Source organism: Rutilus rutilus, assembly GCF_951802725.1.
Source record: "Rutilus rutilus genome assembly, chromosome: 2".
Lineage (NCBI taxonomy): Eukaryota > Metazoa > Chordata > Actinopteri > Cypriniformes > Leuciscidae > Rutilus > Rutilus rutilus.
The window spans coordinates 28,394,058-28,655,130 of record NC_140210.1 but is presented as its reverse complement, the minus strand read 5'-3'; the positions used below and the strand labels follow the sequence as shown (position 1 = coordinate 28,655,130).

The window sequence follows — 261,073 nt, the reverse complement described above, 5'->3', positions numbered from 1 at the left end:
CCACTGGACTCGGGACCACCGGAACTGGGACCACCGGAACTGGGATCACCGGAACCGGGACCACCGGAACAGTAACGGAGGGGTTCTTCCTTCCTCTCCTCCGTTTCGGGACCAGCGGTGAAGGCTTGCCTTTCTGCTGACCGCCGTCTACCATGGTCCCCTCCTCCTCCATAGTCCTTTGAGCGCACCTGGCGAAATATTCGAACAAGGAAATTGAAGATTCCTTATCCTCTCCAGAAAAAAATTCACTCCGCTGAATCCACATTATCAGGCTGGTTCGTTCTGTCACGGAATGGATGAATGTGAGACGAGGATTCAAATGCAGAGGAAATTTATTAACCGGCAGACAAGGTACAAACACAAAAGCTCAGATTGCAAAACGGGAAGGGAGAGGGAGGGGCGAGCCCCGTGGGGCTTGTCATGTCTGTGAGTGAATGTGGGCGGGAACAGCGGGCACATTTACTGCACTGAATACACCGCCTGCCTGGGCAGACTGAATGTGCGTTGGTTTCGTTTTTACAGAAACCGTGAGACATGCAGAATGTAGTGTTTGTGGGCACTGGGTCGTGGGCACATTTAATACGTTTAATGCACAATCGACATGAGTCGATTTCATGTGTGCGAGCCCTGGCTTGTGGCGGGCTGTGTCTATGTGTAGGAATGAGCACTGAGCTGGCATTTTTACTACACTCATAACACCCTCGGCCGTGGCCAGAATACCAGAAAATACACTCTTTATGGGATTTATCTGGGTCGCCGTAAAAACGGCGTTTGTGTGCAGGCAACCGGGCTGTGGTTCCGGCTTGTTTACTGCAAAATACACTGGAACAGTCGCATTGTCTGGAACTGAACGAGCGAGAAGTTTTGGTGAAAGTCTGGCCGCACCGAGACCTGAACACCGTCGTTTCCCTAGACGTGCTAGGACGACTTTGAGGCCTTGGGCTTTACCGCAATCCTAGGCCGGGGCCCACGCGGAGGGGGCCGGCGGTTAGCAGCCGGTTGTGCGCAGGCTGCTCAGGCGTTGACCACTCTAGGCCAAGGCTCGCCGCGGCCTGTGCGAGTAGACGCATCAGCTCTGCTTCGATGCTGGCTCTTTTTCCAGACGGCTCGCGAGCAGAGGGCGCGAGATCCGCAGAGCTCGCCCAATCCTCACTGCCCGACGCCAGGATAGAGCAGGTATCATTCCCCACTGACGCGGCTTCTTCGTCGATATCCACGACGGAAGCGGCGGCAGATGGTGGCACATGGCGCCCGCTGTCCATCAGGAAGAGACTCTAGCAAAGCGGGTGAAGCAGGCGGGCGAACCGGCGAGCTTTTGCGGGTTGGGGGAGGTTCCGGGACCCGCTGAGCACGGCGCTTTTTACGGCGCGGTACCGCAGCGGGCGGAGGTGCAGTCTCAGAGAAGGATGCCAGGCGAGTCCTCAGAGTCACCATAGGCAATAGCTCGCAGTGAGGGCAGCCGCTGTCAGCGAGCGCGAGAGCTGCGTGATCCTCACCAAGGCAGGAAACGCAGATCACGTGGCGATCCCCGTCGCTGAATGGGGCTCAACACGAGCCACAGGAAAGGGGCATCTTGAAAAAGACGCCCGGCTCTTTTAGTGCAATGAGAGTGTGTGTCGCGGCGGCGAACACACACACACACAAAACACAGTAGCAGAGAAAAGGATATAACGCCGGATAGCGCAGCAGGAACGGCGACTGAAGGCGGCGCGGCCAGCGGCTTCAGGTGCAGTGGCTCGTCCCGCTGAAAGGCTTTTTCAGACGGCGCGGTTTCTTTCTTTCCGGATCCAGCGAAGCTCACGCATGAGATGAAAAATCAGATTCTATCAGCCTGTCGAGCCGTATTTATAGGCCTAAGCCATGCCTGTTTCGGCGGGACGTGACGCAGTGGGCGCGAAGCGCCCTCATTGGATCTAACGTCACAAGAGGAATCTCTCGATAGGCTGCTGCAGTTGCCGCAGGTCAGCCAATAGGCACGCGAGCTGTCTTGCCTATGTCTGCATGCTGCCGCAACGCGTTTTACATTATTACAAAATTAAGGATAATTTTTGGCTTCAATATCTCGCGGAAAAGGGATTTTCCCCTAGCGTAAGATATCTACGCAGTACGAGAGACCTCTCGTAAGAGAACCAGCTTTTTCAGTCTCTCAGAATGCTCAATCAGAATAATTTTACAATGCAAGGTTTATTAGGGAAAACATCCAGTAACATTTATCACTTTTTTTTTTTTTAAGTTAAGGCGAGACACGGCAGGCAAAAACATCGTTTTTTTTTTACTGGTCAATTTTGAGATTTGGGGATATTTGTCTTCAATAACATGTCTTCTTTCAGACTTGTGTTGAAAAAAAGTCCGAAATACACATTTAGGTCTTTATTTTATTACACTTTGTCTGTTTGCGTCTGTAGATTTCTCATAAATTCAACAAAAGTTCCCGTTCTTAATCAACGTGCTGCTCCGCGATCTCTGCCGTCAGCCTGTCATCAGAAGCACCGTTAGGAAGCTCTCTCTCTTGTGTACAATCCTGTCGGATCCAAATATGGTCATTTCCTTTCTATCAGCAACCAATCGTGAAAGTAAAAGGGCTGAATGCGCAATCTCATTGGCTGATGAAAAATCTTTAAAGCCCGTTTTCTCAAAATGACTTTTCTCTCATACTCCAAGGATGAAATCTCCACTTCAGTAGCACCTATATACACCAAACTTTCCAGACTTGTATCTAGTTATATTATGAAGACATTTACAGAGGGATTTGTAAATATATTATTCCTAGCCTGATTTATATAACATTTTATTCCAAAAAACATGGCGAAAATCATTTTTTTAAGGCTATTGACAGTATTTTCTGATTTACAGGATAACAAAAGTAGATATCCATAAATCCCTCTGTAATTTTTTTCCCATCTAATATGTGAACACAATGAAAAAATAATTTTTAACCTGGCTTTATCCAATACTCAGATATCGTTTTTTAAAATATATGCAAATTAGTGCATATTTGATTAGATATTGCCTGATTTGCATATTTAAACATTCAATTACAGAAAACTTGTAATACATTTTTTTCTCATCTTAATGTAGGTAATCAACTGGGAAAGTTTCATGGTGATATCTGCTAGTTAAAAAATTTACCCTATTCACCTGTAGTGTCTCGCCTTAAGTTCCAATATCTCCTGATTCACAGTCCAGCCCAGTCAGTGGCGGTAATGCACTGTTAAGTTGGTTTGCCAACCGCCATAAAAAACAAAAGAAGAAGAAGAAACATGGCACAGAACAGGAAATAACACAGTCTACACAAGACAGGAATCATGACAGTGACATGAAAGTCCAGGAGGGTGGTGGAGAGGGGGAGGGAGACTGCGGCAGGACTGGAGGCCAGGGAGGATCAGGCTGTGCAGGCGACCAGGGCGGCGCCGACAGTTCAGGGGGCCAGGGGGACTCTGGTACAACCTCATGGGCTCAGGTGAACTCAGCAGGCACTGGCTGGAGCTCTGGGGCTGGAGCCGGCATTGGGCAAAGCTCTGGGGCTGGAGCCATCTCTGGAAACTGGTCAGGGGCTGGAACCGACGTGTGTGCACAAGATGAACACAAGATGAGCACAACTCCTCTAGACTAGACAAGATAATAAAAGGTAAATCTTCATTGAAATAACATATAACACAGGCATGACTCACATGCACACGTAATAATCCAACAAAGAACAAGGGGAACAAGCGCTAGAAGTAGAGAGAAAGTAATGAGACTAAAGTGAGAACAGGTAAAGCAGCGCGAGCGCTAATTGCAACGATGAACAGGTGGGAAAATAGACAGAGAGAGAGAGAGAGAGAGAGAGAGAGAGAGAGGCTAGGTTTACACGTGGCTGGCTATTTTCATAAACGGACATTTCACTCTCTCCGTTTTCAAAAATAACATTGTGCACACCTGTCAGTTTTCAGAAAAGTGTTTGTTTACACAACCCCGTGTATATATGCCGTCAAGAGCATGCCAAACCTGTAGGTGGCAGTGTAACGAGAAGCTCTAACCCACGTTAGCCAATCAGAATCCCGAAAATAGCAACAACAGCAACGAATCACTTCCTCTTTCTGGTCGCACTTTTAAAGCAGGTGCAAGTTCTGTCGCATACTGTGACGTCAGCTGCCTAAAACTCAGTTTTTCTCAGTTTACATGCAAACGTGCAAACTAAGTTTTCCAAAATCTCCACTCTGGCCGGAGTTTTTGGAAAGAATCGTTTTCAGAGGCGAATTCTACGTTTGCGTATAAACGAAGGGCACAAACGAAGGGAAATGTCTCCGGTTTTCAAAATAGCCATGTACGTGTAGAGAGAGAGAGAGAGAGCAAACCCAGCTCATGACAGTTTTTAGAGAGTTTTAGGTGAGGAGGAGAAGAGGGGGAGCAGGGGGAGATGATGAGACTGTAAAAGTGAAGTGTGAGCTGCACTTTGTGGTGCGTCTCGAATGTTGCTGTTACATATGCAAGAGAGAGTTCAAATGTTAATTCTCAGGAGAGTCTTTTGTTTTCTCGAGGGGTAGCCCAGACTTCTGGCATCCACCTTACAGTATCAATGGCACTAGGCCTAATGTACTCCATCTGTCTCAAGAATGTGAACCTCAAATGAAGTTTCCCCAAAACTGTGTTTTCTTCAAAAGTTGTCTGCCTGTGGTGAATTTTATGAGAAATAAACATAAAAGCAACATATCTCAATCCAGGACAGTCTCATAAGGGAAATATCACTCTTTTATCCTTCACCTCATTGCTCTTTTGACATTCTCACCTCAGTTTGGAGGATTCCATCAAAGCTTTGATAGTTCTCTGATATGATTTTGCATGATGCAAAACACAGACATTTAACTGCAATGTTTTATTATATTTATATGATATAGTGTAATTCAATAATATAGATATTTTTGAGTGAGAACCTATGCCATTTGACATCACTGACGTCAAACCTGAAGTAGCATAAATCATGCTTAGGTAAATCATACTTATGAAAAAAATGTAATAGACATAGAAAACTCAAAATTATGATAAACTAAGAAATTAATATGAGATAAGAAGTCAAAATAATTGACTTCTTAAATGATGACTTGTCATCATTAGACAAATTTATGAGATAATGTTTTCTTCATAATTATGAGATGATTACATTTTGTCATAATTATGACTTTATCTTAGAATTTTTACTCTTTACCTAATCATTTCAACTTTTTATCCCAAAATTGACTTATCTCATACTTTTGACTTTTTATGTCATAATTATGATTTACCAATTTTTTTTCTTTTTTCTTTTTTTTTTCTTTCTGATGTTGTGCAAATGGGCTTCCATACATAATGTTTCCTGTCGAAGCATCATGTTAAAGTAAGTACAATATTGAAGTGTTATGCCAGAGGATGTGATTATCAGTGATAATGGACTTATGAACCTGCATATTCCTCACACAAAACTATTGTATTAATTCATAAGACTTAAAATATAGTCCATGAGTTTTGGTCTGCAAATGAGGATACAGAAAATAATCTAAAGTTAACATTTTTATTTAAAGAGACTTACAAATGAAGAATAAAACGAAAAGTGAAAGTGTTTTATCCTAAGAAGGCAGTAACACGAAAGTCCTTATTGAAGCCTCAGCTAAGAGTTTTACTGTTGTTCTACTGATGCCTGCATTGTAGTTTTCTGCTTCCTCTTCACTCTCCAGATGAATGATGCAGGCTGGATTTTTCCATCACACTCATGTTCACTAATGATCAGTGTTGTGTTGTGGCCCTTGTCTATTAAGATGGAGACTGACTTGCTTAAAAGACAAACTGCCTAATTTTGGGGCTTTCCTGTAGCTCAAACAGTAGAGCATTGGCACTTGCAATGCTAAGGTCATGGGTTTGATTCCCAGGGAAAGCAAGAATTGATAAGAATGTAAATGTGTACCTTGAAATGCAATGTGAGTCGCTTTGGATAAAAAGCGTCTGGCAAATGCATACATGTAATTGTTCGTTGTTCTTTCTAGCACTTCACTGGAGAAATTAGTCATCCATTTTCGTAAAGAGAGTCTGAGCACCAGTAAGAAATTCTCATCTCTGAAAAAGTTGATGATGTGGTATTGATAGGAGGGAAAACAGGGAATGGAAAACAGAGGAAAAAGTTTCTCCGTGCTTTACTCATTACTCAGGCAGGGCGGCACAGATGAGTGTTCCTCTCCACTTAACTGTTCAGCATATATATTGGCTCAGAAGATTTCATATTCATCTATTAAGGTCTTGCCACTGAGGGAGCAAAGGCAATCAGCTGAATTCGATGCAGAGGTATTTACCTGAATCTTAATTTGTGTTTAGAGAAGGAGAAGTGCAGAAGATGGAGGAAAGATGGAGTTTTTTGGAGTGGGATAATAGGTGTGTAGAATTATTATTCTTCAAAAGTAAAATAAAAAATATATATTTCTTTGTTCATCTTTTTATTTACATTTACATTTTATTTGTGGATACACATGACACTACATTCCCTTACCATACCCCAGGTCTCTTCCCTTCACACTCCTCCTCTTTGAATGGCTACCTTGTCACAGCTTGGATCGATATGCCACAGTAATGACTGCTTAGAAGGGCCCACGCATGAATGACAGACAGGGGGCAGGGAGAGTGATGGTATGCTGGAGCTGGCTTAATTAACTTCCAGTTGAGTCAAGAATATTCAGGCCCACTCACTCCTGCTTTCTCTTGCTGCTCTTGCCTCTGATAAACAATAAGCGTGGTTTAAGGTTAGGGATTTGGTTGCCTAAATCTGAATACCTTCACGGATAATGGCTTCAAAACGAATAACGAATTCTACCGAATAATAGGAAAAATATTCCTCAGACACTCCTCGTGTTTGCTGTATAACTCTTTCCAGGCCATTATTGGATTTTTCCATCATTTATGAGACAACGCTTCCCTGCCATTGACGAAATTTTCCAGCTTTCTGTGTTTTCACTGTTATGTGGTAGGGGGCACTATTAGGCATCTTCTGAAAGAGTACAGAATCTCCAGATCAAAACACAGGTGAAAAGAAGCAGAAACAATCAATAGCGTAAGCAGATTCATATGTAAAATAACACAATCATCAACATTAAATAGCATATCAATCAAAACTGTCAAACATTACCGAATGAAATGTCGACCCAGGACGACCCCTGGCTCACCACAAATTGATTGGCCCCCAAAATATATATATAAAATATATAATATCTAAATATATACATATTTTGATATATATATATTTTGGGGGCCAATAAATTTGTGGTGAGCCAGGGGACAACACAATATTATATATACAATTCTAAAATCATTACGCAGTAATGAGTGTGTGAAGATAATAAGTGTAAACTCTAAGAATAAAATGAGCACAAAGATCACAAATCAATAGCTACGTCTCTCAGAAATCAGAGCCTGCCAGGAGTAAAATCAAGATTTCTGATGCAAAAGCCGCAGAACCGCTGAAAAGTCGCCACCTCTGTCAAAAATGAGATAATGATATTGAGCGAATGCTCTCCGCACATAGTATACGTTCATCAAATACTTTCGCTTCCACTAAATTCCAGCCTCAGCCCATTCAGAAATACCGGTTCATTGGCAGAAACCTCCAAACGCCACTTCCCTTTGCCACCAAAAGCCTCCAAGTTCTAAGAAAAAATCAGAAGACGTGAATCGAATCATATGATTTCAAGATGAAGGATGGTATCTGTATGATCTGGCTTTCATTTATTGAACTACAAGTTGTTATCCTGTTTAAAGACATTTTTAACTAAACAAGATTTGAGGGAGTATAAATAGTTTATTTTGTATATAATGTCAATCTGATGGTTACTATAAATGAATTTGGTATTGTCTAAAATTATGTTTTATCTATAGAGTTTTCTTTTTATTTCACATGTCTCTCTCTTCGTGTCACACTATAAATTATAGTTAATGTAATTTGGTGGAATTACAATGTAATTAAAATATAACTATGCAATTGCTGTGTAATTCTAAAGAAACTACACATATTTGATATCTAATTATTTGTAGCTGCTTATGATGGTTGCACTTTAGTTTACAATACGCACACTTTATAGTGTACTTTCCTAAGAAAGTACTGGTTAATATAATGTAACGGGTTGAGGTTGGGGGTAGGTTCAGTGTTAGTTATTGTAATAACTAAAATAAGTATATAGTATTGTGCATGGGGAACATGACAAATGTAATATCTGTTACAGGTACAGGATAATACAGTAGTAGCTTGTTCGTTTAGTTTTTGAAAAGTATTTATTAAACAAGAAGTACATTACAAAGGCACAAGGTGTCATAGCCTGCTATTTGCTGGTAGACTGTGCCCTTAAACATGACTAGGTCCAAAGAATCCATTATATTCCAGTTCTGTCATGACAACTCTTGGATAGATTGACATGGTAATGTACATGCCAATGGTAATGTATTTGGTCTTGGTGGAATAGATCTGCAACGCTGCTGCTGCTGCTGCTGCAGCAGAGCATGTACAGGCTTGCTACTGCAAATACATTTGCAGACATGCTGATGTAAGCATCTAGATAGAACATACTGCTGCTGCACATTTAACATACATTAAATAACCCCTGTAGCAGATCTATACAGGTGGAGCTGGGGAAGGTGGAGGGTTTCTGAAGCATGCTGCAGACTACTAACAGCAAACAATGGCAAGTATTTGAATGTTGAGCAGCAAGCTCATTGGCTGTTGATGCAACAGTGACCAATCAGCCGCGCTATGTAGATAACGACGTGATTGCTAATAAATTGAGTTAAGGACCTATCAGCCTGCGTCATCTAAAGTTTCATGACAAAGTTTCATGTTTTTAATACGCTTCATGACGAACCATGTGCAAATGTATTAGTCAACACCATTTGCTAAATATTTTCTCCAAAAACTGCAGTGAACCAAAGACAGTCTCAAAAACACGGTTTGAAATCACTGGTGTTTCTGACGTCCCAAACTACCAATCACGTCAACATGTGATCGTCAATGAGTGGATCTCTTAGCTGGTGCGAGTGAGTGGAGGCGGGGCTAATTTGCATATTCATAGAACCATGTATACTAAATGAGGCAGGGTGTTCCATTCAAGTTATTTTAAGCCATGAAGAAAACATTTTCAAGAAAAAAAAAAAAGGGGGTTACATTTAAGGGGTTACGTTTTTGACTACAAGGGGACTTTACAGACTCGACATGGAATGTAGGAACATCTATCATGCCTGACAGCCTGAGTAACTGCAAATAACTATTTAAGCTTTTGATTTTTCTCCTGTCACTTCAGTTTTAAGTCAAAAGCTAATTTACTAACATTATTTTAGGAAAAATCAATAACAGCAATAAAAGTGAGTGGAAGAATTTCAGAGCAATTTATTGCACCTCAAGATGCACTCCATGCTGATTCCTACAGGGAAACATAGAAGGCTCAATTTGATGTATAGTGGCTGAAAGTTCCATATGTATAGTTATTTTAAATTTTTTTTAACCAGCTTTCATAACCAATCACAAAGTCTGTTGCTTTGACTACTCAATTTAGAATTCAATTTAGTGTTCTGAAGTTCCAATGGCTAGATTGCCAGAGTTGATAAACTCTTAGTTGAGAGCTCAATGAAGTAAGAACAGCAAGACTGATTTATTCTCCCTTCACCCTGCTCTCCTTATTTAGGTGTTAATATATGGCATATACAACCATTAAGCAAGGAAATTAAACATGCTACAAAATAAAAGTCCCTGTTGAGAAATGTCTCGGTTACGTATGTAACCCTCGTTCCCTGAGTTCAGGGAATGGAGACGTGTCGTCGGGGGAGTTTCCTGACGAATTGGGATCACGCTAGGGAGCCAATTGCCTTCGAGAGAATTAAAACAAGCCAATGGACATTGGCATGCAAGATTTGCATTCCGCAGCCCGCCTACCAGCGCGGGTATAAAGGTGGAAGTAAACATTGCGTCAATGCTTTTCGCTGAGGAGCCGAACAGTGTCCAGTCCTCCGTGAAGGTACAGCAACATGGCGAAGGGACGACACGTCTCCGTTCCCTGAACTCAGGGAACGAGGGTTACATACGTAACCGAGACGTTCCCTTTCGTCCTGGGAACTCCGACGTGTCGTCTGGGGAGTTCCCTGACGAATTGGGATCCCTAATAAAACTCCATGGTGCTGGCCCCTTCCAGCGCCCAGCTAAGCTACCCTGCAGCAGTTTCTTGAATAAGTGCGGGAGCTAGCTAGGGAATCACACCAAAGAGTATAGAAGCCCAAGAGGCGAAACTCAATAGAACGCTCCATAGCAACAGTTGCCCCCATGACGTGACGGCGCGGCCGCCATTATGGACTGAAAACTGAAGGAAAACGCCGACAAATAATGGGAGTCAATGGCACTGAAAAACTTGACATAATAAAAACTTAACATAACGTAATTTTTTCTGGCCGTCATATCTAAATATGAAAACAATTTAAAATACATTAATGAGGATGACCGACGTTAAATGACGTTAAATGACAGAAAATATTCGTCTATGTGTTGGTTATGCATGGCCTAATTACCCTTAGGAAAATAGTATTTTGGGACAAAATATTACTATAGAAGTACTATAAGACTACTATAGAAATACTATAGCGGCTCTAGGATATTATAGAGGTATTACAGAACATAACATACTTCTGTGATGTTCTGTAATACCTCTATAATATTTTAAAGCTGCTATAGTATTTATATAGTAGTCTTATCGTACTTCTGTAGTATGTCCCAAATTACTATAGTATTCCTATAAGATTACTATAATAATTTGTCCCAAAATACTATAAGATTCCTATAGTACTTTTTAGTAAGGGTATGTCCCCCACTGAATCGGCTTCATTAGCCTATACGGTTTGCAAAGATACAATTATAAAATTACTGCAAAACTTGAATCTATCAATATTTATGTTCTATTATGCATTTTCCTTGTTATATGACTAACAGAAATTCATGAAATAATATAGGCTAGGGCTAGGCTATAGGCAGACACACAGTAATTAGATATAAGTAATAAGATATGTATTCAATGTTGATTTTGAAATTAGTGAACATCACCATATATATGATTTAAAAAAATTATAAATTATAAATGAACATTTCTAACAGTTAATATTTTACATAGAATATCACAAAAAATATTAACAACTTGTTTTTTCAACATCTTCAGTGAAAGTGCACACAGTGAACGTTTCAATGGCAAGAAAAAAACAATCTATGAATGTCCTATTACAGGCGGAAAGGTACAAAAAAGATGTGCAATCTAGCAAGTGCACATATGAACTATAAACACATACTAAAATGGATTTTGCCATTGACTGGCGCTAACGATTTCAGCAGCTTTCAGTCCATAATGGCGGACGCGCCTCCGCAGCGCCATCTACAGACTGTTACCCATAACACAACAGAGTTTCGCCTCTTGGGCTTCTATACTCTTTGATCACACTGCTGTTCCGCAAGACCGGCTGAGTGGATATTGGATAACACTGGGAAAGCGTACCCTAACCCTAAAAATAAAGGGGAGGGAATGCTGCGGAAGCCCCAGCCTGCCTAAGGAAGGCCTGGAATACACATATGTACTAGCCCAGAGGGATAGTGAAACATATGGCAGTCCCTGAGGTGGTCCCAATCCGAGGGAAGTGGGAGCGCACTCAACAGGGACGACAGAACGAGTCCGTCAAGGGGAAGACACGGCTGAACTGCACGTGGCATCATGGGTCACCGTAGAGACCACTGGGAAAAACACCCAGTCTACTAGCAACTCACTACTAGAGGTAGCAGACCTGGTGCCGGGTGGTCCGCCACGCCCTCACAAGGCTCACCGACGTTGGGCGCCATACGGAGCAAAGAACGCACGTATCCGGCCGAGAGGCGGAGTGGCGTAGCAAGCCGACACAACCTATTCCCTCGCACCACTGGCCGTAGCGAGTACTCGGGAGGAAACAGGTTCCACACGTAGGCTATAGAATCTAGCGAACGTGTTCGGTGTCGCCCAGCCCACAGCTCTACAGATGTCTGTCAGTGAGGCGCCTTGAGCCAAAGCCCAGGAAGCGGCAACACCTCTAGTAGAGTGAGCGCGCAACCTGGGAGGACAAGGCTCACCCAGAGACTCATATGCTCGGGTGATAGCATCCACTAACCAGTGGGCTAACCTCTGCTTGGAGACAGCCTTCCCCTTCTGCTGGCCTCCGTAACAGACAAAGAGCTGATCTGAGGTCCTGAAGCTTTGCGTTCTGTCAATATAAACCCGCAGGGCGCGGACAGGACAGAGAAAAGCTAGGGCTGGGTCTGCCTCCTGGGGCAGCGCTTGCAGGTTCACTACCTGATCCGCGAAGGGAGTGGTAGGAACCTTGGGCACATATCCGAGCCGGGGTCTCAATACAACGTGAGAAAGGCCCGGCCCGAACTCTAGGCACGATTCGTTGACCGAAAATGCCTGCAGATCCCCGACCCTCTTGAAAGAGGCCAATGCTAACAGGAGCGCTGTCTTAATGGACAGGATATTAAGCTCTACTGTCAACAAAGGCTCAAAGGGACGATGAGCAGAGCTCTAAGTACCAGAGCTCGGTCCCAAGAGGGTACAGAGTGCAAAACACGAGGTGGATTTAACCTCCTAGCACCCTTAAGGAATTTGATGATCAGGTCGTGCTTCCCCAAAGACTTACCTTCTGCTGCATTGTGATGCGCGGCTATTGCAGCGACATACACTGAGGGTGGAGGGAGACAGCCTTCGCTCCAACCCATCTTGCAGGAAGAAAAGCACGACTCTGACCAGGCAAGTTCGGGGGTCCTCCTGATGGGAGGAACACCAATCGACGAACAGGTTCCACTTCAACGCATAGAGGCGCCTCGTAGAGGGGGTCCTCTGAGGTCCTTCCTCAGAGAAATCGGCCAAGGAGGGGCTGTCGCGAGGAGCATGAGTTCTGCGAACCAAGTCCTGGTGGGCCAATACGGCGCCACTAGAAGGACCTGCTCATCGTCCTCCCTGACCTTGCACAGGGTCTGTGCAAGAAGGCTCACTGGGGGAAACGCATACTTGCGCAGGTCCCGGGGCCAGCTGTGAGCCAGGGCGTCTGTGCCAAGGGTCCCCTCGGTCAGGGAGTAAAACCACTGGCAATGGGTCGTGTCTGGAGAGGCAAACAGGTCTACCTGTGCGACTCCGAAGACACTCCAAATCAGCTGGACCGCCTGGGGATGGAGTCGCCATTCTCCTGGCAGGGGAGGCTGCCATGAAAGCTCGTCTGCCACACGGTTGAGCGCCCCTGGAACATGAATTGCACGAAGCCCCCTTAGATGCTTCTGACTCCATAGGAGGAGGTGGGAGGCGAGTCGCGACATACGACGAGCGTAGACCACCTTGATGGTTGATGTACGCAACGGTTGCAGTGCTGTCCGTACGGACCAGTACGTGCTTGTGTCTGAGAAACCCCTTGAGGCGACACAAGGCTAGGCGTACTGCTTGCAACTCTAGGCAGTTGATGTGCCAATGCAACTGGGGCCCCGTCCACAGACCCGAGACTGCATGCCCTTTGTACGTGGCCCCCCACCCCATGGCAGAGGCATCTGTAAAAACCACAGCATGCCTGGAAACCTGGACTAAGGGCACTCCGGCCCGAAGAAACGCAGGATCCGACCATGTGGATAAGGTTTGGCGACAGTGTGGGGTCACTTTGACCCGGAACGTGCCGCTCTGCCACGCCCACCTTGGGACTCGCTCGTGAAGCCAGCACTGAAGCGGTCTCATATGTAACAGGCCGAGCGGTGTTACTGCGGCTGCCATATGCCCCAGGAGCCTCTGAAATTGTTTCAGTGGAACCGCTGTCCTGCCTCGAAAGGACCTGAGGCAGGTGAGCACTGACTGGATGCGTTCCTCCGTGAGGTGCGCAGTCCGGGCGACCGAGTCCAGTTCCATACCGAGATAAGAGATCCTCTGCACGGGGCAGAGTTTGCTCTTGTCCCAGTTGACCTGAAGCCCCAACCGGCTGAGGTGCCGAAGCACCATGTCCCTGTGATCGCACAACGCATCTCGCGAGTGAGCTAGAATGAGCCAGTCGTCGAGATAGTTGAGAATGCGAACACCTCTCATGGGAACAATGGCCGCCTCCGCGACTTTCGTGAAGACACGGGGCGACAGGGCCAGCCCGAAGGGAAGGACTTTGTACTGATACGCTCGACCCTCGAAAGCAAACCGTAGAAACGGTCTGTGTTGAGGAAGAATCGAGACGTGAAAGTACGCGTCCTTCAGGTCGATCGCTGCAAACCAATCCTGGGGACGGATGCATTCGAAAATGCGCTTCTGCGTGAGCATTTTGAACGGGAGTTTGTGCAGGGCCCTATTCAAAACTCGCAGGTCCAGGATTGGCCGTAACCCACCGCCTTTCTTGGGTACAATGAAGTAGGGGTTGTAAAACCCGGACCTCATCTCGGCAGGAGGGACCGGCTCGATCGCGTCCTTCGCCAGCAGGACATCGATCTCTTTCCGTAAGACAGGGGCGTCCACCGACCGCACACGGGTGAAGTGGATGTCCCTGAACTTGGGATGTCCCTGACTTGGTGCGGATGAGCCATCGGGACGGACCCGGAAGAGCTAGCCAGGCTTACAGATACCGTCCCAACAAGCCCACCCGAACCACCGGCGTACCCGCGGAGGGGCAGCGAGGTGGAAGACAGGGACCCGGCTCTGGTGGCATTGTAGAGACCGAGAGCGGGTCTGGGCGTGGAACTCGACACCAACCTGCTTCCACCGGGGGGCAGACGGCAGAGAAGGCCCGTGTTCCTTCTGCTGCGGGCTGTCCGGTGCCTAGGGGAGGGGGAGGGGGAGAGACGAGGAACGAGGCCCTGACTCCTCGTGTCCTAGTCTCTGCACCTCCGGGCCCAGCTGCAGACCGGAGCGACGCAGCCGAGGCTGCGTTACTGTTATCCGCAAGCTGGGGAGAGGGGAATGGGAGCGGTGCATAGCGGCCATTTCCGGATCCGGCTCAGCCGAAGCCACCACACCCGAAGGGGGTAGTCCCGCTGAGTCATCACCAGAAGATGACCGCTCTTCCTCCGATGCCGCGATCGACATCTGGTCGGAGCTACTAGAGGAGTGAGAAACCCGTGAGGATCTCCCCCATGTTTCAAGGTTCTCAGTCTCGAACGCAGCATCGCCAGAGTCATGTTCCCGCAATGAGAACATAACTCGTTCACAAACGCTGCCTCAGCGTGCCCTAAGCCCAAACACGAGAGGCAGTGTTTGTGACCATCTTCCTGAGGGAGAAGTCGACCGCATCCAGAAACGCACGGGTGAGACGACATCCTGAAAAGGACGCGAAACACCCGCAAGCTCTTTTAGAAAGAAGTACTCTGTATGTGCCGAAGCACCGAGGGACCACCGCAGCAGACACGACGGGGAAACTGCAAGCCCGCGTGCGCACTCACCCGTTTACCAGCCGTGAAAACGGCTCTTTTTTAAAGAGAAAAACTCGGCCAGCAGCGGGGAAGCGATGATCGCTGAAGCGCCGTCACACCAGCACGAGAGATGACAACTTCTTTTCCTGAAGGCTTGTTTTAAGTGAAAATCTTCGGCAGAAAACAGCAGCTCGCACTAGAGACACTGGATGGCTCCGAAGCAAAAAGCATTGATATTGATTTATACCCGCGCTGGTAGGCGGGCTGCGGAATGCAAATCTTGCATGCCAATGTCCATTGGCTTGTTTTAATTCAATTGGCAATTGGCTCCCTAGCGTGATCCCAATTCGTCAGGGAACTCCCCCGACGACACGTCGGAGTTCCCAGGACGAAAGGGAACTGGTGATATTTGGGGTAATTCAATTATTAGATGGTTACCCTCTGGTTTTCCACATTTTAAATTAATCAGAGAAAGGGGGAATTTAAACAACAACAACAACAACTGTTCACTTCTTGAAATCCACTCTAAAGCAGGGCTGGGGAACTCTGGCCCTTGAGATTCACTTTACCCAACCCTGATCAAGCTCGTCTGCCTGTAGATCTGCTAGGCTGCGTTTGAGTCCAATATTGTGTGCCGTTCCCTCACTAACTTCCCTCCTTCTCGTTCACTGGGATGTACATCACTGCTTACATTGCATGAGTGCCCACTACTGGTGGAACCCTTGAAATGTGTTTAAAGCTGCATTATGCAGCTTTGCCGACTTCTTCGCTGTTTTCTCGCTTTTTGCTCGTGGGTTTCTCTATAGAGCTCCCCCTACAGCTTCGGAATAGATATTTGACAACACTGTCGTTAAAACTCGTTGGCTCGTCCCATCTTCTCCCGCTGGTCATGTGTATTTGTTTTCAAAGAACCCGGCGAACGCACGGAGCCATGTCCACTGAGGTATGTATAATACACAGAAGGCTAGCATATAAATGTTTAGATAGTATATGTGTGCAGTGCCGTAAAGCAGTTTGTTACATCGCGAGACCTGATATCACGCGATACTTCCTGATGCTGCCGGCCCAAAGTTGCAAGGGTGGTTTTTCGTCTCACAGGTGCTCGAGGGGTGCGAGAAGACCACCATTCAACCCGAAAACAGTCATATAACCATTCCAATGACTCCGAAGCTGTTCGGTTAAGATAAAAAAGTTACTTAGGTCACCTTTAAATGGAACAAACTAAGACCTTGATAACTTGGAATCTGCTATGGAGCTGATTTGTTATTTAGTTTCTTTTGTCGTTATGAATTTGTTTCGTGCACCCTGTATGTATGCTAAGGATGTTAAAAATTTAATATTAACAAATATTTAATATATTTAAAACATTTATATTAACTATCAAATACACATTTATATAAAAAAATACACAAAAAATACACTAAAATATATAACAATACAATAAACTATAACTTAAGGTGGCTTAAGGTAGCTACAAGTATTAAATGCAGTTAAATACCAAATAACTACAATATCATACACTTGATTGTGTGGGGTCGGGCCTAAATTAAACGCAATTTGCTGTGATATCACAATCATGGTGCATTGTGGTCTATGGATCTGTCTGAAGTCTTCATGTTTAATAGTCTCAATGTCAAAATTGAGGGGTCGAGGATATGTCCAAATAAACTTCCCTCATCCACTTGACTAAGTTGAATGCACTTCAAAATGGCGGTAGGGATTCCCCCGAGGGGAAGTGGTTAGGGAAGTTTGTGAATGTATGTCTAAAAGTGGAGTTATACACAGCCTAGTAATCCTGAAGAACTTGATTAGCTTGGTCAGGTGTGTTTGATTAGCGCTGGAGCTAAACTCTGAAGGAAAGTGGTTCTTGAGGGCCAGAGTTGCCCACCCCTGCTCTAAAAGCACCTGTGATGGTTATTCCATATTGACAGGTGATGCAACTAAGACACTTCTGATGTAGCACTATTCCGTTTTCCTTTACTATGCTACACACTTAATACTCCAATATCATATTTAGCTTTCAGCCACAATACATTCAGAAATGTTAAAGGAAAATGGAAGGCTCTACCAATTCATGTCGTTCTAAATCCCTCCTTATCTCAAAAACTGAGTTGGCTGTTGAACAAAAGGAAGTGCAAATTGGAAAATGAGGATTGCTCTGGCACATGAACAGATGAACTTGCAGTAGGAAAAAATATGTGTGGACTATGGGCAGCACAGCTGATCAGTCGTTTAAAAGTCGTTGTGCATCTAGCAATGTTATTCAAAACTAAGACAACTTCTAGATGAAAAAAAATAAGACTTGACAGAAGCTGAAGGACAGGGGACAAGAACAGCAGAGCTGTTTGTATATTCATAGAATGTTAATGAGAAATATTGTTCACATCACTTGTCGAGACGGATAGGGGGAATGGAAATTGAATAACAGGCATTCACGTTTGTTTATTTGTTCTCAGCTGTCATAGTTTGATATAGGAGCAAATGGCTAAAGAATATGATTTTGTTTCGTGTGGGATGTTTGGTAAGACAAGATTACACAGGACCTATGTCTCATTGAAAGGCTTTACTTTTTAAATGAGAATATGATAGGAGGGAAGATTAAGAAAGCAAGGGTTAGCATGAGTGAGTTTTCTCCCCCCTATTGCTGTCTAATTGATTCGGATTTGCTTGACATTATTTTGAACTTTTCAAAGAACAGAAGTCATCAGTTTATCTTATAACAACCACAAAAAAGAATCATTTTCAAATATTGATCATCTAAAATTAACAAGTTGTGCACTGGGATTAAAAAAATAATAATAATAAAAATCGAAGTGCTATAGCCTTTAGAATTGTAAATATCAAGTTAACCACAAGCTGTAATTTAAACCACAAAATAGAGTAGGATATAATTTGAATGGGCTTATCAATTATAAGAAGGCAAGTATATTTTGCATTTAAAATGGAATACATTTTTTACTAAAGCTAAAATGTGTGATTATTGTGAAAGGAAACAGCTTCACATTGTTATCATCTTCCTGGGTGCAAAGTCAAATAAATCTGAAGACACGTTTTTAGAAAATACTGTGATATTTTATTAAAAATGCGGCAGAAAAATTTTATACAGGTGGCCAGCCAGAAATATCTATCACTTAAGGCAAAAACTGCAAACAATATAAGACAAACTATTATTTAGAATCCTACATTTGACCCTTGTACTGACAGTTCAAGAACCAAGGGTTAACATGTATCATGAACTGATATAATATACAAATGTAACTTTATGAACTAATTTATTCATTTATTTTTAAATTCTTTCCTGCGCTTTCAACATCGTTGTTATAGGATGCAGAACTGAAAAATATCAGGGTTATTTTTTTATTTTTTGTATTTATTTATAGTAATCATAATTATTTTTATGTACACTCATTCACTTGTGTTTTGACCCAAAATATCACAAGCCTGGCACAATACTTTACATATTGCTAGCATTTTACGAATAGAAATATCTAACACATACTTCTTTACAAACATATCCAACTAATATAGATACCCAAATCCACTGCCTGTGTTATTTATTTATAGATATTTTTAATTATACAATGCTGGTCACATCTGAAGCTCAGGCAGTGATGATACAGAATAATAATAATAAAAAAAAAAGAAAAAAAAAAGAGATTTATGCAGTAAAACAAATGCATGTGGGATGTGGGTAAAAGTTGCTCGATTTACATCCACCCTCCTTCATCACACCCCCAAATGATAAAAAAAAAATACATTACATTACAACCAGTCTCTGAACAGCTTAAATAGGCAAATTCACCCAGCTCTGTAATGTAATTAGATGCAGTCTTTCATTTTTAACATCTGTATGGGGTCACGGTATGGGGTTATCAAATGTAAAGTAGCAGTCAAACATGCAATATTCGTCAAACATCGGGACAAAGGAACACTCAAATGACTGAAATGGATATTTAGAGGCTTTGGAATAAGAATGCTGTCCTCTCTTTTATTTCTTTTTCAGGTGTAAAGGCTGTTTAGCACAGACATGATTTCAAAAAGAAAAAGAAAAGATAATGACTGATTTATTTACACGCACCTTAACGAAAGCGTAAGCTCATTAATAGTCATATTTTAAACTAAACAACAATAAAAGCTTTTGTAATTCTTTTAATATTTGTATTTGACTCACAAGTATTTACATGTTGTCACTTTTACAAATTTTGTCATTATTACATTTCAGGCTGGGATTTTTGAGATCAGTCCACATGTTCGGTATGTGACACTCTCAGAAAATAATATTAATGTGTTTGTCTGAAATATAATTCTCGCATAATAACATTGCTCTCATTGTTGCTCTTGGTATATGACACATGTTATGGCACATACAAAGCTTTGTTAGATCCTTTAACCTCTGTCGTTTGTGTGTATATTGTCTATGCAAGCAAAAAAGTCCTTCAGAAAGAGTTCTTGTCTTTTGGTGTAAAGTCCCCTGCCTTTAACAAGCTTGGCTCCAAATAAAGTATTACTTTAGTAACATTCATTTTTTTTCGCAAGTAGGTCATTTTTGACTTTGATATATTCTGCAAGAAGGCTTCATAGGAAAATAACATCTCATCCACCATGATAAGTCTCAAAGTGGAACAAAGTCAGCACAGTTTGCCATGACAAACAAAGGTCCTTAACCACCAATGCCTTAGCAGACCATGTCCATTAGTACTGAAAAGGATCTTTCAGAAGCTATACCCTGGTGGTGGAGTGCCCATGGGGTAGGTTGGTACTGTTCTGACTACCTCCAAAAGTGTTGAAATTGTGCAGGGACTGCATTCCGGCCAGAGTGTTAGGAATCATTGTTATGGTACTTGGCGTCATCAGCGGGATGTCATCGGGCGAACGTCGCAGAGTAAGCGTATAATCGGCCGGGCAGGTGAGACGAAGAGTATCGTGGGCCTGTAGTGAATCGCACTCATGATGGTGCTCATGTTCCAGCTGCTGCTGTTTCATCTGAAGTGACATCAGCTCTTCGCTCTGCAAATGTGCTATGTCATTAGTGTTAGCCACCACATTAGCCGGAGCAGAGTTCCTCTGTGGGCTAGGCCCTCGTCGGTTGGATTCGTGACGACGCTTATCCTTCTTGTAGTAAAGTGCTGCAAAGGCCAGAATGTTGAGGAAGAGGAGAGATGCACCCACCGCGATGGTCACACTGAGCTCAGTAGAGTAATCTCGCTTAGTCTCGATAACCACCGCTGAGTCGTCACCCAGATCATTGCCTTTACGCTGGTCTGTAGTTTGTTTGGTGTTGGCGGGAGGAACACCAGGATGACGAGTGGTGGACGGCCATGTTTTACCTAGTCTCTTAGTGTATGGGAATGGTGTAGTATCCTGAGGAGGTATCTTAGTCGTGGTCGAGACATATTGAAAAAGTTCATTGATGTTATGAAGATGAGGTACCAGCTCTAACCAGAAAGCAACCTTAGTTGCGCGATAGTGATCTCTCACCCTTGGCTTCAGCCCAATGTGTAAGTAGAGCTGGTCTTTGGGGTTGTATTTAGACCAGGCCACTTCCTCGAAACGGTTAGGCTTTGTGTGGATGAATTTGGTGTCCTGTGGAACTGGTTGATTTGGATCCCTAAAACGAGAATTAAAAAGAAAACATCAGTATTTGCCCGACAATTTAGAAGCAAAAAGCTTTTTATGTGTGCTTTAACATTGCTGTGTTATAGAGTAATTGAAATCACCTTTATTTATATGGCGCTAATTGATTGTTTCAAATCAGCTTCATACTAATAAACAGGAACATAACCATCAAATGCAAACTTCATCATATATGAGACAAATTCCACTGTAAAGCAGCTCTACCAAAGACAATAGTGTTGTTATTCAGCTCAAGTCAGTTCAATAACAGTGTCAATGTTGCAAAATGTGTCAATCAAATTGTCTATAAGGCAGCTAGATCTACAGAAAACAGTGGTGTCATCATCCAGCTCAATTAGATTTGAGTTTTATTCTAATCCAATAGTGCCAGTGCAGTCTAAGTGAATCAATAATATTACTTAATATTAAGTATCTTTTAAACTCCAACTAAGCAAGCCAAAAAGGACATCTCATCTGGCCAAATGTGTTTATGAGCACATACATTCCATATTAATAGCTTAACCTTAGGTTACTGAACCTAAGAGATAACACAGAGATTCCTATATATATGATCATATTAAAATGTTTCATGACATTGACATGTTCTAGGTTATGATGCCTCTCCATCAGTATGTTCATTCAGTTTCATAACAAACTGAATTCTGAACTCTCTATCAGTATGTTCATTCAGTTTCATAACAAACTGAATTCTGCTCAGTACAATTTCTTAACTGACACACTTGAACTAAAAAATACAGCATTGGTCTGTATTTGAACAGACATTACTGGTATAGCTTTCCCAGCTAGAAAAAAGAACATACCTAGTGAAAAAGGTTTTACCCGGAAAGCCAATTTACCACTCCTACACATTATTCAGTCTGGGAGTAGCAGACAACCTAGCCGGGCATAAAAGGTTTCTAAATATGGAGATGAGGTGGTAAAAAATGAGCCGGCGTTTCTCTCTGAGTGCATTAGCACTGTCAAGGATTGTTTCTGAAGCAATAGCTTCACTTATCCACAGATTTTGCTCAACATTTGTTTGTTTATAAAATTGGCCTCAGTAGTCATCTTTTGTCATCGGGCTTTTTACATAGCTTTGCAGAGCACAAATATTTGAACAACAATTTGGTATGACAGAAAGAAAAATAATTTGACTTGGTTTTGAAAATGGTTTTGAAAACAGAGAAACATGGTTTTGAATGCATGAACTTAAATTTATGAGGTGAAATTTACCTTTATACTATCATTTGCTTCAATATGAATGTGGAGACAATAGAAATAATAAATACAAAATTAGCAAGAAACATGTAGCACATGCAGGGGATTTTAGAAACTATACAACCCCATATGTGGCCATTTATGCCCTCCCAAATGTGGTCATAGTCATACCCTGGACATGGTGCCCCTGAACACATGCCCAAATGCCCATATGGTTAATCCAACCATGGCAGGCCGGGCAGCGAGGTGGAACGCACGTCTGACAGAGCAGTGTGGTGTCCCATAGAGAACAGTGCCACTCTGGGTGAATATGACGACTCTAGCAGGGTCTTCTTCTTTTTTTTTTTACTATTTAGTATTTTTATTATTTGTACTATTTAGTTAGTACATTCAAAGAAAAAAGAAAAAAAGAGGACCCTGCTAGAGTCAGGCCATATTCACACAGCAGCGTAATTCGTTTGTCAGTCATGTATTTGAATCCTTATACAGTTACGTTCATACACAGTTCAGTTATTTACAGGAGTGTAACACCTGTACATTTTCATGACTCACAACAGCATTCTCAAAAAAAACAGCGCAGTGTGAACAGACTCGACTCGACGACTAGTTGTCTGTTAGTTCATTCAGTTTATATAATTAATAATTATGTTCACATAACTTTTCTATTAAGTGCAATGAGTAATACTTGAGTGAAATGAACTCATTTGACTTTGATCATTTATGATCATAGAGGTTTAAATCGGACACATTCCATGATGTGGTCGTATGCTTTGTCATGATGTAGGGTAGTGCACTGTCATTTCATTACATTTAAAGGTGTTGAAAAATATGCATGAGATATTAAATATTAAATCTATATTATTGATGTCTATATTGTGTCTAAAAAAGTCAGATTATTTTGATTATTTATTTATTTATTTATTTATTTCAGCCACTATGACAGCCACTATTTTAACAGCTGAAAGGTTGGGAACATAATTGTATAATCAGAAAGCAGAGACTTACTTTTTTTCATTCAGCCCATTTAAAAAAAAAAAAAAAAATATATATATATATATATATATATATATATATATGTTGGAACAGCTTAAAACTGTCCTGAATGGACATGTGGTCAACCAACAGTTCTGATATTTAGTACATTACTGTGATGCTTCATTGTTTGTCTCACTCCATTTGTCTGTGTTTGCAGCATTCCAAACAAGCTGTCAGTCTGTGTTGCTTGGCGACATCAAAAACTTTTACATACTGCATGGCCTCGTGCATCACAGCCAAGCTGGTATTCAATAAAACAGTGCTCATATTATTTAATTATTGCCTGCAGTATACAGTCTTCACAGGCTTATATTCAAATTGTTCACATTCTAGCCAATATGGTACTTCCTTTTGAATACAAAAACTGTATCCTTAGACAGCATCAGGGAATGTTATGCTTCATTTCCAGTGAGTATACTTGTAATGCCTGATATCCATATTGATTTTCACTTTCATTAACAGATTTGACTCTCCCAGTCAGAATTTGGCAAACGGCGTGATTCCACAATGCATACATATTTACTTAAAGATCCACTTAATGGTGTGTGCAAAATATAACTGGGAATAGTCATTTTTCCACATTTTCTTTTATGCTTCTTGGAACTAATATCTGTGTAGGGCCATTATCATCATTTGTAATGTAATACACAATATTGACAATATTTCATTGCTTGTAAAGCTAACTGCTGTGTTAACCAGTAACAATAAACAACTGAATTGCACAAGCATTCAGGCTGGAAGTGGCAAATAAAGAGTCATTTACATCACCTCTTATATCGTATTACTCCTCTAAAACACTCAGTGGAAGTATTCTGCCTCCAGCGAGAGACAGACCTCTTCTGAGGTTTCACTGTCAATGATGGGCTATTATTTCAACCCAAATGCTTGGTTGAGGGTAAGTCTTTGGGTTATTTATTTTATTTTTTTCATTGTTGGGTATGTTTTGTGTTGTGGCTGGGTCAATCTCACTGACAGTTGGAACAATACACTCCTCCCCCACCCTCCAACATAACAAGCCAGCGGCAGAGTTACTAGAACACAGCTGTTGAGTTACAGAGCTTTTTGTATCATCTTCAGGAGAGAGCGGTTCTCTGTGCCGCAAAATTGGTGCATGTCCTCTGTGAAATAAAGGTTTGTATACATTTTATTTAATCTATAAAGTCTTTACTGTGCGGCATGGGCGAGGCTAGCCCCTTTTTAGGGGTGCTGAAGCACCCCTAAAAAGGAGCTCAGCACCCCTAAAACTTGGAGTAAGAAATGTTATTATTCAAAAAAATTTGTTCGTCTTTGACAAGGTTAAATAATGTCCAAAACATACTCCGTAGTTTGTGGTTTAAAATGTATGTGTTAAGGATGAAAATGAAAACATCCCCGCTTAGCAAATGGTGTCATCCTCTTCTCTTCTTCTACTTCTCCTCTGTACCTGCACCGCTCAGCACGACCGTCATCCAGCGCGAAACACACGCAGAGTGAGAACCATAGGCGTCACTAGGCCCTTTTTAAACTTCTGCCTAGCCCCCCTAAACATTTGTTATTAAGTGTAGGCTACACAAATTCGTGTTCGCTTCAGTCTTGTTATAATCAGATTCAGAGTGTTCTTCATCTTCAATCCGTAGCAGCGCCAAGCAGAGCGCACGTCAGAAACAGAGGATAGGGTGTGTGTGTGTGTTCATCTGAGCCTCATTGGTCTTTCACTGCTCGTCAATGTCAGAATATTTGAGATGACCAATCAAATCAAGGTAGGCGGGCTTTATGTTCACAGAAGCTGCTGAGCGCGAATTTTAGCAGCACGACTGACACTTCAGTTTGCGGTCAAGTGCGAGTTAAGAAGATGTAAGTAGCTAAACTAAACATTTTATATTTGACAGTTTTTTAGGTCATAAATGTTAAACGAATGACAAAAATAACTTTTGTCTAATTTCGCCATTTTGAGCTGAAAATAGGCCTATATAACGTGTAATTATGTCATTGTGGGGGGCAAGAAACATTAACAAAGCCGTTTTCATAGGCACAAGATTAATAATGCATGTGTACATGTTGAGAATTAATATAATACAATTTGTAGCCTTCAGTAAATTAAAAAAGTTCAGCTTTAGGAGGGGAAGAGACAGGGCAAGATCAGGAGACTGAGAGAAAAAGACAGAGTGATGGAGATGAGGAGAGAGCAGGTTAAATCTATTTCTTATCCTTTTTTGGCCTTCAAACATCTTGAAATGCACATATCAGAGAAATAAAAATGTTTAACCCCATAACAACCTTAAATTTATGACCTCTTTGATTATAAAGCCCTGTCTACAGCCATGTATTAGGCCTAGATCAATAATGAATGTGTACATATTGTGAATGAATTTAATAAACTTAGTTACCTAGCTTTCCTGGTAGCTTTGTCTGAGAAAATGATTCATAAATCAACCTATCAGTCGACCCTATGTTTACTTTCTTCACTCACAGACAAAAATGAAAAGCCTATATCAGTCAAAGCTCAGCTTTAGGAGGGGAAAAGACAGAGCAAGATAAAAACAAAGAGAAAAAGAGTGTGACGCTGATGAGGTGAGAAAAATAAACATGGTTTTAAAGCTATTGGTATCCAATTTTTTTGGCCTTCAAAACATCTTAAAATGCACATATGTAGATCAGAGAAATCAAAATTTTCTAAGTATTTCTAAGTAAGTATTTTACGCAACGCAATAAACAGGGATGAGATGTCAGTCAGCTAAATGCGTCAACATGCTAAACCCAACATGCTAGGTGAAAATAGCCCTTGGTTGGGTTTGCTCATGTTTGATTGAGCCATGGGATGCAAAACAACCTAAATTGGGTTTCTTTCAACTAACAGTTTTTCCCTTCTTTCAAGGAACGGTTCATCCCAAAATTAAAATTTTGTCATTAGAATGTACCCTCAGGTTGTTTAAAAAATGTATGACTTTTATGTTCTTCAGAATACAGAAGTAGGCCTATACCAAATTATTATTATTATTTATTTATTTTTTTGTGGAAAAAAACAGTTAAGTGAACTTTGTTCAAAATATTTGCTTTTGTGTTCCTCAGAAAAAAAAGTTTGTTGTTGGTGTAATAAAATGTATGTGTACAATATATACAACACATCAAATCCACAAAGCCAGCATTGCAAAAAGATGTGTCCACTTGACATCCTGAGTACCAGTGCATGTTAATGTTCCTCATTAATGACCCATGTTGCTCTCTCCAGTTTGAGCATCAGAGCTTGACAGTCATTGCAACAAAGGAAGGCTTACAAATGAGACATTACGTTCTGCACATTTTCCTCCACGGTATTTATTCACCCTGTTTTTTTGGAAACACTCAGAGAGGCTGATATCATCAACACTGGAGTGTTTACCAGAGTCTGGAGTGACTCTCTTGCAAAGCGAGCATTCTCCAAGTGCTGCTGAAATTGCTTTCGTTTTTCCTCCTCTGTTTTAAAGTACTCGCGCTGAGAGAAACACTTAGCCAGCGAAGGGAGAGCAGCCTGACGTGAGGTACTGATGAGCCTGCCAATCTATCTCCTGACACACAGGTATCAGCTGGAGTGGTGCCAAACAGCAGAGGCTGTTCTGCCTATAAACTGTGAATGGAGCCCTGAAAGTGTGAGTAGGCCCCAGTCACTTATATCTGGAGGAGGTTTGGGATGAATTGGGCTTGCACTGAGTACTGTGATGCTGTAGGGAACGAAAGCAGATAAAGAACCCCATAACTCATGGCTATAGGGCTGTCACTTTTTATTCGATATTCGAATATGCATTCGAACATGACGTGAAATATCCGTAATCGAACTATAAATAAACTATTCGGTTTTTAAAGTGCCATGTGTAGCGCATTTTTTACAGTCTATGATTAGACCGTTTGTTTTTTATTTTATTGTTTGCCATCTCATCCAGTAGTGGGCACTCTAAACGTATTGTAGAGTAGGCCCATGACCAAATCAAGCGAATAATAGCCAAAAGCCACCCTTTTTTGAAAATGGAAGATAACGCACAGAACGGCCAGACTGAACGGAAAATTCTACCCCAACTCATCTAAAAAGTAGTGTCTGGAAATATTTGGGGTCATCTGAAGGTTCTGTGGCGCCCGTTCACGGTGCAGAAGCCCGGTGCTCGAGCTATCTGCTTCTGAGGAAGTGGATGTGCTCAGCATCGAAGGCGAGGAACATGAGTCACACTCGCCGGCTCATGTTCCCGCTTATGAGGAGCTAGTAGAGGTTGTGACGCGTGCTGTGGCCAGACTCAGCATCAGCTGGCCACAAAATAAGCAGGATGATCCTTGTCGAAGCAAGCTAGATGAGAGATTACTGCAGCACAGATCACAACCTCAGCGCCAGGGTTTGCCGTTTTTCCCAGATCTACATAAAGAGATCTCCAGATCCTGGGAAAAACCCCACTCTTCGCGCATCTCATCACCTACTTTATCTCTCTATAGTAATGTGGTGGATGCGAAAGAGTTGGGATATGGCAAGATGCCGCAAATGGAGGAAGCTTTAGCGAGCTATCTTTCTCCTGAAGCGGCATCTTCGCTTAAAGCCCCGGCGCTGCCCAGCAAACCGTGCAGGGACACTTCTGCACTGGTTGGCCGGGCTTATATGGTGGCTGGTCAGGCTGGTTCGTGTTTGCACTCAATGGCAATTTTGCAAGCATACCAGGCTGACCTCCTTAAAGACCTGGATGAGGGCGAGGGACCGACTCCTGCGGATATCACAGAATTGAGAAGAGCCACAGATTTGTCTCTCCTGGCCACTAAAGAGACGGTGCGCGCTATCGGCAGCTCTATGGCAGCTATGGTGGCCACGGAGAGACATCTGTGGCTAAATTTGTCGGGTATTAAGGAGAAAGATAAATCCTTTCTGCTGGACGCACCACCATCGCCTTCTGGCCTGTTCGGCGACGTAGTCACTACTGTCGTCGACAGGTTTCAGGAGGCAAAAACGCAATCAGCGGCATTCCAGCAGTTTCTCCCTTGCCGCTCGAAATCCAGGTCTAGGAGGGCTGGTCCAAGCGGCCAGCTCCAGCCGTCAACTAGCTCCTCCTCCTATTGCCAGGAACATAAATGATGTTTTATAAACAAAGTTCGGGAGGAGCACGTTCAAATAATCAATCCAATCTACTCGTCATCAAACAATTATGTCTACCCTAATCAACATGACAAGAAGTATATATATATCCACTCTGTCAACTCACCTAACATTCCTTGACAGTTTTCCAGCATCCCTCCACCACCCCGACTCCTCACTCTTGGCTCAATCTTTTACAGCCAGGAATACGGGGGGAGTACTCTGGGTTCGGGCCGAATACCGAGCCCGGAGCCCTCTCCTCGGACAGCACACCAAATACGCATTTATTCTATCTGACTTATTTGTAAGTGTGAACTAGTGAAAGAGAGCGTTTCCTCTAGAGCCCCTCCTGCGGGAGCTTGGCAACAGAGGAAGCGCTCTCACTCGAAGTCCTCTAGCCATAAGGGCGACCTGAGGGACGTCATTCAGGCGGAGAGGGCTTCGGGAAAGAGGTCCTAACCGAAGTAGTAGGACCTCTGAGGGCTGCCCCTCCCATAGTGAAGCAATCGGGGTTGTTCTCACAGCAGAGCCCTCTGGAAAAAGATGTTGTCCCGCCGTCCTGGACACTTCTTGCTGCATCGATTCCAGCGAACGCACACCGTGGCGTTTGCCCCAAAAGCTTGCAAAAGAGCACCAACTATGGTCACGAAATCTTTCTCGACTTCTTCCTGCCGGTCCTCCATTTCAGGAGGTCGAGAACAATGCTCGAAAAACACCCGAGGCCAGTCTCGAGAGGCTGGTTCCCTCAGTAGATTTTGTAGAAGAATGGCAGCGTCTTCCAAATATATCTATGTGGGTCCTGAATATAATAAAAAATGGGTACAGACTGCAGTTCGGTCAACGACCCCCCAAGTTCGCTGGGGTTGTATCAATTACAGTGGTTCCAGAACAGGCTCGGGTTATGGAACAAGAAGTACAGACTCTACTGGTCAAAGGGGCCATAGAAATTGTTCCCCTACCAGACAGTGAGTCCGGGTTTTACAGCCGGTACTTTATAGTTCCAAAGAAGGATGGCGGGCTGAGGCCGATTTTAGATTTGAGGCAGTTGAATCATTCTCTGAGAAGATTCAGGTTCAATATGCTCACTATTCCCATCATCGTGAATCAAATCAGATCCGAGGATTGGTTTGTCACGATAGATCTAAAAGACGCCTACATGTCTCCATCCTTCCATGTCACAGGAGGTTCCTGAGGTTCGCTTTCGGGGGTGAAGCATACCAATATCGGGTTCTTCCGTTCGGCCTAGCACTCTCTCCCCGCACGTTCACCAAGTGTATGGATGCAGCTCTGGCTCCACTGAGGCTTCAGGGCATCCGTATACTGAATTATATCGACGACTGGCAAAATAACAGTGTCAGAATAAAATATACACATATTTAGGAAAAGTCAGTACAAAGCAGCCTACAAAAGTCCTACAGCCACATTTATTTTATTTTAACAAAGTTATTACACTGTAAAATTTAAAAACGGTCAAAATGACCGCCTTGGGAGTTCTAGTGTTAAAGCCCGTTTTCTCAAAATGACTTTTCTCTCATTCAGTAGCACCTATATACACCAAACTTTCCAGTCTTGAACCTAGTTATATTATGAAGACATTTACAGAGGGATTTGTAAATATATTATTCCTAGCCTGACTTATATAACATTTTATTCCCAAAAACATGGCGAAAATAAAAAAATGTAAGGCTATTGACAGTATTTTCTGATTTACAGGATAACAAAAGTAGATATCCATAAATCCCTCTGTAATTTTTTTCCCATCTAATATGTGAACACAATGAAACAAATATTTTTAACCTGGCTTTATCCAATACTCAGATTTCGTTTTTTTAAATATATGCAAATTAGCGCATATTTAATTAGATATTGGCTAATTTGCATATGTAACCATTAAATTACAGAAAACTTGTAATACATTTTTTTCTCATCTTAATGTAGGTAATCAACTGGGAAAGATTCATGGTGATATCTGCTAGTTAAAAATGTTACCCTATTCACCTGTAGTGTCTCGCCTTAATGCCTGGGAGTGGCTTGCTTCATCGTGAGGCTAATGTGTGTGTGTGCCGTCACTTTTATGCATCCAGTTATGCCGTCACATGTTACGTTATTACGCAACACCAATCAGCATTGGATTAGTTTCATTCACACTTCAGAGGCGCACGCTAAGGGAGCGTCCCCAAAGAGTCGTTTTCAACGATGCAGTGTCTCGTTCCCTTCTCGACTGAACAAGTTGACTAGAACAAGGGTTATAGTCGTAACCCGAGACGTTTTCGGTGCTGATGCGGTGGTGGCGCGTTCATGTAACATGTGAGGGTGGCGCTGCCAATAAAGCACCTAAAATCTGTCACAAAGAACTGGCAAAAGTAATGACTATGAATACAGGTATGTCAAATATAGCAAGGAGACATTTTAATTTTTTACTAATAAACAAGTGTTTTCTGTGTTGGCTGCAAAGATGAAGTTGACGATGCTGACTCGTGATCTTCGCAGTAGTGAACGCGCCAGAGAGAAATGCACATTTCATACGGATTAGCCTACATAAGCAGAGAACAGTCTGTTTTCTTTCGTTTTGAATTGTTCTGTTTAAAAGTAGACATTTCAAGCTTTCTATATATGTCTCAGGTCTGTGAGGCAAGTAGGCTACCTCATACGCTGAGTTTCGGTTCATTTATGAGAGAGCTACAGGTTCACGTGTCGGTGCCTCTGTGTCATGATTATCTATTTTCTACTTCTTATTTATTAAATCCAGGCAATTGGTTGATGAAACATTGATTTAAATTACGATACAATTAATACAAAACAAAATTAAATTTAAAGACAGGCTTTGTGCTTTCTGTTTGTGGTCTCTGTGAAAGTTTTAAAGCAGTCTTTTAGTGCCGCTTTCAGAGCGCTCACGTCCGTAACGGAGAACTGTCCGTAACACTGTTTTTTTTTTTTTTTTTTTTTTTTAAATAAACTTATCGTAGATATTCGAATATATTCGAATACATTGCTTGATATTTGATACCCATTCGAATTAGATTTTTCTCAAAAGTGACAGCCCTACATGGCTACTTAAGTATGATATGAGTGACAATCAGTGATGGGAATAACGGCGTTATAAATAAACGGCGTTACTAACGGCGTAATTTTTTTCAGTAACGAGTAATCAAACTAATTACTGCTTCCTCTATTACAACGCCGTTACCGTTACTGTCAATAAAAATGCGGCGTTACTATAGTTGAGCTCACTGAAGCGGTTTTCATCCGAGTAGGCTCTCTCTCAGCCATAGGAGCTGCAAAGTTTTTTCTCTGGTGTGTGAGTGTTTATGAGGCGCCGGACTGGACAAAAGCGAGGCGAATGCCGCGAGCGCGCTCGACAGTGCGCGAGAGAGACCGAGTGTGTCCGAGAACTCGTTTGACAGTGCGCGGCAGAGACCGAATGTGTCCGAGAACGCGCTCGACAGTGCGCGAGAGAGACCGAATGTGTCCGAGCATAAATACTTTATTTATAAATAAATTACACATTTCAGCATTAGAATAATATATGTAGCATATTGGTATCATATGCAATGTTTTAATTAGTTTATATAACATAAACTCCAAAATAACCTGCAGGGAACGTTCAAACATATTTGTTTGACGGTTGTGAACACGTGCGGCAAACATGACTAGAATTTGGCTAAAATAAATAACCTCTGATGATGACGTTCTCTGTAGGTTATAAAAATAAACACACAAAAGATTATATTGTATTATTATTATTTTTGATACATTGTTCAGTATTATATTGAGAGCACTTTTTGTTAAACTTACTATTGTGAGGAAGAAAATACTTCAAGTAGGCTATGAATGTCTACCAGTTGTAAAGGTGTGTGAGTTTTATCATTTTAATTATATGCACTAGTGTATGTGTATGAATATTTTTATATGGCTACTATTTATTTATTTTTGGTACATTTCTTAAGAAGCATGATTTATTTTTAGACTTATTTGTTGGCCAGTTGTGGTCTGTGCAATAAATATCAAAAGTTCTAAACCATCTATTATTTTGTTGTTCCACTATAGTAATGATAATATTTTAATATTTAAGTTAATCGGTGTCTCTCATATTGTCCCACAGCAACATTAAAATAGTGTAGATTAGTGTACAATGTTTAATAATAATAAGATGTTCTATTTAGTGTCCATTTCATTCATGTAACATTTCATATTGGGGGTATCCAAGAAATTTCTTATATTTAAACCTTTTTTTTTTTTTTTAAGTAACGCAATATAGTTACTTTCCCTAGTAATTAGTTACTTTTGTAATGATGTAATTCAGTTACTAACGCAGTTACTTTTTGTGAGAAGTAACTAGTAACTATAACTAATTACTTTTTTTAAGTAACTTACCCAACACTGGTGACAATGTTGAGTCTTTAAATTGTGATATGCGAGGAGACCGCAAAGGCTTCTGAAGATTGTGATCTATGGCAATTAACAACAACTATTTTGTACAGTAAGAATCTTAAGAGATCTTAATGGACATCTAAACAGAGTTATAATGCTAAGGAAAACCAGCAAAAAAAAAAAAAAAAAAAAAAACTTTTCAATATATGTATGAGTTCATATTGTTTTTCTTATGAAGAAAAAAAAGAAGAAAAATGTGTATAATGTTACTGACTTTAATAACAACAAAAAAAAAAGGTTACAAATAATTTTCTGCAAATATTTGACACTTTTGATTGGAGCCTTAGTTTAGTTATGCAGTGTATATGTTTAATTAACAGAACAGAAAAAAAAGGCTTTAACTTACCCCGTTTTAGCGAAATTCGTCCAATAAGTCATCACCACTGCTGAAAGCATGACATCGTTTTTGGAAAAATTGCAGTTAAAGAGATCAGTGGGGCCAATCATGGGAATTCCAAACACATAAGGCACCTCGTCTCCATGTGCTGAATCAGACCAGCTAGGTTTCATTTCACTCTGACAATGGTGGTAGAATGCATAAAAGTACGTTGGAGATCCGTACTGAGCATGAAGGTCTGCCGTAGCTACCGCTGGTGCCACCCATTGGTGATCGGTGAAGAGTGCAACCAGAGTCTTTCGTCTGGTCTCCGGATTCTCTTTGTCAGCCCAGTCGGTATACATGAACTTGATGGTTTCTCGGAGTGTATCTTTGCCCTCCGGATAACCATAGAGGTGGTCCACAAAATCAGACACAGCAAAGTCAAAATCGTTTGCAGAGACACCATCCTCACTGTCCACGATGCCATCCACAAATTTAAAACCCTCACCCTGGTTGACGCCAAGCATAATGTCATAGTTGAGGAACTCTCCCTGCTCCATCAGAATTTGGGGGTCATCGGGGATGACGTCACCATCGATAACTGGACCAAAAGCAATGTGGTACTTGGCCTGTGTGATGTACTGTTCAATCAGCTCCTTGTAGTTTTTGTTCTGTAGACATTCCACCAGATCTATAGTATCTAGCATGTTGCAGCCCACCTTCTCAGCTAGTATGCGGGTGTATTTGGCTGGCTGGTAGTTGACGGCCCAGCTTGATAGAGCAGTCCCACTCTGGATAATGGCTTTCTGAAACAAATCTGAAAATAAAAAGAAACAGCAATTAATATTTAAAAAATATATATATAATAATTGCCCAAAAATTTGAATTACCTGATGTGCGAGAAACAAGTGAGGTTTGTTTCTTATGTGTCACACAAGCACAATTGCGCTTCCATATGAGATGTGCTTTATGCAAGTGCATTGATCAATGTTTTATGCAAATAAAAGCCTAAATTAAATCTGATAATGAATCAATGTCTTTTTAGAAGACTTGGATTAAACTACTTGATTCATATGGATTACTTTTACAATGTCTTTTAATCAATTTTTATAAGCATAGTTTTGGGTGAAAGGACTTTTAAAGGAAGGAACGTAAATCTATCAGGTGTAATTAAAAATATCTTCATTTGTATTTTAAAATTGAATGAAAGTTTAATGGGTTTGAAATGACATGAGAGTGAGCAAATGACAGATTTTTCATTTTTAACTATTCCTTTAACACTATTCAAAGTGAGAACTGAAGGAAAACAATGATCACAACAATAGTGAAATTGAAGAAACAAATATCAAGGTGTTTGTTTATTTCATATTTTATAATACAATGTCTCATTGGAGACTTCAGTTGGACCCTGCCAAAAAAGGTTCATTTTTGTCCCGTCATATTGTTATGGGTAATATCAGTCAGACGCCAACTAATATGCATGTGTCTTGTAGCTGTACCTTTGTCAGCTCAGCCAGGCGTGGCCATAACACATTGACACAGATTGTGTCCTAGAAAATAGTAATACCTCAGGGCACGGACCTCACTAGGCTGAACCAAGGCTTCTGACGCACTGACACTGAGAGAAAAATAGCCTTCACTCAAGTTTATAATGTCAAAAATATGACAATATATCAAGAGAAAAAGTCAGTACTGCCTAGAGCTTTTTAAAATATTGGGCATTAAAAATATTAATATCAATGCCCAGACAGTGGGGCTTAGCAGACCCTTCCCATAAAGCAAAGACTTATAATATGTTTTAAACTGTAAAAGTAAGTCCAAATCAAGCCCAGATGCATCATGGGTTTGTCATGCATAGTGAGCTGTACATGTGGAATCTTAACATAATGACAAGAATAAAAACAGGAAATATCTGCATTTTCTTTTTGTTTAAGCTTTTTGTTGGTTTGAAATGGTTTGATATCCTGAGGAATGTATTATTAATGTTCTTCTTATTCTTATAAGTAGTATCAAGCATAAAATTAAAGTTGGTTACATTTACTTATTGCATATTGCAAGATGCATTGCAAAAAATGCTAATGGATGAACATCTATGTCATATGGCAAACATAAAAAAGCTTACGGCATTTTCTTATGGTAAACCATTATACTCTTTAGAGTGCCTGACATGTATCTGAAGACAAAGGGCTCAGATGAACAGCAGGAGTAACAAGTGAAAATAAATGCCTTTGCTTATTTCACAATTTACATTATGTAATTCATTCATAAATCATGGCCGACCTTTTAGACCGGAACACCAGGAGAGAACTGTACATCTTGTCCTGTTATTTTGATCAAATATGGCACTTCCTTATTTGGTGTTGTGTTAGTGCTAGAGTAACTGTAGCCAGAGGTCATTTGATCCATTACTAGATTTCGTCTGCTATCTAGCCAGGCTGGACATTGAATGTAAAATCTATTTTTATAGTGGAACAATTGAGTTTCAGATGAATGCCTTGTAGGGGTTGTTGTTACAATGAAAATGGCATGCAGCCAGGCACATTGGGACAGAAGATTATACCTCAAAGAAAGAGAGAAACAAATGGAAACACTACAAAAAGGTCTCATTAGTTAACATTAGTGACTGATTGCATTAACTAACAATGAGTAATACATCTGTTACAGAATTATTATTTGTTGTTAATGTTAGTTAATAAAAATTCAACTGTTCATTGTCAGTTCATGTTAGCTCATGTTCATTAATTTGAACATTATATTACATTTTATTTTATAATGTATTAGTAAATGTTAAAATTAACATTAACTAAGATTACCAAACACTTTATAAGTGTTTTTCATTGTTAGTTAATATCACCTAATATAGTTAACTAATGTTAACAGATAGAACCTTTTACCAAAAGATAATTGCAATTTAGGATATTTTCATAACTTTGGTGGGTTCAGGTATGTTTAATTAAGGTTGGAGCAAAACATTCCAGGGCTGAATCCGAAATTCCCCCCTAATACCTCCATTACTATTCCCTACTTTAGTCCACTAATACGTTCACTTGAAGGAGTGAATGAAAAAGAGTGAGCGAATTGCCAGTTTGGACACCCTTGGACTAAAAATGATTAATGCAAGTCACATGTGAGTTAATGGCTCTCTCATTGGTCATAACTGCTCTGTTTATGTTTGGGGGTTTCTCTCATAGTGGGACAACAATTCAGCTTTTTTTTTCTAAAAATCATTACTCATATGTATTAATGAGTCTGGACATAAATTAAGCAATGTTTCAATGCACCTATTTAGCAGAAGAGCAATTAGATAGCATTTTCAGATAAATAGGTGCATATTGATTGATTTGCAATGACGTCCTAGTGCACATATTTTACCTAATCTTTGCTCCAGTTTATCTGATTCGTTCTGCTAGCCAAACAAACAGTGTTGTATGTAATACAGTAAAGTTTATGCATGAAGAAATTGGTTCTTTCATCTGCTGAGTCAGACTGCTATCTCACCAAATGTGAACCGCTCCAAAATTTGTCTTCAGTCGGACTGAGATCACCTGAAGAATTGTTTGATCCAGATCTGAATTTGATTGTCATCTTAAATGAACAAAACTATGAGAGAAAACGCATCATGTTCCGAAACAAATGCTCAAAATGATCCACGTGTGAAATGGGTCTTAATATCTCTTATTAAATGGCTCTCTGAAATGCTTTATTCTGATTGATCAGCCATGACATTCCAGGATCTGTTATTCCCCGATTGTGACCATCGTCAGCTGTATAATGACCACTCGTCCCGGTATTTGAGGCCAGTTCTTCTTTCATGTTTCTCTTATCATACCATAGACTCACTATCTCTCTTTTCATTTAAATGCAGCTGATGCCATCATGTGCCTCAGTTAATGACAGTATTTACTGTAAATGAAACTTCTGTATGTTGTAGTGTTCGTCTTGTTTTCAGTACGATTATTATGTACACTGTAATGGATTATGAGAAGGGGTGGAACGGTACACAGAAGTCACGGTTCGGTTCATAACTCGGTTCAGACATCACGGTTCGGAGTTTGGTACAATGGAGGGAAAAGCAAAACAAAAAATAGAAGGCAATTTTTTTTTATTGCGCATGTCTCAGGCTGTACCACCAAAGGAAAATAAATGTCTTAAGCTTTGTATTTTTTAAATAAGTTGTATTAATAAAGTAAAGGCATAGAACCAGTTTATTTGTAGTGCATTGACAATAGTTTTATTTAATTAGTTTATTAATTAAATTAATAAAAAGACAAAAAGACATTGAGATATGTTTGGTAATTGTACCTGAATGCATTTGCTATATTTCAGAACAATATATTTGTTTTCCTTAAAATTTTAATTAACACTAACTTTATTCTCATCTGAATTATAAATAATTGATTTCTGTATAAAATAATACTACCATTAATAATAACACATTTGATTTTCTTTTTTAATCAATGTAGAATGTGTAACTTAAAAATAAACAGATTAGTCCTCTATTTGAGGACAAGAAATGAAAACCAATGCAATATGATGAATGTCCAAAAGATGGCACCCACAGACTGTTTTTAAATGGGGTTGGAGAAATATTTTTTTGCTTTTTTAAACAGTGTGTGTGTGATTTTGGTTGGGTAACAGTAGTAGGTTTGTTTGTACAGTTTGACAAAAGCACAATGTTGTGTTTTGTTGGGAGTGTACACAAATATAAGTAAACACTTTGTAGTTTGAATGATGTCCTGTATGAACAAAATGACGGAGTATGTTTTTATGTTTCCACTGTTCGATCGCGCCCGCGGCTCTCTCTCTCTCTCTCTCACACACACACACACACACACACACACACACACACACACACACACACACACACACACACACACACACATACACACATATTCCAGCATTGCAATCTTGACATCACAGCCTGTTCATTATAGCCACGGAGCTTCAGAGCTAAGGCGTAGCTACAGATTATGTGTCCCTAAAGAACCCACGTATCTAACAGAGGTTCCGCATTACATTAATTAATTTGCACGTGAGTTTTATCTATTTTTATACCGTGTATTCTCCGTGTATATTCATGCACCGAACTGTGACGCCCATACCGTTTCTGTTCAATACGAATACATGTACCGTTCCACCCCTGATTATGAGGTAATAAACAGGTACAATTTTAAACTGGCTTCTTCTCAAATCAATATTCTATGCACCTGTCATTATTTATGTTGTGAAAAATCCACAGGGAAACTGGGTCAGAACCATTACACTGGAAACCAAAGAGAGCGCTCAGAAATGCTGTGTGACTTCGCAATGAATGAGTGAATACACAGGGCTTACAGGCAGTTAACAAGGGTATTGACACATAGGTGGAAGTCCGGACAATGGGTTTTGGGAAATGCAGTCCACGATGAGATGACAAAGACAGAGGGAGTGCCCTCTGGTGGCTATCATAGGCACTCAGGCTGGCAGGTGTGACAACAAGAAAATAGGTAACACTTTACAATAAGGTTTAATTTGTTAGCAGATCAAGATCAAATGTTGTATTTGTCAACATTAGTTAATGCACTGTGAATTAACATAATCATGAACATTTTTTGTATTTACTAACATTAAAAATGTTAGTAAATGCTGTAAGAATATATTGCTCATTGTTAGTTTATGTTAGTTAATGCATTAACTAATGTTAACAAATGAGAACTTATTGTAAAGTGTTACCAGGAAATATGTACATATTTGTGATAACAACGGGCTAGATGTTGTCACGGCGGTGTGTAGACAGACTGAAGATGCAGGCAGATGATGAAGTATAAACGCAAACTTTAATAATAATCCACAGATAATCCACATACGGGGCAAGAAAACACACCTACCATTAACGTGACCAGAAAGAGAATGAGCGTGAGGGTACATTTTAGGGGCTGTTTGCACGACACCATTTCAACTAAAAACGTAAAACTTTGTATGCGTTTTGGCCGTTAATTTACATGACAACAGTCTTTTGGGTGCCTGAAAACGCAAACTTTTGAAAACGGGTTTCAAAGTGCAAGTTTTTGAAAACGGTCTCCATGTAAACAACAAAAAACGCTAATCAGTGGAAACGATGACATCATGCACATGCATATTACATGTTTAGCCTATAGTGTTTCATCGCCATCTAATGGTCTGGCAGCAGAACACAGGGTTTTTAGTCGTTTCCGCGGATTCGTCTGAATGGGGATCGTTTTGACAATGATGTCGTCTGTACGCAGAAAATTCAAAGGAAAAACGTCTCCGTTTTAAGCGTATCATTGTCGTGTAAACGCACCCTCAAATAGGAACTCAAACAAGATTATTAATTGAACACAGCTGAAGCAAACAAACTCACAGTGACCGAAACCATAGAAACCAGAAAGTGCGGGAATATAAACAAAGGAAAACAGGAACTGAAGAAATACTAATTGAACTAAAAGTCCATGAACTAATCTAAACTGAACATAATGGTGACAGATGTATATTCTGACGTTATATCTCACAATGTGACTTCATTATTATTTTATCTCACAATTACCCATTTTATTGGTTTGCTCCAGGTCAGAAATGGGTTTGATGGTTTGATAACAAAATGGTTTGATAACATTGTACTATGTCTAATTGTCAGTTTATTACAAAATGCTTTTTACCTTCTGAATAGTGTGACAGGGTCAGCAAGCTTACACAGGATGCCCCAGCTCCTGATCCAAATATAGTCACCCTTTTTGGGTCGCCTTTGAAAGCCTGGATATTCTCTTTGATCCACCTGAGTGCTTGGATCTGGTCCAATAGCCCATAATTCCCTTTGGCTGCCTGGTCACCTGTACTCAGGAACCCTAGTGAGACAACAAACATACAAAATAATTATTATTTATTTTCAGAAAAAAAAAAAAAAACAGCAGAAAAAGCTTTTAAATGTTTTACGGTCAATTAATGCATTGCATATTTTCATCCATTATTTAAATAAAAAAAATATGTTTTTCCCTCTCCTTTTTTTTTCCCTATAACCTTTTATTTCTCAGGGATCTGTAGGCCATTTGGTTAAAACTTGTTTTCATTCTAATTGTCTTTCGCTTGGCACCTTCCCTCCCACTCAGAAACACATGTACACACAAGAATCACCACACTTGACATCTGAATAGGCCAAGCACAGAATTCTAAAAAGAGACCCTTAATGGCATGCCACGGTTACTTCATGTTAAGGGCACTAATGGGTGCCCTCGAAATTGTCTCATTATTTACCTCTGGACCCAATCTGTCCCACTACCCTTTCACTAAAGTCATCATTGTGAAGAAAGAATCAAAAAGACACCACTTTGGGTGCAAGAGACATGCTGTTAAGAAACAGAGGGTATAGTTCAAGGTTGCATTTTAGACTCTAATAGGGTTATTTGACTGCCTTTATGGAAAATGCTGAGGTTACTTCCATGTTAATTGATACGATTTATCTGCTCATTCAAAGTTGAATGTGGAGGTGCCTATATTTCCATTGGGTTTAGGGTAATTCTCTCAAATGACGTACAGGCTTGATGGCATTTTTGCGGAAATCTCAGTGTGGATGAAAGCTAGATTCTAATCAAAATTGGCATTTGGATTGCTAAAGGAGGGCAGTCCCTTCTAATTAAATGGTGATTTGTCTTTAGGCTTTGTTTGACAAAATCACTCCTTATTTGAAGAGACACTACATCAAAGTGACAACATACAGCAACAGATATTTCCTCAAAGACATTTAAATAAACCAAATTGCTCCGATCAGCTTACAGTATGCATGACAACCTCTTTTAACAGGCTTGTCAATGTGTACAAAATCACAAACAGGTTGACAAATTAGCTGACTGTCTTAAACCCATTAGCAAGACCCAGAAAAGCCTCAATGGTCTCAATTCTGTTCCTTTGCCCGGTCTTGGATCTCCGATCCTGGCCTCTGGCAAAGGCACTTTCCTCGTAGACCCGCTTAGGGGCTGGTCCCAGACAGCTCTGGACAAATAGGATAAGAAGCATAGGAAGCAAAACTAGCCACTGTAGCTTTTTGATAGAGGGACAGATCCAGTTGGTCATGCCTACACAGAAGGGGCTTGATGTGGTAGAGGCATTACAAAGCCCTGAACAGCATGGGTACTGTAGCTCAACTCAACCCAAGGCAATGGTCACATACATAATGTCATAATGACAGTGAGAAGATAATAAAAAAAAAATCAGAAAAATTTATCTTACTGTACACCTTTATAGAAATATTCTGCTAGAAAGAATTGGAAAATACAGTATGTCAGCGTGCAGATTATAAAGAATCCTTCCTCAATACAATCATCATGATCCTACAGCTAGCCCTCATTCAGTTTCATGATTCCAGTGAATTTGCCAACAAAATGGAATGATGCTGGCAATATGATGAGGCACAACTGGTGCACACTGCACCTTGTCCACTATTGTGTCTCTCCTATTTTTCAACCTGATTTCACAACAGTCTATTCATGTGTTACTCAAGACCACCTCTAAGCCTGAGCCTTTGAACAGACATCATAATGCCTGGATAAGTAAGGACGCTATCACTAGACTGAATGAATACTGAAAAGGACCACAAAGGAGATAGTGAGATACATCATGAAAATGTTATTTTCTTTGAACATCTGAAATGAAGTTTTATGAACTAAGGGATACAGTTATTTTAACAAATCAAAATATCCTACCTAGCCTAAAAAAAAAAAGTTTAGGGTCCAATTCTCACTATTAACTAGCTATTAACTATGACTTTTGTGTCAATAAACTCCTAATTACTGATTATAAGGTAGTTGATAAGTTTAGGTATTGGGTAGGATTAAGGGATGTAGAATATGGTCATGTAGAATAAGGCATTAATCTGTGCTTTATAAGCACTAATATGTAGTCAATATCCTAGTAATATGCATGTTAATAAGCAACTTTAAATATAGTGAAATATAAATAGCGAGAATTGCACCCTAAACTAAAGTGTTACCGTACTACATATAAATCAATCAATTCTGTTTATTTGTTCAATTGATTTGTGGTATCTGTCAGGAGTTAGTAAGCAGCAATAAAGCTACGGGACAGGAGTAGTGAACTTCATCCATAGTTTGCTCGTAACTTCTGTTCTCCATATGTTAAGTCATTACACAACAGTTCAGACTTCCTTTCAAAACAGTAGTCCACAACAGAATTATCTTATAAACCCACCATAATTGTTTTAATCTAAAGTATTAATAGGCCTAGTATTTGTATTAATGACAGCAGTCATTTGTATTCTTTTTTTTTTTTACATTAAAGTATCTGTCTTCTAATTTAAATTGTAATAAACTAATTTGTTCAAACAAGTATGTCAAATTATTTGATCTAAAACACAGTTAATTGTGACTAGATTAAAGTGTTACCCTGTATACTAAAATATACCGTATATTTTCCCAAATAGTTCTTACACAGTAATAGGACAGAACAGAATGTCACTTTATCCATTAATGCCATTAAAGAAGGAATTTACAAAGGAAACAGCTAGGGAGAAAAATGAATCATGGTGGTGATTAATTGATTTCAAACAGGATGTTCAAGTCTTCATTTTATTTGAGGAAACATTTTAAAATTACATTTGTAGTGAACTGAGAAATAAAACAGTATTTCACAGCATGGTGCGCAATAATAAGAGCCGTGATTCAAGGCATTCAATGGAAAACTGCAATAAAAATGCTGACAATAAGAATGGGCCAGTCGACTGGCATGTCAATTCTGCACTTTTTTGTTGATCTCCAAAAATGTTTTCATTGAACTTGTATCTTCTGCAATGTGTTTTGCTGCAGACATCACAGATATAAGAAAGTCAGGAGCTTTTCAAAGGGCCAGAAATACTGAATATTACATAAAGGTCAACAAGCGCATCATGCACCTGTTCACTGAAGGAGCCCTACTGGCAGTCACTGACTTGGTGCCGTACGTGAGATAAAACCAGGTTGGGGAAAGGAAAATAACATAATAATTAATGACTTAGTAGTTTATATATATATATATATATATATATATATATATCAGTGGCCGTGCATTTTACACCTAGGCCTGCAGTGGTGTCCTACCTGAATTAATAACTTTTAATAGTGTAGCAGCACACAGACTCTATGTTGTGAAATTGCTGTTTTTATTTTGCACCGGCAGTTATAGGGTTAATGCGGTGAGTTCGGAAAGGCCGGGTAGAGAGAAACGAGCGAGTGAGTTCGGCTTGTGCGTTAGTGGTTGCGTTCCGATTATAACTTCAGAAACGGAGCCTCCCTTGTCTTGTCCTTCAAGTGTTACAATAGTCCCTTGTCAGACATTACAATAGTAGGGGGAGACCGGGGATGGTTGTAACACCTTTTGCTTCAGCACCTATAACTCGTTGAATTTTTTAGCTTGAGTTCTCAAACTTTTATACAAAGTACCCACATTTGTTTACTACAAATGGAACCAATTCAGCCCTCTGCAAGAATATCAAAGACCTTGTGAGTTGATGTCAAATACATGGTGTTCCTTTGTTTCAACCTACCCCCACTACCGGGGTAATTTGTAACAATACACAAAAGAAGTAAAAATGGATGCCATACCATATGATATTGTTCAAAAACAGATTTATTGAAATAAAATAACAATGTCTTTGACTATGTCTGTTTGACTCGCATGTGTGTGTGTGTGTGTGTGTGTGTGTTTAAATTTGTCTACTAGAAAAAACATACTTAACAGTACACTTAATAATAACACTAGGCTACAACAATGTACCTAATTAAATAACATCTTTGTACATCTTAAGGTCAAACAACAACAACAACAACAACAACAAAAACATGTCTCTGTGTGTAAATTAATCTACTAAACAAACGTACTTAACGGTATACTTAATAAACACTACTATAATGTACCAGATTAAAGGGGTGGTATAATGCCCTTTTCACAAGATGTGAAATAAGTCTCTGATGTTCCCAGAGTGTGTATGTGAAGTTTTAGCTCAAAATACCCCACAGATATTTTTATATAGCATGTTAAAATTGTCACTTTTTGAGGGTGAGCAAAAACGCAGCGTTTTTGTGTCTGTCCCTTTAAATGCAAATGAGCTGCTGCTCATAGCACAGAAGGCGTAGCTTCAACAGCTTGCACTCACACAGACATGCACTGAAAATTTCAAAAACTTTTAGCCTTTTATGTTCAAACCGGAGTCAGACAATGATGGAGAGACTCAAGAAGAAGTGACAACATGTAGAATCCAACAGGACATTTCTGAATGGTTAGTTGATGAATTTCTGTAGCTTATGTGTAGTTATCTTCTAGTCATTGATTAGCATATTCTGTCTTGATAATCTATAAATTGTGTTCCGGGGGAGGGGTTTATGCAAATTTTAGGGTTAGTGATGTCACTAACCCGAGAGGAATGTCGTATAGTCCCAGCCGTTTGTTGTATCCTAAAAAAGCAATTTCTTTAAAAGAAAATATCTCCCTTTGCTCTGAACTTTGAGCATTGTAACTTTGCAGATCTTGTTTATGCTCAAACAGCAACATAACACAATAACTAAAGTTAGAAAAGTTAAATCATAATCAACCAAAGAACATCTTTGTAAATCTTTAAGTCTAACAAAAAATAACATGTCATTGTGCATGTGTGTCTATGTGTGAATATTCTTAATCAGAGTCACAGTTCTGACAGATGAATGATGCTGGTAACCCTGGAGTGTAGGCTTGATGGGCCCAGAAACTGAATAGGGCACATTTCACCCAAACCTTCTTTGGCTTTGAGTTGTTAAATTGCTCCATGCAAACCACTTTATATAAAACACTGGCAGGGACACCTCTGTAAGTCTTTATTTATTCCATGCCCTAGTTATTCTTTAAAAACATTAAAATCAAGATACTTCTTTGTTATATTCTTAGTAAGGGGATGGTTGTTACACTTTTTAAAATAAGTGTTACAACCCACCCCACGCCTGTCAGCCAATGTGGTTTGAAATTAGCAGGGGGGAGATGCATCACATATTGCCTAAGAAACTACTGTTTAATCTAATATAAGTCATACAGTTTTATCTGCAATAGTACAGATACTAACAAATTATAGACTTGGTCAAAATGTTTACTTTTTGACCACAAAATCAGTTTCCAGCCTTGACAATCGCCATGATGGATCGGGGAGGAAGTAGGAAAATACTGAAGTGATCACATGACTCATATCTTATCCCTTATTGGTGGAATTGATGGTGTTACAACTCTCCCCATGTTACAACCATCCCCGTTCTCCCTACTATGAATGTTTAAAAAAAAAAAAAAAAAAAAATCATCAATCATAACTTTCCAATTTAAGAAAAATTAAGAAAATCTTATTCGCCACGGGAAACCCGGGGGCAAAAAAGCATTATACTCACCAAACCTACTGTTTGTACCAAACCTACCTATTATTTTTTTGCACAAAATCCATCCTAATTTCTTTCCTCAAAAAGACTCTTTTGTACAGGTTATCTGTGCGTTTCAGTCTCAACAACATTTTATAACGCCATTGAGGCTAATGCTGAAAGTCTAGTCTGTCCCGTTGTATTTCTGGCATAAGTTTTAATTCGCTTTAGGGCTGAGAGTGTCTGCTCGACAGAAGCAGTGGACACAAGGACAGTCACCGCAAAACATGACGATGTGTACAGATGCCCCATGCTCTCACACAGATTTTTGAAGGAAATCAATGAGCTCAGCGGGACTTTTGCTTTCAAAATCAGTCATGGCATGCATTACAGTCAGTCAGTTCTGTTATTACCCGGACAGATCGAATAGAGTTCCGTGACTCTGCGTTAAGCTGGATGGCTGAATAAGGGATTTTTTCCCTTAGAAAAACTATTAAATCTACAGGAATATTTTAGTTTATGCAGTTCGCTACAGATGCGGTTAGCTAGCTCAGCCTCTGACTACCAGTAATAGCATGCTCTGACCATCCAATCAAAGGACGTGAAAATGCTGACGTTATTGTACGCCTGCTAGATGGCCTCAATGCAGTCAAATCGAAATCTGACTGGCTGTTTAAATCTGACTGATTATCCGATTGGTTAAAGCAACAGTTTCATTGCCATTCATTTTAAGCTACAGGCACCCGCACTATTGATTCTGAAGGCCTCAAGGCAGATTTATTTGGCCATGGCAACACATGATGGCTGAAATATAATTGGATAAAAGCTCTAACATAAAAATACACTACCGGAAGCAGCACAACCAAGAGAAAAGCTATGAAATTAAGAGAATGGACTATTCTGATATTGTGTTTAGGCCATAAGAGAAGGCCTTGCTGGCCCTGACGGCCCACCACTGATATATATATATATATATATATGCTGCCGTGCAAAGGCAAAAGACCATAACTTCGTTTTTGGTCGAAAATGAGTTATTTATATTTTTGGCACATTCAAGACCTCCTTTATCATGTGGATGAGTATCTTGAATCAATTCCGTTGTTTTTTCGAGAAAATCATGAGTTGTCTTAACAGTAACTTCCAAAAGCCCATGAGAAACCAAGGCAGAACACCGTAACATCAGTTACCGCTCTTTGGTTTTGTTTTGGAACGCTCAAATTGAGTTACGGTGCTCTGCCTTTGTTTAGCCGCGCGTCAATATGAAGTTACTGTGCCGGTGTTCTATCAAATAATGCTACCTACCAGATTGTACGGTTATCTGCCTTTGTTTTACTGTCCATTAAAATTTAAATTATGGTGTAGCCTGTGTACTTTGTACAGCTGCCACCAGTCCCTCTAACTTCTGATGTCCTCAGAGCTTTGTCCTGCACAAATGCGGTCAGAACATTTAGTATGGTCTGAACCCGCTCCATCGACAAACGTGCGATATCGAACGCGAAGGATTATGCAGCGTTGACAGAAAATTTTTACACATGCCGTAGCAGATGAATACAACAATGAACTAAAGCCCCGCCTCACCCAGTTCGGAAACACTCATGCATCTAGCTGGCAGAGTGCAAAAACAGCACCGCCCTAAACACGGTCGAGCCAACGCTGGACTAATATATCTATGGAGGTATTTTGTCATGTCAAATATATTAATAATGCCATCAGAATACAACCAAAGCACAGGATAGCAATAAGTAGATGGCTATAAATAATTGTAAATCATACAAAATAAATGCCATGATCACTGGATTTTATACAGGTGTTACTATAATGATTTTGTTAATGGTGATCAGCAATGAAATATTGATAATGTGGAAGTTACTGCCTTTTGCCTTGGCATGACTTCTCACTTTTTACTGACAATTCAAAGGCAGAGTACAGTAACTTTAAAATAGTGGTCAAAAGTCAAGTTTGAGCTCAAGATTTTTTTTATGTATATAATTTTCATTACTAAAACATCTATTTGCCAGATTTCCAGAGTCCTACCTATAATTAATTTGGCGGGACAACTAAAAATCTTTAAAGTCATTTTTCTCAGTTACACACTCTAGCGAGTTAAGGTCTTTTGCCTGTGTAGGGCAGTATATATACATGTATAAATATACAGTATAGAGAGAGAGAGAGAGAGAGAGAGAGAGAGAGAGAGAGAGAGAGAGAGAGAGAGAGAGAGAGAGAGAGAGAGAGAGAGAGAGAGAGAGAGAGAGAGAGAGAGAGAGAGAGAGAGAGAGAGAGATGTATAGAGCTCATTCTAAAGCTTAATGTGACATAATTTTTTTTCTTTTATTTTTCCCCTTTACAAAGTATTACATTAATACTTGGCCACATGTTCTGGACAGTTTTGTATTAGTGTTTGGATAGACACTACGTAACATTCAACAAGGATTGATGCAGTTCCCAGTATATTGTTCAAAGTAAGACCCTCACTAATCCTTTGCTGTATTAAATGGTGAAGCCAGCGAGAACTGCACGCTGAAATGTAGGTCACCTCTCCAAATACTATGGAGAGATCAGAAGGCTGAGCGACAGTAATAAAAAGATCTTGCCAGACTCACAGCAAGCTGCTGTCACTAAAACACTTCCAAATGTATTCCAAACACACCTCAGCAGGACATATGGAAGGAAAGGAAGCTCACGCTGATGTCACCACTGTGATGTAAGCAGAACAATTATACACTATAGCAACAATTCCCAAATATGTATGCAATGACAGTTATGACTTCTAGGGGGGCAGTAAAGAAAACAGGCAAGAGCATGAGAACATAGTTACTTGATAAGAGCAGTAAAAAACAAAACAAAAAAAATCTTAGGATAGAAGTGCTTGTTTATTTGGTGGAACACAAAGCAGAAGTTAAAGAGAGAGTCCACCCAAAAATGAAACTTCTGTCATCATTTACTCACCCTCATGTCGTTCCAAACCTGTGCATGCATTCCTTTTGATGCATAACACAAAAGAAGATATTTTGAAGAATGTTGGTAACCGAACAGTTTCAGTTCCTATTGACTTCCATTCTTATTTTATTTATTTTTTGTCCATACAATTGAAGTCAATGGGACCCAAAACTGTTTTGTTAAAGGAACACTCCACCGTTTTTTGAAATAGGGCTTATTCCCCTTCTTTCCTACATTTAGATAGGTGGGCAAATGCATTTTTGTCTCAGTGCATGCATTGTTTTAGTTTGACTGGGTCGGCCCGAGCTTAGCTTAGCATAATGAATTGAATCCTTTGTTGCCAGCTAGCATGTCCTGAGTAAAAGTGATTAAAAACAAAACAAACAAAAAACACCTAATTACTTCTTGTGGCCTGCGTATTCACAATGAGTACAAATAGCGATGCAGATTAACACTAGGCGATTTCCTAGGCAGATATTGAATTCGGACTATATTAAGGGGAAGCACAGGCGAAGCACTGCTACTTGGGCGCAGAGATATCACGCAACACATGAAATCCCACGACTTTCGTCAACATACCGGCGTGAATAGTAGCTGGTTATTTTTCCTACAGTACATGAATGGTGATGAACATGGCTGATTTTGTGACAGACGAAGAGGGTGACTTCTCAGACAGTCAAGAGCCAGAACCATACCTCTATGAACCAGAGTTTTCAGAAGTGGAGCTGCGTGCTTTGGAAATAGAAAATCCCATGGCATTTCTCGTAAAGAGTAGGGGTGTAACCCCGGTGTCCTGGCCACATTCCACCCATTGGCCCTTACCAATCATGGCCTCCTAATAATCCCCTTACACTGAATTGGCTCTATCACTCTCTCTCCTCTCTCCACCTATAGCTGGTGTGTGGTGAGCGCACTGGCGCCATTGTACTGTGGCTGCCGTCGCATCATCCAAGTGGATGCTGCACACTGGTGGTGGTTGAGGAGAGATCCCCTGATGTGATTGTAAAGCGCTTTGGGTGTACAGTAGTACATATGAAAGCGCTATATAAATGCCTCATTCTATTCTTCTATTCTATGAGAGCCAACACGAACTGGTGGTGTGAATGTGGGGGAATATGCCAATCTATGCCGACTGAAATAGAGTGTCTGTGCTGTGGCGAGTGGGACAAGTTACTGCCATCGATGACCAGGCTCAATGCGTCAGATCAAGATGAGCGTGCCCGCAGTTGTCACAGCTACCGAGGATTTCACGGCGTTGATCCATCCTGCAGTACTCGATTTTTTTTTTTCCTGTGTGATAAAGTGAACTGGAAAAAACAGCCCACACCGAATGGACCAAATGGACAGCTGTCCACAGAGTAAGTGATTATTTTAAACATGACGCATGTATAGATCGACCCATATTATGCCTGTATTCACAAGTTGTGGGATTTCATGTGTTGCATGATATCTCTGCGGCCAAATAGCAGTGTTTCGCCTGTGCTTCCCCCTAATATAGTTCCAAGTCAATATCTGCCAAGGAAATCGCCTAGTGTTAATCTGCATCGCTATTTGTACTCGTTGTGAATACGCAGGCCACAAGAAGTAATTAGGTGTGCTTTTTTTTTTATTTATGTTTTTTTTATTATCACTTTTACTCACGACATGCTAGCTGGCAACAAAGGATTCCATTCATTATGCTAAGCTAAGCTCGCGCCGACCCAGTCAAACTAAAACAATCCATGCACTGAGACAAAAATGAATTTGCCCACCTTTCTAAATGTGGGAAAGAAGGTGAATAAGCCCTATTTAAGAAAACGGTGGAGTGTTCCTTTAACATTCTTCAAAATATATTATTTTACATTCTACAGAAGATCATCTCCTTGTTCCACGAAAGAGTGAAGATCATACAGGATTGAAGTAAATTATGACAGAATTTTCTTTTTTTGGATGAATGATTCCTCATACACCAAAGCAGAGCTGATCAGCCCTATACGCACACTACGCAAGTTGCGTAGGGCCCTGCAAATTACTCAAGGCCCCGCCTCCCCCTTGTGTCAAAGCACGTCAATCAAACTTTACAACATCGATGAGAAAATTAAGCGAAAATATCCTTCTGGTCACGAAAGAGAGGTAAAAAAATACAATAAGAGTGGATTGCGGGAACAGCAATCAGATAGACTTGTGTTCTCTCCTCTCCAAATTTGATCTACAAGTCAGCAAAGAACAGTAGATTTAAGTAGATGTGCATCTCTCTCTAGTCTGTCTGTCTGTCTAACCCAGCTGGGCATTGTCTTGCTTGCTAATGCCGACCACTTCCAGGGCTGTGTTCTGTGACTTTGTGCCTGACAAAAAAAAAAATGAGAGTGAAATACAACTATTTATTACATTTGACAAATGACAAAGTGCAACGGTGTTTGTTTATAAACTGCAGCTCGGAAAAGATAACCGCGCATTGCGCGTTAACATGCATTCATATGCGCGTGCACGAAATGAAACGCGCACTTTCCAGTAGAAACATCTGTGGGGACCAATACAAGATGGCACTCCTCATTATAGGCGCACATACTTTTAAAACAAGACAATGATAATCTAGTCTCCAAGTCAGTTTAGTTACAACTCTGCAAAAAAGCAAGATGGAAAGCAATGTATTGACATCGACTATTGATTTAAAGGCTATATTGCATTTAAAATGTTGATTGGCTGGACATACTGGTCAATATGGATGCACATCCCTCAGTAAATAATAACCATCAAGTATCAAGTATTGCTTTTATCATTTAAAACACAGTGACATGCTATGGCATTGTAATATTTAAACTGTGAATTCTTGATATTAAGAATGTACTTTTTCTAGAAACAATGTCTATTTCTGATATCAGGAATTACATTTTCATTAGTACTAGTTAAAGGAGGGAGGATTGTAGTGGGAGCACTGGGGTGTCAGGTGTGACTGTGTGGCAATGGCAAATGGTTTACATGGCTCATGGGTCAGGTAGGAGGGCCCCTTAACATAATTTTGCTTAGGGCCCCAGGGAGGTCAGGATCGGCTCTGCACCAAAGTTAACAAAGGATTAAACTATTGTGTGAAAAATAAACAACAAGAGCTTTGGCTCAAGCAATCAGCCAAAACTAAAACCTCAGGAATTTAATGTAACACAGTCACATAATCTTTTGTGTACCTTTTATACTGGCCTGTAAGAGGATGGAGGATATAAGCAACCATAAACTATACAGATAAAAAGGATAAGAATATTAGTCATCTCGAGGCTGAATCAAAAGTTACACATTCTATGTGAATGTATTGGATAATATTTGTTTTCTGTTATAGGATGTGACCGTTACACTTGGAAACAAAAGGGACTGTACATAATCTCTGTTTATATTTATTTATTTATTTTTAATAAATATTTATTTCTGTACACATACAGGTATATCAAAAACCAGCTATTGCTTTTGTCCTTTAGATTTTTAATGACTTTGGGAGCTGAAGCATGAATCGAAAACACCTTGTAACTAAATTCAGAACTTTGTACACATTTATTGAAAAGTTTCTGCAATATGTAATAGCTCTGTTTACTTCGTGGCTTGCCAATGACCTGTGACCTATATGATTATGAGTTTCATAAACATAGCTTTAATCAAGACACTATCATGCTTGAATGCTTTCTATCTTAACTACATCATATTCAAGAGAATAACTGTGAGAAAAATAATGTATATTGATTTCATTTCTCTGTGATGACACCCTCTAACATAATGACTGAATAATAACAGCCACAATCATCAAAACTTGTCTTTAATGTCAAATCCTCATTTTGTCTTCAATACGTACATTCAGCAGCAGTCATTAACTAATGTTTTTTAATCAAAATATGCAAAAGAGGGGAGAGAATGGAAGGATAAAGGAAAAGAAAGCCCGTATTCTGACAGGCTGATGGTAATAGTGTCTAATTGTGCTCACTGTCAGGAATCCCTTTGGCTCTCAGATGAAATGTAAATTTTCTAAGAAGGAGAAGTGAGAGGAGCGTTCTGGGTTAGCTCAATTGAGGTCAGGTCACGCACATACACAATACCAAGAAGTTTATTCAAGGATTTATTGGTTACTGTCTGTTTCAGAATGACATATGAAGAGCGGTAATAAAGTCTGGTACAGGATATCTAAGGTGCAGGTGCCGGTTATAATGATCACCATTAGGGCTGATGGAACATTAACCTCGGTCCATCAACTTCTATCAGTACATTCACACTAGACCTCAATCTCCAATTGAGATTATATTTATTGGGATAATTATTGCAAAAAATGTTCTCAGTGAAATAAGAGTGACCCATGCTTGTTTGACTATACTGTGGAACACAAAAGATGAATAAAAAAAATATATATTTGGATACTTTTTTCAGTGTGATGAAAGTGAATGTAGTTATTTTGTTTATGGGAGAAGTAGCTATGACTGTTTTGTGAATGAATACTGCTTTTGAGTCAGATGAATCAATGAATCAGTCTGACTAATTAGTTCACAAAATGGAATGTCACGGTTCTCAAGTTCAATTCACTGACTCAATGATACGGTCACAGTGATTACAATCCCAGATTCTAAGTGAATAAAGACTTAAAGGGATACAGTAGTTAATCAAAAATTAAAATTCACACTTCCATTCCGAACCTTTTTTTTTTTTCTGTATAATATAAAATATATTTGTACTCATTTTGAACAAATAACTAATCTAAATAACTAAATAATGACAGAATATTCATTTTGGGGTGAATAATCCCTTTAACTCTTTCCCTGCCTGATTTTTTTTTTGTTGCCAGCCAGCGCCAGCATTTTTGGTCATTTTCAAAAAACTTTAATGGCCCCCAGAATATTTTGTTGTATGAATGTCTGAACAAGCAATATGTCAAAAGAATGAACAGAACGTCTGCTTTTAAACAACAATAAACTTCTAACTTCATGGATTATTTTTATCAACATTTAAATGTGGGTAATTTCATTAAAAAAGCTATATTTTGAACAAAATCACTTTTATTTTTATTTTAATTTTTTTGTCATATAGACTACATCCGGATGGGATTCAGAACGATGATCAAAGAGGGGGGAAGAGTGGAATGCATGCAAAGCTATTGTATGGCTTCAGAAGACTTTATTAAACTTTTATGGTACTTTTGTGTCTTTTTTTACTCTTGAAAGTTCCAGTCCCGATTTAGTGTAATCGCATGGACAATAACAACACCCAGCACTTTACCCAAATGTATAATTTCGTGTTAAGGTCCTTGCACACTGAGTCCGGAATTTTTGTCCGACATTTTCACTCGTTAAAAAATGAATACGACCTCACGTTGTGTCAATCACCTTTGCACACTGCCTCTGAAACTTTCGTCAGTCATAAAACAATTCGGATCGGGTTCGATTATATGCGTTTTTCACATCCGTAGCAAGCACTTTGGGAGATGTTTTGACAATTCAGAGCCACCGAATGACGAATACGAAAAAACGAATACGAAAATTTGTGCAAGTACATTTAGAAAGAAATCCCACCACATGACTATGATTGATTGTATTATTTCCTTCTTTTTTTTTTTTTTTTTTGCTGAACTACACCTATAATTGGAAAAAGACTATGAAAACTACCAAACTATTAAAGGGGTGGTTGATTATGATTTAACTTTTCTAACTTTAGTTAGTGTGTAATGTTGCTGTTTGAGCATAAACAACATCTGCAAAGTTACAATGCTCAAAGTTCAAAGCAAAGGGAGATATTTGCTTTTAAATAAATCGCTTTTTAAGGACTACAACAAACGGCTGGGACTATACAACATTCTTCCCGAGTTAGTGACATCACTAACCCTAAAATTTACATAAACCCCGCCCCCGGAACACGATTTATAGATTATCAAGACAGAAAATGCTAATCTATATATAAACTATACATAAGATACACAAATTCATCAACTAACCATTCAGAAATGTCCTGTTGCTTCTACATGTTGTCACCTCTTCTTGAGTCTCTCCATCATTTCCGACTCGATTTGAACATAAAAGGCTAAAAGTTTTTGAAATTTTCAGTGCATGTCGGTGTGAGGTAAAAGGGCATGATCTCTGTTTGAGTGCAAGCTGTTGTAGCTCCGCCCTCTGTGCTGCATTTGCATTTAAAGGAACAGACACAAAACTGTGCGTTTTTGCTCACCTTCAAAAAGTGACAATTTTAACATGCTATATAAAAATATCTGTGGGGTATTTTGAGTTAAAACTTCACATACACACTCTGGGGACATCAGAGATTTATTTTACATCTTGTGAAAAGGGCATTATACCACCCCTTTAAAGAATCTCTGATTCACTGGCCGCATGTCAAGAAATAGTTTGCTTTTAGTGAACAGCATATTAAATCAAATTGTTTTTTTTGTTTTTTTTATTCCACAATGATTGTGATCGAATGGCTTATAAAACTGATAAAACGACGGACAATGTGTTACTTTGAGATCCATATTGCTCCTTACATAAATATATAAAAAATAATATCTCTGTTCAATGTGCATTTATGTTTCAGCACAGATGTGCATGAGTAAATCATGTCTGGTAGAATATACAGACCCTTTCCAAAAAATTAGAATATCATGGAAAAGTTTATTTATTTCCATAATTCCAATCAAAACGTTAAACTTCCATAGATTATAGATTCAGGGCCCACAACTTAAACAATTTCAAGTATATAGTTGTTTATTTGTACATCATTTGGGCTCCCAGCTCATAAAACCCACGAAAACAGGATTTAAAAAAAATAGAATATTACATGAAATCACACAGTAATTACACAGGGATATCATGGTCATTGAACCAGGTTTTGGTTCTTTTGGCAGTGTGGGCAGGTGCAAATCCTGCTGGAAAATGAAGTCAGCATCTCCATAAAGATTGTCTGCTGAAGGAAGCATGAAGTGCTCTGAAAATGTCCTGGTAGACGGCTGCGTTGAGTGCACAGCACAGTGGACCAACACCAGCCGATGACATGGCTCCCCAAACCAACACAGACTGTGGAAACTTCACACTGGACTTCAAGCATCTTGGATTGTGTGCCTCTCCATTCTTCCTCCAGACTCTGGGACCTTGGTTTCCAAATGAGATGCAAAATTTGCTCTCATCAGAAAAGAGGACTTTGGTCCACTGTGCTTTATTAAATCCAGAGTCAACGCAGCCGTCTACCAGGACATTTTCAGAGCACTTCATGCTTCCTTCAGCAGACAAGCTTTATGGAGATGCTGACTTCATTTTCCAGCAGGATTTGCACCTGCCCACACTGCCAAAATAACCAAAACCTGGTTCAATGACCATGGTATCACTGTGTAATTACTGTGTGATTTCATGTAATATTCAAATTTTTTGAAATCCTGTTTTCGTGGGTTTTATGAGCTGGAAGCCCAAATTATGTACAAATAAACAACTAAATACTTGAAATCGTTTAAGTTGTGGGCCCTGAATCTATAATCTATGGAAGTTTAATGTTTTGAATGGAATTATGGAAATAAAAAAACTTTTCCATGATATTCTCATTTTTTGGAAAGGGTCTATTCATGTAGAGTCTCAAGCAAACAAAGCGATAAACACTTGGCTTTTACAGAAATCCTTTTTTGTCTGTTTGATAAAGAAGCGCCTTAAAGGGTTTATTTGACATTGCTGCTTAGTTTCTTTATCTGTGTATTTGAAGCCTTAACAAAGCCCATCTTTTGTGCACAGATACTGAGAGAAAGATGAGCAAGATCATAAACAAACAAATAAATAAATAAATAGTACATTGATTTGTATGTAGACTTGTTTCTTCCAGCTCAAATGAAGTATCTTAATCTTCTCAAACCTTTAGCATAATCATAATGCAAGAAAAAATCTATTTAATGTAAAATCTGCCAAGAGAAACAGTAAACAATCATTCATTATGTACTGCCACAGATATCATTGCTGAGTGGATTACCTAATACTCACATATTTTTTCTAAGACTACCGTAAGAAAACCAAAGGACTGGTGTAAAAAAAAAAAAAAAAGAAAAAAAAAAAGAAAAGGCACTGGATATCTCAGTGGGTGTATTTAACATAGCAAGCTGCTATTTACAGCTTTGGGGAAGCTTTCAAATTGCACATAGTGAAATCTATATGTATTAGGACATTGGTACAATGAAAGCTGGATTACAGTTCACACTCCAAATGGAAAAGTTAAAACAACACTGTAAAAAATCTGTCATTTTTACACGAGACAAATGGCAGCTGTGGTTGCCAGACTAATTCTGTAAAATAATACAGTAAACAGATTTACAGAACAACCTGTAATTTTTATCATTTAAAACTGTAATTTACAACAACAACAAAAACATTTTAAACCAGTATATCAAATAACACATTTTCTGCTGAATTAACAAGGCCATTCTGCTACTAAAATCAGTTTTGTACTTTTATCATATACTGACATCCACCATAATGACACCAGTGGTAGAGAGAAAACCACATGATCAATCAAAGTTCATCACAAGTAGCTTTTCCACAATACAGGGGAAATAAAGAAGTTGCAAACAGTGTCATGCACACAAATACAAAACACCATCATGGTAACAAATATGCTGTGTGCTGTGATTGGTTAGCCAGCCCAGTGTGTTGTGATTGGCACCGCTTACACGTGTGTTCGGGAAATGTCACGCCCCTTACCATAACCGCGAGCTCTACTCAGATATAAAAATAAAGCATGGTGTCAATTTCAAACCAATTCAGGCCTGATTCAGACTTAAGAATGCTAATAAACAAGAGGATCGTCCAGAACAGATTTCCTGCACGGACTTTGCAAGCACGGATTTCTCAGACGTTTTAGAGTGGTATGTTTTTTTTGTTTTTTTTATATATATATAAATGTATACATTTTAGATACGTTATATACAACTTAATCATGACATTTGTCAGACTATGAACTATGGTAATACAAACAGTAATCGATCCCAAAACCATGGTTCATTTTCCTAAGAGGGGGTGAACAGTCTTACAAAAGCGAGAGCTTACAAACGCAGTAAACACTATATCAACACAATATGGATTGGAGGCAAAGCTTTGTCCTTTGTTTACATCATAGCAACTACATAAAACATACAATAGGAACTGTTAATAGAAAACACAGCTACAAATAATAAGACATACTTACATTGCCTGCATTGTACTCATCATAGGCTCATCATAAGCTGTTCTCCTTAAAATGTGCAGGCACACAGATAAACGTTGGGGTTATAATGTTCAGGAACAGAATCAATTTTAACCACTCTCGTCAGCCTTAGGAAGGCCAAACAAATTTTTGGAAAAAGGGGTGGACAAAACAGCATCTCTTTGACTTGCAACACTGTCTTCTCTAATGCAGGTCTCGTCCCCCTTTTTGCATATTCCATGGGCGTGGATTATTTAAATGAGTAACATTATGACTTCCCAAAGCCCGAAAAATAAAAACACGTTGTAGTCCAAACGAGTCGATCGTTGTAGTTCTTGGAAAGTGGATTCTGTTAAATAAAATATCTCCCTTTGGAGTGCACTTTGAGCTTTGAAACCTTGCAGACCTTTTTTATGCTCAAAAAGCAACATTCCAGACTAACTAAAGTTGAACATCAAATGTAATGTGTCACACAGGGAATTCACGGAATGTCAGTTTACAGTTTGAACATTATAAGTTGATTCGCTCTTTTTACCTAAAAAAACAGTGCTTTTTTACCTTTTAACAGTGCTTTCCTGTAATGTAAGTTTTTTCGTACTGTTTTTCTCCGTATATAGTAGCCTACATGAATTGTTAACCACTTAACAGGTTTTAACGGTCACATTTTTACAGTCTTTTACAGTTAAAATGGCAATATTTTTTTACAGTGAAGTCTCTGACCAATCTTCTTCCCACTCATTGCGATTACGTAAACTGCAGTCTGGCACAATATTTGGTGAATGTTTATATAATTTTTTTAATCAAATGGTTTACGCCACTGGCTCTGAATAAACAACAGGATTCAGACTGTCACTTTGGACTTAATGTAGAACTGTGCCATCAGCCTGAGGTCCTATTCTGATGATACGCTTGCAGGATGTCAGACTGCATGATTTAAATAATTTATGACTCTCTGTCTCAAATGAGAAATTCTGATTTTTTTTGGCAAGAAAAAAAGCACAGGCTATACCATTCCTGTTACTTGTTTTACAAATAATTACGCCACTTATGGTAATTGTCTAGCCGCAAGTGTTTCTGAGCCTTCCTTTTTGTTATTTACATTTCAGTATTACAGAGCACCATCTTCCCTGACTCAGTTGCAATTGAGTCACTCTGTCACAATGTTTCATCAAGACTAATCTGGACCAACATCTTTGTTAGTGTATCGTGACCATTAAAGATTTGTCTGCATATCATAATTGTCTAAACAACAACAAAAAAGGTTTTATGAAGATGTAAATGTCAGTTGAATGGTGTAACAGGAAAAAACAATTGAGCTTCATCACACCTACTGCATGAAACAGAGGCACAGTGATTAAAATGAGCATGTGTAATTATCAGTGAGTCTGTCTGATGTGTAGTGAAAGTACCATCTGTTCTTTATTTAGTGAGAATTGTGCAGTTCAGAAAGTGTCTATTTCTCTACCACCAGTGCTGCTGTCTGTCTGCTGTATAAACGTTTATGATTTTGCAGGAAATATGCTCCATTTCTTCTCCACAGCTATTCTGCATCTTCCTGCTTTTTTAAAATATAGGCTATATACAAGGATTGAAAATCCTTAGACATCCACTGAAAATGCTTCTATGTTGCTTGTTTCTACATTAATCCAATTTCATTACAAATTATATTATGAGTATAATAGTTTGAGTAATTACAACAATAATAATAATTTGTTACACTTTTCTTGGCACTCCAAGTATGGAACATATGGAATGCGGAATTGCCTCAACCACCACCACTGTGCAGCATCCACCTGAATGATGCAACAGCAACCATACTGCGCCAAAACGCTATAACCACACACTAGCTTATTGGTGGAGAGGAGACCAATCAGTATATATGAGGATAATTAGGAGGCCATGATGATGGATATAGGCCAATGGGCAAGTTTGGCCAGGATGTCAGGGTTACATCCCTGCTCTTTCCGAAGGACATCCTAGGATTTTTAATGACAACAGAGAATCAGGTCTTCGGTTTAACGTCTCATAATGTTAATATTTGTATGCTTTGCTTTAATGACAGAAGCATTCGAGCAGGTATAGCCCTCACAAGTTTATGTAAAACCTGATGATTATCCTTTCCAGAATGATGAGCAAATTATCCAAAGAACATCTTCTGCTTTCATTTTCACTGTGTTCTGTTCCTGTTTGCTTGTATTCCCTTTGCTAGTTTGTCTCCATGGTTATTGAGTTATGCATTCTGGTTACCTATCTCTGTGTATTTAAACCCTCATTCCGATTATTTGTCCAGTATTGTCTTTATGTGGTTGTGCAATACTCTTACTTCTGAAATCTCCTATGTGTTCGTGTTGGATTTATTGAAGACTGTTTATTTTAGATACTCCTTTGTTCCGTCGTGTGCTCTCTACAGCCACACCTGATAGGTGCCAGACGTTTGGACACCACTGTATTCCTCAATTATATATAGACAAAGGGATATATAATAAAGTAGTACCTTGAGCATCAAAGTACCATGAAACAAAATCCCGGTTCACTGATCATATTACATTATTAATCGTAAAGCCTGGCACACTATATAGTGAACTGCCTGCATTTTAGATGAGTGCACCTGGCTGGCTGCCCTCCTGAAGTCATTCAAGGTCCATATAAGCTAGGATTCCTGCCTTTCACAGGCCGTCTAGACCCAGGAAGCGGTATAGGACTGTGTAAGGTTTGGGGGTATTGATGGACGCGATCTACTCCGTCTATGTTTTAATCATCGTTCTGAATCTGATCCAGTCGTATTCTTTGAGAAAAAATTAGATTTTCTCAGAAATGGTCTATAAAATGTTGTGGAAAGCATCTTGATTTTTAATATGACCTCATGGTATGGTAACCTGAGTATTGTAAATAGAGCCAAGCTGTCCAGGATTGTGAATGAGGCAAGTAAGATAATGAGGCAAGACGCAGAGACATTTGAATGATCTCTATAGACGTAAAGTCAAGTAAAAGGCTTTAAAGATAGTTGAGGATGGGTCTCACCCTCTTCATGGCGTGTTTCAATTGTTGCCATCAGGGAGACACTATAGGCAACCACGAGCGACAAGGAAAGTTTACCAAGTTTATGCTTTGTGTCCAGTGCTGTAAAAAATGTAAATGTTAGTGACTGGTTATTTATTTTATTTTTTTATTTGTATTGCATGTTTTTCTTATGTGTATTTATGTGGTGATATCTATATGTACTGTGAAGCCAGAGACAATTATCCATAACATGGATAATAATTTGCACATCCATTGTGGTCCAGTTATGACAATAATTGGTCTTTAATATTGATATGTTCTAAATTTTTTCTAAAATGTCATACATAGTTTGACAGCAAAAATTGTTTCCATACCGTAGAGTGTTAAGTAGAGAGTCCTATGAGCAGTCAGATCCTGGCCATTTCAGAAGAGAGAAAACTACAGACGGCGGGGAACTGCAGTGCCCTTCCACACTTAGAGCATGACATATGCCTGTCAATTTCTCTTTCTTTCTCTTTCTGAGTAAAATCCTCATAGACTTTCATTGGGTTTAAAAGGATATAGTGAGGTAATACATACAGAAGGTCTGGTGTGAAGTGAGTCCTCCAGCTCCTCTAGTCCCTCTGAACCGTGAAGAGTGCAATTGGTTACACATCCTTGGAGCCAGGCTATGCCTCCCATGATCCATTAGCGTATGTTCATTTAATTCTGTTGAGGTAATTAGAATCTATTTGACACCCCTAACAGAAGGACTGCAAGGCTTGCAGGATCCTAAGGTAAAAAATAGCTCTAAAGCTGAGGGAATGTACAGTGCATAACTCTTAATAAGTTCTCATGCAAGTTCAGGCGGAAGTTTATGTTTGTGTGTGTGCGAACGTCTGAGTTAAGAGGTGGTTAGACCTCAGACTGCACTCACTTGGACCAATTTGTGGTACGAATGTAATTGGATTCATAAATTTATGAACTAATTTCCATAGACGGTTATACAATTAGCCACTGCAAGATGTTGAATCTTTACCCCTCATGGGTAGGTGTTTTATCTTTGGCCCCTGAGGCACAAATAAGTAAGTCTTTAATATATGACTCTATTAGACTAAGTTCTGGCAGCATTGTGTGAGAGTAGGATAAGCTTCAGGGGCATGATGTTGTAGAGGACAAAATATTCCCCATCTATCAGCAAAAACCTCAGCGGTAATTGATGGAGTCCTCTTTCTGCTCCACTTGCTGCCATTCTGCCATTGTCAGATAGACATATTTTGATGGATGATGTCTTTTTCTGGACCATGATATATTTTTAAAATACTCTCTTTTTTTTTTCTTCCTTTCACTCTATTTTCTCACACTGAATGTGGTTATTCTCAAGACGTCTAAGGTAAAACACATCTAATGCATACATGTATGAATCCTCAATGTTCTATTTACTGTCTTTTGTTCAGAAACAATACATATATTATTATTCAAAAGTTTGGGATCAGTAAGATTTTTGTTCACCAAGGTGACTGTCACGGCTGCCATGTAGTTTAAATCCCAAGGAAAGTCTGTGATGCAGATTGACAAAAGAACAATACTTTTAATAAACTCAAAACGACTAGAAAGACAACACAACAAACCATAACCTTTAAAGCAAGACAGAGAACTGAAGAAACTGAGGGCTTCTGTGTTGAAAAGCCTGTAACACCTTTGGTGTTCCCAGTCAAAAATGACGGGCCTTTTAAAAAAAGTGTCTTTAAAGGCGTGGTATAATGCCCCTTTTTACAATATGTAAAATAAGTCTCTGTTGACCCCAGAGGGTGAAGTTTTAGCTCAAAATATCCAGATAATTTTTTACAGCATGTTAAATTTGTCCCTTTTTGAGGGTCAGTAAAAACGCATCGTTTCATGTGTGTCCCTTTAAATGCCAATGAGCTGCTGCTCCCGGCACAGAGGGCGTAGCTTCAAGAGCTTGTGTGTGTTAGCAGCTCCGATTACCTCATGCAGGCATGCACTAAAATGTCAGAGACTGTTCTGCCTTTTATGTTTAAACTGGAGTCGGACAATGATGGAGAGACTCAAGAAGAAGTGACAACAGGACGTTTCTGAATGGTTAGTTGATGAATTTATGTTGCTGATGTGGAGTTAACTATTTTCAGTTAGCATATTCTGTCATGATAATCTATAAAATCGCTTGTGTGGGAACAGTTGTAAGATGCCTACAGAGTGACATGCTACTGCATTTGTGTCACGTACTGTATTGCATGTGAAAAGACGGATGCGACAGCTTGAGCAGATCCACAAATGTGCTCTACTACAACAACTCTTCCTCTTCTCAACATGGCCTGCATGTTCCCGGCGGTGGGGTTTATGTAAATTTTAGGGTTAGTTACGTCACTAACCTGGGAGGAATGTTGTGTAGTCCCTACCAGCCGTTTGTTGTAGTCCTTATATATCTTCCTTTGCTTTGAATTTTGAGCGTTGTAACTTTGCAGATGTTGTTTATGCTCAAACAGCAAAATTACACACTAATTAAAGTTAGAAAAGTGAAATCATAATCAACCAGGCCTTTTAATTGCTCGTTATGCTATATTTTCACCAAATACAAAATAATGAAAACGTGTGTGAAATGTTATGAATTGAAATATTCACAGCTTAAATATACAACCATGTTGAATTTCAGCCCATAAAAATACAAGCCCTAAAAATACAATGCATTAAAATGCAAGCAGGGTTAATGCAATGCATATTTTTTCAAGTAGTGCAGTCCCGCCAGTCCTGTGTAAACTACAACGGCACGCAAGTTTAAAAAAAAAAGATTTTATCCAACCTTATCGTGAGATGTGGAGCGGAGCACAAGAGAACAACGGAGTCTTGTAGCTGCTCGCTTAAAAGATCTTGCTCGATTGATCAAATATCATCTAATAATCGTTATCGAGAAAATCCCAGAAAATATCGAGATATAATTTTTTGTCAATATCGTACACCCCAGTTGATGCTAATCCAGTCGCTTTGCCAAAAATACAGAGCAAACAGACATTTTGGGTGAAATGTGGTGCATTTAGTATTTTCTATGAACATTTTTAGTACTGACTAAATACACTTATTATTTTCCTCAGAGTTGTTGTCCTTTTCATCTTGAATAAAATGCATTCTGGCATTGCCTTATCTATGAAGATACATGTGATGTCACTTTAGAGTCTGGCCAAAATTATATGTTAAAAGGCAGCATAATTTTTGCTACAGACAGTATTTGAGTCAGGAGAGTGCCTATTATGTCTTAAATGCTGGTTTTGCCTATTATGTCTCAGCTGGTTTTGAAATAGAGCTGTTGTTAGAACTTGAACATCATAATCTCAAACACACATTCTTGAACAGGATTGAGCATCTTAGACAGACCTTTAGCACTCTTTCTGACTGCTAACTGCTCACAAAAAAACGGTTATGTTTTAATGGCAACAAGCATACAAAAAGAACAGTGTCTGCATGTGTCATGGGAATTAAGAAGAAAACTTAATTTTCATTATACCTGAAAGAGTTCACTTAACAAAGAAAATTTTGTCATCACTTACTCATCCCCAATGGAATTCCAAACCTATGCATTTCACGGGTTCACACTTACAAATAATCAGATAAAGTAAAGAGTAAACTCTCAGTAAAGAGTATGCAATTTTTGCGTGCTGTCTGAGGGGAGGGCTCCAAGCTCTGAATTTGGCCCCAACCCAGAGTACCAACTGCCCCCGCCACATACACACACACACACACTCACAGTATTCTGAGGGGGATTCAAATCACCATCATCCAGAATGGGAGAGGGGTAAGCTAACAAGGATGCTAAGGACCGCAGCCTTTTAGCATCAGTCCCTCTTGAGGCCAGGGAAATGAGGTTCGCCATTATAGCTCAGTTAGCCTGTTACACTCACCTCCCTAAACTGCACTTCTGTCCGGGTCACAACACCAATGTAACTGGTCCTACTCACACCATGAGCGGGATTCATATCACCATCAACCTACATGGGATGAGGGCACACTATCAAGGATGCTAAAGGGCACAACCTCTATAATCAGTTGTTATATGCCTCTTGAGACCAGGGGAGTGAGACACAACTCTTTCTAGCTGGCCTCTGTTTACACTCAACTCCCTAAACCCCACTCCCACCTGGGTCACGGCAGGAATATAACTGGTATTCTGAGTAGGATTCAAACCGCACTGGTACTCTGAGCAGGATTCAAACTGCATCAGCCCGCAGGCATGTGAGGCGGGCATGCTAGTAGGACGCTGGAGACTGCAGCTTTTCCTAGCTAGCCTCCATTAGACAATAAAAGTCAGTGGTGTTCAATATTGTTTGATTTGGGCCCCACTGACTTTCAGTGAATGGCCAAAATCAATTGATTATCCAGGAGAAAGAAATTGATAAGGGTTCAGAGCGGAATGACCTGGATGAATTTTTAATTTTGGGCTAAAGTTTTCTTTTAAAACTTTCCTGTCCTATTCCCTGGGTCTCAACGCTAAGGATTTTTTTTTCTACTGGCCCGGTTCAAATGTTTACTTTCCCTGCCAAACTTAAATAAATAAAATAAAATAGACCTAGTTATTGTTTTCACTGTTTTTGACCCATAACCTTAATAAATAAGGTTATGATGACACCAAAAACTACTAGCCTAACTCAAATAAATTTCAAATATTGTTAAAAACAAGTAAACTGTCATTGATAAAAAAGAACAAATAATTAAATTATGAGCAGTAGCACAAATAAATACAAACATAAATATGAAACAGGGCCCGGTTCCCCGATAACGCTCACACTTAGCGCGCTAAGAAGACTCGAAAGATATATCTTACCAAAGTTGTTTATGTTCCTAAGTGTGTTCCCCGAACCATACCTTAGGAAGCTGCTTAAGATATACCTTCCGTGGCGATGGTGCTGAATTGGTTGATATCGATGGCTCGAGAATCAATTATTCTCTCGTGCAGGGGCTGTTTATGTGAGAAAGCGGTGTTCTTTATAAAAGAAGCACTTTAGAAATAGTTGAAATTGCATTTATTAGGACTCATGGGATATTATAAAAAATAATCCAAACTATAATAGCCTATAATAGCCTAGCCTACATATTTTTAAATTGTATCATATATTGCTGCCATAATAACCATTTCAAATTTGTACGTGCTTTCTTCTCTTTCCCGTTTTTGTTCGCTGAGGTGGAGCTGTGATGAAATATTGTTCTTGGAAATACTTTCCAGCATTTCAGTAATAAAAGTGTAGGCCTACATCTCGGTGCTCTGCAGTGATCAAAAAGGGTTTTGAATCTCTTCTTGTAAACTCAGAGATGTGGATTCAGACGGCAATTAAATTACCACACGACCTGTTTGTCAAAAAACAGTAGATACTAATTGGCCAGGGATTTTTACGCGGGTTGGGTGAGAAAAAACACTGATATTATGGATTCGGACGGCACTAAAATCACTGACTCACCCCTATAAATGTTTAAAATACCATACAAGCCCATGAGAAACAATATTAGCGTCCGGATAGGACTTAACTGACAGTAGCCTATGCTTTCACTGGCCTTTAAAAGCGCTTTTTAATTAAATTAATAATATTGTATAATAATATAATAAAAAATCTAACAACAATCAGTGTAATGACAATTTTATTCTTTGCATGAAAACACTTGAATTAGCCTAATTGAATACTGTCTGGGTGTATTAAAACTTCAGAATGATATTCGTATTGACCTGCAACAGTGATAAGGTAAAGCTAAGAGTGGTCCAGACCAACCTTACGAAAGTGTGACTTACAGAAGATATACTTAGCGTACGAACGTGTCGGGAATCGTGCCATAACGTTAAGAGAGAGGTTAAGGAATAGGTTAAGAACTACTTAGCGATAAGAACGTTCTGGGGAACCGGGCCCAGTGCTTTTCATATTTTTCAGGTAGGTCTATCAGTAGTTTCCAGGTAGAGAAATTGAATAATCAAATGTAAAATAGCATTGCTTTATCTTCACTGTATAAATTAAATATAGATGAATCCTTATTAAAGTTACAAAAGTTATTCAGTCAAGAGCAGTGAGGTTTATGAGGTCAATCACGCCTGTCAATTTAAGAGCTGCAATCCAATACACTGTTACACATGTGTTTTACTAAGTGAACTGTTTATGTTCACTCTAGACATAACAGACTATGTTTACAAGGATACAGGCATTTTGTTATAATTTTGTGTGAATATGTCCGCTTAAGATGTGAAGAACATTTCTGGGTATGCGCTTTGGATGTGTGTTACTCACACAAAACGTATCACACAGCGAGTACTGAATTTGAGTTATCTTTCCCGCCTTCTTGCGCTTGAATATTTAAATTGGCACGGCATAAAAACCCGTGCAAATGCTAAACGTTCGTGACAATGCAGCACTGGCCCGAACGGGCAGTCCTTATTGTCGAGCCCTGCTTTTTCTCTCATTGTCTTTGCTCTTTTTTGTCTTCTGTTAGACAGCACATCCTTACCCATAGGCCCCTACCTATCATCTTTAGTCTGCTTTCAGTCTGTCTCATACTTCATACTAAGACAGGTGTCCAGTCTACTCAGTTTGACTGAACAAGGATCAACAGTGAGTGGGAGACTGATGAAGAGCCCTTTGGGTGATGGAGTCCAGACACTCTCTGCTCATGAAGGTCTTTCCTGCTCTGATGTATCGTTAAACTGTCACACAGGAATCAAGGCTGTGTCTGGGGGGTGGAGGGTATTCAAAATGACAGGTCACTCAGGTGAAGGGCACCTGTGTTTTTACAGTTGAACAGTGACAGCTCAGCTGAAGAATAGACATGTGACACTGATGGAAAGGAAAGGGGGATGGAGTGCATGTTTGGCTACATCTTTATTTCTCTCTTGAAGTTTCTCTACTAGCCAGCTCAAAATACTTCCCCTCATCGCTTGTCATAGGATCGGTCAGAAATCCAGACACAAGTCTGATTCCTCATCCTACACATAAATAAAACACGGCCTGCACTGCATGTTGTCCCAAAGCATAAATGTGAATTCTGATCAAAACTTTATACTCGGGTTTCATCAGTATCTCTGAGTCAAGAGAGCTACAGATGAAACTCTGCAGTGAAAGCTGATTTCCCAAAACACATGAGGGATTTTTTTTTTTTTTTTTTTTTTTAATGTCTAATAAAATGTGAATTTGCCCTTGGCCAGAACCTGCAAGGAAGAACAGAGGGAAAACAGGCCTCCATAAATACTCTGGGATTGAACAGAGGAGAAAAACACATATATCACAGTAGAAAAGAACACATTGCCATCCCCAGGATTCCAACAACCTCGGACAGGGGAAAATGTGGAGACTGCTTAACCGAGATCAGGGTCAGAGAGAATTAAATCCCCCTGTTGTCAATGCATACACACACACACACACACACACACATCACCTCAACACAAGCCATCTGTCCTCCAAAAGCATGGCAATCAGATCCATCAGGGTCTTCCAGGTCGCTATCCGCAGGGCAGCAAAGCCCACGTGCCCATGCCATCTGACAAATGCACTGTGCTCTTACTAACACCCAACTCTCTGCAAGAGCTGGCAGACAACAGGCCAGATTCTCCAATGTCTGCATATAGAGTACAGCATTATTAACTAGGGTTGTTGCTAGCAGCCAGATCTATGCTGATCTATAAGGACCGAGCCTAGAGAGAAAATGCTGCAGTATACAGTAAATTAGAACTGGAGTTGGGGTTTATCTAACTAATAGTATAGTGACACTAAAAATAGATACATTTCCAGTAACCTGGCTATAGCTAAGCACTTTTTATATCTCCAGTTACAAGCTACTTTTTCAAAGTATTAGAATAGCAAGACTCACTGATTCATTTTATACTTTTTTTTAGCAAATATTGAATCAATTCCTGCTGTTCATGCATTTTTTTTAAATGCAATTTTATATGTAGTAGAAATATCCATAACAAAAGCTATAAGAAAGAAAGAAAGAAAGACATCTTGCAACTCTTCAAGTGTAATGCTGAAACCTAATTGAGATCCTCAATGGTTTTGTAATGGTAAAATACTGCTTGGTTGCAAAATTATGAATTATACAATACTGTGTATACTTTCTACAGTTTCCAGGTTCACTTCCTCATCCAGGTAGCTTCAGTACATCTGCTATCATGGATCAATTAAAGCAAATGGTTGACAGTGTTGGGGAAAGTTACTTTTAAAAGTAATGCGTTATGGCGTTACAAAACAAAATCCTTTCAATTATAATTTGATGACATGTTTTATTCATATCAGATACGCCTTGTGCAGGTAACTATCAAATTTACTCTATTCTTCTCCTAGTTCAGTGGCCACTTACTTTCATGTATTTCAGGAGAAGTAGATGAATTTACACGTTATTAACATGGCAATGCCCATCGTGCTTTAGAGATCAACTAACATGATCATTAGAATGGTGTTCAAATGACGCATTCACTTCAACAAATTAAGTCATTTCGCAACCCCTTTGAAAGTTTGCCGAAGCCTCTAGTGGGTCCTGGTTGAATTAATAGACAGTCTGGAAGGTAAACGAAATTATTGTAGACAGAGACACAGATCAACATACAACACACAACAGAAAGTGGATATATCCAGTCCTTTAAAGTAGAACTCGGCAACTCTAGCAAACTCTAGTCACTTCTTCGCTGATTTTCCCTTTTGTTGTCGCATGTTTTCCCCACAAGCTCCCCCTACAGCTGTGGGGCGTATATTTCCCAATATTTCCCAACGCCTCCTCCCCCTCACTACCGCTGCTCATGTGCGTTTGTTATGATCGGAGCAAGTCAACCGTATCGTGTGGAGCTATGTCTACCGAGGTGGGTAATACATCATACGTGTGTGTGTGTTTATGTCGAATTGCCGTAAAGCAATTCATGTTTCGCGCTCGTTCTCGTTCTCGCTTCTCACGAGACTTCCAATTTCTATCTTGCCGGGACGGTAGTCCCCAAGTTGCAAGGTTGGTTTTCCGCCTGGGAACGCTGGGGGGAGCGGGGAAAGTCACCAATATCACCAGAACAGGTTGTTTAACCATCCAAATGATTTCTAGACAGTTTTATTAAGTTAAAAAAGTTACCAAGTTCTGCTTTAACCTCGAGCCAATCCTTAAGACCAGCAAAGACTATCAAAATAACTTTCAGTTTTGAACTTCAGGCATCTTCAGTTCACTCCATCATACATTTAGACGCTTTCAGGGGTGAGAGTACAGTCCCTCAGCACTTTAGTGGTAACCACACAGGTCCATGATGAAGTCTGCTGTCCCTTACAGGCCACTATCCTTCACTCACAAGATGAACATCACGCCTGGGAAATGCTTTTCTGTCAGTGTCGATGATGGATGTCAGAGACAGTTGTACTCATTAAGACAGGTGGTCTTCACCTCAAGGCTCAGAAGAACCTAAGGGCATGATGCATTTCTCCTTCACCTTTGACATGAAGCATTAGTCAGGCAGTGACAAAGGCAGTGTGAAGATGGTGCACAGTGACATTTAAGTTACATAACATGTTAACATGCCATGAGCATTATTACTCTGGTGTTAGAGGATGTTAAATGGAGGGCCCTATGATTCCAGTGATGCTGAAAATGCGGGCAGAATTCAGTCATTGAAGTGGAATGTACTGTATAGTGGTGTTACAAAATTAGAAATTTTGGATTTGCATCTTTTTGACTGAGTTTCCACTTCATGAGAATTTCATAAATTCATTTGATAAAAAAAAAAAAAAAAAAACTGTTAACTGTTGTCAAATACAGTACAACACAGACATTCAAAGGTCTTTAATACAAAACACCAAAATAGAAATATATAATTGAAAATATATATATAGGCCTATATAAAAATGTTAATTAAATAGTATTATCCCATTGAATAGTATAATGTACTTCTCAAAGTAATAATTCAGTTCATATATTGAGATTTTATATATATGTATATAAAAGTATATAATTATAATTATATAAGTTTGATTATCTGGGTGAAAATCAACAGCTGGCTTCATGTTGCTTTGCAAAGAAATAAAGTTTTATTGTTCCACCAAAATCTAAGCTAAAGAGCAACTTTAATGGCCCAGTATGGATCCACTAATATAAAAGATGGCACCAATTAGTGATGGCATTTAGCCTCATTTTGTCTCTAATTCATTTGTCTGGCAGAAGGTCCTTGATAAAGTTCGTTCTTAGACTAAAGTACTTGGCTGCTAAGACTCTTTGTTGTGCCATATAAGCGGTTTATGCAGCCCTGGTTAGGGAGTGAGGAGGACACATTAGTGATAGATCAATAATAAGTAAATATATAACCATGTCAAAACACAAACAAATCCTCTTCATCAACAAGCTGGAGTTCTTTACAAAGGCAAAGATCCACACAAAACACGTTTCAGTGAGTCACGGCAATAGCACAAATGTGTATTTTTTGTATAATATATTGAATTCCCTCAGCTGCAACATCTAGGCAGACTCTTGAGACTCAATATGCATCTCGGCAGCATCATTCGGCACTTTAATGACAGTGTTGTTGCTAATTGCCTCGTTTTTCACATCACTATGACCATGGTTGCTGAACAACTAATTAAAATGAACTAGGTTGTATTAACACACACTTAAATTTAAGCACTGATATGAAAATAGGAGGAACACCATGGTTGGATTGGAACATTATAAATCCTAGCATCTAACATTTTTAAAATGTGGCTGTTGAAATTTTAAATAGAGATTATTTGTACTATGTTAGAGCTGGCTTGAGTACTACAGATGCATTATAATCATTGTAAAAATGACCTTTTTATCAAACAAATTGTTTTCTTCCATAATGCAACCTGACAATCGTGGATGAAGGGCATTATGCTTTTACTCAGTGAGGATAAATGCAAATAAATCATTGTTGTCATGACAACACATATAGCTGTTTTCTCCCGATGTGCATTTTAATAATGTACTTTTGCACAGTCAAATAAAACAGACCAATTGCAGTTTAGAGAGCTACAGTAACTACGATGAATACAATATGGATGAAAGGCTAAATCTTTAGAAATGTGTGTTGGCAGTGTGTGTACACAACCACCCAATAGTGATAAAAATCCACTCACTCCTTTTTTATTAATCCCCATAAATCATCAGCAGTGTCTCCCAACGACCTGTTTTCAGAATGCGGCTTTAGTGACGTCACAGATGCCCACGAGTGTTGACAGACACTGCCGTTTTAACATAGACCCGCCCTGATCGAGTTCACAGGGAGTTGTAAACATGCGCCATTGCTGCACTGACGAGAATGTCTCCCAAGCGTTGTAGGTGTTGTGTGGCTGGATGTATTAATCCACATAGCTCTCTCTATTTACTCCCGAAGTCTGAGGCAGCCGCTGAAGACGAGGTGGAATTATTTTGTTTTCAAAGAAAATTCTCCCTCAACTCTACCGAAATTTGTTTATGTACTTACACACTTCTTATACTGTTTACTCAGCTCTTACGGTGATTTTCTGGAGTAAAACTGACGCTTCATCTTTTGTGTGATGTACAATAAACTTTATTAAACTCATCAGTATATTTTTGATCATCATTCGGACCTGGTCCGAAACAGCAGACTTGTAGGCTATTAATAGTGGATACAAGCAGATGACAAATACGTTATAACCGTAATTAAACTAAACTATACCTGTTCCATCTCCATACAGCACTCTGACTCTGTAGGCATTATTGTCCGACTCCGGGTCGAAATGAACACCGTTACTGAGAGTTTCTGATATTATCATCATTCCGTGAGATGAAATTGTCCTGAGACTGAGGGCGAGCTCATGAAGCTCCGCCCCCTGTGCCGTGCAGCAGCAGCAGCTCATTTGCATTTAAAGGGAACACACTAAAACAGCCGTTTTTCTGAGCACCAAAAAGTGACAATTTAAACATGCTGTAAAAAATTATCTGTTGGGTATTTTGAGCTAAAACTTCATGAACACACTCTGGGGACATCAGAGACTTATTTTACATCTTGTGAAAAGGGGTATAATAGGTCCCCTTTATATGTGACTTTGTCACATTTTGTCTTTGTGATCTTATTACAAAGAACATAAGTTTCCTTTGGTTGTCCTCGTCCTTTCAGTTTTATCTGTGCTCATCATTAATTAGAATTCACAAAGTCAGTGATCACAGAATAGATGACATGATAAAAAAAAAAAAAAAAAAAAGATTAATAATCCTACAAATGACGAACATGATTCCACATCAAAGTCTTTACAGTTGTTTACTGTGACATTCATTGGTGAATATGCAAATCATCCTTTCTATTAAAGCATTAGGGGGAATCTACAGCTATATGCACATTAATTTACATGTCCTCTTAATTAGATAGAGTATACATTTCTTCTCTCTTGTGCGCTTATATAAGACCTGTTTCATATTGCGTGTATATACAGCATGCAAACGAAGTAACTGCAACAGCAGATTCATTCTGCGTAAGAAAAACTGCTCAACTCTGTACATTGAGTTATTTCTTTTAAAAATTAACATAATTTATAAAATGGTTGAAATAACAAATATAATCATTATGAAATCTAATTTATGAGGTGGCTTACATTTACATCAAATAGTGGTTATTAATCAATGTAACCAAAACCCCAATAAACCATTCAACATGCTGGATTCAGATAAGAAAAACAGACCTGGGTGAAAATGTTTGTCATTTTGATGGGTGGATGAGACAGTGGGTCTTATTTACCAATAATTACATGGATTATTTAATATTTGTATGCACAGGAGAACTTCTCACAAAAAAAATGTCTGCCTAATTCACACATGAATTTGTTCTTAACATTGCTCAAATGTTAATGGCTTTGCAGTATTCTAAATGAGCAACCGCGTGCTTGAGGTTAGTCATTTGCATAAAACACACCCAACCATCTCCATATAGGGACTTTCTGTACAACCTTTCCTTTCGTCACTCTCAAACATACGATACTTTCTAAAGACATACTCTTGGATTAAGAGCATTCGTAGCAAGATCCCAGAGCAATGCAATGCGTGTCATCCTTAACATTAATGGTACAAAAGGTTTTGCCACTTGCTATGTGAACACACACACACACATACACACACAAAATCATGGACATTATTCTGAAAGGTTAAATGGACCAGAAAAAATAGTCACACAGTGTACTTCTCATGGTCAAAAATGATCGCTTTCTGAAATGAATGATAAACAAATTTAATCTAGTGGAAACTTTTGGTACTGCTCCCAAACAAACTCTTACAAAAGGCAAATTTTTGTTTACATTTATGGGTTTGATTTTATAGCAGTTTTAGAGTAATAGTGTTAATAATAATAATAATAATAAATATATGCCTGCATTTTGATATATAAATAAATATAAAAATATATATCATATAAAGAAATTCATAACAATAAACGTAAAATTCTATAACTTGCATTGAGTTCTTTTTTTTTTTTTACTTTAGCAATAATCTGCCAATTGTCGTCTTTAAAAAGAGACCAAACCTAGTGAATAAATGGATTATAACTACTGCATAAATATAACCTAATAGCATAAAATCCCCTAAAAATACAAAATATTAAATAAATAAAAACATTATCACATTAAAATATAGTACATTCATATATTTTTTTAAAAGGTCACTTTTGACCGCCAAGCAAAGAACACCAGAAGGTTAAAACCAATGCCGAACTCACAATTGAATAACAAATTTCAAATCAGCAACAAAATCTGACATGAACTGTCCCATAAATGATGTTTATTATGCTCAAATTGTGTTGAGTTGTGTTGCATGAGTGCAGTCCAAATTGCGTGTTTGAGAACACTGACTGTTTTTATAACCAGAGCTTAGAAGAACTAACAGCAGCGATTGGCTCTTTTTTTTTTTTTTTTAGAAGGCAGGACTTGTTCCGCATATTACGCGTAGCACTTTCTCCCAATCATAAGTAATGGGAGTGCACCGTCTTTCTATATATAAAGTATTTTCTTATTCTTTCCCTGTGTATGATAAAATATATTAAAGATGAAATATCTATGAATGAAATTTTACTTGATTATAAGACCATGTGATTTGCATACATGTAGTTTCAGTTGTTCCTACATTTTTGCATGAATTTAGAATACATTATAGTACAAAAGATATTGGTAAATCATGGTTTGTACATGAAAACATTCGTACGCAGATTCCATGCACAAATGCTCAGTGAATGAGACCCTTTAATCTTTCACCAGCTTTAATCTTCAAAAAAAAAATCTATTCCTTAGAAGAGATGCAAATTAACTTGTTTTTGTTTTTCAAATGCTGTGCCCATTTTCTGAAGATACCAAAACATGGCATCAGCCTGTTAAATGTCAAAGCGTCAGTTCCTACTGCCGAAAACGCTTCTCTGTATGCACAGCACAAGACATGCATGATCTTTAAATATAAATACATTGTGACACATGAAGAAAACTCGTTGATGGGCATCAATTCCTTTTTTAAGTGTTCAGACATCATATGTTATAAAATCTAGTAAGAGAGTAAAGGATTTGTGACATGGAAGGTTTAGACTTTGCTCTCTTTCAGCTTGAGTTGCTAGAAAGCTCCACGTTCCACTAGATTCTGTTTTCCTTCCTTCTTTATCTAAGATTTGCAATGGATGGACGACATCTGCTCTGACAGGTCTCAGTTTCAGCTCCTCGGGCAGATACCTGCTTCAGTGAACAGCTTGGTATCAAATGTAATTCAAGCATTCATTCTGAAGGATCCACAAAGTGCCCTTGGCCTAAAAAAAAACAGTCAGCAGATGGATTAACTAAACACTATGCCAAAACTGAGCAATGGTGTGACCCTAACCATTGTCCCTGCAAAAAAAAAAAAAAAAAAAAAACAATCTCATGGCTTGTAAATTAGATCTTGTGTCTTTCATCACAGCATGGTGGATGAAATGTTGTTCATGTGTATCATTTGGATGAAGCCGAAATAGGGAAAGGCATGCTATTACAGGATTTCCTTAGTTTCTTCTAAACATAATCCGGAGAACAGCTGTGGCACAAAATCATCTCATACGTACAATTACAGACAGTAATAAGTGCTCATCTAACAGTATGGTCTTTGATCAAAGTCTGATATAAAATACTCTATCAAGATTAATTTTAGAGTAATTTACACTTTAAGATGTGAATATGCATATTTAAGAATTTCTAAAGCCTTTGATCTGTCACTTGCAAAATAAGCAACATCAAGAAACAGCTGTGCAGAAGATCAGGAAAATCCACACAACAGCACTAAATTCATAGGGAAACTTTTAGGGTTTTCTCTGTTCAGTAACTTAAAACTCCAGACCCCCTCTGTAATCTCTAAACTGTCATTTAAACACATTGCATTGCACATTGTAAATTCGGTATATTTGGAGGAGCTTATTATATGCGCTGCTCATGTTGACAGTCTGAATATTGACTTATAGTGAAGGCCTTAATCGGATACAAGCTCATGTAATTAAAATCATTCTCAGCAGGGATCATCCAGTAATTAGTGTCAAGCCATTAACGTCCCTTTATATGTCTGTTAACAGCATATTTAAAACATTTTTCAGGAATTCTAATCAGACCACCACATCAAAACAGTATGCATAATTTAAAATTAGCCATAAGTGTTAGACAGGAAATGAATAGGAAAAAGGGGATCTAAATGATGATTATGTTGATAAGGTAAGTGATGTCAAAGGGGACAGTCATGACAATCATTCTAATTAGAGTGAAAACAGCAGTATCTTTGGAACCTTTAACCTCGAGAACTAATTTGAATCGTGAAAAAAAAGCACGTCTTTCAGCAAATCAAGAAGCAGCTTTACTTGTGACATTTTTTTTTTTACATTTCTATTTGGTTTAAGCAGCATTTTTGCATATTAACACTCCTTTTATATCTCAATACATCTAATAGCATAATCCATTTTAATCTGCTTTATGCATATCAGGCCAATAGGCTAATGGAGAATTTAAATCGAGACAAAATGAAAATCTGCCACTGTAATTTCCCAATTCTTAAATATCTACTTCAGAGTACATTCTTAATGCTCCGAAATAACTATATATTTCACTATGCAACACAATATAATAAGTGCCTCCTTGTAGTGTTACAACCTTATATGTACAGCTAGAACAATTCATGGTAATATCACCTAATTCAAAGTGAATACTCATACTTCATCAAGTCAAATTGTTCCAGTAATTCCCCTCACTCACATCATTGCATGTTTTCAGTTCATGCTGTGATCACATGACCATACAGCAGCCAAGTGCTGCTGAGCCCATCACATTTCCCTCTACCTTCATTTCCATAACACCAACAGTATGTACAGTACAAATGTGAGCATGTCTTGATAAGAGCATTTAAGTAATGTCCTCTGACAGAGGCTTAAGTGTCTGTATTGGATAAAGGGAGTAACCTTCGATGTAAAAGTGGTAGGCATCTGAAGCTACACAAGATATCCTGTGGAAAGATACGGCTCTTAACACAGCCTGGTCCTCATTCAAAAGTAAATGAAGTGAGAAGTTGCAGGGTTTGTAGGAAGGAGAAAGGGGAAAAAAGGTGTTGCATTTTGAATATCATGCAAACTAAGCTTTTGCTTTCATAGGAAGGGAAAATGTGCAATATTGTGCAACAGTACATTTGGCACTACATTACACTGTTGCTATTGTCCCTCCTTCTCTGGGAAAACAAAGAGGATCTTTTTTCACATAATTAGCCAAATGCAGTTTATTTAACACTTGGCACTAATTTAACACTTGGCACACTTTAGCAGCTATTAGGACTGCTTGTTTGGCAAGCTGTGTGCTTGCAAAATTAACATTATTGCAGGTTTTTTCACAAGAAAGAGAGAATAACCAATTCTGACAACGATAAGTGACCAATGTCGAGTGTTGTAACCATCAGTTAGCCATCAAGTAATAAATAATACAATATTTTCTTTACACATTAAATATGTGAGTGTATATCCTTATCACTACTTTTGAAAAAATATTAAAAACAAGAATTTAACACGTTTTTATTAGTTTGACATGTTCACCGACAACCGATTAATGCGATCAAACTATACCTGCAATAAAATTCTGTCAGTTTCAGAAGTTTAAAGGCACAGTCCTGCAGTGTGACTTCTCCTACGACAACCGTCAAATCAAAAATCAATAGGAGTGCAGAACCTGATAACAATTAGTGACAACAACAAATCACTTGCTCCACATGCATTGTCCTTGTTGTTGTTTTTTTTTTTTGGGGGGGGGGGGGGGGGGGGGGAGGGGTTCAGGACAAACCATTATCAAAATTAACACTGACTGTATTTGTTTGCAAGCCATCATTTCAATCCTGCATGTAAATGCAGCTCACCATCACCGAAGGTGTCATGGACTGATGATGTAATACGCAGGACGAGTCTTCTTACGTGCATCTGTTTGAATGAATCTTGACTGTTAAACAGTCTGACATTAAAGAGAACTGAGATCCCACAGTGTGACATGGCTTACATCGGGGGATCATGTCTGACAAGCAACAATCGTAAAGGAACATTATAAATCCAGAACATGTTCATCATAGACAATGTTTATTCAAGTCATTGTATGTATGGATTGCATCTTTAAAAAAAAAAAAAGATTTTTTAGTTAAAAAAAAACTAAACTAATGCAGTGCACATGCTAAACTAATGCAGTGCACTAAACTAAAAAAAAAAAGACAAGATTTAGTTATTAACCCTAATATTAATAATGTATACTCAAAATCCATGAGAATAAAGATCAGGCCTTCTTTCGGCTAGAGCAAAGTTAGAAAAGATTAAGTATTTACATTACAGCCTTGCTGAGCAAAGCAACGGCATTGCCAAGGCAGTTACATTTTCATCATCACCATGACACAAAGGCTTTTCCTTCAGTCAGATTGTTTCTAGCCCATTCTGCTGTTGCTGTTCATGCACTATACATTTTCTGCATACTGATGCAGATGTTTGGATAAGTTCAAGCTATCAAACCCAGTATGTATTAACATTGGGGTTGTGGGTAATGACAGTATCATGTGTGATACAAACGTGACAAGAAACATGACAATGATGATCTGCATTTAAATGGGTTTTGCATTTTGATTTCCTGTTCCTGGTCTTTTCTCAGTAAGCTGACATCCTGTCACCTGTTCCCTCAGTCTCTTTCATGTTCTATTTATCTGTCAGTTTTATAACATCTGAATCAATGCTGTATACTAAGACACTTTACACAGGGTTCACAAAGTATCCATAGCATAAATATAAATGTGGCGCTTTCACTGAATCTGCTAACTTACCTCTACTGCTAGAGGTTAGTGTAGTCATAATGAGTATGTTTGAGTGCACTGCAGATGACATAGATCCCCTCCGGGGGGATTGCGGTGGAATCTATGTAATGATTCACAAGTCAGCTGTTATCATGTGATGTAGAGCATACTTTATTTTGGAGCTCCATTCGAGAATCTTTGCTGTTAAAGTGCCCCTATGTTTTTTTGAATATTCCCTTTCATGCTGTGTGTAATATAGCTGTGTGTGAATGTAAACGTTCTGCAAAGTTTAAGTGTAAGTTTCCATCTAACTGGCGAACTCACATTATTACTGTCTTACAGAAATATTTCTGCTTAGCAGCTGTGGGCCACTATTACCTAAAACTGTGTCTATTAATGCATATTGTCTGTCGTTCTTACTACTTTGTGTAAAGATAAAGGATTGAGCAAGATTTGTTTGACAAACGTTTGTTACATCAGTCATTTACGTTAGTGCTGGGCGAACATATCATATGCCCCGTTATTGATACAGTTCCAGCATGTGCACTGCAATAAATTAGAAATATACACATCGGTTTGTTGATGGACATACACTTGTTAATACTGATGGTGAAGAATGACAGCTGCAACATCTCATAATGTACCTCAAACTGAGTAGTGTATCACTGAGATGCTCACGTAGTCCTTGCGATGATAGAGGTTCGGGTTGAATAATTAATTCTTCCCATGTTTCATCATCGGACTCGCGCTCGGATTGATATTGTAATATCGAAGTCATCGTCACTGTCTTTACAGTGTGTATAATCGCTGAGCTTTAGGAAGCCTCCGGACAGAGCTGACGTTGTACCGCTGTACGCGGTAGACCAATCACAACAGACTGGGCCATCTGGCCAATCAGAGCAGAGCAGGCTGTCGGGAAGGAGGGATTTAGAGAGACTGATTCATCGAATGAGTCATTTGAGAATCATTGAAAAATGTGGTGATGTGCAATGTATATTATGAGAAAATTAAACAGTTTTTTGACTTTTGACGCATGTAAACCTGTTGTAGGAGACATCCAAAACAAAATTAGGAGCATTTCGTTAGCCTCATAGCATAATTGCCTAAGTAATATTTTTTTTTTAAATGACTTAGGCAATTATGCTATGAGGCTAACGATTTGAAATGGCATAATAGGGACACTTTAAGTCACAATACTGACTTACACGTATGATGTTACTACATGTGGGAGGGGCCCTGGCTCATGGTTATTGTTGGATTCGAATAAAAAAAAAGGTTATCTTTTTTATTATATGCGTGCAGTGAAGTCATTGGCTGTGTCCAAAATGGCTCCCTATACCCTCATTCACTATTCCCTACAGTAGTCCACTATTATATAGTTCACTTGAGGATGTGTGAATGTAAATGAGTGAGTGAATTTGAATGTGCCACAATGGCTGCCTCTTTTGCATAGTTTGTTCTTGCTGTTTAATAGTTATTTGAAACTTAGAAAATTGGCAACTCCAGTAGTAATGAATGGAAACTAGCATGTATAAACCTTAAAGGGGTCATGAACTGGATTATTTTATTATTTTATAATGTTTCCTGGGGTGCCCTTATAATGTTAGTATGCTTTTTATATTAAAAAAAATGTCATAATTTACAAATAAAAGGCATTTTTCCAAGCCTTAGTTTGAAGGGGCGTGTCTGCTGTGATTGGCTGACATTTTTGCATATGAAATAGCTAGTATTACAAGTGGAACTCTCTCGAAATATTTTACTACGTTTTTACTATTACAGCTATCGAGATTAACAAATCGTGAAAAGTTAGATTTTAGCATTGAGCATATTATGACATACAGTCTGTTAATTGCGTGAATGAAGAGATCTCATCATTGCAACACAGTGTCTGCACTCTCACGAATGCGTTCACCAAATAACAATGCAAACACGATGTAAAAACAGTAAGAACTTAGTTGTACATTGTAACAGCATCATTGATTACATAACGGGAGTTTTGGCAAGTGTCCAGATAAACTCGCACCGTGTGATTGACAGCTTGGACGATTGGAAAGGGAGCGTTCTTTGATCGCTTTCTGTATGTAATTTAATCACAGTAAATTAAGATCCTACGAAGAGAAACGACGTGAAGTTGATCGTTTAGTCACTCGCTTGATTTACTGATGCATAAACAGTATTGAACGATTTTGAGAGATAATCTGTCAGAACTTGAATAATTATACATCAGAAATCACTGATCAGAGATCAGGCATTAGAATAAACATGTTCTCTTACGAGAGGTTCTCTCGTATTGCGTAAGCTAGCTTACGCTGCGGGAAAGTCTCCTTTCACGAGATACTGAAGCCAAAAATTATCCTAATTTTTTAAAACTTGTCAACGCAGTGCGGCAGCCTGCAGACCTAGGGCAAGCGAGTCGCGTGCCCATTGGCTGCTCTGCGGCAACTGCAGCAGCCTATGGCTGAGCCTTGCGCGTGACGTCACGTCCAATGAGCGCGCTTGGCGCGCTTAGTGCGTCACAGCCCGTCATTAGGGGTGTGGCTTAGCGTATATAAGCAAGGAACAGAGGCTGCTTCGCTGATTTCTGTCTCTTCAGCGAAGCTCTTCGCATCGCTGATCTCCGAGGAAGCCGCCGTCGAATCCAGCGACCAGCACGCCGAGGATCTCAGCCTGAGGACGCCGGCCGCTCGCCGCCTTCAGCCTTCCCTGCCTGCTGCGCCATCCGGCATATATATCCTTTTCTGCTCTGTGTTTGTGTGTTTGTGTGTCCGCCGCGACACACTTGCATCTAAAAGAGCGCGAGGCGTTGTTTCAAATGCCTCGCACATCCTGTGGCTCGTGCAGAGCCTCGCTCAGCGACGGAGACCGCCACGTGCTGTGCGCTCTCTGCCTGGGTTTTGACCACGCTGTTTGCGCTCTCTCCGAGGGCGGCTGCGAACAGTGTGAGGAGTTACCGATGTCGACCCTACGGGCTCGACTCGCTAACTTTGAAGGAACTCCACCTTCTCCGGCCGCTTCTTCCGGGCCACGAAAGAAGAAACGTCGCTCTCAAAGGCCGCCGGAACTGGACGCTACAGCTGAGCGCTCGCCGGAACCTCTCCCGCGAGCCTCGCTCTCTCCTTCCCCCCCACCCTTCACCGACGCGCAGCGGCCGGCCGCTGCCCGCACTGCCGTCGCCCTGGGGGACGATGCAGATGATGCCGCTGACAGCTGCTCTCTGCTCGCGTCCGACAGCGAGGAGTGGTCGGGCTCTCACCGCTCCGCCCCCTCGACTCTGGAGTCTTCTCGAACCCGCGCTAGTGTTGACGCAGAGCTTCTCCGCCTCCTCACTTTAGCGGTCGAGAGAATGGGACTGGATTGGTCCCCACCTAAGGAGCCGGAGCCCAATCGCCTTGACGGGTTTTTTCTGCCTAGCCGCCGCCCTGCGCCTGCCTCTAGGTCAGCACCCTTCCTGCCTGAGCTCCACGCCGAGCTCTCTAAGTCCTGGAACGCTCCGTTCTCCACCAGACTCCGCCCGCCAGTCTCCTCGGCTCTCTCCCAGGTGGACGGAGCCGCCGAGAACGGCTATAACGGCATCCCCGCCGTTGAGGATGCTGTGGCAACGCACCTTTGCCCGCCGTCTGCTAGATGGCGCTCAAAGTCTGCCCTGCCGTCTAAAGCCTGCAGGACCACCTCAGCTCTCGCCGGCCGCGCTTTCGCCGCCTCCGGCCAGGCTGCTTCCGCCCTGCACTCAATGGCTATCCTTCAGATCCTTCAGGCCGACCTCCTCCGTGAACTGGACGAGAAGGGCTCGGATCAGTCTGCCTTTACCGATCTGCGCAGCGCTACGGATCTCGCGCTGCGCGCTACCAAGACCGCTACTCAAGCCATCGGCAGATCCATGGCCGCGCTCACCGTCATCGACAGACATCTATGGTTGACGCTCGCGGACATGAGTGAGTCAGAGCGCGCTGTGTTTCTGAACGCACCACTCTCGCCCACCGGCCTCTTTGGCCCTGCGGTCAGCGGAATTGTGGATCGGTTCTCTGAAGTGCAGAAGGCGTCGCAGGCGATGGACCTCTTCCTGCCCCGCCGTTCGAGCTCAGCCACAGGCCGCCCTCAAACGCAGCCTCCTGTGCGCAGCTCTAACCAGCGCTCTTCCAGGCCCCCCAGCGCTTCGCAGCGACGCCAGGGCAATCGCCCCAGGTCGCGCTCGACCAGCCGTCACAGACCGCCGCCCCCACGGGGCCCGCGGCCCAAGATCGCGTTGAAGCCCGAGCCCGCGAAGTCCTCCTAGCATCCGCAAGGAGGAAAAGATGGTTGAGTCCCGCTACGGCCGGACCGCCATCAAAACGCACAGCTCTGTCAGTCCCCTATGTTCAGGCTACTGCAGCAGCACACACCGCAGCCAACGAGCCAGTATTAACACTCGCTCGCCTGCACACAAACGCCGTTTTCACGGCGACCCAGATAAATCTCAAAAAGAGTATAAGTGCTTTAAGTGTAGAAAATGTGCCCACACCCATGTGCTCACTGCCTCACACAAGTACAATCCCCATGGTAACGCGCCCAGAGCGCTCTCTCATAAAGCGGCCTCACACCGCTCGAGTACTAAATGTAGTAAATGTGCCCACACTTCCGTGCTCACAACTACTCGCTGCTCGCTCTGTCACTCAGTTACCTCAAATTGCCACGGCTCAAGCCGCAGGGGTATTAAGTGTAGAAAAAGTGCCCACTCCCGTGTGCTCACTGCCTCACACAGACCAGGTTCCCATGGCAACGCGTCCAGAGCGCTATCTCTTAAAGCGGAAACTTTCCGCTCGAGTATCAAGTGTAGGGAATGTGCCCACAGCCCTGTGCTCACACCTGCCCACTGCTCGCTCTGCCAGACAGGTTGCAAACCTCATAAAGCCCCCAAACACTGGCCGTGTCATAAGTGCAAATCCCGCGCGCGCCGCCCCGTCTTCTCTGATACAGGTTCCCCATCCCGCGCAACGCGGCGATCTGAACCCAGAGACCATTCGACCCCTAGCCATGCATGCAAAAGCATGGGAGGCTATTCAGGGCGCGTCAGAATGGGTGCTCAACACCATAAGACACGGTTATTCGCTCCAATTTGCTCGTCGCCCTCCGCGCTTTCTAGCGCAGACGGAAACGAAAGTGAGTTTGGAAACAGCACATCTGCTTCAAGCAGAGATATCAAAGCTGCTGCAAAAAGGGGCCATAGAACAGGTGCATCCTTCCCTGAGCGAGTCAGGCTTTTACAGCCGTTACTTCCTCGTTCCCAAGAAGGACGGAGCATTAAGACCTATTTTAGATCTGAGACATCTGAACAAGGCTCTCATGAGACGGCCGTTCAGGATGATTACAACCAGACAGATCCTCGCGCAAATTCGCCCAGGAGACTGGTTTATCTCTCTCGATCTGAAAGACGCTTATTTCCAGATCCAGATAACTCCCCGTCACAGGCCATTTTTGAGATTCGCCTTCGACGGTCGAGCTTATCAATACACAGTCCTGCCGTTCGGCCTGTCTTTAGCACCCCGTACATTTACGAAATGCATGGACACGGCTCTCGCTCCCCTGAGGAGTCAGGGAATGCGAATTCTGAACTACTTGGACGATTGGCTCGTTCTAGCGCAGTCAGAGACAGAACTTGTGTCTCACAGAACAGCGCTACTCGACCACCTGGAGGGTCTAGGCCTGGCGGTCAACTGGACCAAGAGCTCGCTCTCGCCCCGGCAGTCGATTTCCTTTCTCGGAATAGATCTGGACTCGGTGGCTATGACGGCCAGATTGTCGGAGCAGCGCGCGCGCCGCATCCAGCGCCTCGCTGCATCCTTCAAAGAAGGCGACCGGGTTCCCCTGAAGGCATTTCAGCGCATTCTGGGGCATATGGCCTCAGCTGCAGCAGTGCTTCAGCTGGGTTTACTGCGCATGCGCCCGCTTCAACGCTGGCTGAGAACGCGCGTATCCCATCGAGCCTGGGCGACCGGCGGCTCGCTAATCAGAGTGACTCAGGTCTGTGTCTCAGCCCTGCAGCCCTGGCTAGCAGCCGAATGGTATCACACGGGAGTGAATATGGGAGTGGTTTCACACCGGAAAGTTGTCTCAACAGACGCGTCCAACCTAGGTTGGGGAGCGCTCTTCGAAGGCAGACCGGTCTTTGGCCACTGGTCAGACCAGGAGAATCTCCTACACATAAACTGTCTAGAGATGCTCGCGGTCGAGAAAGCGCTCATGCACTTCCTCCCTTTCCTCCATGGTCACCATGTTCTAGTCCGCACGGACAACACTTCAGTAGTGGCCTATGTGAACCGCCAGGGCGGTGTCAGATCAAAGCAACTCTGCGCCCTGACGGAACGCCTCCTCGTATGGGCTCAGCACTCTCTGCGCTCTCTGAGAGCATCGCATGTGCCTGGCCATCTGAACGAGGGTCCCGACAGACTGTCCAGGGACAACGTTCCCCCTGGGGAGTGGTCTCTACACCCCCAAACAGTCCAGTCGCTGTGGCGCCGCTTTGGCAGAGCGAAAGTCGACCTCTTTGCGTCAAAAGACAACGCACACTGCCCAGCGTTCTTTTCGAAGAGCGAGGACGCGCTGGCCCAGTCTTGGCCCAGCGGCCCGCTATATGCTTTTCCACCAGTCTCTCTGCTGCCTCAGGTCATCGAGAGAGTCAGGAAAGCGCGCCACACAGTGCTCCTCATAGCCCCGTTCTGGGAGAACCAAGCCTGGTTCCCGGAACTCATACAATTGGCAGACTCAGCCCCTTGGCCGATTCCGGTGCGGAGAGACCTTCTCTCTCAAGCCCGCGGCTCGATTTGGCATCCCCACCCAGAGCACTGGTCTCTGCATGCGTGGAGCCTCAACAATTACATGCTGACCTACCAGAAGGGGTGATGAACACGATCATACAATCTAGAGCCCCCTCCACGAGGCGGCTCTACACGTCTAAATGGTCTGTGTTTAACAAATGGTGCACTACCAAAGGGCTCAATCCACAGACATGTGGGGTCTCGCAAGTATTGTGCTTCCTTCAAGAGCTACTGGACGCGGGCAGGTCCCCCTCCACGCTCAAAGTTTATGTCGCGGCCATTTCAGCGCTCTCTGTTTCAGAGCCGGGCCGCGCATTAGGAAGGAACGAGTTTGTCATCCGCTTCCTTAGAGGAGCGAGGAGGATCAACCCCCCGCGACCCCCTTCGGTTCCTATGTGGGATCTTTCACTGGTCTTAGACGCACTGAAAGCACATCCCTTTGAACCCTTAGAAACTGTGGATATGAAATACCTCACGCTCAAAACCGTTTTTCTGATAGCACTGTCTTCAGTAAAACGTGTGGGAGACCTTCACGCGTTATCCACTAACGCTGCGTGCCTCGAGTTCGGACCCAATGACTCTAAAGTTATTCTCAGACCGAGGCATGGGTACGTCCCAAAAATTTTGGGCACTCCCTTCAGAGCGCAGGTCATTTCCCTTTCAGCCCTGCCGAATACTGGCTGCGAGGCAGATAGTCACCTCCTCTGCCCAGTTAGGGCGCTGAGAAGCTATATTTCGCGCTCCGCCGCCTTCAGGCGTTCAGAGCAGCTTTTTGTTTCGTTTGGTGGGCGCACCAAGGGTCTCGCCGCCTCGAAACACACCCTGTCCAGATGGATAGTCGATGCTATCGCAGCTGCTTACGCATCTAAAAACCTGCAGTGCCCCTTGGGCATTCGGGCACACTCCACCAGAGGCATGGCCTCATCGTGGGCGTGGTCCAGTGGGATTCCCATTCATGACATTTGTGCAGCGGCAGGCTGGGCCTCCCCCTCCACATTTGTTAGGTTTTACAACCTGGAAGTCCCCGCTTTGCAGGCCAAAGTGCTATCAGTCTAAGTCTCGCGTAAGCCAGCCCACTGTCTGTGCGCGGGCTACGCTGCTGATTTAGCTCTACTGGTTGAGCTACACTATATGGAAGTGTTAGTTGGACCGGCTGTGCCGCTCCCTGCCCCATATTATGTGCTTATGTTCTGTGGTATCTTGGCCGCCCAGCTCCGCTTCGCGTCCCCTGGGCTCCCCATGGGAATTCATTCAGGATGCTGGGCGCGCGCACGGCGTTGACAAAGGTGTTCCCGCAGCGTAAGCTAGCTTACGCAATATGAGAGAACCTCTCGTAAGAGAACGTACTCGGTTACTAACGTAACCTCTGTTCTCTCTAGAGAGGGAACGAGTATTGCGTAACCCGCCGTGCTCTTGCCACGAGCTCATTTTCGCTTCATGCGACAGAAACCAGCGAAGCAGCCTCTGTTCCTTGCTTATATACGCTAAGCCACACCCCTAATGACGGGCTGTGACGCACTAAGCGCGCCAAGCGCGCTCATTGGACGTGACGTCACGCGCAAGGCTCAGCCATAGGCTGCTGCAGTTGCCGCAGAGCAGCCAATGGGCACGCGACTCGCTTGCCCTAGGTCTGCAGGCTGCCGCACTGCGTTGACAAGTTTTAAAAAATTAGGATAATTTTTGGCTTCAGTATCTCGTGAAAGGAGACTTTCCCGCAGCGTAAGCTAGCTTACGCAATACTCGTTCCCTCTCTAGAGAGAACAGAGGTTACGTTAGTAACCGAGTACGGTCACTTACATGTTTGTGGCATTGCTGGCAGATCCATATCGTAAAAGTCTGTTTGCAAAGCCTGCGCTGAAATGTACCAAATAATCCACAGTAAAATGTACCGAATACAAACAAATAATGCACTGGTGCTGAGACATTCACATTGTAAAAAAAAAAACAAAAAAAAAAAAACACTGATTGTATTGATCCTGTGTCGATCTTTTCTCGTTCTCATGTCACTATTCACTAACACGCCAATGGGCAGCGCCAAAGACGCAGTGATGTAGACATAGGCGTTGATATTCTGCTCTGTGATGTCATAAGTCTCCACTTTTTAGATCCTGTCGTTTTCTGCCCTTGGTTTCAATAAAAGCAGTTTTTGGAATAACAAGGAAGTTTTGAGTTGTGACAATTACGGTGTATAGTATAATGAACTCTTAACTGTCAAAAGATCAAGGAAAATTTGAATCCTCAGTTCATGACCCCTTTAATTAAACAATTTAATAATCAATTAAAAACAAAGTTATACCAGTATAATATTACGCTGTAGCAACATTGGATCAGTGGTTTGAAAAATGGATGGATGATTCAGCAAGGTGCGCCGTCTTCTGGTCAGACACGGGAATTCATTCTGCGCGCGACTCTCACAGTGCTTTATGGGTATTTTCTAGCTGCTGAGCGTACACTGGTTGTACACTCGTTATTGCGGTGCATTGTGGGATTGAATGAGTGCATTTTAGGGTATATGGGGCGATTTCGGACACAGCCCATTATCTGTAAATGCATCTGTATATGCAATGAAAATGATCTGTATACAGTTTAGGATATAACTGAATGTGGAAGCGACTTAAACCATAAAAACAAAATGAAAGGCCCAGTTTTAAATGTAACTCTAAAAAATGTCATGAATAAATTGTGTAATTTTAAATACTTTTATGAATTATATAAAAAATGAAAGAAAGAAAAAAGAACAATAATGACTTCATAATGATATATCAGTTTGTTTGTTTTTGGCAGGTAACTATTTGCTCTTATTGGATAGAAACTTCATCCATGATTTGCTTTCCATCCTGCTGCCTGTTTGAGGAGCAAGTGAGACACGTTTTCACGACACCGTTTTCAGCTAAAAAAACAGTGACATTGACAGCTAAAGAAAATGACATTTTCACAGCACTAAAAAATGCAAACTTTTGAAACCGGGTTTCAAAGTGCACAATTTTGAAAATGATACCATTAGCGCCGCCATGTAAACTACAAAAACGCGAATTTGTGAAAATGTTGATGTCATGCGCATGCGTGCACATTCAGTCTATTGGCATGCTTGAGTACTTGACAATCAAAGCAACAATGGCGGACTACAGGACTGTGTTTGTGCTGCTCAAGAAGAGTTTATTAACACCTCTCCAGCAAAATGTAGATTTTGACCACTACTATGACCAGTGGATACGCATTATTTACATATGCCAAATTCTAACATCCCCAACTAAATCTAATTCTGACATCGCCAACTACTGGCCTGGCATGCATAATACAGCGAAACTTTTCAAAAATGCGAAGGAAAAACGTGTAAACGTACCCATATATTTCGCTCAGGGTTTCAAATATTATTGGACAGATCACCTAAAAATGACAATTCTGTCATCATTTACTCACTCTCATGTCGTTCCAAACTTGTATGACTTTCTTTCTTCTGTGGAACACAAAAAAATATATTTTGAAAAACTTTAGTGTTCAAAAATATTGGACCCCAAAAATAGAAACGTGAGGCTGAGTAAATGATTACTTAAATTACATGCATTTTGTGTGTGTGTGTGTGTGTGTGTGTGTGTGTGTGTGTGTGTGTGTGTGTGTGTGTGTGTGTGTGTGTAATATCTTTCTAGCATTGACATTTCAAAAGGTGGAAAATGTGTATAATATTTAAGGTTAAACTCAGACAAGTTCGGATTTTTTGAGAGAAACACTCTGAAACTGAAACTGCAACCCCAATGTGCTTTGAACTTGAAATCACATTTTGTGAATTTTTGTTTATGAAGTTCATACTTTAGCCATATAGGCTTTACGTTGGATTCACCATTCTGTTGTTATTTTAGTAATGTTCATTAAAAATGATTTTGAAATGAAAATAGGTTTAATTTTATTTTTATTTTTCTGATTTATAAGTTATTATATGACTATGGTATTCAGCTTCAGGCACTTTAATTTTTTTAGACTTTATGTTATGTACACTTATACAATCAAGCATATAGAGTCAGTTCTGGCAGGTAAAGTTCGCATCAGCTGACGCTCAGCTGATCCGCGTCTCTACCTGATATATATAATATGAGATATACATATATATATATATACACACACACATATATACACACACATATATATACATACATACATACATACATACATATATATATATATATTCACACACACACTCTGCAAGGTCTGTAACGGGAGAGATAGAAAGGAGACGAGCGGTGCGTAAGTAGGTCAAGTGCAAATGACGAACACCTGTGTCTTGTTGCAGTAATTGGCGTGGAGAGACCGGATATAAGCTGCTGTGGAGTGAGAGACGAGAGAGAGAGAAGGACTGTACACCGTCAGCAAGTGGGAAGAGTCTGAGCTGATCCAGCGGAAAGAGTAGTATTCTTAGCGCGGCTACGGTGAATGTGCTATATATATATATATATATACAGTGGGTACGGAAAGTATTCAGACCCCCTTAAATTTTTCACTCTTTGTTATATTGCAGCCATTTGCTAATCATTTAAGTTCATTTTTTTCCTCATTTTTGTACACACAGCACCCCATATTGACAGAAAAACACATAATTGTTGACATTTTTGCACATTTATTAAAAAAGAAAAGATCTTTTATCTGCGCCAGAACGCCCACCACACACCAGCTTACTGGTGGAGAGGAGACAGTGATGAAGCCAATCAGTATATATGGGGATGATTAGGAGGCCATGATGGACAGAGGCCAAGGGGCAAATTTGGCCAGGATGCCGGGGTTACACCCCTACTCTTTTTCAAAGGACATCCTGGGATTTTTAATGACCACAGAGAGTCAGGACCTCGGTTTAACGTCTCATCTGAAGGACGGTGCTCTTTGACAGTATAGTGTCCCCATCACTACACTGGGGTGTTAGGACCCACACAGACCACAGGGTGAGCACCCCCTGCTGGCCTCACTAACACCTCTTCCAGCAGCAACCTGGTTTTCTCAGGAGGTCTCCCATCCAGATACTAACCAGGCTCAGTCCTGCTTAGCTTCAGTGGGAAACCAGTCTTGGGCTACAGGGTGATATGGCTGTTGATCTAATACAGCCATGAGTCTTTTTGGGAAAGATGCAACAAGTTTTTCACACCTGGATTTGGGTATCCTCTGCCATTCCTCCTTGCAGATCCTCTCCAGTTCTGTCAGGTTGGATGGTAAACGTTGGTGGACAGACATTTTCAGGTCTCTCCAGAGATGCTCAATTGGGTTTAAGTCAGGGCTCTGGCTGGGCCATTCAAGAACAGTCACGGAGTTGTTGTGAAGCCACTCCTTCGTTATTTTAGCTGTGTGCTTAGGGTCATTGTCTTGTTGGAAGGTGAACCTTCGGCCCAGTCTGAGGTCCAGAGCACTCTGGAGAAGGTTTTCGTCCAGGATATCCCTGTACTTGGCCGCATTCATCTTTCCCTCGATTGCAACCAGTTGTCCTGTCCCTGCAGCTGAAAAACACCCCCACAGCATGATGCTGCCAGCACCATGCTTCACTGTTGAGACTGTATTGAACAGGTGATGAGCAGTGCCTGGTTTTTTCCACACATACCGCTTAGAATTAAGGCCAAAAAGTTCTCTCTTGATCTCATCAGACCAGAGAATCTTATTTATCACCATCTTGGAGTCCTTCAGGTGTGCTTTCATGTGTCTTGCACTGAGGAGAGGCTTCCGTCGGGCCACTCTGCCATAAATCCCGACTGGTGGATGGCTGCAGTGATGGCTGACTTACTACAACTTTCTCCCATCTCCAGACTGCATCTCTGAAGCTCAGCCACAGTGATCTTTGGGTTCTTCTTTACCTTTCTCACCAAGGCTCTTCTCCCCCGATAGCTCAGTTTGGCCGGACGGCCAGCTCTAGGAAGGGTTCTGGTCGTCCCAAACATCTTCCATTTAAGGATTATGGAGGCCACTGTGCTCTTAGGAACCTTAAGTGTAGCAGAATTTTTTTTTGTAACCTTGGCCAGATCTGTGCCTTGCCACAATTCTCTCTCTGAGCTCTTCAGGCAGTTCCTTTGACCTCATGATTCTCATTTGCTCTGACATGCACTGTGAGCTCTAAGGTCTTATATAGAAAGGTGTGTGGCTTTCCTAATCAAGTCCAATCAGTATAATCAAACACAGCTGGACTCAAATGAAGGTGTAGAACCATCTCAAGGATGATCAGAAGAAATGGACAGCACCTGACTTAAATATATGAGTGTCACAGCAAAGGGTCTGAATACTTAGGACCATGTGATATTTCAGTTTTTCTTTTTTAATAAATGTGCAAAAATGTCAACAATTCTGTGTTTTTCTGTCAATGTGGGGTGCTGTGTGTACAATAATGAGAGAAAAAAATGAACTTAAATGATTTTAGCAAATGGCTGCAATATAACAAAGAGTGAAAAATTTAAGGGGGTCTGAATACTTTCCGTACCCACTGTATATTAGGCTGTGTCGCACAGTTCTTTGTCAATTTCTTCTCGTGTCTCGTCATCATAGGCGTAATTTGCGGGTGGGACATGTACCCCACCACTTTTGAAACATCTCGCGGCACGGATGTACCAATACAAATAAATAAAACATCTCCAGTTAACTAGCAAATTATTCGTTTCGTTGCACTGAAGTTTTTTTTTTTTAATCAAGTGATCAAAGTGCTCGTTGCCGCTGCGATCAGTGGCGCTGATACAGTGTTCTCTTGTGGCTCGCGCACACGCCGCAGTCTTCACTCGGATGCGCGCTTCAATCCGTTGAGGAGACTTCGTTCCAGTGAAATCACAAAGCAAAATTCACACAAATCTGTCCCTGCTTGATATACAACCACTGATAAACATAATCGGTTTTGATGAACCTATGACACGCTTGGCAAGAGTTCTGCCACTGGACCATTAAAGTACATTTGTGAAACAATCGCCCTATGTATTTATTCACGTGAAAAAACAACATAGTGGAGTAGATCTCATTAAATGTCTAAGTAAACCCAGTGTACTATTTAAATCGATTGCTGGACATCATCATGTTATTTTACATACATCTGATTTATGATTTAACATTGTATTAGCACGGGCACGAGGCTACACTGCGCATGCGTCGAAGTCGAACCGTGCAACGCACACACGCACCGAACCGAGACAAGCGAACCGAACGGTTCGGATGTTTTTTCATGTACCGTGCCACCCCTACTGTATATATATGTATATGTGTGTATATATGTATATGTGTGTATATATGTATATGTGTGTGTATATATATGTATGTGTATGTGTATGTGTATGTGTATATGTATGTATATGTGTATATGTATATGTGTATGTGTATGTGTATGTGTGTGCTGTAGCGCGGCTACGGTGATAGATAGATAGATAGATAGATAGATAGATAGATAGATAGATAGATAGATAGATAGATAGATAGATAGATAGATAGATAGATAGATAGATAGATAGATAGATAGATAGATAATATATGTGCTGTAGCACGGCTACGGTGAATGCGCTATACATATATATATATATATACATATAAGCGCATTCACCGTAGCCGCGCTACATCATTACTCCAGTCTTCAGTGTCACATGGTCCTTCAGAAATCATTCTCATATGCTCATTTGGCGCTTTCTGATTACTAGGTAAAACTGCTGTTTTTGTTTTTTTGTGAGAACCATGATACATACGCATTTCTTTTTCTTCAGGATTTGTTGATGTATAGACATTTCAAAAGTAAATTTATTTGGCTTAGTTTAAATATGTAAATGTATGTAGCCTACTGTCACATTTGATTGATTTAATGCATCCTTGCTGAATATAAGTATTAATTACTTATATCAAATAAATAAATCAATAAATAATCCCTGCCTTTGATTTTCTGACCCAAAACTTTTGAACTCTAGCAAATGTATTGCTTTTTACACCACACAACCATATATTTGACCACTCAAACAAACAAAGTGGTTAATGGGTGGAGAGTCAGACAAAGAAAACCAATTTTTAACTGGCTGCATGTAGCTTGCAGGTGAGAGCCCTCTTTAACCTTGTCACCGGTTCCAGTGCACTTGCCCCAAGAACTGACACAAACAAAACAATTTAATGTCCCAAAATTGTTCATGTCAAGGTCATGTCGTTGCATGTTTACATGACTTTTCCTGTTCTGCCTCATTATCTTTCTCCCTAGTTCTTTTTTTGTGAACACTCTCAATGCGATTGTAATTTCAAGATTTAATGTCCTCTGCAATTACATCCTCCATCCCGTGGCACTGCTGCACCGCAGCTCAAAACAAAAACAAGCAAACAACACATTAGCATCCGAACGTATGCAGGGCAAAGAGTTCCGCATTCTCCCTCGGCACAGCAGCTCAAAACAGGGTAAGCGTGACAGAACACGAGGCTTGCACCAGTCAGAGAGGCAGCAGCCAGATTCATATTAACCCTTTGCCCTCTTGTGCCCCAGCACACTGCATCCCTGAGCGACAAGCTGCCATCCACAGCACTTTAGACAGTTTTTATAGGATTAACCAATCAACACAGTGAGGTCCCCTCCTCTCAAAGGGACCAGGCCATCTGGAGTTATGGGTAAAAACAAGGCCAGATCTCTCCAGTACAGCTGGTTCTTGAAGAAGGACCACTCTGAGGTCAAACTGAGCTCCCTATTTCTGTGTGGAGATATGATGATGCCAGACTGCACATATCTGAGGAGGAGGAATGTTTACTGATGTCTGCAGGTCTGTAAACAGCAATAAACATTTGTTTTATTGAGTTTCTGATGTAGTTATTGCAGGGCTAGACAAAACTCAAAATGTAAGAACTGGCTCACTTGCAATCCAAGAGTAATTTGAATCGAATTAGCAGTGCACCACAGAAAGCTTCCATGAACTTCATTGTGATTTGGAATTTACTGAATTGCATTCAAAGAAATTCAACACAGAAAATGGCATTCTATTCATCTATTCCTCTATCCATTCATCCATTTGCAAGACCCATTAACCTCTAAATTTAAGACTTTTAATCGAGCAAGGCCTTGACAAATATTTAGCTTTTTTAGTTAAAATGACACTTATTGTAGTTATATTAATTATAATTAGTAATTAATTATAGGTATAGTCATAATTAAAAGTACTTTAACTACACAACTGTACAAAAGTTTGAGATAAAAAAAAAATGAATTAATACTTTTATTCAGCAATGACACAATTAAAATAAAGGTGAAAATTCAGTTTAAAGTGGCAGGAATGGCTACATTGATATTTTTTTTTTCTGAATTCAGTTCTTTCGAACTTTCTTTTCTTAAAGGAGTCATAACCTAGTATTACATTGGATACCTACTGCTGTATTATAGTCTTTCAGGCCCTTCTAAAAAAGTAAAATAAACACAGACCTACTTTTACCCTTATTTCTGAAGGCATTATTGTCTCGCGAGATCAATGCGATGTTTTGGCTGTCGTGGACGCTCTATATGGCCAGAGAATGTATGGCTCTGCACGCCAGTTGAAAGGGTTGTTGGGACAGCGTCATTAAAAATGAATTTCATCCACTGGTCCCTAATAGTTTCGTCCGATTTTGGGAGATAAAACACATTTACATGTTTTTTATGGCAATCAACCACAGAGCAAGTCCGGTGTGCACTCGGTTTCTCCATCTTTCTCGACTGAACTGAATATGAGGGGGAGAGGGGAAGGGGGGGCTTCCTGCTGCGGTGTCCATATATGGTATATCCTACTACCTCATGACGTCAAGAGGGAGCTGAAATCAAAATCTCGTATTTGAGTGCGCGTGCAGGCGCGCTGGTTTATTTACCCTGAGGTAAACAAACGCTTCACTTTTAAATATCGGCTTCCCGGCCAGTGTATAATCGTTAGTCGATCATAACATACATTGATTCTCGTGGAAAAGTGAAAATTGCAGGTTATGACTCCTTTAAAAGAATTAGCCTTTCGCCGAGCCCCGCCCCCCTTAGTTACTGTTGCTACGTCCGACAAACAAATGGTCAAACACGACCAGCGCGACAGATTGCCATGACGGGAAGAGGTATACCCGTGCGTGTCAGTGACCTTTTTTGGAGCAATACCTCCACGATATCCTTCAGATCGAGGCAAAAGGGTTTACAGTATGCAGTGGAGGGATATATTCAAAATATAAAAATACGCAATGACGGAGACACGACTACTATCGAGGCTAATGCTTACCGGTCTCAAGCGAAATCTGAGAAACCCCATGACCTGTGCCTCAAATGCAACCAGCACAGCCTTGTGGACCAGTCATGCTCTTGCACTGCCGGGTAAGTTCTCTTTCATATGTTATGGTATATTATTGTCTATTGCGAGTAGCTATTTTGTTAAAATACAAGGGTATGTTAGCTAGCTAAACCTACATGTGCGTCAAAGCCATTCAAAGATAACTAACATTTCACTGTTGTTTTGAGAATAGCCGTTTTGAGAATCAGAATCAGAATGTTTTATTTCCATTGTTGATGAACAGAATTCACAAATAGGAAATTGCTTTGGCTTAAAAGGTGCATAACAGATAATATAATAAAATGAAATAGATAAAACAAAATATAAGGCATTCAGATATCCATTTTATTTTATTATATTATCTGTTATCAGGGCTTGACATTAACTTTTTTGCTCACTAGCCAATGTGGCTAGTGGTTTTCCAAAGTTACTAGCCACACAGCATTTTTACTAGCCACATTTTTGTTGTTGTGAAATTACCTGATAAAAGTTGACTATGGCGTGCTAAAATTTACTTGAACTAGATTTACAACCCTTTTAAATGTAAAACCACTGTACACACCAAAATAAAGACTACATAAATATATAACAATACAGGTCATTATCATTAGCTCTGATAAGGTTGTGTGTAAAGCTCCTTTTTTAAAATAAAACCATGTAGGCTATTATGTATGATATGTCGCCACATTGCTCCACCAGCATACGACATAACTCCAGCAGGGCAGCTAGCTGTCTCTTCGATTCTTTGTTGTCGGTCACTAGCGACAATACTCATTAGGGCTGTCAAAATTGCTCAAAAATGACCTTCGATATTCCCTCTAAAAAAAACACATAGCTTATATTCGAACTATTCGAACATCTGGTTGCGCATGTCAATGACGCGCATTACGTCAATAACAGGACAAATTAATACAAAGAGACATAACTACTTGTATAGGTAGTTTATTTAAGTTTAAACATATTTGACAACGTATTACCTACACGAAAACAAGTAAATCAACTAATGGCCAAGACCGCAGACCTCACTCACTCTCGCTCGCTCACTCGCAGGCACTCTTTCTCTCTCTCGCCCTCACCCTCAGCACCAAACGCGAATAGAGCTTCTGGCGCGAGTGTAAAGACGCGTTTACGCGCGTCTGGAGGTCTTGCGGCGCGAATGAGGCGTCACGCGCTCTGTGCATAACAGTTTACAATAAGCAAATGTTGAGTGCTGATCAAGAGTTTTGTGCAAGCAATTTAAGGTCGCGACTCTTATATAGCAGGCTTCATTCAGTGATTGAAACAAATATTATTAACATTAATTGAAGTTTTACAGTATATATAACCGACATTGAACGCTCCGAGCGAGCTGTGCTGTGGTAAACATGGAACTTTTCCTTGACATGAAACGGTAAATAATCAAACCAGTGGAAGCCTGCAGTGCATGAAACTGCTGTATCTAACCTACCTTATCCATGCAATATCTATTCAGTCAGTACAGTAGCCTACACTTTAGTAATGTTTCTGTTTAACGTTAAATAAAATGACCCCTCAGGCAGCGCGCCCACTCGCAAAGCAGACAGCCGCGCCTCTGCTACCGCGGGCGTTTTTCCACATTCGAATATTAATTTTCACCTTCGAAATTCTGTTTTTTAAAACTATTCGAATATATATATTCGAATTTAGAATATTCGTTGACAGCCCTAATAGCCTACTTATGGGAGTTGTAGTGTCGTAGTGTCACACTTATTTCAGATGCCTTTTGAAAAGACTACAATTATTCAACCCGCCAAAGTGGCTAGTTGGAGTGACTGTGTTACCCGCCACGAGCAAAATCCACCCGCATTTGGCGGGTTGGCGGGTGTTAATGTCAAGCCCTGTCTGTTATGCACCTTTAACTAAGCAAAAGCTATTTCCTAGTTGTGAATTATGTTCAACAATGGATATAAAACATTCTGATTCTGAAAACAGCTAATACTAATAACATAACTAATAAAATTATTAACTAATGCTACTTCTGTAATTCTTCTTAATTTAGTTCACCAGGGTTTTGCTCTCATATTGTGGGCCTGATGCACTCATTGTAGGCACCGCTCACGTTGTGTTTTCGGCTTTGGGAATGGAAAGAACACAACTCCTCCAGACAATCTCTCGGGGTATCTAGTGTCCGATTTACAAACGCTGTGGGCGCACCGCTTCACCATCTTGCTTGGAGTCAATGTTTGTCGGACCTGCTCACATAGTAACGGTTGCTATGATGTGTGATTGGACAATGGCCGTTTTGGGGGAGGGGCCGGCGAGAGGTCAATTGTGTAAAAAAAATAAAAAATAATTTGCACAAAAAAATATCAAGCGACACACTTGAGCATCAAATTAGCATATTAGAATGATCTCTGAAGGTTCATGTGACACTGAAGGCTGGAGTAAATAAAGACTGAAAATTCAGCTAAAATACAAAAAAATACGACATGACAATATGACAACAATGACCTTTTATGAGAGAAGCTAAGCATAGACATCCAAACTTTAAGGGCAAACTAGAGGCTGAACATTTCAGTCTGTGTTCTTTAAAGGTTCTTAAGACAAAAAGCTATTGTAAAAGCTAAATGTTTATGAGCAATAAAAATGCAGTAAGCTTATTTAATGTTGGAAAGATTAGTGTGCTACAAGGTAAAATTCCAAAATCGAGGAATTTCAACAAGGGTCTCTCAAGGTAGCCTTCCTTATCAGAGTTGCCAGACCCTCTCACGGGGCCACGGTGATTCAAAATGTCTGAATAATCACTACAAGAGGGCTTGCATCATCCTGAGAGAATTGTGTTCATTTATATCAATCCTTGAGGTTTGCGTTTCTAAAAGCCATTAGAGGTGTGTATGTGTTAAAAGGAAATATCAGCTGGGGCTTGATCTGTCTTTAATTAGGTTTTGTTTGTATTCTTTTGGTACAGACAAATCAGCTCTCTCACCCGCCTTGGGCATCAGTGCCATTCGAAGGAGCTTGTTTGCTTATTGTTTGTGTTCTGAGCTGATTGTAATGGGAAGATGTTAACCAGCACTGTATGTGCTTCATGTGTCACGCTTTGAAGACTCCCCTTAAAAAGTCACCTCAGTTTCTCAACCTAAACCTCCTTCCTCATCCATCCTATCCTTTGTGTGATGAATAAACAAACAAACAAAAAATAATAATAATATTGATCAATAGAGTAGAGAAATACGGAGCCCCTTATGGGACGTGGTGAAGGAAATTAATATGAGATAGGAGGAAAACATATTTGTAAATGATTTTGCGTTCTCTAGAAAATGTTTTACGTTCCCCCAAGAAACATTGTACTCGCTCGCAAAATGTTTGCGGTCCCCCGAAAAATGTTGCATTTGAAAAGTTTTCTTTGTGAGAATGATATTTCATGATATATATATCATGACATATCATTCATTCATAAATATTAATATAATGATTAATTCATAAATATCATTAAGGTTTTAATTGAGGACATTTTACAACCTGAACTAACCTTGCCTCATCATGAAAAGGTCAAATTATCTGACATTTAAAAAAAAACAACTTTTTTTGACATTGACACACAGTCATGAGGGTCTGCAGGAACATTATTATCGTGCCATATTAGCTGCCAATTTACCATACAAAATTAGTTCAATTAAATCTTTATTATTACCATTATTACCCCGACTGCTATGTAAATGTCTACATTACAACTATTTTTTAATAGTAATACAATTATCGTTAATAGTATTACTATTAGTTATTATAAGTATACTTTTTTTACATTTAAGCTTATTAATACCATTACTTTCCATGCTAAATAAATAGTGAAAGGAGTCATTTAAAACTACTTTAGAGCCATATTTAACTATGATCATCTCAATGCAACATTAGTAACAAAAGTATGAATATTTTAATTTGGATCTGCCCATCTTTATAGAGCACAATTCAGGCTGAACTACTTCTCCTGTAGTTAAAGAGTGTCTCTATCGCTAGACCACAGCTCTAATGTCCTTTACAATTTATTTGCCACACCCTCCATGCCACACAAAACAGTTTATCTGTTCTATTCCCTATTCCCCATGTCGACTCTCCTCTTAACTTCTCTGGCAGCCTCTTCTGCATGTAGATTCAGCCCTTCATCTCCTTGTGTGTTGACATGTTATCTTTAATCTACTCAATAGTCTCTAATACCCCACTCCTGTCCACTCTCAACACATTTACCTGGACCAGTCCTCCACTGAACTCTCCTGCCGTTACCTTACATCACCTCTCCTCTCTGTTTTTGTGTAAAAGAAAGCAGTCATTAGAGCAACCACGAGACAACAACAAACATCTCTGCCTTTCGGCAGTTGAGGACAGCATGACTTGCCCAAAGACACTCAAGCACATTCTCACCAATATTACTGTGGCGTTATATTGCTATTGCTTAAAATGTGACCCAAAAAGCCCTGTTTCTCATTGTCTGTCGCTCCTAATCTCTCTATTTCACTTCGTCCCCCATGAAGCCATTTCAGTCCAATCGGCCTTCCTCCCCTGGGCTGTGCCTGTCCTTGCCCTGTTGTGGAGACTTTACTCACAGACCTCCAGTAAACCGTAGGAGCCTTCCAGGCAGTGGCGGGAGACAGCCTGACAGAGACAGAAGTGAATAGGATAAAGGCTCTGCGGAGATTGAGCCACTGCAGAGGGGTCTATTAGAGTAAGCTACTGCCTGTTAAACAACTGAGAGGGTGATTTGGGAAGGTTTTTTGGATACCTTGTTTGATAAAAGCCAAAGTACAATTCTGCTGGACTCTCTGCAGTTCATTTTTATGGTTATAGACTGAAAAATCTCAAGAAGCAGATTTGCATGTCTACTTGAGGTTCTCTCTAGCGCAGCAAGAAATTAGTTGTACAGCTTTAATCTAATTGGCTACATTGACAGTGTCACGGTTTTGGAATGAGAGACGTATTTATCAACATATGTGAATATCAAATTGCCCCGTTTATACTTACAGTCGCAAATAATGCCTATAAAGATAGTGACAATGACTTAAGTCAAAGATTCTGGCTTCTTATTAAACAAAATCAACACAATACTATTTAATATTAGTAATAAACACACACGCACACACACACAGACCCAATTTCATCCCCTAAAAAAAATCTTGTACATCATCCCAACCACAAAGAAGTTATATTTACATAATTACCATACCCTTTTGTCTAGGTTTACAGTATACAACATATGGAAAACAAAAAACACAGAAAATGATTAAAAAAAATATATACACTGCAATTTATTTTATATTCTATTAGTATTAAATAAATTAATAGTTTTAGTTAGCAAGGATGCCTTAAACTGAACAAAAAGTGAAATGACAGACATGTATAATGTTACAAGAAAAAACTGTTTCAAATGAATGCTGTTCTTTTGAACTTTTATTCAAGAAAGAATCACCCCCCAAAAATGTATTACGGTTTTATTTAAAAATAAATACAAATAAATAAGTGACATAATACATTATAATATCAAAGCTAAATATGTGTCAAAATAAACATTTTCCCTTTGTGTTTTCAATTACCATGCTAATAGCTGTGATAGTGCTAATTGTTAAAGAGATGGGATATGATGGGATGAGACATTTAAAGGGATAGTAAAAAAAAATATATATATAGCTGCGAGCAGCGAATGTGGGGCCAAGCCGGTGGCACCGCCACCCTGGTGCATTTAGTTACACTAAAGCCACTGGGGTGGCGGTGTCACCTGCTTGGGCCCTCCATCGCTGCTCGCAGCTATATTTATATATATATATATATATATATATATATATATATATAAATGTAACAAAAAAATATATATATACATTATATACACTCACCTAAAGGATTATTAGGAACACCATACTAATACTGTGTTTGACGCCCTTTCGCAGGCTTTCAAAAAAAAGAAAGGTGGAGGAGACAGCCCTCACTCCAACCATTAGCAGGAAGGAAGCACTGAAGTGATCGAACACCTTCGGGATCTCCTCACGGAGAGAAGACTCAATTCAATGAATAGGTTCCACTTCTAAGAGGGAGCGAGCCTCTTTTTGAGAGGGTGCTCTCACAGAAGTGATGGTCTCTACGGCATAAAAATATTTGTGGCAGTAACCAGAACCTCCACGTCCCATTCTTTTTAGAACCAGACCTGGAACTCTTTAAGGTCTAGACGTGGGTGCCATCATGCCCCATCCCTTAGAATGTACTCTGAGGAAGGAGTCAGGAAGGCTGTCGAGAGGAGAGGTCGGTTGGGCCATTAAGGGGCAACTAGCAAGACCTGCTCCATCTCTTCCTGATTTTAGCACCGTAGTGCAAGAAGGCTCACTGGGGAACGCATTTCTGGGGGGGGCCCCAGGGCCAGCTGTGGCCAGAGTTTTTTCTTTGTTGAGGGATATCCACTCAGACGGAGAAGAAACAACTGGAGGAGGGACGAGTCTGGAGGGGCAACAGATGTAACTGTGTGGCCCTGAAGTGGTCCCAAAAAGCTGGCCAGCTGGGGACGGAGTCTCCACTCTCTCTGGGCCAGAGGATGTCGTGAGGCTTGTCAGCGGCACGATTGAGCAGGCCAGCAGTAATAAGTGGAATGAAGCGACCTTAGAAGCTTCTGACTCCAAGGAGGAGGTGGCGGGCGAGTTGCAAGATGTGAGGGGAGCGTAGCTCAATGGTCGCAACGTTGTCTTTTTAGACCGGTACATGCTCGCAGAACAGCGGTGTCTCAAAGCGAGGAAATTGTAAGCAACTCGAGGCAATATATGCCAATGCAGTCGGAGGGCGCCCAGACCTCTGTTACTGCATGCCCTTTATACGTGGCCCCTCAGCCGGTATTAGTGGACACTCATACTAGGAGCCATTGGCCCGGGGAAACGAAAGGTCTGTTTACGGGCTGAGGGTTTGGCGACAGGCCAGGGTGTTTATCACATGCCCCAGGAGCCTCTGAAAAAGTTTCAGTGGGACCCTTTCTCACTTCTTGAATAGCACTGAGCTGACACACCTCTATCTGAGAGATGCGCTGGACCGAGACCATCTCCATACTAGAAAAGAGATCCTCAACCCTTGGGCGAGTTTACTCTTTCCCAGTTGACCTGAAGACCCAACTGGCTATGGAGCACTCGAAGGGTAGGACCATGTACTGATACGTCGTACCTTCGAATGCAAGAACACAGGAGGCATGTGGAGCGGAAGGATAGAGATCTGAAGTACATGTCTTTCAGGTCGAACACTGTAGACCAAGCTTGGGGACGGGGCATTTTTGAAAATGCATCTCTGTGTTTAGCAAGTGAATGGAGGCTTTCGAAAAAGGGCCCGTTTCAGTTGACACAGATCCAAGATGGTCGTAACCCACCACACATTTAGGGTACAATGAAGTATGCGCTCATGGAAGCCAGACATCATATCGGCTGGAGGGAGCGGCTAGTTCGCCGTCCTTCGCCAGTAGGACTGCGATGTACACACACAGAACAGGAGCACTGCTCAACACCTAGGTATGATGAATATCACTGAGTGCAAGCTGAGCGAAATGAATCGCAAGCTGAGTCTGAAGGTACCGTTTGGGGCCAGGCTGGACCGGTTGGAAGCATTTTAGGCTTCCATAAAACCGGGCCAGGGGGCAGGGAACCACAGACGTACCCGAGGTGGGGCAGCGAGGTGGAGGACAGGGACCTGGCTCGAGAGGCCCGAAGGCAGGGTCTGAGTGTGCAGTGCAACACTTACCCGTCTCCACGAGACGGCCAGGGATGCGTGAGAAAGCGGATGACCGGGTCCTCGAACCGCACCCAGCTGCCGTGCTGGCGAACAAGAGGGGGCTGAGGGGTGCAAGGCTTTACAGGGTCATACACCGCCAGACTTGCCCTCTTGGGACCCAGGAACAGAGGAATTTGCTCTTTCTTTGAAGTGTGGGTACCGCTTGCTCCGCCTTTTTTGGGAGCCAGCGGTGGAAGAAACACACACACAAACAAAGACTCAACCCGGGCCTCATCCGGGGGGAGGGAGTGGATCAGTGACCAACTCCAAAAGCACCCTGCTTTCGCTGTCGCTTGCCACCTGGCTTGGCAGCGCCTAGAGCGGGTTGGGCGTCCCTACTGCGGCCGGCTCTATGCTGAGGCCTGGCTGGAGGCTGCTGTGGAGGCCCAGCGGGAGCGGCGGCAGGAGAACACCCTCGGCGACGAGCAGGCGGAGGAACTGCCACTGGCGGCGGGGTGGAGGCAGTAGCGGGCCGCCGGGGCAGGATGTGCTGGATGGCTTCCGTCTGCACTTGGGTGGCAGAAAACTGCTGAAACGGCTGGTCAGTCCGGGACCAGCGCGCTCAAGGGGGGGCTCCACCGGCTGCGATGTGATAGAGGAGTGAGGGGCCCATAGGGATTGGTTACCGGGCGGGGAAGCCTCACTATGATCCTCTGATCACCCATCCCACACGGCGCCGTAGCGGGGCGTGGTAATGGGGACTCCACGCATGAAGGCGAGTCTCGATCTCAACACCGCGATAGTCATATCCTCGCAATGAGAACACAAACTATCTACAAAGCTGCCTCAATGTGCTGCATATATACACATACATTACATACACATATTATACATATATATATACATATACATATATATATATACTGTATATACATTCTACAAACACGTGATACAACTATTGTGACCGTCCATTTGGGGGAACAAATAACGATCGCATCCAGAAATGCACGGGTGGAATGGCATCTTGAAAAAGACGCAAACACACCCGTGTTGCTCTTTCAGGAAATGGGACCCATCACCAGTGACGGAGCACACAGGGGAATGACCGCGGCAACACTGAACAGTGAACTGAAACAGTGAAGGACTCATTTTTCCGCCCTGTAACCAGCCGTCAACAAACACAGAAATTTGATGCTGTTAAAACAGCACCGCTGCACTTGCACTGTACAACCACCAGAAACTGTGAGAGTCTTCCTAGAAGAACACAGAGGATAATTACTAAACAAAGCTGATGCACATGAACTAATAATGGCGGTAACCAAGGAGACGGATGAAAACACACTCAAAGTCCATGAACAAAACTAAACTGAACGTGACAGTATGACTTTCTTTCTTTCTGACTTTTTGATATTTTGAAAAAAATTGAAGTCAAAGGTTACCAAAACTGTTACCAACGTTCTTCAAAATATCTTCTTCTGTGTTCCAAAAAAAAAAAAAAAAACGAAAAAGGTGAGTAAATGATACATTTTAATTTTTTGGCTGAACTATAGGGATACAAATTATGTAATCAGATTTGAATGCAGTTGCCACTCTCATTCATAACCAAATTGTGTGTGAACATGTATTTAGCACTCAAAAACTGGCTTAGAGACTTAGAATCAGACAGACCACGTTTTTCAAATTAAAAGCGCAAGGTGCACCGCACTGCCTTTTTTTGGTTTACTTTTTTTAGCTTAGAAAAGAGCAGTGTGGTGTGTTTTTTTATGTTGCTAGGCAACCACCGAATCAGCTATCCTGTCAGTCTAATCAAAGATTATAGCACGAGCACTCTAGAATCTTTGGTTTGCTGTTAAGTAAACTGTAAACATCTCTGTTGCCACACTAACTTGCCTCCAGGCCTGCTGCTTTTTGTTAACATTGTGGTATTTGTGGTTCGTGAAGTCATACAGCTCCGTATAACTCGTGACAGCCACCACAAGTTTCTCCTCCATCATTGCAGTCTCCGGACGTTGAAAGCAACTGTAAACTTCACCACAACAGAAGGCCCGCCTCTCCATTCATTCGATTGGACAATTGAAAATTTTACTTTTTTTTTTTTTTTATATCAGGCGCTCAGAGCGATCTAACAAAAACACAAGGCGCAGCAGGCTGCTAAAAAGCGAGCCGCTCGGGGTGCATACAAAACGAGCAAAACGCTCAATGCCAACAGAAAACGATTTAAAAAAGACGCCTCTTACTAAAAAAAAACACGTTCTGTCTGATCGGGGCCTTATGCTGCTGTGTGAACGTAGCCATTGTGATTCTTCATTTAGTGCTGCATACATAAATACCTCATTATGCCAAATTGGAATTGAGTTTCCCACAATGCACTGTGATGACATGTTAAGTGCAGAAACAGACTCGTTCTGCTGTATTATGAGACACATCGGCAGTCTGCTCACGTTGCCATGAAAGAGAGAGAGAGAGAGAGAGAGAGTCATGTGCCAGTAACACATCTCAGTTCATTCTTACAGCTTCTATTGGATCACTGGCAGGCCACATGTGCCCCACTGCAGATGGTGCAATTACTATGAAAGCACACACACAGTTACAGATGCAAATTTGACAGAAAAATTTTACACATGCATGCCCATGTAGCCTATACAAAATGATTATAGATGAATACCCATGCAGTCGTAATGATTCCCGCATGATTATCCCACAAATAACCCTGTTATGCATACCACATAATGCATAACAGGTCGCTATATCTATCTCAAATATGTTTGCATATGTTCAGCAGCAATTTTTACTCTCCAACAAGCTAATTCCAGAGAGGAGTGCATGGCTTTCTGCAAATAGTATTTCCACACCGTAATGCTCCTCTCACCCTTGGCTAATCAGTGAGCATGTGTCTAAAAGCTAGATTAAGCTATTACAACACTAGGTCTAAAAACAGCTGAGAAGAAATATGTCTCACTGGTGGCGGACTGGGCATGGGCCAACTAGAGAGCAGTCTGTGCAGTGCCACACACACGCGCACACACACACGCTGCCACCAAGATACCTCAGAGGTGTTAAAATATTACTTTTGTTGTGGAGAAAGAGCTATCGCTCTGTGAAAAGGGGGTACAAAACGGACACGATCCTGCAATTTTATATGCTTGGGAACATGTTCCAATCTCACTTTGCCCTCTCTCTATAGGGCTCTGCTTTTTACTGCCACCACGTTTCAAACTGCTCTCCGTAAAGCCAGAGACAGCCAGACACTTTAGACTATCTCCATCACCTGCATGCTGAGCGATGTCAGGCAGAGAAGCAGAAACACGTTTAACAAAGGCCTCGCTTGCACTCTCTCACTCCTGTCCTCGGTCTCTCTGCCACTTTCTTTGCTTCCCCCAACTGCTGTCTTTTCCCGCAGTGCACACTTTTCCAGTAGGCCTTTTCCTATACCTATTCCCCTTGGCTCCAAGACATCTAAATATAACCAGCCTCAGAGAGAGCTGTAGCTGATAACGAGTTGTAAGAACAGCCGAAGTGGAAGACTGTGAATGATCCCTTTTCAATATTTACCAACCACAGCCTAGATTCTTAAACTAAATTTAATCATCCTACATCCTACTGAGGCATAACTGTCCTGCAACGAAAGATGAAAGAAGAGTATGAAATCCAAAGTGGACTTTAAAACTTATTAGACAGCACAAATTCTGAAATTTAATGACCAGCGGTGTAGCAACATTCATCTCTCACTTTTAGAAAGTACTAAATTTGCCCTTCCCTACTTTATGGGAGAAAATCATTATGTTTATGAGGTCAATTATTAAAAATTATTTCTGTTAATTCAAATAACGCTGAAATTAAGTAAAATATAAGTATTAAATGCCTGAATGTATAACTTAAATAAAATAAGTTTAAGTAGCAGTATTAAATGTACTAAAAGTAAAACCGGAAAAAAAATAAATAAGCTAAATATAAATAATAATAAAAAATACAAAAAATGACAAGAACTTAAGCTAAAATTTAAATGAAAACTGAGAATATAAAAATAAAAGCTAATTCAAAATACAAATTAAAACTGTATAATATATCAATAATAGTAAAATAACACTGAAGCACAACCGGCCAAGAAACTGAACTCAACTCCAACAGGAAAAATAATTATAAGTAAATCATAGCTGCTATGTTTGCATTGTATGACCATAACAGAAGAATTGAAACTAAAAAACTAAACTAAAACATATTACATAACAGTCCATCCAGATCTTCTTGAAATCTTCATTTTAAATGATGTGACTTTTAAGCCTATGGACCCTCAGCTATTCCAAGATCATGTGCCTCTTTAAACCATGTGTATATCTTTTTTTACATGTGTAGGAGGCTGAATATAAAACAGGAGGTCATAAAGATATTCTGTAATCAAAACCATCCACCATTTAATGAAAAATGAACGACTTACCCAGCACTCCCAGCCTATAATTCAGGGTCACCACAATGACATTTCCATAGCTGGCCAGAATGCTGCCGTCAATCATATTCCCTGTTCCTTCCATGTAGGACCCACCATGGATGTACACCATCACAGGTCTCAGCCCATTCTCATCATGGATGTCTGCAAGAAGAAAAGACAAAAATCATCTGGACATACTATAAACATTTAATTTCTGTGGGATGACTGAACAACTTTTTTTGTCCAACTAATAGTGACAGTTTTTCTCAGAAAACGGACATCAGTAGAACACATAGGCTTTACACTTTGACAAGACAATCTAATAGGACGATCCCAAATGAGAAGATCAGACAAATATCTCAAATTAAATTGCTTCTTTATACCATTACCAAGCTGCATTTTCATTGAAACTAATCCCACCTCAGCAAGATTCACCTCAAGATGTGGCTCATGCACAGGGAAGTCCGTAATTGCTGCGGATGAATTGGTTATTTGTGGGGTTCTCTTGTTCTGATTAAAGCCCCTGATTAGTACACGTGTAGGAGGCTGATTATAAAACAGGAGACATGAAGCCCAAGGATGAGGAAGTCTTTGATAGCAATTCACAAATTGCAGGCAAGCTTACCCAGACTATAGATTTTTCCCATCAGATATTTACTGGTCTTGAACAGGACAGCAAATATAGATGCAGATGTGTCCCTGTGTTTAGTCACAATAAAAACACATTGAGAGTTTCTAGACAATTGTGCTTACTGCATAGGCTGAACATTAATATCAATGCATGTACACTAATGGAAGTTGTAAACAAAAGATACAAATGTTTCTCTTCAACTTAGGCCACTTTTTTTGTTGCAGCGGTTGATGTTGATGTAAAACATATGTTATATTTTTTTGGTCACACTTTAGATAAGAGTCCAATTCTCACTATAAACAATGACTTTTGCCTCAACAAACACCTAATTACTGCTTATTAATAGTTAGTAAGGTAGTTGTTAAGTTAAGGTATTGAGTAGGATTAGTGATGTAGAATATGGTCATGCAGAATAAGGTATTATGTGCTTTATAAGTACTAATAAGCAGTAATATCCTAGAAATATGCATGCTAATAGGCAAATAGTTTATAATATATATAAAACATTTTTTTTTATTAATTTTCTTATTCAACACAATGGTGTTACACTTATTTAGTCGTGTTTGTTCTTAGTTTCGTTTCACTGTGTTTAACTGTGCACAGTTGAAGAAACACCCATTTATATACTTAACAACTTACAATTGATTCAAAGCTTCCTCAAATAAATACTAATAATAATAATAATAATTACTGATAACAAACAACCTTAACATAGTTTTTTTTGAGGGAGAATAATCAGTGTGCATCTTTAATTAAGTGTGTTTTAATGCTCTGTGGTTTGCACTGTTGGTTATAAGAGCAATGTGTTTACTGTACTAATATTTCATCAAATAGTTTCCTCAGCCCGCTCAAAACAGCTGATGGAATGAGAGCTAATGGCATCAAAAAGGGGTTATGACATTCGGTATGTGTGCCTGCGTCTGTTAGCATCCACCTCTGTAAACATACTCACTGCAAACAGCCTCCTCTCAGTGGGAGTGGTATATCTGCATTAGGAACGCCCTGGTTGGCTTCTCAGACTGGAGTGGAGTCCAACAGGGGACAGCGTAAGTAATTGGTATTCAGCCAAAGCCACCTCACTGTACTTTGATTATTGGTTTCTGTTGCATATGGCTTCATTAACTGCGTAGAGGTGGTGCTCAAACACAAACACACAGACACAAACACACACACACACACAGCGTGGTCTGCTGCAGAGCTGGCACAATCCTACAGCGCCTGTGGGCAGGCGAGCAGAATTAACGGCAAGTCTGTGTATCGTTCTCCCCGCAAAGGAAAACAGGGAGAACAAGAGAGAGGGGAACAGTGAGAGAGAGAGAAAGAGAGGGAGAGGTGGAAAACAACCCGTCGTGACAGGTGATTAATCTCGGTCGGGTTCTGAGTGGGCGCCAGGCAGTGCACTAATGCGAGTGCATCTATTTTGCAGCTCTTTGCTGGTGTACAACTTTCAGCGTTGCAGCGCCTTTATTGCGCTGGACCATCAGCAAGGGCAGAACCTCCTGTCTAACATTCTGCCTCCCAAACCAGGCAGACTAATAGCTGTGCACGGGATTCTAGTTTAGTGGAGATATTACACAAGCTTTGTGTTGATGTTTTACCCTTTTACACTGGTCTAGGATTACCTATCCTGACCCGAAATCGCAAGCAAACCCATTACTACCATCAAAGGCAAGAGCATACCACCCACACAATTGGAAACCTCTGTTATGGTGAATCTTAACTGGCAAACTTGAGCCAGTAGAAGTAGTTTAGGTACTGATTTCATGGGCTCTTTCCAAGAAAACAATTTAAATCCTTCATCTCCACAGCTATTCGAAGGAGAACAATCCAGAAACACATTACGAGAATGGAGTGCTGCCATGAACTTGTCTAGAGTAGATGCCGATACACATCTTAAGGCTCTTCACAGCAAACTCATAGATCAAGGAGACATATTGGATGGGCTGTTACTGTAGCTGAGAAGGAAGCACATCTATGCACATTTTGCATCCCAGGTGTGTTGAAGCTCAACTGGCATTGGACATTTGCGAAGTTGGCAAACATTTGGGCTCTTGAATGATGAAGAGGAAAGAGTTACGGGCCGTTCACAGAACGTTAACACTCAGGTTGTTAATGTAGTGCTATTCAATTTGAGCAACACTTTTAGCTTGTACATTCTCATGACAATCCATATGAGATGTCTAATGAAAAGCTGATCATTTCATACAACTTTTACTGTTGTATGGACTTTTACTAAAAATTTTAGTAAATTTTTTTAATTTTCAGTCTTCTGCATAAATAAATCATACAAGTAATCCATATAGACATAGAGGTTGCATAGCAGATGTCGGTAAATAACAAATAATATTTTATTTATTTGTTTAATGTGGAATAAAGTTTTTCCCCTTATTAGTTTTAGAGAAACAACAGTTTATTTCTATTAGACAACTTAACTCTGCCACAATTAATCATGTTGATTTTATGCATCTTATGCACTTTATTTCTTTATCCAGTAACTAACACAACTACTAAATGAATACCAGGAATAATCTTTTTGTTAATAAAATGTATTTTATTACAATTTTGTCTTCCTTGTGTTGACACAGTAGTAATAGTAATAATACAGTAAGTTAGCCTGGCAAGCCAGACCTACATCAAGATGTTGGGTCTGGCAACTCACCATAGACACGCTCAATCCGAGGGGCGGGATAAACGGCTGTCTTTCAAATTCCCTCTGCACGCAATAGGACAGCGCTTCAACCAACCAGAGCGTTTTCCCAACAGCGGAGCTAGTTGACAGATTCAACTTTTGCCATATCTGGCTGGCAAAACTACGAACACATCTTCCCTTTTTTAAGAATGACTTAAGTGCTGTTCTATGCTCTTTTCTCAAAGAAAAACTTAACTCCAAGTCCTCCAGAGTCGCGGACAAAGCCGATTCGAAAGATGTTCGCCAGCAGCCGCCATTCTTTGTTTTCAAGTAGCAGGGAACTGTCGCAACTCTGTCGTCATTATGTTAAGCCCGCCCCGCCTACTCTATACACGACGTGATTGGCCTGACCCAATTTAGGTTTTTGCAGCTAGGTGCGTCTAGATTTCTAGGCTAACAGTAAGTATTAATAAATACAAATGATCCGATATGTCACAAATGCTTCAGATTGGTCATCTGACTATGGAAGCTTGTTTCCGCCACTGAATAAAACATAAAACAAAGGTAATTGCGACTTTTTAAATCTCGCAATTCTGACTCTTTTTTTTTTTTCACAGAATTGCATAATAAACTCGCAATTGTAACTTATGAAGTAAAAATTGCATGATATAAAGTCACAATTGAGTCAGTCTTTTTTCATCAGAATTGGACTGTATAACTTGCAAATTGCAAGTTTATATTTCACAATTCTGAAAAAAAGAAGTCAGAATTGCAAGGTTTAAACTCGCAAATGTGAGAAAAAAGTCTGAATTGCAAGAAAAAAAGTCAGAATTGCGAGTCATAATGAAATGCTTAAGAGTATATACCTCACAATTCTGACATTATAACTCGCAATTGCGAATTTATATCTTGCAATTCTGAGAAAAGTCAGAATTTTGAGATAAAAAGTGACGATTATCTTTTTTTTTTCTTTTTTTTTGTGGCAGAAACAAACTTACCTGACAGCGCCCTCCAATTTACATAATTTGTATTTATTCAACGGTTCTCCTTGATTGTTCTTTACTGTTAAGGTAACTTAAAGGTGCTCTAAGCGATCCCGGGAGACGTTACTTCTTGTTGATGTTCTAATTGTTGTCAAACAAAACGGAGGCTAGCTAGACCCTCCTCCTCATCCCGTCTCCTCCCTCCTCCCATCCCTTCCGGCATAAAGGAAAGTCAAAGTAGTCACTACAAACAAAGTTAAGTTTTACTGATACTTCATTCAATGTGTAATGTCGCCAAGTTAGATGAATGCTTTTATATATTGCAGAACAGAATGCAGAAAAAGAGAAACATTATCTTAAAATCGTTTCGCCACCTGAGGTTATAACTATAGCTCCCATACAAGGACACAATAATAGCACGTTAGCTTCGCGTTTCCCAGTGAGCATAAACAACGGCGGCGTCGTAAACAAATTTAGTCAAAGTTGTCAATAGCCTATAAATGAACGTTCAAATTCATAACAAACAGCGGGTGAAAACAATCATTCACATAAATTGTCGCCCTACTGTGAATTTGCTTGATCATTTACAATAGAGATTGATCGCTAGCTGCTAGAAACATATATGTTGTATTCACCAAAGTTAACGCTGACTGCATAGTTCTAGCTAATTACATCCTTGTGTTGGTTTGGCAAACATGAACATCAATTTAGAAAGAAAAATGGATTTACCCACCAGTTCTGCAAAAACAGAGCAACTGAATGTCGGATTGGAATCCCTTCTGCCGGCGGAGTTCTCGCCACCTTTCGAAGATTTTTCTGATGTAAATTCTGGACTTCGCACGTTCCTTATCCTTGTCCCTCTTCTTTGCAATTTGTTCATCAGAACGTCGTCTCTTTGATCGTGTGTCGGCCATAATTCAAACTTCCCTCTTCATGCTTCTCTCTCCTCCACACACCCCCTTCATGTGTACGCGCACTAACCCCCCGAACCCTATTCTCAAATACTTCTTACCAGTGATTGGCTGGAACACTGTTTGTTGTGTTTCGTGGTGCGGGTGAGCCAATTTAGTTTTTTGTTGCCGTTTGTGGAGCCTGTGGTGTCTACAGAGACCGCATTTTTTTTTACAGTGTGTTCAGGGGACAGGCAGCTAGCGGTAAGTGAGGAGATGTTTGCTGTGTGTGACAAAAAATGTTTTGGCCTAAAAAACATGTGACATCACTTAGAGCACCTTTAACTTAGCTGGTGCCCCGTGGTTAAAGGCGTGTAAGGGTCATCTGCCATACTAACCTTAAGTAACATGCAACCAAAACCTCACAACATTAATTTGGTGCCACGTGTGAGAACCATAAGACAGAGCTGGCAAGATGCAACATAATCGCTGAAGACATCCTTCTAAACAGGCACTTGTACAGATAGACCTTAAGTGGTGCTCAAGCACATGAACCTTTTGGCCTCTAACAATATAAGTGCCCTTTTTTGTACAGATTTTTTTGTTTTAATTGTTGAATTGGCCTGTTGAATTAATTATAATTTTTCAATCAATTCTCACCGTGTCCCCAACAACTTGTTCTTCTGCGAGACCGCACAAGCCCCTCCCACTCACCAAAGCACCAAAGCACTCTGCAGAGCAGGTGAGCAGCATCCACGTCTCCCGGACCTGCCTTTATTGGTGACAGCCATTTAACAATTGTGTTTGCCCTAAACTTTCTCACTGTTTGTCACCTCTGTGAAATTAAACCACTATTAAAACAATACAGCCAGCCTAACTTGTTAAACTTAACAACGAGCAAGCTAGTCTGGCGTTGACGTAAAATAGCATTGTGCAAGGTCGGAATTGTCACCAAAATTTATAAAAAATGCCACAAAATTTCAAGATATTAATTTGCTCTTGTATGAGTTTTTGTATGTTGTGTTTATAACATAATATAGTTAAGCAATATCACACGAGCAAGAGTGCTATTTTCTCAAATAGCCTATCAGCACGATTACAAAATGTAATATTCATTTTATACAACAGTTCAATAAACAATAAGTTGATTATATGAATTGACTATTTTTAGACACAAAATTGTCAATTTTGATTGTTTTTGCTCTTTTTTTGCCAGTGAAAATAGTTCCAAACAAAGAAGAAATGTTGCGTCTCCCAGAAGCCTATCTGCAATGTTTTTGAATGAATCAGGTGAGTCAATGATTCAATGACCCATTCAAAAAGTTGCTTCTTTCATGAATGCTGAATGAAAAATCAGCTGGTTTTAACGAATCAGTTGAATGAATGATTCTCTGTTATAGTTTCATATATAATAGTATCATTTCATTTTTTCCAACATTTCATATTTCTAATATTCAAAATGTTATTTTTAGATATTATAAATAAATCTCAAACAATTTTTAAAAATGTTAGGCAATTGCAGTGTAAATGGATTTTGATAAATGGTAAGATGTATTTTGTTAATACTGATATCATTTAATTGGTTTAAAATGTATAGTGTTAAATAGTATAATTAATCAAAAGAGGATCAACATGTAACTTTACTTTTTTGTTTTATAAATAATTATAAGAGGGTGCCCTTTTTTTCTTGAATACCTGCCCCCCAAAATGTGTGCACAGCCCAGGTAAATGCAAGAACATTTTCTGTGTGATCGGCCTTTTATGCATCCGCTCTGACGCATCCTGGCCAGAGTTTCGCCACTTAGACGTTATAAAAGTTCCCTTTCTGGTTTTATCTGTGAAACTGTGCTGTGACAAGGAAAGGCAGGAAAAGACAATGAGAGAACAAGAAAGACAGAAATAAAATTAAAGGGAACGATAGAGAGAGAGAGAGAGAGAGAGAGAGAGAGAGAGAGAGAGAGAGAGAGAGAGAGAGAGAGAGAGAGAGAGAGAGAGAGAGAGAGTCAGGGAGGGAGGAACAAACGAAAGGAGAGAGTGAGTGGGGGTGACTCCGCAGTGCACACACCCTGGACATTCATCATTGCCAGGACAGGCCGAGGAGGATAATATATTCCCTCATGTGCTGCACAGCACTGCACACATTACTCATCTTTATACAGAGCAAGCAAGAGAGAGAGAAAGAGCTGAATTCTTCATTAGACTCAACAGTTCTTATTAAAGAAATAGTTCACCCAAAAAAGAAAATTATGTCATAATTTACTCACCCTCATTATCTTCCCAAACCTGTATGACTTCAGTGCAACACATAAGGTGATATTTAGCAGAATGTACTATTCACTGTTCTCCACAAAGCTTCTACCGAGCTTTCAGGCTTCAAAATGGACATAAAAGCACAATACTGTATATATATCAAATATATTATTGTCTTAACATAAAAAATAAAAAAAAAAGAGTCATACTGGTTTCGAAAGGTAAGAAAATAATGACAGAATCTTTTTTTTCTAGATAATCTATTCAAGTGTTAGTAGGGTAAGATGGCTGTTAATGACCGTGCAGTCTGTACAATGCTGAGCTGTTCAGTCAGTCTGTTCAGCTGTAACACAGATTTGTAATGCACAGCAATACCGGCAAGGCACGCAAGCAAAAAACTTGGCTGTAATATATCATTAAAGACAATTGTATGCCAATTATTGGCCTCACATCAAGCTGAAGTCAACTGTGGCTTCTGGACATGTACCGTATTTGATATTCATGTACTGCTACTGGGTCTCAAATGTAAGCTTTCAACATCAACCTTTAATAAAGCTGTTAAAGTAATGCCGTAGGCCCTCCATTCAGAGCCCATGTTAACCAATTAAGGTACGGTTGACAAGTAATATTCTTTCACTCATTCATTTCAAAACAAAAGCTTTTTTTTTTCTCTGTACAGACCTAGTCTAAAGAGTGTCATCCTTTTAACGGGACTACAGATAGAGAGAGCAGCTTTCTCTTTCATTTTTATGCATTTAAAGAGTCTTTCTGGGTGAGTTTCAAAGGTGTCAGGAAATTGCGGAGGCTGGTGCATTGCTGTAGGGTGATTTTGCAGGGGAGTCTTATGGCATAGGTACAACCTTAAGGGAGCCAGGAAGAGTAATTCATCGCCACTGCAGATGTTCATACAGACAGAGAGCATCGATCCTGTCCTTCTGAAAACACCATTTTCGTCTCTTCAGCACAAGAAGTGTTTGGTGGAGGTACTTACAAGACTCAAGACTTTTTAAAGTAGCCTGATTTAAAAATGCTGTGAATATGTTAATATCCCATCTGGACAACTCAGTCCAATGTCCAAGGCTATTTATAATATAGTTATATTATTATAAATTTTTCTGTAATTACCAGTTCAATATTTGTCACCAGATGAGAAACATTTTTTTTTCTAAATCTTATATATATATATATATGGTAAAAGTTACCATAATTCCTTAACATTGTAACAGGTTTAAGTTGTACAGCACATGAGGACATTATAATCTTTAGAAAGCTAAGTTAAAAGGATTGTTCACCCCAAATTGAAAATTTTGTCATTCATTTACTCAAACTTATGTTGTTCCAAACCTTAATATAAAGATGTTTTGAGAAATATCACAATGTCTCTTTTTTTTTCTTTCTTCTCCATATATTGAAAGTCAATGGAATCCAAAACATGTGTTTCACGAGTTCACACTTACAAATAATCAGATCAGAGTAAAGTAGTATGCGTATTTGGCGTGCTGTAGGAGGGGAAGGCTCCGAGCTCAGAATTTGGCCCGAACCCAGAGTACTACCCCTGTATTTCTGGTTAGGAAAGTAACCAGGCGAGTGTGAGGAGACAGGGTGGTGGAGGGATGCTGAAAACTGTTGAGGAACATAGGTGAGTGGACTGTGTATATATATAGGCCTCCGCTCATTTGCTGATTGGGTAGACATGTTGATTACTGATTGTTGACAGCAGGTTGGAATGACGTGATGATTGGAATGATGATTATTGGAATGACGTGATGATTGGATAGATAATTCAAACGTGTTCCTCCTGAACTTTGTTAATAAAACATCATATGTGTGTTCTTCAGTCATATAGGCTTAAAATTACATGAGAGTGAGTGAATTATGACATAAATTGTATTTTTGGGTGAACCATCCCTTTGAGTTAACTCAACTTAGTTATTTATTTTTATTTATTTTATTTACTAAAATTTGCTTTGGAACCCTATCCTCCCATTTGGTGGACCGATGTCACACTGTCCACAGATTTTACTGTTAACATTATGTGATTACACAGGTCACAGAGGAAGTAACAGCTATATATTTCAACAAAATTCGTGAGAAATAGTATTCAGATAACTTAACCTGGAAAAAGAGCAAAAATAAGATCTTCGAAAATGTTTCTTGTAGTATTTCCCCAGCTATCTACAGACACGTGTTTGCTCTCTTCCATACTGATACAGGTATCAGAGGCCAATCAAAAAGTACAACATGTCTGGACAGCAGCAATCAATGATCGTACACATCACTCAAAGATCATGACAGCTGACTCCTCGCCAGCCACAAACCACAGTGAGATCCACTGCAGCAATTTATCAGTCGTGTCAAGAGCAACCTGAAGAGAACAACACATCCTGTGCCCAATATATATCAATTAAATTACCATATGCTCTATGTTGATTATATGACGTATATAACATACTTCACTGGTTTCATTCACACGGCTCTACCCTTTCTCAGCATTACAATGCATCATGTCTTAAAGTGCTATTTGTCCAAGTCTAATGGGATGCAAAAGAGCAAGCTATTAATATTACAGTAGGAAGAGTTTCTTCAACCCAGCATCTAACAGGAGTTACAAATGAACAGATTTCCACTGTCAAAACAACACAGGTTAGTGTTCATGCTTCACCGGGCAATGAAGGAAAAACAATAGCAAAACTGAGAAAAAACATGACTGTTTAATAATTTCTTTGCGGAGAAGAGGAAAAAAAGCATGCAGGCTTTCGTCAACCGTCTTTCACTTTGCAGCACTGGGAGAAGGTAATGTTTATGTGAGAACAAGTGTTATTTTATGGATGTTATTGAATTTTCTGCACAGGCAAATGTTAGCCTTTTCACACAGCCCTTCAGCTCTGTGCTAGGAATCTCCAAAGAGGAAAGAGGTGTCAAAAGGGGTCCAAGGTGTGCTTTATGATGGTGTGCTTCAATGGCCAAAAAAGTTAAGAACAAAATTAAATGAAAGAATTCATTACAGAAAAAAAAAAAAAAAAAAAAAAAACCTTTCATGCAAGCTTCAGGCTGGAATCTCTATTGTTTGTCTTAAAAATAATGGGGGAAAGATGGGGGAAAATACCTTTATTTTCGCCACCCTCATTATTGGTGAAATCATCGCCTTTGACTGTGTTCGCTCCTACTGTCAACAACAGGGGAAAGGTAAAGAGGATAAATGGGGGAACAGATTTTAAAACAGCAGCTTAAATATTAAACGAAAATCATTAATATATAAATCTGGTAGAACAACTGCTCTAACACATTGAGTATTAATCATTGGGGCTTTCTAAATTAATAAATACTGTACTTTTTTAGATAATTACAAGCATTATTGTCCTATTATAACATAAAAACAATACTTATTGAATTTTGGTGTGCAAATGAGGGGGAAGAATAAAGTGTCTATGCCACAAAAATATATATATATAAAAAAATAAAAATAAAAACCTTTTCTCAAAATTGTATCAAATGCAAAATGAGCATCAGTTGTTTCTGTAAATGACCTTGGCTCATTACATATACAGCACTGTGTGTTAACATTGGCTCACACTGAGAGATCATGCAGGTTCCAATATTTCTTCTGTTAACAGAGGATTGTGGGATGTCAAGCTGTATAAACAAAAGCAAGTAGCATGTAAATCACTAGAGTGTGAACAACACACCCACCATGCTGGGTCATAAGCATTACACCACAGGGATTATGAGGTTGGACTGTAGAACATCACATGTAATAACTTTGCCAAGAGGTGATTACGGTACAGATACTGAATAATCATACACTTCTTAATCTTCTGTCATATATATATATATATATAATTTTTATTTTTTTAAATTTGTCTTAGTTTGTGTTTTGCATAAAATATGTTTTTAATAATGCACCGCAGTACTTTTTTCAGCTGATTGGATTTTTTATATATTTTTAGCTAAAAAATGATGAATAAATAAAACCTGTGAAAAGTAGTGCTGAATTTAAGAACAGGATTTCCTGGCATGATACAGTTGGATGCCCAATGATTAGCTACTTTGCTAGTCTGCATTTTCAATCTCCTTTCCTCTATGAATGATGACCCTAACAGTAAATGGCAAGTATTAAAAGAGAGAGAGAAAGTTGCTTTCCTGCAGAGATGTGAGTTCACAAAGTTTGTGCTTTTACAAAATTAAAAATCCTACAGTAAAATTGTATTTAGGTATATACTCAAAATGTGTTGCACATGTCAATCCCCGCATTTAGATATTTTATTTAGGTTATGTGACATGGTATTGGAATCATTGTTTTGCTTTAAGAATAATTCAGTTTTATATCAAATTGAATGATATTCTCTTGCATTATTTCTCTGCATTGTGCCTTCCATTTTTCCTTCTTGTAATAAGATGTTTTGTTCCTGCTGATGAAAAGTAGCCCTACAGCATGATGCTTCCACCACCATATTTCATTGTAGATGTAGTGTGTATTGTTAGGTTTGCACCATCTATTTGACTTCTAGCTAAACAGCTCTGTACTGGACTCTAAATCTTTCCCATCACCACTGCATCACTGTTATGAATTTTGGCAAACTCCAGAGATCCCTTTACATGGTTCTTTCTGAGTAACGACTTATTTTGTACCACCCTCCTAAAGAGGCTTGTATTATACAAAGCTCTGCTATGGTGCCGCTTTATATGTTCCCTGCAGCCACAAAAGTGAACGTTGTATGGCTTCAGAATAACAAATGACAGCTTTGCTATCTGAGCCAAATTCTACACAGATAGGGGTTGGGAATGGGTTAATATGAGTAGATTTACATTCACTTATATTAACAACAGTAACATCTGCGGAGGCTGAGAGAGCTCAGCGTGCTGCAACTGAAGAAAACAGAAAATAGAAAAAACACCAGCAAATTAAGAAAACATCTTCATCAGTTTGACAACACATGCTGCAAATACTCACAATGTAACCAAATACAGAAAAGTGCTGCAAATAATCAAAACGCAAATACGATCAGTAAAATAAACTAAAATAAACTAAAAAATCTAAGTTCGTCACTTTGGGGTCACCTTGAAACATTTCAGTTGTGGTCTGTGCTATTTTCTGTGCGGTTTAATGAATTTGGTTGCATTAAGCATTTGCAGGACATGTGCTGTCTAACTGATGAAGATGTTTTTTTTTTATTTGTTGATGTTTTTTTCTATTTGTGTAACTGTCGTAGGCCAGTAAGAGCTGTGTGTGTAAACCTCACTCCCCTGATCTCAGGAGACGCTCACCTACATTTTTTGCCAGTACTGAGACTCGAACACGTGACCTTCGGGTAACAAGTCCAACTCTCTAACCATTAAGCCACAACTGCCCTTATTTGGTATTTGGTTGTGTTATGAGTATTTGCAGCACATATGTTGTCAAACTGATGAAGATGTTTTCTGAATTTGCTGGTGTTTTTTCTATTTGTAGAAATACAAATAGAGTTTCCCTGAGTTCCTCCCTCAGGGAACAAGGGTTACCATATGTAACCGAGACATTCCCTTATCGGTCGGTCACTTCTATGTACGTTGTGACCAACTGATAGGAATCCCTACCAAAGCCTCTTTAAGCAGCTCAGAGCGAGACGTAATGATAGCAACTCGAGGCAGTTGATGTGCCAATGCAGTTGGGGGTCCGTCGACACCCCTGACACTACATGCCCGTTGTATGTGGCACCCCAGCCGATGGCAGAGGCATCTGTGAATACCACAGAATGCCTGGACACCTCTTCAGCATGGGCTGAAGGTCTGGTGGCAGACCGGTGTGATTGTCACCCGGTGAGTGCCGTGATGCCACGCCCATCTCGGGACTCGGCCATAAAGCCAATGCTGAAGCGGTCTCATATGGAGCAGCCCGAGCGGGGTTACCGCTGCTGCCGCTGCCATATGCCCCAGGAGCCTCTGAAAGAATTTCAGCAGGACCGCCATCCTGCCTTTGAACGTGTTCAAGCAGTTCAGCACCGACTGAGCGCGTTGCTATGAAAGTACACGCCCTTCAGGTCGATCGCTGCAAACCAATCTTGGGGACAGATGCATTCAAAAATGCGTTTCTGCGTGAGCATTTTGAACGGTAGCTTGTGGAGGCTCCCATTCAAAACTCGCAGGTCCGAGATCGGTCGTAACCCACCAACTTTCTTGGGTACAATGAAGTAGGGACTGTAATGCACTGACCTCATATCGGCTGGAGGGACCAGCTCTATCGTGTCCTTCACCAGTAGGACTGCGATCTCCACCCGCAAGACATGGGCATCAGCTGCTCTCACAGTAGTGGAGTGGATGGCCCGAAACTTAGGGGGACGCCAGGCGAACTGAATTGACCTGATGGTCCGAATGAGCCAGCGAGACGGACTGGGGAGTGTTAACCAGGCTCGCAGAGACCGCACAAGCCGGAACAAAAGGTCCGTAGGCGTACCCGGAGTGGGGCAGCGAGGTGGAACACAGGGACTCGGCTCGGGAGAGTGTGCTGTGCAACACATACCTGGTTCCACGGGGCAGGAGGTGGCCTGGCTGCGTTCTCAAACCGCACACTGCTGCCCGCTGGCGATAGAAGGGTGAGAGTGGAGAGGATTCTCTCCTCCCACTACTCTGGAAGAGATGGAAGAAACTGCTCTTTTATTGAGAATTTGGGTACCGCTGGTTTTGAGGCCAGGGGTAGGGTGGAGACAGCAGCTGTCCGGCGCAGCAGGATGTGTTTGATGTCCTCAGTCTGCTTTTGTACAGCCGAGAACTGCTGGGCGAATTTCTCGACCGCGTCGCCGAAGAGGCCGGTCTGGGACACGGGGGAGTTAAGGAGCCGGAGCTTGTCGGTCTCCCTCATGTTGGCCAGACACCGCCAGAGATGGTGTTCCTGTACCACCAGTGTGGACATCGCACAACCCACTGACCGCGCGGTGACCTTTGTCGCACGAAGCGCGAGGTCCGTTGCGGCACGAAGTTCCTGGAGAACTTGTGGGTCATGACCACCCTCGTGCAGTTCCTTCAGTGGCTTGGCCTGATGGACCTGCAGCCACGCCATGGCATGCACGGCAAAGACGGCTTCCCCACAGGCCTTGTAAGCCTTGCCAGTTAGGTCCGATGAGTACTTACAGGCCCAGGAAGGAAGACACGGTTCTCTGCGCCAAGTGGAGTTAGGGCACAGCTGCATAGCAACGGCCCGCTCCACTGGTGGGATACGCATGTATCCCTTAGTCGCCCCGCCATCAAGGGTGGTGATGGAGGAGGAGCCACCGGAACAGTTTCTGGCAGTAAAAGGTGCCGCCCACGTCTCCGTGAGCTCCTCATGCACCTCCGGGAAGAAAGGCACTGGGGTGGGTTGCTGAGAACCAGCACGCCCCACCCCAAGATACCAATCATCCATCCTCGAGGGCTCGGGACACGGTGGAGGGTTACACACGAGCCCGATCCTGTTGGCGGCCTGGGAAAGCATGCCCATCATCTCCTGGTCCGTCTCGGGCACCGTTGACACACTTGACGGATCCTTGGAGAAGTCTGACCCTCCCTCCGATGCAGCGATCGACATCTGTTCATCGCGGGGAGCACCGAAGGAAACGTCTGGTACACATCTCGAGAATGGTTCGGCGCGTTCCAATGGCGGCTCTGCTGGCTGCGGAGCGTGAGAGGGATGAGGGTTCCTAAGGGGGTTGGTTCCCCGAAGGAAGCGCGCTCACCATGATCATCAGGTCTCCCGTGTCAGAGCCCGAAGCAACCCTCTGAGGAGGGTTAGATCAAGGGCAGGCACAGGGACTCCACCCTTTTGCAGGAATGAGAGTCTCGATCTTCCCACAATTGGGTACATGACCACGAAGGCTGCCTCAGTGTGTTCGAGGCCCAGACACACGAGGCAGCGATTGTGACAACGCCGCGATCCCAGACCGCATCCAGACACACACAGAAAGAACGTCATCTTTTTTTCTTTCTTTTTTTTTTAAGACGCGCTCTACCTGTGTAAGCTCTTTTAGGGACTCACGCTCGCCTCGGATTGATATGAAAAAATGTACGCCATTTAGTGTTTAGTTTACGGTGTACAATCGCTGAGCTGTAGGAACCATCAGGAGTCAGGAACGAGCTGACGTTGTTATGGCAATGGGTTGTTTTCGACACGCGTGCTGTAAGCGGTAGACCAATCACAACAGACTGAGCTGTCTGGCCAATCAGAGCAGAGTAGCTCGCGGAAAGGAGGAATTTAGAGAAACTGATTCATCTGATGAGTCGTTTGAGAATCATTGAAAAATGTATATTATGAGAAAATGAAACTGTTTTTTGACCTTTGATGCATGTAAACATGTTGTAGGAGACTCCAAAACAACATTAGGAAACTTTAAAATAGCATAATGGGGCACTTTGATATAAATCTATGGTATTTGTAAAACAAATACACAAATATACAAAAATAAAAATACAACAAACTACAATAACTACAATAATCAAAAATGTATTATATTCCCTTACTTATGCTATACATTTAATACAATACACAGGACTGTTCTAATATTACATTATTCAATATACAGTACACATAATCTTTGTCAAACTCAATGGTTACAGTTATTGTTATTAAATGTTGGTGATTTTTGTGGATTGAAGTGTTCTTCTAACTCTTCTTCAGTTTGCCATGCCAGTGCTTTAGAGCATGTCAGCACTGTTTCATCTGGCTTTAAACTAGTTTAAATCACAGAGACATTTGGGGTTCATATAATTCTGCACCAAATCGATTCTCACTGAATCTCAAAGCGCTGCTTAATATTGCCTTTATGTGAGCAAACCACAGGAGTAAACACATCTGCTATGAGTTGAATTTGGCCTCTTATTTTCACCTTTTCTTTGTATTTGTTCGGGGGGGTTTTCAACCTTAAAACTTGAACTGACACTGAACAAAAATAACCAAATGCATAATTCAAAAACTGTACATAAATTAATTTATATTCATTCCCATGTTTAATGCTAAACCTTTAAATGTGAGGTTACTGTGATTTTTAAGAATAGTTTTTAAGAAACAAAAAATGCCAGACTGACATAAATATTTGAGATTAATGATTAGAAATATCCAGTTTTCACTTATTTTTATTCAGTAAAATGAGAGAATAAATGTAATGCAGTGCTGGCTAAATCCTGCCAAATATTGATTTCATTTAAGAAGTTCAAAATAATCTGTTAAATATAAATAATCTGTAAATGTTAATTGTAAAGTAGATTCACAATGCAAACTTAAAATGTTCAGCATAAAAGATTGAATGCTGTCAAATTCATTTTTCATTTGAATCACACAGAGAGTTCAATCATAACAAGTCTGTACATGGCATTAATTATATTAGATAATTGTCAAATGTAATCTGGCAACACCTCAGAACTAATATAAAAAATGGCAATACTTAAGGTCATTACTTAATTTAGTCTACATTCATGTTTTAATTTATACATTTTCAGATCATATTGTGACATACATGAACTGATCTGTCAGCATCAAAAGTTTGTTAATGACCAACTAAACATAAATATTATGAAGTGGTATAATCTTGTTGTGACTTCTGGCTAGGTATCATGGGCTGAAATATTACTGATTTAAATTAATAGTAATAATACTTCTTATTTTGACACTGAAATATTAAACCAAGCATGCCATTGCTAACTATGATATTTTCGTCAACTTCAGGTCCTCAGGGAATTTAATTGACATGTAACGGAGGCAGTTTGTTTGTGCTGCACAATTTAAAATGACGTGCCATTTCTAGTGACAAGGGATTGTGTCAAGGACATAACTAAATATACAAGATTCCAGGAGATCAAATGTTAAAGAAGAATAATCAATCATAAAACTCATATTCTTCATTAAATCGAAATACTGGGATAGATTTGTCACCTCATAGTTACGGCGCAGGACTGTTCCTTGAATAAGACAAGTCTCTCTCATTTTTTTGTTTATAACCTCCTCATTAAAGGAAGAGAAAGGCAGATTTTTAATAAAGCAAGCCCAAGGGTTTTGCACCTGTAGTGCCCTGATGGCTCAGTAATTAAGTTGAAGGCTAACTGTCTATGTCAATATGTACCTGGTGGAAAAGAAATTGATGATGGGCCATGGTTATTAATGATGTGAATCAAAGGACAAATAATTAAAGATTTACTAATAATTAAACTGATTAAGTAATAATGCATTATTAAAGGTCCACAGAAATGCCTTTGCACCCAATATAAGCCCTGCATTATTCAAGTTGTTCTGTGTTAAAACATGTAAAACCTTGATTGCATGAAAAATATCCCAAAGCGTATCTAATAATATAGTTTACCCAGAACTGTTGTACATCAGTAATAAAACGTTTTGATGCACACTAAATATGTAATCTATATAGTCTCCATAAAAAGGCCAAAACACAGAACCATGCAAATAGATTAAATTGCACCCATCTGGAAGACTGCAAGTCATTCCAGTTTGTTATTTGTGAATTCAAGCTATATTGTATTAAGCTCCACAACCTTTCTAAAACTGATTCAAGACTGTCATACACAAGTACTGTATCACATTCAATTATTTGGCATGTATGTGACAATCATACAATTTGTCATACTCAAAACTTGCATGCATGGATAACATTTGGCATTATTGCATGCAACATTATTTAATTATGAGTCCAATTTATTTCCACATTTGGCTTTGTGTGCAATTGTTATTAGTACATCACCAGCAATATGCTCATAAAGCTTACACACAATCTGTTTGACTGTACAAGTGATTTAGCACACTTGATCTTAGTACATCAGAGCCATGTAAATAGGTAATGCAGATCAAAATATACAAAAGAGGTCACATGCACATGTGCATATATATATGTAATTGGGTAAAAATATTAATATATATTGACATGTGAGTGTGTATGAATCTGTCTATGAACACATGACCCCACATGTTGTGTCGCCCAGTGGTGAAGTTCTATAGTTCAATGGCTCCACATACACTTACCCCAGTCTTTCCACTCATCTGACTTCCTACCAGAGGAGGGAGATCCACTGCCCTACACACTGCTGTGTAATTGCTCGGACACTTTCCACCAACTGAAGTTTTGTGCTCTTAGCTAAAACTGGAGCACCAACGTTCCTTTCACAGATATTTTACACATTAACCTGAATTCCACAGCCAGACTGAATAGTTATACGCTTAAAAATTCAATCATGAAAACTCTGAATAGTTTAGTATGTTATTGAATATGGCAACATTGATGTGTTTGCTCTTGGCGGACTAGATCTGATATACGCTGTTGTTGCTGCTGTTGATTATTGCTGCAGGAGAGCAAGTACGGACTTGCTACTGCTAATAGATACACATACATGCTGCTGTGAGCATATAAGATATGCTTCTGCTCCATAAATAGACAACAATGGCAGATCTAGGCAGGTGGAGCTGAGGGAGGTGGAAGGTTTCAGAGGAACTCTGATAATGCGCTGCAGGGTTAGTTTACAGAAAACAATGAACCAGACTATTTAAATCACATTGGCAGCAGGATCAACAGGGGCCAATCAGCTTGTGCCATGTGGTAATGATGTGCCTGCGCCCTCTAGAGTTTGATGAATAAACTAGATTGTCACATTGACGCTAAATGGAACGCCTTGGGGTTGCGTAGTAAAGCAAGCTCACCTTGCTTTTCAGGAGTGGGTCCAACCTCAGTTTAGACCACCCCAGTCCTAAATAATAGCCACCAGTGCCAGGCTTAACCTGATGCCAGACATAATTAATGTCAAGACTGAGAATTTCATTCAGAGGTCGAAAAAGCAATTTTAACAGCTAAATGTTCATATCTGTCATTTTGAAATGCTGTCAACCAAATAAAAAATTCCACACAAAACAAGACATGTCCCATTTCATAACTGGAAATCCTACTTTGGTGTCACAGAAGGATTTTCAGTGCTATTCAAGATTTTTCCTGAATAGGTCTACCAATGCCAACAGAATGTGGTGAACTACAACTACAACAAACCTATGGCCAGCAAAATAGTTGTCCATTCTTATGTATGTATATATAGTTCGTTTTTACACTGTATCACATGTCAACATACTATTCTAATTCTAATACTACTAAAACACAATATACCTACAAAAAATATGAATGAACATTAAAATATGAGTTGGGTCAAATACATAATACCCTGACATATCTTCCTTAATAATACCTTTTAAAAAAATAAAGGTGCACAGAAAATGACCCGAAGGCGACTCAAAGTACACCAAATATTCTAGAAATGTGTATTCACTATGCTAGAGTCTTTCAGCATTAGCCTTACATAAATGACTGTATATGTGATGTTATGGTTACATTGGCTTAGACAGATTAGCTTGATGTGCTTACATAAAATTATTTAATTAATGTCAAGACTGAGGAGAATTTCATTCAGAGGTCGCAAAAGCATTTTTAACAGCTAAATATTCATATCTATGATTTTGAAATGCTGTCAACTAAATGAAAAATACCACACAAAATAAGACATGTCCCATTTCATAATTGGAAATCCTACTTTTGTGTCACAGAAGGATTTTCAGTGCTATTCAAGATTTTTCCTGAATAGGTCTACCAAAGCCAACAGAATGTTTTAAATAGTCCATTCTTAGTCCTTCCGATCTGAAATGTCGAAACCCCTATACCTGCTGTCTCTGGTATAATTTTTCATTATCGGTAGGATGAAATAACAGGGAAGGAAATTAATATTTGTCGTTGCAAGCTGATTTGCACATTCTTTCATTCATAGAATTTCTTTTCAAATCAGCTTGCAATGTATTTGGTTGCCATGATAATAACATAACACATTTACTGCTGTTTTCTCTCACTTTTTTAGTGTTAATGCCATTTGAACATCATTTAAATTCCACATTCAACCTGCTGTGATCTGCAACCTTGCTGACGGTGTGCATCTCTTTATGGCCATTGTCTACCCATTTTCTGATTGTTCATTCCAACGGGAAAACATGCCATGTCACAGAGAATGATGTCATTGAGTTTAGTTTAAAATGGTCTCCTGGAAACGGCATGAATGTGCAGCTGACAAATTTGGAGCGAATGTGGGATGCTCTCATGTCTGTTTAGACCATAATCTCCAAGGAAAGTTTCTAGCACCATGCTGTTTAATTGAAATTTGTTGAGGATTTAAAACATGAATGAAATTACATTTGGAAACATGGCACAATGGATTCTGCATGATGCCATTTTTATGTAGTACAAGTAATGGAATGTTATTTTTGGAATTCTATTTTATGGTTTTAGATTCCAATTTGATGACATTTTTGTTTGATATTACAATATTAATTTGATTTAACTGTATTCCACATGTAAATGTCATAATCTATAGAAAAAATACATTTGATATTAATTTTATGCTATTTACATTTGATTGTTCAGAATTAATAAAATAATCATTTACATAATGTGGTGTTATTATATATATTTGCATACTTCTATTTCTATGTAACTATATTTAAAATCAATGCAGTAACCTTTTTTTTGTACAAAAAAACCCCTAACTTTATTTAAAAAATAACTAATTAATAATTAATAAAACAGGAATGTGTTCAGGAAGAGTGTTGAACATTGACACTAATTATATGCATACCACAAAAAAATCACAGGGATACCCTCCACCACTGTATGCCCAGGTTTGACACTTCCAAAGCATCCTGTAGTGTATTAATCTACTTTTTCTTCTTCTCCTGAGCACAGGTTGAATCTGTATTTTTAGCATGTACGAAGCACATTTATTAATCCCTTAGTTCAGAAGCTCATTACATTTTATTCATTAATAATTCAACCTGAAGAATATGAAAAACTGTTAAACTAGCTTTGAACACTTTTTTTGGCTGAACATTAAAGGACATCTCATCATTACCCAGCGGACGATACTATCCCCACAGCTCAAATAAAGGTTTCACACAAAAACACATTAACCAAAAGAAATGGCCAATTATTCAGAGGTGATTGACAGCAACAAACGAATAGCCACAGTGGGGGCACAAAATGAGAGATGATCATGTGTGATTGTATTACAGGTACCTAAAAAATTCACAAAATAAAAACATGTTGCTAAATGTAATTTCATTCATGTTTTAGATCCTCAACAAATAAGACAGCAATCACGATATATATATTTTTATTATTACTATTATTATTATCACAATTATATTTTTATCACATGCATATAAATTATATTATTCACATTGGCCACATTATTAGGTGAACCTTTAATGGAATGGATTCAACAAGGTTGTAAAAACAATCTGAGATTATGGTCCAAACTGACATGAGAGCATCACGCATTCGCTCCAAATTCGTCAGCTTCACATTCATGCCGTTCCCTGGAGACCATTGTACCCAAAACTCAATGACATCACCAGTCTTTGTGGCATGTTATCCTGCTGGGGGCTCAGAAAATGGCTAGACTCTTGCCATAAAGAGATGCACACAGTCAACAAGGTTGCAGATCACAGCAGGTTGAATGTGAAATAAATGATGCTCAAATAACATTAAGGGATGGACCCATGGATTTACGTGGTTAACCAAATTCTGACTCTACCATCTGCATCGCATCAGAAATCATGATTCATCAGACAAAGGGATGGGCTTTTTTTTCAATCATCTAATGTCCAGTTTGGCAAGCATATGCCCACTGTAGCTTCAGCCTCCTGTTCTTGGCTGACAGAGGAAAATATTGTCTTTGCCTGCTGTTGCCGCCAACCAGTTAAAGGTTCAAAGTGATCATTCAGAGATGTTTTTTGGAATAGCACTGTTGTAATACCTTGTTATTTTAGTTATTGCCACCTTCCTGACAGCTTGAAACGTTCAAGCCATTCTCTTCCAAACCCTCTCATTAACGAAGCAATTTCACCAGCAACACCATCAACTGCTGTTCATCTGACATTTTCTTTCTTCCTTTCTTTTTCGTACTCTCAAAACTCTAGAGACTGTTGTGTGTGACAATCCCAGGAGATCAGCAGTTTCTGAGATGTATTCTGAGATATATTTAGTGGCGTGAAAGAGAATGAGATGAGATTGAAAGTCTAGGATTCAAAAAACAACTTCAAGGTGAAAATAAAGTTTAGCGATAAAAAAATAAAAAATATATATATATATATAAAATAATATATATATATGTGTGTGTGTGTGTTACGGCTTTATATAAATAAGAAATACTTTGACACATAAATAAGCACATTTGACAAAATTTGAACTCTTTGGTAAACAAAAAAAAGTCAGATTTTGTTGCTTTGAAGTTATTTGGAACATTCTCAAATGATGGAATCAGCACATACATGTAAAGTAGGACATAAGACTAAGACTAATAATTACTATGACTAGTATTTCTAGTAATATACTAAGATTTTACCATATGACTGTGGCTATATATTGCTATTATAAATGTTTTATATCTCTAAATAAATGAATTACATAGTTATGAATTACAAGTATCCGCAATAATAAAAAGTGTGTAAATTATTATCTGGTCATATAATTTATATATAGGCTGATAAGCTGTGGAACAGCAGGGAGTGGGATTAATTACAGTACATGATCATAGTTGTCAGTTACCCATTTGCAATCTACATGTAGATCTCCATTACCTTTAAAACAAGACTGGATTTCAGATGTTAGGTTAAAGAAGTCCACCCATTGAGATAAACAATGAGGGTAACAAGCACTGATTTGTCATGACTGCCTCTTTTCAACGTCTTTCTTTTTCTCTGAATGGGTTTTTTGAATAGTCCAATAGAAATTAAACTGGTTAGCTTTCCCAATTAAAGAGTGGAAGGGAGCCTGCATTGTCTCTTCACCAAGACCGTCCCTTCAGGCTGAGGCATTCATTGTGATTAATTCACAACAAAACAGGATGCCACCTCCACAGCCTTCACTCGTAACACTGAGAGATAAAGCTGACTCCGTCACTAACAGACTGCAGTCTCTTTTGTGCGTCTAGCTAACAAAAGATGCAGGAAACTAAAACAGAGAATTTATGTCTCTAACCTGTTTTCTACCGATCAGGAAGAGGTGATCCAGGTTTTCCCATTCTAGCCCTGAACATCATGCTTTTTTTCTTTTGATATGGCACAGGAGGGATTTTTTATATATATATCTGTCATCCTCTTTCAACAGTGGCACAACTACAGAGCAAGTCCCTCTTTGAGTCAAAAATACCAGGATGTTCCCATATCACACAGGATTTTGAAAAGGGCAATTTGGAGAGCCAAGAAATAATGGGCGGTAAGCGTTTGAAAGCTAACAGGGGATGACCATCTTCTTCAGTATGACACAAAAGAGGATTGAATTTCAACATCACAGTAGGGACTTTTTTTAAGCACAACAGTGAGATGTCACAATTTTCTGACACATTCTGTTGGAAATGTACTGCATTGCAACAGTCATGAATACATAGGAATATAGTAACTTTGATTTCAGGTCATAATCATTGATAATATTCCTAATTATTCCAGTTATTCCAAATTTCAATATGGATTCCAGAATTCAGGTTCCAATACATACTTCTGTTTATCAAAGGTTATATTTATAAATAAAGTTAAAAAAAGCATTATGTAATAGAGAGCAAGATTCATACTGTAGCTTCCCTATCCTCTCCCCAAATGACTGACTAATCACATCCATGGCTAAATATCTTATCATGATGATGTTATAGTAATGAAAACACACACACACATATATATATATCTCACGGAGGTTAATTAGAACTGCAGTTAACTTACAACTGAACTTCAGGTTGCATAACAACAATTTTACATCTGGGAGAAGTCTCTCACGGAGGTTAATTAGCCACGTTTGTATCTTCAAATTATATATATATATATAATTTGAAGACACAAACGTGGTTTTGTATCTTCAACAGACAGAAAATTGTGACATCTTCAAATTATATATATATATATAATTTGAAGATACAAATGTGGCTAATTAACCTCCGTGAGAGACTTCTCCCAGAAGTAAATTTGTTGTTATGCAACCTGATGTTCAGTTGCAAGTTAATCCCGTTTCTTACATTTTTAATCTGTCAATCTAGTGTTCAAGCTAAATTTACCTCACCATCATGCAAAAAAATGGTCAAATCTAATTTCAGAGTTTCAGCAACAAACACGCAAAAAGCCATTGGGGAATTCTCAACTTGCTGAGTTTGGAAATCTTCAAAGGTCGCATTGTGATGATGCTAACTCAACAGACGGTGCTGTAAAACAACCGAGATGATCTATCACAACTAAAAAAGATGTAATATCTACAACCTAATTAGCAAACAAACATTGATGAAACTTGTTGAGAAGAAAAAATGAAAGACATACATCACATTATGTTATGGTAATGAAATTACATACCATCCTCGGTGGGAACATAAATGTTTAAGTATAGGCAGTCTTCGCTTTGATCTTGTACGTAGGTTACAACGGTATCCAAGTTGGCGGTGAACCATACAGGTAACATATCGTTCAGTAAAAACCGATCTTCCAGAAACTGAGGACAAACGGGAGCAAACTGTGTGGCATTTCGAATCCCAGGCCAGGACATGGGGGGCTCAGGGGGTTGAAACCTTCTCTCCCCCGTGGGCGGGAGGGCATAGGGAATCCCCAGATACTGTTCCACAGGCCCTAAAATCTCATTGGGCAGAGATGTTTTCAAGCCTCTTAGCTTGCCGTAGTTTGTCGTGACAATAGGTTGCTGCTGGCCCTGTGTAATGGCTAGCCAAGCAGCCGCAAGCACAATCCAGGAAAAAAGGCGGAGAGTAGCCAGCGGACGAACCATGGTGAGTGTTATCCATGGAGTTCCTCTGAGCCGTGACATGGTCCAGCTGCGGTTGGCAGAGTTATTTGAATTCACAGTCCTACACTCCTCCCTTCTCCCACAGCCAAGGTGAAACCTGCCTTCAGGCTGCAACGGACAGATGATTGACAGCACTCCCACCAATCAAATCAACAACCACGGCATTCCCCGTAGCCATGAGGGCGATTCTGGATCTCAGTTGTATTTCTGTCGTTCTTTAACTGCTATCCTTTTGACGAGAAACAAAATGTGCCTTTTTTTCCCTGAGCTGTCCTCTGGTGTAATTACTCCCTCCTTTCAATTCCTCCTTTATTGGTTTGCCTGTGGGAAAGAAAGAACAGCCCGTAAATTTCCATTCATTGTCATAAACAAAAACAAAGGAATTCCATTTCCTTTATTAATGTGTATGCTTTGCATTAAGCATCGGAGATGCCAAGGTAACCTTGCACTGAAAGAGGAAAAAAAAATACATGAATAGACTCAAATAACAAATAAATGCTAACACTTAGACATCATTATACTCTAGATCCAAACAATGAAATAATATGACTCTACGTTTCCATTGACTGGGCCACGATTTATAAAGTAAGTGGTCTGGTAAATTGATAGGCTCAGATAACTGTTAGCATTGCATTGTTGCGTAAACACAAAATATATTATATCCATTCATGTATGAGGTTAGTTGTACTTAAAACATATGCTTGGAATATATTGATCTATTTGCCTAGAAACTGTCTATCTGTGACTGAAACATGCTGTATGATTGAGCAATTCTGTCCAATCTATACATTATTCTCCTTCTCATTACTTAAATGGATAGTTCACCCAAAAAAAGTTGTTCTAAACCTGTGTGAATTTCTTTCTTCTTCTGAACACAAAATAAGATATTTCGAAGAATGTAGGTAACCAAACAGTTGATGGGCCATAACTTCCATAACATTTATTCCCCATACTATGCAAGTCAACGGGGCCCATCAATTGTTTGGTAACCATTTTCAAAATATCTTCTTTTGTGTTCAGCAGAAAAAAAGTAAATTCATACAGGTTTGGAACACCTTGAGGGTGAATCAGTTATTAATTTTGGGGTGAACTATCCATTTAATGTAGGAAAGACCAATCTAAGACTTTGAAGTATTTTGATCGCTTGATCTAGTAATGAATGCTATTAGTTTGCATTCTGATATTCCAAATCCTGAAATATGGATGTGTGTGTTGTTTTTTTGTCATGTTTACATTTATTTATGTGAAAGAAACATTTATCCAAAGCAACTTACATTGCATTCAAAGCAAACATGTTATCAGTCCAGGCATTTCCTGGGATTCGAACCCATGATATTTGCATTGCACTACCACCATGCTCAGCTGTTTGAGCTACAGAATACTCTTCAGAATCACCATCAATAATAGCCTGATATATAAAGGCAATGAGCATGCTCAGAGAGTAGAATTCATCATGTCTCTGGCTGAGTCATCTACAAATCGAAACAGATTTATCCATTATCCGTTGACTCTGATATGTTGTTCAAGTACAAATTTGGGAATTTAGCAATAGGAAACCATTCGTACAGGATTGCAGAAGAATAAATGACACGAAAGATATTGGTTTGAGACGCCTCTTGCTGTGGAAACACTAAAGGTCACAGTGTTTTCAGGAATCTTTCCAGGAAGATCCTCTGGAATAAATCAAAAAGCATTCAAAAGAAATTTCCTTAGAGACATACATATTGGAGTAGATGTGAATACAAATTTGCCACTGATTTAAATATATGCGAATAGTAAAACGGTATGTCTGCATCACATTTATTGTCTGAAAAAAACGGAAAAAAAAAACCCGATAATCTTTCCACCTGAATGAACAAACAGAAGAAGCACACAAAGCTGAGAGCAGATTATGCACAAGAAATGCTACCGTGCGAGAGAATTTGAATAATGAATGCTCTATGCATTTCATCCACATTCAAGAAAGAGGAAGAGAGTGGGTGTGAAAAGAATTGAGAAGATCCTCATCAGTTGGTGCTTTTGATACTATTGAACTTCAACACAGTTGTACAACACACACCACAGCTCTGATTTGTTTAGCTTTATATAAGGTTCAAGATCATCTTATGGATTGTTCATGCACATTTGCCTCAAATTACTGAGCTGGACTCCTTGGAGCCTCTGGAGGGAAACTTTAATGACTTAAGTCCTGAGTAAAACTACAAGTGATGAACTCTTTCGTTCGCTCTGATCCCTCCATTAATAGCTCTGTCAGTGAAACCAGAGTAGGGAAGCTTCTTATGAGATTGTTCTTGGATCAGTACCTCTTATTTAAATTGAAATCCTCAACATATAAAAAGGCATCATTTTGCCAACAGCTTCAAAATATGGTGTGTTCAACAGATGTCACCCAGCTTTATCTACATTGTAATTTTCAAAGCCTTTCTAAATAATTTTTCAAGAATCTAAGATTGATTGATACAACTTTTTCATTTCCTCATATCAAAAAGCAATTTCAGCAGAGATCAGATAGTAGATAGTATAACCCATGGAAAGTTAATTGTGCGAACAAAGCAGTGATGATATAATAGACTCATTGAGACAGTCACATTAACTTAAATTGGTGTTGAGCAATGCTAAATTACAAAAGGATTAGGGTTATCTCTACTTCTCCACTTCATAACAGAACGCTTTACAACAGCAGGATGTTTTAAAGCACTGACGGTCACAAGAGAAAACATGAAGCACAATAAAACAAACAACAAAGAAGCATTATCTCCTTTATACAATGCAGAAAACATCCCCTGATATGGTAAATGACTGTAAAATTTTATTCTGCTTAACATTTGCAGGGATTTAAGAGCATTTGAAAGGTGATATTCCTCTAAGGCAGAATCTAATGAAGGAGTGAGAATTTCATAAGGATTGAGTCCCTGTACACATTACACATGACATGCTTTAAAAGATCTTTATTGGTAGTCATCTCGTGACACCTTGGGGTTTGAAGTCCACTCTATTTTTATTTATTTATTTTTAAATCATATTTTAATAGACTGGTAAAAAATTAATAATTAAGATAGCATTTCCCATCAAGAGGCCTTTGTAGATCTGTAGTCTTACTACAGCCCTTGTTTTCTTTGCCTGTGATCATCAAATATCCTGACATTGAGTTGGGCATTTCAGAAAACCTTTCACGTACATATTTGTCCTCCGAAGCAGATGGGTCTGAATGTCTGGCCGGCAATTTAATTTCCAACGCAGACAAAAAGCCATGTAACATCCACCAGTTTGTATGCGCTCTTCGTCTGGTGTCCAAGCTAGATCAGCCAAGAGGGATTTATTCAATAACTTTACGCCAATATTGCTACATCCTCAAGCAATGCTTAAATTCAAGAGGCTCAGTTTGGAGGCACTTTCTGCCAAAATACCCTACTGCAACAACCAAGTACAAAGAATGTAAGCCCAAAGGGATAGTTCAACCAAAAAGAAAGGTTCCTTTGGTTTACTCACCCTCATTGTTCAAAACCTGTATGAAGAGTTTTTGTTCACACAATAAAAGAGTCATTGGGGTCCAAAACAACATTGGACCTCATTGTCTGGTGGAAATAATAATAATAATAATAATAATAACAAAACTCAAAGTGACATATTTCAAAATATCTTATTTTACGCTCCACATAAGAAAGAAAGTCAAACAATTTTTGAGCATCAAAAAATGTGTTTCATTTGGGGTGAACTCTTACTTCACTGCCATCAAGTAGATGTGATATATTGTTTTAAATGTTAATGTAAGTAAATGAATAAATGCAGTAAATAACATTGTTATTGTGATGTTCTCAATTGACTAATTATAAAAACCTCTCCCATGTTCTAGTATTAAATGCATAACATTTTAAATTCATAATTTTCCCCACGGCCACATCTGTCTAAGTTACATTTAGATAAAGGTGATTGGTTGGAATTTTAATATTTTTTTGGGTGAGTCTGAAAAATAAAAAGAAGGAAGAAATGACACCAAGGAGAATAAAAGGAGAGAAAATAGAATCACTGCCTGTGTGATCACTGAAGATAACTCACGCGAATCTCAATGAAGGTGCCGGGTCTCTCTCTGCATTTTAATTATAATAAATGATCTCCTTGAAGGAGGCTCTAACAATTGCACTGTTCAAAGAATGACTCATGATGCAAAGGAGATAGTATTGATTCAGTCCAAACGATAGACCAAGAAATAACGCATAGAAACCACTGTGACCTTTGGGTGAACTTCGGATAAACGTGGTGCGATTCCGCTGCAAATGCACCTGCTATGACTTATTCTACATGGCGTCTGGACTAGCAAGTCAGCTGGAATTTGTTTTCTCAAGCTGAATTCTCTCTTTCTATCTTTCTGTCAGTTGACTGAGTGTGGACAGGAACCTCAGTAAGCAAAGAGAGAGAGTGAAAATGTATTCAAAGGCAAACCACTGATCCTATGAGCTAGTGAGAGAGAAAGGGAAATGTATACTGAACTGCACCTCTAAATGACTAGGACCAGAATAAATATTGCTCTTAAAAGCAGCAGCCTATTTTTAAATTAGAATATCCAATTCATGTGATTAAACACTCAAAGGTAGCTTCATCACATTCTATTTGTATATAGCTTAAAATCAACAGTGAAAAAAAAAAAAAAAAAAAAAAAGGTTCTCAAGCTCATGATCAGTCCAGGCCTCTTCCTATCAACATCCTATTACACCACCGAAACCTGCAATATATACCTGCCCAAACCGGAATAAAACATAACACCAAGATCCCATAATACCACAAGAGCAAAGTAGCCGAAAATGGTGCATTTTTAGGTGCACGTAGGCCTACTATAGATACAAAGAAAGTTGTCCCAAGATTTTGTTCAAAACTTTTATTAGTAGCCTAAGTTACAGGTCAAAGTATTCAAGTATAGGGACAGATTTACATAGGCCTACCTAAAGCTAATTAACGTATTTTGGGTAGAATGACTGAAGCTGTTTGCACTTCCTTAAGTATGAACATTATTTCACCGCAGTCTGACATGATGTCACGCAGTTGCCGCGCATCCTGACAGAAGTGAAGGTTAAAATGTTGTACAGTGCGAATGTTCGAGAGGCGGCCCACTCCATCCCCAAAACACGTATGCAGGAGATGTCCACAGTACCACCTTGTGGCTCACCGCTGCATGAGCGGAATAGCTCGGGCTGAAACAGTAGTCCCTGTGATGAAAGTACGGGGTCACCGCATCTTTTGAGGAGAATGTAGTTCGTCTGTAGTCAACAGCAAAGCTAGGCGAGAGTTAAGTTACAAAACAAACCATATCGCTAAACCAAATCTTCTTCAATCTGGGCGCACCTTAAGTGTCCCGTCTCAGACTGATAATGTATTTTATCATGACTATATTATGTGTTTTAAGTAGCTAGTCTAACCTCGCCTTTTTCAAAGCTTGATCCAATATTATGGCTCTCGAGAAACGAAATTTCGAACGATGTATCGCCACCACATCTTTAGCCGAGTGTCTGATTAACACGCATATGGATGTGCACTAGTGAGGAAAACAATCATGAAGCATATCTCACTGTACCGAGATTTGGTTAGCCACAGGTAAGTAGTGCTATAGCCTACTGAAACACTTGTTCTGCCACACGATTCCCCTTCTAAAGCCATTTCCCCTCATATGCTGACTGTCCAAGTGCGTACATTTTGCCTATTTCCCATGACGCATATGAAAGACTCTGTCGTGCAACATACTTGCTTTTCAACTCTAAATGTGGATAGCAATAATATCGGAAAGCAGAATATAAGGGTTTTATTGATCATACTTATAATTTCGATGACGAAAAAATCGAAACGCAAAATGTATTGCCCAAAAAACTACTGAAACAGGTTGTACGGTCAGCCTTTTTCATGCAAATCATGCACCGCGTGTAGCCGGCGCGAATTAAACACTCAGAGCAAAATTGTTGCATAGTCCGGATGGATGAAGCTTTCAGAGAGCGAGAGAAAGAGGGGGGAAATCTTGTGAAGCAGCGGGAAATTGTGTACGCGGCGTCAGACAAACAGTTCAACTGTGTAAGCACAAAATAGAGATGCGCTACTTTAACTTCCACGGCTGCTCGTGTGTCTTACCTTTGCAGTATCTGCATTGTACTGCTTCTGTCCTGCCGCCCGACTTCCTGAGGTACGGTCAAAATGTATGTGCCACACAAGGGAAAAAAAAAATCTAACTCCGTTCTGCCCCTGTTAAAATCCAACGTGATGCTGCCGTCCGAAAGAGAGGTGGCTCACCGGAGACTGTTCAACAGAGACGCGGCAACATATCTGATGTAAATGACCCAGATAGATTAAGGTAATTCGTTGAAATCACTGCAGAGAAACAGTAAATTGTAGAGAATCTGATTGTCTCCATAGAAAGAGGCAGCACTGACTGAAAAAAAAAGAGATTAAAGGAAAAGAGACTGAGGCTGTATCAGGCGTCTCTCTCTCTCTCCCTCTCTCTCTCTCTCTCTCTCTAGTTGCCATTGGACTGCACTGAATGAAATGTACATTGCCTACAACCAATAGATTGCCGCATTCACTTTATCACCCTTTAAACAGCTGCTATTACCTTTATAATTGCTGGGTGTTTGTGGTTAAGTTGTTTCGATGTATATTAAGATCTATGTTAAGATGTATATGAGTGCTGTTGTACTGAATATCAAAATGGCAGTATGGTCATGATGCCACACTTAACCAGTTAATATCATGTAGTTTACTTTTCAAACAAAAAATGCCATTTATTTTGTATATTTCTCATTTACCAATGACAAATTTACAAAAGAAGCCAAGCATTAAAAATTGCATATCGGCAAGCAATGTATAGATTGGAAAGCAGAGAGATTTAGAGAGATACAGAGATTTTCCCTCCTCCACTCAAACTGTTCTGTTATCACTTAGCTCGAGCTCCACACTAGGTTTTCCATGTTTCTCTTCCTGTAGAGAGAAACCCCACTCCAAACATTCATGAAGTGGGAACATTTACAGATGCTCTGACTTTCAACATACTGTTTAAAAGCACAACATTTTTTATTGTGTCAAATCCAGTTATTTCAATAGGAACCCACGCATTCGTGATTTTCGCGTAAGGGAGAACGTTACTTTTAGTCAACTTTTTGAAGGGGGCCATCAAAATAAACTGTTACCCTGATCCCTTTTTCTGGCAAATAGACACTGTACATTACATTTACTATGACCATACTTCATATAATGAGTTTGGCGTCAAACTTTTAGGATGACAAGGAACACTCTCATTTTCAGGAGGGCTATCTCTATTTCTCAGAAAAGCTTCTGTCATTTATCAACTTTTTATGATGTTATTATTATTATAATTAATGATTGCGGCTGCACTTTGGTGCTGTGGTTATATAGTGTAAATTAGCGAGCATGCCCAAGTGCTTCGGATTGCAAAGATACAATCACGCACGAGAGACTTAGATCAAAGACATTGACGCTCATTTCTCTAGGCGTTCAAACTCCCGGCACAGATGAAGCTTGTTGCCTCAGGGCAACAAATAGATTCATATGGCAGCCGAGGGCCCACACGAGTTTAATGTGAGTGGATCCCTGCCACTGTTTACTCCCTATTCTTCATATCTCTTAAAAAAAAAAAAAAAACAGTACTTTTAAAAGATAATCATATACCATATACTTTATAGTTTTGTCTCCCCAGCGAAAGCCTGAGGAAATAAATATTTCCAGCCTCTGGCTGAGACTGAAAAAGACTTTTCAAAGAGATTGTGTCAATACAACAACAACTAAAAAACTTCACGATATAGGCTACAGATTTTTTTTTTTTGAGGGAGTTCATAAATCTGATGTTAGTCAGTGCTAAGGCTCCAGCCCATTTGTCCACTCTCTGACTATTATATTTGAGTAACCCAGCAACGGCATTCAGGTTCTTCTCTTCTGAGAAACTTTTCCACGTCTCTCATTTCTCATATTTTTTCAGTCAATGCAGCTCATTTTGCCTCACTGTCTCCCTCCTCTTGGTCTAATAGCAGGGATCTGTCTAGTGCCCGCTGACCCCAAACTTAGTTACACATTTAATCTGGCCACATCCTGCAGTCACGTAACAATTGCTACGTCTCTAGTGGAAAGCCTGTGATGTATCGGACTTGACACCCGCATCAATGGCTGCTGAGAGCTGGCCAAGTGCTATGGGCAGTATGGAATGGCATATCAGCTTTTACACCTGAAGTGTGCCTGTCAGAACGAATAAGAGTAAGAGAGAGACTGAGACGACTGTTCTTTAATAATTTATGGTCTGTATTTGACATTTAGCACTCTATGTATTGATTTGATATTACTTATTACATTTGGCTGTGGTATAGAGAAAAAAAAGTGCACTGTTAGAGAGCATAACTATGAAAGGTTCAAGGGTGAGAGTTTAAATACACAACATGATTGTTTAGTTTTGAATGGGGCCAGTAAGAAAATAGGTAGAAAAAAAAAGTACAATATTTATATACAAGATTTTGTGTTTCTTTTTTTAAGATGATTGAGCGAGAGATGAAGTTAAGCATGTGCTTGTGTATGTTTTCAAGATAAATTACTCCCCAATCTCTAATCTACTTTATCTGATAAATATGGATTCTTAGTCTCAATGAATATTAATGTGGCAGTTAAATATTGATGTATGCATGAATAAATAATCATTTATTAACTTCCTCTGACCTGATACATTTCTACAAGATTTTTTTTTTTTTTTTTTTTTTTTTTTTTTCTGAGAACAAATTCCTCAACAAATTTCTTTATGAATTTAACTAGAGGTAAATTGTAAAAACTATGTGACAAGTCATTGATATGCCTTGATGAGATGATTTTCAAGTTTCAATTTCAAGAAAATTCCATTATTGTAAAATGAGACAGCAGAATGTAATTTGATGAAATGTCACAGCCTTATTATGAAAGATCACATCAGTTGTCTTTTGTATCTTTGTCCTGTTCACCGTTCAACATTATAAGGTTTCAACAGCTCTCTGCATCAGGGTAATTGAAAAATGCGGGGGGTGGAGGGGTTTAAGCTTTTTAATAAAATGAAATAAAGTATAATATGTCTGTGACTGTGAGGTGAGTGTGATAGATCACCTCACAGTCACTCACATGGGCATAAGGAGTTAAAAAAGGGCAATGCAAGGTGCAAAATGACACACAGAGGATACAATCTTTCCCACACCGAACATCCTTGCCCAGACACTGACCACAGGGTCTAAATCTTCCCAGATCAGACAGAAGCACTCCACATTGCACTTCCATGCACAAACTTTGATATGAATCCTTCGTGACATCTGCCAGTCTCTCAAGGGCTGATGGACAGATTGAGTGGTCCAATTCTAAAGGATCTTCATATTCAGAGAGCAGCTAAAATAAGCACTGGAGTGTTACTGTCCTTCAGAGGCAACAGATACGGAAGGCAAAGGGGGGAAAAGATCAATGTCAAAACGGAACGTGTTGATGGATAAGGATGATGTGGTTTGAACTGAGCCATTAATAATTTACAGACTGATGAAATTATTTGTGTTCAAAAGTGCCTCTTTTCTTATAATGGTATGAATAATTGCATCCCTGCATTCCTTTTCTATCAGTCTGTCTATCTGCTTATTGATCATTTAATATGATATTTAAAGATGGTGAATGAGCTATGAATTCAGAAAAAAGGCTGGGAAAGAAAGTAATGTCTATTTAACTGTGTATCATAGTTTGCATGTTTTAACAATTTCACTGACTCTCATGTGAATTTGTTGACACAGTTCAATCAGGCATATCAGATGAAAATAAATAAAACATTCTTGTGTAACACTTCCACAGTGAAGCATTCATATTTGCTATTCTCATTTCACCTGGGTGCATTTTTTTTTTTTTTTTTTTTTTTTTGCCTTCAGGCAAATATGCAACAATATTAACTTACATTGGCAAATGAGATGGCTAACAGATTATTGAACGAATCTACCTTCTTATAACCAAATTAGTATATTGAAGGTGATGCAAATACTATTTTGGTAATAGCATTTATTTTGATATTATGACTGATTTTAAGGAATACATAGTAGGCTACTGTGTGCCAGTTGTATAATTGAGATTTTGTATTTGCTTCTTATTTTTTTAGGTCAGGAGAGTACGTTCCACTTTCTTGGAAAAATGGTGCTGGATGATTAGAGGTGCTATAGAACTCTTTCAGGTTTCCTCAAGGGGAGCTTCAGAGACTGACCTGCTTACAGATGTGGTGATTCTGGCTCCCCATATACCTGACAAAGACACTCACAGAGACTCATGCACTCACACCAAAAGCATAAACACACTTGCATCTTAAATGCAAGATTATCCTCTCAGGCAAAAAAAAAAAAAAAAAAAACATTATCTGCGCATTGGTAGTCACACATATGCTCACAGGTATGAAGACATGTGCACGCATAAACGATTGCATGTGAACATAAAAATAGACTTTCATTCAGTGCTTCATGGCAAAATTATTCTTGTAGCTGTTTAACTCAGCTGAGCCTCAAAGCAGTAAATATATAACAAAAAAAATTCTCACTGTGATCATTTTAATTCAAGTGTAAAAAAGGTATTTTTAGAAACATTTTTAAAATAAATAACTCTAAAATATTGTTCAAAATTGATATATCTCCTCCATAAAAGTAATGTACAGAATCTTTTTCGTAGCTTTAGACAGCTGCAATCAAAATAACGCAACTACAAATTTAACTTTTAAATACATAAATTTTACATAGCTATTTATATCAATCTCTGCTTAATAATAGGCATATAGTAAAATATAATTTTATAATTGTTACTGGTTCAGAGCAGGCATTAATACAGAAATAGAAAGTTAATCACATCATACTTTTTCTGTCACTCCTGTTATTGATCTCACAAAATCTTTTACAGAAGAAGCATAACAACCAATGGTTTTGAAGAGAACTGGAGAAAGACACCACATGGCTCAAAGCACCTGCTAATGGTAGCAAGAGCAGGAACTCAAGTCCCCAAAACCAGACAACCCAAATTAAGCTCAGCCCAGATTAACTAAAGGGAAGCAAGTGACTCATGACACACAGATCCTTGAAGGCCTGGCACCTTCATCAAGAACTCATGTAGGATGATCCTAAAGGCCAAATCAAGATCATCAAATGGCGACTTTACCAAGCCAATTCTGATCTGGATAGACAAAACCCTTCAGCCTTCACATCTTCACTAATGGATAGGCTCAAGATCATGGCAAGTGCTTTTATCCATTGCAATTCAAGATAGACCTATACATTTGATCAGTTTATGCATTCCCTGGGAGTCAAACCCATGACCTTGATGTTGCTAACACCATGCTCTACATTCAGACAGAAATTCTGCCTAGCAGAAAGAAATGTTCATTGCACCAGAAGTATCAAGAAGCTGCATACAAGTTGAAAAGAACAAGTGACAGGATTTATGGTGTCCAAGGCCAGTAAAGGATTAAATGCAAAGCATATATGAATACATCATGGATACCTTCATGAAAGCACTAGATCAATAGAGAAAAGGACCTAAAGTGCAGACTGTGCAAGGAGGCCTTCAGCTCATAATGCAACATTAACAGCATTCACTGATTAGAAACCAAGAGGTCAATGAGATGGATCACCTAAAGTACAAAGGACACAGCCTGAAGTCTAAATGGGAAGCTCCATAGAAAGTGATGAAAACAACAAGGCAGATGAGTGCAAGATGTGCCAGGCAGTGAAGGAGGAGCTAGAAAAAAATGTGGCAGGTCAAGCACAAGGTTGTTCGGAGGGTGATAGGTGCTCTCAGGGCTATGACACACCAGCTAAAAAAAATGGTTTCAGCAATTCCAAGGTAAAGCATCTCAATAAATCTCTCACTCTCTCGTTTTCTCTCTCTCACTCTCCTGTTCTTACTTTCAAATGCAATTTAAAAGTTTGGGGTCAGTAAAAAAAACACATCACTATTGTAAAGTAATATTACAATTAAATATAAATATTATTTGTAATATAAATATTTTGTAACATTATAAACACTGTTTACTGTCATTGTTTATTAAATTATTGTCTCATTTCTGAATAAAAATAGCAATTTATATGATAGATAGATAGATAGATAGATAGATAGATAGATAGACAGATAGACAGATAGATAGATAGATAGATAGACAGATAGATAGATAGATAGATAGATAGATAGATAGATAGATAGATAGATAGATAGATAGATGATCCCTCTGTCTCTGTTGTTCTGTTTATATTTATACCATACACATTTAGACTTAATATAAATGCCTAACCCAAATGCATTTAGTATGCTACAAATGCTAAACAAATGCTTTAATCTATACAAAATACTAAAGCAAGTCAGAGCTGACTTAAAATGCAATTCTATCGTCATCTATGCACTGATCAACCTTGGCCGAACCAGAATTCCACAAATACAATAATGCTCATTCATCAGAACCCCAGTGGTCTTTAAACTATACTGGTCTTCTGCTATGTTAGCTAGCCAGACAGTATAGAAGTGTATACAGTAAATTAATTCTGTCACAGCGGAAATTAAAAGCACTGTGAGGCTTCCATCGATGTTGATCTCATGATCTATTTGTCCTCTCATGAACATGACAGACCATAGTCTTTTGTTGCTCTAGGTACAAGTTGCCCTTTCATCTTATCCAGGACCATCCTCCTCCTCCTCGTTGCTTGGGATTCCAGACTGAAAGGTTATTAAAGAGCTTAGAAAACTGCTCTCAGATCAGCACAATGGGGCAGCTACTGCTGAAACCCCATGGACTAAATATCATTATAGACAGAAAAATGTTACATGCTCAGAGAGTGTCTTTTTGACCCATACAAGTACCAGGGTTTGGATTTACACACTGAGGTCTTAGGGGTTCAGGAATAATTCCAAATGTGCACAGTATGAATCTTCTAATCTGCCCTTTGAAGGACAGAAATTTGGGGGGAAGGTCTGTGGAGCAACAGACAGCATTCTGACTCACATTCTGTTTCCCTTTCATCTCACAGTGCGGAGGGATAGAACTAACTCTGACAAGCTTGCTTGCTGGGGCAGTGTGTGTGTGTGTGTGTGTGTGTGTGTGTGTGTGTGTGTGTGTGCGTGCGCGTGTGTGTGTGTGCGTGTGCGTGTGCGTGCGCGCGTGTGTGTGTGTGTGCGCGTATGTGGTCCTGTAAAGCCTTATGGAGACAAAATGTCCCACAAAGATGGCAATATCTGAAATCCTTGTCCTTGTGGAGAATTTATTTTGTCCCCATGAGGAAAACAGCTTGTAAATAATACTAAATGATGTCTTTTAAAAATGTAAAAATGCAGAAAGTTTTCTATAAGGTTTGTGTTTAGGAGTACAGTTTATATAAATTATTATGTCTATGGAATGTCCCCATGAAACATGCAAATCGAACATGTGATTCAGAACTTTGGACAAGGCACAATGTGGCAGTGAATGCACAAAGACGATGTGCAAAGACCTGTCTTTTTTCCTCATGGTTGTTATATACTGTACTGTGATTTATTTCAGTCTTTTTTTAAAATGACCTTTGCCCAAATTATTCTTAGAAATGTAAGGTATGTTCTGTATTGATTTAGTTCTAGTTTCTGTACCTGTTTCCTTTGTTCCCATTTTCCTGCCACTAGTTTGTTTCTTTGGTTACTGATTTGAGTTCCACACCTGTTTTCTGTTTCTGTTGATTACTCCCAGCCTTCAGTTCTCCAATTTCTTTTTTAAGGGGTATATTTATATAACGGGTCTCCAGCAATTTTTATAGCTTGAAGAGAACATTTTGTGATTTGTAATGGTCTCTATAATAATTAACTACATGTTCTGACTTAAGGGTAAAGATTAGGGTGTGGTTTAGGGTTAGTTCCATGCAATTATGCACAATTTAGTCATTACTGCAGTAACCACATGTAACTGTAAAATAAAGTGTTACTGCATATTCTGAGTGAAAATTTTTCAAAGTTAATCATACACTTTTTTTTTTTTTTTTTTTTTACTGTAGCCTACAGTGTTATATTTCTAAGTACTGAGTAATATGAAATATCAGCATGTATTTTCTATAGGGATAGGTTTTGGTTTAGTGTTAGTTGCTTGTAACTAATTTACTGTTATTACTATAGTAAGTAAGAGGACACTGTAAAATTAAGTATTACTGAGTTCGCATAATTAAAAGACTAATTATTACATGCCATTGCTAACTAAAATACACTTTTGGGGGTTTAAAAATAATTAATGAAGCATATGTTGTGTTCTTCATCACTGACAACCTCCTATGAATCAGACCATCTAAAGAGAATTGATCATTCGGTAAGCTCCGCCTCCCCTGGTTACTGTTGCTAACACAAACAAGCTTTTATAGAATGCCTGCAGTGACTACTAATCATTATAGAGGCCAATTATGCTTCTCATAGCCAACTGAAAAGAGAAAAGCCACATTTCAAAGTGATAACATTAGTGTAAGGTATACAGAACTGTTTCTACAACACATTACTGTGAACTTTGTCACTTAGTCACTATTGACATTACAATTACCTGAATCAATGAGTAAATGAAATGGTGTTTAATCATTAAAATGAATTTACCTTGGAGACCGTGTAGTGCCCTTCTGATGTTATTATGTTTGAAAGAGGGCTGTTTAATTCACAGCATGTATTTCTAAAGATTTATTTACCACATTTAAGAGTTTTATCATTTATAATTTACATTAAATTGCATTTAACACAATAAAAACACACAGATCCCTCAAAGACTTACATTAGAAAAAGACCTTAAGCTTGTCTGAGAAACGGTGGATGGCAGCATATAAAGTAGGATTGCTCAGTAATGTGTTCGAGGCGGGGCTTAGCAAAGGGTCAATTCAGGGCCACTCTGTCAGATGTAAAACATTAGCATCTGATTAGGACACATCAGGGAATGTTAGACTGCAACTTCGGCCTCCAAAAGGATGAGATAGACTCATCAGTTAAAGGAGGGAGGGACGTGCTCTATACTGATGTCCAGGATGCTGAATCCATGGGACATTTTCTTGGAATGACTTGATGAGTTTTTGGGTTCGATCAATAGGCGACCTGCAACCCATCTATAATACTGTGCTCAGTGCATTCCCCACGTCACAAACTCATGCATTTCTCCAGACAGCAGTGTTCACAAGAGCAATACTCCTTGTCTGTGAGGACAACTTCCTCTTACAGGAGTGGAAGGAAAGATTAGGAGGGTAGACTGAAAGAGGGTTTGAGAAAGAAAGAGAAGGAGCATAGGAAAGAAAGGAAATAGTAAGAAAAAGTAAAAGAATGGGGAGAAAGAAGGAGAAATAGATAGAGAGACAGTGAGAAAGAGAGAGCGAGAAAGATATCGAGGTTCTTAATCAAAAAGCTATCCGCGCCCTGCAATCGATTTGCGAATCAGCGCTTACAGATTGCAGCATGCTACGCAGCAGGACTGAAAACAACCTCCCTTTTTCAAGACAGCAAAACATCCTTGTATCTCATTATGGCAATTTTATGTAATTTGTTTGTTTCCCGACAATAATGGATTTGTTCAATTGTACAAGAGAGAGTTATTTTTCACACATTGTAACCTTGTTGCACTTGAGATGAGAAAAGCAATGACTTGCCATTGCGTGGAAAAGAGCAAGGTCAGTGGTTGGAAGTGTGCCTCTTGTAAAATATGAAATATTGACAACCATTTCATTACAGAAATTTAGACAATTTGATGGGAAGCAATTATTGTTTTCTCCATGGTGACCCTCCCAAAATGTAACCTTATTTTAGCCAGTATGGTAAGATATAAAGAGATGTGTTCACCAAGAAGGAAAACATGCTGGAAAATAAATAGGTATTTATCTTGTGTAGAAAGTTGATGTAGCTTCATACTTTAGGCCTTCTATAATCCAAATAGGGGAGACCGGAGCAAGTTGTAACACCTCCAGTTCAACCAATTAGAAATAATGCATAGGCCTATATGTCATACATAATCACTACGTGCTTAAGGTGACAGTATAACAGTAAGTGTCTGCTTACAAATGTGAAATATACACAGAACAAAAAAAAATAAGATTAACATTTCACTTCTCGTGGGTTATGTATCATCTGAATCAGCAGATTTTCAAGTTTAACATGATATATAACTCATGACATAATGTTTTTGGACTGACACAGGCTTCATTTATACAAATATTCCTCAGTCAGTGGATAAAAAGTGAAGTGTTAGAACTCATAACTATTACAGTGACAGCTCTATAAGAGCAAAACTTGAGGGAAAACTATGCAAGAAAAATGTTGCTCTCTTTCCCCTCGCTCTCAACTGTGTCCTCGTTATTGGCTGCACATAAATATAAAATGTCTAAAGAGACTGAGACTATGAGAAACAATGTTTGAGTTTTTAGCTATTAACATACAGTGTCTGTGACTGCATGTTCAGAATGCAGAACCTGATTTCACCAAGTGCAATATGTTCCTGGATTATCATCTTTGTGGAGCAACATTCCAATCAACCAATCAGGGGTGTGTTTTCCGTACAATGACGTAACCTGCTTCATAGCTACCATAGTACGAGGCATCGTTGAAGAAATCAACTAGCTAGTCAAGACTGTTTCCCGAAACCGTATTGTTGCAAATCTGTCATTCAACTATGTTGGTTATTGATGTCACGCATGTGAAGGAGTGATAACTTATTTTAATATATCCATTTGAGATCGAATTAATGATATATTCTTTGCTATAAATTACATACATGGCATCTAAAGACTATTTCAATTTTATTTCCAGTTTAAATCATAGGCTTGTTCTTAAGTACTACAGAATATGCTCAAGCACATTCTTCAGAAATGGTGCTTTAAATCTCTTGACAAACTAAAAGATGTTACTGACAAGGTATATAGTTGTATCTGAAATGCACATCCATTTTACTCTTCTATAGCTGTGAATAGCAGTGAAACGATGCAATTGAAGCCATGAGTCATGTGACAATGACAATATGGATGAAGGATGAGGATGTAGTATGTCCAGATTTAATTCATATTACACACATTCATACTATATAGAACATACTTTTTTAATAGCAAAGTAAGTTCTGAGTCAAATCTAGTACCTACTTGGACGGTCTTGTTGGCTTGGATAGTCTTTTTTATCTTATCACATTGAAGCGCCACTGCTGAAAAGCAGTCCAGGAAACACTACTTGCGTTTATATTTTATACGTTGGGATACCAAATGCTGAGGTGGCAGATGCCTTTTCTTAAGGGGGTCCTGGTAGATCCTCCCTTGTTTTCTAATAGTGTTGCAATCCACTCCATTAATTTGTACAGTTTAGCAATGCTGTAGAATAAAGTAATAAAAAAAACCCTTTAATTTACAGCAGATGAATTTAAGGAAATTACAGCAAAGTTTGAGATAAATACAGTAGCACGCACACACACACACACACACACACACACACACACACACACACACACACACACACACACTTACAGGAGTTGCAAAAATTGTTACAGCCCTTCTCAGTTTCTCCTACAGTCTAAACATTCTAAATCTTCTTACTGAACTGTTGAAACTGTCAAATATAATCAAAGAATTTAGAAATTCAAGGATTCTTTATGTCAAAAAAATAAATATATATATATATATACTGTATACGCAATGGAGGAATCATAACTTTAAACTCAAAAGATTGCTGAAAAAATACTGGATTACATACCAAACTCGGTAGATTCTTTTTTTCTCTGAGTCTGCATTACACTTGATGACACTTAATCAACATTACTCTGCCACAGATATTTCTCACTACAGCCTTTTTAGTGGCCTTTCAGATAAAGTTAATCAGATTACATAACTTCCGGGAAGGAAGCAGCAGTAAACTAGTGTTAGGCATGAGTCAATGCATGATTTCCACAATACCATTCTGAAATAAATTTTGTCCTAAATTTACATTCCCCAAGTAGTATCTTACGTAATTCTCACTTGAGTCAGTATCTTACGAATGGCATCCTCTGTAACATGAATTTGGAAGAAATTTGGCCAAAACCCTGCATGCTGAAGAAGAAGAAACAGCATCTTCAACCGAAAGATGTTGGTTTTGGAAGGCTGGTAGCAGTTGGTTTACTAGCTAAATCAGCTGAACACCACCTTGAAAAGACCACCGAGATCAGGGGTGTCCAGGACTAACTAATGCTGGGTACACACCAAAAGATTTTTTACATCTTATAAGATTTTCAAAATGTGACAGACCACAAACAAACCACAAAAAATCCTAGATTTAAGCGTTTTGCTCCTATAGTGTGTGGTGTGCCATGATGTGACAAAGACAGCACACCACACACAAACAGATTTTCAACCAGAGTCTCGACTATGAACACAGGGAATCTCGCAAAATATCGTGAGACTTCAGAATAAGCATGACGGACAACATGCAGGAAGAAATTGCGATAGTGTTTGGAATGATTTTCACAGAAAATTCACGTGAAAAAACCATTGTACCTACCATTATATATAACCTTTTATACAGAAATATATTCATTCTTTATTGTCTTTATTTATTCTTTATTGGATTTATTGTCTCTTTAGAAAAAGTTATTTAATCCCTCTATAGAACCTCACTGAACCCTTAACACTCAGCTTCTTCTTTTTATTTTTTTTATTTTTTTATCTTTTTTTTATTGATTTTAAGAATTACAATTACAGTCAGGGGGGTACAAAGAGTAAAGCCGATAAACAAACATAAAAAGACATATACATAAATAGTGACAAACTTAAAAGTTAAACAAAAATTTGAAAATGTTTACAGATTGAAACGCACTTTGCAGCTTTCTTATTTTTCAAACCCAATATTGTGTTTAGGTATTGTAAAATTTCTGCACTTAAAATGAAAAACAAAGGCTTGTTTCCTCGAAATTTACACTTATGAATACTAAATCTTAACATTAAGCTTTCGGCAAGTGTGTGTGTGTGTGTGTGTGTGTGTGTGTGTGTGTGTGTGTGTGAGAGAATGACCGTGTCTTCCATCATCTCGCTTTCTGATTGGATATTGTTTTGTTTCACGTGATAATCTCCAGAGCGTGCGCGCGTTTGTCCTCGGGGTTCCCCCCACACATCAGGATTTCTGATCGTAAATATTAAACATGTTTAATATTTACGATTCGCGATCGGAGCGGCTCCGACGTTCTTCCGAGAAGGTTCGGACACTCTTAACACACCTCACACCAAGGGAAAATCTGATAAAATAATCTGTTAAACCATCAAGATAATCGGGACATAGCTAGGATTGTCGGAAGGGGGGAAATCGGCCCAAAATCAGCCCGATTATCTTTTGGTGTGTACCCAGCATAAGACCACCAAACCATTTTTTTTTTTTTTTTTTTTTTTCAGGAGGGAATTCACGATAATCAGCTAAAATTATCTTCTATGACTTTTGATGTTTGATTGAGTCTGTTAAATGCTGTCAGTTCCATTTAATGAATCATAAGCATAAAATAATCTAACACCTTCTTGATTGATCTGTCAGACTCAGCATTAGTGCCCGGGGTTACAATAGTTATCGAATGCCCCTAGGCTAATATCATATATTTCCTTGCAGCTATTGCATGAATCACAAATTAAAATCTATTTAAGGTCAAATACCAGCTCCTCTGCTACTCGTATTCGTCTGAAGGATATGGTAAGACAGTGAAGCTGTTTGTTTTGTCAGTGACATGGTTTAAATGCAATTTTAAGTGCTTTGAAATGCAAGAAAAAGAAAAATCCCCATGCTTAAAGTTTCCATTGTACCACTTTTCACTTAGTCAAAGTGAAGTGTCCTCATATTTTTTTAGTGGCAGCCGGAAGTAGACTAGGCTTTGCCCAAAAGTCATTGTTTAAATGACTCTTATGTGTGCTCATGCTCATTGAACACAATCAGCTCTGCTGTCTTCACATCACTAATTAACTGCTAGAAAATAGTTTAATATATTAGAGAGTTGAACTGTACCCAAAGCCAAACATATTATTGAGAAACACATGAACAACAAAAACTTCAAAATTAAAGAAAACATATTGGGACTGGTGATCTAACCACAAGATATGTACAGCGATATCAATATATTACATATCCTTTATATATCACAGTACAACAAATTATATCTGTTGCTATGTCAATAACATGGAAGTCTGTGAATAATTGAAGGTAACAATCTATCCTGATGAGAAATACAGAGTGTGATTTTATGGAAAAATAGGACGGCCGTACACATTTCTCTGAAAACCTTTAAGAACATACAAATTTGGAAGCTTTAAACTACATCAGTAATATTTGCCATGTTTTATTCCATAGAACCAAATACATGTGTGATGAGTGGCAGCGCTGCTCATTGTAGTGTGAATAATAAGAAGATCTAAACTAATCACGTTGTCATGGCAACTTTTTTAAGTATTTGAATGTGGATATTCATAGGTTGCGTAATCTTTTGAATGGTTGATTTGAAATTTTTGTAACTGTCATGCATATTTGAAATCAGTCTTACTTTAATAGTGCTTAAACTTTGTACCATCACTTTGTTAACTTGTTTACTCCCTTGTCATCTATGGAACTGGCAGTAAGATATACTGTATCTCTCTCTCTCTCTCTCTCTCTCTCTCTCTCTCTCTCTCTCTCTCTCTCTCTCTCTCTCTCTCACACACACACACACACACACACACAATTGTACATGAGACATAACCCCCACATATACAGGTGAAACTCGAAAAATTTTAATATCGTACCAAAGTTATAATTTTGATTATTATGGCTTACAGTTTATGAAAACCCCAAATTCAAAATCTCAAAGAAAATTGAATATTACATGAAATCAATAATACTAATAAAATATATATATATATATATTTTAAATACAGAAATGTCAGCACTCTGAAAAGTATAATCATGCATATATATATATACATATATATATATATATATATAGTTATTTATACTAAATATATTAGTTTCACCTTTTAAGTTGAATTACTGAAATACACAAACTTTTGCATGATTTTCTAATTTTTCGAGTTTCACCTGTACACAGAGTTTGTGGTTTTAGTTCTTGGCATGTTTAAATAAAGTAGTTTTTCTTCATTACTGTTAAATACACACCTGACATTCCATTTTGTATAGGCTGTTCATAGAAAACCTCAGAATTGTTGGCAGGCACTTTCCATGGACAAGGGTACAAAATAGGGCCTGATACTCTTACAAAGAGTTACCCCCATTTTTGCATAGCAAAGTTGTTTACTAAAATTAATAGAATATATATTCAACAGAGAATGCAAGAACTGTGACATTGTATGATTTTATTTGTTGGGTACTGTATGGTCATCATGACCTTGTTGGTGGGACAGGCCAAAATCATTGTTTTAAAAAACAACAAAAAACATTCATGCTCTCTTAATTTAATTGTATCTTTGAGTTTATACATATTTATCATTTCCGTAGTTCTCAGAACAGGATAAAAACATGGAATGCATGCCTCTAATGCTTTTAACAAATGTCAGTGGTCAACAAAATGTGCTCTATTCTTAGGATATGTACTTTGCAGACTGCTGAGGGAGCACAATCCACAGCAGTCAAACGTCTTTCCATTAGTGAGAAGAAAAACAGGAATATTTGGGATTATTTTAGTTCACAAAATAAAAATCATTGTCCACTGCATAGACACATCATGGTGACTTCCAAAATAAACCTATCAAATTCATTACTTTGGGGTTGTGCCATAATCTACTGTTAAACATAGAGAAACAGACTAAATTCTATATCAATTCTACACCCCATAAAAACCTGTACATTTTCAATACTGCCATGGTTAACTAAGCTGTATGTACTGCAATGAAATCTAATTGGAACTTGATTACTGTTGATCATGTGCCACCCTGTAGTTTGAAAATTAATTCCTGCAGCTTGCATGCAGCCTTCAGCCAGCACCCCTCAATTTACATAAACTAACAACCATATTTGTTTGGTGTAGCATTAACACTTCAATTCAATTACAAAAAACAATCTGCTTTATGAAGTGAAACTGTCGCATGTGCCCCCTGACATCACTGTGGTTTTAGTCCACCATCTTTGCCTTCTCTCCTCATAAATCTGACTTATCAGCTTAGTGTAAACAACATCTTCAAACAAAGACTTAGTCTGTAGAATAGGGATTCGTAGACATGAAGCTTCATGGTGGCAGCTGCATCTTTGAGAATAAAACTCTATATCTGAACTTAAGAAGTGGTTGTCTTGTTGAGTGGGAATTTAAAGTGGAATGAGAGGAATTAGAATTTATCTAATTGCAATTCAAAGTATCTTTTATAAAAACAAATAAAGGGATACTTTACTGCTGGAAAAATGGGCTTTCAATAAAACTTGACAGCCTATACAGTAGAAATGCCAACGAAAAAATAAAATCACTTAAATCAGTGGTACTTGACTAGAGAAAATAGAGCAAAAAGGCCTTCCCTTTTGCCAAATAGGTAGGACAACTTCAACACCCATAATGCTCTAGGCATGTTGTCATCCAAGGCCATCACATCACTCTGCTATGGATACGCTTAACCAGAGTCAAGTACCACCTTGATTTAGTAGGAAATACTTCATAGCAAATTCTTAACCACAATAGCATCAACTTGTATTGTTCCTGGGTGCAAGAATTCAAAGAGAAAACACCATCAAAAACAGGTAAGAAAGTTGTTGGCATAATGTTCAATGTTTATCATTATACTAATAAAAGAGTAGACATAGTACGATACAATTTTCAGTGATAAGCCTAACCTTACAATGTTCTGTTAATAACCCTCTGTTGATCTGACTGTCCTTGGGGGGGGATTCAAAAATGTGAAAGTATAATCTGATATTTTCACGAAAGACCTGAAGCTGTCAAAAGTCCTCCAGATGACGCTGTCACAAACTGCTCTGAGACACAAAGGTTGAGGATCCAAATGCAGTATTTATTGAACAGGGTAATCCAAAGATGTAATCCAAAGTACATGCAAGGTCAAACACAGGCAGGAAGTCCATACAAACAAACACAACAAGGCAGGGAACTAGTGATGTGACGTTCGGCACCGAGGCTTCGAAGCTTGTATCAAAAAAACAAACCATCACACACTGAAGCAGTGTATCGGAGCTTGATTCGTTTTGCCATGACCACGTGATCTGTGACGTCTGAAGCTTCGTTTCCACACACAGTCACGTGACTGCTTCGTATTCAGATTCAAAAATAGCGCGAACCCCTTGAGCAGGTTTCGAGTGTCATGCCCTTCGGCAGTAGAAAATAAAAAAAGAAATAGACTGTTGAACTCTCACACTGTTGAACACACTGTTGAACAAGTGTGTTCAACCCTCACAAGTGTTCACAAGTGTGAACAACCCTCATACTGTTGAACAAGTCCTGTTCCTTAATAAAAGACTTTAATTTATTCAATTACCCACAAAATAAAATGTCAGCCAGTTCACAAGCACTTCACCATTCGACAACAATTTTCTTTTATTTTGATTATATATGCCTACATGAGCCTTGCCTATGAACTCGTAGGATTAGGACTGAGGCTAAAGTTGATGTGAATAAGGCTGCATTTGTAGATCAAAGCATTCATAAGAATTGTTTCTGTACAAGTGAATTAGTCCCATTTATTATTATTTGTTTCATAAATTAATTCATACAGTTGTTTGTTCATACATTGTATAAGAACTACATCAACACTAACACATGAATTATGAGGATTAATTGTATTGCTTTGTGGTTTAGCCTACAGAGCAAAAAGTGATTTATTAACCCTTTGATGCACAACATGGGTCTAAAAAGACCCGACTGAGTTTTCATTTTCTATATCTTTGCAAGAAATGTATTTCATCATTCAGTATTCCAGGCATTCCTCAATTAACTTGTTTTAGATCATTAAAAATCCTAATTGAAATTTTTCATTTCTTTCTTTTCAAATAAAAATCGTTTTTGTATCGCAACCCTTCTAATGCGCAACATGGGTCCAAAAAGACCCGTATTCATTTCCTATGTTATTTCAGTGATGGCTGAGTGTTTCTTTGCTGAATCTTTAAAATATATGTATTTTATCATTTGTTATTCCAGGAATTCATTAAATATCTTGTTTTTGATTTCCACAAATCATTATGTTTATGTTTCCTTTCTTACTTTATAAACAAACACATTTTTTTTTTACATACATGGGTCTAAAATGACCCATATAGAAACCTTTGATATTTGCACATTTTTGCAAGTAGGAACATTTACTGCAGAATACTATTCACCTGCCACACATTTCACAACTCAACATGGCTGCTTTTGTATATTTGATGCAAGTCTTATTTTATTTTAACCACAGAAAATATTTTATATTTTGTAAAAGATGGACATAATATTTGAATATTAGGCTATGGTTACCTTGACCTTGTAATCCTAGTGAGAAATTACTTGTGAGAAGGAGAAACATGTCCAATACTATTAGCTAGCTAGCTGGTGACATATTCTAGCTAGCTAATGTTAGCTACACTAAAAAAAAAATATTGTATTTTAAAGCTTATTTACATGTAGAAGGCCTAACAGTTCATAATCCTTCATATGCTGAAATGATTCAATGTTTTAAGAGTTTAGGTGTCATTTGTCATTTGTGAGGCATGTAAAGCACTAAGATGGCAATTTGAGATGCCGCTGTACCAGTGTGATTTTATTTTGTTTGTTGTATTTCCTTTTATTTGATCACATTCACCACAATTCAATACAGTTACACAGTTCAATTTCAGTGTTATCAGTTATCTGTGATATGTGAATGCCAGAGGTGTATAGTCCAGGGGTCAGAAAGTAAAAGTCCTGCCATATGTTTATTCCACCCATGACCTCAGACAGCTGATTTCACTTATTAGTTCTACCTACTGGCTGAAAAACTGCTAATTAGGTGGTGTAATTAGGCTAATTCAGGTGATTGGAACAAAATACTGAGGAGGACTTTTACTTTCTGAACCTGGACTTTATACCTCTGGAGAATGCTATGTGAGACAAAGTGGCAAATAAACATTTCAAGTGTTAAATGTGTTGTCTAAATGACTGCTAAAATGATTAATTTGACAAAAATGTTGTCTTTATTCTTTTGTTTTATCATGCTTGATAAGTAAATTTGATATAGTAACACAAAACCTAGAACAAATTAAAATAAAAAATGTTGGTCATTGAAAACAATAATTTTTTAATATTTATAAATCATGGAATTTATATATCATGGAGTATTAAATGCTTAAAAAAAAAAAAGTCCAGCCATGCATGAAATAACATAGGAAATGAATACGGGTCTTTTTAGACCCATGTTGTGCATTAGAAGGGGTTTCCATAGCTTGCGCATCAAAGGGTTAAATTAAACAAAAGAAAAAAAAGAAAAATGTCTTCTGGGACAGAAAGGCAGCTTTTCCACCTGTTGACCACAAGATGTCATTAGTGTGCAACGTGTTGAAAAGCTTCGAGTAATGAACCATTTTACAATACAGTCGAGGGGGAAAGCCCCAGTGCTTCACAAAGCTTCATTTCGCCATCACTACAGGGAACACTGGCAACAGAGTAATCCACAGAACAGGCAAGAAATCCAAAAACCAAGAGACATGAAACCAGGGAGAATGCTCAGAACTGCAATGTAACACTAAACAAGACTTTGCAGATAATAAATGAGAAAACCAATCTTATATGGGGTGAGCTAAACAAGATAATGAGACACAGGTGAATGTGATAATGGATGAAGAGTCCGGGCAGTGAGTTATGGGAAATGTAGTTTGTGAGGGAATGACAATAGTCTGATGTGGAGAGCCCTCTGGTGGCTCTCAAGGGCACTCCAGCTGGTGACCGTTACAGACGCGTTTTGCTGACAAATAAACATGAATTTCTCAGTCCAGGTAACAGAGAACGAGTAAACATTGTTCATTTACATACTACCAAGATTTTAACAATACAAAGCGGGTTAAAAGTCGTCTTTAATAATAAAAACTACACTTACAGCAGTTGAATGAATGAATTCCATTCCTAATTCCACTTTAATTCTACTTCCTAAAATCAGATTACAATTGAAATTCTGCATCCTGTTTACTACCTCAATTAAAATTGAAGAATTTAACTGTAATTGAAGATTGAATCGAATTGAATAGAAATTTCAGTTCAATTCAGTTTAAATGGCTGTCCACCACCACACACTGATTTATGACATCAGACACCTCCGATGCATCTTGGTCCAAAAGTATTAGAAATGTACTGTAATGTGGCCAGTTATGGAGAGCAAGTGTATGTGTGTGACTGAGAGAGAGAGAGAGAGAGAGTGTATTACATTCATAAAGCACCATGTCATTTTCAATCCCCTGCTCCATTTTTGTTATACCACAGCAACATGTCCTTGGCTTTGCAAGGTGCTGATAAAATGTTGCGTTCTGGAACAAAGGCTTTGCCATGGTGACGCATCAGAGTCATATCTGAGGATGTGAATGACATTTTAAAGGCTCCGCAAGAGATGTCACTGGTACAGCAGCTCTCTACATCCTCCAACTCCAACGACAATAGACTGACAGGGATCTCTGTGCTTTGCAGAAGTAATTTAGTTCAGGACCATACACATGCCTTGGTATAATTGCTGTCCGTGCCTCTTTGGACTAAGTATTGATGAATTACGCACATTGCTGGGATTGCAGAGGCTGCTAACAAGGCGTGACAGTGAAAAAATGAGTTATTGCGACACTGTAGTAACAGCATATTGTTTAAGCACTTTTCACTTGTATGTAGTTTCCACTGGAGGAATAGTGGTCGACAAGTGCAGTTTTCTATTTGCAAATCTAAAAATCTAATCTTTAAATAAACTCAATTTTGGACTAAAAGCCCTAATGGATGTTGTTCACTCTGTAACCATTCTAATCATACATAATGGTCAAATATCAAAGCTACAGTCCTAAATTCATCTACTGATACAAATACAACAATCTGTAGCCACCCTTTCTTAGTTTTTTTGTTTGTTTTTTGGTTACACTTTATTTCAAGGTGTCATTGTTACCAAGGAGTAATATTAATTAACTACATGTACTTACTATACGGTTAGGGTAGGATTATGATTTGGTTGAGGGTTAGTTGCATGTAATTATGCATGATTTACTGTTATTACTATGGTAAGTACATATGTAACAATGACACTTATGCATGATTTACTGTTATTACTATGGTAAGAACATATGTAACAATGACACTGTAAAATAAAGTGTTACCTGTTTTTTTTTGTTGGTTTATTTTGTTGTTGTTATTCTTTATACCATGCATACCATTTACACTATATAATTTTGGAAGGTTTCAATGTAATGGCTCTAAAAATTCTGATCTTAGCGTAGCCTTTCTTTCTCTCTTTGTAAGAAACAATAATAAAACATCATTTTTTGTATAATAAAAAAGCTTTCTTTCAAAGCATATACATTTTTATGAGGTTTTTTATTTTACTTTATTATGCTAATAATATGCTATCAGTATAGATGTATCACCATGACACTTTTGACCCCACACTGAAATTTCAAAATATAAATATTATACAGATCAGATCCCCAAATGCTGGATAATGCACATTACAACTTAGTGCTAATACTAAAAGCATGTTAGGCTAATTGATGCTGCACAAGCAGGCCTGCTGTAATGGGGCGGCACACTATGCCATGTTCAAGCACAGCGCTCATCGAGACTGGTCCTTCACAAATAGTGCAGAAACTATTAATAATAAGAAGAAAAGAAAAAGTTGCTCCCAAAAAGAGCTAAATTCAGCTAGAGCCACCCTGTTCTTCCCTATTCCAATGTTGCACTTGCAGTTTAATAATCCAGCCGAGAGTGTCAAGCAAAGCTATTCTCTGTCAGGCTTAATGAACACCAATGGGCTTTCTGTTTTACACTCTGAGAATTCCCAGTGGAAATGTATCTTAACAAATCTCTGCACACAGGGATGAGTTTTGTGGGCCACAAATGTCTGCATTTTAATGTGTACATTCCTACAGCTCTAGCTCCATTTTTACATGAAGATTTACACAGCAATAAAAATAAAAAAAGAGTTACTGTAGCCCCTAGCATTTGCATCAAATGTGTTTTCATGCATGCATGCAGACAGACAAGTTACATATTCAGTGGTTTGTATGGACTTCAGTGTTCTTGATCCCAGCTGTCTTCCCATTGTGATGGCTATTTATTTTCAACCTTATTTTCACAGTCATACAAAATCAGGTTGGTGCTCTGGCTGCACATGAAATAAGTCGGTTGAAGTTTCCTATTCACGCTGTCTCTGATCCAAAACCTGTTGTTCTTGTTCTCCTCTCACCATGAAGGTAAGATTTACTCAGGGGAAGCCGTTCCTAAATCAGCTTGAAAGGACAAGCTCTACCCAGAGGAACAGACAGCATGATATGCCTCTCAGAGAGACGCCGCTCCCATTCCCTCACAATTCTGCTGACCTTTAGAGAGGTATACAGTATTCAGACTTCACTGCATTCATCTGCAAATCATTCCACTACTAAAGCCGTCACAAAACACCCATATATATGGCTCAAAGAGCTTGACAGAACTTTACTGTAAAAAATATGGTTGCAACATTTTAGGTTCTAAAGAACATAATATTTAATTAACTGATACAATATTATTATATTCCATCCTACAGAAGTACTCAAATCTAAGGGTGCTCCGATTATGATTTTTGTGGCCAATCACTGATTACCGTACTACGGAGCCCGGGAAGTCACCTGTGAAAAAAAACAATCCGTCCGCTCAGTTTATAAACCGTACTCACGAATTCTCAAACTGTTCCCTCGGTTTAACAAATCGTGCCCACGGATTAATAAACCGTACCCACGAGTTTCTAATCCGCGCTCTCAGATTTGTAAACCGTGCCTTCAGTTTTTGCAATCTGTACCCACAAATTCATAAACCTTGCCCACGTTTTCACAATCCGTTCCCACGGGTTTGTAAACTGTAGCCTACTCACGAAATTGTGGCTCGCCCTCATTTTAGAAGAATACGTTGTTAACGAATCTTATTGTATATTGTTTTATTGAATATTAAATGGAAACCATCAAATTGTCTTAACTGCGTCTGCATGCTTAAAGTGATTCTCAATTGTAGCGGGTATGGGTGGAATATATGATTTAATATTCATGACGTGCATCAAAATCTTTTGTTTATTTGTGATAATCTTAGCAATTTATTATTATTTTCTAACCTGTATTATGACTGATATTTGACAAATTGCTTTGTTCATTTTTTTGTAAGTTTTGGACAAAAGCGTCTTCTAAATATGTAGCCTAAAATGTAATAATAATAATAATTATTATTATTATTATTATTATTTGAGTTAATAACTATAAATGTGTTCACTTAAGACAGTAATATGTTTATCATAAAATAATTTATGAATGCTTTATTTTTAAGCAAAAATTATGCAAAATATGTAGGCCTATTTTATCCAAAACTGTGAAAGGTTAGGATATAGCATAATAATAATAAAGCATTGATACATTATTTGATGACAAACATATTACTGTATTACTAAGTGAACTCGTTTATAGTTCATTTATAACTCAAATAATAATAATAATAATTATTATTATTACATTTTAGGCTACATATTTAGAAGACGCTTTTGTCCAAAACTTACAAAAAAGGAACAAAGCAATTTGTCAAATATCAGTCATAATACAGGATAGAAAATAATAATAAATTGCTAAGATTATCACAAATAAACAAAAGATTTTGATGCACGTCATTCATATTCAATCGTATATCCCACCTATACCCGCTACAATTGAGAATCACTTTAAACATGCAGACGCAGTTAAGACAATTTGATGTATTCCACTTATTCCACAATAAAACAATATACAATAAGATTCCTTCTAAAATGAGAGTGAGCCACAAATCCGTGAGTACAGTTTACAAACCCGTGGGAACGGATTGTGAAAGCGTGGGCACGGTTTATGAATTTGTGGGTACAGATTGCAAAAACTGAAGGCACGGTTTACAAATCTGAGAGCGCGGATTAGAAACTCGTGGGTACGGTTTATTAAACCGAGGGAACAGTTTGAGAATTCGTGAGTACGGTTTATAAACTGAGCGGACGGATTGCAAAACCGTCGCCACGGATTGTTTTTTTGTTTTTTTCACAGGTGACTTCCCGGGCTCCTTACTGATCACTGGAAGCAGTATCTGATATCACCGATACCATTCACCGAAATAACTAGTCTTAACAACAATGCATTTTAAGTATAAAAAAAGAGATAGGAAAGTATCATGAATTGACAACTCTTTATTTACGGCAAGCAACATATGTAGCAAATCCCATTTCCTCTATTAGAGGTAATTTGGAACAACTTTAAATGGTTTAAATATTTAAAAACAGGTTTAAATATTCCGGTGTGATCGTAATTTCAAAGGTTTAATAGGCATGGTGGAATCATTGTCATTTAGGAATAAGATTGTGTGTGTTTGGATCAAGATCGCAATCTTTTAATGATTAATCGTGCATACACACGCCCCAGGTTTCACAGACAAGGCTTAAGCTAGTCCCAGACTAAAATGCCTGTTTGAGCTGTTTTAACTGAAAGCAACGTGCACTGACATATCTTAAAATATGTGACCCGGGCTGGCAAAATGAGTTGCAATAAATTCCCATAAATTTTATTTTATTTTTATGATCTCATTCTCTATGAAACCTTCAAAATGGTGTATGCTTTTTTGGAATCAGACCAATCTACACCTGTTTGAGTCAACTAAGTCAATTTTGAGAAAACATTGAATAAAAATGTTTCTGAAGGTTCCAAAACAAAATCACCAAGCAACCATACCTTAAAATCCCTAGCAATAACAAAAGCAAATATATATATAGGAAAATAAATTCAGCTTTTTTTTCCATGAAACCACAATTGTTTGATTAACATTAATGAAACAGACAGCCTAGATATTAAGACCTACTGTACCGCACGGATCTAATATAATGTTATAATGTTAACTAAACGTTTGATTGATACACCATTTTACTTCATGCAATATGTGGGTAAAATGGCCATAAATTAATATTCCCATTCAATGCAATGCATCTATACACTGTATCTAATGTGCACATTAATGTGTTCTTGGAGCGACATTTAATGGAAAAAGAAGTGTAAGAATTAGCAACATTTGAATAATAATATCTAATATTTCATAGGAAATTGATATATAATTTATTTCCATATTCACTTGTTGTGTCTCACAAAATGCCTGATAAACATGATTTTAGTCCTGATGTCCTCTACAGTGGACATGTATGAAATCAATGCCCTGTTCTGTAACAGAAAGTCATTTTTTGATTTGAAACCCCATAACGTTTTCTTGAGATGTTGGTTATAAAATACAATTTGAAAAGTAGTTCGATTTAAATTATAATTACAATATAGTATCATATTTCCATAAGAGTGCTACATTTGATCACTAAATTAATGTCAGACATTTTTCAAGACCAAGGATAAGTTGTTTTCATGGTGAAACCTCCAAACATTTGGTATCTCTGAAAAGCCCTGATTGTGCTCTTTACAGGACACCCAGGTTGTGACGTGACATGTATGGTGTCAGAGAAATTCACTAAAATATAATGTCCACTACAGTGGACAAAAGTCTTTTCTTGGGTCCCAGGAGGTTAAAATGATACCAAACTTGTGCTGAGGGGAATTAAGCGCCAGTCGTAAAGAAGCGAGCAGAGAAAGACGGCATTTTTCACGGGAGGTACTGATGAAAGGTAACTTTTCAAAAGAAAGGTACTCCTCTCAGAAAACATATAAATAAATAAATATACTTTTAGATGTTTAATTTCTATTTGGAGCATTGGGATTGCTAGATGAGGGCTTAATTAACAAAATTTTATTTATTTTTTTGTGAAAACCTATTCGACCAAAATGGACATATTTTACTTGTCTGTAGCTCGTAACTAGCCTGTGCGCATTCTGACTCATCTTGCCAGCACGGGTCACATATGTCAGTGCCATAGTTTGGTCTCAAGATGCACACCAGTCATTTTTTTATTAAGGTATTTTTTTTATAAAAGCTACTTAAATGTCCTAATTGAACTAAGGCCTGATTGTAATGAGGAAGCCACATGTAGAATCAAAGATAATCACAAGTAGCTTTTCAACATGCTGAGGTAAATAGAAGCTGCACAGTGTAATGCACACAAATACAAAACATGGTAATACACATGACATTAAAATAATGCAATGAACATTCATTTAACACCATAAGATGTAATATAAAACCCTAATGTTCAAGTGATAAAAACAAAACAAAAACAAAAACATCAAATGTGAGCTATCACACAGATATTTCTAGGAACTCAATTTATGTTTTTTTTTTTTTTTTTTGCTGTAAATTATGAAACGCTTGTACTTTTTCACTGTAAGTTTAACAGTATTTAATTTTAATGAAATGTCATATTATTGCAGTTTTTATTACAGTTGTCCACTGTATATAGTAAGAGAACTTACTGTCAACCAATTAACTTTTTTACCATTTTATCTTTTACCATTAAAAGTACACACATTATTTGAAGTGTTTTTGATATCAGGAAGTAGTGAGGCTGCTTCACTGTTTCATCACTCTTTAGTCTTGTATTATCTAGTGGCAAGGCTACTTAGGAGCATTTTATTTGATTAGTGACAATTGACAGAGGTCTTTTACGGTTTTATATGGTTGTTGAGCGGACTAGCAAACATGGGGACACAGAATCACATGCAATATTTTTGCTGAGGCTGTAAATGCTCCAGCCGCTGCAAGAACATGTCCTCGAGTTATTTTTGGCCTTCAATCTTTTCCGCAACCAGAAATCTGATTTTCACAGTAGGCAGAATGGGTTTAAGCTGCAGAAACTGTAACAAGGATGGAAAAAGATATTTAAAACTTAAGTGTCTTAATGTTGGTCATTTAGAATGAAACATTCGTTCTGAAAGATCAGACTTGCAGAGAATGTTTTGTTCTGCCATTGTTTAGTCTATCAACTCGTCCAATCAGACATAACCAGACATAAGACGTTTCCATTGAGGCAAATCTGATTAATACTTATTTTCTTGAGTAAGGCTGATGTGGCATCACATACATTATAATATAGACTCAAACCTCTGGCTATTCCTGTGCATGACATGGTGGTTAGATCAGCATTGCTTCGCCATTGGCACAAATCAGCACATTCTGACATTCTGAGCTCTTATGTAATGTGTTGTGGATAGGCTCTGTAAGGGCAGTGTGATAATGGGGTGTTTCTCAATATTATTCTCCTCTTCTTCCCTCAACATTTTTTTTTTTTTTATGTTCGTTTTACAAGGGGTAAATGAGCTATGTATCAATTAAGAAGTCTCCATTCTTTGGCTTTCACTCTTTTTCTCCAGATGAAGAAAGAAAACATGGCAATTGGGGACATTAAACAGCAGGAGATCACAGAATCAGTCACAAGCCTCGACCTAAACGCCAAGGGTGGTATCAGTTCAAGACAGTCTAACAGAGCAAGAATTCTTACTAATAATACTCTGCTTTGTTTCTTGTTCAAATGTCCAGCCAGGATTATTTAAATTTACAAGACAATTACACTTTACATAAATGTCCACATTTGAAATGGCATGTCATTTTTGTTTTTTATTTATTACATTTTACATGACAAATTTAAGATGTGAGTTCTGAAACACAATAAAAAATGAAATAAAAAAGTATGAACCACAAAATGGTAGCTCATTCAAGGAATGACTCTAAAGTGACTGGTTGTTCTGAATTAATAAGTGAAAAATATTTTATTCTCATTCAGCAACTCCATGTAGCAGCATGGTTATCGCAACTTTATGTTCCAGCAGACTGATAAAAAATGTATGTATTTTGATTCTGGAAAAGCTAAGTTAAAAAATAAAGAAAAGATTCAGATATAGTCAAGACATTCATATAAATTGCTAGATTGAAGGTAATTTACTTTGGAAAGTTGGCCTTTAATTTTTCCACAATCAATGAGAATTGCATTCCTTATCATAATCCATAATTAGAAAGTGAATCGTAGCGCATCATTGATCAAACCATTTGCCCCCTTCTCCAGTTCATGCTCTTACGGCTTTGAGTTTTCATAAAGCAGCATATTTTTAGTACTTTCACAATCCTCTATCCTCTATCCAAGACTCATGATTTGCTGTTGTTATGAAGTCTGTCTTATCTCTAGCTCAGGGGCTCAGAGGGAAACTCTAGGGTCGACCAGCCGAGGCTTTGATGCTTCCCGAGCCTGCAGGATCTGATCCTCTCTCTATGGAGCACATCGCCTTGCCTGACCTAACAGGCCACATGTGGTGAGATGCTGCAAGCAGACTTACTAGATAATAAATGCACCTAAGTCATGTACATGTCTGTAACTCTAGATGAGAGCAAATAATGTATGATAGTAAGAATTCATGTCATGTTTCAAACTAGCAGAGAGATTGCTCTTTACAGACAAAAAGGAAGCCATTGATTTGTGCATATGGTTGAAAAAACTGTGTGAACAGGAACGTGGGGAGATGTTTGCTATCACACAGTGGGTAGCCATTACTCCCCACTGGACTCTATCTGCAAATAACTGTGCAAATAGGCTGCTGGCGAAAACATAACTTTTTGATGTGTATATTTATTCATGTCTTTAAAGGGATTTAAATTGGTTTGTTAAATCTTAGATTGATTTGCTTAGATATTTAAACAATGAATTGGATGTTTTATTTTAATCCTATGATACATGGTGTTCACTAGGAAATATCTTTAAAAGCTGTTTTTGACTTAGATTTTTTTATATGACTTATTATTTTCGATTTTTTATCCTTCTTTCTTTCTTTTCTGACAACAAATTCAACATGTGTGATGAGTAAATAAATATTTAAGTAAAATTAAAATCTAAGCATCCGTAAAACAAGAAGCATTTTTCTTACCACTTTTGCAGGTTTTTTTTCTTTTAAGCATAAACTTCACAAAATGTTGTTAATTTAAAATTAGATTTAATATCTAATTGTATCTTGTTTTGAGGATGTTTAGATATTTTTTACTGGAAAACAAGACATGCATTAGAAGAAAATTATTTTCTTTTAGTCCAGGAGATCCAGATGGAAATATGTTCACTGACTTCACAACTCACTGAAAGGTATGTTTGTTTATTTGGCAATTTCCATTTGTCTCTGCTGTGACTATATCTAAAACATTTTAAAATAAAGTAATGATAATAAAATAAGATAATGATAATATATATATATATATATATATATATATATATATATATATATATATATATAGCAATAGAAAAAGAGAAATAAGAAAAAAAAAAGAAAAAAAGAGCAATAAAGACAATATGTAAATACAGACACAAAAAGGACATGTGCATGTGTGTGTCAGGTTTTGTCTACTTTGGGGATAATAAAAGGATGAGGATGATAAAATCATCTTTATACTTTTTACAATGCATACATTAATTAATGTAACATTTTCCACTCAGTGAGTTCCACGTTCACTGTCTGTCTCTGCACTACATTACCCAGGATCCTCTTTGGCACACCTGCACTCACTCTCTCCGGATTACACCCGCACCTGTTCCCAATCAGCACAGTCATCCGCCAACTCATAAAACTCTCACTGTGATTTCAGTCTTTAGCTGTTTCTCAATACCAAGTACGCAAAGTTCAAAGGACTTAAGTCCTTGGTAGTTCGGACTTGACAAGTTCGACTCAGGAGAACGAACTCCAGAGGACGCTAATTCTGAAATGGAAAAGCGGCGTACTTGATAGCGTCACTCAGCTCGCTCTGGCTACTCCGGTTATCTCTTTATGTATATCTAGGCTACAAATAAAACAAAATATGTTATAAACCACCACTATGCCTCTTTTCATTTTCATTTAAAAAAATCTTAAACATAACGGCCACACAAATGTGGTTCAGGCAACGCAATTGATTATCTTCACTGCATATATTTATAACACGAAATATAAAGCACAACCCTGACTCTTTTTGTTTTCATTTTAAAAATATGATGAATAAAAAACATTATAATATTGATCATTAAAAACTAACATTTAGCAAAAAGAGACAGGGTTGTGTCATTTTATTTTATTATATATGTACATACAGTGAAGAGAATGTAGGCAACATGTATAATAAAATATTTTATATGTTTTAAATATATAAAATAAAATGACATAACCTTTTTTGTTAAATGTCAGTTTTAATGATCAATAATAGCCATTATAAAAGTATAAGTAGCCTAAAAGGTATAAGAAGCTATACAATAATAAAGCAAACGATTCAGTCAAACATAAGTCAGCTCTCTAGGCTACAACTTTAAAGTTAAATAGACTAAATAAAGCTATGAAACTTCACTTTGCCCTCAGCTTAACGTTTTGCCAGGGAACAAATTATAGATTAATGAGACAAATAAAATAAATAAATGAATAAATCGTCTGTTAGATATATACAAGACGATTTATATCTCATGTTAAACCACTAGACTGGAGACATCTGAGCCAGCAGCAAATGTCAGCAACACTAACCGAGGAAAGGCTGTTCTCGGCGGGGTACATGAGCACCGAGCGTCCGATTGCCTGGTTCTCACAACTCCGAAAACGTCAGATCAAATTTTCAAATAGGCGTTATCTTTATAAATAAACCAAAGATTTGAGCTTTAAACAACTACATTCTCGCCTGAAATACTCTTAAAACTACATTTCGTGACACAATTACAGCAGTATTTTTAAATTACGCTGGGTTTCTCCTCCGCTATTGACGCTTGCTGGTTGGTGTGAGATGCATTCTGGGATACCTGGCTGTCTCAAGTCCGCACAAGTCACCTCTCAATGCATCCTCGGTAAAAGGGGCGGATCAAGAACACATCCGGGGATTTGAACTGGACTTGGCTAGATGTGAACTTTGAATTGGAACAGTACTTGGGCAGCGACTGATGACGTTTCACAAGTCCACAAGAACACAAGTACAGACAAGAACACATATTGAGAAACGGCTTTTGTCAAGCCTCCAACAGGAACTGACCAGTCTTCCCGTATCGCTGAGCCGCCTGAGTATTCTGTCTACTTACCTGACTCAAACTAACCTTTGTGATATTGTTCTGCTGTCTCCAGATCTACCATCCGATTCCTGAGATCCTGTTCTCTCATGAGATTCCATGTCTGCGATTTGATCCAGTTGCCCCGATCATACCTAAAAGAGAGAAGAGAAAAGATAAGCAAACTGAGACTGAGTGATTACCCTACTCTTGAAATTATCTGGATTACCTGTTGTCAACCATGCACCAAGTAGGGTGACCACCCGTCCCGCGTAGCGCGTGCGCGCACAGCGTTTGAAGCCCAATTCACGCGTCACGCAAATTGAGACCGTGTCACGCATAATCTATGCTTGCTCAAAAAAAAGTTGGTCGCTCTATATACTCGAGCCCCAAGCAGACAAACGAACATTACTTGACATTTCAGCACGCTATTGTTGCCACACAAACCCCTCAGTTGAACTGCTGACTAGGTTGTTGTCAACTTTTTCGTTGTTGTCATGACAGCGCACGCACGCGCATACCAGACACACTGGGAAGGAAGGAACTTTTAGATGCGCGCTTTCCAATTCGAAAAATTCGAGAAAGAGACCGAGTCTGAGAGGCACCGCCATCATCAATTAAAAAGAGAAGGTGTGAGTACAAGAAACAAGAATGGGGAAATGAATATTTGTGGCTGAAAGGTGTTGAGGGGGATACCGAGAGGGCTTTTTGTGACCTTTGCAAAACGTCCTTCTCAATCGGACATGGAGGGAGGGGAATACGAGGTCAATCGTATTTTTTTTTTAAATACTTTTTTTTAATTGTTCCTGTGGTGTTGAGCAACTACAATTCCTGTTAATCCTATACATTTATATTATAATTTATTAATTTATTTAAAGTAAATAAATTGTAATGAAAAATAAAATAAAATTAAATAGTAAATCTTAAGTGGAAGTACATCTGTCAATTCATTGAATGTTCAAAATATTATGAGTCTTTATTTAGAAAAAAAAAACACACATTGGTTGGCCTATTCATGAGCATACATCAAAAATTACACGTTTAGGAGAATAGGGCATTATTAATACTATGCAAGGTGGTATGTGCTAGAAATGGGTAAACCACTATCAGTGAGTCTGCCAGTGGGGCACCGCCGCGCCAGGCAGTGTCCCACATTGTCCCTCAGAAACATACCCATTGTCCCCCCTTGGGCTTATTAGCAGGTGGTCACCCTAGCACCAAGTGATCTTCACAGTATCTGCACCTGAAATCACCATATACTCATCTTGCACTTTTGCCACCTGTAAATAAAGCTGTATTTGAATCACTTACCTCCGATCTCCTTGCCTGTATCCTGACCGTGAGAGAACATAATTTATTTCAGTGCGCAATTTTAAGTTCATTACAATTGTTGTTAATGGATTTAAAAGTGTATATTCTTTGCTTACTAACACCAACTAATTGTCTTTGTGTGACTCCCATTAAAAATGTAGTCATTACAAATAATTTATTTTAATAATTAATACTATTAATTAAGGGCTCAAAGCGATTCAGCAGGTCTTTGCCGATGAGAAGGGGGTATGTGTCCAACGGAGAGATGTACACAGGATGTATAGGGCTCATTGGTCCGACGGTCAGGTGGATTGGGGCCACCTGCTCCAACCGCAGTCCCGTGTGGGAATAGGCTTGAACATTGAGTGCACACTTTTGAAGTCTGAGGGTTCCACTGGTTCTTTTGGTTCTTTCTTGAATTTCTTCTAAGAGCTGAGTGGACATTAGGGTGATGTCGGCTCCCGTGTCTACTAGGGCCTCTAGTTTGACATGGTGTTCTAGCGTGATGGAGAGATAGAACTTCCTTGCCACACCTTTCTCGATGAGGTCGCCCAGAAGTTGAGGAACTGGAGTTTGGGTTGAGACAGGTAAGAGTGTTGTGGTTTGTTTGCTGTTGCTCTCAGGGGTGACAGACAACCAAGATGGCGCTTTCTGGTACTTGAGTGGTTCCATCCTCCTCTGGTTGTTGGAGGTTTCCGTGGTATGAGTTGACATGTGTCGGATCAGGTTCTGAATCTGTTGCTATGCTTTTCAGGTTCAGTCTCTTGTTTCCTTGACAATGGCGTTATGGCAGCTTTACTTGTCGTGTTTTGAGGGTGGTGAGTGTGAGAGAGGTGGTTATTGCTCTGGTTGATGTGTACCAGGTGGTAGCTGTTCCCTTGCTTCGCCTCTAGTCACGCTGAATCTGACTTGTCTTTCTTTTCCGATTTCCTGTCCTCTTCATTGCATTTGAATAATTCTTTCATGAACATGTGCATCATTTCTTGTGAACTGATACCTGGTGCAGTCTTTTGTTCTTATGTGGACTCAGTGTGGGGTTGGTCTGATTGATGCCTGGGTGGATTTCGTCGTTGACCCCTTGGGCTAGTTGTTCCTGGGGGCGTGTGTCGCTTTCCTTTAGACGTCCAGTTGGCCTCCCATGAACCTTTTCCTCTTGAGTTTCCATACGACCGTGTCTGGTTCCATGAATTATCCCAGTGGTTTTCGTGCGGCCATGACTGGTCCCATGATTTCTCCCAGTGGTGTCCAGACGCATGTGGCGAGTCTCGTTGCTTGTGCCAGTAATTGTTTGGTTGTTTGGGTCTGACACTGACATGAGAGTCCCGTTCTCTTCTGAAGGAGGATTGTCTTTGTTCTTTAGGTGGCAGCTTGGTGCTTTCGTGATGCTGGGTGCCCTCTAGGGCTAATCCTTGATGTTGAGTATTGAAATCACAAACTGCTGGTGGTTTGGTTCCCTTTTCTGAGGCCATCTTTTGTTTGCCATAGGCTTTGTGGGCCAAATCCCTCAACTGTTATCTAGCACTTTAAAGCCCCAGAAATTACGCTGGGTTTACGCTGGAATTACGCAGCCATAACCTCCGTCGTTGTTCTGACAAAAGCTTAGTCTTCTCACATTCACGAAGTCTAATGACGGGTATACTGTAAAATCCAAATTTAACTGAACCTCCGACACGATTTAAACATCCATTGACCCAGCAGGAGATCACCATTTTCACTTTTTATCACGAAATTAACTCGCTTCAGCTTCTTCTACTATTGTTCTGCCCACAGAAATGGCGCCGGGTCGGCAAATGCTAAAAAACTAAATTTAACTGAACCTCCGGCACGATTGGAACATCCATTGACCCAGCAGGAGATGACCATTTTCACTTTTTAATCACAAAATTTCCGTTTCAGCTTCTTCTTCTCATGTTCTGCATTGTAAGAATGTTGTGTTCTGCCCTCAGAAATGGCGCTGGGTCGGCAAATGCCCGTATGTTGTGACGTCATGTGGGAACTATGTATAGTTCTTAACCAGACATTAAATGTTTTAAGAACCCACTGTTTTTTAACATGCACATTAAATTTAAACATTCACAAACACTGGGCTTTGAATAAGGTGAACAAAATTGAATTAACATCTATTACAACACATACCTTTGCACGTGTCCCACGCGTGATCAAACCAGATCCAGCTCACACATACACTCACAGGCGTCCTTAAAAGACTATCTATAAAAACATTTCCCATTAAACACACATATGTAATACACAAATCCCAATGGCTATATTCTCCCCTGCTAAATGTCAATGTCCTCGATTACTAATACATATTCTTCACTTCTTTGACAGCTTCTCTAAAGAACACACTTCCTAAACTTGTTAACACCTGAGAAAAGACTTTGTGCCCTAAGTGACACTGCATTACATACTGATCTCGGCTCATTAAAGGGGTTTGAGTGTAGACCAGCATTGGCCCTTTTTGTTCTCCTAGGCGTTGGTACAGGCCTTCTCAGTACTGGTTCTTCCACTTCTAGAGCACAGCTAGTGTCAGGGGCAATCTGCTCAGGCACAGAATATTTTTGTTCAGTGCTAGCTGAAACCAAGCTGGACTGATCTACCAGTGCTTCATCATCTTCCAATCTGTGTTGTCTCCTGCAAACTGGGGTAAGTGACTTCCTCTAAAACAACACAATCAGGATCAGAATGCACTTCAACCGGCTCAGGTTTAGAAACTCTTTTTGGCTGAGGTGTTGTAGGAGGATTGTTCTCCATCACTTCTGGCTCAGGAGCATAAGTGACGAAGGGCCGCAAGTCAGCTCTATGCAGTCTCTTTATAGGGACACCCTCAAGAGGCTCAACGGTGTGTGTGGTACCTTGCACATCTATGACTTTGTATACGGTAGGACCCCATGAATCCTGTATCTTATTCCTACCCAAAGGTCGGTGACGCAGATACACCTGCTGACCAACACTGATCACAGGACAATACACCTTGTCATTCAGAGGGGCTAACCTCTCAGCACCTTTGTGCTCAGCACATTTTCTTGCCTTTTTGTGTGCTTCCTTCAGTCTCTCCTGATGAACCACTAACCAGTCTTGTTTTCTGTCCACTTGTTCATGACCTAGCAGGGTATCGACGGGAAGATGTGGATGGATTTCAAAAAGTAAGTAGTATGGTGAGTATCCAGTGGTCGCATGTGGCGTGATATTGTATGCATAAACCAACTCAGCAAGGTGTTCTAGCCAGCGCCTTTTCTTTTCATGGGGAAGCGTGTGCCTCAAATTATGGAGCGTTCGATTAAAACGCTCACACTGAGCATTACCTTGAGGCCAGTAGGGTGTAGTGCGGGTTTTCTTCACACCATATATTTTACACAGCTCAGCAATCACTTCACTCTCAAAATTTCTTCCCTGATCAGAATGCAGTCTTTCAGGTACACCATACTTCATGAATCATTCACTCAACAAGAGTTTAGCGGTAGTTTCTGCTCTCTGATCTCTAGTTGGGAATGCTTGTGTGAATTTTGTGAAGTCGTCAGTCACAATTAACACACTTTCCCGACCATCAGAGGAGGATTCAAGAACAGTAAAATCAACTGCCACTACTTCACAGGGTCTAGACACTAGAAAGGGCTTCATCGGAGCATGTATCCTGGGCATCTTTGTTAACCCTCTGGGGTCAGCGGTCACGCCGGCGATCAGCTCGCTTTTTTTTCTTATCAGTGCAAAAGAGACTCAAAATACTCTGTTGTGAGTACTCTGTACAAAATGTTGTGTTTTTCATAAAATAAAGAAAATAAACATGATGTGCATTCTGCCACCTCTCTCAATGTGAAGTTCATTCTGAAACACGACAGAAAATGATCTGTGACTAAATGAATGCTTGCTACACTGACATAAGAAATATGTCTTTACAAAGCTTGAAGTCTCTATTTTTAAATGATGTAAATTATATCAAAATATTCTATGTTTAAGTAATCCGTATGAAAGCAATGAGATGTAGTTTCTCAAATGCGTCCTCATTCGTTCTAATGTGACCACACCCACACACGCAAGAGCAATTGGCATGCAAATCGTCCACGTGATGGAACGCAGACCTGTAAACGCCTCAAAAAGAAAGAATCAGAGGCTTCAGTACTCCTCTGCTTTTCATCGAGTTTAGAAGACACGTTGTGTTTGTGCTGTGCTGTGCTGTGCTGTGCTGTTTACCTTGGATTTACCTCAGAAGAATAAGAAGAACGCGATTTGAAGATGAGAAAGATTTTTAAGGTAAGACATTTCCACTCATAATAGAAAGCATGTTATTGTTGCATAAACTTTACATTGCAGCAACTAGTCACACTGGTGCCAGACTAAAATGTATATATTGTATATATGTATATACTGTATACAGAAACATGTTGAAATGTGAACTATAGACAGGTAGGCTACCTTTCAATGCTAAATTTATATACATGTACGACATAAGGCTGTTTTTATGTTCCCAGCAATCCTAGAAAAACCCTCGATTAACTTTCTGTAGTAGCTACAAAACCCTAAGAACGAGCATAGTTCCTTCGCTGTGTTGGGGAATTTCCATTGCTTTACCGCCTCAATTTTCTCTGGATCGGTAGCAACACTTTTTGCTGAGATTCGATGACCTAAAAAGGTGACTTCTTGCTGCAGGAAGTGGCACTTTTCAGGCTTGACTTTAAGACCTGTTTCCTTCCACCTCTTAAAGACTATTTCCAATCTCTGCAAGTGCTCTGGAAAAGTGGCAGAGTACACCAGTATATCATCCAAATACACTAGCATGATCTGAAAGATTAGGTCACCCATTGTAGTCTGCATCTGGCGTTGAAACTTTGATGGCCCATTACACCCCCCAAAAGGCACACGGGAGTACTCAAAGATCCCAAATGGAGTTGTAAATGCAGTCTTATGCCTGTCATGCCAACCTGATGGTATCCGCTTGCCAGGTCAATCGAAGAGAAGAATGTGACCCAACACTGGGACATCATCAGCCACATGGATTTCATGTTTCACCTTATCGGTAAAACCAAGGTCTTCATCCTTGAGCGTGGGAGTACTAAAAATCTGTACTCCCGCGTACTCCAGAGTACATTTTGAGTACTGATGAAAAACACATCAGAATACTGCATTAACAAATCACTCAGCACGTCGTGCTGTTCTCCAATACCTGACTGCTTTTGGCATTAACCGTGATCTCCTCCATATCAGCTGAAACACGCTGGAATTTCACCTCATATATCTCATTTAACTTCATTCTCTCAACATGCGTTAAATTCCCGAGCCTGGTTCAGGCCTGTAACCAGATGTCTTCTGGGGTAAGATTCACCACTTGCACAGGAAACAACGATGTCTCTGACGACACCAGAGAAGGAACAACAATGAGTCCACTCGGTAATGGTGTGTTCATGGGCTCCAACAGGTAATCAGATGAACCATCATGAAGCACATCTTTCGCACTTTTGGCCATCACCATGGCAACTGAAGAAGCAGGTACCATGGACCATGTCTTTTCCAGCTACCCGTACTGCTATTCTCTTCTCTTGGCTATGGGCACTGTACAACTGATTGCAATTTCCCGCCAAGCGTGGTATCAAACTCCGCATGGACCAGTTGCCTGCATCTGCTGATAACGTTCATGCCAATTAGCGCTGGTACTAGAGAGGAGTTCTGTGTGTCTCTGACAACAAGGAAGCCACATTCTGGAAGGACAATATCCATGGTTTTGACTTCCAACTCCAGGTAACCAAGATAAGGTATGTCCAAACCATTAGCTGCGGTCAGCTTCAACCAGCCAGCTGTTGAAAGTGTTTCTTCATCTTCACTGGACAGGTGTTCCCTGAAGAAACTCTCAGAAATAGTGCTGACTTGGCTCTCTGTATCCAGTAGACAAGCGACACACACTCCATTGATTCTGAAGTTAGCAACAGGACATTTTCCCTCAGCACGCTCGAGTAGTCTGTCACGGCTAGTATCCATGTTAGTTGAACCAATGGATTGCCCCTGAACTGCCTGGCTCACAGCAACCGATGGTGGCCGTTTCCCGGCGGTACAGAGGTAGTAGCATTCTCTGCGACAGCCTGTCTGTTTTTCCTCATGCACCTCCTAGCAATGTGTCCTACAGCATTGCAACGGAAACATACTGGTTGGCCATCTTCTGTAAACCTTGGTTGCACCTTGGGTCTGCTTTGGTTTATAGGTTCTGACTTGCTGCCTTGTGTTGTGAGTTTCTCAACTGCTCTAAGCTCCCCTATAACCTTTCCTTGTTCTGCTACAATTTTCAAAACGTCTTCCAGATGAACTGGTTTCGTTTCAGGTACATTAACAGAAGCACACTGAGCTTCAGCGGTCTCAGAAACGACATTTCGACTGCTGACCACATTTGTGACCGAGGCATAGGATCTTCTAAAGACCACATGAGGGCTTTGTCACACACTTCAATAAGTGTGAACTCTGGCTTGTCTCTAACAAGCTTCTGAAGTTCTCTTCTGAGGCTGGCATCTCTAATGCCCTCAATGAATTGGTCCCGAATGGCCACTCTCACGTTTACCATCTGGTGACTGTTTCAGGACGGAGTTCTGAATCTGACAACGCATGGGAGCATGTGCGGATATCCTCACCTTCCATTTGTTTACGACTATAGAAGGTCTGCAATAGCTGAGATATGCTGTGCTTTTAAAGGTCACATGTTTGGTTTGACTCATTCCCCATTCGTAATCATTCGTAAAGCTGCACTTCTTAGGAGTGACAGGACGAAGTCTAATTGATCCTCTGTTCTCTGATTTCTGACCAGTAGCACCCTCTCTACTTCTTCAATAAACTCGTTAACATTCCTCCCATCTTTGTTTAACACCACTAAATGTTTGTATATTACGTTCTTGTGGTGCATAATGCCAGTGGTATAATGCAATATGCCAGTGGTGCTTAAAAAACGAAAGATATCGGACAACAAAAGAAAAGCTTTATTCAGTCTACCTCTTTCTTTGGTCCAGCATCTGTAACCCTACCGGCGACAGCAGCGGCCGAACCCCCGTCACAGGATGCTAGCCAAAATACAGATTATCCATCTTCAACTCAAACTGCTGGCAATAATGATGACCAAACATTGTTAGTAGAACAAGAACATGACGATGAAGTTCCTACCGCTGAGACAGGTGATCTTCCATGCTTTTACATGCGCACGAAAAGGTGTGAAAGTGGAATGCAGAAGCAGGACGGTTACCATGGTAACAAAGGATGCCTGCTTGTGCACACCAATGGAAATTGTGTTACATGAATTTACAAAACTATCAGATTAAAGTTGGAATATTACATTTATTCGTCAAGTTTAAGTGTAACATTTTCATAAAATATATGGGTATGTGTGTTAATATAACACGTATTTTGCAGATGCTTCTAGGATATTTGATATGCAGGTTCATCTGATATCAATACAGAAATCACCTTTAAGATGTTTATGACTTTGGGGACATTTACACATAAGTGGGCAGTGGAATGGGGGAAAACGCAAGATCGAGACGTGTTTTTAAAAGCTGAACTTCTTTTCAATTGAGCGCCGCGTTTATAGAACGCCGTGTCATGCGCGAGACGCTGCAAAAGAGCGAGCGCAACGTCCGTCTAATGCGCGTATGCCTAGAAAAGCGATGAAAAAGCGCGTTCTATATGAACGGACCCTTACACAGATTTCCAGATGAAGTGTTCTTAAACGGATTTGGCTGTCTTATCATTCCTCCATCTATTTGAAATCCATGGATCACCCTTCTGTGTTGCTGTTTGTTTATACACAAAAATACAAATTAATATTACAAATTAATAAAAGACTATCTAGTATGGAAGCCTATCTCATATACTGATCATTTATCATTAATGTTATTCACTGCAGAGCGTGCCATGTTTGCTGTGATGCATTTACCGTATATTTACACGGCTTTGACCAGCGGATGTCGCTAAAGCGTGGCACGCCCTTATATATTATATATATATATATATATATATATATATATATTTGCTTATATAAAAGCAGCTTATATATACGTTGCTTTGCGCATGCGTAGAAGTGCGAGAAAATAAGTCATTATTACGAGAAAGTTTCTCATTATTATGAGAAAGTTTCTCATTATTATGAGATGTTAAGTCATTATTACGAGAAAGATTCTCATTATTACGAGATGTTAAGTCATTATTATGAGACAGTTTCTCATTATTACGAGATGTTAAGTCATTATTACGAGAAAGTTACTTATTACGAGAACGTTTCTCATTATTACGAGATGTTAAGTCATTATTACGAGAAAGTTTCTCATTATTATGAGATGTTAAGTCATTATTTTGAGATGTTAAGTCATAATTACGAGAAAGTTTCTCATTATTATGAGATGTTAAGTCATTTGAGATGTTAAGTCATAATTACGAGAAAGTTTCTCATTATTATGAGAAAGTTTCTCATTATTTTGAGATGTTAAGTCATTATTACGAGAAAGTTTCTCATTATTATGACTTAAGACATCTTTATTTTTTTTATACTCAATGTGGCGGAAACGGGCTTCCATATGTAATACATATAACATTCAAACATTTTGTTCACTGGTATGAGAATGTATATTTACCTCACCAAACCTTAAATAGGTGTATACCGGGTATGACCAAAACCAGGAGCTCTCGCGTGTAATCACTAGGCTCGTTTGAGATGCGCCTTGCCTCGCCTGAAATGTATGCGTAGGCGACTGCAGTGAAGGGAGGAGTGAAAAAAGTGCAGGCAAGACGGACAGTTCTCTCTTCTCGCAGTGGATCACCTGTGAGATCGAAGGCGGATGTCGCGGGATTCATGCTCGTGCATGGTGTTGGTAATAAACTGGATGTGAAGTGCTGTTGCTTTTATATGAAAATAAATATAATGAACAAGACACCCAAAGTACTTGTTATTTAATTGCATACCCCACAGACGTGTTTATCAATAATTTTTACTTTAATTACAGACATGTTTTATATATATATATATATATATATATATATATATAAACATGACAACAATCAAATAACCCATAGAGATCACTGTCAGAGAGTTTGGGAATACTCACACATAATTTATACACATAAAAACACGATATCAGAGTTTTAAATTCAAACATATTAAAAGAGAACAATAGCCTACATCACGGTTGTTTAAACCATAGACAGTAAAATAAATGGACACAGCGACCCCATAGACTTCAACGGAGAAAAGTGAAGTCAATTAGAAGCACTTACTTCCTGATGGTCGAGCGTGCTGCGGAGACTTAAACTGAGCTTGACGACGTAGATGTGACGTGAACAACCTGTCTGTCTTCTAGTAGCTGTGCCAAGAGAAATCTAAATCATTCCCTTCCTAAACTTGCAGAGACGGAGAGTGTGAGTAGGTGAGAGGTGTCCATGAGCTAGGAGCAGGAGCAACTTTTGCTAAGTATTCTGATTAATTATTTTGTCATTTTGCCTCCACGTCCCCCCGATTGCCTGTGAGCTTCTCCTCCTGTCCATACGGTAATCTCTCTACTGTACGACAGAGAGTCGCGTGGTTATGACGCAATCGTTAGCCTATTTTTACAAAAACTGCTTCTTCGGGGCCATAACGTAAGATACAAGGTAATGGAGCCTTTTATACATTTTCGTGTTTCTTTAGAAATAAATAATGGACAAATGTCTTTAAACGCCTCAGATGTAAAGTTATTCACTGTCAAAGTGACGCCAAAATGAATGGGAGTCAATGGAATGCTAACAGCAGGTGATGGTCTGCTAATCAATGGCGGCCCCCAGGGAAGCTTCAGTTTACGGCTGATAGATTACCCCCTTGGTTTAAACCAATGAGCAATAAGCTGTGTCGTCAGCAAGTCGTTTCCCATCATGCTTTTGATCAGCGCAGTCGGTGGAGAGCAACTGCGCCCGACTGCAGAATCCAACACATCCGCCTTGCGATCGCGAAAGTTTTTTGACATACGTCAGCATGACATCAGAGCAAGTCGGACCGCACTCTGACACATTTCTAACCGGCATGCATCTCGCGGCGATCACCGGTGATCAGTTCTGCGCAGATTTTGCTCATCTCAAACAAGCCTACTCTCTTCACTGAAACTAGCACATATCGCAAGCGTGGCAACACCATCTCTTAAAGGACCCACGACCAATTTATGCTTAGTGTCATTTTTGTTATACTCATCCCACTTGGCTACATAATAATTTAGCAGACACTTTTATCCAAATCGACTTACAAATGAAGAGAGCAATAGAATTAGTCAAATCAACAATTGGGCAACAATATTAAAATGTCGTGAACAGTTTCAGCTAGACCAGCTGTAGCAATGTAGATTCTTGAAGATGGCTAAAGACTTAGCAGCTTGGGTTGAGATAAGCAGGTCATTCCACCAGCTTTGAACAGTCAAGGTAAATGTCTGTAAAAGTGATTTTGTGCCTATTTGGGATGGTATCACAAGGTGCCGTTCACTAGCTGAACGCAAGTTTCTGGATGGCACGTAGGTCTGAAGTAATGAGTTAAGATATAAGGGTGCAGAGCCAGTGTTTGCTCTGTAGGCAAACATCAATACTTTGAATTTGATGCGAGTGGCAATTGGCAACACACAACTCATCAATCTGTCCTTGTCAAACTGAAATACTAGCCTGAGACCAGTGTAGTGCTTTTCATTGTTTGGCTTGATAAATTATATGATATTCAGGTAAAGTTAAACCTGAAACAGTTTTCATGAAGGACATCCATCAGAAGCACCTCTAGGCAGACTCAGCCTTCAAAGATGCACAACTGGTTGCTTTACACAAAAAGACATCCTTTCATTGTACAAAACGGAGGCTTTCAAATTTAATAAGGTTTTCAATTAAATATTACCAGTCCAGGAGCAGGAATTCGTAAATGTACCGTATGAGTGGGTGAAATGGAGACCAGCGTTCCGAAGAAGAGACAGATAACTTATTTTCTGTGTTGGTAAAAAAAAAAAAGTTGTCACATTATGACCGTTTAGGGACGTGGGAAGAATTTGATTATTTATGAAAGGGTCTGATTCAATAAGTGCACTCTAAAAAGTTTAACTATGATTTACTAAATTGTTTTGCTGAAACATTTTTACACTCAAAAAAATTGAGTACATTTTAAAGCTGTGAAATCAATGAAATATACTGTATGAATTGAGTAAATGCAAGTAAAAAAAATAAGTAAATCTGAGTAACTGTATCTGCACATTAACAAATATAATTTAGTAGAAATAATTTAACATTTAAAAACCAATATTTATGAGTAATGTTAACTGTTTTTATTTATGAGTAATATTAACTTTTTTTATTTCCTCTAAACCTTTGTAAAATAGTATTCCATATAACCACCAGTATACATGACATTGGCCTTTATTGTCGATGAGTAGGCTATACAGCAATACAGCACATTTTACACTGTTTTAACATGCAATGTTATACAATATTGCCTACATTTAAACTCATTTAACAAACATTTTACAAGTAAAAATGAAACATTTAAACATTCAGGTAGCCTAATTCAAGTGTAATCAACCAGTCTGTTATCCATTTCCACCGGATCAGCGCTGTTTCTCGTGCCGGAGACAGACTCGCGCTCAGCGGGTGAACTTCGAACTTCATACCGTCCTGCGTTTCACTCATAGCCGAAAGATACTGTGAGCGACTGACTCCATAACCTGCCAATAAACAAACAGTGCACAGGTCTGAGGACATTTTATCATCCAAATTAATTATATTACGCCTCTGTATGTTGTTTTGCATTAAATAAAATTATTTAAAGCACAGTAATGATCTTATAGATCAAATAAACCATACACAAACCTGGATTTCTCAGAGGAAATGCACCAATTCTGCCACGCTGAGAAGAGAGAACTGTTCTGGACTGGAGAGAATTCAAACAGCCCGCACTCACTCAACCGTTGAGTTGTCCTAAGGTCAGAGGGTGGGGGAGGGGTGCATTGTTTTATTTGAGTAAACTTACTCAATTTCTTAAGAGTGTGTTAAATATATTAATACTATTGATTTGAATTAAGTAATATTTTTGTTTCTTGAAACAGATCAGTTTAATTCTCCATTCTCAAATATTTTGATAGAAATTTCACAAATATATTAAGTGTATTATAAATAAATAATTGGTTAGTTAAATACTAAATTATTTTAGTGAAAAAAAAAAAAAAACTTAAATATAACTGTACATTTTAGATAAAATTAACGGTTGGATTTTTAGTCAATTATTTTGGTATGTTTAACTCAAACAATCAAGTAAACGATATTCAGAAATTTTATTAAGTTAATAAAGTTAAATATTACTGTAATATTTACTAAGCCACATAATTATTTTTTAGAGTGTGTCTCACAGGTTCATATAGTTATTAGTGTAAATATTAAGATCAAAATTAGCTCTCCAATATATATTTTTTTCACCAGAATGGTGCTGGCTTCAGTCGGGGTGGTCTGTGAACCTATTGCAAACCAGGCCACATTTCCACTGACATGATAACCAAACAGCGTTGAAACCTTATGTGATCACTGTACATGGTGGTTTTCCAGTCCACAAAACAGTTGTTATTGAATTATAGACACACACACTATCAGTTTGGTCTATAGGTGTCATTTTTTCAGTGACAGTTAGGCCTATATCATTACAATAATAGATGGCAGCAAGTTAATCTTACGAGTGAGTCATTGAATCATTCATTCAAGCAAACTGTTCAAAAACACTTGCTGCATCCCAATTCACCTACTTGTAAAAGTATGTATTCTTTTTGTGAAGAAAATTATATATTTTTGAATGTGTAGAGGGATAAAAGTCAAGTATCTTTATAAAAGTTCACATTGTTGTTGCAGATGAAATATAACACATTTAAAAAAAATTATTAGGGTAATTGTAAATTATTATTAGTCACTCTTAGACTAAGACCCCCTTATCTAAACCTCTCTACTTGACTGTTGGTCATGCACATCCGTCATGTCTGTAGTATTAAACTGAATCCTTCTCCAAAGCACAGTGGGTTGTGGGCAATATTAGACGTTAGAGTGTGCACAGATCTACACTTGTACATTGGGATGCAGGGAATGATTAAATCAGAAAAAAACAAGTAACAAGTCATCGAACCATTCAATCAAAAAAAAAAGAAAAAAGTTTTTCAAAATGCTGATTCATGCAGGAATGAAACAAGTAATGAGTCAATAAATTATTACTTAAACAATTAGCTCAAAACCCTGTTTCATTCAGGAACTAAATAAATGACTTTGTCTTTATGAATGAGTCATTGAATAATTAACTCAATCAAGTTGTTCAAAAATACAATTATTCTTGAACAAAACACCACTACTGTGTGTTGCTTGGTACTGAAATGGTTCTGATGTGGCCTTGTTAAAAAATATTTTTGTTCCAGTAACTGGATATATACTTTTTCCAAAATGTAAGTTACTCAATTTTGACTTAAACTGTTGTATAAAACTCTTGCTCACGTGATATTGATTCATGAGATTTATATTAATACTGTGCAACAAGATTATACCTACTTGCACACGAGCCAATTGCTGTGAACATGTTCACGATATGACAAAATTTAGCCAATCCGCGTCCTGAAATCTTCTCTGAAATGGGCGATTACAAGCTGGATAAAGCAAACTAGTGTTGTAAAGTTTTGATGGATGACGATTGTAAACAAGGTAAATTAACAGTGACATATAGGAGTCGTACATTGGGCACACACGAGTCTGTTATTATTAATGTGAAACAGACCGTATATGTGCATGCTGATACTTGCACGAGCACATTTCTGTGTGGTTGCATGTCGGGGGAGTGTTTTAGATTCGCTGAAGAAGCGTATTTTTCTATAGGATTTTTAATTGTAAAAGTTTTGTGAGGATCATCCTCAAACTTAATCCTGTATTTAAAACAATTTATCTTTATTTAAAGTATGTTTCAAGCCTCTCAAATTCTAGTCTTAACCTTGTAAGGTTCACTGTTCTAATATTACAACACAAATTTTAGCTCTACTAAAATAAACCTGCTTTATTTTTTTTCTCTCAAAGACCACATTTACACAACTAATAGATCATATTGGTCTGTCTTGCAATGCTGTTGGATTAAAATTACCACAGCTATAACAGCAGTTTAATCTTCTGACGATTGCTTCTCAAATCTCCTAAATGGTCTAAATGGGATTTACAAAATGCTTATCCATTAAAGATGGGTCAGTACCCACTTTATTTGGTTACTAATGGTTATTAAGGACTTTGTTGCTTACACCAAAAAATGAAAATCTGTCATTAATTACTATGAAATCTGAGAGCTTTCTGTACTCTCCATTGACAGCTATGCAACAACCACTTTGATGCTAAAAAAGTTCATAAAGAGATCGTAAAAATAATCTAGGAATTGACCAAATTTACTGCAGAGACTCGATCGCTTTATCCCTTGAATTCATACCTTGGGTCTTTAGTGACCCAAGACATCATTCACTACCCCCCTCCTTCTCAGCATACGCACCTAAAGGCCAGCTTTAGCTTATGTGACAATCAAGCCTCCAGATGGTTTGTAATATATTGTAATGTATGCCATTTGTGTCCAACTGATTGTGATTAAAATAGACAGAGGAAAGCTGAACCTAGATTAGACCCCGATGCTAAATATATATATAGACACAGTCATACTCTTTGCCTAAATATAGCTGTACAATAATATTTACTCCAAAATGTGAGAGCCAACATGGCCTACAGAGGTGAACAGACATTGAAAAATACCACCGGTATAGGAGCTGAGAGAGCTCTTACTCCTGCTGAGGAATTTCTATTTGTGGTGCGCTTTGGACATGAATTAATTCATGCTGATTTAGAATTCATGAGGAAAGGTTGGCAACATATTTCAGCAAGTCAACAAGGCCTGTCGCTTGCTCTTCTGATTGCTCTCTTCTGCTTGTGTTTTACCTGCCTGACAAATGAAAGCGCTAATTCATGCAGATGCAATAGAAGCCTGCTGGTGTGTGTCGGTTTGCTTCCATTCCCACAAAAGTTCAATAAGACAGATGTATTAACACACAGCTAGAGTTGAGTTTTAAGGGCAAATTGTTCTGTACTGAGATGAAATGGATTATTATTAGTAGTATTATTATATTTACTTATTTTTTTATTATTATATTTACTTATTTTATTTATTTTGGAAGAGGAAGACATTGAGAAGGACGGACTCACAACTATACAACTATATTGTTGCTCAGTCTCCTAACAGTATTTCCTAACAGAAATCTGACCCGAGGCAGTGTTGCACTATAGCAGATTTCTTTTCTTTTTTTTGTCTCATTCTAAGTGAATGTTTTCTTGTCAAATCTTTGATCACCCTGAGTCAGTCTAGCCTTAACGGAGCACTTGTGGTCTTTTCAGTTTTAGCTGAATTGCGTTTTTGCGGTGGTGTCAGAAATGTGCCATAAACATTTCCTCCAGTATTGTAAGTGCATCATTGTCTAAACATCCCCCCATTAAAGATCTGCATTACAACCATTTTTTGGTTCTTCCAACCTTTCAGTGATTTGTTCTCAAAAGAATTTATTTTCCCCTTAGTGTGAATAATATTTTATTTTCCACTATAAAGAACATTTTTGGGTTTTATGGATGTTAAAGGTTCTTCAGGAAACCATCAATGCCAATAAAGAACCTTTATTTTTAAGAGTGTCTGTCTTTATTTACGATTCCTGAATCACAATCATTATTCAAAGAAGTTAAATTACATAGTGCTTGGAAGTAACGGATTATATGTAATCTGGATTACGTAATCAGATTCCAAAAATTAAGTACTTGTAATAAGACTATTTTAAAATGCTCATAAGCAGTTACTTTTTACTGATTACACGATTAAATATTATTCGCATTAATGGTCACATGAGATGTTATAAATATGTTTTAGTAAGCGTTTTTTTATTGTTTTTATTTATTTATTAAGTTTTTATGATTCAATTAATTATTAGCTATTCATTGACTCACAACCCCAGCAGTTCCTAGACAGACCCCAGTTTGGGAAACCCTGATGTTGTTGATAAAGAATGGACTATATGTTCTTTTATCAAGTTGGTACAAAATAATCCTGTGATAAACAAGTTAGATCAAATGTAATCTAACAGTAATCAAAAAGTAGATATTACCTAAAATGTATAATCTAATAGATTATGTAACTAATGTCTAGGTTACTAATGTAACCCCTGTTCCCTGTAGGAGGGAACAGAGACGGAATGTCAGAAGAGACCTGATGAACTGGAATCTCGTCTGAGAGCCCAATCACCACTGAGTGTAAACTAAACGAGCCAACGCACACTGGCGTGTGAGATTTGCATCACACGCCCCCAGGGAAGTGGATATATATAAGGACACGCGTGTGCGATCACACTTCAAGTTTTGCGCGGTGTCCAGGCGATTCAGCGGTGGTACAGCAATTGTGGAGACGGGATGTTACATTAGTAACCAAGAAGTTCCCTATCAGTCAGTCACATTCGACGTTACATCAGAACTGACCTGACGAATTGGGATCCCTACCAAAACGCCACAGTTGCTGCCCCTTCCAGCGCCCTGTGTAAACTACCTTATCCCCCCGCACCTGCCGGGGCAGAGAAAGGACAGGGCTTCAACAAATGTCTGCTAGCGAGGCGCTGTGCACCAACGTCCAGGAGGAGGACACACTCCGAGTGGAATGAGTCCTCACCCCCAGGGAGCATGACAGTGGACCATATGAATTCAAAAAAGAAATAGAGCGCACATCCAAAACATTTTTGGGAGTTTGATACAGTGGGCCAGCCTATGCTTGGAGACAGCCTTTCCCTTCTGCTGTCCTCCATAACAGACAAAGAGCTGTTCTGAGGTCCCGATGCTCTGTGTCTGGTCCACGTACAGGCGCAAAGCGCGGACGGGACAGAGCAGAGCAAGGGCTGGGTCTGCCTCCTCCAGGTTCAGCGCTTGCAGGTTCACTACCTGGTCCCTGAAGGGAGTGGTGGGAACCTTGGGCACGTATCCGGGCCGGTGTCTCAGGATTACATGAGAGTTGGCCGGTCCGAATTCCAGGCACGATTCGTTGACCAAAAATGCTGCACCCGGCGGCGGGGTGGAGACAGCAGCGGGTCGCCATGGCAGGATGTGCTTGATTGCCGAGAACTGCTGGGCGAAGTTCTCTACTACGTCGCTGAAGAGGCCAGCCTGGGAGATTGGGGAGTCTCCCTCAGCCAGGTTCAGCTATAGATGACGTTCTTGGACCACAAGTGTGGACATCGTCTGACCCAGGGACCGCACAATGACTTTCGTTGCACGTAAGGTAAGGCCTGTCACTGTGAGCATTTCCTGCATCAAACCTGGGTCAGAACTACCCTGGGGTGTAGGACAGAGACAGCCAGTCCAGCGGCACTGTAAACCATGGCCGTAAGCATGGATGAGAACTTACAGGCCTTGGATGGGAGATGCATTGCAACTGCACACTCCACCAGGGGGATCTCCACGTACCCCTTGGCCACCCCACTATAGAGGGTAATGAGGGCAGAGGAGAAACCAGCTCGATTTCGGGCTGAAAAAGGTGCCTTTCACGTTCTGGTAACCTCTTCATGCACTTCCGGGAAGAAGGACACTGGGGTGGGATGCTGTTGGTCAGCGTCGGCCGCCCTGAGACACCAATCATCCAGCCTCTAACGTTCGGGACACGGTGGTGGCCTGCACTCCAGCCCAACGCTCTCAGTGGCTCGGGAAAGCATAGTGGTCAGCTCTGGGTCAGACTCGAACAACGCTACTCTCCCCGAAAGGGGCAAAACAGCCGAGTCTTCATCCGCGGAGGACTGCAGCTCACCCTCCGATGCAGCGATAGACATCCGGTAGACACAAATCTTGCACACCAATGTGCATTGGCTCGTTTAGTTTACATTCGAAGGTGATTGGTCTCTCAGACGAGATAATTCGTAACTTCGAATATGACTGACTGATAGGGAACTACTATTTTCGCCATGTTAGTAATCAGTAACATACTGTCAAGGACTCGGCTGTACCATCAGTGCCATGCAATGCAAATGCAGTCCATACATACGAGTTTAATCCACCTCTTTAATTATGATCTTTTTAAATTAAAATTCAGTTGGATATTTTTTGGTGGATGTCAAAAATAGGATGATTCAACTGTCCTGATAATGAATGAAAAAGTATGCAATTCTTAAAAAGGAAAACCTTATTATGTAGTTCATCATTTTTATTATTATAACAATATTTAAATGAAAATGCTTCACTGCTTATTAATATTTTAAAAACTAAATCGTGCTACCAGGCAAAAAAAAAAGAAGAAAAAAGGATAAATCACCATCATCATCTCATCAAAACACAATACAAAAATAACAACAATGTATTTATTTATTCTTTTTTGAGAGCCTCATGACTGTGTTGAGGCCATTCATTCTCTCATTAAGTCAGATAATTTGACCTTTTTTAGGACAAGGCAAGGTTAGTTCAAGGTGTAAAATATCATGTGGTTTGACTATAATAATGATATAGATGATATACATTTAACCTTGAAACCATATTTAAAACATTTTGAAAATAATAATTTAAATACACAGTAAGATACAAGGAAAATATGTCATTCAATTTAAACTTTTCTTGCAAATGGAATAATGTTTTTCACTATTTGAAACCAACATGAATAGATAGAGTATGGCACGTGCTAGATGTTCCTTTTCTGTAAGACCTTTTCTTTTTTATTAAGGATACTCTCCTGCCATAAACCGTGTTTTCTTTCAAGACATGGCAGAAGGTATTCACACTCAAAGAAGGGCTTCAGTTTCCTGATGTCCTGCTATTACAACAAGAGACACTCACACTTAGTACTCACTTGCCAAAGTAGATAACACAAAACAACAATGTCCTATTTCTTCAGCCCTGCGAGAGCATGGAAGCCTGTATGCCTGTTAGAAAGTGTGTCACCTTCCCTCAAAACTAAAAAAAGAAATGTGCATCTGTTACTATTCAATATGCTAACATACAGTAATGTCAAATAAACTGTTTAGCTTGGTACACATATTTCTTTACCTGTTCACTTTTTATAAGAAAATTGGCCTCTTTATTTGGTGCATTAGGCATATATAAGCTCAGAGGAAATTCTATTTTTCTAATTCTATTTCCTGGAGATGTAACTGAATGCTATTACATCAGGCCCCAAGCATTCACAACCTGTCTGTCCGTCCTCTGCTCTTCCTCCTCCTGTATCTCCCTCTTTCTTCTCATGTGTGGGGAATAGAATATGTCCCAGGGGGAATTTTGAAGCGCCCTGGAACCAAATCTCCTCTTTCCCCATTTCACCGTTCCCACCATGAGGAGGCTCTCCGACTGCCTTTGATGAGTCTGAATTCCGTCTAATTAATGAAGGGAAATTAAAGGATATGGCTCTTTTTTTTTTTTTCAGTCTTAATATGTCTGATGGCTCATTAAAAACCGTTCTGTCCATGGCCTGTGATTCGATAGCTGCTTCTACTGGGAGAAGAGAGAATCAGCGTGGAGAGTCTCTAATCTCCCTCCCCTCCTCCTCATCCCTTGTTAGCAGCATGCACATGTATTCTGATGGGGGAAATGAAGGAGAGTGGATCCACATGGCTTCTTTTGACTTTCTGCAGAACAAAGGGTCTCTGTAAAAATGCCACATGGGACATTGCTATTTTATCCCTTTGATAGTTCCGTTTTGTCTGGGTCCCTGCGAGTGCTCCCATACCGGATCTGGAAGCTGTGAGGTCAAGAATGGAACAACATCAATGGTGCTGAGCTTCCTTGGAGACTTTCAAAGTACTTTCCGTGTGTTTTTGTTCCTTCAAATCGCTATACGACTAACAACTTGAGGGACTTTGGGGACTGTCACAGCTACACAGAATGCATTTATTTACCAAAGCCTTCCTGTTACCTGTTTAAACTTTTCAACTTTTAGCACAAGCGATGGCATCTCCTACACCGTTTTTAATTCAGACAAACCAATTTATGGAAAGGTGCTACAAGAACTGTTTTCCTGCTTTTACAAAACGTTCTGAAATAGAACAGAAAAGTACATTTGTACCTCCACTGAACCCAAGTTGTTTTTGTGAAGAAGGCTTGACTGCCTATTTATAAATGGAAAGCAAGAGTAATGTGGGTACATATTAGCCTAGAAATCTAGACGCACCCTAGCGGCAGCAAAATGTATTTTGCAGCCAGGGCAGTCTAGCAACTCTCCATAGACTTTCGAGCTGCAAAAACCTAAATTGGGTCAGGCCAATCACGTCGCGTATAGAGTATATATACTCTATATATGGCTTAAACGACAGAGTTGCGACGGTTCCCTGGCTGCTACTTGAAAACAAAGAATGACGGCTGCTCATCGGCTTTGTCCGCGACTCTGGAGGACTTGGAGTTAAGTTTTTCTTTGAGAAAAGAGCAAAGAACGGCACTTAAGTCATTCTTAAAAAAAGGAAGATGTGTTTGTAGTTTTGCCGGCCAGATATGGCAAAAGTTGAATCTATTAACTAGCTCCGCTGGTGGGAAAACGCTCTGGTTGGTTGAAGCACTGTCCTATTGCGTGCAGAGGGAATTTGAAAGACAGCCGTTTATCCCGTCCCTCGGATTGGGCGTGTCTATGGTGAGTTGCCAGACCAAACATCTTGATGTAGGTCTGGCTTGCCAGGCTAGGTACATATGCATCATCCACTCGCAATTCCTTTGTTACTAAGCATATTAAAAATGTGGATCAATGACAGATTAAGGTGCATGCAAGTGTAATCTTAGTGTTCATGTTGGTTTCATATTTGTCTAAAAACATTTGCAAGAAAGGTTTAACTTTAATGGCTCAAAAATTGTAATACATTTTAATTATTTATAAATAATAAAAAAAGTTTACATATTTTCCATATACCATGAATACCTGTTGGGCTTCCCAAACTTTTCTGCCAGCCAACCAATTAATATTTCAACAACTGAGACATTCATATGTCCACGGTTTTCTGATGTTGATATTATTATTATTATTATTATTATAAAAAATAAAATAAAAATCATTATAATAATGATTATTATTAGTTGTAGTTAAAGTTGTTTTTAGTCTAATTATAAAAATGAAGACAACTATTTTATATTCATTTTCCCTCCATGTGACTTGCACCACCTTTTTTGCTGGACACACCACATGACATTGATTTATCAAACAAAAGTCTTTTTCACCTAAGAAATAATAAAAGATGATGCCACTAATAAGGTTCTCTTTTCAAGCATTTCATGCATTACCTTGACACTTGAGCCAAAAAAAGAACTAAATGGATTTATCATATAGGCTAAGAGATTTGTTTAACCCCCTGGGGTCGGCTATCGCGCCGGCGCGATAGGCTCGTTTTTTTCCGTATGAGTGCAAAAACAAATTAAAAAAAATATATACATTTTTATCTTATATGCTTGTGTTATACATCAATCGATCCTGTTTAGTGTGTATTTTTTTTTTTTTTTTTTGTGTATGCTCATAATAAAAACAAAGTGTTGTGCTTTTCGCCAAATAAAGAAAAATAAACATGATGCGAGTTCTGCCTACTCTCTGTCAGTGAAGTCAATTCTGAAACGCGTCCGAAAATGAACTGTAACTCAGCGAATACTCAGTCAAACAGGCATTATAGTCACACAGGCATGAAGCTTGAATTCTCTTCTTTTAAATTAAGTATTTTTTATAAAAAACAAATATTCACAGTTTATATAATATGTATGTAAAGAGAGAGATGTCAGTCGTTCTCATCTCAACTAATTAAGTTTTAATGTGACTCCGCCTACAGAGACCGCGCTATACAAACGCAAATGTGAGGCGATCCATACAAACCTGTGAAACGCCCACATCCGCTGGATAAGGCCGGTGACACACTGGATGCGTGGCGTAAGCGACTCAGCTGCGTGGCGTGTCCGTTTTTATTTCGGCTCCCATGTTAACAGTTTAGAGTTTGCACACTGCCTGTGTGAGACGCGCGTCTCAGGCGCGGCACGAGCCACGTGGAAAACGCGTGCATGCTAGAAATAGAACCGACACCTATTTTTCACGCGACACGCAAGCGTCTTGGAAGCGTTTCCATGCAAAATTGAATAGGAAAATCTGTTTATTTGTCATTTTGACACAAATACATATTAATAAATGTCCTTTTGATGTTTAAAAGTGTCTAGGTTTTGACATAAATGCAAATATAAATGTAATTTGACAAAATATGATCGATTTTCAAATACTGCTGTATTGAATTAACAGCTTTTAGCAAACTCTATTGCTATACTGAGAGGAAGAATATATACTGTATGTGTTTTGTCAAAAATAAAGTCATCAACTAACTAATGAATCCTTTACTTTGAAATACGTATGATAAAATGTAGACTTTAGTTTTGAAAGACGTTGACTAGTTTTGAAAAGATTATAAAGTATGTATGTGCATGCATATATATATATATATATATATATATATATATATATATATGTGTGTGTATATATGAAGAGTTCAGATGCAAAAGCCTCTAAATGCCATCTGAAATTTTCTCCTAGAATGATCATTTTTATGAAGCTTGTATATTTAAGTTAGCTATAGGTGACACACCTGAATGAATGGCTCATTAAGTATGCAGGGGCATTGTCTCACCAGGTGTGAACTACTAAATATGCATGATGCTGTTGGAGCGTTTACGCCCCATCCGCATATTGGCTTTCCAAACTAAAAGTGTTTCACAAAACTAAAATCAATGTATCGTTTTATGTGAATGATTAGGCAGGATGATTTTCACATCATTTTGAAGAAAAAAACTCTAGGCGACGACATCCATTAGTCAAAAGTCTTATTGCCACAAATTTAGTATGTGTTTTGTGGCCTTATTTCAGAAACTTTAATTTTTCGTTTTTTTCGATAACCATGCATAAACATTATTCTCTCAAAAATGAAAACATGTACATACATGTGGCTCACATATTATGGTAGTCCTGTTTGTGCTATATAGAGTGAATTTACACCTTTGCCATTAATATGTTTATAAGCAACTGAAAAAAGCACAAATGTCAGGGCATGTCAGAACATCTCAAGGACCCCAAAAACACCTTAGACCCCAGAGGGTTAAAGCATTGTATGTATGAATTGCATTTTTAGTATATTTATTCTTAAATTCAAAGATCCAAACAAGAGAATGAGCATGTCATTGACCCATGAATCAAACAAATCTCTGCCAATGACAATATTCTTTTCAGTGTATGTCACTTCATCCTTTATTCATTTGAAATGGATTAAAAGTATGTCTCTACCCTGATAAACGTTGAAAGGGTGATTGTTGCTACTGAATTAGAGTCAGTCGACATACTGCAGGGGGAATGAAAGGATTTGTGGTTTTTAGATAACTGTTGAAATACCTTCCTCACCAGATGCTCTGGTTGACTGTGACATGACAGAGCTTAATTGTGACTCATGCATGTAAAAGCTACTCATGGCAGTGCTTCCTTTTCTGTCTCTGCCCCGTCACATTCCCCACTTCCTGTCTGCATTCACCCTTAAGAGACACTTAATATTTCCACCTTCCTGTATTCTCAATTCTGTGTTTATCAATAGCTTGTAGATGGATTAGTTTGCCTCTGTGCTCCTGATGTAATTGATTCTTTTATCCTGCAAATGTGTAAGGCCGCTTGCTGAAAAACTTCCACAAGAGGACTGGCTGTTCACAAAAGCAAAGCAATAACTCAACAAAACAAGCAAAATAGCTCCCCACCTTGTAAATTATTTCTTTTTTTCTTTTTACTTCCCACTTCTACTTCTTCTCCTTTGTTTATCCACTCATTTTGGGCTGACTGATAAATAACAGTTATTATATGCGTATTGCAGGTATAAATGAATGAATAGGACATAAATAGCCAGAAACAGATGCATTCCCATTTTCACTAATGTAGCCTAAATTTCACCTCACTCTTGACAACAAAACCAAATAATACACAACATTATGGCAGTTTCAGGATCACCAGTCACCATGCCTGTTTCCTTTACACACTACATTTCTCAAAACAACATCAATACAGGATAAGGACCAGACTGAAACTGAGGTCTTATATACAAGGCAAACAAAGGAGCAAACAAGATAATTAAAGAGGTGATGGAAAAGGCACAGGTGAATGGGATTAATGAATGAAACTCATGGGGAAAACTGGTTCAAAGCAATAACACAGAAGACAAAAATTCAAAAACACAAAGGAAAAACAAACATAACCCTGACATTACTCCCCCCTCCCCGAAGGCACGACCGTAGAGGGAGTCCTGTAGGTCACGGGCAGGTGAGAAGGGTGTACAGGGAGGATTATGGGAAATGTATTGTGTAAAGGACACAGGCATAGTGACTGGTGATCCTGACAGGCAGACTGGGATTTTTTTTTTATTATTATTATTATTATTATTTATTTTTTTTGCTCATTCATCAAACTCTGAAAACTGTTTTGTAGAACAGCTCATTGGATCTGTCAGAGGTTCTCCAGTGCAATGAAAACAAAACTTCTAAGGATTTCAAAATGGTGTGTCTATAATGGATAAGACATGCTTGTAGAGCATTTTTTTAGCAAAACTTCCTTTGATCTATTTTATATTTCCTATGGAAGCCTGTTTTGGATAATATAAAGGTACAGTAATTGTGACTTCACACAATCCACGGTCTCACCTTTTATCTCGTAATTGTGACTTTATACTGTATCTCCAATGTGACTGTATATGTTGCCATATCACTTTATATCTGCCAATTGTGGCTTTATTTCTGGCAATATGACTTTATATATCTCACAAATGTGACTTTATTACTCACAAAGTGACTAAGTATCTAATTAATGTGACATTATATCTCACAAAACTACCTTCTATCTTGTACTTGAGACTTTATATTTCACAGTGTGACTTTATTTCTTATTTTACACAGTTACCAGAAACTGGGGGAAAAAAAAGCAGTATCTCTTTGCATCTCCCAGATGTGACTTTATATCTTGCAAATGCAACTTTATTACTCACAAAGGGATCAAGTATCTCTATAATGTGGCATTAAATCTCACAATGAGACTTTATGTCTCATACTTGCAAATTTACTGTATATGTCTCAGTGTGACTATTTATTTTTTTCAAATTATATATCACAGTGATCTCTAATCTGCCCGTAGAAACAGTTTCTAACAGCATTTAATGTATAGGGGTATTGCAGTATACCGGTATAGATGATAATCATAAAAAAAAAAATAATAAAAAAAAAAAAAATCATTGTTAACATGTTATTACTACACACAAGGAAATAACGTAAAATCAAGGTGGTTGACACTCCAACACAGTAGGTGGCAGTATTGCACCTTAATGTTGACTACCACCCATGATAAAAAAGAAGTTGAAAACACAATGGCTGCATCCGAAATCACATACTCTCTTGAGTTGGTACTTATTTTGAATAAGTAATTACTTCGTGTCCACTAAAAACGGACGCACTACATTCACCATGTTGTGATTATCATGTGACCTACCAGTGTCAGTTGTGTCGCTTCACTGCCATTCCTCTCCCGTGGCCTCATGACTTTATATTAGGGAAGTATGTGATTTCAGATGCACCCAGTGTGTAGCTAGTGCCGCACAAAAATACAAAAGCGAGATACCCTACCCGCACCTGAAAAAAGATACCAGCAGAAAAGTTAGCTCACCAGTGTGGACGTTTTTTGCATTTTATAAAAAAAGACGGGAATCTATAAGTCTGCAGGAAGTGCTGATTGACAGTAGGTTATTTTTTATGCTTTTGTACAGTTATACAAACTCTTTCTCCATTTCCTTACACTCGTATGAGTTGAAGACAAATTTGACTGATAGCATTATTTTAATTTATTTATAGATATTACATTAATATCGTTATTGTTCATTATTTTGGCCATGATGATCATGTAGTGAAAATCCGATATTGTGACAGCCCTAGATACAACAACTGAAACTACACAGACCAAGGGTCCAATGGCCATTTGGTGGAGTGCAATGTTCGTGCAGCGTTTGGACAGAGCCAGAGGACCATCATTCACAATGTGCTGTTTCAGCACCTCGGACAGTGACTCAACTCAATGCCTCCTTTAGACTAGATTTCTCTCTATAACCTGTAGGTTTTTTATTTATTTATTTATTTTTATAAAGATTTATAATAATAAATTGGTTACATCCTCTCTTAGTGAGGAGAAATTGTCAGTTTTAACCTTTTACTCATTTATTCCAGTCAATTCAAAGCATTCACATGGCCAACACCTCATCCAAATGGGGTGTAATTGTAGCATTTGGCTTGATTGGCCATGTGTAATATATTTGTAAACAGAGATGCAAATGTTTCCAGAAATTCTGAATCAGTTTAGCATTCTGCGTTGTTGATGTCTGTGTGCATATTTGTGATTGACAGAAAAGCTCTCTAAAACAAATTCTCCCTTAAATTGTTGTCTGAAATAAACTTTAATTAGGCTATACATAATGTTTGCTGGTACAATAACTTAGTGTGCAAACTAAAACCGGTATGCTTTTGAACCCTGAATGGCATCAATTAATTATTTGACTGTGTGCAGGTGTGCGTGTCTGTGTGTTCGTCCATCATCGGTTCCACCACATCCGTTTCCTGCTCTCTTTTTCATGACATTGATTAACAGGCTAGTTTAAATTCATTTCTCAAGCATGAGTGCTGATATACATTCATAACACACCCCCGTTGTAAACACCCCCACTGATTAGCCTTGACATCACCCTTGCTCACATACACACAATCATATTTTTTAAGCGTCTTTAAAACAACGATTTTCAAATAACATTGTCTGCATGAAAATCAAATCCCCTTCATCAAGATATTCCCTTTGAGAAACACAATGTGTACCGTGGCTTTGATGACAGCAAAAAAAATTGATTCCAATCCAAGATACTAATGTGCTTCATCAGTGCTATTAGCTGAAAAGTATAAATAAGAGAATCTTGATGAATAGGCTCAGCTCAATATCCGTTTGATAACAGCAGGTTGCACACACACAACACACACCACACACACACACACACACACATAGAGGGATAGAAAAACATGCACACACAAACTTGTAAAATGGCTGTCAGCAAGAAGGACCATTATTTTAAAAGCCTAGACAGTTTGCCAACCCTGTTCAACAACACTCTCATGGTCGACAATCTATTGATATCTCAGCAGGCAACAAGACCCAACAGCAACAAAGCCATCGACCTGAGCCTACCCCCTCCTGAGCCAGGAGGCAGCGGGACGAGGAGAACAAACGTGGATGGAGAGGAAGGGATCATTTTTGAATGGTCACAAGGGAAAATACTGAACTAATTGGGCATCATTTTACTGGAGAATGAACACTGCTGGGAAAAGAGTAAAGACATTTAAAGGATGGAGGAATGGGCAAACATTTCTCTTACTGAGACTGTGACAATTATAAGAAATGCCTACAAGAAGTTATTTCTGCCAAAGGGTCAATACCAGCTAAGTCTAAGGGTGCGCTTATTATTATATGTTTTTTTTTTCTTCAGAGATTATTCAATTCCTTCAGATATTTTTGTTGAATAACATATTTTTTAAGTCAAATTTAATATAAATATTGTCCAAATATTGTGCAAATGTGCTGAGAAAGGACAAATGCACACTACTGTTCAAAAGTTTGGTGTTAGTAGATTTAAAAAAAAGAAAAGAAGAATTTTGTTCAGCAAGGGTGCATTAAATTGACTAAAAATGAGAGTAAAGACTTTCATAATGTTTTCTGTTTCAAATAAATGCTGTTCTTTATAACTTTCTATTCATCAAAGAATCCTGAAAAAAATTATAATCTGTTTATAATATATAATATATACACTGCTCAAAAAAATAAAGGGAACACTTAAACAACACAATGTAACTCCAAGTCAATCACACTTCTGTGAAATCAAACTGTCCACTTAGGAAACAACACTGATTGACAATCAATTTCACATGCTGTTGTGCGAATGGAATAGACAACAGGTGGAAATTATAGGCAATTAGCAAGACACCCCCAATAAAGGAGTGGTTCTGCAGGTGGTGACCACAGACCACTTCTCAGTTCCTATGCTTCCTGGCTGATGTTTTGGTCACTTTTGAATGCTGGCGGTGCTTTCACTCTAGTGGTAGCATGAGACGGAGTCTACAACCCACACAAGTGGCTCAGGTAGTGCAGCTCATCCAGGATGGCACATCAACGTCAGCAGTTCCTGAAATAGGAAGGCATTGATGCTATGGACTGGCCCGCCCGTTCCCCAGACCTGAATCCAATTGAGCACATCTGGGACATCATGTCTCGCTCCATCCACCAACGCCACGTTGCACCACAGACTGTCCAGGAGTTGGCGGATGCTTTAGTCCAGGTCTGGGAGGAGATCCCTCAGGAGACCATCTGCCACCTCATCAGGAGCATGCCCAGGCGCTTTAGGGAGGTCATACAGGCACGTGGAGGCCACACACACTACTGAGCCTCATTTTGACTTGTTTTAAGGACATTACATCAAAGTTGGATCAGCCTGTAGTGTGGTTTTCCACTCCAGCCAAGCAACTATAAAACTTTGGATTTACACAAATAGGCTGAATTACCTGTCGAGAATTACCTGTCCTTTTTTAAAATCCTCTTTCCATCTTGGAAAAGCCACTCCAATATTGGCTTTGGTCTTGTTGATTTGCCCGTCACGTTGTCGTTTTTTTTTCTCTCTTTCGCTTCCTTGGCGACTCTGTTACATGTCCTCGATAATAGGCGTGATCCTCCATCTTCAACAGGCTTTCAAATCTGCCGGCAGTTGCGAGTAATCTCCCTCTCACATTCGTCACGGTGCCACTGAGTGTAAAAGCGCGAAAGGCGAAGCTTGAATTTCCAGGTATATCCATCTTTGGCTAATGTATTTTCAAGATGGAGGCACAACATGGCTGCTGCCATTCGAGCGACTTGCTCGTATGTATTCTGAATGGCAGATTCTACTCTTACGAGAATACTTGATTAGTTGATGGAAGTAATGTAGTACACATGAATGAGCACATATAATTTTGAAAGAACAAAGTGTTTTTTGCTGAGAATCAACTTAAAAAATTACACAGTGTAGCTTTAAGACTGTAATGATGCTGGAAATTCAGCTTTGCATCACAGGAATAAAATAAAATTAAAATTAAAATGGAAAACAGTCTGTTTAAAATGTGTAATAATATTTTACAATACTACTGTTTTTACTGTATTTTTATTAAATAAATGCAGCCTTGGTAAGCATAAGAGTTTGTTCAAAAACAAAAATATTCTATTGATCATAATATATTTTTATATATTAAAATTAATAGGATAAGCATATGTTTCTAGAGGAATGTTGTAGTGAATTGGTTAATTTAAAGATAAGCCTTGATTAAATGAATAAATTGTAGTAAAATAATGCATTATATGAACTATGTGAAATCATTTTGTCATACATACTTTATACAATTAAAGCCCGCTGCAGAATGACATCTTTAAAAGTTTAAATACATTAGTGTTTTTTTTTTTGTGAATACTGTAACTTCTTCATGCCTTAAAATAGCTTAAATGTAACTGCAGCCTTGCTTCATTTAATACATTGATCCAAGTATATGCAAATTGGCCCCGCCTTCACTCAAACGCACTAGCCCGGGACTACCTGATCCACTGTAGTAAACGCTACATGATGGCAAATAGAAATATTTATTTAATTCAGCCATACATGTTTGAACCAGGAACTGATTCAGAAGAAAAGGAAGATCGATTTATACAGGGTCGTCTACAAGTCAATGTATCCAAATGGTAATGTGTTTTATCGCTTTCTGCAATGTCAGACACATAATGACAATTTATATGATTAGCCTTTGGCTTGACTACGTTATCAAACAACTATCAAGAAGAAGTGATTAATATGAAGCACAAACCAGCAGAGCAGTTCTGACCTGCTCACATGTACAGTAAGAGAAGGAAGGCAGGCTTGCAGACCCAAATATACATCTGTATTTTTAAGAGCACCACCAGCTCTTTTGCTGGCTGAGCAAGAAAAAGTGCTCATCTCTTAGACAGGCTTTCTGGTGATGGAGAGAAAGTTATTTAGGTTTTATGTCGTGTAGTGGAAGAGAGACAGAGACAGAAAAACTGTGTGTGACAGAAATGGAGAGTGAGTAACTACTTATACCAACCACATGCATGTTTCTCATTCATATGGCAAATTCCATAATAGCCTATAGTTAATAGTTTTAGAAGCACAAACCTCAAGGACATTAAATGGCATCAAACTTGTGTTGTGACACCAGTACATGCCTACAAGCAATGTGATGCTAAAGAAACAGCAACACCTCTAAATATCAAATAACAGTGATCACCATTTTTTGTGTAAAACTAACTTAAGATTTTATGATTCAGCTCTCAATAAGCAAAAATAACTTCATAAAATACTGATTTTAACCTTTATAGAGATTCTGCTTTCTCCTCGTAGGAGAAATAACTAATTCGCTAGAAACAATAGTTCAATCTTAGGCAGCAGGATTCTTGCTGAAATCTTCCTGCATATCTAAATGCGTCTTTTTTATCTCTTCCCCATCATTTCTGCTTCACCACCTGCAGTTGTAATAGAATTTATAATAGAATTCATTCTCTCATCAAGCCTGTATGAATAAAGGATGCTGCAACCTCATGTCTGATTTCTCTGGCTGCTTTTCACTTCCAGAAAAATTGCAAAGCAATATATTTATTTTTTTCATAAGTAAAGGCAGATCATCCAAAGCCAGTGAGCATTTTCTTTCCTTCCATATTGCATGATGCTTTGTGACACAATGTTGTGGGACAAAATATATGATCAGTTGAGAATTGTTGCAATCTGATCTTGGTGATCTCAAGTTTTTGCTTGCAATATTTCATATACAAGTCTGTTTATGAGAGATAGGAGGCTTGTGTAAGTATATGTCATCATTCCTTCTGGATGATTATTCAAAGTGGGTTGGAGACCACACTGAAAATCTTGGATTCGAAGTGTAATTTAAACCTGGAAACAAACATTCGAACATGTTCTCTGTTTCAAAACAAAACAAAACAAAACAAAACAAAACAAAACATAATTATTATTATAATATATTAAAATAAGATAAATATTGTGCTATTATGTTATACTAATATACTATTATGTTATACTATTAATATTATTAATATTTATTAATACTATTAATATTTATCCATTCCCTCTTTCCAGCTATATATGTATCCAATATTATATTAATATATGTGTTAATATATGATAATATATTAATATACTATTAATATTTATCCAATATTATAAAATATAATTTTTTGTAATATTGTGTTATACTATTAATATTTATCATACACTATTTTTGTTAATATATTAAAATTGTATAATTTTAAATTCAATTTCCTTATATTTATAATTTTCTAAACTGACTATTTTCTTCAAGTCATATTCACCTTTTTCACGGAACGCGAAAATACCCGTTATGCTTTGCGCGTGCGCGTAGGCCGGATGCTCGGAACTTCCGGTTCGCGGCTTGACGCGTTTAAGTAGCCGTTATTGGACAGATTTCAAACGAAAGTTGTAATCTGTTTTACATCATTTTAATGTTCATAATGGCAACAAGCAATGTCAACATTAGTTCGCGGTGGCAGCACGGGCTAGACTACTTAACGAAGACCGTAAACAACGAAACTTTGCCTGCGTCCCAATGTGCATACTATCCATCCTAAATAGTGTGTGATATTAGTAATTGTCAATACTATTCAGGGCAGATAGGGTGGATAGTATGCACATTGGGACGCAGGGTTTGTCTGTCCCTCATCCTAAGAAGCTGACAAGCGCTACCTCCTGGATTGATGATATGAAACAATGGCCAGCAGTCACATATGTTGACATATTCAATTATCTTGTTTTGTCTGAGGGTGTCGACAGCGAGGAGCTTAGCAATTATAAAAGCACGGAAGCATACAACTATTTACACAGTAACAAAATTGGTCGAATTCTTTGCCATACTCATCAGCAGTTCACATTCTTAAAAGCGGAGGTAGAGCCGAGTCAGACCATAAATAAATCCAATCACATTGCGTGGGTTATGATACAAAATAACGGAGTAGTGTAAACAGCTGGATGCTCTTGCGTAGCTGGCCCTGGTAGGTCTTGTAGCCATGCTACTGCTGTGTTGTGGAAGGTGGGTGTTTATAAATATAGTATATAGTATATATCTATTTGTAAAATGTTGTTTATAGTAATAGCCGTCTGTATATTATGTTCATTGTACATATATGAACATATATACACTCACCTAAAGGATTATTAGGAACACCTTTTCAATTTCTCATTAATGCAATTATCTAATCAACCAATCACATGGCAGTTGCTTCAATGCATTTAGGGGTGTGGTCCTGGTCAAGACAATCTCCTGAACTCCAAACTGAATGTCAGAATGGGAAAGACAGGTGATTTAAGCAATTTTGAGCGTGGCATGGTTGTTGGTGCCAGACGGGCCGGTCTAAGTATTTCACAATCTGCTCAGTTACTGGGATTTTCACGCACAACCATTTCTAGGGTTTACAAAGAATGGTGTGAAAAGGGAAAAACATCCAGTATGCGGCAGTCCTGTGGGCGAAAATGCATTGTTGATGCTAGAGGTCAGAGGAGAATGGGCCGACTTATTCAAGCTGATAGAAGAGCAACTTTGACTGAAATAACCACTCTTTACAACCGAGGTATGCAGCAAAGCATTTGTGAAGCCACAATACGCACAACCTTGAGGCGGATGGGCTACAACAGCAGAAGACCCCACCGGGTACCACTCATCTCCACTACAAATAGGAAAAAGAGGCTACAATTTGCACGAGCTCACCAAAATTGGACAGTTGAAGACTGGAAAAATGTTGCCTGGTCTGATGAGTCTCGATTTCTGTTGAGACATTCAGATGGTAGAGTCAGAATTTGGCGTAAACAGAATGAGAACATGGATCCATCATGCCTTGTTACCACTGTGCAGGCTGGTGGTGGTGGTGTAATGGTGTGGGGGATGTTTTCTTGGCACACTTTAGGCCCCTTAGTGCCAATTGGGCATCGTTTAAATGCCACGGCCTACCTGAGCATTGTTTCTGACCATGTCCATCCCTTTATGACCACCATGTACCCATCCTCTGATGGCTACTTCCAGCAGGATAATGCACCATGTCACAAAGCTCGAATCATTTCAAATTGGTTTCTTGAACATGACAATAGCCGCTTTCCGACCGGAGGAACCTTTTCACAGTTCCTAGAACTATTGGCTAAAGTACCCGGATGTCGGCGTGTTCGCACCGCAGGAACTAGGAACGATTTTAGTTCTAGGAACTCCATTTGGAGGAACTAATTTAGGTCCTACTTCAGAGTAGGGTCTAAACCAGCACTATAGGAACTACCCGTGACGTTAGTGTACGCTGATTGACCGAACGCACGCGGAGCACCAGCACCCGCCATTTTTAAAACAGCTAGAATGTAAACACACAGATTATAGCCTATATATTTACTCCAGAAACTAACTATACAAACATGGAAAACAGTGATAGATGGGTCTCTAAACCTTTATGCTGAAGAGAAAATCCAACGCAACTTTGCGGGGACCAAGCCAAACATGATTATGTTTATCTGCCCAGCTAGCAACACTGGACATCAACCACACGGCATAGGCTAATAACCTTTTTTTAATATACTGTCTACTTTCTATTACAGTTCTATCTAGTAACATATTAAACAGTACTGTTAGACAGATCGCTAACTAATAAACACAGAGAATGCGAGCATTGTTTGCTCTGGCGTTCTCAGCGCCGCCAAAATAAAGGTCCGTCGTGCCGTCAAAATAAAAGTCGCCGTGCTTGCGTCACTCCCTTACCCCTCCTACCAGTTCCTATGGCCGCTTGGCCAGTGCGAACGCAAACAGCAAAACTGAGTTTGGGGGAGAGTAGTTCTTAGAACTGTTTAGAAGTGGACAGTTCCTAGAACTAAGTTCCTGTAACTACTTGGTCGGAAAGCGGCTATTGAGTTCACTGTACTAAAATGGCCCCCACAGTCACCAGATCTCAACCCAACAGAGCATCTTTGGGATGTGGTGGAACGGGAGCTTCGTGCCCTGGATGTGCATCCCACAAATCTCCATCAACTGAAAGATGCTATCCTATCAATATGGGCCAACATTTCTAAAGAATGCTTTCAGCACCTTGTTGAATCAATGCCACGTAGAATTAAGGCAGTTCTGAAGGCGAAAGGGGGTCAAACACAGTATTAGTATGGTGTTCCTAATAATCCTTTAGGTGAGTGTATATTCAGTGCATATCTATGTCTTGCACTTATGCAACCTTTTGCGTTTGCTGCTATTGCACTTCTGGTTGGATCCTAACTGCATTTCGTTGCCTAGTACCTGTACTTGTGTAATGACAATAGAGTTGAATCAAATCAAATCAAATAAATAGAGCAACATTGCTAGTACAGTAAATACATTTAAATAGTCTGTGTGTGCAGCGTGATTCAACGTGAAGAATTCATTTTTACACAGCAATATTTAAACAATAATAAATGAAAATACAATAAATTATTTAGCTTTTAGTGCTAATGTGATAGTACTGTGCAATAAGTGAAAAAGTTAATATTTTGTGATTTTTGAAAGGTGCAGAATGCAGTGGTCAGTGGTATGACAGGGATATCTTGCACTGATGAGCAGCGTAGATGGAATGCAGGGACCAGAAGAAATCATGAACAGAAACGAATCAGCCAGATAACATTTAAACATCACAGAGCTGAGGAAGTACAGTATATGGTGCGTCATCAGCAAGGGAGGGAGAAAGGCTAGCATCTACACCATGCTATGACACACATCATGACTTCAGAGATAGAGTCAGTTCTTCAGATACAAAAGCTCTGTTTGAACTAAAAAATAGTCTTTTAGAAAAGTGCTACAATGCAAATGTACCAGAGCAAGCAGATGACATTGATAGCGTAGAACTCCACCAGCCACATGGGGAGACTTTGACTTGCAGTAAATGTAAAGCATTTTACAGCAACTACATAGAGATGAACATTGACCAGGCAGCTGTATTGGAGATTCAAACACAAAATCAGAGCTTGTCAGAGGTTTGGCATAGTGCAAGACAGATAAGGATCACTGCTAGTTCAGCTAAAGGTGTACCAGTACGAGCAACAACAAATCCTGATAAATTCATGAGAGAGCATCTCTTCCCTACCTTTCGGGGTAATGCAGCTACAAAGTATGGGAGTGACAAAGAGGTAATAGCTTGAAACCTTCTTGTCGAACAAGGTCTACAGGTGTCCCTTTCAGGTACCAGGGTCAGACTGACAGAGCCATGGCTGTCTGCAAGACCTGATGGCATAATAAATGGTGTGGAACTTCTGGAAATAAAGTGCCCTATCCTTAAGAACAACACCACCTCTCTAGCTGACCATTTTACTATGAATTATAGTGACATCAAAGTAGTTGATGCGAAGCCTGAATTACAGAGAAACGGAGTCAGGGGCTACTACAAACAGATACAATTAGGCATATTTTGTACTGGGCTGAGAATGGCAAAACTACTTGTCTGGTCATCAAAGGAACACATTCTGATAAATGTACCATATGATGCAGAGTATTTAGCAGAGCAGGTTACGCGTCTCAGAGGCTTCTACTTCTCTGTGATGCTTCCTAGAGTAGTGGATGAATTCAATGACGGACGACTCAAACTGAATGGCAAATACCTCCAAAATGTCAGAAAATGATAAACTACTGGTAAAAAGACTAACAATCAGTAAAACAAAAAGTGTATAGATCCTGACATGTAGGAGGAAAACAATTCTGATAATGAGTCAAGGCAAGTTTTCAAAACCATTCCGAATTTATTTGAAATTAGTTCCTTGTCTACTGGTTTTGCCATTGTTAAGTTTCGTATGGTAATTAAAACAAATAATTAACAAGTATATATATATGTACATTGTAAACAAAAATGGAAACCATAAAAAATGTGAAGTATTGTGATTAAATACATATGTACAAATTTGAGTACATGCAATGTGAGCATTCATTTTCTGCGTCACGGATCAGGTCACCATGCAAATTCACTAAAGCTGCACATATACGCAGAATTTTATCAATCTTTGGCATAAGGGTGATAGGCAAGGTTTGTGACAAAACCTTGTATACTTTCAGTCTCCTAATTGCACGTTCAACATGTATCCTTACATTTGCAATCCTGCGACTGCACGTGACTTTTCTTCTGTCAGCTGTGTTTGGTTGGCGAAGTGAGGAATTATCAAGTTGACTTGTCTTTCATACAATAAGTCTCTTATCAAAAAAACCCTATCCGCCATCACTTCATCACCCGGTTTGAGGTTTTCAAGAATGCCAGAGTCACATGTGATAAATTTGTCGCTACAGCGGCCCCCATATGCTGCTGATATGAACATTACTAGACCACAAGGTGCAATAGCCACTAAGTATTTGATAGTGTTGCATGCACAGTAGTGGCTGTACTATTCAGACCTCGAGTCAAGGTTCCTTGGTTTTCACTTTCACTGCAGTCTAAGATACAGGTAACATTATGATAATGTTGCTTAAATGCCTCTGGTGTTGTGGCCCTTATTGTTTCTTTGGGGAGCCATGGTATCAGGTCCTTCAAGACTACAGCCATGGTGTCAATCCAAAAAGAAATGATCCTGCTCACTTGACTCACTGATATACAACATCGAATGGCTAAGTCTTCTATCAAAAGGTTTCATTTCAGCTTCATTAGTGTGAGCAAGATCTGCTGTTCAACTTCAGTCTGGCATTCGCATGGGGATGCAGAACAGCTACAAGGGTATGAAATGTGTGGAGTGGGAGCCCGGTGTACAGATTTGAGTCAGAGTCGTTCATCAGAGTAAGAGGCTTGACTGTATCACACTGTGTTGACTGGTTTACATAAGTTACACTGTGTCTCTTGATATAACAATGCTCCTCGAAGATGTGGTCTTCCCATTGTGTACCAACAGAGGCAGAGTTTATAGATGTACAGGCGTGGTCATCAACATTTAATTGCATGGGGGTGGGGACCGATGCAAGACTCTCTTCTCCAGGCCTCCCTTCATCATTTTCAGTGTGCTCTTGGTAAACACCAGCTCCTTTAAACAGACAAACCATTTTAATCTATGATTAGCTGGGTCATCATGTTATATTTCAAGTGATTTTTTGAAAATTGTATACAATAAAAAAAGTTAGTCAATAGGCCTATGTCACACTTCCTGCTACGCGGAGTAGGGATTCAGAACTTCCGGTCAACAGTATTTCTCGATAAGGATTTAGATTATCAGCCATAATGTCTAAACCATCCGAGGTAGACTGACCACGAGCTATGAGGTTGTGACACGAAGGTTTTTGCTTCTGTAGAAGCTAGCCTATAAGTTTGTATGAAATCAACCTTGTTTTAAGAAAAACATGTCTTATCCGTGATCTTATAAAAAAAAAAAAAAAAACTACACTACCCACAATCCTAAGCGTAGCAGCAACCTCTGCTGGTCCAACTCGCTGTTACCATAGAAACGTTTACCTTACTTACAGCGTGTCAGCGGAATTCAAACACTTACCTCTGTAATTGAAAATGAATTTCTCCCAGAAGAACTTGTACCCTTTCCTCAGTTTTGACGTTTCCACTTGAGAGTTTTCATTTACCATCCGAACCACATCGTCATATGTGACTTCAGGCAGGTTGCGGAGAGATTTGGTCCAGCGGTATCTATTGGACTCCGCCATTGTAAAAAGCTAACCGGAAGAGCTGTATCCCTACTAAAAGACGTACTTCCGGTCTTAAATTATTTCGTGACATAGGCCTATCAATAAAATAATATATTTTAGAATATAATCATGCAGAATTTTTGTTTAGCACTAATACACTTTTAAATGGCATGTATGAAGGACCAAATGCTGAGTTTTTCCCCACATTCTGTAATGAGCTTATAAACAATCACTGATAAGTATTATTTTGTCAAACATTTCTATTTAAGCTGTGATAAGATTTAAGATCTCTTATTGCTGCAGCTGCTCTTTGACTAAAAACATAATTTGGGCCATTCCTTTCTGGGACATTTGCTTGTTGTAACTCTTCAAAATTGAACTTATTTATTTATTTTTGTAACACTGAATCTAATACTCAAATATTTAACTATTCAAAATGTGTATTGGTCAATCTCAGGCAACTTTATTGAATTTTTTACAAGGTTTCTATGCAGAAGATGGACACATGTTTTCTCAGTCTAAACTGCGCTGTATTGACACTTAAAGTGGAGCATAAAGTTGACTCATTTGAACGATTCGTTATTCTGAATCAAAACACTATAACACACGAGTGTGGGAGTCAGAATGGTTCATTTAAAGAGCCGATGCTAAAGAGTCATTTGTTAAATGAACACACTTATGCTAAAAGTTAACATACTTAAGTGCTGAAGGAAACGCTGGTTTCTTAAAGACGTTTAAGCACACCGTCACGCCATGAGAACTTTGTACTGAAAATACTGTATCCGTATCATAAGCCACATTTCGATAATTGTGCAGATCCACACGTTAGCCTTGTAAATTACATTAATGAATAGTCTCACCTTCGTCCGGACAAGTTCGTCGTCTTCTCTTCTTCCTTATTGGACGATCATATCCAAGCCAAAGTTCAGGATATGGATTTTCCGTTGTTGGTTGTCTGTCCACAAAGTGGAATGAGCATGTACATGGATGTTACGGGGCGGAAATTTCAAATGAAGTGCTGCGAGCCATTTTCTTTTGCCCGAGCTCGTCGTCGGATGGCATGTGGAATTTAAACAGTTTTGGACATGTACATTCCGCTCTTGTTGCTGGCTTGTGGTCGTAACACTCATTATCCAGAAGTTTTTTTTTTAGCTTTCTGTAGCTGTTGTGACAGCCATTAACGGAACAAATTCTCCCAAAGCCTCCACTATTTGCCATCACAAGTAACGTCGTCTAGCTGATGACAATTACTAAACGGAAGTTGAGAGCATCTTACCGGAAGTCACACACTGAGAGGCCTTTAAATCTCAAGAGCCCCTATAGTTTTATTTCATAGTAGAACATATACCCCTGGTTTCACAGACAAGGTTTAAGCCTAGTCCCAGACTAAAATGCATGTTTGAGCTGTTTTAATTGAAAGCAACTTGCACTGACATGCCTTAAAATATGTCAGTGCACATTGTTTTGTCTGAAGATTTTTATTTTTATTTTCTTTCTAAGGCACATTTATAAAAGCTACTTAAATGCCCTAATTGAGCTATGCACTAATCCTGGCTTAATCTAAGCCCATCCTGTGAAACTGGGCCATAGTGTCATTTCTGAATGCCAGTTTTAGATCATTAGGGACTGTCAGTCTTATCCGTTTTTTTTTTTTTTTTTATTGTAGTTTATTGTCCAATATGGCTTGACAGTCTCTAAGAGGATACAAAAGGCTTTTATGTTTGCAATGAGGTCATCTATACCAAGAATCTCTTGGAAGAGCATGTTCTGCTGGTCTACGTAAGAGCCGGTTCCCTGAGTGTTGATAAAATCCTGACAAAGACTGACATTGAGGATGAATGTAGCCATGCACTCTGCCCCTCTGGCATTGCAGTGAATAGATGAAGAGAATGTGTGAAAAGAGCCATCTCTCCTGGTTTCTGCTTCCTGCTCTTTTTCCTATATATCACTGTCACCTCTCCTGCATTCTTTCCAGCTCCATTCCCTCTTTCCAGCTTCATTCCCTCTTTCCTTTCCTTATCATTTTGCCATCTTCTCTTTCAGCTTTCCTTTTCCATATCTTTACTAATCATGTATTTTCTGTCTCTCTCTCTCTCTCTCCAACTCTGTCATTTTGCTTTGACCCCTTGTTTCCCTGGCCATTTAAACCAGCCTCAAATAATGCAGACTGACCTCCCTACAGACCTGAATATTATACTCTGCCTACAGGCGGTCAGGTGACAGCCATATTCCTGACCAATCAAAGTATTCCCAGGATGGATTTTCCAGTGCTCCGGTCAGGCAGATGTGGCTCATTTTTACATAAACTGAGGATATGGCCGATGGCCAGCTTAAGGCATCTCCCCCTCTCCGTCTGTTATGCTGTGCATAGACAAATGCAACAGCTTCTACACCAGTGCACAGTGGCACTATGGATTTATGTAATTACGTAATGTGAATATTTTGAATTTTTGGGGGTTTTCATTTCAAGTTCCAGTCGGACATAAATGAACTCCTCGAAGCACTGACTTTGTAGGTCAATTAAATTATGAAGTGTTGTGAGGAGTGTGAGGGGCCTGTTAATAAAAATAAAAATACAAACGGTTTGCCCATTGGAAAAACACTAGCCTATAATTTAAAGTATGTTCTTATATTATGCAAAATTACATGGGAATCATTCCACACAAGGTCTATGCATTGGGGAAGACACTCCCGAGTGCTTTTTCAGTCCCAGGTGCTTCCGTCCTGGTTTGTATTGGTTCAGCACTGCCATCATATAGAGTCATGTGGTATTCATATAAACAATTTAATCTGAGATACACTTGCATAAATGTATGATGTTTGTCATGCTTGCGATGTTTCTCATGATGTCTTTTCAAATAAAAGCACCTGCTAAATTAATAAATGTAGATGTAAATGTAAGTATTCCCATGTAAGACAGTTTCTACGCAACATTTTATAAATGAGGCCGGCATTTTAAAGCCTGCAAGGTCCAGTCTGCACATGAAGAAACACTGCATATGCAGGTTGTTGCAGTGTTTATGCATATACAGTGCTTTTTTCTTTTTTTTTCTAATCACAGTTGAACGCAAGGTATATAATGAATGTTTAAGGGAAGACAGTAAGAATTTTTAGGACATTGTAATGCAAATTAAATGAGAATTTAAGAACAATCAAAAGATACATTAAAAGATACATTTGCAAAGTAAGAAATAATAAGAAAGAAAAATAAATTGTGAGGGAAACAGCTTCAAGCACTGCAATGTGGGGCCTTTTATAAAATGTGTGTACGCACAGATTTGATCTTAAGAGCTTAAGAGTAGCTAAAATCTACGCTAATGTTCATATTTATAAAAACAGTGGAAAAGTGATTATCGCCATGTCAGGGTCTAAGCAGACTTGTGCACTTTTCCTTGTGGCAAAGAGTCGGAGTACTGCAGGAATTTGGAAATCTAAGCAATTCTTGCCGCTCGCCATTATCAAGTAAATGATTTCTAAGTTGATTGGCACTCTTTATATATGTTAATTACATTAATTAGGCGCCGTTTACAAGGCGGAGATCTGAAATCACTCAGCCGCATACAATTTCAAAATCATTTGCGATTTATAAATTAAAAAATAAATAAACGCAAGGTTTTGACCGCACACATTCGTTGAATCACATGTACGCACATTTGACAAATGTAGGACGTAAACCTTCCTACATATCTCACATTTGAGACATGCAAGATGATTTCTACGCAACATTTTATAAATGAGGCCGGTGATCAACTGAACTGTATGAATAGTAAAGGGCTGGAACATAATGGGAAAAATGTAAATAAAATACTGATTTGTCTTCTGAAGACAATTTGCTTTTGCCCAAATGAATTGTATCCATAATTTGGATCAATACAAAAATACAGTAAATATCGAGTTCAAAAATCAATGGTTTATTTTTTAATAAATTATTTATTTAAGAATAGCATTTAATCTTGATATATGTTTACACATATGTATATGCACATACACATACACACAGTGCCGTCGCAGGTGGGGTGCGAGGCCCTGTGCGAACTTGAAATGCGAGGCCCTGCTCATTGATGTGGATGCTCAATTGCGCATGAATAACAGTCAAACGGACGTAGCTGTTTTAACGTTAGTTCTATTGCACGCATAATCTCGCTGCAATACGTTTTTATCAAGTAGAATAATACAGCATAATTATGCATAGTGTCAGCTATGACTTTTTGCTATTTATTTCAGAGGGAAAAAAAATCAACTGTGCAACGAGTGGCTTTACATCAAGTCAGCTCGAGAATTTTCGTGTGAATACCTACATCCGGCTATTTCATAGATGTGTATCTGAATGGTCCAGAGGTAGAACTTTCGTCTAGCGTGCCAGAGATTTTAGGTTCGAATCCGCACTCATATAGTTTTTTTTTTTTCATCAAAACCGATTATGTTCATTAGTGGTTGTATATCAAGCATGGACACGTTTGTGTGCATTATGTTTTGAGTATCCGGAACTGATTGAAGCGCGCGTCCTAGTGAAGACAGTGTGCGCGAGCGGCAACGACCACTTTGATCCCTTGATTTAAAAAACACATGTCAGCGCTAGATCGTCTCTTATTAAAAAAAACGAACGAAATGAATACTCTGCCAGTTAACTGGAGATGTTTTATTTATTTGTAGAATTGGTACATTCGTGCCGCGAGATGTTTTAAAAAGTGGTGGGGACAAAAAAACAAAACATTTTTTTTTTTTTTTAATAAATAAAAAATCAGCAGGATTGCGAGGCCCCCTAGTGGCGCGAGGCCCTGTGCGGTTGCACAGTTCGCACAGCCTATGCGACGGCTCTGCATACACATACCAATCAACCAAGTATTGTAATATTTAATCAAAAGTAATAATTTAAAGCCTTAAATTTAGAAAAGCCAATTTTAATACTTTAAAATGTGTTTTTAAGATGGTCTCATTAAAATAATAAATGCAATAACTGAGAAAGAAAATGCTACAGTATGTTAATTTCTTCTTTTAGCTCAGATTTATTAGTTGCATGTCATACTCCATTGTGCAGGAGTCATATGCTATTGAAATCTCAAGGGATCAATGAAAACAAGTCGTTTAATTTGTTCAGCTAGACCTTTACAAAACATAGAGAGAAAAAAATGCACAACGTGTGCTTCATTCAAGTACTGTATGCTTCATCACAATGGAGGTGCACAGTCTGTATTAGACAGACATATGTATCCACACACAGTGTGCTCACAATTGGCACTACAAGTCCTGCTTCAAATCTCATCCAATCAATCAAACAATCACCAACATAATGGAATTATTGAAACACCATACAAATATTCTCCATGGCAACGCATTTAAATGAATGCACTGCACACAAAAGTGCTTCCAATACACACATAGACGTGTGTGTGTACCAGGGTCAGAAATTACAGAAAGTATAGAGACCTGTATAATCTCACACAGGTAACAGGAAATTATTTAAAATGCAGTTGAAATATTTAACAAATGGATAACAGGTTTTATTTTTGTATTCAACTGAAGAATTTGACAAATGGGAAATACTTTTATTTGTATTATATGTAATGTTTTAAGTTTTTTATATGTAAAAAAAAAAAAAAGCCTTTATAGCCTTTACTTTTATAGAGGTAAAAATGCCCATGAAAATCATTTTCACCTGAGAACATATTGCTCTTTAAAAAAAAAAGAAAAAAAAAAAGTTAATTTTTAACACTGGTGCAGTAGTACGCACACTAACAAATGCCCCAGACGCTCACACCCTGAGCCCTAGATCCTTCAGGTGTGAAATGACATGTAAAAGACCTTCATGGAGTGAAAAGTCCTAAAGAAGGAAAAGCTTTCCAGATTACCCCATCTTTACGGATGAAAGGACATGGCATATGCGGAGGCTGGCAAAACCCCTTTTCCTCTTACCAGAGGGGAAGGCTGAAAGAAGACAGGCTTGATGTTGGACAGCGCTGAAGTGAAGCGAGTGAACATGCTAACTCCAGCTCTGTGAGGGCGGACATTGGAAGAAAGATGAAAGACGACTGCGGTCTCGCATCCCCTTTATTGGATTATGCCACATGGTTCAAACTCCAAAAATCTCTTTGGTATTTTAATAGACCTTTGCAAGGAGGAAAGGTAACGCTAATAGAAAACACGACTGGTCGAGTGGGATTGTTAAACCATCACTTACAGTAAATTTAAACCATGACAGGAAAGTTGTGAGCTTGCATCGAATTTGAGATTTATACACAGAGACACTCGAAACAGTACCAACTGCATTTGAATTAGATGAAAGAAAGAAAGAAAGAAAGAAAGAAAGAAAGAAAGAAAGAAAGAAAGAAAGAAAGAAAGAAAGAAAGAAAGAAAGAAAGATGACACCTTGTAATTGGTTGAAATGCAAAATGTCAATACGGCCTAATGGTACAACAGAGGCTAATTGAGCAGCATAATCAAAATTTGCCTCTGTGTCATTCAAGTGGTCAAAGGAATAAGATTGGCTTAAGCAAAAAAAAACAAAAGCAAAAACAAAAACACACGAAACAATCAGCATTCTGTTTTGTCCCTGAACAGCAAATATATGACTGACAGAAATAATGGTAGAGATTAGTTTCTCCTGGTTTTGATTGCAGAGGCTACACTGCAGCCTGATTCCATAATTATTATATATATATATATATATATTTTTTTTTTTAATTGACAGGATATAGTGGAATTTAAATCACTGCTGTGATTACTGTCCTTATGGGTAGGCTGGAAGACCAAAGAGTTCTGGTCTGAACTCTTCCATGCTTCTGAGCAGCAAGGTGGCCTCCTGGGTGAGGCTGCGGTCCAGGTTATCATCTGGGATCATCACCACCTGCATTCCAGCTGCCAGACCCGCCTTTACTCCATTTGGAGCGTCTTCAAAAACCAGACACTGTGAAGGCAGAACCAGAGCAGACTAATCAATTAAAACACACAAATGTTCAGAGAGATTTGAACTCAGAATACTGAATAACTGTGTAGAGAGAAGATCTAAAAGCAGGAGATGGAAAAATCCAATACTCGAAATGCGCATATACCCTACGGTAGGATAGGGGTAGGGTAGGGTATTTATCCTTATAAAGGATTTCCCTTTATAATACACTGGCAAATGCATCATCATCCTAAACTTATTCTACACTTATATCTAAATATGTTACAATTTAAAAGTAATTGAACATTGTTATGTTCCCTCATCTTCTCCTAATACTTAGTAGGATATTACGGAGCCATATTTTCACAAGCCAATCATCAGTTTAAAAAGATTTTCTTATTCTTATACAGACAACTTTATACAGGGCAAAGGAGGTATCAGGGTTAATGTTTGAAAAAAAGCTTCAGTGATTTGTTAAAGAGTTTGACAGCTGCTGTCAAGTGCATTTCAGAAGTTTAAATGTCAGGCAATCTCTCTTGATCTAGATCTCTCCCTTTGGTCCTCTCAGTCATTCATTCATAGCATCCAAGTTCAACGAAACCACAACAAAATCAAGTTCAATGAACCACATCGTGGGCAGGAAGTAGCCAAATATCAAGCCCACAATGTCACACAAACCATCCTCCTTCCACTCTGTCATAGGGACCATTTACCACTGACAATTTATAAACCATCATATGACACAGCTTAAAACAGTAATGTATCACGTATACTTGAGCAGGAGTTTTCGTGTTGGTAGTGGATATTCTAAAGATGCTGGAATTTGTTCTAGTTTTGTTGAGCAGTCCTTATGGTTGTTATCATGGATCATGGATCACACAGACAGCTCTGTCAGATGGACACTACAATTCTCTATTGCTTTTGCTGGCTTGCTATTGGTTTTCATGAAATCATTAAACAGAATGCAGACAAATGTGTTCTTGCTGCTGATATACATGCACTTGATGTACAGCTGCATAAAATGCAAAAATCTTATGTTACCACCTCACATAAAAATCTCAGGTGACCTTTAAAATCTTGAGACCAATTAAAGGTGCTCTAAGCGACGTTGGGTGACGTCACTTCTTGACATTCGAAGTATTCTCAAACAAAACGGAGGCTAGCTCGACCCTCCCTCCTCCTCATCCCGTCCCCTCCCCCTCCCTTCCGTGCTTTTCCGATGTAAATTCTGGACTTTGCTTTTTCCCTCTTCTTTGCTATTTGTTCATCGGAACGTCGTATCTTTGGTTGTATGTTGGCCATATCAAAATTCAAGAGAATATAATTCTAACGTTAGTCGTTGTCTAGGACATCTCTCCTCTAGCTAACTTCCCTCTTCATGCTTCTCTCTCCTCAACTCCCCACACCCCCCTTCATGTGCTAACCCCCCAACCATTCTTGTCGGTTATTGGCTGGAACACTGTTTGTTATGTTTTCGTGGTCCAGGCTGGCCCAGTTTGTTTTTGTTGCCGTTTGTGAAGCCTGGACTGTCTACAGAGACCACATTTTTGTACAGTGTGTTCAGGGGACAGGCAGCTAGCGGATAGTGAGGAGATGTTTGCTGTATGTGACAAAACATGTTTCGGCCTAAAAAACACGTGACATCGCTTAGAGCACCTTTAAACGATAAAGTGATTGAATTATACGTCAGGAATCTCAGGCTTTACAGGTAATCTGTATTTCAATATTTTCCTGGTTAAAATTTGTGGTCGGTCAGCATTGGTTTGTCAAAGTCAGATGCTGATATCTAAAAATCAAGGCGGCCAATGATCGATTTAATGCTGATAACTAGTACAATTTAATGATAACAAATGAGATGTACACAAAATTACACAACCATTAAAAAACACAAAATATGTATTATCCTTTTACATGCTCTCAGTAGATTTTGAAACAAGGGGGGACATGCGCTTCCATGCAATCAACCAAGTAAGCATGTTATCTCACACGTTGGTCTATATAGTAGGGATGCACCTTAATGAAAATTTTGGGCCGAAACCGAAAATACTGGATGCACTTGGCCAAAAACCGAAACCAAAGATGCTTTTAATATTAGACTTTTTTAAATGAAATTAAATCATTTTAATGATACTGAATAAAAAATACAAGCCAATAAAATAAAATCACACTTTTATTGAAAGTAATGCTAAAATTGGACAAAAATTGGATCAGTGACCGAGGGGGAAGCATCATTAACAGTGTTGCCCAGCACAGCTATAGACCTTATGCGCCAGAGAAACAAGGGCGTAGCCATCTTTAGAATATTGTTTTTTAACTTCCGTTTTTTGCGGTTGCTCTGTATATTTCTATGGTATTGCTGTCCAGGAGTAATTAGCTTTTGAAGTGGATTTACTTAATGTAAAGTTAACGAAAGTTATCATGAGGACTGTAATGTTTAAAGCAGATGTCTTAACAAATGTCAGTCAACCGGGAAGATTTTAAAACGAGCCGTTCATTCATAAATACGCAAGATTGCTGTGAAAATACAGATCGGAAAACAGTGCAGTCAACGAGTGCAGCCCTGAAAAGGGGCGGGGCTACATAAGGTCTATACCACACCATGTTACAGCACAGTAGGGCTATTGCAAACAAGTATACAAATATAAATTTTGTCTGTGCGTTATTTGAGCAGACTTTTCCAATGAGCCGACGTTTGCATGGGCCGTGAGCAACTGAGCGTCACACCGCGCTGTGATGATGGCTAGAGAGAGAGTGAAACATGAGCGCTGAACACAGAGGGGAGGGGCAGCATATATTTTCAGACGTTTTTCTTTTTCGACCAAAAAACAAAAATGCCATTTTCGTTGCCTGAAATTTCGGTGCATCCCTAATATCTAGAGTCAGAATGTTTGCTTAAGAGCCACCCAGTACATATAATTAACTCTCAAGAACAGAGACTCCACATTTCTGTCCACTCATCACATGGACGAACAAATAACAAAAAAGGCACTTGAGATCCCATGAATGGCCCTAATTGACTGATGTCACTAAGCCAGTTGTATGATGAGTGAAAGTGCCTCACAAAGACCAGCGGAAGCATGGGGCTTACTTTGGAGAGTAAAGCTTAGCTAATTCCCTTGTACCGGGGCACAATTACTTCTAATTACGCAAAGAGCCCAGCAAATGACCCATAATTACTAAGGCACGCATTTTTAGTGAACAAAGGAAAAAAAAAAACACAGAAAAAAAAAAACTGCAGGACAAAAGCTAAGCGTAGCACAAATGCTGGATTTTTCGCTGTCAGCAATTTGAAGTGAGCATCTTGTTGGATTAGAAATGGTCCAGGACATCTAACACAAGAGAGATTCAGTAATTAGTCATAGCTAGTGTATGAGAAGGCTTAAGATTCACACGTCACTTGAGCAGACAGCTGGGGATGAGAGGGTGAGACGACTGTCTCAAACACCTCTAATTAAGAGAGTGAATCAGCGTTTTACAGTTGGATTTGCTTCTCACCTCAGAGCATGTGGAATGTTAGAACGGAGATTTTTTGTTTCCAATTCTATTTTAAATGTATTACATTAACATAAGAAAAAAAAAAATATATATATATATATAAATAAAATATAAGCCAAACTTAGACTTGGTGCAAATAAGCTACTGGATGAGAAAGAAAATGCTTGAAAATAAAGATAGAACTGAAAGAGTGCCATGAACTCCATGATATACCCTTTCCGTCATAAATCATCCATCATACACCTCCACAAATCTGTCAATTAGCATTTGCGGCAGATCGATTCAGGAACGGAGCGGAGCTGCGCGGCAAAAACATATAGCTATTTTTATTATGTAATATGTATTAACTTTAACTAGTCAACAAAACATTATATTACACTGTTCTCAAAAATGTGCAGATACATTGCTTGATTTGTGCTGTTCTTTTTAATGATTCAGTCAAACTGATTAGCGAAACAGACTTTCCTGATCACAGGAGTCATCAATCTGAGCCTTGGCTGAATCGCTCAGTTGCGGTACTTCCTTCCTGGTTTGGATAACTCACGTACTCAACCGCAAGTTACGTATGAGAACAGTTACTGTGTGTGTACATCACTATATTCATATAAGCAGTTCAATATCAAAATAAAAACTTCTAAAAACAAAAACAACACACACCCACAAAAAACTATAAAAATAATTTTACCTTTCATAATAAAGCTGTAGGTAAAAAGGTTTTTGCAGATAAAAATATTATCAGTGCGACAAACTTACCGTTTTGAATAAAAAATATGCAAATACGTGATTTGTACAGAACTGATGAGATTTCTGTGGGCAGGTGGTTGAGGGGCATCTACATTTTTACAAAAATTAATGGTCAACACAAGAACTGGGGAGTTTTTTACATTTATGTAAAAATGCCTTTTGCTTTTTAGTGTTTTGTCTTTTTGATTGCGAGATTGAGAACAGCAACATGAACACAGAAGCACAAAACAGAAATCAGGGCTTCAACCCAGGTCCAATTACATACAAAATAAATAAAAAACATTTAGGATGCACTGATGTCTGCTGCTGTACAACAAAAAAAAAAAAAAAAAAAAAAAAAAAAACACTAAAATATCCAAGGCAATAAATTATAAAAACCTGTTGGACTATGGACTTTTGGATCTCTCTCAGCAGATGCCAGCCAACTCACATCTCATTGTTTTTAATGTGAGTTGACGTTGTACTCACCATCACAAAGAGTTATAACAGTAATGGACATTGATGGGGAAGGACTGTGATCGGTCCTTTCACAACAAAGCTATTGCTAATAATAGTTACCTCCCACAAAACAAAAAAATTAAATGATTTAGTAAACTGAGATATCCCAGCAGATGGGCTAGATGTTTACTAATTTCAAATAAAAAGCATGGTGGGTTATGAACTAGTGGCAAGGGTGACATAAGAGATCATATTTGGCCCTTCTACAGGATGGCCAAAAATTTCTTGCACGCATACGCAAACGTGCCACACTTAATGACGAGACATGAATTCTAGGATGATGCAAAGATGACCTGACACAGTGGAGTCCATCTACAGTCCAGCGCTCTAGGAAATGTCAGGGGCCAGATGACCATCTCAGCTAAGCAACATCGCAGTGACTAACATCACGTGTTATAAAGGGAAGACACATAACTGATGTGTTTCTCAAGCTCACAAGCTACCACACACACAGACTTAAATTAAACTGACAGACTATAAAATGTCTTATTAAATTACCAATTATTGTGAGATCCCACAGAGGGAAGTATGCCTATGGAGCACAACACAGCTCATATGCATGATGCAACCATGAAGGAATACAGTCGTGGTCAGAATTATTGGCACCCTTGGTAAATATGAACAAGCTTGTAAAAATTATGCACTGTTAATCCTTTTTACTTTTTTTTTTTTTTTAAATCACAAAAACCTAACCTTTCTTTGAAGTAAAACAACTGAAAATGAGGGGGGAGGGGGAGGTAAAGTAAATGTTATTCTCTACTAGACATTGGCCAAAATCAATAGCACCCTTTTATTCAATATTTTTGCAACCTCCTTTTGCCAAGATAACAGTTCTTTGTCTTCTCCTTTTTTTTGAGTTTGGAGAACACCTGACAAGAGATCAGAAACCATTCTTCCATACAGAATCACGCCAGTTCCTTCAAATCCCCAAGCCTATGTTGATACACTATCCTCTTCAGTTTTCTAAAGGATTCAGGCCAGGGGACTGGAATGGCCATGGAAGAACCTTGATGTTGTGCTCAGTGACCCATTTTTGTGTTGATTTTGATGTTTGTTTTGGATCATTGTCCTGATGGAAGATCCAACCATGGCTCTAACAGAGGCCATCATGTTTTGATTTTTTATCTGTTGGTATTTGCTAGAATCCATGGTGCCATGTAGCTGAACAAGATGTCCAGGACCTCCAGCAGAAAAAAAGATCCGGCAGTAAATTTAACCGTACACATGGGATACTTTTTTTTTTTTTTATCCCTGTGTGCACTAAACCCATCTTGTGGGTTTGCTGCCAAAAAGCGGGGGTTTTTTTTAGTTTCATCTGACCATAGAACCATGTCCTGTTGAAGTTCCAGTAGTGTCTGGCAACTGAATATGCTATACTATATATTATTATTAGACTTTCTGACCTCAAGATTCCATTACTTTCTGCAGTTCTCCAGCTGTGATCATTGGCATGCATTAAGACAATATAGAAACACGTCCTCTTCCAAGCAGATTTGTAACATTTCCTGGGGACTTCCTGGAACTTCTTAATTATTGCCCTGATAGTGTACATGGAAATGTTGAGTGCTTTGGCTATTTTCTTACAGCCACTTTACATTTTGTGAAGCTCAACAATCTTTTGCTGCACATCAGAATTATATTAATTGGTTTTACCTATTGTGATGGACAATTAAGGGATTTTGGCCTTTGTATTTCCTCATATTTATATTATTGTGAAACAGGAAATCATGGCTGGGTAATTTCATGTTCTTAGTCACCCTGGTCTGCTAAAAAAATGTAAATATGAAGGGGAATGTGGAATGTGGCCGGCAGGAAATGTAGGTGGGGGGAGTTAATGCACAGAGCCGCAGCAAAAAATGGTTGCCCACCGCTCCGGGTGTGTGTTCATGATGTGTGATTATTTTTCCTAAATAACTACCTGAACCGTGGCACCGAGGATGAAGACATTTTTATGGTATGTTGGTCTACTAGACTTTTACGGAAAAATTTCGTTTGGTCCCCGGGGGCCACTTCCCCCCCCGCGCTGGGGCCCCCTTAAATTTTTCGTCAACGATACCAGGGACACCGAAACACCGGGGAACATGAAATTTGGTGGGCATGTAGCCCCACTAGACTTCTAAGGAAAAATTTCGTTTGGTCCCCGGGGGCCACTCCCCCCCCGCGCTGGGCCCCCCCAAACCCCAAAAAATTCAGTTTTTCCTAAATAACTACCTGAACCGTGGCACCGAGGATGAAGAAATTTTTATGGTATGTTGGTCTACTAGACTTTTATGGAAAAATTTCGTTTGGTCCGCGGGGGCCACTTCCCCCCCCCCGCGCTGGGGCCCCCGTAAATTTTTCGTCAACGATACCAGGGACACCGAAGCACCGGGGAACATGAAATTTGGTGGGCATGTAGCCCCACTAGACTTCTACGGAAAATTTTCGTTTGGTCCCCGGGGGCCACTCCCCCCCCCGCGCTGGGCCCCCCCAAAACAAAAAAATGCAGTTTTTCCTAAATAACTACCTGAACCGTGGCACCGAGGATGAAGAAATTTTTATGGTATGTTGGTCTACTAGACTTTTACGGAAAAATTTTGTTTGGTCCCCGGGGGCCACTTCCCCCCCCTGCGCTGGGGCCCCCGTAAATTTTTCGTCAACGATACCAGGGACACTGAAACACCGGGGAACATGAAATTTGGTGGGCATGTAGCCCCACTAGACTTCTACGGAAAAATTTCGTTTGGTCCCCGGGGGCCACTCCCCCCCTGCGCTGGGCCCCCCCAAACCCAAAAAAATTCAGTTTTTCCTAAATAACTACCTGAACCGTGGCACCGAGGATGAAGAAATTTTTATGGTATGTTGCTCTTAAGGGCCCACATCAACCTAGCCCATAATCACTCATTTGTGATTTGCGCCCCTCCCATAAAAAATGAAAATGCAATATTATTCTGCTTTAATCGCCCCTATCTTCAGTGGAGATGTTCAGAACTGCACCATATTTCATGTGTATGATTAACTTGACATCCTCTGGGGGTATCCTCTGCTAAGTTTTGTAGAATTTCATCCATGGGGGGGTATAAAATAAATTCATTTATGTGCACATTTAGTGACTGTACACTCATCGGCCTGTAGATGGTGCTGTTGAGCGAAGGGTTGCTGGTTTAGGATGATACTGTCACACACACACATGCAGGAATACAAACAAACGCAAGCATGCACACACACTGACATCCACACGCACAGACACACACCCATACACACACATACAAATCCACATGCACAGACACACACACACAAACACACACGCGCACACATGTACGCACACATACATACACGCACAGACACACACACACACACACACACACACACACACACAGACACACACATACACAAACACACACACATACACACACACACACACACACACAGACAGACATGCACATACTATTACTTTTTTTAGGTATATACATAAACACGCAATACAGCCAAATTACTCCACGTCATTTATTTTTGTGGAAAGCCAGTGCAGGCCTGAGCGGCGGTCATATTTTGTACCGCGATGCGGTACATCTAGTTAAATATACTTCAGAGATATTTTACTCATAATAATTTCTAGGGGTACCAATAATTGTGGCCAACGTGTTTTAGAGAAAAACATTTATTTCATAAAATGAATTGTTTAATGGGTGGACAGATGGATGGAATATGGATGGAACAGTAGTGTACATGTACTGATGGAATTTCGTATGGATGTAATATAAAATATTTAAATGGATTGACGTATGGTTGGAACATTTTAAAGGATGTATGGAATATTTTAATGGACTGATGGGTGCAAAATTGTAATTAAATCAAGAGCATGTGAATCAGAATCTAAGAATTAGCCAATGTGTATCAATACCCTGCCCTTGCGGGTGTAGCTTTTTCTTAGCGAAGAGGTTTTTCATGGTCAGTCGGTCCATCAAGGAAAAATGTACTACATTCAATTCTAGGGTAGGGTGGGGTTGGGGTTGTACTGTAGTTTGCCCAAGTGTCATGCTAAACAATGCATATGACAAGTAAACAAAATGTAATGGCTCGGCGCTAGTTTCATAAGGCTGTGGTCATTAGCCCAAGTCCATCTGCTCTGATATAGAGCCAAACCTCAGACATGACAAGGCAAAGATGACAACAGGAGAGAGAAGCATGTTCTCATCAAGTGGCTGAGCATGTGAGCCTGATGACTGTACAAATGCCACGTGACTATAGGTACTTGTGAACATATGTACCAGTAAATAAAGTTCTGATGAGGCTTTGACAGATTGCTGACAGCATCTTCTTAATAATCAGTGGGCCTGTGGCTGGCCCGAACAGAGATGACGTGTAATGGAGAGAAAGCTGACTGATAACACCCACGCTTGACACAGAGCACTTTATTTGGTCCAAGTTGACCAAAACACCATGGCTGCTTTTTCACTGTAAAACTCAAACATCATTGGATAAATGCAATCTTCACCCATCACTGCCTTGGACTCAAATGGCCTGTTCTACCAAATTTGAAAAATCATTTTTAATAGAACCCTCAGAGGTCGGAAAGGCATCTTGGTCAGCATTTTTGTTTTTTATAGACGACAGTTTAAATAGGCTTTCACAAGTTCTGTGCTTGATGACAACGTCTATTCAAAAAGCACTAACTTAATTTCTCCATAGACATATTTCTACATATTTCAAGAGATTCAGCAAACGACTGGGGCCCGTCGTCAGATGATATATTTGGCTTAATCTTAAACTGCATTTCTCAACACCCAGTTGGCATGTTCTTCAGAGGGACTTGGGTGGGTGATCGATACAGCAAAGCACCTCAATAAACTCACACACACCACTTCTTCAGCCCACTCACACTTTTCATGAGGTCTTGAACTCGGCACTGTCTACTCTCTGCACAAAGCTGTGGTTTGATAAAGTGCTAAGAGGGATTGTGAAGCACTGCTTGGTTAAGGAAGATCCCAGTATCAGTCTGACACACAGACATAAGCAAATAAACACACACACACACACACACACTAAAATGCAATATTACTGACTTCAGCAAGTCTTAAGACTTAAGATTTATCTGTAAACAATACAATTTGCATTGTGCACAATACAATACACATTTGTTTTCATTCTTAGCTCAATAATTTTTTCATTTAACTTTTATTTAACACTTTTCATGCAAATTTGTTCTAATTAGAGATGGATCATGATGGCCGACTAGTAATCCTACAACTGATTAGTTAATTAGCGAGACTGATCAAAATGTTTCAATCTTAATTTACCTTAAACTAACACTGTACGATTTTGGCCATGATTTTGCCACAGAGACAAATTTGTGTGATTGTAAAGGATTTCTCGTCGAAGGGCAAAATTGTCTTTGAGTGCCTATTGTGACATGTTTGTACACCGATGACGAAATAATGGTCTTGGCAATGACTCTTAGTCTCCGACAATGTTCAGGTAGTGTGAAAACTAGGGATGTGTGATTGATATTAATAAAATTGTGATTTCTAAACTGCAGAAAGCATGATTTTCTGCCACACTGTAAAAGAAGCAAAACATTTTTTTTTTTAATTGTCAAATGACTGGCAGCAACGGCTGCCATACAAAACCATAAAATTAAAGTAAAATATCCTAATGAAGTGCAAAAAACTTTTACAAAAATGTACATTAAATGTTTTACAGAAAAGCACTGTTATTTTAGAGGTACTTCCTGAATTATTATTAAAAAATAAATGTAACAAAAATTACTCGTAGCAACGACTGCCAAACAAAAAACATCAAATTAAAGTAAAATATCCTATTTTGATGGCTGATTCCACCTACAGGCCGCAGAGGTCCCATGCTTTGTCTGCTCATCGCATAAGGTATCCGCCTGGGGCAGCCACACCAACTCTGCTGTAGTCTGAGTCCATAGCGAGGCTGCAGAGTCGAGCTTCCCACAGAAGAGCCATGCTGCCCCTTCATCAGGCGAGAGCCGAGAACCGGCTTTTGAAGCGCCCTGGAAATGGGTGAAACGGATAGTGGGAGCTGTGCTTTTCCAGGAGAAGGTGTCTTGTCCGCTCCTTGGGTGGTTAATGCTCCTCAATCCGTTGCACTGGCTCTTCAGAACAGTCTGACTCGGCTATGCGATTCAGTTCACCAGGCACCTGCCCAAGTTCAGTGGCATCCTTTCTGCCTCAGTGGCAGGCAAAGACGTCCCTGTCCAGTGTGCAGATAATCTTGGCGAAGGACACAATAGAGCCTGTCCCTCCAGCCAGAGCTCTAGACAAAATAATGTAATCAAATAAGGAGCCATTGGCTCCTACAAGAAAAAGGCGCAATTGTTTTTTTTTTTTGTTTTTTTTTTTAGTAACAACGTTTTAGTAAAGCCTGATTTGACCCTCATTCACAAAGCAGTCCGATGTAAATTGATTTGCGCAAACATACGCATTTAGGTAGATTGGGGGGACTCATTCCCTTCAAAAACAAAAGTAATCCACTGCATCTTCAGTGGCTCAGATGTTGGGAGTAAATGACGACTGCTATATTCATTCTTACATCCAACAACAAAATACCTCAATTGCTTAGGAGACATTCTTGTCTACACCTGCTCCAGCGTCAAAACCATGGCGGACTGTGTTCAGCTCACTCAGGGTGGGTCTATGATGAAATGGCAGTGTCCGTCAACAGTCGTGGGAGGGGCCTGTGCAAAGTGACGTCACTTTGTCACGTGCAGAACTCAGAATACACTCACCCCTCAAAACAGTGCTAACTTAAAGTCCCTGTAAAGGCAATTCTACAAAAAAATTCTAAACACATTATAAGTGCTAGAAATGTATTGCTAAAACATGTTACAAAGACTGAGAACTGTGAAGTACTAAATTGTGGAGTTAGACCGTTTAACAGTTTTTCACCCTTGCTGTGAGCCGGATTTTTTGGGCGGGGCTAAAACGGGGGCTCGATGACGCACTGCGACCCCCTGAGCTTGATTGGGCCCCTACTTGATGACGCACGGAGTCACTAATTAGCCTATCGCTCAATCGCGAGTTACTATCAGACAGCCTACAGTTTGCTAGCTACTATGGCCACGGCTCTGGCTATGCCTTCGTCATGTAAATGCGTATTCCCTGGATGCAATCACTTAGAAAACAGATCGGTGTCCTTATTTAAATTTCCGAAAAATGATCATATCAAGAAGAGGTGGATTTATCTTGTGAAGAGCTAACGTTACCTTGATGGAGAGCTGATGATCACCACCACACCCGCCTCTGTAGAGATCAGGATAGTTTACTTTCGTTGGAGACAACTGGAATTCACTGATAATCCGCTGTTACTGGTGAATGGGGCCGAACCGACTATCTCCCGCTGTCCGCTTCGGCCTTCATCCTCCCGTCGCGCCGACATCCACGAGCTGTGCGCGAGTCATATTTCCCGCGAGTGGGCGTGGTTTCAGCGCAGCCAGCGGACACGCCCCCAGCGTTTGAGAGCAGAGACTACTGCTCATTTTTTCGAGATTTTGATAGCTTATTTTATTTACTTGGCGGCTTTTTTAATCATTGAAATTGGGCTGGGTGGCTAATAACACATTTTTCGGTGGTATGACAGAACTCAGAACACATACTTAATTTTGACTTTACAGGGACTTTAAACATCTCTGACAGGGTTCCCACACCTTGGTTAACTTCAAATTCAAGGACCTTTCAAGGACTTTCCAGGTCCAATACCCTCAAATTCTAGGACTTAATGTGGGGACACATTTCAAGTGAGAGCAAGGTTACATTGTGTTACCTTGTAAGATACATTGTCACAGTTTTGCGTGTGTGAGCGTCATGGCAACGTACAACACAAAGTACCTCACGCGGGAAACACTTAACGTAGCGCGTAAATGTGTGTAACTAACGTAAATCAGGCAAGCTAGTAAGCATAGGTCACAAATTGTTGACGAAATAGGCCTAACACATTAGCGGACCGGAGGGAATAATATGGATTTTTTTACAGAAAACTTATTGCACAAAAAATAAATTCCAGCACTTTCAAGGACTTGTATCTATGTATGTTTATTTTCAAAAACTTTCCAGGGCCTTGAAATCTTTTTTTCATATTCACAAACTTTCAAGGATTTCAAGGACCCATGGGAACCCTACTCCGATTAGCCATTGCGTTCAATTTAACATATATGGTGGTGACTTGCAGCATTGAGCAATGTAGCCAAACACGTTGCAAATAGAAACCTGACATTATTCAGAGTATATATGCTACTGTTATGGAGAAAGTATTTCCCTCTAAAAGCAATCAGAAGCAACAACAGTCAATGGTTAGAGTGAAAAACATTCTACGCTAGTCTAAAGTCCGTGGCCAATGGAAGGGCAAGCCTTACCCAGCCTTACACACACTCTGCCTATGTTGGTAATTTATTTGCAGTCTGTGTTTTATCTTCACCAGACACAGATAACTTTTTTTTGTAATGAATTCATCAAGGGCACCATCACACAGAGAGAAAAACAGTACTCTAAAAAACTAACACCAAGTATAATTAAATATATTGAGTAATGAGCATGTTAAACTGTATTAAGGGGCATTTGTTGCATATGTATATGCCACTTTGCTAAGCACAGTTGATCAAATGATCATGGAAAAAGGTGAATAAAGATGTGTTTATATTTGGTTGGTAATGTACAGTATTTGTACTTGCAAGTTTCCAATAAACAAAAATAAAAGATGTAGGTGTGTTTATCATTGAGGGGGTGGGGGGTATGGAGTGTGGGAGCATTATATTATTTTACATAGTATTATAAAGTATTAAAGTGTTTGCATTTCTATTACTAATAATATAAAAACAAATGGTTTTTCATATACCATTCACTTTCTTAGTTTAACAGTTCTATGCTTTGTTTAACAGTTCAATCTAATAACGTATAAGACAGAACAGTTAAACAGAGACGGTAAACTAATAACAATGATGGAGAATGGGAGCACTGTGTGGTCAGGTAAAAGTAAAAATAAAAGTCTTGCTTCCGACACATTGACCAAACGTGACCCGTGCTGGCAAAGTCGTAATGCACATGGGCTACTCACGAGCTACAGGCATCTACAAATATCTTTATTTGTATGTTTTCTGAGAGGAGTACCGTCCTAAATCTGTCCTTTGTTTTAATAATCCATGAAAAATTGCCGTTTTTCTCTGCTCGCTTTTCGAAGAATGGCACTTCCCCTCAGCACAAGTTTGGTATCGTTGTAAAGCGCAGCATTCCAACTTTGTGAATATTCATAGTGAATTCTTACTGGCATGGGTCTGAACCAATGAAATGTGATTTTCAAACTCATGCTGATGTGAACAAAATGACCTTACTCACGCTGACTGACACGTCCGAAGCATGTGCACAAAGACGTCTCTCAGACAGCACACTATCCCGATATAGCCTTAAAAACGTTTTAAACAACTTCAGTGGAGAAAGGCATATAGTTCATCATAGCATCATTATATACATCATATACATAATTCACCCGCTATATTACTAAATGTACCTGATTTTTCATATCAACAGGGAAAAAAAAAACAGGCTTCTCTTGAGAACTCCCTGCTTCAGAGCATAGTGATGATGATATGCTAAAGCCCGCTAGCACATTGATGTGATTGGTTGTGACGCAAGAAACATCGGTGATTTAAAACCGTGTTCAAACTGTGTCTTTTTTTTACTGCAGTTTTAAGGAAAGAAAATACTCAGCAATGGTGTTGACTTATAAATTTGCGCATGGTTTGTCATAAAGCTTATTAAAAACACCACATAGACATATAAACAACATTAAAAACATGATTTTCACCACAGGGGTCTTTAATTTTTATGCTGTCTGCCTCAATAGCTATGTTTACATGGACACCTTTTGGTTCAATCGGAATGAAATCAATACGACTGATGAATCCGAATACGGTGTTAACATGAACGATAAATAAAGTAATCGCATTTATATGTCACAAGTTTCAAATCGGACTAGATTTTTTGACATGCGCACTAGTGTTGCACGGTGCACCGATACTTCAAAAGTATCGCGATTCTCGGAAATTAAAAACGTCACGATTCCTAAATTTATTAGTATCGATACTTCTAAGAATGACCGCGTTCCAGATTTGTAAGGCCGGCGACACACTGGATGCGTGGCGTGTCCGTTTTTATTTGTTAACAGGTTAACCATGTTAACAGGTTAATAGCTAGCACACTGCCTGCGTGACGCGCGCCCGAGCCCTGCGGAAAACGCGTGCATGCTAGAAATAGAACCAACACCTATTTTTCACGCGACACGCAAGCGTGTTGGAAGCGTTTCCAGGCAAAATAGAATAGGAAAATATGTCATTTTGACACGAATACATATTAATAAATGACATTTTGATGTTTGAAAGTCTCTAGGTTTTGACATAAATGCAGATATAAATGTAATTTAAAAAAATATGATCGATTTTCAAATACTGCACCTCTCAATACAGAACGAAATATTCTGTAGCCTATTTTGCCGTCAACACTGCCGACGTTGTCTTTGCTGCTATATATTTATGCTTAACATGAAGTATAGGCCTTCCACAACTCTCTCCCCATATGTCAAATATATCACCAATGAGGCTTATCATAATATGTTACCAATATTAAACATTGTTTAATATAATCGCTGTTCATATTTTTATTCAAAGTTCAGAATCAAGATAAAGTTATTACCGGTAGGCTAACTCTTATGTTTCTTATGATAACTGAGATAATGCTGCTAAATGTATTATTTTTTTACCTTGAATGTCATTGCTCTAATTCATTTTTTATATTTCATATTTTGTTCAAATGTTTAATATATCTGCTGTTCATATGTTCCTTTATTAGTCTGTTATATGATTATAATGTTGTCCCGGTTTTAAAATAAAGCATAGCAATGATATTTGAGAGTGTTTCTCCCTTTTCAGGAAAAGTATCGAAATCGCAATTCTTGACTTGGTATCGGTATCGAAACAATAATTTTGGTATCGTGACAACACTAATGCGCACACTGCACAAATATACAAAGTTTCCCGCTGTTCGCACATAACTATTCTCCTCTATTGGTTCTTTATTTGTTTTAAACAGCAGACGTAATATTAATCCGTCTCTGGTCATGATTTGGAGACAATCAGCATATTAACCGTTTTGCCGTGCTGCTTATATTTATCACACAGTAAAAATGCCCTGTGGATGAGAATCCAAAACAAGGACTGGTGGGACGTTGTCCTGCTTTACTTCACAGACGCGGAGTGAAATGAGAATTTTAGAATGACGGGACACTTATTTATATGACACTTTACTCAACAGGAAGAACAGCTCGTTCTGCGCATCATGCGTCATTACGCTATTTAACGTCATTGCACATGCGCAGTTTCAGTTTTCAATCCGGTCAAGTGTTTACATGTCCTCTCGATCGGATTACAAAAGGAATAAACCAACCCTTTCAATCCGATCGAAATTTCATTCGGACTCTGTGTGTGACCATCTTGGCTACAAATTATCATACAGTCTGACATGAAACACTTTAAACTGCCTTGTCTTTGAGACCATATCATACAATCGTTGCATTATATCAAATGTTTCAAAAAGCCGTACGGTATATAATGGGTTTTACAACTCTCAATTTTCTCTCTCAACATGTCTCACGTGTGTAACACTTTACCGCACTTGTGTGAATGTTTCTGTCTCGGTACCTACTATACCTCTTAGACAGTTTCCTCTTAGAAATGTTGCGCCTTGTAATTAAACCCCTTTGAGTGGTCTACTGAACCTGTTTAACCGTTTTATGCAAGAGTGCAACTTATGTAGGCTAAATGTTGCCAAAGAAAATAGGGCCAATTATACAGGGCTTTATTAAGACTATCATTAGTCTAAGCCATAGGACTGAACCCACCTTTTATAAAGCTCCACTCCCTTAAGTGCACTGTTCAGCACTGAGGGATGCAAAATGCCTGACCCTTCTAGAAAGAGGTGGTCGACTTCCTTGCCTTTGGTCACAATTGAGACAGATGACTGGGCATACATACATTAGTCACATGCATGAGAGGGCTTCCATGCCTCTGGAAAGACTACTCAGTAGACTACTCAGTATTCATGTCATGCTGGCCTTCCTCACATCACCACGTGCATGCAATGGATGGAGATCAGAAAGACGTCTTTAAAGTCACCCTCTAATGCTAATCTGCTCTTAGCTAGCATGAACTTAAAAAGGTTCAGCTGATTAATGGCCCTTATCATGTGGTGATCTTTGGGCCTGATCTTCTTGCCACGGGAAATACATGTGTTTCCATGTGCTCGAGACTTACCGAGTTCGATACTGAGAAGAAGAAAAAAAAAATCTAAACACCAAAGCAAAATGCACGTTTTTTTTTTTTTTTTTTTTTTTTCAAAGGGAAACTATATATTGACCATGTCCAAGGCCAATACATGCACAATGGAGAGGGATTAATTTTTGATCTGAGGTTCCCTTTGAAGAGCAGGAACCCACATATATTATTGAAAGTATTCTGGTGCAGGCTGATGAACAGTCTGCAATCACAGACAGACATCCCTGCTTGGAATATTTTTCTCATTGATACACAGACCTTTTCTCAGATGTCAGTGTTCTATAATAACATGAATCACGTTGGTTTGGTTCTGGTAACTTTTGTAACCTACTACGCCCTTGAGCTTTGATCACAGATATAATGCTTTAAATCAGCAGCATCTTTCAGAGGGTATTCACCTTTGCAAGCTTCCACGTGAGATGATAGCACAAAGTAATGATGCTAGTTATTTGAATTCCAATGTCTTTTCAGAGGTTTTAAAGGTTGAAAGATAATTCAAGAGCAACTCCTGAACCGCTGACCTCCTAAAACGACAGCTACATTATCACTAGCAACTGCCTTAACAAAGAGGTGCCATTCTGGCATTTCTTCTAGAGCTTTTTCACTTTGCCCCAAGGACATTTCATATAGTGTGAAAATACATGGCACATAATTAATCAGTTGTCTTTTAAATGCATAATAAAAAAAGTTAAATGGGTAGTTCATCCAAAAAATAAAATCCTGTCATGATTTACTCAGCCTCATTTCGCTCAAAACCTATGTGAGCTTGGCAGAATGTTCATGCTGCTCTTTCCTATATAGTTAAAATGAATGGTAACCAGGGGCTCCCAAGTTTCGTACACACACATACATATATGATTTATAGTGGGTTAGCTTTTTTGGTGTAGATAGAGTGTCTAGCTTTCGCCTGCCATGTTCCCCGACAAAATCTTGTGTAGCAGTTGTAGCAACACACGTTTTTTTCTTGTTTTTTTCACTTTATTATAGGTGGCAACCAGTGTTAAGGTGCAATACCACCGCCTACTATATTGGAGTGTGAACCAGTTACTGGAGCTTGATTATTTACAATATTATCTTTAGTATTAACATGATATCAATATTTATTAAATGTAACAGTGTACTGCGACACCTCAATGTATCTTTGACAAGAAAAACAAGAATGACAAAGTAATATTTACTGAACCAAATGTAAGCATTGCATTAATTTCCAGCACAGAGGCTATGCATATATTCATATGCATCTTTCGTGATCAACAGTTTAAAGAAAATGATACACATTTGGAATTACATGAGTGTGAATAAATTATGAATGATCTCTTTAAAGCAGGGCTATGCAGTTTCAGGAATTTCTTTCTCGCTTTTTGCTCGCAGGTTTCTCTATAGAGCTCCCCCTACAGCTTCGGAATAGATATTTGACAACACTGTCGAAAAACTCGTTGGCGACTCTCAAGATACCAGAGGCTATAGATCAACGACATCAAAGCAGATGGGACATTCTTTAAAACGTCTTCTTCATTCGGGTTTGAACAGCGTGAGGGAGCGCAATAATGACAGAATTTTTGCAGATTGTTTTGCCGTAAAGCAATTCGTTACATCGTGAGACCTGATATCACGCGATACTTCCCGCCGGCCCAAAGTTGCAAGGGTGGTTTTTCGGCTCACAGGCACTTATATATATATATATATATATATACACTGCTCAAAAAAATTAAAGGAACACTTAAACAACACAATGTAACTCCAAGTCAATCACACTTCTGTGAAATTAAACTGTCCACTTAGGAAGCAACACTGATTGACAATCAATTTCACATGCTGTTGTGCGAATGGAATAGACGACCGGTGGAAATTATAGGCAATTAGCAAGACACCCCCAATAAAGGAGTGGTTCTGCATGTGGTGACCACAGACCACTTCTCAGTTCCTATGCTTTCTGGCTGATGTTTTGGTCACTTTTGAATGCTGGCGGTGCTTTCACTCTAGTGGTAGCATGAGACGGAGTCTACAACCCACACAAGTGGCTCAGGTAGTGCAGCTCATCCAGAATGGCACATCAATGCGAGCTGTGGCAAGAAGGTTTGCTGTGTCTGTCAGCATAGTGTCCAGAGCATGGAGGCGCTACCAGGAGACAGGCCAGTACATCAGGAGACGTGGAGGAGGCCGTAGGAGGGCAACAACCCAGCAGCAGGACCGCTACCTCCGCCTTTGTGCAAGGAGGAGCAGGAGGAACACTGCCAGAGCCCTGCAAAATGACCTCCAGTAGGCCACAAATGTGCATGTGTCTGCTCAAACGGTCAGAAACAGACTCCATGAGGGTGGTATGAGGGCCCGACGTCCACAGGTGGGGGTTGTGCTTACAGCCCAATACCGTGCAGGACGTTTGGCATTTGCCAGAGAACACCAAGATTGGCAAATTCGCCACTGGCGCCCTGTGCTCTTCACAGATGAAAGCAGGCAGCAGAACGTTGTCCATGGCGTCTCCAGACTCTGTCACGTCTGTCACATGTGCTCAGTGTGAACCTGCTTTCATCTGTGTTGGGCTGTAAGCACAACCCCCACCTGTGGACGTCGGGCCCTCATACCACCCTCATGGAGTCTGTTTCTGACCGTTTGAGCAGACACATGCACATTTGTGGCCTACTGGAGGTCATTTTGCAGGGCTCTGGCAGTGTTCCTCCTGCTCCTCCTTGCACAAAGGCGGAGGTAGCGGTCCTGCTGCTGGGTTGTTGCCCTCCTACGGCTTCCTCCACGTCTCCTGATGTACTGGCCTGTCTCCTGGTAGCGCCTCCATGCTCTGGACACTATCCTGACAGACACAGCAAACCTTCTTGCCACAGCTCGCATTGATGTGCCATTCTGGATGAGCTGCACTACCTGAGCCACTTGTGTGGGTTGTAGACTCCATCTCATGCTACCACTAGAGTGAAAGCACCGCCAGCATTCAAAAGTGACCAAAACATCAGCCAGAAAGCATAGGAACTGAGAAGTGGTCTGTGGTCACCACATGCAGAACCACTCCTTTATTGGGGGTGTCTTGCTAATTGCCTATAATTTCCACCGGTCGTCTATTCCATTCGCACAACAGCATGTGAAATTGATTGTCAATCAGTGTTGCTTCCTAAGTGGACAGTTTGATTTCACAGAAGTGTGATTGACTTGGAGTTACATTGTGTTGTTTAAGTGTTCCCTTAATTTTTTTGAGCAGTGTATATATATATATATATATATATATATATATATATATATATATATATATATATATTTTTTTTTTTTTTTTCTGCAACCATTTAGAAAAGGATAAGAATGCATGGTGCATGATCATGAATGGCCACTCTCCTTCACTTTTTCTATGTCCTGTTCTCAGTCTCTTGGATCCTTTCTTATTCTGAATGCCCATCTTCTTCCAATGCTGTTTCATAGTTCCACTCCTCTCTTTATTTTATATACGCACACAAACAGACTGAAAGTTGGAGCTCACAGTTCACTTCAAGGCAGGCGTGTGATGCAGCATCATTTGTTATTCCCTTGATCACTCTGTAGATTCCCTCTCAGCAGCACTTTCATATCTTACCGGGAGAGATGACGGTTTTAAAGAGGTCATGAACTGCATTATTTTATTATTTTATAATGATTCCTGGAGTGCACTTATAATGTTAGTATGATTTTTTTTATCAAAAATTGTCATAATTTAGAAATAAAAGGCATTTTTCCTATCCTGATTTTAGCCCTCTGATTTAAACGCTCTGTTTGAAGGGGCGTGTCTGCTGTGAGACTCAGTGTAAACGCCCACTATTATGATTGGCTTACATCTTTGTTTATGAAATAGTTAAATATTGCATTTGGAACTCTGACGAAAACCTTTAGCATGTTTTTATTATTACAGCTCTCAAGGTTAACTAATCATGAAAAGTGTTGATTATTGCATTCTATTTAGATCTATAGCATAATATTTAGATTGTGGCATGAAAGGTTAGCCTAGAAATCTAGACGCACCCTAGCAGCAGCAAATGTAATTTGCAGCCAGGGTAGTCTAGCAACTCTCCGTTGACTTTTGAGCTGGAAAAAACAAACTCTAGTCAGGCCAATCACATCGTGTATAGAGTCGGTGGGCGGGCTTAACATAGTGACGACAGAGTTGTGACGGTTCCACGTGAATTACCTGAAAACAAAGAATTGCTGCTGCTGGCGAACAGCAGTCTTTCGAATTGGCTTTGGCAATATAGAAGGCACAACATAATTTTTTTAATTACAGTCTCTCTGCAAATCCAACGTCAGAAGGAAGGTTATGCAGCGACTGTGTTTTTAAACAACCTGGCACTGAACAACATTTTGTACTCGATCAACAAGTTGCTCGATCCAGTGTTAGCGCCACGAATGTTATTTACCTACTCCTTGTCATTTGCGAATAGGCACATTCCAGAACGAGTCGTTCTCTGGGCTTGGTTTTCTTAGCCCAGAGATAAAAAAATGTAATCAAATTTTTTTCCAAAGATGATTTCTCTCATTTTAGTTAATTTAGGTTTTTATCACGCTGATGCAAGTTTAAGTGTTGTTTTTCTTTTTTTTAAATAAGTTTGGTCTAAGTTAGTTATTTGATGGTATAAAAACGGGAATGTGACGTCAGGATTGACAGCTGTGATTGACATCTTCTCTAAACGAAGTAGTCACTGAGGCACCAACTGACTTTTTTGAGGATTTTCGGGAGGAGACTGGAGCTTTTCTACATGTCCATTACTGTTTATTTCACTGACACGATGAGTTGCTCTGCAGTAAACTTTGTATTAACCGTTTCTGCAAGAGTGTGGGCGGGACCTTGATATCGCAGGTCCACTTCATGCTCACTACTGCGCAGACTCGGGTCGGGTCCCGGGGCAGGGTGCCATATTAGGACTTTGGCGACTTCACTTTTCACCAATGGAAGAGAGTGAAGGGGCGTCATCCATCTTTTTTACAGTCTATGGACTAGGAGCACAATCCAAACATCAATAGCTCACAGAAAAAGCCTGCAAAACGTCTTGGTTACTAATGTAACCCTCGTTCCCTGAAGGAGGGAACGGGAGTCGTAACGTCGACGTGACGACGTAATTGGGATCCCTTGGAAAACGCCACGGTTGCTGCCACATCCAGCGCCCTACACAAGACTCTCAGACCCCTAATTGGCTGGGGCGGAAGATCTGCGTAGAGGGAGTTCAACTGCTGTTCCATTATATCCCACACAGAGGAACTCTTTGGATAACACTGGGAAAGCGTGCCTTTCCGGGGAAAGGACGCTGCGGAGCCGCATCCTGCCCGAAGGGAGGTAACGTGGAGAATACACATATGGACTGGCCGAAGGGGCAGTGCAACATATGGAATGTCACTGGGGTGGCTCCAGCCGGAAGGGGGAGGCTACAACGGACAGTGACGGCAGAGCAGACTCTGCCAAGGGAAAGACACGGGCTCACCGCAGGGAGCTGGTCGTGGAAGAATACGCATATGGGATCGCCGCAGGGATCACACATATGGAACCCAGCCTAGCACAAGTTACACAAGCATACGAGCACTAGGCCTGGCGTCGGACGCTCTGCAACGTCCGACTGCCGGAGGGACTCACAGGGTTCGCCAAGTGGGGAACTCGACTGGAGCAAAAAGCGCACGTATCCGTTCCGAGGAAGGGAGTGGCGCAGCAAGCCGACACTAGAGCGGGAACTTTGGTGTTACCGGCTAGTTGAAGCGAGCACACAGGAAGAAACCGGCTCATCACGTAGGCTATAAAACCTAGCGAATGTGTTAGGTGTCGCCCAGCCCGCAGCTCTACAGATGTGTGCCAGCATCCAGGAAGAAGCGACATTCCCTAGTGGAGTGGGCTTTCAACCCGGGCTTCGTAAGCCAAGGCGATGGCATCCACTATCCAGTGGGCCATCCTCTGCTTGGAAACATCCTTTCCCTTCTGCTGGCCTCCGTAACAGACGAAGAGCGGATCTGAGGTCTTGAGGCTTTGCGTTCTGTCCACATACAGACGCAGAGCACGAACGGGACAGAGAAAAGCCAGGGCTGGGTCTGCCTCCTCTGAAAGCAGCGCAGGTTCACTACCTGGTCCCGGAAGGGAGTGGTAGGAACCTTGGGCACGTATCCGAATTCTAGGCACGATTCGTCGACCGAAAACGCATGCAGGTCCCCTACCCTCTTGATAGAGGCCAATGCAACCAGGAGTACTGTCTTACAGGACAGGATTTTTAACTCAGCTGATTGCAGAGGCTCAAAGGGTGGTCTCTGAAGAGCCGAAAGGACCAGAGACAAATCCCAAGAGGGTATAGAGAGTGGGCGAGGAGGATTCAGTCTGCTCACTCGCCTCAGGAACCTGACGATCAGGTCGTGCTTTCCCAAAGACTTACCATCAACAGCATCGTGATGTACAGCAATAGCGGCAACATACACTTTAAGGGTGGAGGGAGACAGCCTTCGCTCCAGCCCTTCTTGCAGGAAGGAAAGCACGGCTCTGATCGAGCAAGATCGGGGGTTCTCCTCGTGAGAGGAGCACCAGTCAACGAACAGGTTCCAGGATGGTGTCAACTACCGCAGGGGGTAGGTCACCTATAACCTCCGCGTCCCGTCCAGGGACCAGACATGGAGTTTCCAGAGGTCTGGACGCGGGTGCCATAGGATGCCCCGTCTCTGAGAGAGCAGGTCCTCTCTCAGAGGGATGGGCCAAGGAGGGCTGTCGCGAGGAGCACTAGTTCCGGGAACCAGGTCCAGTTGGGCCAATACGGCGCAACTAGCAAGACCTGCTCCTCGTCCTCCCTGACTTTGCACAAGGTCTGTGCAAGAAGGCTCACTGGGGGAAACGCATACTTGCGTAGGCCCCGGGGCCAGCTGTGTGCCAGAGCATCCGTGCCGAGGGTGCCCTCGGTCAGGGAATAGAACAACTGGCAGTGAGACGTGTCCGGGGCGGCAAACAGATCTACCTGTGCGGTCCCGAAGTGCCTGAAAATCAGCTGGACCACATGGGGATGGAGCTCGTCGGCTGCACGGTTGAGCAGGCCCGGAATGTAACGGCACGAAGCGACCTCAGATGCTTCTTACTCCAGAGGAGGAGATGGCGGGCGAGTTGTGACATGCGGCGGGAGCGTAGACCACCTTGGCGATTGATGTACGCAACGGTCGCTGTGCTGTCCGTACGGACCAGTACATGCTTGCCTAGTAGCAGCGTTTTGAAGCGGTTCAGCGCAAGACATACTGCTAACAACGAGGCAGATGATGTGCCAATGCAGTTGAGGCCCCGTCCACAGACCTGAAGCTGCTTGCCCGTTGTACGTGGCCCCCCAGCTGAGCCACAGAGTGCCTGGACAGGGGAACACCTGCCCACAGGAACGAAGGGTCCGACCACAAGCTGAGAGTTTGGCGACAGTGCGGAGTCACTTGGACCCGGCACGAGGCGCTCTGCCACGCCTATCTCGGGACTCAATCGTGAACCCAGTGTTGGAGCAGCCTCATATGAAGCAATCAGAGCGGCGTAACCGCGGCTGCAGATGCCCCAGGAGCCTCTGAAAAAGTTTCAGTGGTGCCGCTGTTCTGTGTCTGAGCGTGCTCACGCAGTTCAACACTGACTGGACACGGGCCTCTGTGAGGCGCGCTGTCATGTTGATCGAGTCCAACTCCATACCGAGAAAAGAGATCCTCTGCCCGGGGGTGAGTTTGCTCTTTTCCCAGTTGACCCGAAGCCCTAGGTGGCTGAGGTGACTGAGCACCATGTCCCTGTGTTCGCACAACTGCTCTCTCGACTGGGCTAGAATAAGCCAGTCGTCGAGGTAGTTGAGGATGCGAACACCACGCTCGCACATGGGAGCAATGGCCGCCTCCGCGACTTTAGTGAAGACGCGGGGCGACAGGGCCAGCCCAAAGGGTAAGACCTTGTACTGATATGCACGTCCCTCGAACGCAAAGCGAAGAAACGGTCTGTGTCGAGGGAGAATCGAGACATGAAAGTACGCGTCCTTAAGGTCGATCGCTGCAAACCAATCTTGGGGACGGATGCATTTGAAAATGCGTTTCCTGCGTAAGCATCTTGAACGGTAGCCTGTGAAGGGACTGGTTCAGGACGCACAGGTCCAAGATTGGTCGTAACCCACCACCTTTCTTGGGTACAATGAAGTACGAGCTGTAGAAGCCGGTCTTCATATCGGCTGGAGGGACCGGCTCGATCGCGTCCTTCGCCAGAAGTATAGCCCATTCTGGATCTCTGCCCTGAGCACAGGGGCATTGTACGCCAGAACACGGGTGAACAGAATGCCCTTGAATGCAGGGGGGCGCCAGGCGAACTGAATCACATAGCCGAGTCTGATGGTACGGATGAGCCAGCGAGACGGGCTGGGAAGCGATAACCAGGCTCCCAGAGGCCGAGCAAGCGGGACCAACCCGCTTGGTTATAACCACAGACATACCCGGGGTGGGGCAGCGCGGCGGAATGCAGGGACCCGACTCGGCACAGAGCCCCGAAGTGGGGTCTGAGTGTCTGAGTGCGGCCGAGAACTGTTGGGCAAAGCTCCACCCTCGTTCATGTCCATGAGCGCCTGGTGGACCTGCAAGAGCGCCATGGCATGGAGGGCGGAAGCAGCCTGTCCACAGGCCTTGTAAGCCCTCGCCGTTAGACCGGACAAGAACTTACAGGCCTTGGACGGGAGGCGTGGATTACCCCGCCAAGAGGAGGGGGACGCCGGACACAGTTGCATCGCGACAGCCCGCTCCACTGGGGGGATATCCACATACCCCTTAGCTGCCCCGCCGTCGAGGGTGGCGAGGGGGGAGGAGCCACTAGAACGGCTTCGGGCACTATACGGTGCCTTCCACGTCCAAGAAAGCTCCTCATGCACCTCCGGAAAGAAAGGTACCGGGGCGGCACACTGAGAACCAGCACGGCCTGCCCCGAGAAACCAATCGTCCAACCGAGAAGGTTCGGGACGTGGTGGAGGGTTCCATGCAAGCCCAACCTTCTCGGCGGCCCGGGAAAGCATAGCCGCCCATTCTGGATCGGTCTTGGAGAACGCTAGGCGCCCCGAGGGGGGCAACGCAGCTGAGTCGTCATCTCCAGAGGACTGAAGCTCCCCCTCCGATGCTGCGATCAACATCTGATCGTCAGCTGGAGCCCCAAAGGAAACGGTTGGTCGTTCCGGAGAAGGACCAAGACGTTCACTAAGAGACTCCAATGGCAACAGCGCTTGTGAGGCGTGAGGGGCCCGCGGAGGCTGTCTCGACGGGGAAGCCCTCACGGTAATCCTTAGATCACCCTGGTCACGCACCGAAGTAGGTCTATTCTGCGGGGCAGAATAAACACTAGATCGGGACATAGGCGAGGGGACTGCACCTCCCTTGAGGTAAGCGAGTCTCGATCTAAGCGCTGAGATAGTCATATTCCCGCAATGGGAACATGAACTATCCACAAAAGCTGCCTCAGTGTGTTGAATGCCCAAACACGAGAGGCAACTACTGTGGCCACTGCTGGCGCCAGGGAACGACGGCATCCAGAAACGCACAAGCGGAATGACATCTTGAAAAAGACGCAGGGTCACTTTGTGTTGCTCTTTTAGTGAAAACATAAAAATAGAAACACTCACTCAATGTTGAGGCACCCAGGGGTAGCCGCGGTGTGAGTAACACACAGGGGAAACGCCCACCGATACCGACACACACACAAAACAGCAGTGCTGTGAAAACAGCAGTTGTGAGCTGCAATGCTCGCGGCCACCGCTGATCGCGCTGTCACACCAACACGAATGAGAGTCTTCTCGTTCTCAGTAAGCAGTCTGTAGGTTCAGAAGTCAAATGAAAGCTCGGCTCCGAAGTGAAAGACAATGTGTGCGTGCGCCCGCTTCCTGTTTATACCCGCGCTGCGGGGCGGAGGCGCGTGATGCGATTCACGCACGCCAACGTTCATTGGCTCATTCTGTAGACACTCGAAGTTGATAGGGCTCCCTGAAGTGATCCCAATTACGTCATCACGTCGACGTTACGTCGAACGTGAGCGACTGAAAGGGAACCAAGATTATCTCTGCGTTGTCTACACCAGAACATAAGCACCACTTCAAAGCATAGAGATGCTTCATAGAAGAGAACTTGGGATGGTCTCAGCAATATCAGATGAAAAGCCTGTCTTCATCAAAGTGCCCATTCAAGTTTCAGAGGTTCAGAGTCTCCAAATCCCTGGACAGGGGTGATATCACAAACCCCGAACCTGAGAGAGATGGTCTGCCATGGCCGAGATTATTCAGTGAGGTTTCTCCAGAAGAGAGACCAGATCCGAAAACCACAAGCGAGACCTTCCCCCCTCAAACTCTCCAACGAATAGCCAGAAGTAAGCTCACCGGTAGAAAGGCATACTGGCCTTAGACCACACCTGTGCCAAAGCATCTATTTCCAGAGGCACTGAGGGAGAAAGAGCAAATGAGAGGGGATACTGTGTCATCTCACTGTATGCAAACAAGTCAAGAAACAAGTTGACAACTCAAGGGTGCAACCTCCAGACCTCAGCCTGTGCCTCACAAGATGGTTCGCTTCATGATTCAAACTCCCTAGGAGATAAACTGCTTTTAGAGACAACATCCTGTTTAGTGACCTAACCAGAATGCGCCACTGTATACTGTGCATGGGGCGTGAACGTATCCCTCCTACGTGATTCAGATGTAAGACTACAGGTATATTGTCAGTCCTTACCACAACATGGCAGCCCTTACAGGTCTAGAGGTAATTCAAGTCTATAAAGTCTGCCATCAACTTATGTTTTAATGTATGTGCCACTGAAATGGTCTCATATGGAGCAGGCCCCGCAGAGACCCAGTAATCTGCAACAATACTTGGACCAGTCACCCTGCTCTGAAATGACCCAGAAAAGGAGACTTTTGCTTTGGCAATAACACACTTTTCTGCAGATTTATTTTCAGGAGTAACCTCTGAAGGTAATTGAGAACAAAGTCTTGATAAACCACTAGCTAAAATCAGCCAATCGGCAATGTAATTGTGAAAACGAACACTAAAATAGTGCTCTAAAGAATTTGAAGATATAAACTAAAATAAATGCATAAATAAAAAAAAGGTTACAAAATAATAACCAGTTAGACATCCCAATGGAGCCTTTAGGTTCATTGCTTATCAAGAACAGAAAGTTACATCAACATCAAAACTCTGTGCCAAAAAAAAAAAAAAAACTTCATATTGAGAATGTGTATCAAGATGTACCAGTCAAATATAATGAGAGCTCTGAAAAAAAACACTGGCCGGTATGGGAGTGTAGCACAAAAGTTGTACTCAAAAAGAACTACATTTAGTGATCTATCTACAAAGAGAATTTTTTTTTTTTTTAAATTAGGGATGCACGATGATATCGGCACAACATCGGTATCGGCCGATAAAAGCTTTAAATGACGATCATCGGCATCGGCCGATATGAATATTTCTGCCGATGAGCCTTGCCGATAGGGTGGCGTGTTTCCTATGTGCACGTGACGACCGTGAACATAGCATGAGTGCCAGCAACTTAAACTTCCAACATGTGGAGGCATTTCTAGCATGAGCGTCAGTTTGGTCTGAGATGTGCTGGGGACAGAGACGCATTCGCAAGTGCATTTTCAGAAGTGCTGGGTAGAATGCCGCAGTATTTTTTTTTCTCTTTCGTGCAGGTCATGTTTCGAAAGACGATGTCCTGTAGCTTACTTATGTAAACTCTCCAAGCTACTATGCTCTCCACAGAGCATAAAATATTCATTTTATTTTATTTTTCGTGTTCGCATTTATGAGGAAAAACAGTGACAGTTCTCGGTTACGGACGTGAGCGCTCTGAAAGCGGCACTGATAGAGACTGCTTTAAAACTTCCACAGAGACCTCAAACAGAAAGCACAAAGCCTTTCTAAGTGAATTTCGTTTTGTATTAATTGTATCTTAATTTTAAAAAATGTTTTATCAACCAATTGCCTGGATTTAGCCTAATAAATAATAAGTAAACCAGATAATAGATATCACGACACAGAGGCGCGCGCGTGAACTGGAGTTCGTCTCATAAATGAAACGAAACTCAGCATAGCTTACTTGCCTCACAGACCTGATAAATATATCTATTATCTACAGAACGTTTGAAATCATATTTTTTAAACATAACAATTCAAAACGAAAGAAAACTATGTAATCCGAAATGTGCATTTCTCCCTGGCGCGTTCACTGTGTCGGCTGCAAAGATAAAGTTGACTGACTCGCGAGCCTACTCCGAAGATCGCGAGTCAGTCAACTTCATCTTTGCAGCCGACACAGAAAACACTTGTTTATTAATAAACAATTAAAATGTCTCCTTGCTATATTTGACATATTCATAATCATTACTTTTGCGCTTCTCTGTGACAACTTTTAGTTGCTTTATTGGCAGCGCCACCCTTACATGTTACAGTACATGAACGGGTCACCACCGCATCATCACCGAAAACGGGAGCATTTGGTAGACCTGTTCAAGTAGGAGAAGATGTAATTTTTTTTATTTGAAATTTTTTTTCTATTTATTTTACTTCTAAGGACTGAAGTTTAAAGTCTGAACTTAAAAATAAATTGTGGCAATGGCATAAATAATTTACCTATTTTTCAGGGGTGAATGTCTGTCTACATTTGTAAAATTATACATTTATGGTAGAATCAAATGTTGTTTTGTTTGTCTTGTGTATTGCCTTATCTACAACACATGAGTGTAATACAGTAAAGGTAGTACAGGAGAGAGACTTGGATTTCTCTTCAGTAAAATTAAAGTGTAAATATATCAGGGGGAAAATGTGTATATATCGGTATCGGTATCGGCATCGGACAAAATTAGTTTGAAAATATCGGCATATCGAATATCGGCCAAAATGCATTATCGTGCATCCCTATTTTAAATAATTGTATGTTCAACTGAGACCAATATAGACGTAGACATTGTTAGTTTGTAAAATAACTGAATGATTTTGTTCACCAATAATGACCTTCTGTTATCATTTACTCATCTTCATGTTGTTTTAAACCTGTATCATTCTGGCAACTGCAAATTTCAAGCCTTAAAAAAAAAAAAAAAAACAGTTGTGTTGCATAGAAGAAAGTCATATATGGCATGACCTGATAATGACTATACATAATTTGTATTTTTGAGTGAACTGTCCTTTTAAGCTTGGAAGAATCTTGCGGATGCAACGCATTTTTGGAGAGGACCAAAAACAACAACAACAACAAAAAAGGTACTACAATGGCCTATAAAAACGGATCCCTATCCAATAGAGAAACTGTGATACTAAAATTATGGCTCGTTAAGCAAAAATAACACAAAAAAAATCTGAATGCTAGGAGTGTGAAGGGTTTAAAATAAATACATTTGATTCACAATTTTCCAGTTTGATTCAAAATTTCAAAATGATTCTATTTCTTGAGATACACTAACTAAAAAGTTGCTTTAGCAAAACATTCATACCATTCTTTTTTAATTTTACGAATGTAAAAAAAATAAAAAATAATAATAATAATAATAATAATAATAATAAATGAATAAAAATACCAAACTACTTCAGACTCTTTATTGCACCAAAATAGGCTGTATCTACATTTCCAGAATATGTAGGCTGAATCCAATTCAAACAATGCATGAGATTATAAAAACTTTATGGATAAAAAAATAATGCCATCCTGGAAAATATTAACTGGATTTAAAGTGTTTATTTGAGAAGACAGCAGTAATGAAAACTAGACCATGCTGTACTTCACTTATTTGAGTTCTGTCTCATGGGACCTCTACAATCAGTTGCACTGTAAACGTCAATGGCAGTAGAGCATTGGATCTGTATTTTAGCACCTTGTCTCTGGTGACCCTGATGGTGGACTGTGACGCTGAAATATGTTCAATGATGCTGTGGAAAAGCTAATCCATGAGTTGTTGTTTTTTTGTGTTTTTGTTTTGTTTTGTTTTTTATGCCAGGTAACATCACGACTGAAAACAAAATGAAAAAAGTGAGCTGTGGGCTAAAACACAGGGAATATTTTGGAGTGCTGGATAGGTTTCTCATGATACCAAATGAGTCAATACCATTACTCTATATAATACATTTATTCTTTATTAAAAGAAAGAAAGAAAGCACTTGCTTGATCATGTATTTTTCCATCTGTGGCTGACTTGGCCGGAGTTACTTAAAAGTAACCATATAACTGTTATTTACTTTAAATAATGGCTATTTTAAAGTCCCCCTGTGGTGAAAATCAATTTTTTTTATGTTATATGTCTATGTGGTGTTTTTAATATGCTTTAAGACAAACCATGTGCAAATTCATCAGTCAACACCATGTCAACAAAAAAGTCTCAAAAACGCGGATTGAAATCGCCGGTGTTTCTTACGTTACAAACTACCTTGTAACTAATCACGTCAACGTTCGCGCTTTAGCATATTATTTACTGCAAAGTAGGGGAGTCTTAAGAGAAGCCAGGTTATCCCGGTTTAATTTTCTGTTGATATGAAAAATCGTGTACATATTCTCACAAAATAGCGAATTACTATGTTTTTGCACAAACAAATGCCTTTCAACTTATGTTCTTCCGCCACATGGATTTGGGCAACCAAATAGAAAAGAGTGTGGCTGCTGCTGAGCCATCTCTTGGTCCTCCACCAGCCAAAAAAAACTTGCTCAAGTTCTGTGTGGGAGCATTTTACAGTCAGTGCTGCAGATAAAACCAAAGTGATATGTAATGTGTGCAAAAGTCAAATCAGCAGAGGCAGAGATATCAAACATCTGTCAACATCTGCTATGCATAATCACATGCACTTAAAGCATCCTCTCCTGGTACTGTCTGCCAACCCCCCCACAAGCACCAATCCCCCCACCAGCACCAAATCATCATCACAGCCATGTTCTGCCCCTGCAAGTCAGTTTCAATCACCTATATTAGCTGCATTTAATGCAAAACAGGCTTATCCACCCAACCACCCCACTGCAAAGCAAATAACAAACACAGTGGGAGAAATGATTTGCCTTGACCTGATGCCCTACTCAGTAGTGGAGAATAAAGGTTTCCGCAAGATTCTCAATGTGGTTGCACCTCGATACCAACTACCATCTCGTTGGCATTTCTCTCGCACAGTTATACCACAACTTTACCAAGATGCGAAAACAAAAGTAAAAGAAGCTCTCTCAAAAATTGAAGGGAAATTTGTGCACTGCACGTCTGACATCTGGACGAGCAAATTTTCCACGAATGCATATCTTTCTCTCACTGGCCACTGGATAGAATGCAAACAGAGTCCACAAGGAATAGATGAACATAAACGTGTGACAGCACTTCTCAAGATGGAGGTTCTTAATGAAGATCACACAGCAGCCAACATTCTACATCACCTCCAGGTCGTTGTGAAACAATGGCAAGATGATGTTGGAGCGAAATTTTCACAGATTTTGTCACAGATAATGCCACTAACATGGTTAAGGCAATGGCTGATGGTAACTATGTGCACATTAGGTGTATGGCTCACACCTTACACCTAGTGGTAACAGCTGCTCTAAAGGAGTGCCGGGGAGTGACCAATGTGATATTGATTGCTCGCAAGATCACTGGGTTTGTACACAGATCAAACAAAGCTGTGAACAAACTTCACAAAATCCAGTAAGAGCTTGGCCTTCCCAAGAACACTTTGGTGCATGATGTGTCAACCAGGTGGAATTCCACCTTCCATATCTCCAGTGGCTGTTGGAGCAGAGACGACCACTGACTACCATGAGTGCAAACATGGATCTGGGAGGTGTAATGTCACACCATCAATGGGAACTAGTGCAGGCCATTGTGAAAATACTACAACCATTTGAGGAGGCAACACGCACTGTGTGTGAGGATGTGGCTTCTCTGTCTTCTGTTATCCCTTGTGTGCAGGCTCTCAAGACTGCATTAACAAACTTAAAGGTGGATGCAGATGTGCAGGCTCTTCCAGAGGCACTTAAAATGGTGACCACATTGCAGTCTCAGTTGGCTCAGCGCTTCCAGGCTGTCTTTGATGACTCCTCGGGTCATTACTTTAAAGCCACCTATACTGGATCCCCGATTTAAGAGCTTGCCCATGTCACTACTTAGTACATCAGAGTTTGACAGGCTCAAGGCAGATGTGGCTGCAGAGGTGGATGCAGAACTCCAAGCGGATGATGTTTCTGGGGTACCTGAAGCTGCCAGTTCATCCTCAGTTGAGAGTGAGACCAGTGGGCAAAAAAGCCTCTTTTGGGGGGCAATGCACAATCTTGCTAAACCAAAAGCCAAATCTGCCTCATCTGGTGCTATGACCTCCCTCAAGATAGTTGAGAGCTACTTAGCTGAGGACAGCACTGAATCACTGACCTCAGATCCTGCAGTGACCTTCTGGTCAAAAATGATGCAGCCACAGCCAGCCCTGGCTCATGTGGCAATGAAATATCTCACCTGCCCCCCAACAAGTGTCTCCTCTGAGAGGATCTTTAGCACAGCAGGAGATATTGTGTCCCCACATCGCTCCAGACTGCTCCCCTCACATGTGGAGGAGCTTGTGTTCACAAAATACAACATGGAGAAATTTAACTGAGAGTATGTTGGCAGAAGATATCTTCTTCCAAGTGAAATATGGTTAAGTTATGGTTAACATAAAACATAAAAAAAAAACATAAATCTTTTTTTTTTTTTTTTTTTTACTTTGTGTCTGTTTTTTGGCAGACAGTTGACAATAGCAGGGCTGTATATTTTAGTTTATAAGAGTATTATATAGAATACAACTTTTGTTCTGCCAGATCTCCCAGTCAGGGGTTGATCAATTTTAGTTCTTGGAATTCTGTGCATTAGAAAGAAGTTCTTTCAGGAGAAGAACAGTTCTTTGAAGTATTATTTGTTTTTATTCTGTCTGTTCAGCGTCCTCCAACAAGGACGGGTGGTGGCGGGATTCATAATGTTCACTATGGTATTTTATTAGTTGTTGGTTTAACCATGGATGAGGTAATGGCTGTTATGTTATTTTTCTATGTTCATTGCTGGATTTATGGAAAAACATCAACCAATATTGCATATTCATAATTATTATAATGGATATAATTAAAGAATACTTACACTATAACGTAAATTAGAAGTGTAACGCAAAAAACAAACTGAATTTTTACGCCTATTTTGAATTTTACTCAAATACAAATACAGATACAAATACTTTCCCCCCCTCAACAAATACAAATACACATACAAATACCGTCTGCTTTGCACACCCCTAACAGGCAAGTGATAAGACTGTAATACCTAATAGTGTTACAATAATAAAAACAGCCCTGACTCCTAAGCTCGATTAAGCTTTATTCTATCCAAAAATAAATCATCACATTACTGTAATTATATTATTATTGTTAATATTATTGAAAGATATGAAAGATTATGAAAGAGAACAGAATATTTAAACAATGCTTAGAGAGCATTTGTGTGTGATTTGAGTTGGACAGAAATCTGAAAACTTAAAGAGAATGACCTGTTTAGTTGGCTCAAAGTTCATTAAAACAACCATTTCAAAAGCTGAAGTGATTTTCTTTTTTTATATTATAGTTAGAAAATGTATTGTATAACTCAGTGTTTTAACTAATTGAAAAAGCTGAATAATCGTTCCAAACTTACTGATTAGTCGGCGAAATAATTGACGATTAGTCGATTAATCGCTCCAATAATCGTTAGATTAATCGATTAATCAAAATAATCGTTTGTTGCAGCCCTACTGGGCGGTGTATCGAGCTGTATGATATATCGATATATTTTTTTAAAACGATATGGAATGAGGCAATACCGTTTATATCGATACAGTAGTTTGATACGAGCACATCTGAAAAATAGCCGAGGACGCAGTGTGAGCTGCTGCAGTGAAAGTACATAGTACAATTTGTCCTATACATGACACAAGCTTATATTAAGGGCTTCAAAATAACCGGTAAGATAATTAACAAGTTTAAAGCAGCTTGCCCAGTCAGATGTTTAGACAGATTATTGTTGCTGACTGACAGATAAATACTTGCGCTGTTGAATGCGTTTGAGATGTGGTGCTTCCTCAGTGCTTCACTTACATTTCACAGGTATATTCTCCATCTGTAAATGTTAGAGAGTCAAACAAATATGTCCATTTCACTGTCAGGGAGAGGACGAGCCTTCTGCAAGCGAATCTCCGCTAAAAATTAAAGCTTCCGTGAATGAGCGCCGCATGCGCGCCAAAAAGACGGAGCACAATAGAATAGTAGCGCAATAATTCTGACTAAAATATACATATTGCTAAAATATTTGTTGTTGGAGACAATAAATGTGCCATATGTGGAATTGTAAACGTACAAATATTTTATGAAAGATTACCCCATTTATAATGGGGTAATCAAATGCAGGCTAATATAATTAGTTTGTGCTTTTGTTTTTATTTTCATTTTTTAGTTTAGCCTTTAGTCAATTTAAAAACAAAAGCATTATTTTTGTTTTTAGATTGTAATGTTACAATGTTAGAATGTAATGTGATTTTAACCACCTTTTTGCACATAATATATTGCATAGCCTACATTACATTCATTATTTGTTTCCATATCCTTCAATATCAACATTGTTTGTATGATATCATTGGGCAGGATTTTTTAAATAAATACAGATTTTCTTTATCCAAACAGAAAAACCTAGAAAGTACCGAGATATATATATTGTATATCGCCATTTAACCAAAAAATACAGAGATATGATTTTTTGGCCATATCGCCCAGCCCTATAACCGAGTACGTTTTTCATCAATGCATCAACAACAAATTAATCATTATACCCCTAACAATGGTATGTGAAGCTGGTACACACTCTAAATCAGTACTTTCCAAACTCACATCCACCTGGGTGTCCATCTCAAATAGCCAGGGCAGGGCACAATAGAAAATTCATGAATTGTGAACAAATTATATCTGGAAAACCATGGAAAAGCAGCATGACAATGGTAAAACAATGTTGTAGCTATGTATTTTTCGATACATGTATTTTTTAAAGTTATTCAATAAAGAATCCAAACCAAACAACAAAAAGCCTTGAACCAAACCAACCAGATCCACAAGAAAAATAAACAAAACCAAAAAAAGTTTTTGATAACAATTACTTTTGATGTTTATGTTATTGCCCCTTCACTTTCTGTAGTGTTTAATATTTTGTGAGGATTGGTGGTTGGGGTGGTGAAGTGATATGAGAATTGAGACTCATATTAAAGCTGTTTAAATGGCTGAATAATTGCCAAATTTTGTATAAAAAAATTGTCATTTTGTGTTTTTATAAAAAATATCACAGAGAAAAACATATACTGAATGCTTCAGCAGCATACATAAACAGGCAGATTTTGAGCTCAGGTCCTCATTCACTCTCTTATCAAGGGCTTTATAGTGCAGGAGGAAGTTGATCCAAGAACAAAAATAAAACTAAAAAACTCCTTCCTGAAGGGGCAAATATCAGTCCCTCAAGGACAAAAGAAACAAGTCAATTAATAGTCCTGTATCTTCATCCTGGCACCTTTCAATGCTTGTTTGTACCATTTTAAAGGGAGGGATTTCATGGCAGAATAAAATGAAACATGCATCTAGTTAATCCCCATTTGTGGTTTATTATTTCCTAGACTTTGTCAGCAAGCGTCATGTGAGGTAAATAAAGAACAAAAATGAGCAGCTTGCCACAAACAGACAAGCGGCTTTAAACTGTTCATTATACAGATTTCCGAATGAATTAATGACACTATCATTTGCATTTTAATACTACCATCTACAAGGCATGTAAGATATAGAGAACTCAAACATTCGGTTTCGCAGTTCACAAATTCCCAGCACTTTGGTATACACTCACCTAAAGGATTATTAGGAACACCATACTAATACTGTGTTTGACCCCCTTTCGCCTTCAGAACTGCCTTAATTCTACGTGGCATTGATTCAACAAGGTGCTGAAAGCATTCTTTAGAAATGTTGGCCCATATTGATAGGATAGCATCTTGCAGTTGATGGAGATTTGTGGGATGCACATCCAGGGCACGAAGCTCCCGTTCCACCACATCCCAAAGATGCTCTATTGGGTTGAGATCTGGTGACTGTGGGGGCCATTTTAGTACAGTGAACTCATTGTCATGTTCAAGAAACCAATTTGAAATGATTCGAGCTTTGTGACATGTTGCATTATCCTGCTGGAAGTAGCCATCAGAGGATGGGTACATGGTGGTCATAAAGGGATGGACATGGTCAGAAACAATGCTCAGGTAGGCCGTGGCATTTAAACGATGCCCAATTGGCACTAAGGGGCCTAAAGTGTGCCAAGAAAACATCCTCCACACCATTACACCACCACCACCAGCCTGCACAGTGGTAACAAGGCATGATGGATCCATGTTCTCATTCTGTTTACGCCAAATTCTGACTCTACCATCTGAATGTCTCAACAGAAATCGAGACTCATCAGACCAGGCAACATTTTTCCAGTCTTCAACTGTCCAATTTTGGTGAGCTCGTGCAAATTGTAGCCTCTTTTTCCTATTTGTAGTGGAGATGAGTGGTACCCGGTGGGGTCTTCTGCTGTTGTAGCCCATCCGCCTCAAGGTTGTGCGTGTTGTGGCTTCACAAATGCTTTGCTGCATACCTCGGTTGTAACGAGTGGTTATTTCAGTCAAAGTTGCTCTTCTATCAGCTTGAATCAGTCGGCCCATTCTCCTCTGACCTCTAGCATCAACAAGGCATTTTCACCCACAGGACTGCCGCATACTGGATGTTTTTCCCTTTTCACACCATTCTTTGTAAACCCTAGAAATGGTTGTGCGTGAAAATCCCAGTAACTGAGCAGATTGTGAAATACTCAGACCGGCCCGTCTGGCACCAACAACCATGCCACGCTCAAAATTGCTTAAATCACCTTTCTTTCCCATTCTGACATTCAGTTTGGAGTTCAGGAGATTGTCTTGACCAGGACCACACCCCTAAATGCATTGAAGCAACTGCCATGTGATTGGTTGATTAGATAATTGCATTAATTAGAAATTGAACAGGTGTTCCTAATAATCCTTTAGGTGAGTGTACATGTCGGACTGAACGATTAATCGAAAAGTAATCGAAAACGAAATGCAGAACCTCTAACTGATGTAATTGTTCCATGTCAGTTATTTCCTTTTTTTTTTTGTATATAAATACTTTCCCCTTAAAAACATACTACTGCGTATTCATGTGACTCCATCATGTGACAGGTCAGCGGCATGGAAGCAATATGGAGGAGAACTCAAACACAGAGTCATCTCACAGTAGCTCGCACATCAAGTGCAGTTTGCAGGCACACGGATAGATTAAGGAGTAGTTATCTTTGTTTATATAATCTGGATGCTCTGTATTGCTAGGGTAATTGCATGTTTTCAACAGGTAGCCTAACTGTACAGGTAATCACCATTCTTATGCGCTGCTACACACATACAGACAAGCAAGCGAGCCCTGAAGCCAGATCACTTTCGCTTGCGTCCACACTAAAGTTTGTCAGTTGTATGTGTTTTGAGGCTTGCCAGTTTGAACATTCAAGCGATTTAGACCATTGGATGTGTATTATTATATTGAACTAGTGTGGCAAACGCACATTCATACAGACAGTAGCTCACACATCACGTGAAGATCATGCACAGAGAAACATTCAGAAGTGCAGAAACTCATTGTCAACGCTGTCATGTAATTGAACTCTCTGTAAAGCTGCTTTGAAACAATCTGTATTGTAAAAAACACTATATGTGACTTGACTAATTTATCACTAAAGTAGCTTAGAAACTCAACAATTAAAGTACTGGTATATATTTTTCTACTTTTGAAGTAACTACAACCCACAGCTTCACAATTAATAGAGAGATGGTATGACTAATTCAAACAGGCAATCGCTCTCTCATTAGGCCTAATGCATTCAAATAAATGTACTGTACTGTGCTAATTTATCTGTATCTGAGCAGAAATCAAGAAATGTTATGACCCATAGACAAAATAACTGCTGAAAATGAGCTGTTCTGTCGGGGCAATAGCACTGTGGGCAGTGCTATGACATTTGCAGTTGCTCTGCACAAGGTGACCTGAGTTCGAGGCCCAGTTCAAGGTTTCAGGTTTTTGCAAGCCAACATCAAAGTTTGTTTCCTTCAATTATTTTAAAATCACAAAGATAAGTAATGCACTCTTTCATTAGAAAGAATATCCCACCTTTAATAGCTGTGCATATTTACAGTACAAACCTTGTCAATGAACTATGAGGGCAAAAAAAAAGAAAGAAAAAAAAAAAACAGCAAAAAACAAAACAAAATAATTGTTCATTAATCGTAATCGAGGTAAAATGTTCACTTACTAAAAATGTTGCTTTTAGGTCATATGTGCATGTCTGACCAAGAAAATAAAAAAATGGAGGTTCAATGGTTTGCTTATTCTCTCATCTCACAGTTGGGTTTAAACTTTAAAATCTTAAATTAAAAAAGGACAAATTAAAAGATGAAGGAAGGATCATTATCCATTTATTTTAAACAACTGAAATTCTAAACAGAGGAAATAAGTTTACCTTTGTTTAAAATACACAGCACACACACCGCTTGGGGCAATGTCAAACAAAGGCCAACAAATTTGACTAGTTTACTAATTCATTATAAATATATTATATTATGTGTATATTTACTTGCCCCCTAATGTGATTGGTCAAGTGGTAATATTAATTTGGCTTGATACATTTTAAAGGATTCTTTGATGATTATACATTTCAAAAGAACAGCATTTATTTGAAAGAGAAATCTTTTGTTGCATCATAAATGTCTTTAGTGTCACTTTTAAACAATTTTAATGTGTCCTTGCTTAATAAAGGTATTCATTTCTTTCAAAAAGAAAATCTTACTGACCCCAAACTTTTGAACAGTAATGCATAATATCTGTTTCAAATAATGTAACTGTTTCATCAAAGAAAAGGGGTCAAGGGGTTAGCATCATAAAATAGGCTAATAAATGAATGAACCTTATCGATTGCGGTCTAAGTCTAAGTTAGTGACATGGCCTACTTACGCTGAACAGTTTCTCTGGCAAATGAAGATGCCTGTGACTCAGGCTGATAAATGGGTTTGACGAATTGGACAGTCTGGCTTGTGGTGGTCGCCCACTATAATTTGCATTCAGGTTGACTTTGAAAATGAAAATGAAAATGAAAACTGTGAAATAAAATAAAAACTAAACATTACATTTTAATTTGAATTGTGTCACTATTATTGCACGAGAATTAATACAAATCTTTGTAAAAACTGTATTTGCAGTTTATTTTTCATGTTTGCCTTTTCATTTTAATATTGGCAGAAAATGTGTTCTATAGTTGGGAAGCCTGAGCCTTTAATTACGCATATCATCATACTTCAGAATGCCAGCAAACTGTTTAGGTATGCTCTTCATGTACAAATCCACTCTTGCTAAGGAATTACCTTTTCAATAGCCGCTACTGTTTGTACTTGATTATATACTGTCAAAAAGAGGTGACAGCCAACAAACAAGAATAGAATAGAATAGAATAGAATAGAATAGAATAGAATAGAATAGAATAGAATAGAATAGTGTCAGTGTAGTTTCACCCCTACCTGTTCAGGGTTGGCAGGGGGAGAGAATCTCTTGGCACACACCACAAAAATGTCAGGGTGTGGCTTGCCATTTTTTACTTCAGGATCATCTCCAAGGACAATGTGACTGAAGAGGCTGAAGAACTCTTTATGACGGCTAGTCTTCATCTCAAAGGTCAGACCTGCTGAGCTCGTGCCAACAGCAATAGGAATGCCATGCTTGTGTAGATGACTGACAATCTTTGCTACACCTGAAAAACATCAGAAAATTGTCACTTATGGCGTGTTTACACTTGGCAGGAGTGGTTAGATAAGAACAAACTGTGGTTGCTCTGATTTGTGTATTTATTTTAACTTTATTTGTTGTTGTTGTTTTTTGCTGTTGTTGTTGTTGTTGTTGTTTTTTTAAAGTTCAATAAAAACACAGTTGCTCTGTTGGTGTGGTTCATTTGAATAAGTGTGAAAGCTGCCATCCGAACCCTGATTCGCACCAAACAACAAACTCTGGTGCGGTTCGACTGACATATGAACGCAAAACAGACCAAAGGCATCTTTGGTAAGTTCCGTCACACAATACATCATAAAAGCTGTTTTTTGTTTTGTATCTTTAGGTTCGGTATTAAAAATGACAGTGTGAACCAGGACTAAGTATATCATTTTCTTTTTTTTTGGTCCGGACCAAAAAAGGAGCCAAGAGAATCGAACTACAAGTATGAACACACCCCAAAATTAAATAACCAAGCCGTGTGACCTGACCTCTAAAATATGCTCTAAAATAGATGATGCATCTCTCTGTCACCTTTTGTTTCAAAATCATCTTCCAGTTCCAATCTTGCATAAAAATTACCTGGCAACAGAGAGGCTGTGGGGAATAATCGCTCCTGAATTTTTCTAGTCTCCTCCAAGAGCTCTTCAGGGGTTATGGGGAGTTCAATTTTGTCTCTTATGATCCTGGCAGCCTCCAAAGCCTTTTGCCCCATCACAGAGGACTTCACTTCCCATGTATACTGCTTATTGAACCTGTCACAGATCTCCTGGTATGACACAGAGTACAACCTCTCTGTATCTGCAAGAGATATACAAATAAAAACATGCAATAGTACAGAGCAAGTTGATGGAACGGTACAAAAGGGCAATAAATTATTGACTTGTCTTATTATAATGAAGAAACTGATGAGTATTACTAGGCTATCCTTTGCTTCAGAGTGGTAATGTGCCAAATCAAATGTGTAATTCGACTATTATAAATGTGCAACTGACATTAAAAGGGACATTTTGATTGCATAAATATATAAAAAAAAAAATCGTTTAAACTATTAGAAACATACTCGATGAATACGTAAGCCTACTGTCTTTCTGATTTTGTTGAATGCAAACAAAAAGACAAGCGCTGATTTAGTTAAAACAATCGTTTTTTTACGATTCTCACCCACCTAATAATAATCCGTCCATATCAAAAAGCACGTGTGTTATTGGTTTATAAGACATGTTTTAATCTATACGTTTGCTCTACTGTGTAGACACTGACACACGAAACTTCATTGACCCAGGAGAGACACAGACACGAAAACTGCTGGACAATCGAAGTTACACAAAAAAAAAAAAAAAAAAAAAAAAAAACACATCACCTCAAAATTCAGAAGAACTTCAGATCAAATCTTACTCGGTATATTTGAAAGTCAAATGTATGTGTTTTGATAAAAAAAAAAATATATATATATTTATATATTGTCCCGTTCTCTTTATAAGATCCACTTTCGAGTAAAAAAAAACTCAGGGCAACATTTTAACGCGCCATTCTTGTTGCAAAGGTTTATGGGAAATGTAGTTTTTCAAAGCGCACATGGACGCGCTTACATAGAATTGTCTTTAGAGAGAAAAAAAATACAAAATGTATATTAAAAGTAAAAAAAAACAACAATGCACATTATATTATTATTATTTATTTATTTATTTATTTGAAACCGATGTTGTATTTATGATATCACTATTTTCAGAATAATGAGTAGGCTATTAGGACATAAAAATGTATGGCTTCCTTGATATTTTAAGAAGGGGTTCCCTCACAAGGGGATCATCTTATTTGAATCCATGGCATTAAAATTCTTTATATGTATTATTACTTTCTTTATACAAATGTTCTCCTCAAATAAAAAGCAAATAAACAAGGAAAAAATAAACACATAGGGTGATATCAGCTAAATTGGGCCACTTTTTGGTAAATCGTTTGGGACAATAATACAATACCATATATGCCTTTTCTATGTGTTTTTATGATTAATAATAACTGTTTTTGATAATTTTGTGTTGAAATTATGTAATAAAATATAATTATTTAGGCCCTACAGTTCTTGAAACATCAGCTGTGCCAACTTTTTTTGCATGAGCAGTTTCAGGTAAAATGGGCCAGTCTAACTGCAAAGGGAAATAGTAATTTATCATCAGTTTTAATTTTAAAACATAATTGCTTATACAGCCACATAACATTTAAACTGCATTAAACAAACATATTCATATGTGCCATTAAAAAAAAAACCTTTTGGGTGCAAACCCACATATTCAAATGTGCAATTAAAAAGAAGTGTGAAGTAGCCTACCTGTGACAATACAACAGCTGGTCACATTAACTAATTTGAATTACAATTTTATAATCAGTAGGTCATATATTGTTTATTCCTACGTGATTTGTATAGTGATTTGGCAGTTTTTCTTTTTATGCAACCTTGAGCAAAGTGTAAGGCTGGGAATTAACATCATTAAATAATAATGGCTTAATATCTCCAGCTATAACAACTACTACTAGGCATACTTGTCAATTAGATGTTTGTTCCCTAGTTCTTTTTCCGGTATTGTTTATGGTTTTACATGGTTGTGTTCTCCTGAGTTTCTCTCTGGATTTATTATTAAAGAATGTTTATTTCTCTGAATCTCCGGGCGTCATGTGCATAATTGCAACCAAACGTGATAGATGCTCTTTTTATATGACAGGAAAGTTAACAGTTAACCAGAACAGAAACAGTTGCGGGATAAATCAGAAACTAATGACCAAAGAACAAAGGTAAACCGGGAGCAAACACAATAAAAACTAAACAGACACATTAGAGGAAACTTGAAATGCCGGCAATAGAAACCAGGGAGGTGATGACAGTGGGAGGAGCCAGAGAGGAGAGGAATGCAGAAGGAGCCAGGCAGGGACCAAGATCACAGCCAAGACAAAGGCCCACAGCGGAGTTGAAGGAAGAAGCTATAATGAAGGTTTAACCAGGGGGACGACAGACGGCGGTGGAGACCAGGGTGGAGCTGAAGAGCCGATGAGACCATGATTAAAAAAGAAAAGAAAAGAAAAGAAAAGAAAAGAAAAGAAAACTAATCTAAAATGTCATTGTCATTAATCAAATAATAAAATCTGTGCAATATTAATCTAATTTGTGCAAAAGGTCAATCTCCTTGCTTCTATTGAAGCAAACAGGATGCTTTTTAGAAAATCAAGCTCAGATTTAAAGGACAGTTTACAGTCAAGTTTAGGCTTACAACCAGGGTTAGTTGCTTCTACATCAGTGCTATACACCTATCATTTCCCTCTGATTTTAGGGATAACTTATGCTACGTTTATAGGTTAGGATATAATTTCCAGACAGGAATGTTGTTCCAGGATCAACAAAATATGTTTTATATATATATATATATATATATATATATGTTGTATATAATATAACTCAGCAAAATCAGGATTCTTATAGTGAACATGCCTTTTCCCCTAACATTTGTTTCCACTTTAATTATAAAAATAAAGAAAGAATTTCCTTAGTGTTCGATTCCCCTTTTGCAGCACACTCTTCAAGCTGGCATGGACTCCTCATGTTTGTGCAAAACCTGATTATGATTGAAATGTTGTTCCAGGATCAACAAAGATGCACTTGGTGAAATCAGGTTCTGCATTTTTAGACATATTTAAATGCCTAGTTGTATTTCGCCCTGGTTTTTGCTCTTGCTAAAATCCACACACAGCATCATTGAGGGTCAGCACAGAAGCAGACACCTAGATACACACACCAGGCCTGCACTCCATCCACATTTCACAAGGTAATTGGAAGCGCAATGTAAAGTGAGATAGCTTCGTTAGGAGCAGAGACATGTTTGGGGAGTGGGGTTTCCTCCAGCATGGGGCAGCTAATGAGGCTATGGATTCCAGATCTAATTGGGTGTAGCAGAAAGTAGTCTATTGTCTATTGTACCGACTGCCTGTTGTGTCACAGTCACATCAAATGCCCAGCCAGACAAGGTGTGCTCTTCATGGACAGAATGAGAATGCACATCCAAAGGGGTGCATTGTGT

General features: G+C 39.5%; 2 protein-coding genes across 3 annotated transcripts; both read right to left on the bottom strand.

Moving 5' to 3' along the window:
- Positions 1-18,471: 18,471 nt before the first annotated feature.
- On the bottom strand, positions 18,472-139,547 carry nlgn4xa (neuroligin 4 X-linked a). 2 transcript variants are annotated; one of them, XM_084401746.1, is made up of 7 exons: positions 139,183-139,547; positions 132,630-133,392; positions 118,377-118,436; positions 107,897-108,049; positions 39,735-39,920; positions 33,106-33,895; positions 18,472-21,008 (listed from the first exon to the last, which is right to left on the bottom strand). In XM_084401746.1, the coding sequence occupies exons 2-7, from the start codon at positions 133,090-133,092 to the stop codon at positions 20,120-20,122; spliced, it is 2,541 nt and encodes an 846-aa protein (XP_084257872.1). In that variant the 5' UTR covers positions 133,093-133,392; positions 139,183-139,547; the 3' UTR covers positions 18,472-20,119. The 2 variants fall into 2 exon arrangements, with proteins under 2 accessions (XP_084257872.1, XP_084257871.1); XM_084401745.1 differs by lacking the exon at positions 118,377-118,436.
- Positions 139,548-215,247: 75,700 nt separating this feature from the next.
- On the bottom strand, positions 215,248-258,312 carry pudp (pseudouridine 5'-phosphatase). The gene is made up of 4 exons (XM_084396275.1): positions 258,172-258,312; positions 257,586-257,804; positions 256,760-256,989; positions 215,248-216,117 (listed from the first exon to the last, which is right to left on the bottom strand). Exons 1-4 carry the CDS (start codon positions 258,224-258,226, stop codon positions 215,941-215,943), a joined length of 681 nt encoding a protein of 226 aa, XP_084252401.1. The 5' UTR covers positions 258,227-258,312; the 3' UTR covers positions 215,248-215,940.
- Positions 258,313-261,073: the final 2,761 nt, after the last annotated feature.

Excerpts from the sequence above, each read along its gene's own strand:
- nlgn4xa (XM_084401746.1), bottom strand. The coding sequence starts at position 133,092 with ATGTCACGGCTCAGAGGAACTCCATGGATAACACTCACCATGGTTCGT. Across the intron at positions 118,437-132,629 it reads TTATGTTCCCACCGAGGATG|TAGGAGCGAACACAGTCAAA; the intron begins GTATGTAATTTC and ends TGTTGTTGACAG. Across the intron at positions 108,050-118,376 it reads TGAGGGTGGCGAAAATAAAG|ACATCCATGATGAGAATGGG; the intron begins GTATTTTCCCCC and ends TTCTTCTTGCAG.
- pudp (XM_084396275.1), bottom strand. The coding sequence starts at position 258,226 with ATGTCTTATAAACCAATAACACACGTGCTTTTTGATATGGACGGATTA. Across the intron at positions 256,990-257,585 it reads CACAGCCTCTCTGTTGCCAG|GTGTAGCAAAGATTGTCAGT; the intron begins GTAATTTTTATG and ends GATGTTTTTCAG. Across the intron at positions 216,118-256,759 it reads CCCCTGCCAACCCTGAACAG|TGTCTGGTTTTTGAAGACGC; the intron begins GTAGGGGTGAAA and ends CTGCCTTCACAG.